Source organism: Urocitellus parryii, chromosome 4 (genome assembly GCF_045843805.1).
Source record: "Urocitellus parryii isolate mUroPar1 chromosome 4, mUroPar1.hap1, whole genome shotgun sequence".
Classification (NCBI taxonomy): Eukaryota; Metazoa; Chordata; class Mammalia; order Rodentia; family Sciuridae; genus Urocitellus; species Urocitellus parryii.
In genome coordinates this window covers 97741689-98030046 of record NC_135534.1, presented here as the reverse complement: position 1 = coordinate 98030046, position 288358 = coordinate 97741689, and the positions used below count along the sequence as shown (strand labels likewise).

At 36.1% G+C, this 288358-nt stretch overlaps 2 protein-coding genes across 4 annotated transcripts; one reads left to right on the top strand and one right to left on the bottom strand.

Annotated features, from left to right (window-relative positions):
* Nucleotides 1-155948: 155948 nt before the first annotated feature.
* LOC144254145 (uncharacterized) lies at nt 155949-159231 on the bottom strand. The gene is made up of 2 exons (XM_077796901.1): nt 158165-159231; nt 155949-156191 (listed from the first exon to the last, which is right to left on the bottom strand). The coding sequence occupies exon 1, from the start codon at nt 159229-159231 to the stop codon at nt 158866-158868; it is 366 nt and encodes a 121-aa protein (XP_077653027.1). The 3' UTR covers nt 155949-156191; nt 158165-158865.
* Arhgap20 (Rho GTPase activating protein 20) lies at nt 159066-282048 on the top strand. Of its 3 annotated transcripts, none has more exons than XM_026392507.2 (15): nt 159066-159313; nt 180566-180648; nt 231802-231966; nt 237376-237525; nt 243897-243938; nt 244816-244900; nt 248029-248106; nt 251183-251249; nt 253564-253752; nt 268387-268565; nt 269714-269875; nt 273334-273443; nt 275083-275272; nt 276400-276514; nt 277618-282048. In XM_026392507.2, the coding sequence occupies exons 2-15, from the start codon at nt 180569-180571 to the stop codon at nt 279456-279458; spliced, it is 3453 nt and encodes a 1150-aa protein (XP_026248292.1). In that variant the 5' UTR covers nt 159066-159313; nt 180566-180568; the 3' UTR covers nt 279459-282048. The 3 variants fall into 3 exon arrangements, with proteins under 3 accessions (XP_026248292.1, XP_026248290.1, XP_026248291.1); XM_026392505.2 differs by having other exon boundaries at nt 159066-159384; XM_026392506.2 differs by having other exon boundaries at nt 159295-159860.
* The last annotated feature ends 6310 nt before the right edge of the window (nt 282049-288358 follow it).

Sequence of the window (288358 nt, the reverse complement as noted above, 5' to 3'; positions counted from 1 at the left end):
AATGCAAGAGAGCATGTGGGGGAAAAGGAATACGTTTACACTGTTGGTTGGATTATAAATTAGAACAACCACTCTGAAAAAAATATGGAGGTTCCTCAAAAGAATAAAAATGGAACTGCTCTCAATGATGTAGCTATGCCACTCCTCGGTATATATCCAAAAGAATTAAAGTCAGCAAACTGTAGAAATAGATGCATGCCCATGTTTATACCAGCACAATTACAATAACAAAACTATGAAACCAGCCTAGGTGTTCATGGGCAGATGAACTGATAAAGAAAAAAAAAATATGTATATGTATACATACACACACACACACACACAAAAAAAAAAAATAGATTGGGAAGGGGAAGGTGGTGCACACCTGTAATCCCAGTGGCTCTGGAGGCTGAGGCAGGAGGAAAGTGAGTTCAACGCCAGCCTCAGCAAAAGCGAGGCACTAAGCAACTCAGTGAGACCCTGTCTCTAAATAAAATACAAAAAAATAGGGCTGGGAATGTGGCTCAATGGTTGAGTGTCCCTGAGTTCAATCCCCTGTACACCGCCCCCCCCACACACACACACACAAAAATTAGATTTGGAAAGGAGGAGGAAGTAGTTTGTGACTAAGCGAGAGAGGGAATCTTTTCAAAGAGATTATGGCCCGATTTAATACCAGATTTCACTATTGGTACATTTTGTTTGAATATTTGTTTAATTTACATTCAAGTTACCACTGTTTATGATATATCTACTAAGCATGTGGCATTATTAATCCCATAGGGGTAGAATGATAAATGTTTTCAGTCAATAGAGGAGTTGCAATTGAGTTGGGTAGAAGTAATTAGAGAACAATGTTTGACAATAAATAGAACCAAAGTGGAGTGAGTGAGTTCCACATAAATTAATAACAAAGACATAGTAAGTGGGAATATGATTGTGCTCAGGAAGACTTCACAAAAGACATGCATTAAATTAGGAAATGTCTGATTTGGGCTGGTAGAAAATTTGAGGAAGTTATTTTAGGCAGTTGCAAGACTATGAACAAAGATATGGGAAATTATTCATTTGATCATTTTCACATAGTGTATGCTAAGCATCATAACTAGTTCTAGGGATATAATGATGAATAAGGCACTCGTGGAGCTGGTAGGCAATTGGGGGGAATTTATGAATGAGCTTGGTCTGTATTAAGCAAACCTCCATGGATCAAGTTCTCTTCTGAGAAGGCCCTTGAAAGATGGAAGTAATACTGATAATTTTATTAGAGAATTTTGTTTTATAGATCTTTATCTCATTTGAAAATATAAGTCAACTTTTATCATCTTATATTTCACCAGTGTAATACATATTTTTCTGAGAAACTGAGAGATGTAATTAGCAGACAGCTGTCTCTTTGATCCATAAGTTATTATATATATTGGTTTTGCTTTCAGAAAAATAAATGAAGACAACATTATATATTGATATTCAGGTCTTTTCACTTATTGCTTTTCTGATCAGAGCTATGACAGGTATGTATTTCTAGCTACTAAAAAATGGACTTTTTCTACAAAATTCTGGCTTGAGGGTTTAGATAAAAGCAGTTCAGGAGAGTCTTAAAGAAGTTTATGCTGAAATTCTCTCTAATTACTATAATTTTTAACCTGTCCTTTTAAATTTGAGATAAAAGGAAACAATAAAATTTAAAAAGTCAAAGTCTAAACAATGTCATAGGGCCTAAATCTATTTCTTATCATATATAGAACAAGACTTTGGACAAATACCTGGGACAAGATGTTATTGGCAATAGCATCCAAATGATCCTTCTTCTCAGCTGAGAATTTAGTGGGAAATCCCTCCTTGCTTTCTAAATTTCCTGCATTGTTGTTCTATTCTGCTTATTTCAAAGATCAGAAAGAAATAAAACTGACCTGGTAGTTTATTGTGATGACTATTGCTTCTTTCTAAAGAGCACAGAGAAGTCATTTCTGTAGATTGTGACTTCCCTCCTCCTGATTGCATCATGTAAGAAGCTACCTGTGTGGAAAAGGAAATCAATTTGAAAGCAGTTGGTGGCCGTGTCTAACACAAATTTTATGAATAACATGAAAAGAGGCACTGGCGATGTTGAAGGAGATTTTAAAATATTGACAACAGGAAGGACTTGGAGACATGTCATTTTGATCTGCTCAGTAAGGTGACCCGCCCCGAAGCTGTTGCCCCGTCATTAATTATCATCATCCTCTGGTTCAAAGCCTGGAGATGGGCTCCAGGTTCAGTTTGACCTTTCCCAAGAATATGCACGTGATTAGGCAATGTGCTATAACAGAAAACATGAATTTATTCATTTAAAAATATCTATTGTAGGGGCTGGGGCCGTGGCTCAGTGGTAGTGCACTCACCTAGCACATGTGAGGCCCTGGCTTCGATCCTCAGCGCCACATAAAAATAAATAAATAAAGTAAAGGTATTGTGTCCAACTACAACTAAAAAAGAGAGAGAAATAGATATTTTAAAAATGTATATCTGTTGTAGCTGTGTGCCTGGCCAGGGGATGCAGTCATGAACATTTGTTCCTGTTGAAGCTGAGAATTTGGTAAGAGATCCTGACTACAATAAAGGTGTCAGAAACATATATGATACAATTTCAGGCACTTTTCTCACCCTTGAGAATATGATAGTCTAAAGGGAGAAGTCAGTACTTATGGGATGGGGGGGAGCCTACTAAAGTACAGGGAGCCAGAAGGCCAGGAACTTGTGATTAGGTGCTATTTCAAATTCACACTGACCCACCATTTTCTTCCTTTGATTTTTGGACTGTCTACTTGCTGTCCAGTGATATCCTACATATACTTTTACTATAGAGGTTTTCATAATCTCCTTTTGTGACTTGAGAATAGTTTTATCGTCCAACCTAGGATTCTTATGCTTTCTGTACTTTTTATGAAGTACTGAGTAGAAATATATGAAACCAAGCAAAGTCCTAGTATAGAGATGTCAAGATGTCAAGCCACATTCTCTCTAAGCACTTTTCTAGGGTTTATTCCAAGGTTCTAGAAACCAGCAAAAGCAAAGACAAGACCACCTGATAAAACCTCTGAGTCCAAGCATCTCCAAATCAAAAGTGAAGACAATAGTTACAGAGTTGCTTCTTTCTACTCTCCAAATTAAGCTACCTTTTCCTCTATCCATCCAGCCCTCCCTATATCACCTCCCTTGGTTTCTGAGAGGGAATGGCAAGACATGTGTTGTGAAACAGGCAAAATAATTCACTTTCTTAAGCCTTTGTTGAAACTGACCCCTGTGAGCAGAGCCAGTGACTTGGTTGCCCTTCCCACAAGTCCACGTGCATCCTGAGGCTTCCTGGTAATCTGCAGGTCAGCCTCATCTCCATCTTTTCTGATGTACCCTCTGAAAGGCCAGTGAAGCAGTAGATCTAACATACCAATTTCCAACTTCATCCCTTACTTTACTTAAAAAAAAAAGTTTGAGGAAGAGAAGAAGCTAAGTCTAAACAGACATCATCTGCAATCAATCTATTCACACAATCCTCAAAGCATGTTTTGTCTAACTAATAAGACAGTAATTTAAAAAAACTGGTTTTGTTTCTCTGTCTCTCATTTCTTTCTCTTATATTCTTTCCATGTGATTTTGTGAATAATTGCTTAGTCAATTTATTAATTGTGGCACCAGCTGCATTTTTATGAGTTTGGGGCCATATTACTTGAGAGAACTCTTTCTTCACTACTGCCACCTAATAAAGGGAGGACCTCTAAGACACTAATGTGCTTAAACACAGGAGCAGGAGGTAGTCTAGGCTGTTAATCCAGCATTAACACACTCCCAGTCTCTCTCCACCAGTTAGGGTGTCCAGGTGGGATGCTATGCTATAGACATTGAGATAAGATTTGAATTCTTTTTTGTTATTGTGAAAAATTATACCTTACAAGAAAAATAGTATAATATCTTGCTGTTCTGAAAATAAAAAGCAAATGTTCTTAAGTGAGTAATGATAGACTGGTAACAAAATTAAATATAGTATTTTAATGTAGATTACAAAGTGCTGTGACAGATGTACCAGGGACAGATCTTGCCTAGAGGTTGGTAGACAAAGTCAAGATGTTTGCATTTGGGATACTGTGGATGAAATGTACAATAAGAGAGAAGTAGCCCATTTGAGGAAGAAAATGGAAAGCATGAAAATGTAGTGTTGAATAACCTGTAAATTTATTCATTCATTTGGCATGTATTTTTGACACCTATTTTGTGCTGATTATCATGCTGACAAATAGAGTAATGGACAAACATGCTCTGTTGTAGCCACATTAACTAGCAAGGTACTAACTAGGTATACTGAAGACATCTTCAGCTAGGTAAAACATGACTCCAGGGCATATGTAAAGAGTGGTGCTGAGCCAGTGCAATAGCACAGGCCTGTAATCCCAGTGGCTGGGAAGCCTGAGGCAGGAGTATTACAAGTTCAAAACCAGTCTCAGCAACTTAGTGAGGCCTTATGCAATTCAGCAATAACCTATCTCAACATAAAATATAAAAAGGGCTGGTGATGTGGCTCAGTGGTTAAGTGCCCCTGAGTTCAATTCCCAGGACAGAAAAAAAAAAAAGAGTGTCTAAGGAGGGCAGGCAGTATTATTCAGCCCTGTCTCCCTTCAAAGCTGTAACTTCCCCTCTACTTTGCAAACCATTTTCATTCTGAGTCCCTTATTGCCCAGAAATTAATTATAGATATTAAATAGCAATGGTGTTTAGAAATCATGCACTGTCAATGACTATCTCTGTGGCCCGTGCAATAACAAGCAACAGAGGTTTACAAATTATACCTTCCTTTCTTGAATGCAATGCTCGTAACTAAAAACTCACAAATTCCTGGGAAGTTGATATTATAATCCATTCTATAAATAAGAATGATGGAGTTTGTTCCAACTGAGCTACTTGGTGAGAGAACCAGCTAAAACATTCATTATACTCCAAGGTTCTGTCCACCCTAGTCCCTTGAGTATTAGTAAATTACTTTAAAATACAACTGAATTACCTTACCTGGGTATCTCCATAGTGCCTGAGCAGTGAGAGTTTTGTATTAGTTGCCTGGTTATCTCTTGAGAGAGTTTGTGAATGGTGTAAGAATAATTCCACCAAGGTGGAAATTAGATTTCAGTGGTGGTGTTCAACATAATCATTTCATTCACACTGCAAAGTGTTAGAGCATGAAATGAAGTGACAGAGAAATTATTTTCAAACCTGGACATTTGCTTGGACACAGGAATGTTTACCCATTGTAAATTTAACATAGTAGGATTCATTTTTTTTAAATGAAAACTTCTCTTTGAGGACAAAATGCTGAGATTCTTGAGAGAGCGGATTGATTTCCCCATAGTTCTAGCTATTTGGTTACATCGGTTAGGAGCTAGTCGGGTCCCCAGGGGGGGTGAAATGTAATTTGCAGAAGCACCAACCATGACGCTTTTCATAATTCCCAATCTGATGCTGTCATCCCACTTCATTTGTAGATCACCCCTGTGTGCACAGTCCTCTGTTTGTGCTTTACATATATTCATTTTCCCATGTAAGCCTCACAATAATCTTGCTAGAGATGTTGAGTGACATGCCTGTGACTACACAGCTAGTAAATAAAGGAGACAAGATTGACACCTGCCAAAGGCATGTAGCTTGAAACCAGTGTTTTTAAATTTTATACTTCAGAAGGGCATTGGGACACTGAAGGGGCTAGGAGGGGTAGGTCAAGTCTATTTTCTTCTGTTTTGTAGAGCATCCCCTTCTTCCCTCCAGACTTATCTACCTTATCTCTCTGTGGTGGGAGTTCTTAATTTTAATGCTCACAAAAATAACAGCATAACTCATATAAACAAGAGGAAAACAGTTTATTTATTTGGTCAACAGATGTTGGAATCCCCACTAAGAGCTGTCATCTGATGACAAACTGGGAAGAAAAAGCTAAGTAGATATCTTGAGAGGTCTAAGCTTATTTCAAACTAAACAGTTAAGAGTCCTTTTTTAAAAGATACAGTTTTTCAGAGAGCCACATTGGCTGCCTGGGTATGGGGCACTCAGATGTTCTATAATGCTGAGGTGACTTGGGGCCTATTCTTTTGGCTCTTGCATGGTCCTGGCCAGGCTCCCAGGCTGGAATAGCCTCCTGCTCAAGTTACAGCTCTTCTACTTCTGGCTGTGACTCTCATTTGTCACTAGTCCAAGCAGCCAGCTCTGCAATCTTTAAGAGACACCTCATCCCTATGAAGAGGACCCCCTCTGGCTAAATTGGCTCCTTCTACCAAGTTAGACAATAAGAATTTCCCTGCTGGTCTTAACAAATCTATTCTCAGCAAAGTTATAAACAGATCTAGTTACACACAAAATAGAATTGATTGCCTTTCCTCACTTAATAGACCAGTCATTTGACTGCATTTGTAATGGATAAGAATAATAAATTGCAAAATATTAGTACTTGACTAAAAAGACATCCACATCCTTTCTCCCCACCTTCTATGTTGAGAAAGCTGAAGTCCAGAGGTCCAGTGTTTAAGTCCCCCACACCACACTGCTCATGTATCATGAACCTCTATCAGTAAGAATGGATAAAGGTTGACCCAGTGCCAGGGCACTAAAGTCACATGCACGTCATACTTTTATAAAATTAACCTGTCAAGGAGAATTTGTGCATTTGCTTTGGCATACATCAGTTTTCTATGAAATCTTTTGAGCCCAAAGAGATCAAGTACGTTTTTAAAAGCCATTTGTCCATAAGTCTCTTATATATTTGGAGGGCATATGAGATACCAAGGTTGGGAAGAAAATGAAGGTGCATAAGCTAGCTCAGAAAGATTTTTTTCTTTTTTAGTTCTTTATCCCTTATTGCCCAGAAATTAATTATATCCCTAACCTTGGTAACTTCAAAATAATGCCGCCTTTAGGGAGCATGATAAGAGATTTTCAGCAGAAAATATATTCAGCATGGAAAAAAAATTCTCTTCCATGAATACTGATATGTTGCCTAAGTATTTTATCTTCAATTTTCCAATCAGTTAATTATCCAAATAAAATGTAAAAGAAATTATTTTGGGGATGAGGTACCATCCATAACATGTAAGGACTTTATAAAAGAAACAAAATGCCCTTTTAAAATGGCAGAAAATGTTCTAGACTAGAAATGTCTTTTTTCTTTTCATTGCAGACTACTGGTCTTGGATTCTGGTAGAAAGCAGTGCATGAGGCAAGCATTTATGAGCTGTGACTTTCTGACCTAACTCTGGGGAGCAAAGGGAAGGTGGGGAGAAAGGGGGTACAGAGTCCCAAGGGGAAGGATGGAGGGATTTGAAGAAGCTCCCACTTGTCTAGCTTTCAGGACCACATACTTCTTCAACGACTTGTATTGCTTCAAGATCTTCAAGGTCTGAACCTGCCCCCATCCCCAGGATATCAGAAGCCCCTTATTTCTAACAGGCTGGGACACTACCTCTTCAGGCAGCCTCTGGGGAAGCTATAGCAGCATCCTAGTCCAATGTTGGAGAGATGTGAGAACTCCTCTCTGGAGACTATTATGGGCTAAATTATGTACCTCTACATTTCAGATGTTTAAGTATGAACCCCAAGTACCTCAGAATGTGATTTTATTTGGAAGTAAAGGTGTATTTAGATGTGATTATAGATGTGATTAGATGAGGTCATACTGTCCCAGAGTTGAGTCCCTAATCAATTACCATTACTGTCCTTATAAAAAGGGGAAAGTTGGACACAGACATGCATAGAGGGAAGACAATGAGAATATCGTCTATGTGCCCTGGAATACCCGAGGCCACCAGAAGCTGGGGGAGGCATAGAACACAGCCCTTAGATGTAACCAACTCTGCTGACACTTTGTCCTTGGACTTGGAGCCTTCAGTGCTGAGAGTGAGATAATAAATGGTGTGTAAGCACCCAATTTGAAGTGCTTTGTTACTTTGTTAAGAAAATAACACAAGGAACTTGCCTCTTCCTACTCCCATCCCATAGATGGCATCCCTCGTCTTGTTCTTCTCTAATTGTACCTAAATCTTCCCCTTTTATGACTGGACTGTCCTTGAAGGCCTTTATTTGTACTTGGCCAAGGCCTTGTCCCTCTCCCAGGAGTCTCTGCATGGAAGTCTTATATGTGATTATGGAATGTAGAGTCTTTCCTGTCCCTGTTTGGGGAAGCGATAAAGCATGGAGTCAAAAGCACAGGTGTGGAGGTCAGAAGGGACAGGGCTTAATCTCTTATTGACTGCTTCACTTTGGAAAGTTAATCAAGCTCATCCATTAAATGAGGCACTAATGCTCCTCACTTTGTAGGATTAAGTGAGATGGTAAAAGTAAAACATTTAGTACAATTTCTGACACAAAGCAACTCAATTAATGAAAGTTATTAAAAATAGTAGCTATTAGGGGAGCTTCAGGCATGGAGGAGCAGGAGTGGAGGTGTTCTCATGGAGTCTTTTCAGCTCTCTGAAATTAGACGAGACAGCTGCCTACTCTGTTATGTAACTCCAGAGGCACATTTATAGTCATCATTAAGCCCAATAACCATATGACCCCTCTGTGCCTTGCAGGATCTAAGAAGCTATAAGATTTTAACATTAGAATAAAAGGATTTGATAAGACACAAGATAGGAATAACACTCAAGAACCAGATGATGTTGTCCCCTGCATCACCCAGAAGGGAGGGAGTAGTCAGGAGGCACACAGGGTCAGTAATATCTAACACTGATATAAGAAAACAAAGCTCCCCTCTACTTACCCATGTAAGCTGATTAGTGTCTCTGAGCTTCAGTTCCTTACCTATAAGTTGTCCTTATATAATCATTATATAATCATTGATCAGAAATATTTCCTGCCTTCTGTGGGGGATGTTTGCAAATTCCCACCAATAACATCAAACTTGTCCTTGTGAGTTGCTTTGACCAGTGGAAAGGGAGGGACATTATGGTTATGCTTTCAGTCCTCTGAGTACATGTCACCATGAAAGCAAATGTCAAGATGGTGCCTCTGTCAGCCTGGCTCTGAGGATCTGTGATGAGCAGATTGCTTTTGTGACCCACAATGGGTATCAACTGTGAACAATAAAATAACTGCTGCTTTAATAAAATAACTATCATATATTGGGGCTGTTTGTTTTCACAGCACAACCTTGCCCAGTGGTAACTGACGTAGGTAGAAAGTCAGTCCCACCAAATCAGTCTCTTCTTCACAGGACTTTGGTGAAAAGTTTTGCAAATGCAAAGTGTCTTGTAATTATAGGTCAATACTTGAAGGGAAAAAACCCTGCAATTCCCATGAATTATCCTCTACTCCCACCCCAAATAAAACAAGTATGATTAATACTTATTAGTTGAGGGGAAAACAAATAAACTAAAAACCCTACTGATCAAGAGCCAAATTTCTTTTTCTCAAAATAGCAGAAAGAATAAAAATGAAGTAGAATTATTCACAAATGACTTAAAAAGAAGCACCTTGGGAGCTTGCTTAAATCAGGCTGTCCTCCCACTGGCTGTCTCAAATCTCTACCTTTTGATTTTTTGCCTTTTTTTTTTTTTGCATGTTTCAAATGTCTAGCAGGTCTACTTGAAAGTTGTACTTTTCTTTATATTTGAGAGCAAACTCATTAAACATGTATATGAAGCCACAATGTTGTAGGCAAAAAGAAAAAGATGGACAGAAGGAGGGACAGAAATAAGTTATTTAGAAGACATTTATTTTCTGCAGAACTTGTAATATGTATTTTTTACTGCATAAAGAGAGTAACGTGGGCTTGTTTATTCTCATGTCAAATTCACCAATAATCCCAGAGAAACTTCCATTTTGTTCTCAATGCAGAAAGTCAGCATGGGCCACTAAAGAGGGAGGAAAAAAGCTAAAACCCAAAACACAGTTGACCTATTTTACTTTCATTTTAATATTTGAAAAAGTAAATGCCAAAATTTCTAGTAATTTGCTTCAATCAGACTAATTAAATCACACAAAAAAACTTTATCCACAAGTACTTAAATCCCCCACACCTGCTTAGTTCTTGTGCTCCACACTGGAAGAACAATATTAACACAAATTTCTTATTTCTGGAAGTTCCTAAGAGGACAGACTTGCCTTTTCTCTTTTGAAAATGCCTTCTGTAGGGGTTTCAGCTTTTGGGGAACAAGATATTACTTGTTTTAAAATAGAAATAACCTCAAGCCTAATTTTCTTCCATTTCTTGCTGAGCTATGTGGGTTGAAATTAAAAGGAGACAAATGGTAATCATTGTAATGGTGAGAGTCTGCCATTATAGGCAAACTGGAGAAGATGCCTGGGGTAAGAATGCTGAGGAAGTTCTAACTCTGGTGGGTCTATCTCAAGCCATCCATCAGGTCTGTCAAGAGCACATGGAAACATGCTGGAGTGATAAGCCAGGGCCTACACAGAGGTGTGAGACTTCATTGATTTGAGTTCCTGGGCTTGGGACGTTTGTCTTAAACTACTTCCTTTGAGGTGTTGCCCTTCTTGACACAGAAATGAAAAATGTCTCCTCTAATTTAAATCTGATGAAAAATTGAGAGTCACTCTCACTTATTGCAAGAAAGAAAAGAGCACTTAGACACAGGTAAACAGCTGATAGAAGCTCCTTCTCTAAGAGATCCTGTGTAAGAGGTGAGGAGAAGGTGCCTTTCAACCAGCCTCCAGAAAGTACACCCAAAGGAAGCTTCAAAATTCACCATCTCAGGGCTGGGGATGTAGCTCAATCGGTAATGCGCTCTTCTGGCATGTGCGGGGCTCTGGGTTCGATCCTCAGCACCACATAAAAATAAAATAAAGATGTTGTGTCTGCCAAAAACTGAAAAATAAATATAAAAAAATTCACCATCTCAAGGGAATGAAAAGACATGCCACAGGCTAGGAGAAAACATTTGCAAAAGACATATCCAATAAAAGACTGTTCTCCAAAATTAATAATCTAATTTAAAATATGCAAAATATCTGAACAGAAATTCCACCAAAGACAAAATATATAGGTAGTAAATCTGAAAAGATGTTCAGCATCATAAATCCTTAGGGAATTGCAAATCAAAACAAGGAGATACCACTACACACCTGTTAGAATAGCCAAAATCCAAAACACTGACAACACTAAATGCTGGCAAAGATGTAGGGGGATAAAAATTGCTAATGGGAATGCAAAATGCTACAGCCATTTTAGAAAACAATCATTTAAAAAAAAACTATGTTTAACTACTCTTATCACTCAATCCAGCAGCAAGCTTATATGCATGCAAAAACATGTACATAGATGTTAATAGCTATATTCACAATTACCAAAATTTGGAAGCAACCAAAATGTTCTTCAGTGGGTGAATGGATAAACTATGGTACATCCAAAAATGGACCACTTATTCAGCACTAAAAAGAACTGAGCTATCAAGATTTGAAAAGACATTAATGAAACTTAAGTGTCGATTACTATGTGAAAGAAGCCAACCTGAAATGGCTACATATTATATGATTCCCACTATATGACATTCCAACATGTTACATTCTGGAAAAGCCAAAACTATGGAGACAATAGATTAAGCAGTGGTTTTTGGGGATGGGAGTAACTGAGTAGGAGGAACACAGTGAATTTTTAGAGCAATGAAATTACTCAGTGGGATACATGTCTATATATAGACATGTATACATGTGTATATATTTGTCAAAAAACAGAATAAACAATGCCAACAATCTCTAATATAAACCATAAACTTTGGGTGATAAAGATGTGTCAATATGTATCAGTGTAGTTTCAATCATTGTGACAAAAGTTCTATCTATCTATCTTTCTATCTATGTATGAACTCTGTAGTTTCTGTTCAGTTTTGCTTTGAGTCTAAAACTGTTCTAAGAAGTAAAGTCTATTTTTTAATTTTTGATTATGAGGTAGCTTTAAGTATCTTTGATTATGAGGTAGCTTTAAGTAATCCATGAATCCAAAGTCTAGGTTCTCCAACTTTTAAATATTCTTTTCCATTGTTCCTATAATCCTTGAACCATAACAGAAACTCCATCTCCAAGGATTCTTTCCATTTTTTTTTCAGTGCCAGAGATTGAATCCATGGCCTCACACATGCTGGGTAAGTGTTCTACCACTGAGCTATACCCCAGCCCATCTTCTTTTTCTTTGTAAGGGAATATTGACATGTCTGTTATGGACTAGGCATTCTGTGAAGACCCAGTACTCCTGTGTCTCTTTGACACACAATCTCATTTCATTGGCACACACTTTTTTTGTTTTGTTTTACATTTTAAGATCTAAAGTACGTATTTCTTTAAAAATAGATAGTCACTTTATAATTGTTGGTGCTATTTTTTGCTTAGTAATAATATACAGGAAAAAAATAGGTCTTTCTTATACTCAGAATCTTAGACTTCACAAAATATGGGTGATAAACAAAAGAAAATATGGGGCTTTATCTCAGTTGGGAAGACAACATTAAATGACTAGTCATGTAAAAATGTTAAAATTATAATTGTGATTAGTGCTTTGAAAGAATGGTACATACTTCTAGGGACCCAGGAAGGCTTCCTGGAAGAAGTGGAAATAGCCTGAGAAATAAGAATTGCAAGAAATAAGACGGTTCCAAAAAGCCAAAGGTTGAATGTTTTCTCTGATAGGTGGAGGCTAACCCACAATAAGTGGGGAGAGGGGAAGAATAAAAATTCAATGGATTAGACAAATGGGGAATGAAAGAGGGGAGGGGATCGAAAAAGGAAAGACAATGGAATGAATCTGAGATAATTTTCCTATGTACGTATATAAATATACCATAGCAAATCCCATCATCATATAAATCCACAAGAATGGAGTTCTAATTAGAATAGATATCCATGCTTGTATAATTATCTCAAAATGAATTCTACTGTCATGTATAACTAAAAAGAACTAATAATAAATAAATAAATAAATAAATAAATAAATAAATAAATAAATAAATAAAAGACCCAGGAACTCCAAAAATGCATTCCTCACTCCCAAGGTGGCTCCCATTCTCCCTTGAATATATATTCCTTGCTCTCTTCAATAAATCTTGGCAGTGCCTCTAAAAAAAGAGAGGAGGGATAAGTATGAACAGTCCCAGTGGTGAGAACTACAGATACAGAGGTTCTGAAGTGGAAGGGAATTAGAAGTTGGGAAGATGATGTGAAGGAGGCCAGGAGCAAGGGAGAGTGTGAAGTGATGGGAGAGAATCCTGGGGAGGTGGGAAGCCTCCTGCGAGGCACCCAAGTGGGAATGCCAAACAAACAGCGGGTTGTCTGGGTTGGGAACTCCAAAGGAGCTTCTGGAGTGAAGATGAAAAATGTTGAGTCATCTGAATCAGGACAGTAATGGAAAAGCCCTGGGGGGATGCCGTCACCCAGGCTGTGGTCCACAACTTTGGCTGCATTTTGAAATCTTCTGGGCGGCCTTTAAAAATCTCAATGCTGAGGTCGCCCACAAAAACAATTAAGTAAAGAACCTAAGGGAATGGGGATCAATATGTTTAAGGCTCCCACATGAGTGCCCAGGTACAAGTCCTAGAGAAAATACAGAAGGGAAAACAAGGAGGTGCTGGAATGAAGAGTGGCGAACTCTGCTCCCTGATGGCCGAGGAGACGAAGAAGAAATGACCATGGATCTATGGAAAAATCAGGAGAAGGTAGGGTCATAGAAGTCAAGAGGAAAAGGTAGGGCTTGTCTGCAGTGTTGAGTGATGCAAGAGTTAAAGGAAGGAAGGACTGAAGATCATAATTGGGCCAATCACAGAGGGGTCAATGGTGACTTCATGGGATCTGTTTATGGGTAGAATGGAGACATGTACAGGCAGAAATATTTAAATAATACAAAAGAAGCAGCCAGATCACTCCATACTGAGGACTAAAGTTACAAGAGGGAACACCAAGAATTGAGAACTCTTTAGAAATCTGGCTGTAAGAGGATGCAAGTTGATGAGATTGTGGGGTAATGTTTTGTTTTTGTCGATGAGAATTATCTAAGCATGTTTGAGGGTGAAATGAAACAACAGTTTTAATATACAAGTGATGACAGCATACATTTCCTGGAAAGCTAAGAAAAAAATGAAACCCAAGCAGGTGGATGGACTAGGCCTAGAGGCCGTGTTAATGAAGGTGGAATAGGCAGAAGTTCAGGTTGGTGTTCATGTGCAGCAGCAGGAAGAGAAGGGGGCTTTGAAGCAGGTTTCATCTAATGTATGGAAGTAGATCAGAAATCTGGTATCAGCCCATGTCCCTAGTTTAGCTTCAGAAGTTATGGTTCTCCTGAGGACAGCCTTATCCACGGGCTGCTGTCCATGTGTGTTGATTATCTTGTTGGGCAGAATATCCCTTCAAAGTCCCTGTTCATAGACACACCACTAATATGTTAATTCTTCTATGCAAGAGTTTTTCCTTTGTTGACTAATGAGGAACTGTGTCCCTGATTTTAGAACATGTACACTAGTCTGACAAAGGTTTACCTAGTATTCACTCTGTGCCAAGTGCACCAGTGATAAAGAACAGAAAATTGGAAAGCGAAAAAGAGGGAGAATTTTTAACTTCCTGCTTATCCTGCCCTTGACCCTAGAGACTAACCCTCCACATAGGAGACTAATGACTAATAAGTAACTTCTGATACTTAAAGTATCCAATCACTCCACGGACTCTGGGAACACTTCCTCTTTCTGATTGTTGTTTTTAAGGCACTATTGCAAGTACACACTTGGCTTTGTAAGTGATAGCTTTTAAGACACAGCAGTTTTTAAGCATAAGATACTTCCAAGGGAAGTGCCCTTCATGTATCAAAAGCATTTAGTATCAATGCCTATGGGAAAGGAGGACAGTAGTTTTGTTGTCATCTAAAAAATTTGGTGTAAATTTACTTATTCATGGAATTAGAAAATCTCCTAATTGGGAGGATCCTTGAAGATGATCTTTGTCAGTCTCTCATCTAAAGTAGAGGATTCCTCTGGCTGCAAGAGAAGCTGGTTGGGGTTGATGTGTGGGGCTGGGGTAGGGGTAGGAGGACTTCAAGGAGCAAGTGTAGACAAGGAAGGAGATTGTGCTATTAGTACACAGACCTCCCCATACACACACCCACACAAGGCTCTCTTACTTTCTTTATTCTTCTTTGGTCCAGTTGGTACTAGAGTCAACAGAAAATGAGTGAAAGACACTCACAAAAATGCATTTTTCTATATTGTACTTACAGTACTTTATATAATTACATTTCATTTTATCCTCATTAGATTTTAAGAAGTGATTGCTATTTTTTCCAATTTCAGATGAGAAAACACAAACTTAGAAGTAATATTATAATAAGATAATTATTATAATATAAATGTATGAAATAATAGCAGGATTTGAATCCAGATGTGTCTCTTAGAAAGTCAATTCATGCAGGTGACAAGCATTAGGATAATCCCGGAGCCAAGGAAGACCAAAAGTCTTAGATCAACAATATTCCCAAGGCTCCCCAGAGCACGTTCAGAGGCTCTGTGTCAGCCAGAGTCCTGATTTGACTTGTCCTGTGTACAGGGAGGAGAATACTAAAACTGGAGAAAGCAATTTAGAACTTTCTCCTATGAATAATGATTTCTATATGACTGTAGATGTCTTCAAACGACCTGGCTTACAGGTTGTTGGTGGTTTTGTAGGATTTCTACAAGGATCTACTTCAAGAAAGGCAACTATTTTAGGCTGAGCCTTACAAGGAACCCGGATAAACTGAAGCCCACAGGGACGGAAAAGGAAAGAGTAGTGAACTGAGGCAGTGCTTCTCAAGCTCTGTATATATCAGAATCACCTGGGAACATGATAGGGAAAAAAAAAAGAATTTAATAAGTGAATGAAATGACAATCTGGATGACCTTCTCTGCCAACTGATAGATTGTAAATATAAATTTCTTTATATCATTCTGCTAACAAAATGAGTTTGATACTCTGTGCCATGGATTGTGCTGGAAAATACAAAGATCAATATGATAATGCAGCCCTTAGAAAGGTCACTGTCTATGCAAGCTATGATGACTGAAGATCCGCAGCACAGCAACTAAAATCACTATAGATATATAGATGTTACTATATTTACCTGGCGGGGAGGGTGGGGGTGAACTGGCTGGTGTAGGGAGCCACAGGGCCTGTGTGTCTGACCTCAGGAGCATAGATGAAGTGTTAAAACCAGGAGGAAGTCAAAGACTAGCTGAGGGAGAGGCCTCAGGTTGAAAGCCAGAGAAGGGAGTCTATGCCAGCAATGACCAGAAAGAGGGCTGGAGGCAGAAGCTAGAAACTAGAGTATCCACTAAAAAGGCACATGTACAAGGAAGTGAGACCTGGGAACTACGGTGGAATCAGGAAACAGAAAAATTGTCTGGGTGAGTACTGTAAACCGGAGGGCTTTTCCCTAATCGTGGCTTCTCAACTCTTCCTGGAGTTTGTCAAACACAGAATTAGCTCCAAATAAAATGATGGAATCCACGGATGAGAAACTGTTTAGAAGTAGACACAACTCAGGGATTCAGAGAAATCCTCCCAGTCAACTTAGATAGGACAGACACTGTGAGATTATGGAAGGATTGGGGCTGTGCTCTTGGGGGAGGTGACTTTATGCATGGCTGCAAAACCCCCTTAGACTGCATAATGCCTGTTGTGTGGACGCATGCTTGAAGGGTTTTTAATTCTGTAACAAAGACTCAGTTATGGACTATACTGCATGTATTCATTACACACTATTTGCCATTAGATAGTCTGTTTATGGATATGCATAATAAAGTTACACCAGTCTACATTCTTGTTTTATGGTACCAGGGATTGAACTCAGGAGCACTCAACCATTGAGCCACATTCCCAGCTCTATTCTGTATTTTATTTAGAGACAAGGTCTCACTGAGTTGCTTAGGGCCTTGCCATTGCTGATGCTGGGTTTGAACTTGCAATACTGCTGTCTCAGCCCCCAAAGCTGCACCGGTCTACATTCTTGATACTGATGGCAAGAAAATTCATTTGGCAGATCAGATAACAATTTCTGGTGGCATGAATCTGATCTGTCTCTCCACGCCTTTTCTTTTCTTGGTACTAGGGATTGAACCCAGGGCCCCATACTAGGCAAGCATTCTGTCACTGAGCTCCATTCCTAGCCCTTAGCCTTCTTTTCAATGTATCTGTTAATAACTTGATATTCTTTTGAGGAGCTGGATGCACAAATACCAGCAACAAGAAGCACAAAGTTAAAGATTTTCTTAGATGAAGGTGACATGACTTATCATCTTGTTTTTTTTTTTTAAATTTTTTTTAAGAGAGAGTGAGAGAGGAGAGAGAGAGAGAGAGAGAGAGAGAGAGAGAGAGAGAGAGAATTTTTAATATTTATTTTTTAGTTCTCGGCGGACACAACATCTTTGTTGGTATGTGGTGCTGAGGATCGAACCCAGGCCGCACGCATGCCAGGCGAGCGCGCTACCGCTTGAGCCACATCCCCAGCCCCAACTTATCATCTTGGCTACCAGTGGTTTCAGTGGACCACTGACTCTAAAGTTTAATGATCACCCTTTAGAGAGACTATGGAACAACTATGCTAAAACCAAAGGCACCATTTTAAGAAGATGCCTTACAGAGCTTATAACCACAGAGTTGTTACTGCATTGCTGCTAGGAGCCACAGCAAAAGTATTATGATACATGGTACCTTTGGTTTAGGTGACTGCCAGCTAGCCATTGAGATGATATGATTATGTTAAGCTTTACATTCATATGGAAAGTGGACTCCTGCTGTTCACCTCGGCCTGTTAAGGGACTCACATTACAGGACTCCCGGAGAGTTCCCATTGGTTGGGGAAGGGTAGTAGGAGGGAATTTGGGGGGGGGGGGAGGGAGGTCCGGGCGCCCGGTTCCGGTGGGGACACACGTGTGTCGACCAGCTTGTTAGCAGGGCGCACACGGGACGAGGGGGCTTTTTTAAATAAAGCTTTGTTTCCTGCTTGAGCGGCTTGTGTTTCTGTGCCCAGCCGGGTTGTGGCAATCGGGTTGTGGCACATTGATATATTTAAATGAACATTTGACAACTATTTTGTCTTGAAGAATATCCCAGGAAGCTGCATTTCTCAAGTATAGACATCCTGTAAGTGATTTGTCTGTGGTCAAGAACTGTAGAGTCTCAACTTTTCATTTTTCTATGAACTAGAGCAGACTCAATTAGCTTCTGAGTAAAATCTTGGCTCTGGTTGCAGATACTTTCTTAGACCTCTTCAATCAAAACTAGAAGCTTTACAGGCCCATGTTCTTTTTTATCCTTCAATTTTCAGAGGAAGAGGTCCATCCTCTCTCATGACTAGTAACAGAAGGCAGACTAACCCTAAGAACATGTTGGGAGACCTGATCTTGAATTCACATCAGGACACCTTTCAAAGCTCAGGTATGTGAGAATTCCTATAGGAAGTTAACCCAGCAACCCCCTTTCTCTAGATTCTGTGAAATCTAATCTCAACCTAAACAAAACTAGCTACAAGAGTGTACTTTGGTGTTGTGCTGTCAGGTTCATTGAAAGAAATAGCTCTGAGAAAAGAAAATGCTCCTTAATATAAAGTCAATACTGATGAATATTTGATATTCATCATAATACCCCTAATATCTGTAGGGAAATCCACCAAAGACTTCTCTCATTGGTAATAGTTTTGTGCATGTGTGATTCACTCACAATTTTTTAATTGGGAAGTAAAATTTACTGAAAATATATATAAAATAGTAGAGTTTGACAAATGAGCAGCCTTGTGAAGCCTCACCCCACTTTCTCCTTCATTTTTAGACCTCTCCTGACCCTTGAAGTTAACTATTACCTTAATTCTTATAATAACTATTTTCTTGCTTCCCTTCATACTTTTAAACCTAGCATATGTTCTTAAGCAATGTAATTTTAAATTCTCTATATGCATACATATTGTCCCATCCCAGTATATATTCTTTCATGTCTTTTCATTATGGTCAATTTATGTAAGATTCATTCAATGTTCCTAAATGCAGCTGTAGTTTGTTTTCATTGTTGCATATTATATCATTCAATTTATCAGTGTGCCTTAATTTATTTATACATTGGTAGATATTTGAGAAAATCCTTTTAAGAGTTGTTGAGAACAATGATTGTTTTTATAATGCATACAAAATAGTTTCCATGGAATATACATTATAGAATATAATTTCTGAGAAATAAATATTTATATGTATATAAATTATATATGCATTTAAATAACTTTTTCCAAAAATATTTATAAAGAACTGGAATTCAGAATATTCAGAGTAACCTTCCATTGTACTTCTCTTGATTAGTTGATTGCTTTTATCTTATTGGTGCTGTTATTCTTGTAATTAATCATGTTTCCCTCTTGAACTGGTTGCTAGAAAACAAAAAGCCACCCTTGTTGCCAAACTGTACTTTGCAGAATGCTGAGAGGCTAGGTGGAGTCAGCCTATCTTTGGGAATGCAGAAGGCCACTCTCAGAAGGTAGAAGTTGAGGTGCATGCTTACTTATCATGAAATACTATGTGCATATAGATGAACTTATACATAGTATGTATTGGTTTTATTAGTACGGTTTTATTTTAAGAAAAGCTTCCACAGCTTTAAAAAAAATAGTGTAAATTTCTGACCTAACTTCCATAGACAGAAAATAGAGGAGTAGTATCAGTTAGACCTGACTATAATGCACTGAACTTGATGTGAGTCACTTCATCTCTGTGACCCTGCTTTCTTCTCCATGTTGAGGACTAGATGATGTGGTTATTCAAAGAAATTCAGAATCAACTATCAGACTCCTGTGGCTTTGACTCTGGGTTGCACACCAAATATAGTTACCATGTGGACAAATTTAATCCATGCACACTGCTTAGGGTTCTTGACATTATTTGAATAGAGGTTTTTGCTCTTTGGGGACATTTGGACTATGACATAAATCCATTTTTTTCTGCTTAAATCCATGTTATTAAGGTAAACTTTTATATAATATATATCCTGCCACCAAGGTGGGTGCCCGTGATTAGTGGGCCACTCCTAGAAAGTAGTATTTCAGGCACACAGGTTCCCTTTATCTTCTGACTTCCTTTATCTTCTTGCCTTCAATATGTGACTTCCAAGGTATCCAAAGAAGGTAAGGGTCACATGTGGAGCAATTTATTGGTCACACTTAGAGCTGGCACACAACCCTTCCATTCATGGGGCACTGGCCACAAATCAGATATGTGCCCACCAAAAAGACAGTTAACCTGTATGGTCTAGAAGGAGTAATAAAGAGGTCTAGTGGATGATGAAGTGTTCCCCTGGGCACAATGGTTTGGTGAAGGTGTATCTTCTGGATTCTCTCAGGAGGACATAGTTAGAGTATGGGGATTTTTTTGTTTGTTTGTGTTTTTGAGCCTAATGGTAATAAATTGCAACATTGCTATCTCCCTAAAATCTTTACTTCTTTACTATTATAACAAAGAATTTCTGAACTTATTTTCATTTAGCTTGGTGCACCATTGGTAGAAATGGTAGAATTGGTTGACAAAAATTAAATGGCCATGGGTTTATGGTTTGTTTCTGGGTTCTCTGTCCTATTCCTTTAGTGGATGTGTCTATTGTTATGCAAGTACCATGCTATTTTCATTGTTATGGTTTTGTAATGTATTTTGAAATCTGACAGTGTGATACCTCCAGTTTTGTTCTTTTTTGGTCAAGTTTGCTTTGGCTGTTCAGGATTTTTGTGGTTTCATATGAATTTTAGGATTGTTTTTTCCCATTTCTGTGAAGACTGACATTGGAAATTTGATGGAGATTTCATTGGATCTGTAGATTGCTTTGGATGCTATGGACATTTTAACAATATGAATGTTGTGGAAACTACTTTGGATCTTCTGTGTGAGTTTCAGGGTGGCAAGGACAGTCTTCCCTGATGCACTTTCACTGTATACAACAAATTGGGGCAGAGTCTGCTCTGCTTTGGGTCCTACCCAGTTGTCCACACTGGATGATGCTGGCAATAATAGGTTAGTCCTACGGAGGCCTCAGTTGCTTCACTGTGCCTTTGCAGCCTACAGCAGAGAGAACAACTTTTGACATTTTGCCTCATATCCTTGGAAACCTATCAACCACCTTCACCACCTCCATTCAAGCCCTATCCCATACCCCTAAGCAGAGAGTCACATCATGCCAACTTCTTTAGAGGGCTCCTTGGCTTAGCTATTTTATATATATATTACCTTATTTTGATTTCAAATACTCACAACAGTTCTGAGAGGCAACTGGGGGAGGATGCAATTATTCTCATTGCAAAGGTAAAGAAATCAAAGCCCAGAGAGGCTAACCCTGCTTCCCATGCTCCTGGCCAATATGTTGTAAATGCACCAGATTAGCTGCTTGTTCTAGCACTCCAGACTGCTGAAAGATTTATGGTGTTAGGTGAGAGCAACAATTTCTCAATCTTGTTGCCACAGTTGTATAACATAACCTCTTAGCAGAGGAAAAGGTTTTAGAGATTATATGTCCTATTTTTAATAACGAAGAGACCAAGGCATTGAGGAAGAGCTTAGCAGAACATAGTTAGTGGGCTAGGCCTGGAACTCAGGGCTCCTGACACTCAATCCTGTGCCTTCCTCTCTTTCTCCTCACATTGCTTCCACTTTGGAGCCTTTTGTTTGTGAGTTCATTTTCTTTTAACAGGAGAAAGTAATTAAGTTTATGAGAAGCAACTTCTGATTTTGAAGCCCTTCAATTTAAAGCCATGGGGAGGAAATAATTAAATTGAATCAAAGTCACAGCATTTAAAATGCCAATATACAACAGGGCTCCCCTCCTCTTTTTTTCTAGTGTGTTTATGAACAGAATTAATCATGAGCACTTTCACTGTAGCAACCCACTGAGCTGGAGATGGAATGAAACATTTTGTGCAGTGAGAATCCACTCAAATATTCAAACAGGGGCTAACAAACTAAAAATATTCTATTGAAATGCATAAAATATTTGCTTTATGGAGATTTGATCATTCTGTACATCTATGGGGGCACTCAGCCTGGCTATTCAGAGAGGACAAACTGCATCTGAAGTAGAGGTTTGCAGCAATGAAACAATTCTACACTTAGGGATTTAAAAATATTTGTGAGAGGTCAGTATTCACTGGCCAAAGTGAACTTTTTGACCTCGTTTTCTATTTTAAACTATTTGGTCCTCTCCCTTCTGTTGAATTAAGCATCTGCTGTTGCCTTGGAGAATAAGCATGTTGCTTTTGGATGTCTGACCTCACAGAGAGGATATCAGACTGAGGAGCTTATTTGGCTGCTAGGATTAATCCAGAGGAAACCCACTTGGATGCTGCGATGCTTGGCCTTCTCTGGCCTTGCTGCTCTGACTGACAATCATGGGATATCTGAAACTTCAAAATCTTCTTACAGACTGTAAATGGCTGTAGAAGGCTGTAAAAGTACAAGAAAGGAAATACAACTCTGTACACATTATGTCATTGAGCTTTCCCAGTGGTTGTAGGGAGTGGTAATTTTGTCTCCATTTTACAAATGAGAAAAATGTGCTTTAGAGAAAGTTAATTGGTTTGCAAAAGGTCAAAAATGTTAAATAAAAGACAGAACCAGGTTTAAATGCTAAGTACTGTTCCACCATTCACCACAAGCTGATATCCTCATTGTGGGAAATGTGATGATTCATTCTTTTCTGAATGATGGCTGGTCATTCTGGGGATCAACTGAGGGTGCAGGAGAGGTCAAGAGACCCAGTGGACATATAGCTGGACTGTGTCCCAGAGCCTAAGATCTTAATGCTTAACCAGGTGACTATTGTATCGATGGCATGAACAAAATAATACGGTGTCAGGGATTGGCTGTAAGATGCAGACATGCAAATCTATTCCCTGGATTTGAGAGTCAACTCTAAGCACGTGTCCTTGATATTGGTGCCCTGATTATTGCTCTCTGTTCTGCAAATCTTTCTACACATTCATATGTGTCCAAATGCTCCTCACCTCCTGCTCATGATGTCCCTCTTCCAACTCTCTGCTTGTGTCATCTCCCTCTTTTTTAAGGCCCAGCTCCAGAGCTCCCTTCTTGGGAACCATTTTTCCTCTTGTCTCGTCCCTCAGTGATGACTCTTTCCTCAGAACACCTAGAGCAGTTCTAGTGCAAGATGCTTTCCCTGTACCATATCAGTCTTCACCCCCACCTTGACAGCATCTACGTAAGTTTAAGAAACAAATTCAGACCATGACACACCTTTACATACCACCTTACAGTAGCACCACCTGCCCGCCCCTCCAGCCTCAGCCACTACCAGGCTCCAAACATGGTCTTCTCCCTATTCTTTGAGTACACCATGGCTTGCTCCTTTGTTAGATTTTGTGCTTCTATTTTCTTGCCCTAGATCTTTCCATCAGTATCACCACTGCCACGGTAGAACTTTCTGTGCCAGAATTTTTTTTTTTTGTCATTCACATCTCAGGTCAAATGTCTCCTACTTGCAGAACTGTCTTTCCTATACCCAAATGCCCACTATTGCTCTCTTACCAGGCCCCCTGCTCTATTTTCTTCTTGTCACCTTTTCACCTTCATTGATTTGGTTGTTTACTCATTATCCACCTGTTCCCATTGGATGTGTGTTCCAGGAGCACAAGGACCTTATATACTTTCCTCCATGGCTCCTCACTGCTCAGAACAGTGCCTGGCTCAAGAATGATTTGCTCAATGGATGAAAGAGAGAAGGAGAGGCAAGAGAAAGTAGAAGCCTATGATGTTGATGTCCTTATAATGTGATCTACAATATGACACCTTTTCCAGTTTTATCTTATTGAATTATCACAAAGCTAAGAAATAGGTACCAAAAAAATTGTTTACAAAATTGTTAAAATTCATTGTGTACTCTTGAAGCACCTTGTTTTTATTTGGAAATAAATGTTTAAAAATAATAAACAAAATCACATAGTATGTGGCAGAGTCAAGATCTGAATTCTAGTAGTCTGGATCCAGACTCCATACACACTACTATAAACAAAGGCCACAGATTCAGAGAAGTTAAGCCCTTTTATCATTAAGGTCTCAGAGATCTGAACTTTTGAGTATTGGATTCCAGATCTTTGTAGTCTTTCCTGTTTCTTCTGCACCACTAAGTGCTGGTCCAGGGAGTTAGAAGAGTGTGTGAACAAGGCAGGATCCAGGATGAAACTTGCTCCACCTCCTTCATGCACTGTCTTCCCTCTGACCATCTATGTCCACTCTCCACCCTTCATTCTGCTCTGTTCCTTTTAAGAATTACACCAAGAAGCAAAACCTTGTTGACTGACAGGGATGTAAAGGAAAGTACCCAACTCCCTCCCACACCCACCCAGGGAAGGCAAAAGTCACATCTCTAAAGGGTAATCATCTCCTCAGGGGCTCCTGGCCCTCTATTCTGGGGGTGATAAGAGCACCCCTTTCTGACTAGCCCCATGCTACTGCAATAGCCATTCACTCCTGTGATTCTCTAAACTCTGTCCCACCTTTGAAAGTTATCCCTGTTTTCAAATCTCCTCAAATTACCCAATGGGTGTGCCATCTATTTGTGTCCTTTCAGAATGCCAACTTATGATTTGCACTCGAAGTTTTGCCAGTGAGGCCAGCTGAGAGATTTTAGATGGGAAGTCTTTTGTTCCATGGACCCAGAATGATTGAATAGCCTCTAGCGTTCCTTAAGAGATGGGCATATCCCATCCACAGACAGGCCTTCCCATTCATATACCTTTGTCTGCAAGAAGGAAGATAACCCTGAGTGTTTTTTTCTGACCTAGGTGATTTCTCTATTATGAGGCTGGCCTTTCATAAGCTCCCATTTTTTGAGGATCAAGTAATTGCCCTCTGCCTTCTATAAACTGCATGTTCAATTTAAGTTTTTGTTACTTCTGCAACTGCTATGGTGACTGTGTGTGTGTGCCTGTGTTCATGTGTGTGTGTGTCTTAAGAGAAATTGCAGATTACTAGTATATCGTATATATGTCAAATTGTCAAGTAATTTTCATCCAGTGTCTTTATTTTAGGTACAAACTATTATTTTTGTTTTAATATTTATTTTTTAGCTTTAAGTGGACAAAATATCTTTATTTTATTTTTATGTGGTGCTGAGGATCGAACCCAGTGCCTCACGCATGCCAGGCGAGCGCACTTCTACTTGAGCCATATCCCAAGCCCCCAACCATTATTTTAATTAAAATTTAGGAAACCAGAAAAAAACAACACCCTTAACACAAATATTCTTTTCATTTCTGTGTGTCACTTTCCAGTCCTCATCCACACACGGGCATTGTCATTTTTACATGGCATATATGTAATTTTGTATTTACTCCTAATGTTATACCACAAGCATCAGTCTCTGTAATTATTGTTTGTAACAACAGCATGATATTCCATAAGATAGACATACCATAATTTGCACAACAATTTCTGTTTCCTGAAAACATGGTTGAATATGCCCTGACTTGGATTCAAATAAGAAGAACTAAATCCTAGCTCTCTCCTTCAATAGCTTTCTTCCAGTCATTCAACCTCTCAGTACCTCAGTTTCTAAATGGGACTTAAAATAACATTTGCCTTTTTCATGTCACAGACAGGTGGAAAACTCTGACTGAAATAACAGACAGGAACATGTTTCTAATTCTGTAATCATATACTACTTGGGTAGTATACCACCCTTTTAATTTTTCTTTACAGTGTTTATCTCTATCTTAAATTGTACTGTTTTAATCATTATTTCCTGATTATTGCCTCAAATAAATTGTACATGCCATAACATGCTGAACTTTGCCCATCTTATTTACCCCTGAAACTTCAGAGCCTGATACATAGTAAGTTAAGAAATACTTGTTCACAAATTGAGAGACCTGTGTTTTGATTAAAGAACGAGGGAAAGTAGTTTGTTACCAAGATTCTATTTATTTAGACTACTTCAAATGCCATACAATATCTATAAACCTGGGAAAACATATTAAATAAGTATTTAGGAACCCATGCAAAGATCTGTAGGCATTTAGAAAAAGCTTTCATTCATATTAAGCAATCTAGTGCTATTCTAAGTGCCAGGTGTACTTCTGAATGAGGTAACACAACCAAGGAATAAGAAACAACACAAAGAAAATTTTGCACCTAGAATCTTTATCTGTCATGCCAGCACATACAGACCCCTGGGTGAGCCATGTTCAAATCTGTTAGGAACAATGGTTGAAAATGTTCTAAACTTAGATTGCGGTTATTTTGTTGTACAACCCTGTGCCTAAGGCAGAAATCACTAATTGGCATATTTTACATGGGTGAATTTTATGGTATGCAAATTATAAACCAATAAAGATTTTTTTTGAAAAAAAAAAAAAAGAACAGAAGGAACCTAATCAACCTGGATATTGAACTGCTTTCAGGGTAGTTCATTTCGTTGTTGTTGTTGTTCAAGCTTTGGGAATTAAGCCCAGGGGGGACTCTACCTCGAAGCTACATCCCCAGTCCTTTTTGTTTTTTATTATGAGACAGGGTCTTGCTGAGGCTGACATTGAACTTGAAATCCTCCTGCCTCAGCCTCTGGAGTTTTGGGGATTATAGGTTTGTGTCACTGCACCTAGCAGGCACATTTATTATTAATATGAGGAAGCAATTCTCTTTTTTTAATCTTAATTTTTTAGTTGTAGTTGGATACAATACCTTTATTTTATTTATTTATTTTTATGTGGTGCTGAGGATCGAACCCAGGGCTGTGCACGAGCTAGGTGAGCATTCCACCGCTGAGCCAGAACCCTAGCCCCTAAGGGCCAGCTTCTTGTAAAGACAATCTACTTGTCAGTGCCTTAAATCCACAGATGTCTGACAGCAGAGAATAAAGCAATCTTATTGCTATTAATGTAACACAAGTTTACATTAATGTTTCAATTAATATCACAGATTATTTTCACATGGACACCTATCACATCTGTTTTCTGGCATCCTATTAATCCAGAAGAGGTTAAACCAAGGACAGAACCTTTTTACTTGCTACTAGAAATTGTGTGGTGGGGCTAAAGGAGGCTGTGAAAACTATGTCATGATTCCTAGGAAGAACAGTTAAAAGATCTAGGAGCACTTTCACAGGAGAAGACAACTGGGGGAATCATGGTAACTACCTTTGAATACTTTTAAAGGCTGCTGTATGAAGACAGCTTGTACTTAAACAACAGAGCAACAGAGAAACCTCTAGGTAGGGAGTAGAATGATGGAGACAGGAGGAAGTCAAAGCAACATTAATTGACAAAAGTGAAATCATCCATACATCCTTGTGTACTCGAATTTATCTGTACACCAAGAGAGGTGGCCTAAAGGCTAATTACATGGATAGTGTAGTTTTTAGCCCTTGCAGAAATACATTAACAAATATTCATTTTTCTATTATATTCTCAGCATACAAAAAAGATAATCTAATTTTTAAAATCTTGTTTTAAAAAAATATGATTAAAGACAAGCCCCACACTGATAAGTCATTCTTCCCTCCATGAAGAATACCTAAGGCATTTCTTTTTGGCCTACATTATGGAATAAACTTTGCTCCCTCTGAATAACAGAGTAATTAATTATCTTTCACTTAGAATTTTATCATCTTCATCTTCTTTCTTACTGAATGAAATCAATGTCAATTGTAGGAGGTGAATAATTGATGTTGAATCCATTAATGATACCTGGCCCAAAGTATATATGCAAAAAAATATAGAGTGGATGAATGAATAATCCTAATAGCACATTAGAAAATGAATAACATTACCTGTTTGAAGATGTGGAATATGGTAAAAAGAAGTTACATGAGAGAGCCCTCCTCCAACTGAGAAAGAAAGAAAGATTAAGCAAATATACGAAATCCAGGGTAAACAAAAACCTTCATGAAAATAGCCATGCTTTATTTCATATGCCTGAAATAAAGGAGTTTAGATCTAGAGAATTCATAGGCTCCAATATCACTATAGCTCTTGGGTTATCACACAAGTATTATTGGCCCTAAAGCCAGAGGTCTAGGGCTTTAATGCTTATAAAGTAACAAGGAACATGGTCTTATGTCAGTCAAAAAAAAAAAAAAAAGGGGGTATTTTGAACAGAAATCCCTCCTTAAAACCGAATCTTCAAAACACTTCTCTGACCATAAAAGTGGAACTAATAAAATTCTACCTGCAAGCTGAGGGGTGAAAAAAGAAAACTTTCTATGTACAAAGACAGTGCTTAGGTGGAAAACAGTCATCTCCAAAAAGAACTCTATGCTTCATAAATAGGTGCAGTCAAAACCAACAATCATCCCATTGTGAAGAACACTGAGCAAATAAATGAAAATAAAAGAAAGTCCTAGACTGATGAATCCTCCCGAACACTGGCAGAACCTAACAAAACAACCTGGCTTATATATGGCTCCCACAGGGGAAAATACCCCTATTAAAGATGACCTCAAAATACAAAATTACAAACTGAAGGTTAAAACAGACTACTAGGATGAAAAACTAAAATAGCATGGTTTGGGGGGCAAAAAAAAAATGTTTCAAAATGAGAATATCTTTTTAAACTAAAATTATGAGAGATGGAAGAAAGTGATAAGAGAAGACCAGTTTGACATCAGGTAATAACTAATTTTATATAATATCAAAAAAGGCTAAACTTAATCCAATAACTACTAAGCAGCCTGGAGAGGTGTTTAAGTATGGCAGTGATATTTTTACATTTATTGATCAGAAAGACATATTTAGCAATCTTATAATAGAAAATGGGCTAGAACATTAGAATCAGAAAGACCAAGTTAAAAAGCCATGCTATTAGGTTCCATTCAGTTACAAATTATAGGAATGACAATTAAAACCAACCTGAGAAAAAAAATTTAATGACTCATTTAATTGAAAAAATCTGGCTATTTTGCATTTCTTAAAATGACATGTAGATTGACATGTTCAAATAATGTGATCAGAAAGATGTTTCTCTCAGATCTGCTTTCCCATGCTGATTCCTCCAGGTGGTGATCCACAAAGCTCTAAGTCCAGCAGAAAATGTGCCCTTCTTATAGATCATCCCAACAAACATCTCCCAATCAGCTCTAACTGGCCCAGCCAACACCCAGGAGGAGAGGCTTAAACTGCCTGGGCTGAGATGGGAAGAGGGGTGATTGCAAAAGGGAGGTTGCCCATCCAGTTAGTGCTTTGTTGGTAGGAATTAAACTCAAATTAATAATAACTCCATCCTATTGTCTATCTTTAAGAGGTGAAATTTCCAGGTCTTAATTGTCAGTAAACTGAAAGCAAGAATAGAAGTCCACAGGATTGAAATGCTCCTGCCTACTCCTCATACTATCTTCTTGTGTGCCAGATCTGTGGTCTCCTTCATTATCTCTGTATTCCTTCCAACCAATCCTTCTATAAAACTTCCACAGCAGTCATTCTACAGTGTCACAAGATGTTTTTTTCTTCTCTAAATGCAATATGAAACTCCCACGTTGGGATCTGCAGATCCATCAGGGTGAATTCTGTCCATGATCCGTGGTTCTTCGAAACTGGGCTTCCTTCTTGTCTGTATCCTAGGCATGTGGACCATCACATCAAGCCTTGTTGACAGTTCTGTGGGCTTGTGTCACTATTTGTTCCCTTTGTGTGGTTACCTTGCAGGTTCATCACTTTGTTTGCAATCTGTAGTGGGTACACACAGAAACATCTAATGTCACCATGTTGTTCCAGACCCTCTCTCCTATTCTTCTATGTAGATGTTGTACCACCTTCTTTATTTTTCTTCTTAACTCACAGGACAATGTTCACTTTTACTATTGGTCTAACATTCTAAAATTCTCCTTTCCCCTGTCTTCAGTGGCCTGGGACAGCCACTTCAGTCCTCTTCAGTCCTTTCTTTACTCCCAGCCTTAGCTTGATTTTCTCTTCTTCTCTCAGCAATTTCCTCTCAAAAAAACATCCAACTCCACTTGCACCCCCCCATCCCTTCTAGGCAAATCTGTATTCCTAACTTTTTCCTGAACCTCAGACTTGCTGTTATACTAAAATGTCTGTCCCTACTTCAGACTCACCATGTCCTGAACTAAATGCAGTGTATGTTTCCATTTTAAGTTCTTCTTCCTCTTCTGTGTGTTTCATATTTGCCTTTTGTGTTTATTATTGGGAAAATTATTTAAGGCACATTGATTCAAGTCTAAGTTCCAGATCTCACTGCTCCCTCCTCCCATAGGTTCCACATTCAGTCACTGAGTCCTGATCAGCACTAAGATGTGACTTGCCTTTACTCTTCACTGTAGCTGTAGATTGGCTTTTGGACAGTGGAATGGGGTGAGGGAAGGAAAGCTCAGAAAGTGAGAGCTTTGACTTGAACAGTGACTGGGAAAGACGAAATGGTCTTTAGGAACTCAAACAGTGACAGGTGTAATGCTAGCCTAATTAGACTTGATAAATGTACTCAACTGGATTGAAGATACACAAATAAATTCTTTGCTCTAGGCAGACCTAAGGGCTCAGAGCCAAGGAAATTACTTGTTATAAAATGAAATTCCATTTTTGCATACTCTGGATGTGTGGCTGGCTTGTATTCTGTGCTAATCTGTAGAGTTTGCAAGAAGATGACATGACTTGTAACAAGTAATTACGACACACAGTCACTCTGAGTGGCAATGAGTTTCCAGAGAGAGAGGTAAATCATGGTAAGCTGGAGAGCAGAAGACATCATCATATCTGTAATCATCCTGAGCAAGGCAATAAATCCTCACAGGGCCAGGAAGTCACATGTAACTGCTATTGGACTGTCATTACTTAATGTTTATTAAACTTGTCAAGGCAAGTCTATTCTCTAAGGCAAGTCTATTCCTATGTTCTTCCAGATATTCCCAGAAGTGTTAGAAGAGCAAATGGAGGGCATACTAACCAAGTCCCCCTGGTGTTCTTGAAGGTCATTATATGTTCATGGCTTGCTCCTCCAGGAGTGTCCTTGTCCAGGAGTGGGGGTCTCACAGTGCCTTGCACTCAGCTCTCAATAACTACAGTTCATAGCGTAGGTGTATCCTCATTCTTCACAAGTCCTTTCTTTCCAGTTCACCCACCCTTCTGGTTGAAAGACTATTGATTAGTCCACTTGGGCATGGAAAATAAGAGCTAAAACACAGTGGATGCTTGATTTGGGCTGGGGACTCCAGTGCTCCATGCTTATTGATAACAGGACCAGCTGAAGAAGCACTAACTCAGAAATCCCAACCCCAGGTTGCAAGGGCCTGAAGGCCCTGCCCTTTTAGGATAAAACGTCTTTGAGAATAAAAGGGAAAGACACCTCAGTTTTTGCTGACTTCTGTACATTCTAAAACATCCAAGAGATACTGCAAAAGAAAGGGAGAGGTCTTCCTGGCCAATGTAAAAATAACTGCTCTTGGTGGAAACAATAATCTTTTCTGAATGTCCTAGAAAATATTACAAACAATACATATTGACCAAATCATGGAATAGTATAAAATAGTTTATCTTCTGCTTGCCCAACCCTTGATAACCCCAAACTAAGTATCTAAAGAAACTTTTAATCTGCATTCTGGCTGTAACACCCAGCACCATCTGTGATAGTTGAAAGACATTTCATATTTGTAGGAAGGAAGGAGGAACGGAAGGAGGGAAGGGAGGAAGGGGAGAAGGAGAAAGGGAAAAGACACATTTTGATAAGCAGTTTCAAAACCGTTCACTATAGAACAGGTCTTCCTTAAATTTTTTTCTTCTCAGAAGAGCTCTACTCATCTAGGTAGGAACTAATTGCTACTCCCTCTGATCTGGCCCCAGTGATTCAGTATTTCTACCACTGTCAGTAGCCTGATAAGAGAGCATGGGCTTTGAGGTCAGACAGACCTGGGCTCAAGTCCCACGTTGGCCAGTCACTGATCACATGAGCTCTGTCTTCTTCACCCAGATCATATTCCAGATTATCTAAACAGAGACATGATGGACAGAGAATAGTCACTCAGTAGATACCAATTATATTCTCTTTTCCCTACTCTCTTCCACAGAACAACCCACATGCCTCTTACTTCCCAAATATTCTTTATCCTTTTGGAAAATATACCATTTTATCCTTGAGATAATCCAACATACTGGTACATAACCAAGTGACATTCTTGATGTTATACACTGGTCCAGGTTCTCTCTAGACTGGGGGAAACTGGTTCTTTGGTTTTCATGGTCTGGAAGGATTATCTTTTCCAGTGCCATGAATGCACCAGTTCTCTGCTGCATTTCCCACCAGTGCTGCCCTGGGAGCAGAGCTGCCCATGTGGGGCTCCGGACAGCACAGAAAAGAGAAGAGGCCTGGTAGTCATCGTGTTACCTTGCCAGTAGTCACACATAAATATCAGACAGGCTTTCAAGTTGCTTCCTCATCAGAAATCCAAATCTTAAGTCTCCTTGGCTTTGTGGAGATCACAGGCATTACATTCTTCTCTGTGCAGGACAATAAAGAAAACAAAACAAAACAAAATCTAATCTTCCTCTCATTCAATAATTCCACAAAGACAAACACAGTAATCAAAACAAAATAAATAAGCTTTTCTTTCTCTTTCCCTTTCTGAATTCTTAGCAAAAAAAAAAATCATCTTATACTAAAAGAGTATTAGAATAGAAAATTCTTAAAATTGGAAGGAAATTTATTATCATGGTATGCCGGGTTTGAAGAAAAAGTCAAGATGGCTTTGAACTAGGGACTCAGAGAGTCCAAGTCCTTGATATTGACTGGCCAACTTCCAGTGAAATCCCAGAAGGACTAGACTCAGCCTTGGCACCAGTGCAAGTCAACCTGGGGATCTGTCTTACACAAGCAAGAATTAGACATCACTTGACGAAGCCAAGGAGATAAAGGAATGAATGGAGTTTCTCTCAGGAGGAACCACCCCAGTAATCTCCATTCAGCATTCGAGGGAGAAGAAGCAGAGAGAGTCTTTCCTTTCCATCCAGCTTTTAATCCCCAGAAATGCTGGCCAGGAAATTTCCTTGCCTTGGAGCACCACTCTTCTTCCTTGGTGATGGAGTGGCATGAAATGCTATGACTGGGCCTTTAGGGAGGCTCGGGGAAGAGGGCATGGTTCAGGAGTTTCCTGGGCCTGCCAGAGTCCACAAAGGTTTTGGAACAAGTAAATGAAATAATGCATAGAAATCACATAATATAGAAACTGTAGCACAGTCATTCAATAGACATCAGCATTATTGTTAAATCCTCAAGAAGGTAAGCTTTTATAGAGTAGGGACTGTGGTTCACAATGGTGCCCTCCGTGTAAGCTGAGTAACCATTTGATGCTTAGTAACCATTTGAGGAGTGGAAGAATAATACATCCCCCAGAGGGCTGTATTAGAAGATTTAGAGTCAGTGAGACCTGGGCCCACTCAGGATCCTCCACTTACTAATTATATGACCTTGTAAAAAAATCACTTCACTTTACCAAGCCTGAAATTTTTAATCTAAAAAATAGATTATTTCTTCTACATAGAGTTGTTACCAAAATTAAAAGAGATAATATTGGTAAAGCTCTTAGCATAACGTCTGGTGCAGGCTAAGTGTTAAATCAATGGTAGCTATGGTTATCATTACATAAAATCCAGGCATCAGTTCTGCAGCATCCCTGACAAATTATTATCTAATTTCTGTTTGAGTATCTCTGGGGACAAAGTGCTCGTTATCTCACAGGGGAACCTATTCTATAACTGGATAGCTGTAGAAAATTATTTTTCTTTACTTGATATGGACACTTCTTGCTCCTGACTCTTCCCTTGAGCAAGATAAAATAATTATGTTCTCTCTTCTATGTGATGGTGCCTTATGTATTTGAATCAGCAGGCTTGTTCCCTGAAGTCTTATCTTTGTGAGCATCAATGTCACTAGAGTTCTTAGCTCTTATATAAGCATTAGTTTCTGGGCCCTTCACCACCCAGATTGCTGCCCATCATTCCAAAGAGATAATGCAAAAACCTCTGAATACAAAGTTATCCCTCTGAGACACCACACACTGGATATTTCATCACTTGACACTGACTAATCAGGGAGAGAAAGTCATGCTCTTCAGGGCAAGATGACCTATTAATAAAGGTATCTAACCTTGCCAAATCATCTCTCCCACAAATGTTTATTGGGCATCTTTATAGCATTAGAAATCTTGTTAGGTGTTTCAGATGCAGAGAAACAAGACAGATGCTCATTTGGACTCTAGGGATGTCCCTTTTCAGATGACAGTAGAAGGCAACTAGACTGGCACCAAGAATGAATGTGCTGAGAAGGAGAAAGAGGATGCTGAGCTCCTTGAGGACCAGGCTCTACTTTATTCATTCTCCATGTTCCACATTCCACATAACATACTATGCGTTTCTTTTTGCAGCTGGAGTCAATTTTTTTTTTTTTTTTGGTACCAGAGATTGAACTCAGGAGCATTCAACCACTGACCCATATCCCCAGAACCTATTTTATATTTTATTTAGAGACAGGGTCTCAACTGAATTGCTTAGTGCCTCACTTTTGCTGAGGCTGGCTTTGAACTCGAGATCCTCCTGCCTCAGCCTCCCTAGCCACTGGGATTACAGGTGTGCGCCACCGTGCTCAGCCAGAGTAAAATTTTTTAAAAGTGTTACTCAGATCATGTCATTTCCCTAGTTAAAAAAAATCCCCAGTGGCTTAGATTTCTAAGCATATTGTTATGTGAAAACAGAAAGGTGAAGAATGTCCTCTACAATAACATATCATCTCTGTGATAGCAAACAAATAATATATTTTAATTTATTATATGACAGATAGATGAGAGAGAGAGAGAGAGAGAGAGAGAGAGAGAGAGAGAGAGAGGGAGGAAGGAAGGAAACATAGTTAAAAAAAAAATCCCCAGTGGCTCTTCCATGTACTCTGAATAAAGCCAAGCATCTTCTTTCTTTCCTACAAGGCCCCAAGTGTTCCTCTTTACCTCTCTAAGTTTGTATTCAGCTATCACTGTGCTCCAGCCACAATTTTTAAACATGACAAAATCTTTCCTGAGGGTCTTTAGCTCTTCCTCATTAGGAAATCTTCCTTTCCCCGATCTTCATGGGGCTTGCTTATTTTGCCACTCAGTTCTCAACACATGGGTCACCTCCTCTAGCAAGCCCTCTCTACCTGCCTGAGGTAACACCATGTAACTATTAAGTCATCTGATTTAAATTCTTTGCTTAGCACTTTTCTACACTACTCCGAAGTATCCATTGTGTTTATTTTTTTTCTCCTTCATCAGAATGTAGGGCAGATGTAAAGACAGCTTCTGTCTTTAATTTACCAGTGAAAAGACCATTGACTGACACATATAGATATCTAATAAGTCATTGTTAAACGATTTAATGAATCATTGATGACCCACTACCTACATGGCACCAGGCATCACAATTAGTGAAGGAATGAATAAACTGAGAGGAGAGAACAGCAAGCCTCCATTGAGTCTATGGCAGAAAGGGTCAGCAAGACCAAACTTTTCATCAGTGTGGTTTTGTTGTATGTCAGCCCTGCCTGCCACTCAGCTGTCATTCATTCATTTCTTATACATGTGGAAGTAAGTTTATCATCAACCTTAAAGTTGCCTAAGCTCATCTGGTATCATCTCCACACTGTTGGTAGATAGACAATCAAAGAAGAACTTTCAGTTTTCAACAGTTCTGTGTCTGGGCTCCACCTATGGCTCAGAGTCACCGCAGGTTGGGTGTGCTGATAGCTGCCTAGCTACCATCTATATGAGCCTCCCTACACTCTCCAAATACCTAAGGTCCCTAACTTATGATGGCTTGACTTCAGTGTGATGCAAAAGCTATATGCTTTCAGTAGAACCCATACTTCAAATTTTAGATTTTGATCTTTTCCTAGCAATATGTGACATCTCAGGGTGCTGAGTAGGGGGCAACAGGCTACAGCTCCCAATCAGCCCTGTAATAATGAGGGTAAAAAATTAACACTTTATGTGTCCTGCATCACTAAGCTTTGAGGTGCTATAGGTCAGGAGTATTAAATGCAGTTTCAAAGTAGTATATTTTCAATCCCATTCTAAGCTGAAGATCATCTGTATCTCATGGCAGCTGCCCACATAATTTCCCTCCATTTTTCTGTGTGCTTACAACTGGGACCTCCTCCACTGCATCCCCAATCATCAACACCTTCTCCTAATGTAAACCTCAAAAATTTGGAGAAAGAGTAACACAATTTTTCCCCCTTACTCTCTCTGAAAGTAATAGATTAATATTATCATTAAAATATTCATCTTTGGATAGTAACTTTTGAAATAATTCACATTTCTTGAATAACATAGGGAATCTTTGAATAAATATAAAAGACAAAAATTTAATTACTTTAAAATAATTGAACTATTGAACAATGAAAGCCTGTTTTTCAGAGTACTGAAAAATATAAGCTCATGTTAAGAGATAATTTTCTGTTATTGCTCCAAATATTCATTAGATATTACAAGTAAGCTTGTACAAATGGTATATCTTTATAATTGCTTACTTCTATATTACAGAGGTACAGCAATCAGACAAAAGGAAAAGATCTTTAAATTACATCTGTATTTTAGTAGCATCTACTTTTCCTTATTAATATAAACCTGATAACCTGTTAACCATTGTTGACTACTTCAACATTTGTTCTATCCAGCTTAGTCCACAGCAACATCAAATGAGATATTAAATGGGATGGAGAGTTTTCATTCTGTTCAGTCAACCTACAGGTCCACACATGACCTCCCCCATGCCCATCCTGAAGACTCATGAGGGTCCTCGCTCCTCCCTGCCTGCCCCCAAACTCCAACCACACAGCTCCTTCAACGACCCAAATGCACTCTTCTCTCTCTTCTTCCCAGGACTCTGGCATTGCAGCCCCCTTCTTACTAAACAGTGGTCTCTTCTGTCTTTGCCTTGCTAACCTTTACTCATTCTCCAGATATCAGCCTAGATGAAGCTTCTTCAGGGAAGAAAGTGCTCACCCTTTTGCTGCTGCTCTTGTTCTTCTCCTGTCTTAATCCTCTTCATATAATGTCTTAGTGTTGGTCTTTACCTCTAGACTGTGAACACCACGAGGGCAGGGATAGTGTATGTTTCTGTACCACTGTTTTCCTGGCACACAGTTGATACTCAATAAATATTCGCTGACTGCATAAACAAGTGAAGAAGTGAATCAATTAATATACTGCAGCCATTTTATATTAATTAAATTTATCCAAAGCCCATTTATAGAAAGAATCAGTACTTCCATTTCATTCCCGGCCTTAAGTCAAACTTAATTTTTTACTAATGGAAGGAATTACTGTCTCATGAAAATTGTAGCAATATAATTTACCATCTATATGATTCTGTCAAAGCATAAATCTCTTCACATGCCATAGACTGACTGACAGCTGGGGCAGTAGTTTTCATAAATTAATGAGGTCCTAGAAGATTCCCCCTCCCTTAGAGAAGTTCGGTGAGACAGAAAGAATTGGGGTAGAACCAATACTCGAGCAGGTGACACAGACAGGAATGACGTTTGTAGGTGCTGAAGTTCTTGACCCTGCTTGTAAACTAGCTTGTCTCACACCTGTTTACTGACAGATCACTTTCGCAGGGAGGTGACTGAGAACATGAGCTTAGATCTGGGTTAAATCTTGGCTATTCCAGTTCTAGTCATGTGAAGATTATTACTCAACTCCATTTCCCTTTAAGTGACTATAACCTTACTAGTGTGTCTATCTAGTCTTATGGAGGGTAGAAAGCTCAAAGCTATGTCTCTAAGGCTCCCTTTTAGCAAGGGTTTCTGATGTAATTTAGGCTCTGCAAATCAGATACTCTGGTGAAATTTGAATTTGGAGTTGAGTTTAGTGAGGAGAGTAAGGCAATACCTAAGACATCCATTTTGGCAATGTGCTTCTGGCACCTGGCCCTGGTTTCTGGGGCACAATTGATATAGGGTCCCTGGGGCAAACAGTATTAGGGGTAGCTTCTTTATCCCTAGATGACAGCTAAGAGGATCTTGAAGCCCACAGTCTCAGAGCAGTGGGTATCTATATGTCTATATGTATTACGTAGGTATGCATTCAGTTAGCTCACTAGCCAGGGATATTGAGATTGAAACCAGAGTACTTTACCACTGAGCTACATTCCCATCCTTTTTTATTTTTTTTTTATTTTGAGATGGTGTTTCACTGAGTTTCCAAGGCTGGCCTCAAACTTCTGATCCTCTTGTCTTAGCCTCCTGAATAGCTGGGATTGCAGGCATGTGCCACCACAGCCAGCTTCAGAACAGCTTCTTCTTCTTTTTGTTTAAGAAAACAAAATTATTGAAAAACAAGGATTGTGCAGTTCTTTGGTTTTTTTTTTGATATTAGATTCCTTTTGTTCGCCATCTTTTACAAGCAAGCTTATATAATGATATTAAATTAATAAAGTGCAAATAAATATAATCAACATTAAGTACAGAGACATCATTGAGAATTAAGACTCCTATTAGGCAATTATCTGCATTTATAGGTCCATCAGTGTACTCATGTTCTAAGAGGGCATGGGGTGCCCTTCTAGCTTCCCATCTGTGTTTTTTGCTAGGACCTCTTTTTATTTAAATACGCATATTTTTAAATTTTTTGGTTCTTTCTAGTTATATGTGACAGCAGAATACATACTGATATAATTATACAAGCATGGAATATATCTTTTTCTAGTTAGAGTCTCATTCTTATGGACGTAGATGATGGTGGGATTCACTGTGTGGTTTTCATATATGTATGTGGGAAAATTATGTCAGATTTATTCCACTGTCTTTCCTTTGCCTATCCTACCTTCCTTCCTTCCATTCCCCATTGTGTAATCTACTGAACTTCTCTTCGTCCCCTCCTAACCCCCCTTTATTGTGAGTTAGCTTCCATATTATCTGAGAAAACATTCGACCTTTGGGTTTGGGGGACTGGCTTATTTCATTAGCATTATTGTCTCCATATCCATCCATGTGCTGTCAATGTCATAAAGTCATTCTTCTTTATGACTGAGTAATACTCCATTGAGTATATATACCACATTTTCGTTATCCATTCATTTGTTAAAAGGCACCCAGTTTGATTCAATGATTACACAACCAGTGTGATTCTGCAAAACAGCTTCTTGATTGTGGCAGAATCAATAGCTCCTGGTCAGATGATCAGTTCTATGGTATTTTTCTGCCTGCTTCTCTAACATTCCCCATGACTTTATAAGCACTTCATTCCTTGCATTAAATCTCTTCTTATTTAAATTGAGCAGTTTTTGTTACCTACAACTAAACTTAACTGATATATCCACCACACAATTTGCTATGAAAATGAAATAGATAACACCGTAAGTGAAGCTCTTGTTACGAGGCCTTACTAAATGGTGGAAATGTTTGTGTGTTTGTTTTTCCACTGGGCATCGTCTGACTATATTTTCTATACACCACTTGATGTTATAACCTTGATGAAAAGACTTGTCTTTTTCTCCAACCTATCAAGAATGAAAAGGATTATACAGAGATTGAGCCCTTTGAGGAAAGGAGAAGGTGGTTAAGGGCACTTGTTTTAAATGCTTTTGATCTGACCTTCAGATAGGCTTTTAAGATCTGGCCAGCTTTTAAGACTTCAGGTAGAGAAGGTGCTCCATTATGTTTCTCAGTGTAGACCAAGAATAAAGCCCTGCAGAGCAACAAACATTAAGAAGCTATTTTAGGTACAACAGATCTGGGCAGCTAGGGCAGAAGCAAATGAGAGCCTGAGTGGCCTCAGCCTGGACAGCTGCCTGCCTTGCTCTGACTCTGGGTGATTGACCTTCAAAAGCAATTGCTGGCTTTGCCAATGGACTCCTAGTATGAAGGCTATGAAATTTTAGCATAATTTAGAAGTAGAAAATCTCAGAAATGACATGATTGAAAATCAGCAGGATATAAAAACATCTATCAGAGTCCATAAAAAAATTAGAAAACACTGCAGAATAAAAACAAAATGAAAATAAACTTGAGAGATGAGAACAAAGTGAACAATAGGAAAAACAAAAGACAGAAGGCAGACAAATGAAAAACTTAAACAAAAAATTAAGAATGTATAAAAATCAATAGATATAGAATATGGACAAGAAATATTAACATATGTATCAATAGAATATACAAAAAATGCCCAAAGAAATGGTTAGAGCATTTTCTATAAACTAAAAAATAAGATAGCTTTCCTTCAATGAAATATGACTTGGGCCTACATATTCAAAGAGTACACTATATTTTTGGGGAAAATTGGCCTAGCTAGTTGACACTAAGATATATGCTATTAAAAGTATAGAATGGCTTATTTATTTATTTATTTGATTATTATGTGATACTGAGGATTTAACCCAGGTTCGTGAGCATGCTAGGAAAGTACCTTGAGCTACATCCCCAGTTCATAATTTTATTCCTTTGCAGTCTTGGTATTAAACCCAAGGCCTCATCCATGCTAGACAAGCACTCCACTTCTGACCTACATCTCTAGCCCTTATAAGACTTTCAACATAAAGAAGACATCTTTTTGGTAACCAATAAAAACAGACCAAGTCACTTATAAATAGGATGATTAAATTAAATCATCCTATATAATTTATCATCCAAACTGGTTTCCGTTAAGGGGTCCCATTTATAACTATGCTAGGTGAACAGACATAAATCCTGGCTGTCTTGGACCAACTAAGATGTAATAACACCCAATTATAAGGAAAATAAATAACAGACAACTTGCTAAAGCCTAGAAAATAATGACAATCCATTAGAGTAAGCATATTTAGCACTTACATTGTGGTCTCTAAATATCATCTCCTACTAAAAGAAAATTTGCTGGAAGAAATAGATGATTTCAGATGTAGGGCAGGGAAGACCCAAAATGAACCTAAGTAATGTTGCTCTACCAGGAAGAAAGAAATCTATCAGAAGGACACAGAAGTCCAAAATTGTAGTCACTATAATGAAAGATGAAATGCAGTTTTTTACAATATACAGTCTGCAGTCTGAATGCCTGAAATGGATTCGAGAGTTTTGTCTCACAAAAATGGTGATTCTTTGAAACTGAGTCATAAGGATTTTAAACAAAAAAGTAACATTTCCTCCACTTTTCTTGTTACAAAAAAAAAAAACTGCAGAGAAAATGTGTCTGGTGCTTCTGTAGCTTCCAACTCTTTTATGCTATAATAGAATGGATAAGTCAGTCTACTATTATATAAAAGAGTTGGAATGTCATTAGGTTAGGAAAATTTACAACAGAGTAAAAGTGAATCCTTGAAGTTGTGACAAGTCTATTCAAGTTTTTGTTACCAAACAGGAGTAAAGCTCTTCAATGCATTCTTTTATATTTTAAACCTCTGACCCTACCTCCTTCCTCCATCTTTTCACAAAAACACATAGAAACAAAGAGTGGTAGGAAAACCAAATAATTTTGCTAGCAAAGATAATGTATTTTTCTTAGGTTATGCCTATTTTATTGTCACCTATTTGATAATTTTTTCTTTCTTAGGTAATCAGTAAATTTTTACTAAGTATATGTTGATAAAATAAAAATACTAATCACTGTTTCAATATTTGCAGTATTATAGTTTGTAATCCATTAATGGTCCTCAAAACCACCTTTTTCTGTTAATAGATTAATCATTACACAATAAACCACAAAAGGACATTTGTAGTGGGTTGAGTGGCAGCCTCCCAAAACACAAATCCACATCCTAATCCCCAAAAACCTATGAATGTGATATTATTTGAAAACAAGGTCTTCAAGATGTAATTAAACTAGAGATGCCATAGAGATAATCTTAGGGTCCAGTATCTAGTGGACCCTAAATCCAATGGCAAGTGTACATATAACAAGAGATACTCAGAGAAGAGACACAGAGAAACAGAGAGGCCATGTAAAGACAGAGAGAGAGATTGTAGCGATGCATCCACCAGCCCAGGAATACTGCCAGCCACTAGAAACTAGAAGAAGCAAGGAAAGGAATCTCACCTAGAGCCTCCAGAGGTAGTACAGCAGGACTGATGTGTTGACTTAGCAACTATGAGGGAATAAATTTCTATTGTTTTAAGGCACACACAAAAAATTATTTTAAAAATAGGAGCTAACATGAAAAAATTCCCTTTGTCTAAGATTGAAGGAACATAAAGAATGATATGTGCAATGGATTTATAAATTCTGTGTGTGCATGCTTTTAAAATTTTTATGAATTTATGTATACATCAACATATAATGCAAATTACCTATGTACATATATATGCATAAATTTATAAACACAAAATAATGCATTTTCAGAAAGTCAGTGACTATTATTGGAGGCTACATGAACATTGTAAAACTATAAAATACTAATAAAAACATTTCAAAATTGGTAAAGGGAAAGAATCAAGCATTTATCCTACAGAACCTGTAATTCATGGTAACCAAATAGCTAAAGAAAAAAAGTCTTCACAGAACAATTCTACCTAATAAATGCAGAAGCAATGTGGAATTAAAATATCACTCCTAAAAACCTCATGAAATATTTATATATGACAGCAGAATGCTTTAAAATTCTTATTACACATATAGAGCACAATTTTTCATATCTCTGGTTGTATGCAAAGTATATTCACACCAATTCGTGTCTTCACCTGTGTACTTTGGATAATGGTGTCCATCACATTCCACCATCATTTATGCCCCCTCCTTTCCCCTCCAACCCCTCTGCCCTATCTAGAGTTCATTTATTCCTCCCATGCTCCCTCTCCCTATCTCGCTATGAATCAGCCTCCTTATATCAGAGAAAACATTCGGCATTTTTTTGTGGAGGGATTGGCTAACTTCACTTAGCATTATCTTCTTTAACTCCATCCATTTATCTGAATATGCCATGATTTTATTCTCTTTTATTGCTGAATAATATTCCATTGTGTATATATGCCACATTTTTTTATCCATTCATCTATTGAAGGGCATCTAGGTTGTTTCCAAGGTTTGGCTATTGTGAATTGTGCTGCTATAAACATTGATGTGGCTGTGTCCCCGTAGTATGCTGTTTTTAAGTTCTTTGGGTGTAGACCAAGGAGAGGAATAGCTGGGTCAAATGGTGGTTCCTTTCCCAATTTTCCAAGAAATCTCCATACTGCTTTCCATATTGACTGCACCAATTTGCAGTCCCACCAGCAGTGTATGAGTGTACCTTTTCCCCACATCCTTGCCATCATTTATTGTTGTTTTTTTTTAATACACGACAGCAGAATGTATTACAATTCTTATTACACATATAGAGCACAATTTTCATATCTTTGTATAAAGTATTTTCACACCAACTCATATCTTTATACATGTACTTGTTTTTGTTTGTTTTGCATTACAATTCTTATTACACATATATATACCACAATTTTTTGTCTCTGTTTGTATATAAAGTGGGTTGACACCCAATTCGTATCTTCGTACATATACTTTGGATAATGATGTCCATCACATTCCACCATCCTTGCTAATCCCCTGCCTCCTCCCTTTCCCTCCCTCCCCTCTTCCTTATCTATAATTCATCTATTCGTCTTATTGTTGTTTGTATTCATAATAGTTGCCATTCTGAATGGAGAGAGATGAAAAAAGAAACAACATACATTCAGGACAAACTATACTTCAAATTTGAATTTGGATCTTTTAGCAGGCTAGCAATGTGCAGTACAATCCTTGTGATGCATTTTCAATTTCTGATAATTCAATGTATCATGAGTTTATTGGGATGCAACTCCTTGTAATTTGAGGATCATCTGTATTTAGAGCCCCTCCTATTTCTTTCTAAGTGGAAATCTCTATAATGATATAAACAATAGAACTTTTTAAAAAATCTCATGAAATAATGGATATAGAAATTAACTGTTAATAGATGCTGTAAATCAGTAGATATAAAGTTAATGGCAAATTTAATAATGGAGACATATGGCTGAGGGTACCTAATCCTATTAGTCATTCTTAGCATCACCAAAAGTGAGAACGTGGCAGTGTGATGTTCTATGTGATGTGATGTTATTGCAAGTACAGAGTACCAACTTTGAATTATTGTTTCCTAATAGTTTGAATCTGAACTCAATCAAGACTTCAAATCTATCAGTTTACAGAAAATATACAGAAACATTTTGAAGGTTACCACAAGGAAGCAATTAGCCAAATCTTCTGTGTACAGGACAAAAGACCTTGTTTTTCCAACAAATCAAATCAAAAATGAAGGGGAGAAATTTTTAGAATAAAGAGACACAGCTACTAAATGTGAAGTGTAGACTTTGTTAGGATCCTCATTTGCACAAGCTGTCTTTGTTTTTTCCATTTGCTCTTCCAGAACCACTCTAAACCCTACTGTACTCTGTGCTCCATGAAGCTCATCTTTATAAATTAAAAAGAGTTGGTGAACTATAGACTATGGGTCAGATCCATCCAGGGAATAGTTAATGTACTGCCTTCAAGCTAAAAATGATTATTTTAAAGGGCTTTGCCAACAAAAGAAAAAGAGGAAGAATATGAAATAAAGATTATATGTGGCCCATAAAGCCAAAATATTAATAGTTTGACCCTTTATAAATATTAACAGTTTGCCAACCCTGCCCTGAGATTACCTGGAATCTCATCCTTTGCATTCAGATGGGGTTTGCCAATGGGAGACACTGAGAGGAGCTCTGTGAGTGAAAGGAGAGTGACTGAGGTATTTATTCACCCTTTTGCTCCCTCTTATCAGGCTATCCCCCTCCTCTCCTTGCTCCTTCGTTATCCAAAGCCTTTGCACTATCCTATGGTGATTTCATTTAACATTGGCCACACCTCTGTAAATAATCCCTTTATTAAAATCTCTTCATTTACTTATTTTGCATATGATAACTATTTCCTACCCTGACTAATACAGACTATGTTAGAAGATAACTTGACTGGATATAATAATGACATGGTGGATATGACAAAAAATATATCCAGATAGGGACACACACTGAAATATTTATGGATCACATGACACGATCATGGAAATTAGCCTTAAAGTCTCCAGAAAAAGATATGGACAGATAAATGAAATAAGGGATTGTATATTAGATCATGTATATGTATGAATTTGTCACACTATTCTCTCCAGTTTTGTGTTTTAAAAAAACATAATACAAAGAAAGAACAATCATACTTTAAGCCTCTATTAGCTGTTTAACTAAAGGAAAGGACAATTATATTGAAAGAATTTTATTTGAAGGGCCAACAAAGATTAGGACAAGTCCTGTGATTGAAAGCAGAAATGTTGGTGATAAAAGACCTGGGTGTAAATCTTACTTTGGATATTCAGCAAATGGAAAAGCCTTCTAATTACTTCTCAGTCTCATTTTCCAATATGTAAAATGTGGATACTATCCATATTAGACTGTTATTAAACTAATGAAATAAAATAATGCATATAATAATGTAATAATGTGTATAAAATAATGTACCTAGTAGATGCTTAATAAGGCATAGGTGACACTACTTTCAGTATTAATTTTATAAAATTTCATCATCAGAGAGTAGAATGGAATTGAGTTTGGGGTGATAAAGAGGAAAAGAGGAGAGATAATAGCTACTGAGAATATTTTAATAAATATCTGTGTCCTCTTATATAGATTGGATTTGTTGTGAGATTTCTTTGTCACTAGAGACCTACAATTTTTTACAGGCTAATTGAACTATATCATTTGCGATAAAACGCTCAGTCAAAGCTATTTAAATAGCATGTAGTAATTAGGAAACTAGTTTAATGGAGGAAATCTCAAAGGGAACCGATTTTTTTTTATCTCTATTTGACAGAACGAATGTTTTAACACCTTAATAGGAGAACCACACTGGTTCAAGCCTTTTCATCAGAATGATTTTCATTCTAATTGCATAGAAAGTTAAAATCACACTATAATAAGACCATGAAGAAGCACAGATGTTTTGCAATTTGACTTTCTGCCTGTCCCTCTGAATGATTCAACAAAAAGATATAGTGATGTGTTATGGTGCACATTTGTTTTAATATTTGGCTGGAGGTTCTTGATAAATTATTAACCAATCAACATGATGTGGTGTAAAAGGGCTATAAAACAAAATGATGTCCCCACTGAGATAAGTGAGTAGCAAAGATGTGCTCATTAACAGCATCTATACATGAACAAAGAATGACAAATTGAAACAATTCTGCTAGTAACCTCAAGTCCAAATATCTCGCTAACCTGATATATTCCCTCGATTCAGGAAGAGTTGCTTGAGGCTTTAAAATTTCTAAGTAATTGCTCCTATTTTCTGTCTCACATTAGTTTAGCTGTGTCTGCAAGCACAGATGTTCCACCCTTTGTTTCGCCTCAACTGGTTTGGCTTTTTAAGCTTGCCACTTAATGGGAAAAACAAGCTCTCTCAGGGGTCCCTTGAGTCTATCAAGAGGAGCCTTCTGAGGTGGCTCAGGTGGGCCAGTCCACAGTCCCCAAATGCTCTTTGCCTTTCTACACACTCCTCTAATGTCTTGTTTTGGTGTGATGCTACGGTTGTTAAAGACCAATAAATTTACATTTTATTTGCTCCAGGGAGGTCAGAATTTCAACAGGAATCCAAATTGCAAGTAAAAGAGATAAATGTGAAGCTTTACTGGGTAAAACTTGGGACTCAGCATGTCTAGGGAGAGAGAATGTAGATAAACCTGGGGCGTTCAGGTTTGGGCATACTCGGTGAAGTCATTAGAAAGCCATCTCCAGCCAGCCTGCATCTGCCACGACACACTTGCTAAACTGGAGCAAGAGCTATCAAAGGCCCTGCTGTGCTGTCATTGAAGTGTACCTTAAGTGTGGTACAAAACAGACAAACTAAACCTGTATCCAGCCTGGTGATGGACATGCTACATACATTCTTTTTACATAACATCTGGGAAACATTTGTCTTAGTGGTAGCAAAGTCCATCCATTCAGTGTGCTGCCCAATTTTCTGACTGACTGTAAGCTATTTATTTATTCTCTCCGCCTCTGAATTTTTAATGAAGAGGGAATTTTTAATGAAACCATTATAGCCATAAATATCACTTGAAACAAGAAGCTATCCTATTCATATATTTCTGGCTCTGTAGAGAAGGGATGTCCATGAAGCTATCCCTTGAAGATCTTCCAATTGGCAATTTAACAACCTCTCTTACTGGAGGTAAAGGCTTATTCATTTCCTTCTCCCAGGTTATATGTTAATATTCAACATAGATCTTCTGGAGATAATATTTTAACCAAATATTTTCCAAAGTGGTGTTCTTCAGAACCCTGTTCCCAGATATGATCAGAAGCATGCCTAGGAAAAACCTCCATGGCTCAAGAGATTTAGCAGATGCTGAAATTCATACCCCCATCTCTCATGGCAATAATGGGAGGCTCTGAGAAGTCCTGCAGTCAATGAAACTATTTGACTTTGTATAACCAAACTTTCAATTTTTTTTTTTTTTTTGTATTTGGGCACATTTAATTTTCACCCTAGGAAACAGCGGTCCTGGGAATATGAGCTTATGAAATGCTGGTAAATGTAGACCCCAAGCAATGGATCAGAAATCTTGGTGATAAAGCATTAAGTGTATGGGATAGGGGAGTAGGGAGTAAGAATGTAGAAATAGGGGTCCATGAACCCATATGTTTATCTCTAGACTTAGTAAATAATATATCTCATAAATATATGGGTGACTTTTTCAAACATATGACTGTATTATAATTTATTAGATATGAATCCATGCAAAAGCACCACTGGGACTTTAAGCAGATTTGTTTTGTGTCCTTTTTTAGTCATCGGAAACTAAAAATATAACTATTATGTGGGAGATCTGTAAAATGTTTTGATTCTTTGTGCAGAAGGAAAAAAAATGGTAGAGAAACTACTCTCTTAACCAAAAGGAGGGACTCTCAGAGTTGTAAATTCAGGCATGGTGCCAGCAGATGGGGAGATTTTTGAGGGCACAGCAAGTTCTGTTCCTCCCCAAATCATAACACACAGAGTCACCTGGTCACCCATGAGCAACCTGGGTGTATAGGACTCAGTGCTGTGGATGGAGGTCTTCACATCTTCTTGAGGCCAGAGCTCTGTGGGGTGCTTTACACAGCATGCACAGTGAAACGTGTTTCTGGATCACAGCTGTATAAATGAGCTACAATGGCCAGATGTGACCATCCTGACCCTGTTTGTGTGCAGCATGGACATGCAGCTCTCCTGACCCTCAGGAACCTTGCTTGCTCTGGGATGCTGCAACAGCAGACTTCTACAATTTGTGCATCAAAAAGCCAGCCAAACACCCATGAAAAAGAAAAATTGTTTGCCCAGATGCTGCTCTCACCAAAAAGAAAGCAAATGCAGGCCTGACCAATGGAAACAAATTCTACAATGCCTTTAATCACAAGGATGATCACCCTGGTCAGCTGAAAGAACACAGCTAGCATGGTTCAACCTCATCATTACTTCAGAATCATTACAACCATGATGGGGAGATGATCATGGTGATTATCGTGGCATGTAGTTATGTTACTAGAACATTGTGTGGCTTAGGTCATTTTTTTTCAAGTCCAGCTGATACACACATTTAATTTTGCTCTTGATTTAAGGAAGTCATAATTGCTGTACAGCTTCAGTCTTTTACAAACACTCTGGATAAACTGAACTTTAAGAAATGTTCACATTTCAATCAGATTCCTTTACTCTGAGGGTTAAAAAGGCAAAATGACCAGAAACACACCCAGATGAAGCTTGATTCTCCTTCTGCTCTTCAGACTAGTGACCACACCCTGCAGAGGGGACTGAGCTAGTGCTATTGGCAAGAGCAGTGCACAGGGAATCAGGAATTTTTGGACTCTAATTTTTCTTAATGACTCAGTGGTCATTGACCTGGAGGAAATCCAAACCCAAAGGGCAGCATTGTATTTAATTCTTTTCTTTTTATCCTTAGCTGCAAGTTTTTAACATTTTCACCTGGGACTCTGGATTCAAACTCTTGATATCTTACTTTGCCAAGTCATTTATCCTCTTCATGTTTTTAAATTGCTTGTTTCAACATAAGGTTTACAGTATCAGTTAAATTTTAAAAGCTGCATACTTCAAACTATGGTTCCACAGTTTTTAGTTTTGAATCTCATTTCAGGATCCCTTGAAAAAGAAATACTATAAATTTAGATAGCTAAGAAAAAGACCAGAGACTAAAACAGAAATTTGCATCCATTAGTGCTTTTTAAACCAAGTTATTCTGGGATAAACATGGCCATTCTATCTTGGTTTTGTCTAGTTTCCATTATTATCATTTGCCAATAAAAATATAATTAATATTTATAGTTAAAGATCTCCAGCATGGAGCTAACTAATAATAAGATTGTCTACATAATAGATTGATACAACATGAACTAAAGGATTTGAAAAACTGAAAGAAATTAGTCAATGATTGAAGGTTGTTGGCTGTTTCTACAAAATGTTAGGCATTTGGGGAAAAAATGAATATTCCAGTTAGAATTTTCAAATATTTAGATTAATTGTAAGCAAGATTTTTTTTAATGATCTTCAGTGAATAATAGTCTTTCATAAAAGTATTTTTATTCACAACCTTAGGAATTACTAACATTTTATTCATTGGGTATTTCATCCACGAGTGACATTGTTTTAGATGTAGACTATGTATGTGTACATAATAGCAAATACTTTCTGAAGAATGAGCCCAATTAATTTGGTTTTGTCACTGTGTGGGGTCTCATGAAAATGCTTCCTCAAGCAGAGAGTTCTACTGGATCCAGTAGAGGTTTTTGGATATAAATATAATGTTTGTCTCTCTGTGAATCTGAATAAACTGGTTGAGCTTTGATTAATCCATGCCTTATTTTGTTATTTGTTTCAAAATATGCAGAAGGGAGGAGGAATATTCCATTTTAAGAAGTCATATTAAAGCATTACTGGAGTGAATGAACTAAGAGTGGCTGAGGAGAGGCAGAGTGACTCTTTATGTCCTCTTTACAAGGCATTTAGAAACTAACTGAAGAAGAGAGGTTAGCAGGTCCTAGGGCAGCCAGTACTACTGAGGAAGAAGCAAACTGGTGAAGCACGGTGTCTCCCACATTTATGATCTATATACTGTACTCCTCTGGGTGTTAGTGGATGTGTTAAGGGAAAAGTGCACTATGCTCGGGTAAATTTGGGAACTTCTGGGTTGCAGTGAATTAAGCAGTCTTCTTTATTGCAGAACTTCTCAGAGAGGTTACTGATATAAATTGAAACTATCAAAGAGAATAATATTGTATCAAGTTTCCAAAAGTAACTTAACCATAGAACAGTCTTTTATAGACACACTTATTAATATCTGTTCATGTGATTTTCCAAGAAAACCATTTTAGAAAATGATGGTGTAGTCAAAAAAGCCCTGGCTTTAGAAGCAAACACATCAAGTATAAATCCCAGTTCTATCATTCATTAGCTGTGTGATCTCAGGTGGTTTGCTTCCTAGTGCAACTTGCTTTTATCAGTAGCATAATGTAGATTTTGATCTGTGCAGTACAGGATTCTCATGAGAATTAAGTGACATGGTAATATATATAAACTAAAATTAAAATCAATGAAATACCAAATTATTCTTGTTCATTTTTTAATTCAGATATAAATTATAAATATAGTCTTCTTTATATTAAGAACAAGTTTTCTGTTTGGTAGGTTTAGTTCTTGATTAAAGGGCATTGCCAATAAGGCTGATTTTTAACTGAAAAGATGCACTCGTAGTTGGCCACAATCTTTTGATAACCCCCAAATAGTTAGCAAAGTAGCCCCAAAGGAGTACCCCACTCTTTATTAAAAAATAGTTGGGAAAAATATGCCTGATTCTACCCACAAAAATGTTGCAGCCAACTCCCTGAGTATTTGGAAGGGACACAGCTAGTTTAGGATTTATGTCTGGTCTTTAAACTCTGAAATAAGCTGAATTGTGTAAACATTTTGGCACAGTATGCAGGGAGTTAAATGCATTACTCTTGGCATTATTAACAGGTGGTGTGGGAATAAGTGGCTATGGAAAGTTCATGTTGCAGTGTCAGCAGAAGAAAATGTATTTTATAGGCTTTACAGGGATAAAGGGAGGGGGCAGCAAGGTTCCATAGGTCTGATGCATGAAGATGGCTGAAAAATACTTTGCAGCTGTCACAACTGCACATGGGGTGGGATGATTTCTTGCAGTGTTATGAATGTAAACATTATTCAATTAACTGTTTCGAAAGCAGGAGGATTGTTTCTAAAAGAGAGCAATTTTTAGGCACCTGAAATGCCTAAAACCGCTATAATTTACCATGTTGCTCAGTCTCTGGAGAGAGATCACCTCCCTTCCAACCAAGCTCTACTGCTCTGAGGATATAAAAATAGACATACAAGGAGTACATTCTCTCTAACAAGCAGAGCAGCTGTCAACTTCTAAAAAGCTGAGCTTGAGTCAGGATGCAGTCTATCCACACAGCACCTCCAACTCCTCCAGCCGCCCCTTTCTCCCAAGGAGCCAGTTTCCAATACAATGCAAGCAGAACAAGAGGGAAAGAGCTTAAATCCCAGGAGGACAAATTTATGCTGGAATCTAGGAACAGCAAATGTTGACCACAGTTCAGGAAATCAAAGAAAATGATAGAATCTCCTTTTCTGAAAAATAGAAGGTGGGAAGGGTAGGAGGGATGGGAGGGGTAGGAGGGGGCTTGGGGTTAGAAATGATGGTGGAATGTAATGGACATTATTATCCAAAGTACATGTATAAAGACATGAATTGGTGTGAATATACTTTGTATACAACCAGGGATATGAAAAATTGTGCTTTATATGTGTAATAAGAATTGTAATGCATTCTGCTGTCATATATAAATAAAATTTAAAAATAAATTTAAATGTGCAATCAAATCTCAAAAACAATGCAAAATATATAAAATAGGTTATATATAAAACATATTATATAACCAAATGTTGGAAGGATATTTTGGATATGTTGTCTCATGAAATATTAAAAATGATTTCACTCTCCCCCAAAAAATAGAAGGTTAAAGGACCTAATCCAAGAGAATTAAGGAGTTTGTTTGATCATTACTTGTGTTTTTGAGATGGAGCAAAGGAAACTATGAGTTTTCAGAAAAGGAAGATCAAATGCTTCACCTCACAGTCTAGGTAGGAATAGAATCCAGCACTGTGCCTGACAAGAAAAAGCAGATGTGGAGAAGGCAAATTTGATGGGCCCTGAGCAGCTCTACAGAGAGCCCCCAAGCACTGGATCCTGGTTCCAGATGGTAGCATCCTGAGTCTCCTCCAACTCCAAACCATCTAAGGTTTCTTCTGGTAATTCTGAAGGATTTTGCCAAGCAGGTAATGAGTGTTCATAGCTCGAATTATTTCATTATCCCTGTGTGGAAGACAAAAGGCAATCTTTTTATTAAGTTGACCCTGAGACTACAGCTTGCTCAGTCTGCAAGCCACAAGAGACAGTTCCAAAGATCTGTCTCCCAGCACTGAGATATATTCAGAGGCCCTGGAGTTATTTGTCATTCTCAGTTTTACAACACGCCTCACGCACTGGGCTGTAAATTCAGGGCGATTCAATCTAGGGTTAAGAATGCTGAGTTTGGGATCTAAGAAACCTGAGTTCAGGTTCAAGTCTCAGGTCTGCCAATTAACTAACCACATGGTGTTGGAAAAGTCCTGACCTGTCCTCCTCCCCTTTAATCTTCATCTATAATGGGGTGACATCCACAGTCCTCTCCTCATGGGGTTTTGTTATTGTTGTTGTTCCAGGATGAAATGAGATAGTTCATGTAAAGCACAATGACTGTCACTTAACACGTAATAAATGGTGCCTGTATTTCTTATATTGTTTTTGGTGTCTGGAGAGAAAGGATTTCTTTAGATGCTTGCCATGGTTTTGTGTACACTCAGGCCCTATTCTATGGGGAACCAAGTTACCTCTGCTCTAATTATTCAGAAATTAGATGGAGAGGGAATGGGAGGAAGCAGCAGCACTGCCCCAATTGCCCCAGTCTTTATCCCTAGAGCTAGAGCTCTCACCTAAATCTAAGAAATTGGAGGCAAGGCCTGGACCAAGCACTCTGGTTTTGTTAGTTTTTACAATAGCTGAACTGGGTAAGACCTCATACTTTCCTCAATTTAAATTACTATGTTTGAGTTTCTACCAGTATGTTTGGGGATAGCACAGGATCTGCCAACATACATCTGTTTTTCAAATGAGAATTATTCAATTGGCAGAAAAACACCCAAGCCCTTGTAACCAGGAAATATGATTACAGCATTTAAAATTGCCATTTAATATGTTTTACTATTCGGCCTGTTCTTTTACACCCAGAAATTCCACACCAAAGCAATGAGCAAATGAGGTCAATTTATATTTATTGCAGTTGTATAATGTATCTACTGTGGCTACTCTACACATTGAGATGGCCAGTGAAGGTTTTGACATGAGAGCTTTACCAACAAACAGGAATTGGAGACCTCCCTCAGATCCCTACTTATTGCCTCTTTTTTTGGTGCCCAGATCTCTGCCTGCCACATGTTTACAAACATTGGCAGCTGAGCACCCTCAATAACAAGGATTTCTAAAGTTGGTTCTATGCAATATCAAAGCTTCTGTCTAATTGAACAAGGATAGCAAGTTGTTCTTCTTACAAGATGTTAAGTAGTTGCATGATTTTGCTCCTCATTTAGTTAACAGATTTAGAAGTTATTAGAACTCAAATCTCAAGTTCCTTAACTCCTTAGAATAGCAACTGTACACTGTGAGGTTCCGTTAGGGAAGATGGGACTATTGAGCCTCCTTCCATATGTGACCTTTGCTACAAATGAGAAGAGTCTTTTCAGGGGCAGGAGGAAAGGTTGTCTTCAGAGTCTTCTTTTGAGGGCAGAGCTAATAAATCATCCCCTGTGAAGGTTAAGGCCCTCCAACTTCTTGGAAGGATAAGATGACATTTAGGATCATTAGTTCTCTCCCTGCTATTGAGAAGCGGTGGATAAAGCCTATGTAGCAAACAAGGGCTTTTAGATTGCTAGTCCAGCTACTTGCTTCTTCTTAAAATTATTCCTCATATCCATGCAAAATTGTCAGTTAATAATCAAATTGGGTTTTGAACTGGTTGGAATCTGAGGCATCAAGATAAATCATCTCTTGCAGTCTCTTTCTACCCACACCCCCCCTCACATTGGGTGAAGAAGGAAAAAAGCTCCTGCTTAGTAATGGATTTATTTTTTAACACAAATTTAAAAGGCAGGAAGTTGTCATTCCAGATGTCAAGAGGTATTATAAAGCTGAAGTAATTAAGACAGTATTGAATTGATGCCAGAATAGATGATGATTAATGGAACACAATTGAAAGTGTAAGAGTCCACACCTTAATGTACTACAGAGGTCAAAGAAATGAGGACAAGAGGTACCTTTTAACTTTTCAAAGAAAGGTGTTGGGACATTGATTACCCACGGGGGGGAAAATGAAATTAGACTATTTCCTCAAAACATCAAATAAAATCAGTTCTGAGGGGATTAAAGATATATCCATGAAAAATAAAGGTACATGGTTATCAGGAGATCATATAGGCAAATATTTTATGACCTCTGATTGAAAAAAGTTTTAATTATAAAAGGACAAACAGGATATGATTAGTAAATTAACATCATTAAAATTGAGACTATCTATTCTTGAAAAGCTACCATGAAGGGAGTGAAAAGTAAGCCGCAAACTGAGAGAATATACACTGCAACACATACAACCATGCAACACAAGGTTAAGAGGGCATGATATCCATAAATATAAAAAGAAACACTTCAAAAGACACATCAAAGAACGAAAACTTCAGACGAACATCTCTAATGAATATAGAGGCAAAAATTCTCTATAAAATTATGGCAAATCGAATACAAAATCATATCCAAAAGGTGGTGCACCAAGATCAAGAAGGAATGCAAGGTTGGTTCCACACACAGAAATCAGTGAATGTAATTGATCACATTGATAGACTCAAAGATAAAAATCATTTGATCATCCCAATAGATTTAGAGAAAGCATTGGACAAAATATAGCACCCCTTCATATTCAAAACACTAGAAAGACTAGGGATATCAGGAACATATCTCAGATTTTAAAAATTAAAGGGATACAGATAGGAAAAGAAGAACTCAAATTATCACTATTTGCCAAGGATAAGATTCTATACCTAGAAGACTAAAAAAATTCCACCAGAAATCTTCTATAACTAATAAATGAATTCAGCAAAGTAGCAGGATATAAAATCAACATCCATAAATCAAAGGCATCTCTGTACATCAGTGACAGATCCTCAGAAGGAGAAACTAGAAAAATCACCCCATTTACAATATCCTCAAAAAAAATAAATAAACTACTTGGGAATCCCATTTACAATTATCTCAAAAAAAAAGAAAAAAAAATACTTGGGAATCAACTTAATGAAAGAGGTAAAAGACCTTTATGATGAAACTACAGAACACTAAAGAAAGAAATTAAATAAGACGTTAGAACATGGAAAGATCTCCCCTGTTCTTGGATAGGCAGGATTAATATTGTCAAAATGACCATACTACCAAAAGCACTATACAGATTCAATACAATCCTAATCAAAATCCCAATGATATTCCTCATAGAAATAGAAAAAGCAATCTAGACAAATAAGAGACCCAGAATAGCCAAAGTAATCCTTAGCAAGAAGAATGAAGCTGGTGGCATTACTATTCCAGACCTTAACCTATACTATAGAGCAATAGTAACAAAAGCAGCATGGTGTTGGCACCAAAATAGACCTGTAGACCAATGGTACAGAATAGAGGACACAGAGACAAACCCACATAAATATAGTTATCTCATATTAGACAAAGACACAAAAAACATATATTGGAGAAAAGATAGCCCCTTCAACAAATGCCACTTGGAAAACTGGAAATCCATATGTAACAAAATGAAGTTAATCCTCTATCTCTTAACATGCACAAAACTCAACTCAAAGTAGATCAAGGACCTAGGAATTAAACCAGAGACCTTGCACCTAATGGAAGAAAAAGAAGGCCCAAATCCCCATCATGTCAGAATAGGCCCCAACTTCCTTAATAAGACTCCTATAGCACAAGAATTAACACCAAGAATCAATAAATGGGATGGACTCAAACTAAAAAGCTTCTTCTCAGCAAAAGAAACAATCAGTGAGGTAAAGAGAGAGCCTACAGAATGGTAGCAAATCTTTACCACAAGCACATCAGATAGAGCACTAATCTCTAGGATATATAAAGCACTCAAAAACCTTAACACCAAAAAAAAAAAAAGCAATCAATAAATCGGCCAAAGAATTGAACAAACACTTCTCAGAAGAAGATATACAATCAATCAACAAATATATGAAAAAAATGTTCAACATCTCTAGCAATTAGAGAAATGCAAATCAAAAATGTCTCTAAGATTTCATATCACTCCAGTCAGAATGGCAGCTATCAAGAATACAAACAACAATAAGTGTTGGTGAGGATGTGGGGAAAAGGGCACACTCACATATTGCTGGTGGGACTGCAAATTGGTGCAGCCAATCTGGAAAGCAGTATGAAGATTTCTTGGAAAATTTGGAATGGAACCATCATTTGTCCCAGCTATCCCACTCCTCGGTTTATACCCAAAGGACTTAAAAACAGCATACTACAGGGACACAGCCACATCAATGTTTATAGCAACACAATTCACAATAGCTAAATTGTGGAACCAACCCAGATGCCCTTCAGTAGATGAATTGATAGGGAAACTTTTGAATATATACACAATGGAATATTACTTAGCATTAAAAGGGAATAAAACCATGGCATTTGTGGGTAAATGGATGGAGTTGGAGAATATAATGCTAAGTAAAGCAAGCCAATCCCAAAAAACCAAAGGTCACATGTTTTCTTTAATACGAGGATGCTGATTCATAATGGAGATGAGGGGGCATGGGAGAATGGAGGAACTTTAGATAAGGCAAAGGGGAAGGAGGGGACATTGGGGTAAGAAAGACAGTGGAATGAGTTAGACATCATTACCCTAAGTACATGTACGAAGACACAAATGGTGTGAAAATACTTTGTGTACAAACAGTGTCTTGACAAATTGTGCTCTATATATGTAGTATGAAATGAATTGCATTCTACCATCATATATAACAAATTATATAATAAATAATTTAATAAAAAATTAAAACTGCAGTAAAACTGTTCTTTTTCTATCAACTGTTGCACATTTTGTAATTGACACCAAACTCTTTGTGTTTCTCCTTAACTGAAAAATAAGAAAGCTGAAAAAAAAAAGTAGCTCATACTTTAATTCACTTATTTAACATATTTATTCAGTATGCATGTATCAGACATGATATGATTTGTTTCCAATAATTAAGTTTTCAACTTGTATGGTTTGGGTTAGTGTTAGTGTTAGGGTTAGGTTAGGGTTGTATATGTTAAAAGCACAGCAGGGCTGGGGTTGTAGCTCAGTGGCAGAGCACTTGCCTCGCATGTGTGAGGCATGGCTTTGATCCTCAGAACCACATAAAAATAAATAAAATAAAGATATTGTGTCCATCTATAACTAAAAAAAACTTTTTAAAGCATAGCCAGAATGAGTACTATTTAAAATAAGTATAAAATGTAACAAGTAATAAAACAAAACAATAACTTGAAAAAAAGTGAAACACTTCAATTAGGAAGGGGGAAGTGCAATACAAAAATGGGCAAAAGATTTGAATGGTGCTTCAATGGAGGAGAAATTCAAATATCCAATGAATTACTGAAAAGATGCTCAATTGTCAGGTGCTGTGGCACAGGCCTGTAATCCCAGCAGCTCATTAGGCTGAGGCAGGAGGATCAAGAGTTCATAGTCAGCCTCAGTAATAATGAGGCACTAAGTAACTCAGTGAGACCCTATCTCTAAGTAAAATACAAAAATAGGGCTGGAGATTTGGCTCAGTGGTTGAGTGCAAAAAACAAAATTAAAGGAAAGTTGCTCAATTATACTAGTAATAAAATGAATGAATATACATCAGGAGAAAGCAAAACACTTTAATATGCATGTATCAGATAGGCAAAAAAATAAGTTTGATAATATCAAGTTTGGGGAAAATATAAAACAATAGGGACTCTCACATACTAATGGTGGGAGAATAAATTGGTAAAATCTCTTTAAATATCTATTTGATATCACCTGGCAAAGTTGAAATTGTGCTTACATTATAATTCACTAAATCTACTCTTAGTTATATGAACTATAGAAACTCTTGCATTCAGAAACATGTATAAGAATATTTAAAGTACCATTGTTCACAGAACTGGGAACAGCCCAAATGTCAATCATGATTAGATTGCACAGATAATCCATGATACAATCACTCACTGTAATATCATTCACTAAAAATAAATTGCATCAATAAGAAGAATGAAGTAGGAAATGTGTAATAATTCCATTGACCTAAATCTAAAAACATGCAAAAAATGTTTAGTGACACAAATATTCATGTTAGGTCTCTAATGAAAAAGAAAAATATGGTAGACATAAAAGTCACGAGGATAGGGCAATAGGACTGGAAAGGGGCACATGGCACAGTGTAGAATGGGTTTCTAATGGAGTGGGGATCATGTATATTTTGTAAACTCTACTGTGCTATGGAACTCTGAAGTTTATTCCTCTGATGAAACTATATTTTGGTACTGATTATCTGACTACTTTCTCCATTTCCTACTTACTACCCTTCCTATCCTTTCATGATCACTGTTGCACTGTCAACTTTTATGAAATCAACTGTATTAGCTTCCACATATGAATGAGAAAATATTTCTTTTTATGTGCCTGGTTTATTTCACTAAACATGATCTCCTCCCAATTTAATCCATGTTTCCACAAATGACAGGATTTCATTATTTTTACGGCTAAATAGTATTTCATTGTGTATGTTTACCACATTTTCCCTATCCATTCATTTGACAATGGGCACCTAGGTTTATTCTGTGATTTGGTTATTGTGAATAGTGTGGCAACCTGGGTGTATTTCACAATTTTCTAAAAAAAAATTGAAATGATTCAATTAGTATAAAGTTGTAAAAATAATATAGAGATGTCCCCTATTTTTCATGTTTTTTAAAAGTGACTCTCCCCTCCTCCAAGAAACAGAACAACATGGGGAAAAAACTAGTGAGGAAATGAGATTTGTAGAATGTGAATTTTGCTGAGCAATAGCTTGGAGAAAATGAAAACTAATAAATTATGGAGTGATTTTTACTTGTCTTACTTTTTATCTTGGAGATGTAAATATCAAAGAACTATGGCCAATGCTATCCAAGTAAAAGAAGTGAAACCATATTGTAGAGATTGTACTAGAGTGTCAAGTTTAAGTAGTTGAAAAATGACATAAGATCGATTTAAGTGTTCTTACTAGAAAGGCAATAGAACTCTCATTTCTAGCCTGTTCAGAAATAATTTCTTCTGAAATTAGAAGATGACATTAAGTTAGATGGAAATACTCAGTATATCCAAGATATCCTTATACGGTTTTAAATCCTCAAGGCTGTTTGGGTTTTATAAGATGTGGAAAATTGGATTGCCCTTGAGATGAAGCCCCCAACTCCACTTCTGTCAGTTCACAGAAATTGAGGATGTTACTAAAATTAGCTTTGCTGTTAACCAGAAACTTTTACTTAAATTGAAAGCAACAAGCACTTATGGTTCAGCCTGGAAGGAAGTGTGGCCCATGTCTTCTACAGGAGTCAGCCATAATCCAGAACCAAGCAGTCTTGGGCAGGAGGACCAGCTCAGCCCTGCAGTATCTGTGAGTTAGCTTCTCTAAGTCTCTGTTTTTTCATAGATAAAATACGAATCAGAAGACCAACCCCCAAAACATCATAAACTTTAGAGTGCATAGTACTTAGTGTTTGTTATACATACTTAGCAGTCATTATATCTCTAACTGAGCACTTGCTACTTACACCAAAAATAAGCCTGCCTGCTAGGAAATATCCTCCTGTTAGCATGACATGATCAGCAGAATTCCTGTCCTTAATGTCTCACCTTTGAACTTTCCAAAGGCTTGAGAGTTCCTTGGGGGATAGGGAATTAACAGTCTGAATTATTTTATATTTGCTAGATAGTTTGATAGTCTATATGTCTGTTTTGCCTTTTGGCAACAACTGAGGCTCTGAGGGACTGAGGATCAAGGCAGTTCCATTTCAATGGGAGAAGAGAAAATTGAGAACAATTCTGAGCTTGAGATGTCATAATGAGAAGCCTCTGCTGGGTATTCACAAACATACACACGGTGACCAAGACAAAAAGTGAGAGCCAGAATTCCAGCAGAAGTCACTTGTCTGAAGGAGCCTCCCCTCTTTCCACCAGGCTGACATGCCTCTACACACTTGGGTCCCTCCATGTGCCTCTGTCCTCACCCCCACCTGGCCTGATCTCCCCTGCCTTCCACGGACATGAAGACTATTGGCTATGCCCTCCAGGAGGGTATAGTCCAGATGAGGAAAGAGATGGAATTTAATACTTTAAATTAGTAGGCACTCTGTATACACAGCATATTTTAAATTACCCAGTAAGAAGAAGTATTATGAAGAAAAAGAGTGATTTTAATGTAAAAGACTTTAGAACTGGTAGTAAATGAAAACATTTTTGTGAAGAGATAGCTTTTGATTAACCTCTTGTGGGTTGAGAAAATAACATATCCTCGGATATTTGAGGTATTAAAATTCCATACTAATATGTGAGGAGTAAAGCAGAATTAGTAAGGGCTAGATTATAATAATTTTAGCTTTGTTCTGTGTGATTTTATTCCAAATGAGATCACTTTCTGGCATAGGAAGAATTGAAGCAGGAACTGTTCTCACCACCTGGGATTTTACACACCTGTAATCCCAGTGACTCAGGAGGCTGAGGCAGGAGGATTGCAAATTTAAGGCCAGCTTCAGCAACTTAGTGAGGCCCTAAGAAACTTAGTGAGACCCTGTCTCAAAATAAAAAATTGAAAAATGGCTGGGATATGGTTCAGTGGTTAAATGCTTGCCCCTTGGTTCAAACCCTAGTTCCAAAACAAACAAACAAACAAACAAAAAAAAACTACAAAATGAACAAAAACCACTGAGATTTTCACAAGAAGTCAATTAAAAGCTCAAAACAAGCTCAAAAGCATGGACCTGTCAATTGTTTGCAATAGATTTTGGAAAGGAAGATCAAAAGACATTAAGGGGCCCCTGGAAACAGGACCTAGTATAAGGAGAATGATCTCTTGAGTAATGGTGATGGAGATGCTCTGCCAAACCTGCAGTATTCAGAGAAGGCTTTGATATTGCTTTCTGCATCTCATTGGAGAAGTATCAGTCTTGCTATGGGAAGTCTTTGTTTCTAAAAAAAAATAGAGAGAAGGAAGTAGAGTGCCAGACCAAGAAATTCAAAGAAGCACTTTTACCTTTATATCACTAAAGCTTGACCTAGTCTGTCTACCTCCATGTTCCTCCTCAACCTCCACCCTGGTCCTGAAAGTCTCAAATCCACATGCTCTGCTCACTCATGATACCAATGGATGCTGGAAGCTCTAAGCCCAGGTTATCTATAGACAGTGCCCTTAAAGGATGCTCCTTTGTAATACCGACTTTATCTGTGATTGAGAGTAGAATATGTAACCCATGCTGTGCAACCAGATGTCCCTTTTCTCCCTCTCTGCACAAATGTTCCTAGTTGAATAATTTGGGGAACATTAGAACAAAGTCAGGTGGGTTTGCAGCTCATCCTTCCAAGCTTCTCATCATAAATAATCAATATAGGACCCAGAGTATACTCTCAGGCTAAGCGCACAACCTCTTTGCTGACAGTAATTAGAAGTAATTAGAACTAAAGTTTTGGAGACTAGTGAGATGAATTTGAGGTGCAGAATGCAAAAGCCACTCATAATACAAGTGGATACAGAGAAGGGAGCCAGGGAAATCCCCTTCAAAGGATAAGTGGGGAAGAGAAAAGGTGGGCATTTGCCTATAAATTTTAATATGGTGTTTACATGAGCACAGTTTGGCTGGGGAGGTGCAAGCTGGAGGGTTCTATCCCTAATACATCACAAATAAAAAAAGAAAGCAAATTTACCTTCTCCTTACTCCCAGCTCATACAAATTATTGACCACCATTCCACCCTGGAGCCCAGACTAAGAACTCCTGACCTTCTTAGTCATAGGAAAAGGAGGATTTGATAATCAAGCCTAGCCTAAGTTTCCCAGGTTTTTAGCAGATGTAATTAGTAAATTCCTTCTTTTTCTGCTGAAATTTTACTTGAAATAATAAACATAAATATTAAATCCCAGGTCTGGTAAAGCATGGCAGCGTGACTAGGAGGGATTACTTTGTCCCCTGTCCCTTCCATCTATGATTCTGGTAGATACAACTTTTCTAAGACTTCAAAAAAGCCCCCAGCTGGAGCCACATAACCAAGTTTCCCACCATGGAGGGCCATGTAAAATCTAATGATATATAGCATCAGTTGCCCTCTTGCTGAGAGGGCAACTTGCTGTCACTTCCCTAGTGACCCTGGAATTGCCAGCTCTTTGTGTTAGAGTCTGTAAGCAAGTCAAAATAACACCTGGTATTTTGCCAGGGGAATGTTAGAGTTCGTAAACAAGTCTGGATGGTGCCTAACAAAATGCCAGAGGGAGTGGTTTGAAAAGTAACAAAAGCGAGCCATTAAGTTTGGAGATTCTTATTGGTTGACTGATGTATCTAATTTATGCTAATTAAGATAAGCTGTGCAAAATGTATAAATACCTCTGTTGTCCTACAATAAACGGCTCCCTCTCCGGCTGTATGGAAGTACACAAGTTATTCGTCACACACCTCCCCCCCCCCGGGTTATTTTGCTGCAGCCAGACTGCAGCACTTTGTCCTCGACCTACCTTCTCATATCACCTCCATTGTGGAAAAGTTCAGGCTTGGACAAGGACTTGCCATTGGATTACCAAAACTGAAGTCTAAAGTGTCTACTAACTGAGATAATACAAAGCAGTGCTTGTCCTAGCTCCCAGGGGCATAGTCATGGTGGTAGGGATTGGAGACGAAGACAGAGCCTCCAGGCCCTGGCTGTGCTCACCATTACTGACATTGACTCCTCAGCCCTAACTGTGTCCACCAGACTTCTTCTAACCCATTTCTTCATTCTGCTTATACCAATCTAGCACTTTCCCCTCCCTGGCTTGCCTAGTCCTGAAAGAGAAAAACCTAAAAGTGGACTCTGCTAGTCCAAAGGAAGTCCCTTGGGACCAATAGCTGATTTCTGTGATTTCACACCAAATGATAAAGTGTTTATTATTGTTACTAAATAAAAACATCTATCAGTTGAGAAGTATTTTCTGTGTATCAGATCTTATTCTGGTTACAAAGAAAAATGCTCCTCTGCACAGGAATCTTATATTGTAGGAAGAGACATAGATAATTAAGGCAAAACATGGTTTCTTTATTTAAATAAAAGAATAATTATAACTGATGATAGATGCTGTGAAAGACACATACAGATTTATGTGATACATAAAGGTTAATAGAAGGGCTTTGCAGACAGAATGGTCAGAGTAGGCAGGGGTGGGGTTATTGAGACCTGAAAAAACAGAGGAAAAATGGAAGAACTAGGCAGAGAGAAACCCCAACACTAGATAGCTAATGCAGAGGCCTTAGCCAAGCTTTGCATGTTCCAGGAAGGGAGGGAAGTCTGTAAGGCTGGAAGGAAGCCAAAAAGAGAAGTGAGACCAGGAAGGACAGGGGTCAGCTCATGCAAGGCTTTGCAGGGTTTTATTCTAAAGCCAATGAAAAGTCTGTGAAGAACTTTTAAGTGTGACATGATTTGATTTATTTTTTTAAGGTCCACTTTGGCTACTGAGAACAGATCTTAAAGAGTAAACAACAGAAGCCTATTCCAAAGCCACTCAAGGGATATAGTGACTTCCATCAGAAAGTGTAACAGCAGTTGGCAGTGGAATCAAGTGTGCTAATCCTCACAGTTTTGTAGAAGAGGAAACTGAGGTTCAGAGAGGTTAGGGAAATTGATGAGATTATACAGACAGCTAATTACTGAGCCAGAATTCAAACCTGTATCTATCTATATGATGTCAAAACAGGTTTTCTTTCCTTCACATTTCTTTGGTTCTCTGTTTTCTCATGTATAAAATAATTATTTGAATTAAATTATGTGTCAGATGACTTTCAGATCTAAAATATTAAAACCTTACACCTAAGTCGCCAAAACTTGAGGAAATGCCCTCTGTTTAGACATGTGTTGATGCTCCTTAAATGCAGTCTCATCACATGTGCCACTCAATTGCTTTCTGTCTTTATGGCAAAGAAGCATCCAGTGTACCAAATGCTTTGTGGTTTTTAGTTTTCAGGGATCTTCAAGACAAAGGTGAGAAAGGGAGCATATCTAGCCATTGCACAGCAGGGAAGGAGTCAGACCTCTGCAGAAAGCAGTCCAGCCGGTAGGAAACAGTGGTGAAGGCAGGCAGGTGGGAAGGAACAGCTGAAGGGCAGCAGGTTATTAATAATCACTGGGAACAAGTAACAAGACACAGACTATTTTAAAACTTCAATTCATCATCTGTAAAATGAGTTCTTTAAAAATCAGGCTATGGCTTGTTAATTTACACACCTTCATTATTTGAATTTTTATATATATATATATATATATATATATATATATATATATATATATGATTTTGTATTTGATTTGTTGTTGTTTTATCATGGAGTATTTCTGTTGTTTGTTCTGTAGTTCTGGGGGGAAAACCCAAGGTCTCTCACATGATAGGCAAGTGTTCTACCATGAGATATATTGCCAGCCCTATAGTGTTTTTAAACAAAAGAAAGAACAGATCATTTATAATGACAGATATCTGAAAGTGAGTATTTGGGTAGCATGACAGTACCCCCTGGATATTTGGGGGAAGCATGGTTTCACACATTTTTTGATGGAGAAGAGAAAGGGACATTGAAAAATCACTTAGATAGTGGTGCCAAATCCAAGACTCTGAATCCAGACAACGTCCCTCCTAATACTGACTCTGCTGCTCACCAGCTGCAAGACCTTGAGCAAGTCATTTAATCTCCCTCAGTCTCTGAGTCCTCATCTGAAAAACGGAGTTAATGTCATTAATAACCAGCCCATGCCATACAGGAACTGTGAGAACTAAATGAGCTAATTTATCTGAATATAAATGTAACCTGACTTCAAGTCACATGTTCAGTCATGCAGTTTTCAAAAGTGTGTCAATCCATCCAGCACTGGGACTTACTTTTAGTTTTCTTTTCTTTTAAGCAATTTCATTTACACATGAGGTATTCTGGGGAATGTGGGCAAAATATGCCATGTAAGTAGGAAAAATATTATGTCAAATCCACCAGTGTTTAAAGACAGAATGCATTTCATACATAAATTTATTAATTAGGAAGCAATAGTGATCTTGAATTAAAATAAATATTATAGAATTAGACAATTGTTAAATTAAATCATGTATGTAACTTTCAACCGAGTTTAGTTACATTTTCACATTTTTTTTTTTTTTTTGCGGGGTGGGGGTGGGTACCAGGGATTTAACTCAGAGGCATTCAACCATTGAACCACATCCCCAGCCCTATTTTGTATTTTAGTTAGAGACAGGGTCTCTGAGTTGCTTAGTGCCTCACCATTACTGAGGCTGGCTTTGAACTCTCAGTCCTCCTGCCTCAGCCTACCAGAGCTGCTGGGATTACAGGTGTGCGCCACTGCACCTGGCTATATTTTCATTTTTGGATATTAGCAGCCTGCAGCTTGGACAAATTTATACAACCAAGGCTCCTAAATAAAATATGAATAATTGGTGATTATAAATGTAGAAAGACTCTAAAATCATAAGGTTGCCCTGAGTTGATTTGTCTGATCTGACAGACATCCTTTTGAGGAAGTAAACCCCAGACCCTACAGTATATATAGGCAGGTAAAATTATTAAAATTTACTTGCTTAGCCTTACCTGGTAACTATACTTCTGCCTCCAGCCCTTACCTTTTAAATCTTCTAATAAAGTTTATATCTTTCAGATTACAACAATACGATGTTAAGAGGATGGTAAGACAAGCATTTCAACCCATCCCCACACCTAAGACCAGCAGCTATCTCCTTCAGATGTCAGGATGAGACTTTTGATACCTGACTAGGCAGGGTCATCACCCCTTGCCGGAAGCAGTCACAGAAGGCACATCTTCACCCTCAGTAATCCTTAAGATTAAGGGATCAAAATATTTGTGGGGGCGGTGAGATAAGAATTTATGATATAGAGAGGGATACTGAATTTTAAAGGAACTCCCAAAAGCCATTGAGATGCAGAAAGAACAGTTGTAACTCTTAACTTGAGTGACATGCCTTTGGCCCTTGCCCTTGTAAAATAAGGAAAATAAGCAAACAAAGGGAAAACTGGCATGAAATTATATAGCTCCACCCTTCCTCCACCTCTAGTCCAACTCCTAGCATGAGCCCTCTGTAAATATTAACACCCCACTCCAACAGGGGGGCTGTCTCTCTCCCGCTGGAGATCACCCCCATTCTCCCTTGAATATGTATCTATTTTCTAAATAAACCTCTGTCTATGCCTTTGGAAAAAAAATAACAATAAATGTCGGAAGAGAAGAAGCACATCCTATGACGTTTGCTCCTGACAAAGTTCTTGCCTGTGGCCCAAGTTCTTTGAAGTTCATTTCCACTTTCTTATGGGAAAGAGCACTTTGGGAAAGAAGGTCATGGCAAAATGCCTTTACTTTCCTTGGCAAGTCAGAGTGTGTCTTTGAGTACCCTAAAACGCTTTTCCTTCAATCAGAGGTTTAATATGGGTGAGTGATTATTGGGCTTTCTCTACGCAGTTTTACTTGGAGCTGTTTTACTCCAAGATATTAATCCAGGACCATCCAGAGCCTTCTGGATTTTTCTGCTATGAGGTTAGGCGTTGGTATGTAGTCCATATAACCTGCAGAGACTGCCTTTTCTTCCAAAGTTCTCTGTAAGTAAAAAGAAAGCATGGGGGTTAAGGAGAACCATGGCTATAGAGAAAAGGTACTACATGGTTGTTAATAAAGAATGACTAGCCAGGCGTTGTGGGGCATGCCTGTAATCACAGCAGCTTGGTAGGCTGAGGCAGTAAAACTGCAAGTTCAAAGCCAGCCTCAGCAATTTAGAAAGTCCCTAAACAACTCAGTGGGACCCTGTCTCTAAATAAAATATTTTAAAAAGGGCTGGGGTTGTGGTTCAGAGTTTAAGTGCCCCTGAGTTCAATCCCTACTACAAAAAAAAAAAAATTACTAAAGAAGATAGATAATAATCAGTTAATCCCATCAGGGTTCATTCCAATCAGCCTATGGATTTTACTTCTGTGATGTCCCATGGATTCCACTATGTAGGATTTTATGTGTATATATATATATATATATGTATCTACCTAAAGAAGTTCCTTTCTATCTAAGTTTAGTTTGTGTGTGATGTGTTTTTAGTGGATGTCAGTGTCACCACATCTAACAGAGTTCAAAGATGGTAAAAATGCTTTTTGTGATGCTGCCAGGGCTCTTGAGTCAAATGCCAGGAAGCATCATCCACCCTGACTCACTCTGATGCAGCAGGGCCAATGTGAGCAGCTTCAGGGAAAGTCCTTCCAAGAGAAGAAATGAACTTCCAGAAACTCAGGATGAAAAGGGCGAGCTGGACCCTCACTGCCTGTTTCCACAACTCTTCTATAATTTATTGTGGCCTTATCATTTTTGTTTTCTAAATTCCAGTTCTTATCTTGTCTAAAGTTTGGTTCCTCATCCATAAGAGGAAGACATAACAGTACCCATCTTAAAGGGTTTTTGTAACAAATAAGATAACGTGTTTGAAGGAATCTTGAACTTGAGTGACATGGAGTAACCTAGCTGTTTGTATTACTATGCTGTTAGGTTCAAACAACAGCAATCAGTCCAAACCACTCTACTGGTATTCCTTCTTCTCCAGCCACAACAGCCTTCTGTTCTACTCTCTCCCCAAAAGGCAGCCATTCCTGTCTTTAACTCCAATTTACCCAGTGAAAGGAGAAAACAGCATCAGAATATAATGTGCATGAAGCCTCTGGAGTTGTGTCACCCAACTAGATAATTTGATAATGGTCAACATGAGATTTTTCTGGTGTGATTGTAGGTCAATCAGACATATTGGAACTACAGAGCTAGTTCCTGTTCAGTCAACATCTTCTGCCTGGAATGTTCTCCTCCCCACAGATCTTCATATGGCTGGATCCTTCTCAACATTCCATCTGAGTTGAATGTCACCTCCACAGAGACACTTTTCCTGACTGCCCCAGTTTAAGAGCCTCCCTGGTTTAACCATTCAAAGCTATTTCCCTGAATTACATGCTTCAGAGCAGTTGTCACTTTCTGGAATTGTTCTGTTTATCTCCATCTGTGTTTATCATCTGTCTTTCTCAATGATACTGTAACCCTTATGAGTACAGTGTCCTTGTCTCTCTCGCTTGTGCTATATCCTCAGCATCTGGGACAGATGGGCACTCAATATATCTTTTGTAAATAAATGAGTTAGTCATTCCTGTATCTTCCACTTGGGCCATAGTCCTGGCAAGCCTGAAGCATCCTCCCTGTGGCAATGACAGCCAGACTTTCCTGACTCCAACACCCCACACAAAGGATTTGGAAGACAGTCCCCTCTGTGTTGGAGTGTCACCCCCATTTCACAGGATCTAATATTTATGATGTGAAAGTGGACCTTGTAGTTATGCATAGAAATGTCCCTGGGCTCTGAATGGTCTCTCAGGGAACTGTGTAAAGGTTCTAAGTGATCCAAGTGAGGAGACAAACATCCCTTGACTAGCAGCACTATGCAGGTTTGAACTCCCAACCTTTAGTCTCAAGAAGAGAGGAAAGAGTAAGACCAAGAACAATGTCCATGAGTGAATCTTCCATGGGCTTCTGGCACAGGCCCTTAGAAAACAAATGACTAGAAAATCAGCTGACACAACCTAAAGAATGCTAAGGGAAGGCTCCCAAATTGTAGATCAGAGTTAGCAAGGGAATTCAATGTGAGGTTTACTTCTGCATTACTGCTGTATAGTGAGCAAGAGATTCCTCATGAATGCCATGCTTCCCAGCAATTTGAGACTCTCTGAAATTAAATATATTTCCTTAATTGTTTTGCTTTCATTATGCTTCCTTCATTGCCGCAACTACTAGCTGTTTAGTTAGTAGGGAGAAATCATGCCCTTTGTACCTGGAAGAAAGCAGAGATTAAATGTTCTATTTGAAAAGGATAGAGCTTCTAGAAATGGGTAAATTGTATGATAATGGATTCTGGTGAAGGACCACAGGATTAGAAGTACAACCTTAGGTGAGTCTCTGTTCTGTCACAAAGGGGCTGTGTTGTTTGTTCAGTACATTTTTCTTGAGCACCTATTATAAACCAGATAGTGTCTCAGAGGATGAGAACACCAGGATATATGTAAAAGAAACAGCTTCAGCTGGGGGCAGTAGTGCACACCTGTAACCTCAGCTACTCTGGAGGCTAAGGCAGGAGGATTACAAGTCCTAGGCCAGCTTCAGCAAGTTAGTGAAGCCCTAAGCAACTTAGTGAGACCATGGCTTAAAATAAAAAGTAAAAAGGGATGGGGATAGAGCTCAGTGGTAAAGTGCCCCTGGGTTTAATCTCCAGCACCAAAAAAGAAGGAAGAAGAGGAAGAGGAAGGGAAAAGAAGTGGGAAAAGAGTCCCAGCCATCCTAGAGCTGACAGAGTGGTTGGGGAGACAGACAAGTAAACAATCAGTATCATATGATAAGTGTCTTTACTGGGTATGGAAATACAGCAAGGAGAACAGCAAACCAAAGCTATCAGGGACGATTGCACAGAAGAGGTGTTGGAGAAACGGTCATCTGTCATCTGGTGAAGGCAGCAAACTTGTGAACCTATTTTTCTTGCCAAGTGAATCAGGCAACATGAGAGCATTAAATTATTTGAGGGAATGTTAGCCAACATTATTCCTGCCTCGGGGTTTTACACATACCAGCTCCCCCTTTCCTCAGCTCCAACACCCCACCCACCTACTCACCCCTGTTCACCCTTCACTCTTGATTAAGATGTCATTTTCTGGGAGGAAATCCTCTCTCACTCCCACATGACAAAGGGCTCTGCTTATCCTGCATATTTCCAGAGCACCTATTGTCTCTGCATCATAGAGATACCTACATGCTAAGAACCCAGCTAGGATCTGCCTGATAGATGTAATATTAACTCTTTTATCCTCTCCACTAGTTTATACACTATTCTTATCATCCCCAGTTCACAGATGAGTAAAAAAAGCTCCAAACAGAGGTTAATTCACCCTGGGAAGTGACAGAGCCAGAATGCAAACCCAGGAATGTGGCTCCAAGTCTGCTTTCTTCTTATCCACACTACCTCTCAAAATAGGCAAAACTATCTCCAATGTCCTGTTTTGTCTCCTGCTCCAACTGCAAGCTCCTCCAAGATGAAAACTATCTGGGGTGCTCACAGTTACACCCCAGATGCATAGCCTAGGACCAGATGCCTGGAAGGAATTTGATGGTGCTTATTGGATATTTGTTTTAGAGAATGTTGGAAACACTATGTGGTTTACTGTAAGCATCAACTAGAACCACTGTCTCTGCCAGTGTCTTCATGGATGCCCCCCATCTTCTCCCAAGTAGTGGATCTGCAATAAAACATGACATTTCCTGAGACTCAGGACCTAATTCAAATGAATGGCATTGAGATCCCTGAGACATAAAACCCTTAGAAATATCTGGGGGCATTTTACTGTAGGTGGCTCTTTATGAAATCCTCTGAAGTATAAATGACCTCCAAAATGCTTCTTTTTATTAAATTTCTTTTCCTACGGTAATTTTGTAACTCAAGGGGCTGCCGCCACAACTTGGCAGTGAGTTTTGTTTTTGTCTCTAGTTTGGCCTTGTATACAATTTAGTATATAGAAACAAGTGCTGTTCAGCACCGTCTGCCCAACGGCTTCGACAGCCAACAGTTCAGTGCTCCATTGCACCCAGCTGTGGCCTCCTCTCTACTGCATGCCATGCATCATTTTGCTTCTCTGCCTTCTTTTTCCTGCTTGATCTATTAATTCTTGGCCTCATCAGCAGTTTAGATTATACCTCCCCATCTGGGTCTAGACATTCTCAGTGTCTCCAAAGGGAGCTTATGGCAATTAGATTGGCTTATGGCAACTAGATGAGATGTCTCTTGATTTTTATTTTATTGATATGTCAGAGGTGATCTCATTTCAAAGGCACTCAGAAAATCATGCTGAGAACATGTGGCAAAGGTAACAATAGCAATAGGAAAGGAACCCCTTAGAGTTATGCAAAGCACTTTTTGTATGGAGGTTTGAGAGAGATTTTGCACTTTTTAAAAAAAATCAGCTAAGATTTGTTGACTATTACTTACACATGTAAGAATTCAAAATTGATCAGTGTAAAAAATGAGAACAAGGGGCTGGGGTTGTGGCTTAGTGGTAGAGCACTCACCTGGCATATGTGAGGCACTGGGTTTGATCCTCAGCACCACATAAAATAAATACATAAATAAATAAAGTATTGAATCTATCTACAACTAAATTTTTTAAAATGAGAACAAATTAAAAGGTATTATTGTAATATTAATAGTAACTTTTGTTGAGCTAGCATGGAGAGTAAATGGTGTGGCTTAGTAGCTCTGATTAATCATATGCCATTAACTGAATGACCTCATAAAAATTGTTAATTCTCAAAGAATGTAAATAAATTCAGTTATGTTAGTCTCTGAATCAAACATCATTTGTTATTTCATGTTTGAAAGCCAATTAATTAATGTTATTTCACCAGCCTTTGATATAGTAGATGCTTTAGTAAGTTCAACCAAGGAGCACCGTTTCTCACTGGGTGCGACACAGGATAGAACGTTGCGCTGTTCTTGTCTGTCCCACCCACTATTGCTCCTTTAAGTCAAGCTGCTCTACCCAAATGGCTAGCACCTCGCCCCCTAAAAAAATAAAAATAAAAAATGGAATGCTCCGTTCCTAACTTGCTACCAGCTCCCATCTATTAGAGGCCCCAACTGAAGCTCTTACCCCCTCCCATTCTCAGCTTTCAAATTTGATGCCTGAAAAGGTTTTCCTGTTGTCAATGTTTCATTCTTCTCTTAGGCCAAGTTTCACATTAGCCTTGCATTCGCTTCTAGGTGATCATCCCACTCTAAAACCAGCGTTGGCCTCTGGGACTCGAGCTGGTTCAGCCTTCAACCCCATTATAAATAAACTTATTTATATGACCCCAATAAACTTCAGAAGCTGTCCCTTTTTCCCGTATGGTTAACAAATAGTAAGAACACAATAAATATGACGCTATAATTGTGAATTTTGAAAACCAAGAAAAGGCAAGGAAAAAGGAGGATGAAGTCTTCTGTTTATGTATTGTTCGATGCTGAAAAGTTTTAATGGTTTAGGACTGATTCAGAAAATGGTGAAGCATTCCTCTTCAATCAAAGAAAAATTTGAGATTCTCTAATGATAAATTATTGTAGGGGGAGATGGCACAAATTCCCTTAGATATTATCTTTGGCTTAGAAGAGGGAAAATGAGGAGGTAGAAATGATGGACAGCTTCCTAGCTTTGCAATGAAAGTAAGAAATAGTGTAGAAACTAGTGATTCTAGATTACAAAACACCTTCATGAAGACGTTCACATGGAATGTGGTAACTTTCTTCCCCACACAAATGATAAATCACCAAGTCTGCTAGCTCTATCTATCCCTTATACTAAGCACTGTTTTAGCACTTCCTATCCTTAAACAGAGCTTCCCTGAATTTTCTGTAGCATTTTTCTATGTCTTAGAGGTGCTTCATTCTGACCTCATCTCAAGCATTTCTCAATAGTTTCAGCTTTCTTTATTAGGGCAATTTAGCTCCTAAAACTATTTGTTTTATACCTAAACATGTACTTATATGTGGCTCATAAAGATGCTCTAACCAAATGACAGTATTGTCATTTCTCCAAACACTGCTGGCAGTGGGTTGGACAGAGTTTCCAAATCCCATGTTCTTTACATGACTTGCTTATCTGCTCTGAGAATTGCATTGTTTCTTTTTCCTATTTGCCCAAGAGATTGAGGGGGCCTTTTGGGGAAATTACATTGTCATTTTTAGTGGTTTAAATTTTTCTAGTACATCTAGCCTTACTGATGACAAAGGCCTACAGTGAATTTTCCTCTGGAATTTATACAAACATTACTCATCCTGTGTATGAATTTCCCAGGACTGCAAGAAAACTTGGTGGCTCAAAATATCAATTTATTACCTCATAATTCTAGAAGCCAGGAGTATAAAATCAAGGTGTGGGCAGGACCACATGCTCCATGAAGGCTGTGGGGAGGATCCTTCCTCACCTCTTTAGGCTTCTGGTGGCTGGTAGCATTGTTTAGTTGCCAATCTTTGCCTAGGTGGTCATTTCAACAATCTTTTTCATTTGTTTGTCTTCTATTCTGTCTCTTATAAGAACATTTGTAATTGGATTTAGGGCCCACTCAGGTAATCCTGGATGATCTCATCTCAAAGTCCTTAATGTAATTACCAAATACAGAAACATTCACAGTGTCTGGGTATTAGGACAAGGACCTATTCCTTAGGGGGGTCACTATTCAACCTGTAGTCTGATAAAAAGTCTTTACAAACAACTGACACTCACTCTCACACACTCACAGTGGTCCTCAAACACCCAAATGGGACTCTGATACCAGTTTTTCACAGTTCATCTCTTCAGATAAAAGCAGTTAGAAATGCTAGTAGCTGCGGAACTGGGACAGGGTTGCTTAGAGGTATTAGTAGGAAGCCAATTTTCCCTCACAAACTCTTCCCTTTTTAAGGTTTGGGTAAAGCCCAGGTCTTCTCTACAGACATGTTAGTTCCCTCCTGTGTCCCAAGCCAATATTCAGAAGCCTCTTATTTTCTTCCATTTCACCCACAATTTAAGTTCGAAATGAGTTTCCATACTACTTCAGTCTTGACAATCATTATAATAAATAAGGAAAAAAATTAGTGTGGTCATAGATTATTTGAATAAAATATATTTTGGCAAGTCCTGTTAGGCTGTGTATGAATACATGATGGTCTTCTCTTCCTAAGCAGGTCCTCTGCTTCCTGTGCTTCTGGGTAGCTGACTCTGTGAAACATATGGAAAATTATCTATTCCATCCATTCATCTAACAAATCTATAATAAATAACTCATTGTGTGGGCTGGGGATGTGGCTCAAGCGGTAGCACGCTCGCCTGGCATGCGTGCGGCCCGGGTTCGATCCCCAGCACCACATACCAACAAAGATGTTGTGTCCGCCGAGAACTAAAAAATAAATATTAAAAATTCTCTCTCTCTCTCTCTCTCTCTCTCTCTCTCTCTCTCTCTCTCTCTCTCTCCCCTCTCTCACTCTCTCTTTAAAAAAAAATAACTCATTGTGGAGGAGTCTGATGAATCACAACAACACTGAATCTTGCACAAAGACATGCAAAATGCTTCCCCACATTCAATTTCATTTAATCTTCAGAACAAACTGGCAAGATTACATGTACAGTTTCATTTCATAAATGATGCAACCGAAGCAAAGGAAAGGAAGGGGATGCCCAATATTCCTTGGATAGTGAGAGGTATAGCTGGACCCCTCAAAAAACACCCCCTTCCCTAGCCATACCTGTGGCGTGCAAAGAATACTTTCAAAATAGGAATTTATCAGTTTGATCCCAGTAGGAAGCACAATTCATTCTGATGGTGTATATGAACAGATTTTCATGAAGGGGCTGCCTCTAGAGGTGTGTGTTCCAGGAATAAACAGGCTGTGGAGGCAGCCAGACATGAGCAATGGTGGTGAACTGTTACTGTTTCTATGTTCAAAGGAGAAAGGAGTGGGGAAAAGTGTAATTGGAGCTTGATGGGAGCCAAAAAATAGAATAAAGGCTGCTTTTCGGAGTCTGTCATCTTGGAGGGAGGCAGATAATGCAATGCTAAAACAGGGAGGAAAAAGGAAAATCTTCTTCCCCAACCTCTGGTTTTCTTGCTGGTATCTCCCATTGGCTGAACCCAAATGGAAGCTGGCAAAACCAAAATTGGTTTAAAGATCAGCATCTCAGGGAGCGGAACAAGGTAGAAGAAGGCAAAGGATGTATCTGAGTAGAGGAAGGGACGATGCAAACCAGCAGAGCAAGATAAAACACATACATAAACAACAGATTCCTGATGAGGCTGAGAACTTCCAGTTTACAGGTATATTGTGGACTAAAGTGAATCTGGGAATCAGGGAGACCTTCACTGAGAAAGAGGAGACAGGATCTACAGATCCAAGATGAAGGTATTTTCAGAAAAAAATAACCAATATTGCAAAAACACAAAAGTCTATTGGGGCAAGGGAGGGTGCATATATGAGGAATAACTAATGACTCTGCTTGAAATATTAACATAGGAAGGGGGAAATAATGCTACAGGGTGAGTTGGACTCTGAAGAAGCAGCCTGAAATGCTCTGTGGAGGAGTTTTGTTAAGGGGACACTGGAGCACAAGCATTGTTCATTCTCAGAGAGGGCACTTCTCTAGACAGAGGGTGGAGAGTGCAGACCCCATGGGAAGAGGGGAATGAGAGTGTCATTGTATGGAAAGAGTGGCTGCTGAAAAGTTTTCCCCTCTGTTTAAACCTAAATAAGCCAGGTCATTCAAGAAGTTTTTTCCAGACCTACCCTCATGTTGCCTTCTTTCCCTAGGCTTTAAAAACCCAGTGAAGGCTGAGTTAAAAATTCAGTCCACCAACTTATTAGTTTAGCAACTGATGCCAAAAAATTAAGGCACATTGTTGAAAAAGCGAAACCTGCCAGGTAATATATGTCACAGCCCAAACTCCTGAGGGCTGGTTGGTTCTACAACTTTGGGTTGTCTTCTCTTTTCTTGGAGTGAGATTTTCTATTTAATTGTCTCTTGTCTATTTTCTATTTATTTGTCTATTAGCTCTAACTTTTTTGGTAGCACTTATCTTTATGAGGCCACAGTGAACCAAGCCTCTTATCAGAGATTTATGTGTTTGTTTTGTCCTTATGGAAGTTTAGAATGTGCAGCTTCTACAGTCTAGACTCTAGTACACAAGACTCATCAGATGATTCCAGTAAATTCACATTAAAACCTTTCAGTCAGGTTCTAACTGCTGAAAGCCTTTGTAGAATGTCCAAAGGAGAGGAAAAGGTTTAAGGGTATTGTGGCTGCAACAAGCCAAGTGCTAAAATGTCATCAAAGGAATATTCCTGAGTGAAGAGTTACTGTAAAGTCACAGTGCCACACAATGTCCGTGTTCACAGTACGGTTTTTGGCTTTAGATGAGCTGTTAGGGTTTGAACCATATAATCACTTAACATTGTATGCTTTGGGAAGATATAACCATCCAGGAACTCCTTGTTATGTTCATTACTGTAGTAAGTGGGAAACACAAATGGCTTAGAACCCATTTTTGTTTCAGTTATCTACATTTTAAATAACCATGGTTTGGTAGAGAGTATCCAGATATTAATGGGTTTTGCCTCACTTGGACAGTAACTCATAATGCCCAGGATTTTAGAAAGAAACATTATGTAGATAAAACATTTATTTAAAGCTAATGTATACTTGAGTTCACACAGAAAACCTATGTTTTCCCCTGATCTTACTTAGGGCATCATGTAGAGAATAGTGTTTAGTCTGCAGATGATTCTAAAGAACACTTGCTAGCTGTGTCTTTGAAGAAGGGCTATCTATTGTCTCTTAGTCTTAGATTTCTAATCTGTAAATTGAGAAGGATAGTGCTTATACCACATTAAGAAGATCAAATTATAAAATGATAATGCATGATGACATTTTTATTGTAGCACTTTTTATAAGCAATAGCTTATTTTAATGCTATGATTTCTTGAGGCTATATCTATCTTAATTTATCTGATCCAAAATGGTATCAATGGGATTAAGAAGTCTACTTGGCTATCTCTCCGTATCTTGGACTTTGTTTTTAAGACATGTGGAAAATGACAGTATGTAATTGAATTGTTTTGTTGTTGTTAAGTTCTATAGAAATGCATAAATAACGCCTCTGTACTCCTGAGATTTACAGCAGAGTGAGGAGATAAGTACAGAGATACACAGATGTTTGGATGGATGGATAGATAGACAGATGTAGACGGATAAAGTGAGTATGGATATAATTATAGATGCCTTCCCTCAGATTGATTTTTATTCCTGAGTGGTCTTACAAGAAGGACTTTGCTCCCTACTGCATCTAATGACTCCAGTTGTGGCTGTGAGATTGGAAAGAAAAGAGTTGCATGAAAAAGAATAGGTTATCAGCAGCCAGGCCTGCCCAGGAGCTAAAGTCAAATAGAACGTGGTTCTCAGAAATGAATGAATGGATCTTTCCCACATTTTGTCCTGGTCAATGAGGGCAATATTACAGAACCTTAGAAGAAAAAAATAAAATTATCTAAAAGCCAGAGGACAGAGTTTACTTTTTTTTTTTACCTTATGACATTTTTAAAGGACATTTAAACAACAACAACAACAACAAAAAGATTCACTCTATTTTTTAAGCAACAATGGCATTTGGAGACATATACCTGAAGGTATTCTTTAAAACATAGACTTGGCTCGTTTCTTTAATAGACTGTATATTAAAAGAACAAACTTTAAGCCCACCTGGATAAAAGAAGGCATATCATATGAGATTGCTGAGTTGTCCCGAGTGAGACATTGTGTATGAAATGTAATTTTAGCTTCTATAGCTGAAGTGTCAGGGAATTATCTCCCATTTGTACTAATAAGTATGCCAAATGGTTAAAAGAATTATCTTCAACTTTGGGGATCTTTGAGATGTAATACCTAATCTGGAAATATAAAATACTCCAAAATAAAATTGAACTTTTAAAAGAAAGTAGAGTCAGTGTCATGCATTCATCTGCAAATAGGGTTCCGGGACATGGAAAGGGATCAAAGGCTGGTTTTTCTTCAGAAAAAGTTGATTATTCTATATTTAAAATTGAGCTTCTAACCATTTTTCAGAAGAATCTGCTTCAGAATTTAAAAGCCTACAGGATTTGAGACCCTTGCAATATTGCTGTGCAATTGTAAGGCAGGAGAACTTTAATGATCAATTTTAAAAGGATTTTCAATGTCCTGGTTTGTCTAGTTTGGCCTCTTGGGCACATGATTTGGCAAAGGCCCATAATTCACTCATTTTTTCTCACTTGCTTCAAGCAATCATAATTTTCCATTGACCTAGAATTTCTCCAGTCCAGAATAGACCTCAGCCCAACCAAGAATCAGTGAGGCTTGAATGGCAGGTAATTAAAATGCTGAAGCCTTTTAATACTATATTACAATGTATACTCAGACAAGGATTCTCCTTGCTTAATAAATATTGGTTTTCCAGCATAAGTCACCCCTAAGTCAACTTGTGAAAAATCAGTAGCAGGCAAATGTACCTCAATATCAGCTTAAATTGAAAATATAAAATAGAAGCTGTAAGGTCAATAAAAGACTTTCTTTTATGGAAAAACAGCCAAGTACTTGGTTCTACACCTGACCATAAGGTAAAATCAGAATATGAAGTTATCTGAAAGGATTATTCTGCATCTCTTCTCCCTTCTCTTACCCCACCTCCACCTTCCACCCCATCTAGTACTATGGACAAAGGAGTTGGCATGTTTGTGCTGTGCTGGATTAAGTGATTTGGGGAACAAATCTAAATTATGAAGTGTTATGAGCTTTTGGAAGAAGGAAAGTACTGCCAGAATAAAAGTTGTTGTTCTTAACTTCATCTTCAGCACTTGTATAGAGTCCATAGTTTGTGATTCTCTTTTATAGTTCGCTGACTGCTTACTCCTCCCCCAATCCCTGTCTCTTTATTAAACAAAACCTTGAAAATTCTGGGAAATGTTAATAACTCACCCATATCACAGTCCTCCAGGCAGTGCTGTGATGTGAGGAAAAGAGCCCCAAGTTGGAACTTAGAGCAACTCTGACCACCAAGGGAAATGCACAGCATGCTCAGTTCAAGTGCCAATGTGAGAGAGGGCAGCAAGAACAGATGCTGCTGGAGATGCTTGCAGCTCCCAACACAATGCTAAAATCTCTGCTCGCCTCCTTCCCCCAACACCAAAACTCCCTAGATTTTCACTTTCCTTCAGCTATTCCTCCTTCTACCTACAACCAACTTGTCACTATTTCATCATCTCAGAAGCATTCATTCAACACATATACGTTGAACACCTACTGCACCACACCTCATTCTGAACCCTATATCCTCACTTTTCTCTGAAACTGCTTGAAACAGGTCACCTGTTTATTAAGCCATATTTCTAGTGCTTTCTCTACAGCATCTGTTGACGTTTTTGCATTTCATAAAACATTCTCCTTAATTTCCCCCTTTCCAGGATTGCTCCTTCCTTTGATATTTCCTTCTTTTTTTCTTTCTTTCTTTTCTTTTCTTCCTTCCTTCCTTCCTTCCTTCCTTCCTTCCTTCCTTTCTTTTCTTTCTTTCTTTCTTTCTTTCTTTCTTTCTTTCTTTCTTTCTTTCTTTCTTTCTTTTGTGTGTGTGTGGTGCTAGGGATCGAACCCAGGGCCTTGTGCATGCAAGGCAAGCATTCTACCAACTGAGGTATATCCCTTTTATATATAAAAGATAAAGATAGATAGATAGATAGGTAGATAGATATATAGATCTTTTTTTTTTGGTTCCTTTTGTTACTTGTCCTTTTTCTGCTCTTCAATATTGGCATTTTCCAGAGTTGTATTCTTTTATCACTTTCTTTTTAAATTCTACATAGTTCCCTGGATTACTTCTTCTCTTCTTAAGCCCTCAACAATAATTTATAATACAGAAAAATCCAAGGATAAATTTCTAGTCTGTCTCTCTTTTGAACTCCAGACATGATTGATCAACTTTTTACAAAATACATGTTTCAGTTACTATAGCTGCATAACAATCATCTCCAAACTCAGAGACATAAACAACCACTCAGGAACTCAGCAAATATACAGCAAGGGCAGTTGTTTCTAACATATGATGTCTGGGGTCTCAGCTGGGAAGACTTTAAGCAGTTGGAGATTGGGCTCTAAAAATGTCTCCATGTGCATGTCTACTGGTTGATGCTGTCTCTTAGGTAGGACCTCCTTTGGGATTGTCAGTCAAAATCTACTAATGGCTATTCTATGAGGCTCAAAATTCCTTCTAGCATGACAGCCTCAAGACCATAGAACTTCTTTTCTGGAAGTTCAGGACCCCAAAGATGAGTGTCCCAGCTAATAATGGAGAAATTGTAGCACATTTTATGATCTAACCTTAGAAATCATTCAGTGTCACATATTGTATATTAGTTCCAAATGAGTCACATACTCGTATAAAAGGAAGAGAAATTAGACTTCTTTGTAATGGGGGAAGTGGCAAAGCTATAGGGAACATGTTGAACAGAAGATAAGAATGCAGTGATATTTGGAAAGTGAAATCTGTCATATCCCTTCAATACCCATTCTCACCCATTCTCACATACTGTCCCATGTATATGGATGTATTCCTAGTGCCACATATACTCTTTTTCCTTCATGCTATTGCACATATGTGGGTGCTTTTTTCTGCTTTGTAGCTTACCACCACTATCTGATTTTTAACTCTAACTTCTCTTTAGCCTTCAAGTCTCATCTCTGATACCTTTAATTCATAAGGAGAAACACAGGTGTCTACCCACTCATCCTGTTTTTCTCCCCTTTAGTCCCTTTGCTTACCAATAGCTGGATGGTGGTGGGTGGACATCCAAGCAAAAACTCAGCATTCCTGAGTTCAAAGACTGGATCCATTGATTATTTATTGTTTGAACTCAAATAATGTTTTTATTTTCATAAAGCTTGGTTTCATTCTATAAAATAAAAAAATTACACTCACTTTTACACTGAGGCTTATGTGGGATGATGTAAAGATATTGATTCATAGATTCTATAAGCTATAAGAATGATCCTGAGAAAAACTGAATAGGTCAAAGATTCATTTTAAGAATTAGTGTTAAAATGCAAAATTTTCACTTTAGTTCTAAGAAGCTACATTGCTAAAAAATGGAATTAAAATAACTTTCTTGAACTAAGTTTAAAATTTATTACCTAAATTTCTATGGTTTTTTTTTGTTTAATGATTATAATGAATGTATATTTGGTATTTAGATAGCCATTCTTAAATACAAGCATTTGTGTAGGATGTTCTATGTTTGGCATAGCTAAATTATTTCTCACCAAATGTATGCTTTTAGTCCTACTAATGTGAGAAAGAATCTTCTGCTTTTAGAAGGACACTTGCCCTGGTTGTCTCTCCTCTGAAATGTACCTTTCTTTCTGCTTGTAACATTGATCTAATAAAGAACTTAATTCAACATAATCTATTACTCTAATATAACTTTTCTTTCTATATCTAGTTCTATTAAGCTCTGTGCTTCACCTTGCCATGGCTTTGGTCAGCTAGGTCTCCCATACAGTTCTTCAGTATGAAATGGGCCCTGATAAAGTACTTGCAGTGGAAGATATACATTCTTAGGGTGATTTAATAGTGCTGTGGAGTTTTGTGGTGGTGGTGGTGGTATTGTTTTGCTTCTTGTCTTTGAATATTTTTTAACTTTCTAGGCAGATAATGTTTGTAACATTTGTATGAAAGTGTTGTTTTATGAATTGTTATGCCAGGGAAGAGAACAAGCTGTCAGTGTTGTTTAAATACCGCACGTAAAATTGGCCAGAATTCCAGTTTTGTACCTATTGGAACAGAGAACAGAAAAGAAGTAGGGACAATTGGGCAGATATTATTGGGAGATAGCTATTTACTTGATGCAGAGAAATTCTGTCCAACACAGAGTCATTTGAAGATTGAAGTGAATCACCTATCTTAGGAAGCAGTGAAATCTCCTCATGGGCTTACTCAATCACTGAATGACCAGCAAATTGTAAGGAAGATTCAAAAATCACTGAAGAGTTGGATTAAGATAACATTATTTTAAAATTTCATAATAAGATGCCATGGCTCAAGAGCTCAGGAAGTTGTGTGCCACCACAAATGCTGGACATTACCTCCAAGCTGAGAGAGGTAGACCCAGGAAAGCCATCTCTGTGGATGAAAACTTTAGTGTCCTACATTTAGTGTGAACATGAATAGTGTAAATGTGACTGGGCCACAAAGAGAAAAGAGAACATTGAAGAAATGGCATGTAGTCTTTAGCTTCTTGAATCTTCACCAATGTGTAGGAAGAGCCTATACTAGAATTATCTAGTCTTTAAGTTTAAAACCAGGCTCATCTCCATTACCAACAGTGTGTGCTGGTCCTCTGTAGCATCTTTTCTGTTTTCAGACTGGAGATGTTCTATTTACGGGCTAACAGAGGAGGCAAAGCCAGACACCAACAGTGTAGTTAGAAAAATCAGTGAAGCAGGTACAGAGACATCATGACCTAGTGTCTTTAAGACCCTCAGAAACTCTTGCATGGAACAGTGTTGTGTGACCTGGGATGGAACTTCACGAGCTTCCTATTGCAGAGTCATCTGTGATAGAAGAAGCCATCTTTGTGCTTTAAAGCCACAACTACAAAAGATTTGCTACAAGTAAACTTCTGCATACAAAGTTATCTGAAGAAAGGAGAATACACATAGACTTACAAGACAGACTCTACGTACTTTTCAACTGAATTTAGTGTTAAACTGAGGATCAGCATGTGATCCTCTTATCACCTGTGTGATTGGCACATGAGAAAAATATGGGAACAGTGCAAATGTTGGAAAAAAATAATTTAAAATGTGACTCTTTTCCAACATATATGTAGTCAAAAATATGGTGTGGCCAGAGCACTGCTCTGAAAGTCAGAGGATTTGAGTTTCAATTCCTATTATGATGGCAAAAGAGCTGTCCAAGCTTGAACAATCTCCTCAGTTTCTCCTTTGTAAAGTGAGATAAATGGGCCAAATTGCTAAGCACTTATTCAACACACAGGAGAATATTTTAAACATCTGTCTAAAGGAGAAATTAATAATCTTACTTGTGTATTAATGAACTTGGAGTAGCAAAGGCAATTCAGTATACTGAATTCTTTTAAAATATCTAACAAAAATCCATCTATCCTTGAACACTATTAGTGCAATTTCAGATTCATCTTAAGCTGTATGATTGTAAACCAGATCCTGTTGTCACAAACCCAATTATCTACACATCCTATTACATATTCCTTTTGAAGAGAATTATTCCCGTACTTTGAGATATGTGGACTTCTATGCAGTACAGAGTGAATCATAAGTAGTAGCTAGTTCTTAGAGAGATTAATTTTTCACTTGGGTAATCAGCTTGGGCTGCTGATACAAAATACCACAGCCTGGGTAGGTGGGTTAAATAACAAATATTTACTTTCTCACAGTTCTAGACACTGGAAATCCAAGCTCAACGTATTGATAGGTTTAGTTTCTCCAGAGGCCTCTCTGCTTGGCTTGCTGAAGGCTAGCTACCTTCTTAGTGTGTTTTCACCTGGTTTTTCCTGTGTGTGTGAGCATCTCTGGTGTCTCTCTTTATGCCAATTTCCTTTTAAAGAACACCATTCATGTGGAATTAGTAGCCATCTGAATGGTCTTATTTTACTTTGATCACGCCTTTAAAGACCCTATCTCCAAATATAGTCACATTCTGAAATACTGGGCATTAGTGCTTCAATATATGAATTTCTGCAGGCTGGCAGAAGGTTGAGGGGTGGTTCCACAATTCAGTTCATAGCAGGAAGGTTTATCTCCAAAATCCAGAGGAGAAAATCAGATTTAAACATGTGTAGGATATTCTGCTCTCTGCTAAAGTAAACACAGTGACAAACAGTATTTGAGCCCCATCCTCAGCATAAAGGCTTGTGGTACTATCATCTAAGACAGTCCATGCAGACCTCAGCATCTCCCTCTCAGCCTGGTCCTCCTCTCCTCACTGCCACATCCTCCTATAGATATCCAGATCATCGGAGGGACAGAGGGGGGGAAATGAATATTTTTCTTTTTGATTAAAAACTCATCTTTAAATTAAGTGTTATAAACCTCAATGCAGTTTTCACAGTTTAGCTTGTTTAATTCTCACAAAGCTATGTGAGATACATGATATTTTCATCCCTTTTAATAGAGAAAGAAACTCAGACTTGGAGGATTACATAGCTTCCTGCAAATGACCACTGGAGAATGGAGCATCCTGACCGGAGGTCACTCAAGGGAGTAAAGAATGCTCAAGTCCTTGTCTTTAGTCTCTGAGCATGTTATTTGCTGGATTCAACCACTATTTACTGGATACCTGTTAGACTTTATAACAAATGTTACAAGCTTGTTTCGATATCAGAAAGACATTATTTTGGATACCAGCTCTGCCACTTGCTTGTCTTGTTCCTTGGATAACATTACTCTATTATCCTTTCCTTTAGAAATATTTACAAAGTGCCAGGTATCCTAGGGTCTGGGAACACAGCAGTGAACAAAGCGGATGTGGACATCACTCACTCGGAATTTGCAACCTATCAGGGAAGATGGAAGTAAGATACATTACCAAAAATAATCCCAGAGAGTCACAGCTGCTATGAAGAAATGATGTAGGGAAGTGATAGAGAACAATTCTGGGAGAAGGAGAAAATGAATTTGAATTGGACAGTCAGGAAATGCTCTCCTAAGAGGTAGTTTGTCCTGCAACCTGATTGACAGCATCTGGACATTCAAAGACATGGGGTTAAAGCAACGGAAAAACCAGAGGCTCTAAACCAAGATTAATTTGAGGTTTGAAACAGAAAGAAAGACCCTAAAACAGTGAAAGAGGGTAGATTGGTAGGTGATAAATAATTTAGATTGAGTAAATATGGCCTATAGGCCAAGATAAGGAGATTAAATTTTATTCTAATTGAAACCAGAAACCATTACATTTTTTTAAGCAGGAGATTAACTTTTCTGAGTTATATTAATGGCTCATAATTCAACCTCTCTAAGCTGTAGTTTCCTCATTTGCAAAATTATTGCAGTAATAGTACCTGCTCAATAGTTTTGTAGAGAAGATCAAATATGCTTAACAACAACTCAGCATGTATTGGCTATTATTATTATGATTAATTATTATTAAACAATGGGTATAGTGGAAGAATTTTAAAAATGAAAGACATGTCTATGTGCCTGACAATTTTACTAGTTCACAGAATTAATTTAAATCTTCCTGCACTTTTGCTTCTTTTAAAAATACAACATAAATATATCATGTAGAAAAATTTCAAATAATGTACACAGATAAACTGTGCTCCAGGAAGTAAGCATAATTTTCCATTTCTTAGGTGTGGGCTGTGCATAGGGACTTTCTTCTGTATTGGTACAGAAAGGCAAAAAAAAAAGAGTAAATTTACAGTGGAGAAACCTGATAGACACTACCTGAACCAGATAACCAAGATTAACATTGATAGTAATAAATCACGTCAATAGTATAAACCTGGGATCTGATGCACTTTACATATGTGGTGTGTCTCCCTAAAACAATACCAGTCTAATCATGAGAGAAATAAAAGACATATACCAGGCGAGGGGCATGCTACAAAATATATGATGAACACTCATCAAAATTGTCAAGGTCATGGAAAACAGAGAAAGTCTTAAGAAACTGTTATAGACCAGAGAAGCCTAAGAAGACATGCTGACTACATACAGTATTATATACCAGATGGGATCCTGAAACAGAAAAGGACATTAGGTGAGTGTAAGGAAATCTACATGAAGTCGGGGCTTTCATTAATGATAACATGTCAGCATTCATTCATTAATGGTTACAAGTATGCCAAACTAATATGAAATTTGAAAAGTAGGGATAACTGGATGTGGATATATGGGAACTTTCTGAACTTTTTTCACAATTTTTCTGTAAATCTAAAAGTGTTTTAAAATAAAGTTTATTTTTAAAAAGCAATGTATCATCTTCATCAATACAAACTTTTGTGAATCATCTCAGATGCTGGACACACTTAGAAATATGTAAAATTATGACATTTGGAAATGCTGTTATAATAAATATAATTATTATAATATACTATATAATATTCATAGCTTACATTAAAGATCTAAATTTCATAAAGATACACAGATTTTCTGCAGAATTCAATCTGCAAGATGTACTTGCAAAATCTGGAGGTTTATGCTATTTTGTCACTTGGCCTTATTCCATGTGAGAAGTAGAAAACTGAAATAGTGTTTCAATAGTGGTTGTCATTTCTTTTTATTCTCTTCATTTTTTCCTTCTCTCCCATTGGGTCTCCAAAAGGACTGTCTAGTTTAGTGCTATAATCACCATCAATGGTTGCAACAGAAACTGCTAGCTGTTTACCAAATTAATACTCTTCCTCCGAGGCTGACAGTTGGATTTCTCTTCCCAACCACCCTAGGCCACTTAGCAGTGGTCCAAAGACTGGGTATAAGCAGTTCCATTCCTAGCCAGCCTATTTCATAAAATACACTGATATCAGGTCTTTCATATTCTTTTCCCCTACACTAGCCACATATCCATGCCCAGAACAATCTTGGAAGCCATTTGTTGACCACCATTAACCTGGGTCTCTAAATGATGGGACTTCCATTGATCTGGATCCTAATTGATTTGCAGAGTCCTTTGGGCCTATCTGGAACTATTTTGGCCTTGAAACTCTACCTGCTACAACAGTTAGCCTTTCCTAACATAATGGTGCATGATATTATTAAATTAAAATCAAGATTTTGGGAAAATACATAATCCTTCATAGAAAAACTATAATAAATACTCATAAGACCCTAAGGGACCCTCTGGTTTGATCGCAGGTTTTTCAGTTTCTAGCTGCCTCTGCCTTCAAGCCAATTTTTTTAGACAGCAGCATAAAGATCAATATGCTGAATTACAGTCTAGTTCAGTGATGAGTACCTGGGAGGTAAACATAGGGCTTCTATTTAGAGAACTTCATCCACAAACTTAACTCCTCCTTGAAATCATTTTTAGATTCAACTTATTCTGTGCTCTCATTGCAGTGAGTGTCCCTGGGCAGAATACATATCTCACTGTATCTCTGATATGTGTCTTTCTCTTCCCTATAGGCTCCTGAAGGTTCCCTTGATGTCTCATCCAGTATTGTGTCCTGTTATGGTTTAGATATGTGGTGTCCCCCAAAAGCCCATGTGTGAGACAATGTAAGAAGGTGTAGAGGTGAGGTGAAACTGAGTGCTAACTGAAGGCAGATAGAGTGTGGCTGGAGGAGATGGGTCCCTGGTTCCTTTCTGGGATATATTTTGTCCTGGTAGAGTGAAGCACTCTTCTATTTGTCTATCTGTCTCTCAGCATCCCTTCTCCTCCTTCCTGGTACCATGTTCCCAGCTGTTTTCCTCAACCACACTCTCCTGCCATGACGTTCTGCCTCAACTCCAGACTCAAGGAATGGAGTTGGCCATCTATGAATGGAGGGAAACCTCTGAAAACGCAAGCCTCCAAATAAACTTTTCCTCCTCTAAAATTGTTCTTGCCAGGTCTTTTGGTCATAGCAGTGAAAAATCTCACTAAAACATGCCCCAACACCTAGCATTGTGACTGACCCCCTAGAAGGTACACAGGGACTCTAATTAATTTTTCTTTGGAAGAAGTTTCAGATTTCTAAACTTACTATTTTAACACAGAGATTAGACTCTTGTGTAGTTGTTGTGCCCATTAAACAATATCCCAAAACTACAAGTAGTAGCTTAAACTCACTTTAAGAACATTTCCTGGGCAACAGTTCTCAGTCACCAGTGTAGCCACCTAAGCCTTGGAATAGTGTTGTGGTGTCCACTAGATATACACAGTGCTTTCTTCAGTATTAACCACAGCTCTAGCTGGATGCAGAGACAGTGGTGGCGTACCACCTCATGGAGCCTGATGGACACACTTGCACAGCCTGGTCTCTTCTCAGTGCCAACAGGAGTGAAGGCAGTGCCCACCTTTCCAAGGCACAGGAATAGGCTTCCAGACTACTGGAGGATCAACTAAAATCAAGTATTGGCCATGTTAAAATTTTTAAGAAACTATTTTGGCTCTCCACCACTGTCATTTAAATTGGGCCAGGGAGGCGGGGATATTACCATGATTCTCTTTGCTACATTTTTTTTGCTTGTGGTGCCTCAAACATGTGAATTTCAAAAAGAAGTATTTAAAAAGAAGAACCTTGAGAAGAAGTGGTTCAGTTGATAAGGGAAAATACTTGGGGTTTGATAGACATAGATTTGAATTCAGATTCATCACTTACTACCCTGATGAACTTTGGCTCATGTCTTACAAACTCTCTGAGCCTCAGTTTTCTCATATGTCAAGGGGCAGTAGAAGTAGTCTGCTTGTGAAAAAAAAAAAAACATGATGATGTATGTGCTCATCACTGTGCCTGTTATATAGCAAAAAAACCAACACATGTTATCTATGATGACTATTAATAGTATCATATTGCTTGTTATATGATCTTTTCCCAAATGAACTGACCTGGTGAGAAAGAGAGCAATTGGAACAAATTAGATTATTCTGAGTCTCTGGGGCTCTGCTCACCACAATATACAGTTGATTTTCATGCTTCAGGTTTTGGAAATCAGAAACTGATTTGGAATACAGAGTTATTTGCTTTTAAGACTTCCACACAGATTATAAGAGAGACACTAGCATTGTATTCAAGACTTTTATAACTTAAGCACTACCTAAGACCTTTCAATACAGAAATAAGTGGAAACACAGATCATATACAGAAGTAGACAGATGTTTGATATGATATCCAAGCAAATGTCCATACAGAGAAGCTAGAGGTAAACTGACACCTTTAGAATAGGTCTTGGAAGATGGAAAAGGTAGACTTTCAAGATGTGTGTAAATAAATGTAAATAAAATCAAGGGAAGCCAGGTGTGGTGGTGCACTTCTGTAATCCCAGCAGCTTGGGAGGCTGAGACAGGAGGATTGCAAGTTCAAAGCCAGCTTCAGCCAAAGCAAGGTGCTAAGCAAATCAGTGAGACCCTGTCTCTAAATAAAATACAAAATAGGGCTGGGGATGTGGCTCAGTGGTCGAGTGCCCCTGAGTTCAATCCGCAGTACACCCCCCCAAAAAAATCAAGGGAAGATAGGACAAGAAATGTCTTCTACTCTTAGGAAGTATTATGGAGAAAAGTCTGCAGGAGGACAATAACCATTAAAGTAGAGAAAATTCTGAGAGTTTAGGTACTCACATCACACACAAGTCCCCAACCCAGTTCATGCTCCATGTTCCTTATCTGAATCCCTGGCATCCACTTCTTCACCAAGCCCCATTAACCTGTTGATGGCTTGTTCTGTCTCTCATTATCCAAGTTAGAAACCTTGGCCTCTCCTTCAGCTCTCCTTTTCCCTCACATCCAGTCATCGCCAAATTCTGATGCTCCAACCTGAAAATTGAATCCAGATTTGGAAACTAGCTCTGCTTGCCATCCCCAATGCCGCGGCCCCATCAAGCATGGGTCTCCTCTCTTGGGCAAACCCCTTCAGCAGTCTCCTATTGGGTTAGCTTTCCTTTGAACTTGAACCTTCCAGCAGGTTTCTGCCTTACACCCTTCTATTTCTGAAGCCATCAGAGCATGAGAGCAGATATGAAAGACTGACCATTCTTCCGGATAGGCTGAGTTTGCTCTGCCATTCACGTTAGTACTATTTCAAACGAAAAACAGACATAAAGAAGGCAAATAGCACCACAGAATATGAAAGCTGTCAGCTACTGAATCAGTGAGAAGGCTGTGTTCATTTTATTTTGCTTTTAAGTATTAACATCTATATTTTATCATAGAAGAGGATTTTATTTTATTTTTTAAATGCAGGAATAATTACTTTGTTATTAAGAATTCTCCAGCTCCTTCTAGACTTCTCTCCCGGTATAATAATAAAGGCATTTAATGGCTTTTTGTGCAATGAGAACCAGTTAATGGAATAATGCTTCGGCAAGAAAGTGAAACATTTAAATATTTTATCAATGTTCACTCAGTACTTGAATGAACATACTGAACTCTCTACCAGGTACTATAATTGTGGCAAAAGAATTTTAAGATTTGGCTTCTGCACTGGAGGAGTATATAATCTTGTTCTGCTGATAAAACAAACACATAATATTGCTGGAGAATAATAAAGGTTCCATTTTATAGTATCAAAGGCAAGAAAAATAAATAAATCACCAAAGCAGGACATGAGACTAAACAATGAACAACTTGTTTTAACCTCACAATGTGATATCTTTCCAGAGTATAAAAATTTGGTTCAGTTCATTTTAAAACACCTTGGCATATTTCAAGGTTTTCCCAGTGAACATTTTATTTTCATTATTTTAAAATGTTGCAAATCTATTATCCTAAAACTATGTAGCAGATTCTGACTAGAATTTAGAATGTACTGTTTTCAAACAATTTGTTTTATTAGGGCTAGATATGGGAAGAAATACACATCTTTAGTCATGAGTTATAGCAAACTGTGGATACTTCTGAATTTTTTTCAGAAACAAGTTTTATTTATTTCCCCCTTGTTATTAAAGTAATCTGAATAATGGGAAAAGATAGAAAAATTAGACAAACAAGAAAAGCATAAAACAATTAGAATCATCTTGTAAGTTATATTCTCATATACTGTTAAGCATAGGATAAAAATCACATACCATTAGTAACCTAATGTTATTACTTAATATGAGATAAATATTTTTTCCATATTTACAAATATATTTCTGTGACATTTTTAAATATTTTTTAACATTTATTTTTTAGATATAGGTGGACACAAATATTTTATTTTTATGTGGTGCTGAGGATCGAACCCAATGCCCCATGCATGCTAGGCAAACACTCTACCTCTGAGCCACAACCCCAGCCCTCTGTGACATTTTTAATGATGGCAAAATATTTCATAGTATATGGACTACACTGTATCAAATCCGGTAGTCTCAGGACTCTTTTACAGTTGATAATTATTGAGAACTCAAAAGCACTTTTATTATGTAATAATATTTACCATATTAGAAATTAAAACAGAAAATTTTAAATATGCTAGTTAGTTATTCATGCAAAAATAACAATAATAAATCAATTACATGTTAACATAAATAATATTTTCTGAAAGACAACTATATTTTCCAAAATTAAATTTGGTGAGATGAGTAGCAGTTTTACTTTTTTCAAATTGTCTCTAAAGTTTGGCTTAAAACAAGACAGCTGAGGGCTGGGGATGTGGCTCAAGCGGTAGCTCGCTCGCCTGGCATGCGTGCGGCCCGGGTTCGATCCTCAGCACCACATACAAAGAAAGATGTTGTGTCGGCCGAAAAAACTAAAAAATAAATATTAAAATTCTCTCTCTCTCTCTCTCTTTAAAAAAATAAATTCTCTCTCTCTTTTTTAAAAAAAAGAAGACAGCTGAATTTTCATATCTGCTTCTAAATTTGATCTGTTGTGATATCACATGTCATGTAGCCTCTTAAAAATTCCATTAAGTACTCATGAAAAAATGAGAATAAAAAGGAAAATGATGTCATAGTATTATTAAAAATTTGATGTTCCAGATACCCTGAAAGTAACTTAGGGTCCCCCTAAATGGGTTTCCAGGACCCTCATGAATCCCTGTACCACATATTGAGAAATGCTGATCTAGCCAATGCTCAATTTGTGAACATCTGTGTTTTATATAAACTGCATCTTGACAATATCAATACTTTCAAGATGTTTGAGTACATTTTTAATAAGCTAACTGAAAGGCTAGAATGTTGTCATTCATTAGCATGCAGCATAAATTTTCAGTGGTAAAAATAATAGCAACCACTTACTAAATGCTTTATACATGGTGGGCTCTTTGTGAAAGACTTAAGAGGCATTTTTATAATATATTTTTACAACAATACTGGAGGTGAAGTGTCCTCAGTTTTCAACAAGAGAAAAGACCCAGAAAATATGTGCAATTGTGTACATTTCAACTTAGGTCTCCTTTGAGACAGGATGGAAATGGGGGCAAAGTGGAGGTGAGAAGTGGAGCAGGGTGGTATGTAAAATCATGATTTCTTATTATAACAACATGATGATGATTTTTTAAGCTTAACTAAGTAATTGTGAGAACTTCATCTTTTAAACAATTTTCATTTCATCTACTAGATACTTGGGTCACTTTAGATGTAGCAATGAGATAAAAATCAAAACATTTATATGAGTCATCTATATGGTGCATGTTATTTTTATGTAAATGATTTTGCTACATTTTGCTCACATTATTTCTGCACAAGTGCTTCTTATACCAATGAATAAGTTCACTGATGTATTGGTGGTAATAGTAATAAGATACAATAATTTTTCTTGTTGAGAATTTCCTAAGTAACGACACCATATTCATCATCTCTACTTAATTTTTACACCAATTTCATGGGACAGTTGTAAATCCCCACCAATTTACAGACGAAGAAACTGTGACTTGAAGGGTAAAGTCAAACAGGAAAGGGTTTTAAAGTAGAAGAAACTAGGACTGAATAAAAGTCCATGTCATTAATTACTCTCTACCATATCCATGAATCATTAATATCACATTTTTTCTGTCTTTTTATACTCTGTAGCACAAAGGACTGTGCCAAAGGGCTAAATAATAAGGATGAAATTGGCACAACCAGCATCCCCAAATGCTGTTATCTTCCAGCCCCAGATCTGTGAGCCACTCCACACAGAGAATAGCATCTTGTGCTCAGGTCTGATTTCGTTGGGATGTATTTCTAGGATCTGGCCAGTGTCTCTCAACTGATTCCTGATGATGATAAGCCATGGAACACAGCATATACTGTGATTACTTATCTCTTTTAAAACAGCATCAGTCATTTCAGAAAGTTAGATTATACAATATGTTGGAAATTCATAACATTTATTTCCAGAGTTGATGTTGACCATTGGCTTGGCTATCTATATCAGGTTTTGGCATTAGGCCATGTTTGTAGAAGGAAAACAATTTCCTGTGAAAGCATTCAAGGGGATGTGATCATAACAACACCATGACAATTACAGAACATAAGGATGGTGCTTCTAAAATAGGTCAGAGTTTATAAAATACACTGAATCTTCCAAAACAGTCTGAAAAACTATGTAGGGAAGGAAAGTTCTATGTAAAATTAAAAAAAAATTATACATTAAAAGCAGAATAATAGAATATGTATCCATATCCGTGGATATTTATTCACTTAACACATGAATGAAATGTGGTGAACTGAGACTCTAATTATTTTAATACAAGAAAGTACACACATGTAGACCAGATATGTTGGGGCCTTGCCCCTGAGAGATGTGGACCAGCATGACTTGAACCCCAAATTTAGAGCCTGGGGAGTGTCCAGTACATCTCACATTTTCTGTGACTTCTAGAATATTGTTCATCAGGCCTTCCTCTGCCTCTCCATCTGCACTGCCCAAATTCCACATTATGTCAGTCCATACACTATGCCCAGTCCCTGTACCAGGTTCCCTTGACTCTTCCACCCCAACCCTCAAATCCAACTGCACCCAAGCAGGCTTTGATTCAATCCTAGTTTCATGTGAAGAACAGTTACACATTTATACCTCAGCTCTCTCTATTCTGTCCCTCTCAGATAAATGATAAATGTTGTCTCCTTTCTAAGAGGGACTGGAAAATAAAATTTCTCCCTGTCTTCTTTCATATATGCATGTAATCCATTGACAACGCAGGAAAAGTCTATGGCTCTTTGCAACTCTGCTACATGTTTATGAAATTAAAGTCTTAGGTTTCCCAAGGTTTAAGCCCCAAACAGCACCCACTGATTTGTGAGATTAAAAAATCTAAGAGTATGCTAACCTCAGGGGAAGCTTGATACAGAAATGCAAATGAGTGCAGTGGACAGCACCTCAGTAATCACATCAAGCTGTCCTGTCTTTCTCCAAGGCAGGTCCTCACTATATGGTGGCCCTTAAGACAGTCAGTCCTGGAAAGGTAGGAAGTTGTTTACATAAAGCTCATATATTCTTTTATAGTCTAGAATGTTGCTTGAAATATAATGAAGACCCAATATGTACTTGCCAAATTCATTTGTGTTTAACTGATATCCTTTACATACATAGTATGTCAGCCTTTTAGTACTTGAGAATGCATTTGTAAAACAGACATGTTTCTGGATTCATCTGGCTTATACTTTGCAAAAGGAAATAATAAACAAGTTAGACAACTTCACATAGTGAAAAGGCTATGAATAATTTAAATAAGACAATGTGGCAGAGACTGAGGTGTGGTAGAGGGCAACTTTAGGCTATGGGAAGGATCTGTTTGAAGAAATATTTGAGTTTAGACCTGAATGATAAGAAGTTCTCAATTTGAAGATTCAGAAGAATGTTCCAAGTATAGGCAAATAAGTACAAATGCCCTGTGGCAGGGGTGAGTTTATCAGAGTGAATGCAGAAGAGAATGTTGGGGACATTGGAACACAATGAACAGAGAGAATGCTACCACTTAAGGTCAGGAAGGTTGGCAGCAGCCAAATCATTGGGACTATAGGTTGAAAGAATCATTTTAATTTTATTTTAATGCAGTGAGAAACTACCAGAAGATTCTGCATGACAATGATGTGATTTGACTTACTTTTGTTTAATTATGCATAATATAAAATTAACCTTTTTAGTCAATTTTAAATGTATTGTTCAATACTGTAAAGTATATTCATCTTGCTCTACAATCAAACTCCAGGAAATTTTCATCTAGAAAAACTAAAACTCTATATCCATTAAACACTTTCCCCTCACCCTTTTCCCCTTGCCCCTGGCAACCACCATTCTACTTCCTCTCTATGAATTCAGTTACTCTAGGTATCTCATATAAGTGGAATCATACAGTGTTTATCCTCTTATGACTCATTTATTTCACTTAGCATAAGGTTCATTCATGTTGCGGCATGTGTCAAAATTGCCTTGCTTTTCATTGTATAGATGAGCCACATTTTGTTTATTCATCTGTTGACAGATATTTGGGTTATCAGGATTCTGGGCTCTGGTAAATAATGCCTCTATGAACATAAGTAGACAAATTTCTCCTTGAGACTCTGCTTTCTTTTGAATAAATAATCTGAAGTGAAATTGCTATATCAAAATGGTAATTCTATTTTTAAATTTTTAAGGAATCCCTATGCTATTTTACATAGTAGCTACACCATTTTATGTTCCCCCCAATGGTGTTTAAGGGTTGTAATTTTCCTACATCCTTACCCACACTTGTTATTTATTGTTTAGTAGCCATTCTAATGCATGTGAGGTGGTATCTCAATCCTCTAATGACTAGTGATGTTGAATATCTTTTCATGTCCTCATTGTCCATTTGTATATATCCCTTTGTGGGTAAAGCCCATTCAAATCATTTTCCCATTTTAAATAGAGTTATTTTTGGTTTTGTTGTTGTTATCAAATTGTAGTTCTTTATACATTTTGGGTATTAACTTTTTATCAGATACATGATTTACAAATATTTCCTTCCCGAATGTAGGCTGACTTTTCACTCTGTTGATTTTGTCCTTTGGTACACAGAGGTTTTTCATTTTGATGTACTTTATTTGTTCTTTTGTTGCCTGAATTCTGGTATCATATCCAAGAAATCACTGCCAAATCCAGTGTAATAAAGCTTTTCTCCTGTATTTTCCTCCAGGAGTTGACTAGTGTTAGCTCTCCATTTAGTCAATTTACATTTTTAAAAGATCACTTTGACTTCTGGTAGGACAAAAAAATGAGTAAGGAGGCTCTTTCTGTAGAAATAAATAGGGAGTGGCAGCATAGATGTGGTGCAGTTGGACTGAACAAACATTTCCTGAGTGTCTTCTTCTTCATTAGTAAGTGCTAATTTTGTGCCAGACTGTAGCATAGGCCCCTGATCACCTACATGACACACATCTTCCTTTTCTTTAGTGTTAGAATCCCAGTTTTGTGGGAATACACTGTTACAATATTTGCCCTCTCAGATTCCCTTAAATTCAGGAGAGGCTATGTTAAAAATTCTGGCTTATGGACACATAAAGCAGAAATTTGATGGAGATTTCTAAGTAAATTTTTTCTTTCTTAATAAATAGAGTACCCTTTCTTTTTTCCTTCCCTCTTTCTTCTTCCTGAACTGGACATGAGGCTGGAGATAGAATGGCCATTTTTAAATTATAATTTACCAAGAGAACTATATGCTCAAAAAGGCAGAGCAGAAAGTGAGCCGGAGCCTGGATACCAGCCCTTTCATTGTGTCACTGCACCAGTCCTGAGCTGCTTTGTCAGGCCTTCCAAATGACTCAGGAAAATACACCCAGCTTGATTAAGCCTTGAGAGCTGGAGTTCTGAGATACAAGGCCAAATGATTCTGTATCATAAGCAGGCATGTCTAAACACTTATGCATATAATCAATAGCTTTAGTTCCCAATTTATAGACTAGAACACTGAGACTAATATTCTGACAAGCATGAGGCACTGGGGTAAAAATGAGTAAAACAGAAAATCTAGTTATTATGAGCAGTAGTATATAAAGTCCAGACATCTTGTGAACTTAAATAGCAAAGACAAATTAATCAAAATGAAAATAAATAATAATGATCTTCTTACTTGTCCAGTATACTCCTACTCATTATTAAGCCCCTGCTGAAATGTCAACTCCTGGGTAAAACAGTCTCAGACTCCCCTAGGTATTGACTCCTCAGTCTTCAGTTCCCACTTATACCCAATACTAGTATATATTGTGTTTCATTGCAATTGATCTGCTTATGTATCTTCTCAATTACCAGACTGTGAACAACCTGACAATAGTAACTGGGTTTAAATTCTTTTAGATCTTTCTAGGAGCAAACATAATACCTGACACTACAGGTGTGGAACATGGTTTTGAACTGACAAAGCCCTCATTAGTAATATTTAAACATACACACACACACACACACACACACACACACACACACACACACACAAAGTTTGTAGTTTGTGTCTACTCAAAGCCCATGTCTCCACATCTAGACCATGACTCAGGTCCTTGGAATTCTGACGTTCCTATATAAATGGCCTTAATCCTACTTCTAGGGCTAATTGTAGCTTCTTTCTTAAAGGGTCAATCCTCTCCATCACAATTTGAGATAGGCCCAAAGGATGGTCAATAAGGGGCTTTTAGTGGCATTTGAGGTTAACAAAGTTTAAATATGTGGGTGGAAATGTGCCCCTACAAGTTCTCATGGTCCTTTATTGGGAACACATGGCACAGAGGAAGATGAGCCACAGGCTGCTGCTCTCTCTCCACACTGTTTTTACTTCAAGGAAGTTCCCCAAGCTGACTAACAAGTATAAACTCAAACCTGGCGTTTCAAGTAATTATATGGTATTTTTGTCAAAGCAGGGAGACAGAACATTTTTTACTTAGTAGCTGGTTATCCTGATTAATAAATTAAAAATTAAGGCAGACATAGAATCTAGACTTCCATTTATATTCTTACACCAAGCTTCAGTCGGTAATGACTAATAGTAATGACAATAGTCTGTAAGTAAAATTGAGAAAGAAGAATCTAAAACCATATAAGAAGGTAAGCAGATTAAAAGCCCTTTCCCTCTAAATTCACAGTAAATGTACAATCGGAGATGAGAAGGACTCAAGAGCTTGTCCAAGAACACATGACACAAAATAAGTGTTTATTAAGCACTTGTGGAATCAATGAATGGGAACAAACATGCTCATTTCCTATTCCATAAATAGCACTGTGTGCATGATGTAATTTGTGATATACAGGGAAGCTCAGCATGATAGCACCACTTCCCAGCCCAGGCAGATAGGTTCTACATGCAGCTGAATCTTCTCCCCTGTCACTTCAGCGCTCTCCATCCCTCCATGCTGTGAATAGGATAACCATTCTGAGCTCCCAAGCTTGTCACCTCAGGAGTATCTTTGCCCTCTCCACTTGCTCCACCCCACCCTCAGTCAATAGCAGGCAGCACCAGGAGCAACTAGTCTCTGCTCACCTACTCCTAAATTCCTGAAATAATCACTACCCTCTTTATAAGGATTTTTCTTCCCTATTGAATGTGACAACAGTCTCTTATCTCTGCTCTCCCATGGCACCTAGCACAGGGCTTTGCACCAAGTTGGCATGGAAGAAATTGTTGAGTATTCATTGAATGGGTTTGAATGCTGCTGAACAATTTTTAACAGTTTTATATCCTAAATTCCTACATGAATGCTCCTCATTAAGAGGATAGGTTCTGACATTAGGCTTCCTGAATTCTAATCCCTGCTCTGTGATTATATGCAAATCAGTCTCAGTTTCCTCCTTTGTAAGATGGAGATGATGATAATGTCTGCCTCCTAGATCCATTGGGAATATTTCATAGAGTTAATATATAAAGAAGTGCTCAGAACAATGCCTGGTACATAATAAGCATTTGATACATGTTCTTATTTTTATTTAGTTTTTTCAACAATTTTACTTGAGGTACAGTCATTCTTCAGAATTGATGGATGTTTGGTTTCAGGACTCCAGCAGATATCCAAATCCAAGGATGCTCAAGTCCCTTATATAAAATAGCACAGTATTTGCATATAACTTATGCATATCTTCATGTACACTTCAAATCTAGGGGAACTCTAGATTACTTGTAATATCTAGTACAATGTAAATAATTGAATTGTTTAAGGAATAATGACAATAGACATAAAGGGCTGACTGTAATATTGTCTACTCTATGCATAAGGAAACCAGTGCTTGGAAAATTCAAGTAACATACCTGGCTTCCCAGAGCTGGCACAGCACGAGTGATATGCAAACTAGAATCAACCCCTCCAAGCCTAGTGCTGCTGACTCCACACTACATTGTTGTACCCTACATGGAAGTCACTAATGCCCTGTGACTCTGTGTGACGGTAATGGGAGCAGATACCAGAGAGATATTGTGAACCCATCAAGAAATTCAATTCTATTTTTCTGAAATTAAAAAAAATATATACAAAAATATTTTCCCCCAAGTTCATTTAGGTGAATTATGCCAGATAATAACAAAACATGCTGATATAAGAAATTTGTTCCCAACAGCATATCTTGTAGAAATAGATAAAAGAATCATGAAATTCATATGGAATAATAAAAGACCCAGAATAGCAAAAACAATACTAAGCAGGAAGTGTGAATCAGGCGGTATAGCGATACCAGACTTCAAGCTATACTACAGAGCAATAGTAACAAAAACAGCATGGTACTGGTACCAAAACAGGCGGGTGGACCAATGGTACAGAATAGAGGACACAGTAACTAATCCACAAAACTACAACTATCTTATTTTTGATAAAGGGGCTAAAAGCATGCAATGGAGGAAGGATAGCATCTTCAACAAATGGTGCTGGGAAAACTGGAAATCCATTTGCACCAAAATGAATCTGAATCCCTATCTCTCGCCGTGCACAAAAGTTAACTCAAAATGGATCAAGGAGCTTGATATTAAATCAGAGACACGGCATCTGATAGAAGAAAAAGTTGGTTATGATCTACACGCTGTGGGATCGGGCTCCAAATTCCTCAATAGGACACCCATAGCGCTAGAGTTAACAAATAGAATCAACAAATGGGACTTACTCAAACTAAAAAGTTTTTTCTCAGCAAAAGAAACAATAAGAGAGATAAATAGGGAGCCTACATCCTGGGAACAAATCTTTACTCCACACACTTCAGATAGAGCCCTAATAACCAGAATATACAAAGAACTCAAAAAATTAGACAATAAGATAACAAATAACCCAATCAATAAATGGGCCAAGGACCTGAACAGACACTTCTCAGAGGAGGACATACAATCAATCAACAAGTACATGAAAAAATGCTCACCATCGCTAGCAGTCAGAGAAATGCAAATCAAAACTACCCTAAGATACCATCTCACTCCAGTAAGACTGGCAGCCATTAGGAAGTCAAACAACAATAAGTGCTGGAGAGGATGCGGGGAAAAGGGCACTCTTGTTCATTGCTGGTGGGACTGCAAATTGGTGCAGCCAATTTGGAAAGCAGTATGGAGATTTCTCGGAAAGCTGGGAATGGAACCACCATTTGACCCAGCTATTCCCCTTCTCGGTCTATTCCCTAAAGCCCTAACAAGAGCATGCTACAGGGACACTGCTACATCGATGTTCATAGCAGCTCAATTCACGATAGCAAGACTGTGGAACCAGCCTAGATGCCCTTCAATAGATGAATGGATAAAAAAAATGTGGCATTTATACACTATGGAGTATTACTCTGCATTAAAAAATGACAAAATTATAGAATTTGGAGGGAAATGGATGGCATTAGAGCAGATTATGCTAAGTGAAGCTAGTCAATCTTTAAAAAACAAATACCAAATGACTCCTTTGATATAAGGGGTGTAAACAAGGACAGGGTAGGGACGAAGAGCTTGAGAAGAATATTTACAGTAAACAGGGATGAGAGGTGGGAGGGAAAGGGAGTGAGAAGGGAAATTGCATGGAAATGGAAGGCGATCCTCAGGGTTATACAAAATGTCATATAAGAGGTAAGGAGGGGTAAGTCAAGAGAATACAAATGGAAGACATGATTTACAGTAGAAGGGGTAGAGAGAGAAAAGGGGAGGGGAGGGAAGGGGAGGGGAGGGGGGATAGTAGACAATAGGACAGACAGCAGAATACATCAGACACTAGAAAGGCAATATGTCAATCAATGGAAGGGTAACTGATGTGATACAGCAATTTGTATACGGGGTAAAAGCGGGAGTTCATAATCCACTTGAATCAAACCGTGTAATATGATGTATTAAGAACTATGTAATGTTATGAACGACCAATAAAAAAAAAAAAAAAAAAAGAAATTTGTTTTGCTGAGCACCACAGTACATCTATAATCTCAGAAACTCCGGAGGCAGAGGCAAAAGGATCAAAGTTTAAGATCAGTCTCAGTGATTTAGAAAGGCCCTAAGCAATTCATGAGGCTCTGTTGCAAAATCAAAAGGACTGGGAATGTAGCTCAGTGGTAAAGTACCCCTGGGCTCAATCCCCATTCATTGCTACTGATAAATATACATTTGCAAAGTTTTTTTCAACCATTTATATGAGTACATATACACATTTATTGGCAATGAGTTGTGATATAAAATGTATTTTTTACTGTGAGTTGCTTTATAAAAAGTTTGTTACTATATATTCAGTATAGTCAATAAATGCTTCTTGAATGTCTAAATAAGAATTAACATTCTTGCTTATGATTGAGCACCCTGAACTATCTAAAACTATCTAAAATTCACTTATGCTCACCATCATAAATTACAACATGGGTCAAAATGAAAAGGGTATTTGTGTTAATTCAAAGGTGAGCAAAAAATAAATTAACTAGAAAACCCCATTGTTCAAACACACCAGTTTATTTATAATAACCTTTTGGAAACTTGAAACTGAAAACTACTTCCTAACCTATTTTTCCTCCATCCTGTACACACACTGATAAGTTATTGCAGGGCAAAGAGTGTTTGGGAAGGATATGAGTTAGCACAGAATTTTCATTCAAGGGGAAAAAAATTGTTATATTTGTTTTGAGAAGAAATGTCACATAGAAATTACATAAATTTGTAACCTTGAAGCAGTGTATGCTTTCTAAAGCGTGCTGATATCTCTTTGGCACAAATTCTCATTCTATTTCAATGCTATAAATCTTTAACATTGTTCAGAAATTTATTTTTAAGTAGAACTCCATCTTAATTACTTAGATTCATTATCATCAAACCTCTGCCCCTCTACTGGGGACTGAACCCAGGACCTCATGTATGCTAGGTAAGCTCTCTACCGCTGAGCTATACTTTTAGCCCTTTTATTTTTATTTTGAGGCCAGGTCTTACTAAGTTGTGCAGGCCAGGCTTGAACTTGCTATCTTCCTTCTTCAGTCTCCTCAGTACCTGGGCTTATAGTTATGCATGGTTTATCATGAACTTTTGAAAATTTTTCCTTTAGTCTATAGCTTAGAGCACTACCAAAACTCACTTTTAAGATACTTCCTCTGTAGTGAAAGACTTGTTAAAAAATAAAAGTTAGAAATTGTAAATTAGGTGGTGGTTAAATATTATAAATTTTGGAAATTTTAAGTCATTTTGGAGATGACTTATGTGGCTTTAGTAAAAGACCTCACACAAAGTAAGCCTTCAATATATGTTAATTAATTAATATGTTTGAAGAGTTCATAAATGAAATAATCAAAAAAAGTTATAAAAATAGTTAAAATTAATGAGTACCTGTTATGTGCTTAGAGTAGAGCTTAGCACTCCATGTGCATGTTCTCATTTAATTCTCAAAGAGTGTAGAGGTACATACTAGCATTATACTCACTACACAAATGAAAATGCTGAGATGTAACTTTTCCCAGGTCTCACAGATAGGCAGTGAAAGAACATCATATTAAAGTTGAGATGGGAAATAAAAGTCAACACTGGTGTAAATTCTAACAATCTTAAGGGAAATCCTTTGTGCTACTTTGTTTTTATTAAAGAAACTTCTCTCCCCACCCCCAAAACAAAAATTATTTGCCTATGTTTTTTTTGGAGTATTGAGAAATTTAGTATGTATTTGAGAGAGAGATTTGTGCCTCATCTACTTCAGCAGTCTTCTTCAAGGTAGAGGTGGGAGGAGGAGGGTGGTATGCAATTGTGAGTCTGCAGAAGCCACTCAAGCTAAGATGTTCATCTGTTCAAAGCAATTTTTCTCCCTAGTATTCAATGGGCCCTGACATTTCACTGTCCTGGATCTGTCAGTTATGTTTCTCTTCTGTTGAAAATCTGCAGACCCTCGGGTGCCCAGGGAGAATATTCTCCATGGAGACCTGGCTGCTAGCTAAATCCAAAGTAGGTGGACTGGAAATCTACTGGGTGGCTTTATTCGAAGTGTCTTTCTCAACAAGGGTAGTAATGGTGAGCTAAGCCAGCCAAGATCAGTTCCTCCAGGATTTGGCTTCAAAAATATAAAGAAGATAATGAAGAAGAATGTAGAAAAGTTGAGACGTTAAGAGAGAAACTATATAGGACAACAAGAGAGAAACAAGGTAGGTCCAAAGCCTCCTAGAAGTAGTTTTCTGTTCCAGTTCCAATCCATGCATGCTTATCTATATTTAACTAAAAATATTAAACACTAGCTTTTTTCCTTAAGGATTTCATTGTTTCTTCTCCTAAGTTGCCTATTTAAATTCTCACTATAGACATGAAACACTGAGTTAAAACCATAGATACTACTCCATGAGCATGTATTAACAATGATCTCATAATAACTGTGTCACTCAGACCTGGTCAAAGGGTGAAAGAGACCTGTGCTTTTTCCAGAGGATTCCTAGTATATGTGAAAATAACATAAAACCTTTACCCAATTTGTAGAAAAATTAAAGCTCCTGGTGGACCTTTTATTCCTCAGTCTTATCAGTGGATCTCTGTGGTCATGTAAATTTTGTCCAGAATTTATCTTGAAACTCAGTGCTTTAGGCTCTGAGAGAATATGAATTTAAATAATCTTTTGGCTTCCACTCTGCCAAGCTCTGATATTGTTTTAGGAATGAGAAGGCAGAGCCACACCAAGTGGAAAGAGACACAGAATGATTATGTAAGGCAGAGGGATGTGAGGTTCCAGGGAAAAAAAGCACCAAGTCTGGAGTGTGGGAGAATTTTAGCATATGGCTGAACAGGTGTACTGGTGATGCATAAAAATACAGGGCTAGGAAGGAAGAGGGAATACAGATTAAAAGTCAGAGCATAGTCAGGCATGGCACATGACTATAATCCCAACAACTATGGAGGCTGAGGCAGGAGAATCACAAGCTCAAGGCCAGCCTCAGCAACTCAGCAAGACCCTATCTCAAAGTAAAACATAGGAAGGACTAGGGATGTAGCTCAGTGATAAAATGTTCAATCCACAGTACCCCCCCCCCCAAAAAAAAGTGACAGTGAAAGAAGACAACATACTCACTTTATGTTTTTGCAAGAGGGTTGGTTTCTCATCATTGTTTTATGATGATTAACTCCATAACTCAAACTTTATAACATCAACATTTACATCAGATTTTAAAGTTAACATGAGGCTTTCTCTCACATAAGCATACTTACCTTTTACAACACAAGAGTGGGATAATATTATTAATTCATTTTATCAATGACAAAATAGAGACCCAGGTTATTAATTTTGGGCAACATGGGGAAAAACCAATTCCAAATCCAAGGGTCAGTTCCATTTTACCATTTGGAAACAGGCAGATAAAAGTCTTCCCCCAGAAAGCAACACCTCTGCCTATGCCCAGACATGAGACTCTGAGACAGAAGAAGAAAAGAAAACATCACTCCTTAATGCAATATAAATGGATATTTCTACTACAGTTATTTTATACCCAAGACTTTTGAAGGATTCACTTGCACAGAAGACTTTATCTCTTCTTAGTGTCCAATGATATACATCATTCTTATTTTGACACAAAAGATGAATATTTAATTTAGGCAGGCTCACTGGAAAGGGTAACACACTCTCTTGGTTGCCCTACTTAAAAATAGATTCTTTATGCTTACTCAAAGCTAAAAATAGCTCAATTTTGCAGCAAATGCCCAATACTGCATATCCAATGCATATAGTATACCAGATTACCCCCTAGAACTGCACTCTCTCCTGACTCTTGTTATCTTTAAGGCCCTGTCTCAGAAATTCCTGATACAAAACAAATCATTGTATTTTAGGTTCATCTTTTGTTTGTTTGTTTTTTAATTTTTATTTGTTCTTTTTAATTATACATGACACTGGAATGTATTTTGACATATCATATATACATGAAGTATAACCTCCCATATTTGTGGTTGTACATGATGTGGAGTTACTCTGGTCATGCATTCATATATGAATATAGGAAAGTTATGTCCAGTTCACTCTACTGTCTTTCCCATTCCCATTCCTGCTCCCATTCCCCCACTCTGCCCTGTCCAATCCAGTAAACCTCCTCCTGCCCCCACCTATTTGATAGGCTCATTTTTTTTATTGGTTGTTCAAAACATTACAAAGCTCTAAATATCAGTAAATGTATGAGATTTTTACCATAGGAATAATGACAGTTAACATATATGTATCAATTCATTATTTATAAAATATTTATATAAATATTAAATACTAATCCTCAGAAATATTGCTATTTCTTTTGCATAAATGTTGCTACTCAGAATTAGAAGGATTGAGTAACTTGCACAGAGTTTCACAGCTAGTTAGTGACAAATCTGGCACCAGAACCCAGTTCCCTGAATAGCTAGCTGGTTCAGTGTCTTCAACATTCCATTATGATTTCTGTATCAATAGGAAATTCTAACAATATAATTTACTTAACAACAAAACTCTATTCATTTGTCCATTCATTCTTTGAACAAATATTTTTGAGCCCTTAATATATGCTCTTCTAGATAGTAATGATAAAGCAGAGAAAAAATGGACAAAAAATCTTATATTCCAGTTATGGATCCAGTATAACTAACTGGGCCCATAACTAGAATATAATTTATGTGTGGGTGCATACATCTCTACAAGCTAAAAGGGAGTCATGATAAAAATAAAAATAAATAAAAATAATAACATGAAGTACAGAAGAGCAGAGAGTTCTGGAAAGATACATGTAAAAGTATGATGTAATTCTTAAAAAACCTAAAAAATAATTCAAACTAAACACCACACTGTTCAGGGATACATACATATGTGGCAAAGTTATTTTTAAAAGTTAAAACACAACTGTGAAAGCAGAGGGTTAGATCAGAGAAAATTACATACGGCTGTTTTAATCATGTTGAGAATGTTCTAATGCTTAAGATAGGTGATGGGTTCATGGATATTCATTTTATCATTAGGCTTCAAAACTTTACAAATAAATATACATATCAAATATTATATAATAATAAAACATGAAAAACTGGAACAGCAAGAATAAGAAATGTGTCATTTATATTGTTTATATTACAAAGTAGCATTTTATGTTTGAGCAGCAGAAGTCCAAGGATATTTGAAAAGTACACTGAGTTTACAAAGGAAATACACCTAAAATAAGATAAAGAATGACCAAATAACTGCTTTCTGGAGAGAAATAAAGGATCTTATCATCTGAAGAGGCCCACAAGCTGAGGTATTCAACATCTGATGAAACAATAGTGTAACTGGCTGTTTAATAAGAACAAGTTTAAGTAAAACATAAAAGTAAAGTGTTACAATACTCCTTTAAGAGTGCTAAGAAACTCTTTCCTCAAATTACTTGCAATCTACAAAGTTCTAAAGATTTTAAGTGCATTTAAATAAACCTGATGGTATATAGAGAATGATTAGGAAATAGAAAGAGTACTAGACTTGGAGTCAAAAGATCTGGGTTTGAATGCCACCTCTGTCATTTACTTACTCTGAGATTTAAAAGTTACTTTACCTCTTTCATCTTTGGTTTACTAATATGTAAGGTAGTAAAGATAACCACACAATTGTCCATTCAATAAACATATATTGAGCACCATTTAATGAATGAATGAATGGCACTGCTATTGATGTTATGAAGCATGCCAGGATACCAAAGGTCAGGTTTTGGCCTTTTAGGAACGGAAGGGATTTCCACCCCCCTTTTTGCTAATGTACATAACTGCAATTGAACCTGTACATGATACTTCCCATAGGATTAGTACAGAAAAAAGAAAAGTACAGGGCTCAGAGAGACTAGTTCTAACCAGACTGATAAGGGGTTTCCTAAACAAAGTAAAATCAGACTCATTTTCAAGTATGGGTAGGATTTCCAGAGGAGGACGATGGAATTGCAAGAGGAGGAAAAACCATAAAACAGGGTTTAGAAACAAAAGCACACTCTCCATGATCACTAGGCCATCAGTGTTTGCCTCTTACGTAGGCACCTGGTTTTGCACAAAGTTGCATCATTTACCAGTGTTCTCCCTTGCACACCTACAAAACCCCATACAATGAGATTGTTTAGGACCTGGATCATGGCTTGCAGAGCCTAAGGCTGTTCTGAGCCCATAGTGAAGGTTGAAGACATGAGTTGCTGATGTATTTTAAGAGAAGCTTTGTGTATGTTACCCATAAAATAGAGCAGGGAATAAAAAAAATCTGAAAGAAAAATGCTTTAAAATTAATGAAGCTGTTGCAATGTAGAAACCACTGAGTTTTTCAATAAACTACCATTTTTCTCATAAGGCCTGTGCTTCGTATTTTTCAAAGCAAAATGAATTATTAATTTCATTCGGAAAGAACACAAACTTCACACATTCACACATACACACTCACACACACACACACAACACACACAGAAAAGGAAAGCAAGACTTGCTCTTGAAAGCTGGAATGTGATTTATGTTCTGGTTGTTAATAATGACAAAACAACAAAAACAAAAATTGGAAATAAAACTGCTTGAATTTTTAAAAATATTTTATGAGTATATCATAAATATACGTAGTAATTAGGTTCATTCTGACAAAATCATACATGCAAGGATTTCTTTACTTGAATTTTTAAAAATTTTTTTCATATGAAAAGCTTTAACGTGAATGCATGGATACTCAAAGCAACAAGCTCAGTGCCAAATTTAAATAAATTTTCCATATATTTACTATTATATATATAATATGTTATATATTATGTATAAAATATATAAAATTTACTATTATATATTTTATGTGTATAAAATATATAATAGTAAAGTCTATAATATATATTAAAGTGTATATATATATATATATATATATATATATATATATTAATGTCTATAAGTCTATGGTAAAATCTTTCTTTTGTTTTTGAGTTCTTGTCACTATATTTCATTATTATCAGAGAGATTTTTGATTTATTCCCTCACCTTTATGCAAGATAATTAAAAAGAGGGAATCCTACTATTAAATCCAGAATCTATGGCTTGAATTAGAAGGTAAAGGAAGAATTACCCCCAATATGATGACATTTGTAGAAAAAATTATTCCAAGATATTCTATGTGAAAATTATTATCAAATTAATTCCCAGTGAATTTTATTTCTACTCTTTGGTACTATGAAACAGCAGGAAAAATATATTGGGAATAGAAATATTTTATAATTTTGTTTTTATTCCCTTTGAGATAAATCTTCTTCAACTTTTTAAGAACTCCAGTAATTAAGAGCTATTTATATTATGTAAACAATTATTTTATGATATAACTTTGTACAAAAGAAGATAAAACCCATATCTTAGAGAGTGAATATTGATAACTCCATGAAGGAAGAAATGCCAAGCAATCAAAAGGAAAAAAATCTCATTATATTTACATCACATCTTGTATTCTAAAAAAGAATATTCTGAAAAGTGCTCTAAATTGATTTTTTGACTTTTTGAAAGCAGTCTTCAGTGCCCAGACAGAGTGGACAACTGGGAAATTACCCAGTAATTTGAATTCTAAAGAGTTAACTTGGAAAATTCAAGGAGAAAATACTTCATTTACTCACTTCTTCATCCATTCATTCAACAAACACTTCCTGAGGCTACCTTGTGCCAGGCATCTATTCAGCCCAGTGGTGAACTAGATAAGCACAACCCTTCCCACTGGATGTTAAATGATCCCCTTAGCACTCCCACTCTTCCCAAGCATAAAAAAATCATATTCTGTGCACAGATGCAGCCAAGAAATCCAGCCAAAAGTAATGATAATAATAATAACTGTGCTCTACGAAGCACTTGTGTTTTGTGTTACAAAATCACTTCTGTCATGACATTAGCCAAAAGAACATTTGCCTGAAAGCTTATTGCTTTAAAATCAGAGGCTTAAAAGGACAATTAAAGCTGATTATTAAAAGATTGTACTTTGTACATTTGCCATTAGTATAGGTTTAAGTTTTCAAGGATAACCTTATAAAATATTTCTTCAAATACAGAATTATTTCCATTTGAGCAGCAGCCTGTTGGCCAAGGCATGGGAAGTTAAATAGAACTTCTATCCTGCTTTTCCTTTGTTGGAAATATACTCATACTTCAGTATCTGTCCTCAAGGGGTTGGTTCCAAGATCTCTGGCAATTCCAAAATCCTCTGATAAAATACAGTAAAATCGCTCATATAAAATATCATAGTATTTGCATATAACCTATGTACATCATCCAGTGTACTTTAAATCATCTCCTTATTATTTACTTAATGCAATGTAAATGCTATGCTAATAGCTGTGTAATTGCTACACTGTATTGTTTAGTGAACAATGATAGGAAAATGTCTACACATGTTCAGGACAGATGTAAAAACTTTCTAAAATACTTTCAATCTGTGGTTGTTTTAATTCATAGATGCAGAACCCACAAATATGAATGGTGACTGTAGAGACATAATTCAAAGACCACCACCATATAGAGCAGGATTTAGGGAATCTATGTAAAGTGTTTCTTCTATCACTAAACTTTGATTAATGATAAAGTTTCACTTATCCTTTTTCAGTTAAACCCTTATCTTTCCTACTTCACTTCAAAGAGAAAATGGTGGTCTTAATTTTCTAATATGAAGTCAAAAAATCCCACTCTGAACACATTTTTTAGTGACTGGGATTTAAAGAGGTGCTGCTCTCGTTTTTTAAAGCTAGTTCTGACTGCCCATACAAAAGGGTCTTGATAGTGCCTGCTAATCCTGGGAAGGTCCTCCTCATGTTTTCTTCCACCCTGATAGCTGTCCACTTCCACCACCATAAATATAAAAATAAAATTTCCATGTGCCTTGAAGACTTCATTTAGGAAATGGGGTTAATGGTGATTCCTGCTCTAACACTTATAGCTCTCCTGATCATGAGAACGGATGAACCAGAAAATGCTAAGTGCTTAGAATAAACAATTGGGTAATACTTGGCTTACACCTCTCCAATAACTCTTATTTGATGTGTTATGGCTGGAATATTCTAAACACAAATGACTTTTCTCTCTCTCTCTTTTGGGCGGGGTCGGGGGCGGTATTAGGGCTTGAAACAGGAGCTTGCATGTGTATGGTAGGCAAGTGTTTTACTACTAAATTTAAAGTAGCAGTTCTTAAATAATATTTTATTGAACACTGCTTCTTCAGAGGAAGGCTCAAAACAAGAGTCCATTATTAAACAGGTTTATGAAACTAGATTAAGCCAGTAAGAACATTCCACGCTAGAGTCTGTGACAGGTACTGATAAATGCTGATATATACTATGAGTCCCTTCAATGAAACAGGAAAAAAAAGTGATTTAACCAAGTGCAGTTTTCTTTTTATGGTGCATGCCTTAAGAAGTGAGTTATCCAACACAACTTTAAGAAAAACTAATCTAATGGACAACCAAGGGAAATAGAAGCTAAGTATGGGGAGGGGTGGCAGAAACCAAGTATACAGTTTATCTGAAGGTCAGTGAGGAAGCTCACTCACAGTCACTGGGACAGGTGGATTTCCCCTTTATAGTAGGTGTCATTTAAATACCACAGAAAGTTCTGTGTGTGTGTGTGTGTGTGTGTGTGTGTGTGTGTGTGTGGACTTTGGGCAAGGGAGGTCAAGGAATGATTCTTCTTACAGTTTATTATCCAAGAGGGTAGTAGTGATGTTGCTTATCCCAGTTAAGGATGATGATGGCTAAAGTCCTCCAACTTGTAGCTTGGAAGGCAACAGCCTGGCACATCTTATATTAGAGGCGACAAAGCTGCTACAGCAGAGGATTGCAAAGTCCTAGGCTACTGTAATGCTAATATGGCTTGTCATTCTGAAGAATCCATGGAACCACCATCAAAAAAGAAGAGGAAACTATGGAGGGTGGCAAATGGCAGCTTTGTGGGTCAGTTCTGGTGAATCTTAAACTGGAATTACAAAGGTCCCTAATATGAGTACATACATGATTCCCTGAAGAACTCCCTGAACTAGTTGAGAAGAATTTGAATGAAGCTGGAGTCTCCTTAATTCCTCAGGTAGAAACTGAGCCATAAAACTAGCAGCAAATGCAGTTATGATTTATTGAGCAATTAAGCAGGTGCTATGCACTATGTAATGATTTTATATCTTTTACTCTTCAATCCTATGATGTAGACAGTATTATTATTTTCAGTTTTTATACTTTTCAGTTAAAGAAATGAAGACACAGAGAGTTCAATTTTCTTGTATAAGATCAAGAACCAGGAAGTCAAGAATGAATACCTGTAACTAAGTTTTCAAACATAATGTAGCTCCTATACCTCCTTCCTAAGCCCTCTTGTGGTTTTTGATCCATCTCAAGCCAAACTCTGTATCCTGGCTCAAGATTAAAGTACTCTGTCTCCAGCCTCTCTCTCTTTTCTGGATATCTCTTGCTGAGAAAGAAACTATACCCAAATTAGTGACTTAAAGCAATCATCACTGAATTCTATTCATTATTTTGTGTGTGGAGGACTTTGGGTAAGGCTTAGCTAGATGGTTCTGTTTCAAGAGGCATATACTCGAGTAACTTGGTGTTCATCTGGCAGCTAAGCTGGCCCAGTGTGGCTCTCCTCATTTGTCTGACACCTTGTCAGGGACAGCTAGAAGATTAGACTCGGTTAAACCCCTCTTTTTTTGTGTGTATTCCCCCTCCATATGGCCTCTCCAGTGGGTGGTCAGCCTTTTTACATGTCAGTTTAGGGGTACAGAGGACCAAGACAGAAGCTGCCAGTCATCTTAAAGGCTAGGCTTAGGACTGCTATGCCATTCTCTCATGTTCACAACAGTCAGAAGTCATCCTAGATATAAGGGATGAGGAAACACACCCACCTCTGTCTGTGAGGCATCTCAAGGAATGGCTGGCCATCTTTGATCACTATACCCTCCATCTTTCTCTCTTACTATTCTCCCCTTACTCACCATATGGATTTTCTTTTTGTTCCTCAAACAAGCCAGACTATTCTTTCAAGACTTTGTGTGTGTCTATGTCAGATGTGCTGTTATCCTGGCTGGCGTTTTTCTGTCATTAAGATCTCAGCTTAAATGCCACTTTTTCACAGAAGTCACTGCCTTACCATTTTGTGAAGGCCTTTTCTGTCATACAACCTAGCTCTCTAATTTATTTCCACAACATTATTGCCATTACTATCAGATAATCTCTGCTTTTGGGGGTTTGGGGGGGCATTTTTCTTGCAATTAAAATGTAAGAACAAAACAGGGACCTTTTCTATCCAGTTTACTCCCTCATTTGAAACGCTTAGAACCATCCCTGGCACAAAATTAGTCCTTCATAAATATTTGTCAAGAGAAAATATGAAGTGAAAAATTGGAACTCAAAATTAAATCTCACTGACTCCAGAACCAAAATCGAACTATCCCTGTAACTCTATGTATTCAGGGCAGGTATGGTCAATGTAGGCCTTAAGGCAAAAGATATCATATAAAGAAGACAGCTCCTGGGCACCATTAAGAATGGATTAACCACTAAGGAAATTCCAACCTGGCCAAACTACATTGAAAATTCAAAGAGAATATTCCATTCCAGTAAAGTCCAACATTTCTTTGTGTGCTTTCATTTCAGCCATTATTGTTTTGACTCTTGGAGATGAAAGATCACCAAGGAGTGGTATTGCCTCAAGGCCATTTGCAGCCCAGGTCTTGTTTCTGGCTAGGCCCCTCCAAGACTCAGTATTGCCAGGGGCCACACCAGTGAATGTTGTCCTGTCCAAGCGGGAATTGGTCCATAGCCATGTTTGTACTTAGGCTTTAGGGAAACATGGTTTATAAATGCTTGTTTCCTCTGAGTCACTGCACAGACTTGTCCCTTCAGTACAAACATTCCATTTGGTTTTATAACTGGGGAAAGAGGGGGTGGAAGCCAAGGCTAACTGGATCGGGTTTGAAAGGAAAGGGGAAGTGAGAAAATTTAAATAGACTTTTCTATATTAGTGAGAATCACAAAGGAACCCTTATCTGGATTTTAGATGCATACACAAAGTTTCATCTTTATTTATTTACTTGCCTTAATAAGAAAAGAAAAAGTTCACAGGGTAATTTTTCCCCTTAAGTTTCCATAAAAATGCTGGAAATGTGGCAACAGTTTTATAAAAACAGTTTAAGAACAATTAAAGCACATATAACATTTTTTAAAATATCCTTTATAAAGGTCCTTTACTAAATAAAAAGGAATTTGCTTCTAATTTCCAGGCATTGTTGACTATATGATCTTTTAAATAGCTACCTGTTAGCTTTTATCATTACTATAGGTTTTCTATAAATCATGCATTCCAAATAAAAAGAATTAACTCTTCATTTTCTGCCTTTTTATTCTACTTCATGACTTCTTTTATCATCTGAAGAATTTGGCTTCTAATAATTATACTTGCTGATAAGTGACTTATACATTTGTTACAAAACCGTGATATAATTGAATCATAGATATAAAATACACTTTTAACCCATTCATTAACCAATTGCCTTGTATAAATTATCATCATCATGATCCTCAAGATCAAACTTTTTTGGATTGAACCGAAGGATGCTTAACCCTGAACACGTCTCCAACCACTTTTATTGTTTATTTCTAGAACTTGCTAAGTTGACTATTGTCTTGCTAAATTTTTCAGGCTGCCCTCAAACTTGTGACCCTCCTCCTCAATCTTCCCAGCTGCTGGGACTACAGGTGTGCACCACCAAGCCCGCTTCAAGCTCAGATTTTAAAAAGCATCAGTTAAGTGCATCATTGGGACTATAAAATAGTAGAGAATCCCTATCTCAAGGGGATTACAACTCAGTACAGAAACCAGATAGGTGTCCTCGTGGAGTCATGGATTATTCATCACTAATTGGCAGAAAAAACTTAATTCTCTGCCTGGCATGGAGTCCCAGTTCTATGCCTAAGAGTTTTTCTAGAAGGCTCCACAATACCTCCCAACCCTCCACACACATAGCCTCCACTGCTCCCCTACACACAATAAGGGCAAGTTGGGAGTACTAAGAATTAACATCCCACCTCCAACAGTCGTCAAGCTGAGGGAGTGAGCACACAAGTACTCCTCGGCTCACTCAACCCTTGACTATAAAATAGCCTGTATTTTATATTGTTTCTAGAGTTTTCCCATTGGTATATGCTTCAGTTACCCACTTTGGCAGCTGGCTTCCTAACATAGTCCTTTTCTCTGCTTTACCTTTCCTGCATTCTCTCCCTTTTCCCTGTTAGTGTTTAATGGAATCACCTTCTAGATAAAGTACTTGCACTTCAGTTCTTGTCACAGAGACTACTTCCAGGCAAAAACTCATTCTGAGATAATTTTCTTCCTTAAAAAATTATGGTTTTTAATTCTCAGACAAGCCAGCCAGCTTTGCACAAAATGAAAACTCCATTTCATTGGCACAACTGCCTCATAGATATTGACAATTATTATTATCTTATAAATATCTAAAAACATAGTAAACAAATTTGTATTTTTTAAAATTCTTTAATATATCCTACAATGTTTAATCTTCATACGACTAAGACATTTAGAAAATTGAGACCAGAGGTAGTTAAATGTCTTGCCAAAAGCTAAAGCATCAGTAAATAAAAACACTCAATCTCAAACTGGTTTGGGGTCATAATTCTGAAAGACACAATCCTGAATGCCATAGTACTGAAAGGTGAAATCCCAAAAGATGATAGTTACAAAAATAAAATTATGGAAAAAATAATAAAATATTTAAAGACACATATTTACATTTTTAAAAAGAGATTTATTTGAGAAACATAAAAACATGACAGAAGCTTTCATAGGCCACTTTATGCAATAAGCATGCAAAATAGCATACATTTTTTGCAAATATAGCTAGGCATACTAATGATGCTTACATGGATATAACAGTTATGAGCAGACTAACTGTATTCAAAAGAAATAGGTCAAAAAGCAAAATACATAAGTGTATGTCATTATGGTTGATAATTGTATACATGTGGCTTTAAAACTATAATCATATGAAATACTATGATTGAAACCTGAATATTTTCATGACATAGATCAAAACTCACAATAGATCACCACTGCATATGCAATTACACAAAAAGCCAATATCTGGAGAAATTTTATTTTTCACAAATGCATATGGACAAATTTCCTTATTTATTCAAAGAGTTTCAAAATTTTTAGAATATGAACAATGCTTACACAAAGTCAATTACACAATGTGATAATGTACTTTCACAGAAATATGCATTAAATGAATTAGAATTCTTCACAAGTTTGTATATATTATAAACCTCTAGTACTGGAGATGATGTGAAGATAAAATACATGGCATAGAAAACTACATAAAAAATAATGCTTGCAATTTAAAATAGAAAAAAAAACTAGAAAGAAAATTTAGCATATGAAAATCTGTCACAGGGACAGATTATGGGCAAATAAACAAAGGTAGTTCTGAAGAGCTAGCTGACTTTCACAATCATTAACTATATTTTTAGGTCTTGAGTTACAGGGAATGGCTGGTGGTTTTTTTGTTTGTTTGTTTCCTCTTAGGGCGTGGCTCTCATTGAAGAATATGTTCACATTCATTTTCTTATTTTTATTCTTTTAATTACATAAAATATCAGGATACAGCCTGACATAATCACAAAAGCATGGAACACAACCCACTCCAATTCAGCCTATACACTGGATGCCAGGCACATTCTTTTTCTATATGGCACTGCTCTTTTGGAAATTCTTTTATGATTCAACATACACCAACATTAGCATTCTCTATTTAATGGTCCCATCTTCTGTGCCATGCTTCTGTGTTGTTTTGGGCATGTGGAAATCTATTCCACATGTGCTCATATGCAGACAACAAATTTAGGGAAAACCATAGTAGTGGTCACTACCATTGAATGTCTTCTTATCCTACTGTGCACATAATTATTTTGGAACTAGTCAGTAAGTTCACTGGCTTCTTCAGGCAAATGCTTTAATTCATTAAGAGCTCCTGGAATTTCATCAGCATAGAACAGAGATGAAAAAGGAAAACTGAAAGGAAAGCCACTACAGACAAATGATCAAATGATGCATTTTTAAACTGAAGTGTTCATCATTTCCATATCTTGTGGCCAATTTCTTCCCTAGAATTTGGCTTTCTACCTGTTTCAAATAGTTGTTGTTGTTGGTGGTGGTGGTGGTTGTGTTTTTGTTTTTGTCCCCGTGGAAATTGGAGTTAGGGGTTATGGCTTTCAGGTCTCAACATTTGGGATCTTACCCTTTTGGGATTGTGATTTTGAGGATCTAAGACTTAGGATTTTAGATATTTAGGGTTTTGATCTTTTGGGATTAGAACATTTAGGATTATGGTATTCAGGACTGTGTCTTTTAGGACTATAATCTCAAAACCAAACAGATCATATGCTTGCCCTAGTACCTCCAGACAGCCAGATAAGGCATTGCCTATAGCATCTCCCCAATTTTGAAAAAGTGACTCTAAGTAAAAGTTGTCCTGTTGCTGTCTCCTGTTACCATCTCTGTCTACAAAAGTGAATTTTTCAAGATGCCTTTTTAAACTGAGACAATGGTTGTTGATTAACTCCTCTGGAAAGAACTTAAATGGTAGTATGCTGAGGAAAGAGGCTAAGAGAACACTCAGTATCATCTCAGTTTTATTGTTCCACATCACCCTAGAATGCCATGGAGATCTAAAGTATATTGATAGACCAACTTTAAGGGCATTAAGTCAGAGGCATTAAAAAATTCAGAAATGTGAACAAATATTGCAGCCGTAGGATATCAGGAACAGCCCAACTCCTGACTCCTCCAGCATCCTCTTTTCTCTTTGAAGGGAAGCTTTAGTTTCTCCTCCACAAAGTGAACTTGTAATATCAACCCCTATTGCCAATGTTTCTTAATATGTGAAAATACTTATTCTTTATTTTGGATAGCACTGCTGAGTACCTGCTCTACTGCTGTTATAACTGTGGTGAGCTCAGCTATTGGCATGAAAAGAACTCAACTGCATAGAACAGAGATGAAAAGAGGAAACTGATATCAGGTCTGAGGCAACAGGTTCCTGAGACTAAGAGTTGGCTGTCTAAACACCAGTGTCCAAAACTATGGGATGCTTTAGAATCAAACCACGAGGCAGACCCAGCAACCACAGAGCCCAGATAAAGTTAAGAGTATATTCAAGTGGGTATGGGCCAACAATTCTAGTCACTACAAAATTCCATTCAGAACTGTGTGAGAGGGCTTTAGTCCCAGCAGGGAAGTGGACAGTTGGGCAGGAAACCCAAACAGCATAGACATAATTTTTCTAACGTTACCTGCGTAGGAGATCGTCGGGAAAGCTGTGGCTAGGTGGGCAAATGTTCAGAGCTCCTTCCATTTAATCATTTAACAGTTATCATTTAATATTTACCCTCTTTCTCCACCTCCCCTCTCCTGAGATCAGAAGAGAACTGGGTGAATGCAGTCCAATTAATCCTAGTCTATAAAACCTTGTTGAGATGGGATACAGGAGAGTAGATTAGGAAGCTTGCTAATACTCATTTCTGCATTATTTTCCTTAATATTTTTATATATAAAAAATGTTTATTTACAAGTATTAATTGCACATATTAATGAGGTTCAGAGTAATATTTCAATACATTGCAAACAGTATGCATTGATCAAATCCAACCTCCCTTTATCCACCCTACTCCCCAACCCCTGAAATCTCAGTAATCAGCATTTTACTTTGAGGTTGACCCTTTTTTAACTTCTACACATGAGAGAGAACACATGATACTTATCTTTCAGAGTCTGACTTATTTTGCTTAATGTAGTGTCCTCCAGAGCCATTCATGTTATTACAAATGTATGGCTGAAAAATAGTACATTGTGTGTATGTGTGCGCGCATGCACACACACACACACACACACACACACACATCAATCACATTTTCCTTATCCATCCATCTGTTGATGGGCACGTGGGCTGACTCCATATCTTAGCTATTGTGAACAGGTGTGCAGATCTTTGGTATGCTGTTATATCATTTCCTTTGTCTATATATACAGAAGTAAGATAGCCAGATTATATTTAGTTTATGAGGAACCTCCATACTCTTCTCCATAATGGCTGTACTAATTTACACCAACAGTATATAAAAGTTCCTTTTTCTTCACATCCATGACAGCATTTGTTTTTTTTGTTACTTGTTTGTTTGTTTTCCTATTTGCCATTCTAACTGGGATGAGATGGTATCTCACTGTAGTTAATTTGCATTTATTTGTTGGATATTTGTATTTTTTAATATTTTTTTATTTTTAGGTGGACACAATATCTTTATTTTATTTTTATGTGGTGCTGAGGATCAAACTCAGTGTCTCACGTGTGCTAGGTTAGCACTCTACCACTTGAGCCACTACCCCAGCCCTGGTTATCTATATTCTTGAGAAGTGTCTATTCAGATCATTTGTTTATTTTTATTTGATTCCCTAGTTGTTTTTTTTTGTTGTAGTTTTTTGAGTTCCTTATATAATTATACATATTAATCTTTTATCATATGAATAGTTGGCAAATATTTTCTCCCTTCTTTATGTTGTCACTTCACTCTGTTGATTGCTTCCTTTGCTATTCAGAAGATTTTTAGTTTGATATAATCCCATGTCTATTTTTGCTTTTGCTTCCTATTTTGGGGGTCACATCCAGAAAATCATTCCTCACACCAGTGTCCTGAAGTATTTCCCCTATGCTTTCTTATCATATGTTCATAGTTTTAGATGTTACATTGAAGTTTTTGATACATTTTGAGTTGATTTTCCTAAAGAGTGAGAGAAAGGGGTCAAGTTTCAGTTTTCTGCATGTGGATATTCAATTTTTCCAGCACCATTTATTGAAAAGGCTGTCCATTCTCCAGGATCTTTTTGATGCTTTTTCCTTTGTTGAGAATAAGTTGGCTGTAGATGTGTGAATTTATTTCTGGGACCTCTACTCTGTTCCATTGGTCTATGTTTCTGTTTTTATGCCTATAATAGACAGTTTGGGTTACTAGAGCTCTATATTATATCTTAAATCAGGTATTGTGATGCCTCCATCTTTGTTCTTTTTGTTCAAGATTCCTTTGACTATTCAGGTCTTGTGTGCTTTCTATATGAATTCTATTCTGTGAAAAATGTCATTGGTATTTTGGTAGAGACTGCATTATGTCTGTAAATTGTTTGGGGCAATATGGACATTTTAACAATATTAATTCTTCCAATCCATGAACATGAGAGATCTTTTCATTAGCATGTGTGTGTGTCTTCTTCAATTTCTTTCATCATTTTTTGGTAATTTTTATTGTAGATGTTTTTTACATCTTTGGTTAAATTTATCCCTACATATTTTTGTAGCTATTGTGAATGGTTTCATTTTTCAGAAGTCTCATTATTGGTGTAGAAACATGCTACTGATTTTTGTGTGTTGATTTTGCATCCTTCAACTTTGCTAAATTTATTTACATTTTCTAATAGCCTTTTGTTGGAGTCTTTAAGTTTTTCTATATATACTATCATATTATCTGTGTTACAGTTTGGATCCAAGAATATCCCCCTCAGAGATCATGTGTTAGTCAATGCAGCAATGTTCAGAGTTGAAAAGACTGAATTATGAGAGCTATAATCTTATCAATAGGTTAATCTATTTGATGGATTAATAATTTGAATCAACTACTGGGTAGTAACTGAAGGCAGGTAGGGTGTGGCTGCCCTTCCCTACTTCCTGGATGCCATGAGCTCAACAGCTTTCATTTGCTATTGCCTTCCATCATGATGCTCAGCCTCACCTTGGGTCCAGAGTAATGGAGTTCACTGTCCATGGACTGAGATTTCTCAAACTATGAAACAAAAGAAATGTTACCCTCTCTAAGTTGTCTTGTTAGGTATTTTGGTTACAGTGATGAAATGCTGATTAACACCATCTGCCAGCAGGCGTAATTTTATTATTTCCCTTTCTATTTATCTGACTTTTATTTTATTCTCTCTTCTCATTACTCTAGCTAGACTTTCAATACTATATTGACTAAGAACAATGAGAGTTGACATCCTTATTTTGTTCCACATCTTAGAGGAAACATTTTCAACTCTTCCTCATTCCTCCTAATATATTCTTTACCTGGGCCTGGGTTATTTTAGGAACTATCACATAGATGATCTTATATGAGAGGAAGAAAGAGATAAAGGAAGGAGCTTTGTAAAGACAACAGAGGAATGTATGCTGTGGTCCCTCCATTCGAGGAGCTGGCATTCCAATAAGGAAGGCATACTGTGCATACACTAAAGAGTCAAAAACAATATCAAAGAACTTTAAAACTGAAGGCCAAACTATAAAGCTCAATAACAGGTGATAGAGGGCTGAGTTGGGGTAGAGTAACTGAGAATGACTTTCCAGCCCTTTAATATATTGGACAGCCTTGGAAGTAGTAGTTACAAAGCACATAATAACTGTAGTATATCTTATTTGAAAGATTTATTGACATGAAGACCTTTGGAAGAGTAACTAATTTGGTTCACTTATGTTTCCTATAACTGTGAAGAACCTCAATGTCCCTAACTATGGCTTTCTAAGGATACTGAAACGGGCAAGGTGGCATATAGTTATCATTTAATATTTACCCTCTTTCTCCACCTCCCCTCTCCTGAGATCAGAAGAGAACTGCAATAGGATGTGGGCTCTGAAAATTCCTGCCTTGGGTCACATTCTGGGGTGTTTTGTAGATTGCCTGGGAAACACTCCTAGTATGCATTCTGAAACAGCTCTTTGAGGTAGAAAGTGGTAGAAATTCTATCACCTTCACCTGTGGTACTTGGTACTTGGAATTTGTCAAATTTGTTTCTTTGTGTCTCTGGAAACCCAGACACAAATCCCATCTACCTGAGTTCTTCTTGGCCTTCTCAAGTGAAAAAAATGTGGAGGAGACTTTTTGTTGTCATTTGAGCCATTCCAAGACTTCAGACACAGCACAGGAAAGTGGATATTCTAGGGGGAAGTGGAAATGACTGAGGCTCTGATGTTGCAGAGATCCGGAATTAAGTTTGTGCTCAGTTGAATGCCCTTAAGAAAATTATATAGTCTGTGAAATAAGGAGGACATTTACATCTCAAATTTGGATACTTAATTGGGATAATTCAATAAATCATTATTGAGCAGTCCCTATGTTTCAGACTTGGAATGTGGTACTAGTATAAGAGGTACAAAGGTTAATTTATTCATTCATTCAGAAAATGTTTACTAAGTACCTACTATTTGCCTAATGAATAAAATAAAGCTCTTGCTTATGTTCTATTGAAGGAAATATTTAAAAAACATACCTAACCCAGTAAATATGTATAATTCCAGGCATAAATAAGTGCTATAAAGAAAAACAGAGTGGGGTAAGAGTAGAGAGAATTATAGGGAAAAAAGCAGGCCCACTCTGAGAAGGTGATATGTGGCAGAGGGGACAGAAGTTATGAAGTATTGTAGCAGGAATACACTTGGCATGTTCAAGAACAGCTAGGTTGTCCTGAGGTTGAAGCATAGTAAATAAGGGTGACTGTGATAGGAAATAAGGTCAGATAGGTAGGTAAGGACCAAATTAGAGGAGCCTTATAGGCATTGGAAAAAGGCTAGGTCTTCTTCTCACATTGTAGGAAGTCACTAGAAGATTTTGTCCACAGAATGACAAAAATATTATTTCTGTTTTTAAAAGATCACTCTGTTTCATGGCGGAACAAACTGGAGATAGCAAGAGGCAGAAGAGAATGGAAGGAGGAGGAATTAGAACAGGTTTGAAGGAGAATGATGACTAGGACTGGGAGCTAGTGACCGAGATGCCTAGAAGTGGTTGGGTTGAGGGCATATTTTGAAGAGAAAATTAATAGAATTTTCTGATGAAGTTAAGTATGAGACAAAGAAGTCAGAAAGGACCCCAAGCTTTTTGGTCTAAACAAGTGGATGAACATTGATTTTATTTACAATTATTCGAAGACAGAGGTTTATGGGGAAAGGAAGTCAAAAGTTAAGTTTGTATAGGCTGGTTTTTGTTTGTTTTTTTTCATACCAAGGATTGAACCCAGCTGTGCATAACCACTGAGCCACATCTTCAGCCCTTTTTATTTTTTATATTTTGAGACAGGGTCTTGTTAGATTGCTTAGGGTTTCACTAATTTGCTGAGGCAAGCTTTGAACTTACAATCCTTCTGCCTTAGCCTCCTAAGCCACTGGGATTATAGGAGTGAGCCAACATGTCCAGCTATATAGGCTGGGTTTAAGAGGCTAAGGAAGGATGACTAGTAGGCACCTGGATCTGTGAGTGTAGTATTCTAGAGAAAGGTTAGGGTTGATGATATAAGTTTGAGAGCCATCAGAATATGGATTGCACTTGGAGTTATAGCTGGATGAGATAAATCCAAAAGTTAGTACAGCTGGAAAAGAGAGAAAGTGCAAGAATAAAGCTCTCTGGAATTCCACTTGTTAGCATTTGGAAAAAAAAAATAAAATTACAAAGCTGACTGAGCATCAATGTCAAAGAATTGACCAGTATGTAATTAGCACTCTATATGGGACATATCATATGATTAATAAATACTACTTCTCCTTGCTATACACTTGGAAGAATCTCTGAAACCTAATATGGCACCTGAGGTTAAGAAGAATTGTTTCTTTACTAGAAGATCATGTTACCAATTGAACACTTTCTGCTTTTGAGGCCCTTACATTACTACTTCATTGCCAATGGGCCACCCAGTTTTATAAACTCTCTATGTATCAGTGTTATGTTTTAGATATGAGGTGTCTCCCAAAACTCAATGTAAAACAAGGCAAGAATTTTTCAGAGGTAAAGTGATTAGATTATGAGAGTTGTAAACCAAATCAGTGGATTGATCCACTGATACAGATTAATTGTAGGCAGGTAGGGTGTGGCTGAAGGAGATAAGTCACTAGGGGCATGTATTTGGGGTTTTTATTTTGCCCCTGGTGAGCAGAGCTCTCTCACTGCTTCCTGTTGCCATGTTCTGTACTGCTTTCCTCTGCCACACCCTCTGCTACGATGTCTCCCTTGACTCAGGCCCAGAGCTATGGAGTTGGACATTTATGGCGTGAGGTCTCTGAAACTATGAGCCCCAGATAAACTTTTACTACTCTAATTTCCCTTGTCAGATGATTTGGTCAATCACCTGACAATAAAAAAGCTGACTAAAATAAGCAGTCAATATCTACCTGCCCACCCTTAAGATCTGATTCTTCTGATATTTCATAATATAAAAATAAATATTACAGAAAGTTCCCTTGTATTAGTTATCTGTAGCTACTATAACATATTATCATACTTAGACACCAAAAACTGTAATTCCATTTTTTAATTTTGTATTTAATGTCTTTATTAGTGCACTATAGTTGTATGTAACAGTGAGATTCACTGTGACATATTAATATATACACATAACATAATTTGCTCCAATTCACTCCTGAGTACTTCCCTTTCCCCTCCCTTCCTTTCCTCTCTCCCCCTATTCTCTTCCTCTCCTTTTCTGGTCTTCTATTTATTTACATATAATTTTTAAACTAGTGCATTATAATTATACATAGAAGTGGGATTCATTGTGGTATATTCATACATGCACATAGCATAATTTGGACAATTTTCCCCCAGCTCTTTCCTCTTTCCCTCCATTCTTCCTTCTTCCTTCTTCCTTCTGCCTTGATCCCCTACCTCTCCTCTACTGATCTACCTTCTATTTTGATATACCATTTTTATAAAATTCCTTTTTTCTCTCTAGCTCTCACATTTGAGGGAAAATATTTAAACTTTTACTTTCTGAGTCTGGCTTAGTTAGCATAATGTTCTCCAGTTCCATCTATTTATCCATAAGTGATATAATTTTTCATTCTTCTTTATAATGAGTAGAACTTCATTATGTATATACACCATATTTTCTTTATCCATTCATCTACAATACAACTTTATTATCTCCATTATCTTACAGGTCAAGAGGCCAGATTTTCACAATCAGTCTCAATGTGCTAAAATCATGATGACAGAAGAGCTGCATTCTTTCTGCAATCTCTAGGAAAGGATCCATTTCCTTGATATTTCCAGCTTCCAGAAGCCACTTGCATTCTTGGCTTATGGCCCCACAGTAGTGTTGGAGTTCTGCTTCTGTTGTCATATCTGCTTTTCTGACTCTGTCTCCCTCTTACCACGACCCTGTGATGACACTGGGTTCACTCTAACTCAGGAGAGCTCCCCCTCTCAGGATCCTTAACTGAATGTGAAAAGTCCCTTTCACCATGTAAGACAGCATATTCTAAAAATTGATTGCTGTCTTTTAGCCTTTTAAAAGACTTATTATGAAAAAAGTATAAGACAAGTGTCATAAATAACTGCAAAACAAGGCAAAAGATGGTCAATCTATCTCAATTTGACAATATTTGGTAGGAAGGAAAACAAGGAAGGCAAGTATCATGTGGAGTTTTTAAAAAGAAAATATCAAGGAAAAATGAGAAGGAAATAAAAATGACATTAAGAACTCAAATCCAGGTAACTAAGTAAAATCAAGTTGTATAATCATGGAAATCAGAATGTCAGCAAGGGATGGGAGCTGGTCTGAGTTATATAAAGGGTTAAGTTTAAGACATATTCTAAAATATCTACCTTAGGACACCCAACAATTAGAAATGAGATATGCTTGTGGAGCCAAAAAAAGATACCAGAACTGGAGATATAAATATGAAAGGAATTTTTACAGCAATAGAAGTTGACACCTTGGAAGTAGGTGAAATCACCAAATGTAAAAATATTTGAGAGGACTAAAGAAAGACATCTAAAAGACAAGTGTGTTATGGTTTGGATCCGGAATGTTCCCCAAAGTCTCATGTATTGAAGTCTTGGTTCCCAATACAGCAATAGAGCCCTTGGGAAGTGATTGATCGTGAGTGCTCTGACCTCATCAATAGATTAATGTATTCATGGTTTCATAGCTGAATGGATTAATTGGGAGGTGGTGGGAATTCTTGGTAATATAATGAGATCTATTTCCATTATTAGGGAAAATACCATTTCAAAATTTATCTTTTGAATTTTCTATAAATAATGTATTGGTTTTGCAAAGTTTTAAAATTATAATGTACTACTTAGCATAGTTTCCTAAATTTCCCTAGGAGTTTTCAGCAGCCTAGATACAGGATCAGAGAAAACTTAGAGTTGAATTTTCTCAGAAGTGAAGAGATTCGAGGATTCTAATTACAGCATTGTGGGTGTGGCGCTGACAATGGGTTAAGAGGTATACACAAGCCAGCATAAGGTCACGATCTGAGAAATTGTAGACAGAGAATTTTAAGGCTTTATGTCTTAGAAGTGAAGTCATTCTAACAGTCAAGTTGAAATTAATGGATACTTTGTTTGGCCTTATTATAAGACATTATTCTAAGAAGCTAATTCACCTGATTTCCCAACCTACAGGAGGTTAGGAGCAGTTAACTGAAGAAAATATATACAATAAACATGTTTAGATGGCCCAAGTTGCTAGATACATTTTCTCCACCAATGAAAAATAGAAACTGATTTAACAAAGGCAATAAGCACAGACCACAGAAAAAGCACAGCAAACAATGGGGAGCCTTAGGAAATATTGCATGCCTCTTAACAGATAGGTAAGATATCACACATAATGCTGTGGTGTGAATTATTGTATGGCAATTCATAATTGAAACAATGACTCCTATACCACAAACAGGAACCAAATATCTTCCTTTAAAATTGTGAAAATCAATGAGAAAATGCATAAGAAAGCAATTGTAATGTGTAAAATGCTACACAATTGGTTAATTAATATTTTGATATCCTCTATGTATAAAGGCAGTGATACATATAATGCATTTTTTAAATGCTTCTATCCAACTCAATTAACTTTTTAATTGGTACTTCAAATAATAATTTTCATTTATCTGGAAATTTAATTTATGGAAGATGCTACATTTTCTAATACTGCTGAATAAAAAAGACATTTTTGTTCTACTGGGATAATGTCTCATAACTTAGAACAAATGACTTATTCAGATTTTTTTGCCTGAGAAAATTTAAAGAGAGAAAGAATGAGCTCAGGGTATGTGGGGGAGGGGATGCCACATATGTGGAAAGAAGGAGCAAAAAGAAGCAATGAGGTTGTCTAAAATAAGCATTAATTACTCCTCACTTTTACTAAGTGTTGGCCAGTGACTGACTATCAGGCTGCCAGCCAAATTCCAAAAGGACAAGTAAATAAACAGTTAATGCATGTTATTTTGAAAATTTGCACATGGCCACCCACACAAGCACTAAATTAAACTTTTCCCAAGTGAAATCAGGATGCAGACAAATAAGAAGTGTTACCTATTCTTTCCTCACTAAGTATCTTTACTGTGACTTTGGCTCTGGGAAATATTTTTATTTTCAAGAAAGGAAATAATTAATGAAAGCCTTTTCTTAAGTCAGATCCATCCCTGCATATGACAACTTTACTTTTAAGTCCTCAGGTTTATGCTTGCAGGAAAAAAACAAGCCACATTGCCTTAAATGTCTTAACTAACTAGTTCAAACTGGATCTTACTGCTGTTTGATTTCCAAAGGACCCTGTGCTCACTGCCCAGGGTAATAGACAGTGTTCAGAATGAGTCATTATTTGCTCTGGGGACTATCAGAACTGCCTGCTCCCTGCGTTTTATGGGTGTAGAATAAGGACTCAGAGTAAAATAATTCTCTGTGATTCTTTTCAGAAAGAGCAAAATGTAGCCACTGAAACAACAGAGATGAATCAAAATAAAATGTATATAATGAGAAAGAACATTTTTTATTATGATCAAGGAATAGGTAGATCACAGGGCCAATTATTCTGAGTAGATTCCTCACCTTCCCTGCCCAACATCTGTATGCAGATGAAATGGGTTAAAAAAATGAATATCAAAGAAAAGTTTGAGAATGGGAGGTACACTAGAGACCCTGCTAAAAACCTCCATGAATAGCATGTACAGAATTAGAGAAGCAGTAGCCCAAGAAAGCCTTGAAGAGCTGATTTTAGGTCCTTGAAGCACAAGCCTGTTTGGAAGCCCACAACATTAGCTGATGTCCTCTGTGAATTTGTAATTTGTGAGAGGCAGTGGCAGATAAGTAACTGATCAAGAGATTGGGCTAAGGATTCCCTAGATACTGGCAATTCTAAAGATCATCCTACTAATATGGAAAGTAATTTCATGGGTTGGTGGTGATTCTGCCTTGGGTAATGATAGACAAAGTTGAGAACAATCACAATATTTAGAATCTCCTACTTTGTAGTGATGAATAAAAGCAATTCTGATAAATTCTAGTCACACTGAATAAAAAATAGAAAACAAATTTTTCCCTTGTGAGTAATATACTCACCATTGGAGGAAAAAGGCCCCTCCTGAAGCAAGTCCCAGGTTCCCATTTAGAAGCAAATATCCTCTTAATTTCAAGGAGTAACATTTCACTTAATTATAGAAGTGTATAATTGTTTCAAAAATGGGTGTCTCTTACCCAGCCTACTGCACTACAAGGCAATAAGGATGTGGGGCCTTGCTTACACAGGACTTGATTGGAATGCTGGCTCAGAGTTCAGCATTCCCCATGGATAAAAGACTGGACCTCTGATTTGAGTGAAAGCCAGTTCTGGAGTTTCCTGTAACCATGGTAACCAAATCAGAAGCACACATTAATGGCAGGCAAAAACAATTGGCAGTTTGCCTAGGCATCACTTAGAAGCATTAGCTTCCTAAGGTGAGTGCTAAACACAAGAGCTTGCAGAACAACTATTCCAGAGCAGACTCAGGGTTCAGAAGCATTCATTTGTTCTACTTGAGAAAAAAGTGGCAGTGCTGGCTGTGGTATAGATGTGCACTGGGGATTGCAGATACAGAAGCTTATGTGAGATCAGGGACCAAAGCCCAGATCTGGGACTGATTTCTGGGATTTTATACCTCTTTCTTATTAAGTATACTCCAAGTATAGATGCATATTTCCCTAGTTGAACTTTACTGTAATCCAGCTGCATGAGGTCACTAATATGTTATACTTCTTGCCTTAAGGCCCTTCTAAACACAGACATTTGCCTTTCCATGGAATGTATAAGCTTTTAAAAACCTTAAGTGGAAATTTATAGATCTGCCATCAAGAATTGGGATTGTCAGTGAGCTGTGGTGGACAGACCCCAGCTTGGACTTTGAAAGGCCTGAGCAACATGTCTCAGGCTCAGTAAACCCATTTCTCAAGCCAGGGTGGTCAATTTCTACCTTGATGACTTTGCAGGATTAAATGAAACATTTATTGTATGTCAAAGCAGTTGGCTTTCCCCATCAGAAATAATTGCTCTTTCTTCTGTGCTCTCATTGACCATTTTATTTATATTTATATGCTCTTATAGGACACCCTACACCCTATTAATGTTATATAAATCTATCTCATTAAATTGTTAGTTTTTTGAAAGCAGGAATATTACCTTATATTGTTTGTAAATCCAGTCCTTTATATATAAATAAATTATATATGATTTATATAATGTATGTTCAACTGAACTTAGTTCAATTAAATTGATTTGAATATAATTGAATTTGCTGTCCTACTTTCCCCTTAACTACCACTTTCTGCTTAGAGTATCTGAATTGGGCAGTAGACAGGGTTGGGTAGCACAAATATGAGGGATCTAGTGGATTCCAGATTTGGGCTGGGGTGGAAGCAGCAAACTATAGGGTTGGAGGAGTACATCTACCATGACTTACTACATAGGTTGAAGCTGTGTACTCAAATCCAATATTTAAGCCATATTCTGGGTGCTACTACTATTTTACTTAACTAAAATGAGCTTTCAATAATTCTGTCTTTCCTGACCTATTTCTCTACTTTTGGACCCCCCCCATCCCCTGCAATCATATTTCCTTATCTCTAAGAAAATCTGTACCCCTCGGGTAAGAAAGACTAGAAATGACTTTTGAGGGTATTATGTGAATTGGTTCTTTCCCTTTGATACCTGTGTTTAGATCTTGGATATTTAATAAAGATATTTGCCCTTTCTCTTGTATAGGCAAATCAATGAGATAACATAAAGAGTTTTTGAAAACTTTGAAAGACTTCCCAAGTTATGTTGCTATAAAAATGTAGTGTGGCTTCATCTGCTTCCTTAACTTTTTTTTTTTTGGTGGGTGTATTTTATTTATTTATTTTTTACATACATGACAATAATGGAATGCATTACGCTCATTATTACCCATTTACAGCACAAGTTTTCATAACTCTGTATATAAAGTATGTAAACTTGAATTTGGGTCCTGGAGCCAGCTCCCCTATCTAGCTGTCAAGAATATTGCAGCTGAGTCAGGGTTTTCTGTAAGGCCATCCTCCCATCCCAGGGTCTTCTCTCCATAGCCTGAATCACTCATTAGTTGAATATTTGCCTGCCACATACCAATTATGTTCCCAAACATAGGGAAAATCTAAACCCAGTTCCATTGGGTGTTTCTTGGAGTTAGACATTCTTTATTTTGCAATCATGTGGTATTTCATTATCTTCTATGAGCATTGGTTTGTGGCAAGCATCACTCCAGGAAATGCAGAGTGCCCTGGCTAAAAGTAAGTCTTGAAGTATTGGCTATTCTTACATCTGGCTGAACCAGGATGCTTTTTTCAATATCTATTTTATTATTGCCCTTTGCCATATCATGAAGTTCTATTTTGTTTTTTGAGCTCATACAGACCTAGGTTAATGTTTTGCTGATCAGTTCTATTTTTTTGACTATAGAGTTTTTAAACATTGCAATGGAGATTTTACCTGTAAAAAGTTATAAGGCCTTTACTATTATGTTATGTGTTGTATGTATTATGTTATGTGTGCACACTTGTGTTTTGTGTTATATGTTTGAATGTACATATGTCCATATATCATATATGATGAGCGCTCATGAAAAAAATGGATCCAAATATTTTTTTATTCACGTGATTTAAACGGTTTAATTTAAATTGGGTAAACAACTGTTGAGGATTGTTTTAATATGTGAACAAAAAGGAGGTTAACAGATCTGTTTGTTTACTTTCACCTTTCCTTTTCATTATATTTAATAATTCTCTTCAAGATAATGTAAATTGTTAAGAAAATTGTTTTCTTTTAGTGCCTTCTGGAATGTTACATAATTTTTTCTTTAGCCATTATTGCCAGAATTCCTATCTTTATACCAGTGCCAGTGAAGACAACGATGAATACAATCTACAGCTTCTGCAATAGCTATCACTGAACTGCTTGCAGAACTTGCCTGGACTATGTATCACTTGTATGCATTGTGAACTCACTTGTATGCCTTGTGAACTATCTGTTGGTGCAGCGACTTGTGGTAGTGTTGGGATATTTTTGCTGATGGTATCATCGGTGGTACAATTTATCCAAAAGGAGCTGTCAATTGGCTTGGTGTATCCTCCTCCCTTCTGCTTGTGGTGGTCATTCTGCTAAAATTTGGGGGCCAACAGAGGTGAGGCAAAGAACATCACCCCCCCGCTGGTATGAAGGTCTATCCACACGTGTGGCTGTATGCTGGACCAGTAGTCAATGATGGGTAAGATCCAGTTGCAATGGTACCAACCTAAGACAGGAGGCTGACACATTGAGGTCAGCTAATCCCACGATGGGTAAAAACCATATGTAGTATTGGACAACCTAAGGCAGGCATGGTCCCTAAGCCACATGCTTGTTGTTTAAACAGAGAGGGGGAGATGTTGAGAGCCACAGCCAAAGGGGCCCCAGCAAACTTTCAGACTGCCAGCTGATGATTGGCTCACAGCAGCCCCAGCAACTTCTAGCTCATTGGCTCCTCTGTGGTGATGCTCATTGGGCTGTTGCCCTGCCCTTTCAGACTGCTCATTGAGGGACTTCTTTTGGCTCTGCCCACGCGACCCAGCCAATCGGCCTCAAGAGCAGGAGGATTGTGGGAGGTGGAGAGGCTTGTGGTTTTGGGAGAGGCTTATGGGAAGCCAGTGGTGGCAGTTGGGCTCTGAAGGTTTTCCTGAGGAGCTGTTTTGTTTGGCGTGTGTGGTTCTAAAAATACAGTTTGTTTCTTTTGACAAGTGGCTCCTGAATTGTGCCCAGCCAGACTGCGGCACAAAGGGAACTTCTAGTTCCAAAGGGAAGTTAACACTTTAATAGTAGCTGGTATTACAGACCATGTAGTACAAGAGGAGAAATTCAATTTTTCATAAACATGGTTTATAATAATATAAAATACTTCTATAATACTTTCTATATACTAGGCACCATTTTCAACTCTTTCTTAGTCATGTGTCTTTAGTTAATTCACTTACAGCCCTCTTAGATATGTGCCTTTATTTCCCCATTTTATGGATAATGAGGCTGAGGCACAGAGAAATAAATGTCTTATCCAAAATTATATAGCTATGAATTATTACTGCAAGCATCTGAACCCAGGGGCCCAAGGCATATTTTTATGTAAATACTGCAGCAAAGCAAAGTGGATAAGAACGTAAACTTAAATACTAGACTTCAAAGATTGAATTAAATCTGAAACTATTTTCTATGTAAAGATTTTGGAAGCTTTTGTGTATTTTGCCTTTCTATGTCCCCTTCAAGGGCCACATTGTGAGGCCTCAGTTGTCTCATCTATCAAATGGAAATAATAATAATTCTTTCCTCATTATGTATATTGAGAGGATTAAATGAGCTAATTATATTAAAGTGCTTAAAGTAGCCTCTACACATAATTGTTAAGACATTCAACAGTTATTTCTTGAACATTAAATATAATCTAAGAATTGAACTAAATTCTGGGAATATATAAATAAACAAGTTGAGTTTCCACACTGAAGAATTTATAGTCTAGTGGAAGATAAGCTAAACAAATTATTTTATTATAGTTTTGGTATTTGCTAAGTAAGCATGCAAAGCACAATTTTATGCATATTGCACTTTATTAGTGCAGCATAACAATAGATTAACTTTTTTACCAGTTACATTGGGTGTTTCTTGGGGTTAGACATTCTTTATTTTGCAATCATGTGGTACTTCATTATCTTCTATGAGCATGGTTTGTGGCAAGCATCACTTCAGGAAGTGCAGAGTGCCCTGGTTAAAAGTAAGTCTTGGAGTATCAATGAAAAACATTGACAAGTCATATCAATCTTTGTCTAAAATTGAACTCGTGGTCAACTAAAGCGTCTGGATTTTGTTATATAAACCATTGGTTATTCAAATCTTCTCCATCTCATATTATACAATCCATTTTTTAAAAATGTTTTCTTGATTAAGCATCCCTAACTTTTTGAGTACCAATACCATGACACATAGAGAAAATTCTACACTTGGTCTCATGTGACAAGTTGCAATCAGAACATGAGCATATTAAAAATATTATATAAAATTACCTTTGGGTTAGTTGTAAAATATATGTAGAAAACATAAATGAATTTTGTATTTAGACTTGAGTCACATATCTAAGATTATTTATATGTAAATATTCCATAATATGAAAAACACCTAAAATCTGAAACACTTCTGGTCTCAAGCATTTCAGATAAGGGATACTCTAAGCCTAGGGTTCCAACTTGTTAGCATTGCTTTTTATCTTGAGTATTGTCCCTGACCCTCTCTCACCCTCTCAGGTTTGTATTATCTATATATTTGATGAGCGTGTCTTCCACATCTTTACCAAGCTTAATGAAAAGGACAGTGTCAAGGACAAAGCCCCATGGCATCATGAAACACATGTCTTCTACTAAGTACTTAGTAATTAATCACACTTTTGTTATCCAACCAACTATAAATTTTACCTCACCGTATTCATTCTGTTTTGGTCAGTTGTGCTGACCTGAATATTTTACTGAGGTGTCTGTCACATTAGGTAATGAGATTATAGTATTTTGCTAAAATAAAAATATATCCCTGTATAGTATTCCTTGATTTACTAAGCCAATAACTCTACCAAAGAATGAAAATAAATCATGTTTAAATTTTGACTCCAAACAATCTTCTTTTGACCATATTCTTTCTAGTGCTAAACTGACTGAAGATTATTCCACCTCTCCAACTCAAAATTCCACTCCCTCCCCACCACCTAAATGTGTGAGTGCCTTCAAATCCAGAAATATATAGATTTCTTTGTCTATGGAACCTAGCATACTTCCTGACATATAACAGATGATCAATAAGTAGTTGTTGAATAAATGAATGGAACCATCTGGCCTATTTGGTTTAGGTTCAAGTTTTATCCAAGTTATTCCTTTGCTAAATTGCAATAATAATTCCAAGCCAAGTACGTAATCATTCTTTGGAATTTATTAAATAATGAGTTATTAATACTAATGACCTTAGGCATTAACTTAGGAATGATGGCGTAATACTAATGGATAACAAAGAGAAAACAGGGCTCAAATTATGTTTTATTTCTATCTTTTCAAGGAAAAAAATATCTCCATGTTGAAAAGAATAGAATAAAATTGGTGAGCTAGATACAGAGAATGTAAAAATTAATCTGTTTGCTCCTAATGACTTCAAGTTCCTCCGTAGATTCAAAACAGGAAACTTATAAATATGGCAAACAGAATCACAGTATACATACCAGTAATTTCTAGAGATGTTGACAAGAGGTTTTAGAAGACTAGAATAGTTCATTGATCTAAGGAGAGTAAAAGCAGTGAGATAATAAAAGAAAGCATGCTTAATCATCGTTTTCAGATATCATATTTGTGAATTTACCAACTTATAGAAATAACTTTGTGGCCCTGTAAATCAGTACTGGGCATTCAGGCATTTGAATGTAAGTCTAAATAGAGTGGTGAAAAATTTGGGTAACACAATGCACATGTTCCCAGCTGAGATAAGAAATGGGAACACACTGTTTTCTTGTTTCATCTCTTATACTCTAAAAAAATGTCCTTTCACAATCAATTCAGTGCCATTTTTCTTTATTTTTTCTTTTGCATTTTGTTGAGGATTCTGCTATCTAAAATTCTGAAACTGACCCAAAGTGTAGCACTGACTAACATCCTAAATGCAAGTAGTCTGTGATGTGCCTTATGGAGAAAATGTGTGTATTGAATAAACTTCCTCCAGGTGTGCTATAGTGCTATTTGCCATGAGCTCAATTTTAATGTATTAATAATATGTCAAATAAGGTGTCTTTAAACAGAAATACACATAAAACAAAGTTATGTATTGATTAGTCAATGAAAATATTGTGATTAGAGGTTTGCAAGAACTTGTGTTTCCTCTAGGACCTAGTGATTCAGAATTAAGTAATTCATTTTTCATAGGGACATTATAGAATATTACCAGGAATAATAAGAATTAATTGCATATGCTCTTGAATTGTTGGGATACTATAAAAATTTTTAAAGAAATAAAGTATAAAAACCACCCTAAGATACCATCTCACTCCAGTAAGATTGGCAGCCATTATGAAGTCAAACAACAACAAGTGCTGGCGAGGATGTGGGGAAAAGGGTACACTTGTACACTGCTGGTGGAATTGCAAATTGGTGAGGCCAATTTGGAAAGCAGTATGGAGATTCCTGGGAAAGCTGGGAATGGATCTGCCATTTGACCCAGCTATTGCCCTTCTCGGACTATTCCCTGAGGATCTTAAAAGAGCGTACTATAGGGATACAGCCACATCAATGATCATAGCGGCACAATTCACAATAGCTAGACTGTGGAACCAACCTAGATGCCCTTCAATAGATGAATGGATAAAAAAAATGTGGCATCTATACACAATGGAGTACTATGCAGCAATAAAAAATGACAAAATCATAGAATTTGCAGGGAAATGGATGGCATTAGAGCAGATTATGCTAAGCAAAGCTAGCCAATCCTTAAAAAACAAATGCTAAATGTCTTCTTTGATATAAAGAGAGCAACTAAGAACAGAACAGGGAGGAAGAGCATGAGGAAAAGATTAACATTAAACAAAGACGAGTGGTGGGAGGGAAAGGGAGAGAGAAGGGAAAGCATATGGAAATGGTAGGAGACCCTCAATGTTACACAAAATTACATATAAGAGGTTGTGAGGGGAAAGGGGGGGAAAACAAGGGAGAGAATTGAACAACAGCAGAGGAGGTAGAGAGGGAAGATGGGAGGGGAGGGGAGGGGGGATAGTAGGGGATAGGAAAGGTAGCAGAATACAACAGTCACTAATATGCCATCATGTAAAAATGTAAGTGTGTAACCGATGTGATTCTGCAATTTGTATTTGGGGTAAAAGTGGGAGTTCATAACCCAATTGAGTCAAATGTATGAAAATTGCTATACCATGAGCTTTGTAATGTTTCGAACAACCAATAAAAAAAGAAATAAAATATAGATGAATGGATTTAAAATGTGGCATATATAAACAATGGAATATTACTCCGCAATAAAAGAGAATAAAATCATGGCATTTGCAGGTAAATGGATGGAGTTAGAGAAGATAATGCTAATGGAATGTTACTCAGCAATAAAAGAGAATAAAACCATGGTATTTGCAGGTAAATGGTGGAGTTATAGAGAAGATAATGCTAAGGGAAGTTAGCCAATCCCAAAATACCAAATGCCAAATGTTTTCTCTGATATAAGGAGGCTGATTCATAGTGGGGTTAGGAGGGAGAGCATGTGAAGATTAGAAGAACTCTAGATAGGACAGAGGGGTTGGAGGGGAAGGGAGGGGGCGTGGGGTTATAAATGATGGTGGAATGTGATGGACATTATTATCCAAAGTACATGTATGAAGACACAAATTGGTGTGAATATAGTTTGTATAAAACCGGAGATATATGAAAAATTGTGCTCTATAAGTATAAGAATTATTATGCATTCTGCTTCATATATATATTTATAAAACATATATAAATACAAAACAAAAAACAAATCACTTATGGAATAGTCTATAATAGGAATTGTATTTCATCATAATAAACTATAAACCTACAACATTTTAAAAAGATATAACTAGTTAAATAATCATATAGACTAGTTAAATAATCATTTTTTAATTTCTTACATACATGACAATAGTGGAATGCATTATAATCATAATTATCCACTCACAACACCATTTTTCATAACTCTGTATACAAAGTGTGTTCATGCTAAATTATGCCATTATACATGAGCTCTCTTATTATTATTATTTTTTGCATTACAATTCTTAATACACCTTTATACCACAATTTATCATATCTCTGATTGTATATAAGGTATGTTGACACCAAATTCACATCTTCATATGTGTATTTTGTATAATGATGAGGGTCTCCTTCCATTATCCATGCTAATTCCCTTCTTCCTCCCTTTTCCTCCCACCCCTATTCCCTATCTAGATGTAATCTTCCTCCCTTGCTCTCCCTCCCAACCCCATTTTGAGTCACCCCCCTTATATCAGAGAAGACATTCAGCATTTGTTTTTTGAGGATTGGCTAACTTCACTTAGCATAATCTTCTCTAATGCTATCCATTTCCCTGCAAATGCCAAGATCTTATTCTTTTTTATTGCTGGGTAATATTTCATTGTGTATAAATGCCACATTTTTTTATCCATTCATCCACTGAATGACATCTAGGTTGGCTCCACAGTTTAGCTATTGTGAATTGTGCTGCTATAAACATTGATGTGGCTGTGGCATTCCTCATAGAAATAAAAAAAGTAATCATGAAATTCATCTGGAAAAATAACAGACCCAGAATAGCTAAAGCAATTCTAAGCAGGAGGAGTGAAACAGGTGGTATTGCTATACCAGACCCTAAACTATTCTACAGAGCAATAGTAACAAAAACAACATGGTACTGGCACCAAAATGGGCTGGTAGAACAATGGTACAGAATAGAGGACACAGAGACTAACCCACAAAATTACAACTACCTTATATTAGACAAAGGTGCCAAAAGCATGCACTAGGGAAATGATAGCATCTTCAACAAATGGTTCTGGGAAAACTGGAAATCCATATGCAACAAAATGAAACTGAATCCCTATCTCTCACCATGCACAAAAGTTAACTCAAAATGGATCAAGGATCTAGGGATTAAACCAGAGACTCCGTGTCTAATAGAAGAAAAAGTAGGCTATAATCTCCATCACATGGGTCTAGGCCCCAACTTCCTTAATAAGACACATATAGCACAAGAATTAAAACCAAGAATCAACAAATGGGATGGATTCAAACTAAAAAGTTTTTTCTCAGAAAAAGAAATAATATGTGAGGTGAATAGGGAGCCTACATCCTGGGAACAAATTTTTACCCCTCACACATCAAATAGAGCTCTAATCTCTAGGGTATATAAAGAGCTCAACAAGATAAGCACCCAAAAAACAAATAATCCAATCAATAAATGGGCCAAGGACCTGAACAGACACTTCTCAGAAGAGAATGTACAATCAATCAACAAATATATGAAAAATTCTCATCTTGAGATAGTTTTCAAAAATCTCACTGGTCTTAAATCTAGGATTAACTTTTCTAACACTTGGTGGTATTAGTTGTGAGACTTTCCTGTTTTCTAAACTTGAAAATATGCCTTTAAGTATGACTAAATGCAATTTCTAAAGGACACAGCTTCTGTATCACACTCAAAAGCCCCTCAACACTAAGAGATTGTGATTTAGGAGGATTTACTGGGAATGGAAGCATATGGGGTCCTGATACAACAGGACCACTGATAAAATGGATGCCCCAGCTGACCAGTAGGCCACAGCTGTTAGGTTAATTTTATTTTCTAAAAATAAAATCTAGATAGTATTGACCAAAGCCAAATGAGCCATTTTTTGGAAGAATTGCTGCTGCAAACAGACTGACTTCTTTGTCTAAAACTTCATTAAGCCATCATATGCTTTTCTAGTGTTTCCTTTCCCATCACTCCTAACCAGCAGGATGCATTATTTAAAAAAAAATGCTCAGTAATCATCCTCTTATTAACTTAAAGATGTCAAAAGTAAGTGTTTATGACACTCCAGTGATGGTCCATACCTCGAAACTAGCTAATCATAAACAACCAGTTATGAATGGAAACTGCTGTTATAACATAATCAATATTTGGGAAGGTGGTGAAAGTAGAGTGTGGCTTAGAGAAAACCTGAGAAAATTGATTATTGTTAAGCACTTAAACACTTCTAGGATTCCTAAATAATCTGTATGACAAAACTCTTGCCCACAGAATCTAGTTTTGTAGGCTTAGAAGAATGCTTTTTATTATCAGTTATTGTGCAGTCTTGCCCTCTGTGCTTTTCCTGAAACATGGCCCGTAACATGGGGAAGAACAGAAAGGATTCTAGGTGTTACCCAAAACCTAGAATATGAACCACATATTGCCTCCAGTATTAATTCATAACATTTATCTGGACACCTCAAATATCTTTACTCCTCCTTTTCCTCCCTACAGATACAGACATTGCTTCATACTTTCTAAGAAAACATAAATACAATAAAAAAGAAACACCTTAGTGCTTAATAATCCCTCTACCAACCTCCTTGCATTTGTACTTTTTTCTTTCCTACACAGATTTCTTCCTTTATAAATGAATAATTCTCAGGTATACAAATGTACCTTTATTAATGTCTCCCATCTTAATAAGGAAACTTAACTTCCTTGATTCCACATCTCTCTAGCAACCCCTCCACTTCTTGGGTTCACTTCTTAAGAAAACTCCTCAAAAGAGTTGTCTATACTCCTGTCCCTACCTACCTCTCATCCACTTCTCTGCCTACCCTCCACCTACTCTAATTAGTTCACTATTCTTCAGTGACCTAACTTTCATCATCCTCTATCAGATCCACGAAGTCATAAAATTAGGTTCTCCCAGCATCAACCCATTTTAAGAGGGAAGTAGTACATTTTTAATTGAGCACAAGCAAGGCCAGAAAACATAAACTGGTGAGGAATAATCTTTGGGTAACACCTTGGCCATCTAATTTGTATGGAAAGAGAAGTAAAACTAGGTGAGAACATAAATTGGTAGGTAGTGATGATTGAACTAACTGGTTGATCAGGTGCCCATGGAAGATAGATTAGACTATTAATCACAATTCTGGAAAATAAGCATATGGGTAGGTATATGGGAGAGAGCATAAAATGGGAAGATCTTTGTATTATACATTAATGGCCACCAGAGAGTACCATCCACAGAAGAGGCATTTAATAACCAAGTAGACAGATTTCTCCCCTTTAATGTCAACAAACCTCTGCCACCAGATAAACAAATGCCAGCACAATTGTTCTATAATGAATAGAGGCCAAAGAGGCTACTAATGGGTCCAGTTGCTGCTCAGTACAGCTGTAGATGAGAGTCCCACCTGCCAGCAATAGACACCAATGCCGAGTCCCTGATGTATCACTGTTTCTTAGATTTCAACCAGATACTTAGCGAGTTTATTACAAAAGGAGTCTCTTGACACTGGAAAGGGCAAAAATTCATCTTGAGAAGAATTGCCACATATTCCAGATAGGGTTTATCCTTTCCTGCCACAAAGTCTCAGCCAGTACCACCATATGTGAGTTTACAGAGGCAATACCCTACAAACATGAAATGCCATTTTCTAGGCCAATAGAAACTCTTATAAGGATCTTTGGTGATCATCTGGGATATCCCCTGGTACTCCTCCACCCCATTTTTATTGTAAATGTACAAGTACTGCAGGTGTAATATGAGAAGAGCATGGTGACCAAGACATAGACCTCTTAGATATGAGGGACTTTCAGCCTACCAGTTGGGCCATTTAGACATGCAGTAGGGCTAGAATGAGGGTCAGGGAATCTCGAATTGGTAGTAGAGGGATATGAGGTGTGAACTTCACACCAGCCGTAGAGACAAGGACTGTATTGCATCCTACTATCTTTCAGAAAAAGAGACAAACTAGAATCCTGGAGAGTCTCCCAGGTGGTGTGAACATCCTGTATGAAGCAAGAGACCTGAGCATTCTGAAAAGTGGATTCTAGAAGATTCTCTGATATACCATCCAGAATCTTCTTCATAATTAAGACATGAATGCTTCCAATAGCCAGGAGTACTTGCTACTAATGATTCACATCTAGTTATCTCCAGACCTTACCCTCAGAAGAAGAAAGCTGCCTCACCCAGGGCAGCTCACATTTAACATCTACTCCAAACAGGGTTACAAGAGCTCAGCTCTCTTGTCTTAACTGTGGGTCAGCCTTTTGGAGTTCCCCAAGAGACTGAGGCCTCTGTTGAAACTGCACCTCAATTCTACATTTCTACCTTCCCAATCCTACATTTCTACCTTCCAAATCCTATTTCCTCAGATTTTGTTCTGTGAGCTCTTCTCCATCAATCTCCTGCATAAAAATCTCAGCATCTTATAGTGCATTCCTAAAGAGCAGATACTACTGTAAGTAGGTTATAGGATGGTTGGAACACAGAAAGGGGATATGAAAATCAACTAGAAATTTTAAGAAGCCAAACAATAGAGGCTCAAGGTCTGAATTAGTAAAGTATGTTTGCGTGGGGGTGGGGGGGGAGAGGACAGGGAAGTAATGGGGGAGGGGGAGGGAGAAGCTATATATATATATATATATATATATATATATATATATATATGTAATATATATATATATGATATATATAGATACAGATATAGATGGTATTTCAAAAGTAAAAGAAGTATTCCATACTGATTCAACTTGGAGATTGAGAGAGATGGGAGTGACACAAGTTTAGACCTTTGCATGATTGACAGAAAAACAGTATAATTGAGAAAGAGAAGGACAACCAGATAATGGAGAAGAGGAAGAGCTCCACTTAGACCTTTGCATTTGAGGAGATATAATTTCTTTAATATATGTTAAGGACGACATCTGAATGGAGTGAGTTCCAGTTCCTCAGCTATCCTTGTGAGCAGATTTTCCTACACCAGTCCTATAGGTAACCAAGGGAGCTTCACTAGATCACAATTGAAAGGAAAATATAACACTAAGCTCTCTTCTCTTCGTTGTTCTCATTTCCAGATTTGGGGTGTGATAGCCAGAATGCTTTGAGAGATTATCAGTCTTTATTTTTTCAAGAAATAAAATGGGCCATAATATGATGGCACAATATACTAGATAGACTTGTAAAAAGAAAAATATTTAACAATTCAGACCTTAGTTTCAATGGAAAGATACATAAAGATATTCCTCTGAAGTCTAAGTAGAATATCTTTGTTTTGAAAAGAATAGACTTTTCAGTAGCAGAGAACTATGAGAGGCATTCACACTGACATCAGTCTACTCAAAAATATTCTATAAGACAATCTGATCAAGACAGTCTATCCTGTTACATATTATTTTCCTCAACCCATCTGAAGTTTTGGAAAACTCTATTTTTGGAATTTAATTATGCTGGATCTTTCTCTCAAATGCTCTTTTGGCTGTTAAGCTATTCATCTGCAATAGATTTTCTTCCTTAGAGAAAGGCAACCACAGTAGTCACAAAGAGTATTGCAATCAGTTTGCACAGTGTACTGCATAAGAGGGCTTAAAGTGTTTGGGTATGTTACTCTTCTACTAAGGGTGATTTCTAGCTAATGTGATTAAAGGCCTAACTTTATTCAACCACCTAATCTCAGTCCTTCACATGCTACTTAAAGGTTTAGAAAACCAATTCTTACTTGTAAATCTCTTTTCTTCTCTGTTCCCCTCTCCCTTTCTGTCTCCTTTTCCCTTTTTCTCTCCTGTCTCCTTCTCCTTCCTAAACATATATCCTAAACATATATCTAGAGGCCTAAAGGACAGCAAGTTGACTTTGATAGTTTGTAAAATGTGATCATGTGAGGGAATAATGCTGTATCCATATCTATGTTCTAGCATAGATAGCATCAGCCAATGAAATACTGAAATTCAGAATTCCTCAATTTCTCTACTTTTATTTGATTAGGATTTAGGGAGAATATTAATATTTATTTTATTTAAGATAAGTACTGCTCATGCTTTGTCAAAATAACAAAAAATGCAGTATCAGCTATAATTTTTTCTTTGTCTCTTCTTAATATCATCCTATGAAGCAATAGTGTGTTTATAGCAATAGTCTGTGAAACACTGGATGTATATCTTCACTGGATGTTCTCTTTCTACAAAGCATTATTTTCTCACCTTGCCCAACTGAAAGATTTAAAAGAAAGTATATTATGCTTTGATGAAGCCATCCAATGTTCCACTGAAAATGACTGTGTATTTCTCTCCCTTCCCTGCCACAGTAGACAAAACAAGGGCTCTTTCTGATCACCTGACTTGATGAATCTAGACCTTAAGCAATGCTACATGCTTAAGCACATTTCTGTGAAATTTAACTTGCTAAAAACCCCATTAAATGTTCACATATACTTTATTTCCTTTCATTCTTTGATGATTACTAAGCATTTTTGTGTGTCAACATAAGCATTTTCTTTTCTCATCAGTTTCTTCTTCCTGCTCTGTTCTGAGTTAAGGTATCATTCAGTAACTTAACATTGCAGTATTTTATCACAGGAATTATGGAGATACCCTTCAGTGACTTAATGATCAATTCATAATGAAACCAAAGTCTTCCAAATCTAATTTACATAGGAGTTAATTCCTATTGTTTCACTTTTATTTGTATACTCTGGTTTGTAAGGCCCTTTTGCAGTTTGGGAAAGATGAATGGAAGGATCTTTTCTTCCCTCTTTCCTCCTTCTTCCACTCTTCCCCTCATCCATATCCCATTCCACTTTCAGGAACATAGCAGATAACTGTTACAAGACTTGGAGTCCAGGAACTCTAAAATTAACTTGAGCCTTCCAACCTATGGTAAGGTTCAAGAATGCCAATGTTTTTATTAAATCTCAGATAATAAGAGTCACTTGTATAGTGCTTTACATCATATAAAATGTATTTACCTATATTTACCTCATATATACCAGGCTAACAAACACTTGAAGTAAGCACTAAATACATTTGAATGAAAGCTCAGAGCGGTTAAGTAACTTGCCAATGTTTACACAGTTGAGAAACAAAACCAGCAAGCAAGCTTAGATCTCTGACCCCAAATGGAGTTTCTCTGCTTTGTGCTAATGGTTCTTAAAAGAAAGAACCAGTACCTAATTCACAAATTTAGGTTTTGTTTGGTTTTGTTTTAGTTTCTGTTGTTAAATATTAATAATTTCTAGTTTAAATAAAATGCTAGGTAGTAAAGTGTTCTTTATTGTACATGAAAATGCCAGGAACATACAGTGACTGCCAAAACATGTAAATATGCTTGTAGAGTTTAAAAAATATTTTTTGGACTAGATACTTGTTCTCTTCAGCATAAACACTTCCAGTATTTCTGTTGAGTGTTTTAGGGAAAAAAACACAGAATTTAGTAATCACACTTTAAATCAACTATAAAATGTTCCCAAATGGCTACTTCATGCAATATTTCTGTTAGCCAAACTTACTTCTAGGTAGAAAAGTAACGAAGCGTACAAGTAAAAAGATTAATTGCTACTCATCAAAGGACATATTTACAAAGCCATAAGCCCATGCCATTTGCCTCCTTGAATCAGTTAGTCAACATTCATTATTCTAGGAAATCAATTTTTGCATTAATCTAAATATGATATTATTAGCAAAGAAACTCTGCTTGTATTATCACACAAAATTAGCACATCCCTAAACCCAATGTAAATTGATTTTTGGCTCATCTACAGTTTGGGATTACTTATATGCTGGATCCATTACTGGATAATCTAAATTTTATTATTTTTCTAATAAAATTTAAACAAAAAACAAATATTATACATCTCTGATGTTATTTTTTAATCTATGATTTTATTATTCTAAGATTCTATGAGTCCCTCCAAGAAATTGAAGACCAAATTCAAACCATGGTGGGAGTTTCTTTCCACAGTTCATAACATAGTAGGATACAATCAGAGCACCAATTATTAACTGATACATTGGTCTCTTCCACAACAATAAAACCTATATTCATTTATTTGCTCATCCCTGAAGCAACTTGATTATGTGTAGTATAAAATTCTGTAGATCTATCAAACACTTATTTCTATAGAACCCAATCCAAAGCAATTGCCTCATCAAGTTACTCTCTATTTTCTAGTTCACAAGCACTAGCACTTCACTATTGCTTCATAGAATTTTACTGTAAAACATCTCCAGATCTATTCATTTTATAATAATTTGAAGCCTTTCATTGTAAAGCTTAAAAGTGCGTGTGTGTGTGCGCTCGTGCACAATTGTGCACATGCATACTGAAGGAAGGAAGGAAGATAAGCAAGCAAAAGAAGAAAAAAATAGTTTCTGAAAAGACAGAAAAACTGGAATTAGATTCATTTTGTTTTGTTTTCCACAGGAAAAATCTTCTCTAGGCTGAAGGATTAAGGAGTAAACTAGTGTTTAGTTGTATTTTGAGAACCTCATTCTCTCTGTCCCTCTCCAATTGCTTGTGCTTCTGGAACACATCTAGCTCTGTAGCCACAGAGTTCAGTTCTGATCTTGAGTGAAAATCACCTCAGGCATGTTTACTAGATTTTAACATTGGGTTGGTAAGGTCTTAGGAATCAAGACATTTTCTATATAGTATATTTTCCAAGAAAAGGTAAATTAGGAAAGAGAGTAGACAAAAATAAAATCAAATTAATTAGTAAAAATTAAAAAATTTATGTGATATCATATGTGATTGTACACACATATACACAAAGAGTGTCACACAGGAAAGCCCTGAGTAGTAGAATCATGTAGGCCTGGGCTGAATCCCAGCCCTATTATGTGATTGTGGAAATTTATTTCACATTTATTTTTTAATCATGTTTTTATTAGTGCATTATAGTTATATCTAATAGTATGGTTCACTTAGACATAATCATACACACATGGAATATAATTTATTGCATTTCAGTCTCCAGTGTTTCCTCTTTCCCTCCCCACTCACCCATTCCCCTTAGTCTCCTCTACTGGTCTTCCTTCTATTTATTTATTTATTTTTAAAATTGGTGCTTTATAGATATACATAAAGGTGAAATTCACGGTACTGTATTCATATATATCCATAACATAACTTAGTCAATTTCATTTTGCAGTTACTCCCTTTTCCTGTCCCTTTTCCTCCCTGTTTCAACTTTTAAAACTTCAGTTTTTTTTTTTTTATCTGTGGGGGGAAACACTCAGTACAGAATTATTACGAGGATAAATGAGAGAATGAATTTAAGGAGCTCTAAAGTCATATAACGTCAGAACCCTAGCTCACAGGAACCTGGCAAGTGATTTAACATCACAGAATTTCATCATCCTTATTTTTAAAAGCAGAAATAATACTACTGCCCATTTCATAGGTTTATTATGAAGACTAAATGAGAAAATGAATAAAGTACTTAGTCCAGTGCCAAGCACATGGAAGGATTTATGAAATGGTCATTGTCCTTCCCATTTCAGTACCCAATGCATCTTTCTACCTTGTAATTATTCTTATTAAATATTCTATGAATTTTTTATCAAATATTCTATTATTAGAATTTAGAAACTTAGGACAAAAATTCATTTGAAACTTCATTCTGAAGAAAAGAGTAGAACTAATATGCTTATTTGTAAACATTTTTAAATTAAATGAACTTCTAAAGATGTTTTCTTTTTAAAAAAATCTTTTGGTAACATTTTTTAGAAATAGAAATGAAATCATAAGTAAAATGAGAAATGAAAATAAAAGATTTCCAAACCCAGAATTCATTACTGTTAACATTTTTTCAGACACACTTCTATTTTTATTTCTTTATTTTAAAGAAAAATTACTCTATTTTTTGTAATTACTCTATTTTTTCTAATTATAAGAGATAAAGCAATGCAGAAAACAAAAAGTTTTAAAATCACTTTAAACCTCATTACCTAGAAATCACTATTATTATTATTAGAAGCAGATAACTTTGGATATTTTCTATAGAACTACAGATGGGTGGGTGAATGTATACATGTTTTTATAGATGGATAGAGAAATGGTTTTAATTTAGTTTAACTTTCCGTGAATTGTATAAGTAAATTAGAGGAATTGCCATATTCAAATAAAATATTTACTCACATGAGACATTATATGCTTAAAGAATTCTCTCTCTGTAGGGATTGAGGAAGACAGATACTCATAAAACTATGATATTTTAAATCCCCACAATTATCTATTTTAGTCACTGTCCACGGATGATGTGCTTTAAAGAAGACTTTTAATGGTCGTTATTTTCTCTCTACTCCTTGGATCTCTCAAAAAAAACTTAATCCTTTTTATCTATATATTGTTAATATTTAACCACATTTACACAAATTGAAAAAATGCCTTAATTGTTTCATATTGGTTTTAAACTTAAAATTGGTTCAGTGTTCACCCACCAGTATTTTTGCCATGGTTTCTATATTCCTAAATCTTTTTATTTTGATTTGTTTCTTAACTGACTAGATTTATTTGTCCAGATATTCTTTAAATAATTTTGTTGCCCATATCATATTGTTTGAGAATGTGCCTTTGCTGCCTTGACTTCAGAATGCCATTTTGGTTTAATTCTGGAGTTATTTTTACCTTCAAAATTTTGTTGAAATTTGTTGGCTTTCTTCTGACTGTGCAGAAGTCTGAAGTCAGACTCAACACTTCCCGCCTTGTAGATAAATTGTTTTTTACTCATAAATCAGTGAAGATATCTTTCTTCATCCTTTCGTTCATGCAATAAACATCTACTGGGCACCTACAACTTCCCAGACAGGGCATAGGCACTGAAATTATAGCAGTGAAAATCAAAACCCCTGCCTTCATAGAACGTGCATTGTAGTGAAAAATTGAAGTATAATAGTTTAATAACATTTTCATATGTATGATATAGCCCTCTAAAACTCAATTCTGCCCTTACTTTATTCAACATTTATTTATTTGTCTCAGAGAAACAAAACCAAACCTCTGTATTTAATTTATGGATTACAGAACTATTAATTTATGGATTACAGAACTATTATTATTATTATTTGTAGTTGTAGATGGACAGCACACCTTTATTTTATTTGTTTATTTTTATGTGATGCTGAGGATCAAACCCAGTGCCCCACATGTGAAGGCAAGCACTCTGCCACTGAGCTACAGCCCCAGCCCTACAATTATTATTTTTAACAAAAATAAGTGTAACCCAAGTGCTATAGTTATACCTGCTATTAGGAAAGTAATAAATTCAGTTATTCAACAAATGTGTGTGATCTAATATCATGATTCTTCTCCTGAACACCTTAAATATATGTGCATGTGTGTGTACATATGTGTATGTTGGAAAATAGAAATGAAAAAACTTTTGATGTTTACATTAAACGTGAGTAGAAAAAGAGGATCCAGTGAAGTTGTATTAGAGAAGTTAAGAGATATATGAAAGAACAATTGTAATGCAAAGTTTAGGAGAGTAAAATACATGTCTCAGTTGTTCATTCTGTACTGCTAATGCCCAAGATTATGAGTGGCACACATGTGTGTATATGTGTGCATGTGTATTTTTTTTATGTGAATGAATGGATGGGTAAAAGAGTGGTATTATATCTGTCAAGAGAAGTGGCAGGTCATATACTACAAAGAGTCATCCTTGAATACAGAAACTTTGCATTTGATCATTTGGGAATCGTGGAAGAGAACTCGTGTTAGCAGGAAAGATGGCAGTGAGAAAGTGAAGGCAATAAATATGTATTTTCTCCAAAAGTTGGTAAACTAGAAAAAGAAAGTATTTTGGGGTGGTGATAAGTGAAAACTTAAGAGGAAAACAGAAGGGAAGAAATTTTTATTTTAAAATTGTAAAGACTTGGATTTCTGGTTTCTGGTTCTGCATGTAAGGATCTAGGACATCACTTCATCTTAACAATAAATAAAGCCAGGCAAGTGGTGCATGCCTGTAATCCCAAGGGCTTGGGAGGCTGAGACAAGAGGATCGCAAGTTCAAAGCCAGCCTCAGCAAAAGCAAGGCACTAAGATCCTCAGAACCAAAACTAAATAAAGAAGCTATAGAACTAAAAATTACAATTAATAATTTAGACTTAACAGACATATATAGAATGTTTCATCCATCAATGACTGAATACGCTTTCTTTTCATCCGCACAAGAGACCTTCTCTAAAATAGACCATATCAAAGCAACTCTTAGCAAATATAAAAAAGAAGTGGAGATAATACCTTGCATTCTATCAGATTATAATGGAATGAAATTAGAAATCAATTATAAAATAAAAAATAGATGCTACTCTAACACCTGGAGACTAAATAATATGCTATTGATTGATCAATGGATAGTACAAGAAATCAAGGATGAAATGTAAAAAAATACCTAGAGGTAAATGAGAATAGCAACCCAACTTACCAAAATCTCTTAGACACTATGAAGGCAGTTCTAAGAGGAAAGTTCATTGCATTGAGCACATTCTTTAAAAGAATAGAAAGACACAAAATAAATAACCTAACATTATATCTCAAAGCTCTAGAGAAAGAAGAACAAATCAACATCAAGATAAGTAGAAAACAGGAACTAATTAAAATCAGAGCAAAATCAATGAAATTGAAATAATCAACAAAAAATTCAGAAAATCAAAGAAACAAAAAGTTGGTTCTTTGAAAAGATATATAAAATTGATGAACTCTTAACCAAGCTAACAAAGAAAAAGAGAGAAAAAATTCAAATCATTAAAATTCATAATTAAAAGGAAATATCATGACAGACACTACTGAAATACAGATGACAATCAGAAACTACTTTGAAAATCTATACGCCAATAAAATAGAAAATCATATAGACATCAAAAAATTTTTATACATATGACCTACCCAGATTGAATCAGGATGACATAGACAATTTAAACAGATCAATTTCAAACAATGAAATTGAAGACACCATCAAAAGCCTACCAAAAAAGAAAAGGCCAGAATCAGATGGAATATCAGCAAAGTTCTACCAGACCTTCAAAGGAGGAACCCTTCCAAATTCATTCTATGAAGTTAGTATCACACTGACACCAAAACCAGACAAAGACACATTGAGGAATGAAAACTTCAGACTAATATACCTAATGAACATAGATGCAAAATTCATATATCAAAACATATTAAAAAGGTAGTGCACCACGATCAAGTGGGGTTCATACAAGGGATGCAAGGTAGGTTCCACATATAGAAATAAATAAATGTAATTCATCACATCAATAGACCTAAAGACAAGAACCACGTGATTATCTCAATAGAGTAAAAAAAAAAAAAAATTGACAAAATTCAGCATCCATTCAGGCTCAAAATATTAGAAAAACCAGGGATAGTAGGAACATACCTCAACATTGTAAAAGCTATATATGCTAAACCCATGGCCAACATCATTCTAAGGAGAAAAACTGAAAGCATTTCCTCTAAAAACAGGAACAAGACAGGGATATCCTCTTTCACCACTTCTATTCAGCATAGTCCCTGAAACCCTAGCCAGAGCAATTAGACAAAAGAAAGAAATTAAAAAGATATAAATAGGAAAAGAAGAACTCAAACTATCCCTATTTGCCTACTACATGATTCTATATTTAGAAGTCCCAAAAAACTCCACCAGAAAGCTTCTAGAACTCATAAATGAATTCAACAAATTAGCAGGATACAAAATCATTACCCACAAATCAACTGCATTCCTATACACCAATGACAAATTAGCTGAAAGAGAAATAAGGAAAATTGTCCCATTCACAATAGCCTCAAAGAAAATAAAATACTTGGGAATCAGTATTTAAACATAATAATGTCCATAGCTAGTCCATAGTTAGTTCTCTAATTACCTTATCAGCTGAGACAATAACAACTTTGCAGCAGATAGAAAGCATTAAATTAGGAATACTTAAATGGGCTTATTTTCACATTATCTCTCAAGAGGACTATAACATAAATATGTTAACAAACAAACATGTAGTAAATTGAAATATCCAGGAAAAAAACAAAGGAGAATGAAAAGAAACATACAGTGAATTGCAAGAAGGAGGAGTGTCACAGACTGTGCTTTCCCTTGAAGAACAGACAAGAGAATGAACCATAGAATAAACAGTGATTGATGATTAGTTCATTAATTTGGTCTGGATCACAGATCAACCTAAACTTTGATGGAAAAAAAAAATCCATCCCCTCTCCCCTCCCTCCCTCCCTTCCCCCCCTGCGCCCCCCCCCCCCGCTTTTAACTGGTTTTTGTATATCAAGTTGCCTTGTAAAATACATTTTTAAAATGATTAAGCTAAACTTCTGACCAGAAAGCTGAGCATTGTCTAAGTAGAAGGTCTAGGGTCATATCTATTTTTATCTCACATCATGAAGATGGATCCAACACATCTAAGTTATAAACAACAAAAAAGAAGATAGTACCATTAAGTTTAGTGGTTAAGAACATGGGCTTTGTGTCCTGGTTTGATGCTGGCTCCTGTACTCCATAATCTTTTAAAAGTACCTTAATATTTTTAAGTAATATGCTCTTCATCTTTATTATATAAGAATTGGGATTATTGTGAAGATTATGATAGTATGTGACAGTGCCTCCCAAATCTTTATCTCCCTACCCTTCAAAGTTAATTTCCAATAAGTAATCGCTATAATTAATACTATAATACTATTAACATTGTAAATATGATCTGATTGGGTTTGGGACCCAGTCATATCTGGGTTCAAATCCTAGATCTTCTGCTTTTTGCTTGTGAAATCTCAGAAAGTAACTAAACTTTTTTGAGACTTGTTTTTATATTTAAAATGAGTATAATAATACCTACTTCTTTGGTAACACTGAAGGATAAATGAAGTATATTAGGTGTACCTAACATAAACAGGCACTCAATAGGTATCAGTTCCCTTTCTCCCACCTTTCCTAGAGAATAATGTCCAATTTTTGACCATGGAATCCAAGATCCTTCACAACCATACACCAAACTCTTTTTTCCAGCCTTCCCTATTATTCTTTCTTCTTATCTTCCTCCTCTCCTTTCCCTACCTCTTTCTACAATACTGTATAATCTTCCACTCTTAGAACTGGGATTACATTCTTTATATATTATGCCCCTTTTTTACATTCTAACTGAAGGAAGAGAAATAAAACCTCACATCTGGTCTTGATAATTTCAAAAGCTTCTTATATTAAGGCTTAAGTCAGCTCAAATGAGAAAAAAAATCACAAAACTTTCTGTGAATCACCTAGATTGCTTAGAGCAGCTTCTGTACCACAGTTGAGAGTAGGTCAGAGAGAAGCAAGAATTCATGCTTGAGATGAAGGCAGGAAGATCTAGGACCTTCTTGAGTTTGTATTTAGTGCTGAGAGTAAGGAAGTGCCACTGAAGTTTTCAGGGAACAGAGAAACATGATAAGATTGGTGTTTGAAAAAGATAGAATATGTGTTATTGCTGATAGTACGGTGAGATTAGAGGCAAGAAGATTCTTATTACAATTTTACCCATCTTAAGTGAACTATTTATTATCATTAATTATATTCACATTAATATGTAGCCATCAATACCTCCACTTCCAAAAAACCCCTCCATCACCTCAAACAGAATCTCTGAAACCATTAACCTTAAACTATTCCTTCTTCCCTCAATTCCTAGTAACCTCTAATGTACTTTGTGTCTATATGAAATTGCCTATTCTAGATATTTCATATAAGTGGAATACTTCAATAATTGTCCTTTTAAATCTGGCTTATTTCACTTAGCATAATGTTTTCAAGGGTAATAATGTTGTAGCATATATCAACGCTTCATTCTTTTTACTACTGTACTGGTAATTTTAATTGTTAACTTGATTAGATTAAGAGATGATGAGGATTAAGAGATTTCTAGGTGTGCCCATGAGGGTGTGTCTAGGAATGGATGGTATGTGGGATAGTGAACTGAAGGGGAGACCCTCCCTAAACCTGGGCAGCACCTGCAGTAGGATGGTGGCTTGGATGCAATAAAAGTTGGAAGAACAAAGAAGTATCAGCAGATGCAAGCTCTATTTTTCTTGAACAGGTTCTTGATTGCTGCTTCAATCACAATATCCTCTTGTTTCTTTACTCCTCCAAAGAGGATTCTGCCAGTGATTCTCCAGGGAGTTTCCAAAAGTCTTCTGTCTCAGACTAGAAGACAGTCTGAGAACATTGATCCCTCTTGTTCTGAGGCTTCAGCTTCTGGACTGTGCAGTTATGGGTTCCTCCAGCTCTCTAGCCTGCAAACGACCATTGTGGAATATCCAGCTTCTGGTTCATGTAAGCCATCTATTAAATCCCCTTTTTATAATCATACTTCTGTTGGTTCTGTTCCTCCAGAGAACCCTAATACAATGATCAAATATTATATTGTATGGATATATCACATTCATTCATATGTTTAGATATCTGGGATGTTTGCCCTTTGGGCTATTGTGAATAATGCTGCTATTAACATTGGCATATAAATATTTGAGTCCCTGTTTTCAATTCCTTGGGTGCAGACAGAGTGGTTCTCCAGGATCATGTAGTGATTCTATGTTTAACTTTTTGAGGAACCACTAACTGCACCATTTTCCATGCCTACCAGTCATGTATAAGGGAGAAAGAAAACTCTTCAGTCAAGTGTAGTCAGAAAATTTCTGGTGGGCATGGCTGAGAAAGAAGACAAAGGAAAATATCTCAAGTGTGCAGGATAAGAGTGAAGAAGATTTGGTGGTCAACCACGTGCCTCTGTATGTGAGTGACTGTGCTGGGTGGGGTGGGAGGCTGTGGACTGGGTTTGAAAAGTGGGAGAAATCTAGGATTTTGAATTTGAACTACATAGGTAGACAACAGCAGAAGTTACAGAGAACTGGTAGGGGTGGGTGAAGATGACAGGAATTAATGAATTCAGTCTGAGACCTATTGAGTTTGAGGTGTTTATGAGGCTTATAAGTGAGTCCATGTGGGTGTTCATTAGATTAATTTGGGATACAGACAGGGAACTAATTAATCAGGACCTAATTAGTATCACATGCAAGGAATATGGACAAGATCACAGAAAGTACAAGCACAACATGATGACAGGGCAAATCTCTTAAGTGTTTCAGGGATGGGGAAAAAAAGAAATATGACAATAAAGATCCTTGAGGAGGAAAGCAGGAAAAACATGAGTCAGTGATTTTCTAGGAATGAAAGAGGAAGGACCCATTGTGGTCTACCATATTGACTACTTTTTAAAAAAAATTCTAATTTGTTATACATGACAGCAGAATGCATTACAATTCATATTACACATATAAAACACAATTTTTCATATCTCTGGTTATATACAAAGTATATTCACACCATTCATGTCTTCATACATGTTCTCAGGATAATGATGTTCATCTCATTCCACCCTCATTTTTACCCCTATGCCCCCTCCCTTCCCATCCCACCTCTTTGCCCTATCTAGAATTCGTCTAATCTTCCCATGCTCTCCCTCCCAACTCCACTATGAATCAGCCTCCTTATATCAGAGAAAACATTCGGCATTTGTTTTTTTTGGGATTGGCTAACTTCACTTAGCATTATCTTCTCTATAACTCCACCATTTACCTGCAAATACCATGATTTTATTCTCTTTTAATGCTGAGTAATATTCTATTGTGTATATATATTTTATTTAGCCATTCATCTACTAAGGGGCATCTAGGTTGGTTCCACAGTGTAGCTATTATGAATTGTGCTGCTACAAACATTGATGTGGCTATGTCCCTGTAATTTCAGATTTTAAGTCCTTTGTGTATAAACCAAGGAATGGGATAGGTGGGTCAAATAGTGATTCCATTCCCAATTTTCCAAGAAACCTCCATACTGCTTTCCATATTGGCAGCACCATTTTGCAGTCCCACTAGCAATGTATGAGTGTGCCTTTTCCCCCCACCCTCACCAACACTTATTGTTGTTTGTATTCTTAATAGCTGCCATTCTGACTGGAGTGAGATAGTATCTTAGGGTAGTTTTGGTTTTCATTTCTCTATTGCTAGAGATGTTGAACATTTTTTCATATATTTGTTGATTGATTGTATATCATCTTCTGAGAAGTGTCTGTTCAGTTCCTTGGCCCATTTATTGATTGGGTTATTTGTTTTTTGGTGTTTAGCTTTTTGAGTTCTTTATATATACTAGAGATTAGTGCTCTGATGTGCAAGTGTAAAAATCTGCTCCCAAGGTTACTGCAGTAGTCTCTACCCTCTTGACCTATTGAACTTCATCACTCTTAGCTAGCAAACCCTCTTCCAGAATGAATCCAGCCTGTTTTCTGGAATCCTTAAAGAGAAGTCATATGCTGTGCAGGCAGCCATTATAAATTCATGGTTGTATGCCCTGGCTGCAGGGTGCACACACTTGTCCTTGTTTATTCTCATTCTTCAGTGTCTATTTAGAACATTCAGCTCCCCTTCAATCTCAGTCCTTAGATTCCTCCCCTAATTCTCTGCAGAATTTTGCTCTAGAGATCCCATTACTACCCAGTGTCCCAGTATCTTCTATTTCTCTGTCACCCTAATGCCTTCCCTTCAGTATTTAAACATAATTGTATCCATAGTTAGACCCATGTGGGTTCCCTTCAAATCCTTCTCATTCCCCACCTGCAATTGCTATCTTCTCTGCTTCCTGTCATATTTCCCAAGGGAGTTGTATCCATTCATTCTAACCTCTTACCCCTGTCCTCAATCCCTAGCCCACTCATTTCACTCATGCTATTCTAGATAAGGTCACCAATGACTTCCTAATAGATGTTTTTTCAGTCTTCTGTTTCTTGGCATTATGGATAACTTCCCCTGGCCTTGTTCTATAAGTGAAGATTAGCATCTCTCACCTACCTCAACCTTAACAGATCTACCTCCTACTTTAGTAATAAAGTAGATCCTGCCTTCTCATGGGGACTGCCCTTTCTTATCCCTATTGTCAGCTAAATTTCTTCAAAGAGCAATCTTAACCTTTCCTATTCAAATTACACCTTAGTCTTCACCAGCTTCATCTCTTGCGACATGAGACACTATCAACTATTTCTCTTCTTGAAACATACCATTATGTCGGCTTTTTTTTTTTTAATGTACTTACATGATGTTGCTCATTCTTCTCTGTTCTCTTTCTAGTTTTTCACTTTCCATGACCTTACCTGTTAGTAGTTCCTCAGCACCAGAGGCAGTAGTAACTCTGACTGTAAATCTCCCATAGGATTGTTGTGAGCATTAAATGAAGTAACATAGCTATGACTCAGTTTTAGTCTATTGGTTTTTTCAGAGAAGTTGAGCCAGGTTTTACCAATTCTTGACTCCCCCCCACAAGAAAACCAAGAATTAGATGTGAAATATTCTGACTTTTAAGGGAGTTAGGGTGCAAATATTAAAAACATACCTGAATTACCCTCTAGGGCATCTGTTGGGTATTGCATTTGCAGTCTGTTTTAGGGAATTTGGATAGCACTGAAGATGGTTCCTGTGTGCATTTTGGGGTTTACAAGGACTATTTCTGTATACCCATAATGCCCTGACTTATATTGCCTGGCACTGTGTCCTACACATAAATATTGATTCAATGAATTGGTTGCATGAACATTTCCTTTTATAGTTAAACATCTTGTCATTTAAAAGCCAATAGTTAGTCAAATATTGGTTTCATTATTAGACTGGTTTATCCTAAGGTCTGCTGGTGTTGTTTCCCAACTTTTAACTGTTGCTGTTCTTAGTACTTTGCTTTAAGGTTTGTTTCAAAATAGTCTAGATGTGTCCTGCTTGTATTGGACATCACACTTCTTTGGTTGTTTTATCATGACTTCTGTTTTCTGGCATCACTCTTTTATACAACATAGCATTTCCAGTGCACAGTAGTTTCATTGTCTAAAGAATTAATGTACTAGTCCAAAATTGTTTCTTCACCCATCATAATATCGTCCTTAAAACTATGCAGCCTAATAATGGAAGTGAAGATGGTGGTTTCTAATATTATATTCATTCACTCAAATGTAAGAGGTTAAGAAAAAAGTCATTGAGAGCACACTTGTGTTCCTGGTATAAAGAAGAAGAGACAAATAAAATACAATTCTTTATTTTAAGGCAAATAATGCAGAAAATAATATAGTTATAAGAAGTTACAGTAGAGTTATAAGAAGAAGGGAACATACACTTTATAGGAGGCCGTTTCCCAAATGATTAAGAATACAGTTTCTGGGCTGGGGATGTGGTTCAAGCGGTAGCGCGCTCGCCTGGCATGCGTGGGACCCGGGTTCGATCCTCAGCACCACATACAAACAAAGATGTTGTGTCCGCCGAGAACTAAAAAAAATAAATAAATAAAAAAACAAAGAGGGAAGACATTTAAAAAAAAAAAAAAGAATACAGTTTCTGAAGCAGACTTCTCAGGTTCAAGTTTGGCTTGATTAATTACCAGCTGTTGGTTTTTCCATCTGTAAATAGGGGTGTTAGAGAATCTATCCCATCGGTTTATTATAAAGACAAAAGTGAATTCAGCCTGGCTTAATGCTGCACACCTGAAATCCCAGAGGCTGAGTATTTTGAGTTCAAAGCCAGTCTCAGCAACTGTGAGGTGCTAAGCAACTCAGTGAAATCTTAAACAACTCAATGAGACCCTGTCTCTAAGTAAAATACAAAATGACTCAGTGGTTGGTGCCCCTGAATTCAATCATCTCTGGTATTAAAAAAAAAAGTGAATTCATACTGCTTAGGACAGTATCTGGTATAAAGTAAGCACCCCCAAAATGTTATGTTACAATTAAAGAGATGCACTTAACCTTGAAATAAAGAAAAAAAACTTTCTCTGAGGTAATTTCTAATTGAAGTCCTGAAGATTTCCTCAACAAATATTTATTGGGTATTTTCTAAGCACTATGTACTAGTGTAATGGGGATGAAAATATAAGAGACAATGAGAATAGCAGGTTCAAAGTCATGAAGATGTGAAAAGTCAGGGTGAGCTCTTAAAAGGAGAAAAAGTTGAGAGGGACAGTGAGAAAGAACTGGGGGGATGAGATTATTGAGCAGCCTTTTACATCATACTATGGCATTTGAAATTTATCCTATAAACATAGGAAGCCAAAGGGAGTGATGTGATTGAATTTGTGCTTAAACATTACTCTGGTGATAATTTGAAGTAGCCCAAATTTCTTTAGGAAGTGAGACTTGCCTCAAAACTCATCATGGGGGAGGGGTGAGATGGTTTTCTCTGCAAACCCAAACTAACCGATTTCAGAATAAAAGCACTTCCAAATTAAGAAGTGAAAGTGAGTTTTCCACTTGTGTAGTAAAAATAATACTTTGAAGGAGCACAAGGCATTTGTCACACACACAAAAATATTCTATGATTCACGGAGCTTTCTGAGTGAAACAACCAACTCTAGACCGGCCCTTCCAGATCTCTCATATTCTTTGTGTGTTTCATTGATTGATTTAACAACAAACAATGATTTTGCCTGATACTGCTTTAGGGCTGAGATTCAAGAATGAACAAAAAAGGACAAAAGATTCCTGTTCTCTGGAAGCTTACATTCCTCTGAGGTATAGGGAATATACATTAAATATAATGTTACCTTAGATATTGAGATAAGTGTTACTGAAATTAAAAAATGAAACATAGTTGGAAAAATTGGGAATGTCCATTCATTATAGGAACTAAACAAGGCAAACAAGTCATGAAAGGATGATTTAAACATGAAATAGAGGAAATGCAAGGCTCTCTGCAGTGCAAAATTCATGATAAAACTCTACGGTGGACACAAAGTCCAGTAGCTACACACTGGTTTCAGCTGCAAAGAGTCCCCCTTAAAAACTGAGTGTTTCCAGTTATATATGCATTATAAATCCCATATATGTGTGTGCATATACATATGATTCATAAAGGCCTATATAAGCCTACTTTAAACAATGTGATATGGACAAGGCTTAAAATGAACTGAAACACTGTATCTCCATTATTTTCACAATAAGAAACCTGAGGGTTGGTGGTGTTGCTGGGTGTGTGTGTGTGTGTGTGTGTGTGTGTGTGTGTATGTGTGTGTTTTGGACAGAATCCCTTGCTTGGAACAGAGCCCGCCAGAGTTCAATTCTTCTACAACCTGTTCTAATAACAGCCCAACCCGGCAGGAACCTTGCTTTTTTCCCTTCTTATCATAAAAACAAACCAATCCCGCAACCACGTAGTATCATAGAGTGGTATCGTTGCCCTCATTAATCTGCTGCCGGAATTTTTTTTTTTTTTCCTAGTCCTGACTCCAAGGGAAGAATGCCACCTACCGAATCCTCCGCACCAGTCAGCCAGTCCTGCGAAGCGCAGCAATACTAACTCAACCCAGGTCGGCTCCAAATCCCCTCCTCTGATTACTCTTCAGGCAGGAAGGGGGTGAAAAAGCCAGTATTTGGGCTAACAGGAAACTATGCTCTCAGCGCAGATATCTGATAAACACTTCCACATATTGTAGCCTTCTCAATAGCTAAGCCAGATTTCAACGTCCTCTCTGCCTGCATTTTCCTTAATTGCGCTTTCACATTCGGAAAGCCCGCATCTCTGCACCCACAGACAGCGGAAACCGCGGCTGTAAACGTGCAAGGGCTGCTGCCCAGCGGCTGCCTAAGCCAGCCGTGTGACCAGTCTAGCCTTAGCGATTGCGAACTTCACAAGAGGTCAAGCGATGACATGGGGCTTCCAAATTTAAACAGCCGCCGCACTCTGAGCCATGCAACCCCATCCCGCGCCCTGGGCCGTAGGGTGGGGGTGGGGGTTCTCCGCAGTCCGCTGAAAGCGGGCGGGGAATCACTGCAACTCCTCGGTTTCAGGCTGAGGTCGCCACCGCTCCACAGATGCAAGCGCTGAAGGGGCGCCTTTCCCCCCGGACGCCGCGGGAAAGGAAGGGGTCGGGTGGGAGTGGGCAGGGCTGCGTGAGAGCCGACTGTTATGCACTTCAGGCCCTCGTGCATGACCTGAGTGGGTGAGCTTCTTAGGGCAGGGCACACTGGGAGCATAGGTCCAATACTGTCAGTCGCCTGGTCCCTAATATTATATGCACTCGGGCACCCGCGCTGCCGGCCCTCAGGGGAGGGCGGAAGCCTGAAGAGGGAGGCGGGGGGCGGTCCCGGCTCCCGTGCCCGGAGCGGAGGGGGCGGGCCCGAGGCGGGGCGGGCCGTGGTTCTGACTGGCGGTCGCGGCTGTAATCGCCTGCAGCCCGCGGCGCCGCGCGCAGGCTGCGGTACATGGCCCCGACGGGAGGCGAGCAGCCCTCACCGGAGCTCGGCTCCCTACCTGAGCACGACGGTGGCGCCTCGGCACGCGCGTCGTCGCCCCTCCAGCTGCTGGCCACGGACATGACCAATTAGCCTCTTCCTAGGCTGGGATTTGCTTGCAGATTTTCTTCATGGAAGCGATGTCCCCCCAGCAGGAGACTCTAGGTGGGCAGACTGGGCGCTCTTCTTCCCTGACAGGAGTGTCACGAATCGCGGGAGGCCCCGGCACCAAGAAGGTGAGGAGGCTAAGCTGGGGGCCTCGCGCCTGCCGCCGCCGCAGCCCCCACGCCGGCGTGCGCCCTCCGCGTGGGTCGCCGCTCTGCTCGAGCCGGACGCCGCGAGGATTTAACGTTTAACGTTCAAGGCTCCCAGCGGCGGCGCTCTCGCAGACATTCCCGCCTTCGCTAGCCCCTCACGCGGCGCCGCGCTGCGCTCCGCCCCCCCCCCCCAGTTATCCGCGAAGCCCCCAGTTCGCCGTATCTAGAGTCTTGATTCCCTTCGCAGCGGACCGCAGCCCCCCTCCCCGTCTTCATCCGCCGCCGGAACCGCAGCCCAGCATCTCCCTCGGTTCCCGAGCGCCGACTCGGATTGGGGGTCGCCTTTCCCTCCGGGGGCTGGGCACCGGATCACCGAGGTGGCCTTGGCGGGGTCAGCTCTGATGTCATCAGGGCCGGTGGCGCCTGCCCGGGCGCCACAACCGGCGATTAGGAAGGTAGGCGGTTGCGGGGCTGCGAGGCTGCGGGCTCGGCCCCTCACCTGGCGCTGCGGAGCGGGGAAGGGTGTGCTCCCACGCCGGGCGCCAAGGTCTTGGCGATACCCGGCTCCAGGGTGGTGGTCAGAGTTGGAGGTGCAGATGTAACAGGATGCTAACAGTCCAAGCTACGGGCGAGGAAATTTGGCCCGGCCTAGAGCCGGGCTGGGTTCGAGCCCTGTGGGCTGTGGTGGAAGGCGGAGGCGCGGGCCTGTGACCTGAGCTCCCAGCGCGCGGTTGGGGCCGGCCAGGCAGGAGAGGGACAGGGTGTCGTATGAATGTGGGATCAGCGCGCATTTCTTTCAAAGGTGGGAGAAGGGTTGCGGGTAACAACTTGTAGCGTTGCCTTGTCATAAAGGCGGCGCGCAGAGGTGGGAGGATTCCGACCCGGGTCAGGTTTCTTTGGAACAGTTAGCTGAGCAAGTGCACGTGGGCAATGAGCCGCCGGCTGCGGCTTAGTCTTTCTCAGGAGTTGTTTTGGGTGTTTTTAGTGATATCTGCTTCCCCCTTCTGCAGCCCAAGACCTTCAGATATTTGGCCATTTTCGTTCCTTGTCATGGTGGTGCCTTTGCAGCGTTTCTGGAAACAAGTTGCGATTAGAGGGATCATCTAGCTCTTAAGAAAAATGTTAAGGCATTGCGTTGCTATAACTAGAGACTCAGGAAGGGGTTACGTGTTACATAGGCTCCCTGCTTGTCCAGATTTTATGGCCTTTCATAAATCTTCCCATCGGGATGGTGGGTTGGCCAGAGGTCAGTTGAAGAGAAGGGAGATGGGTATATCAGGTATAGACGTGTATGTGAGCTCCCAAGGACCTTGACCATGTTGCAGAGCCATCTAGGGGTGTCTGTGAACTTGATGTATGGGCTTTAGTGCCGGCTCAGCCTTTGATGTATTGAGACTGCCGTTTGTCCTTGTCGTTTTTTCCTCTTTAGAAATGGAGGGAGGATGTGTGTAATCAACTCTATCTAAATAAACACGTGTGAATTGTACCAAGTTAGCAGCACATTTAGGAAGGTAAATGAACGTTCAGTAATTGATATAGATTTTAAAGCATTGTTTATTTTTGTAAACTTAAGGAATTGGAAAAAATCTGATTTATATTCCTGAACAATTTCCTTTCTTTTTCTTTTTTTTTTGCTTTTTATCAAGGTTAACTAATCATGCTGGTAAAGGGAGCAAGCATTAAAAGTAGCTTCATCATTTGTGAAGTAGTACTTGTCCGGTAAATGAAGGGTTCCTTTTTTCCCATGTTCCTTTTACTCAGAATAGTCTCCTGTCTCCAAGATGGTGTCCTTCATTATAAAACATAATGGGTTGATATATTACCAAGCCAGTGCCTACTTCTCCAAGTTTGCTGGAAAAAATAAATATGAAATTGAGTAAATGATGACATATAAGTGTCTACTTAAGGGTCTATTTAAATGCTAGCACTTATTGTTTGTAATTTTTTCCCGTATCTGTAATTCAAAGCATTGTGTCCCAGTTGTTCAGGCCAAAACTCTAGGATTCATTTTCAACTCATTTCCTTACTCTGCAACAACCTCCATCAGAAAAGCTACTGTCACTGGAAATGTATCTTGAATTTCTGCTTCATCTCTCACTTGTACCTTTGCAGAAACTCATTGTCTTAACACCTTTCTTGTCCTTCCATAATCCAGTCTTTATTTAGCAGTACCAAATGATATTTTTTAAATGTGAATTTATCATGTTGCTCACCTGCTTAAAATCCTGAAGTGGTTTTCCACCACTTTTATAATAAAAATCTTTTCTTGGCTGCATCTGCTTCTCCCACTTACCTACCTTCCCCCTTTCCCTTATTTGTGTATTCTTCCACCAAGTGGGTCTTCTTTTTCAAAGGTAAAGCTATCACATTCATGCCTATTTTTAAGGCCTTGCTATTTCTTCTGTACCTGCCTCAGGTCTTTATGTCCTTTACTCTTAATGTTTAGATCTTAGGTTTTCCAGAGGCCTGTTCTGTTTATCTAAAAGAAAGTTGCCTTTGGTCATACCCTGTACCTTCAGCTTTATCTTCATTAGCATTACACTTTGCCTGGTATTTTCTTATCTGCTTTCTCATCTGTTACCTGCACCCCTCACCAGATTTTGAAAACCTTTAGGATGGGGACATTATCTATATTGTTTTAGGCTCTCTTCTCAGTGCCTAGAATGCATAATGAGATATCTCAGAGAAGGCACTCAAATCTCAACATGAAATTCATTTATGTTTTGTGTAGTTTATATGCATAGCTCGCAGTTAATTTTGTACAGTAATTTTAGTGCACCTGTGGTTTGATTGCAGTCTGTTACATGAGGGTTAGCCTGGAACTTTGCACTTGTAGCTTAATATCAGTGCTCAAAAATTTTCCGATTTAGAGCATTTTGGATTTCAGATTTTTAAAATAGAGATATTCAACCTGTAGACCAAAGTGTGTTTAGTTATTTATCATTTATCATTTGCATTATTTCCAGTTTTTGACTGTTACAATGTGAATGTTCATGTATAAATCTACATGGAACTTTGATTTTGTTTGAGGTAAACACTTAGTATAAAATTACTGGGTCATTTTTTAGGTATACACTTAACTTCTAAGACAGTGTTAAGGTTTTGTTTGTTTGTTTGTTTGTTTTTCCCCAAAGTGATTTCATAGTCTCATGAGTAGTGTTTTGGAGTTCAATTTTTCCACATTTTCCCCACACTTGTTATCATCTATGTTTTTATTTATAGTTGTACTAGTGGGGTGTAAATTAGTGTTCAGTGGTTTTGATTTGTGTTTCCTTAATAACTATGATTTTGAGCATCTATCATGTGTTTATCTTTAGCTATATGTTATCTTTGGTTAAGTGTTTATTTTAATATTTTGCCCAGTTTTAACTGCTGTTAGCTTTATTATTGAGTTTTGAGAGTAATTGATATATTCTGGTTCCAAATCCTTTGTCATATATGAGATTTGTAAAATGTTTTCTCTGTCTGTGACTTGTCTTTCAGTCTCCAAATAGCATCTTCCAAAGAAAAGAATTTCTTTCATTTTAGTGGTACCTAATTTGTTAATTTTTTTCCTTTAATTTTATATAATTGTAATTAATTTAAATTTAAATAACCATTTTTTAATGGTTGCTATATTGGACAGCACAGATCCAGAAGGAGAGATAAACAGTAACAAAAATTACTGGCTGTGGTGGCATACACCTATATTCCTAGCAACTTGGGAGGCTGAGGCAGGAGGATCTCGAGTTCAAAGCCAGTCTTAGTAACTTAGCAAGGCCTTTGGCAAATCAGCAAGACCTGTCTCTAAATAAAATTTAAAAAAGTACTGGGAATATGGCCTAGTGGTTAAGTGTCCCTGAGTTCAATATCTGGTACAAAAAAAAAATAATAAATGATAATAACTTATTAAAGAAATAGACAAAACCCTTATGTGGACAAATATGGGTGTTGAGTCAGATCAGTCTGCATTAGGGTATTCAAGAGAAGACCTTTTTGAAATTACCGTTAATTCTTTTATGAGTGGAAAAAATAGTATGCTATAAAAAGATTTCAGGAAATTCAAAGGTCTTAAGACAGGTATGTTTGAGGTACTAATGTGTAGATGCTATATAAGACGTTACTATCTTTATTTAATAATCACATTTATTTTAACCTTAAGTAGAGTTAACTGGCTGGATCACTTACCATATTTATCAAAGGATTTGACCATTTCTAAAAATCAAATCCACCCTCAAAGGACAAAGATTTTCCATTGAAAATTTGAGGCTCTTCAAAAGAATATACAATAAATTCACATAATAATTAGAAAAAAAGCAGTGTTCTAAATAAAATGGCATCATACAGATAATTCTGATAACCACATTTGTGCAGAACAGTTTTAATGTCTGGAAGCACATATTTGAATCATGGGACGATATGTGTCAGGATGTTATGATTTGGATGTGAGTTATCCTCCCAGAAGCTCCTGTTAATGCAGGAATATTTAGAGGTAAAATTCGGATTATGAGAGATGTAACTAATCAATCCATCCTAGTTTGAATGGACAGACTTGAGAGTAATTGTAGACTGGTGAGGCATGGCTGAAGGAGGTGAGTCACTGGGGGAATGCACCAGAAATGTGCATCTTCCTTGTGGCCCCTTCCCCTCTTCTCTGCTTCCTGGCCACCATGATTTGAGCATCCTTCTTCTTTGGGCCCTTTCTTGGGTACTGCCTTTCCTTGGACCCAGAGCAATGGAGTCAGCCACGTATGAACTGAGACCTCAGAAACCATGAGCTCCAAATAAACTTTTCCTCCTCTAAGTTGTTCTTGTCAGGTATTTTGGTCTTAGAGACAAAAAACTGCTGACTAAAGCAGACTCAAACACATTGACTCTTATTAATTGAAAACTGTTAAAATAGGTGAGTTTGGGAATAGGGAAGAGACAGAAAACCAGTTAGTTCTAACATCTTAAAATGCAGCTGCTGTTATAAACTCCATTCTTTTCTGTCTGCATTCTCTGGGTCGATATCGTTTATAGTGCTTCATGATAGAACACCCCCAAGAACTGACTTGGGCCACGTGTGTGTCTGATACTGGGGCTTGAGTGAAACCTCCTAGTGAATAAGCTTTAGTTTTACTTTTCTGTATTGAGAAAAACACTATGCCTGAACTTCAGCCAGTATCCTGCTAAGCCCATCTCTGGTGTTATTCACAAAATAAGTTGCATTAAATCAGGTGCATACGATGTTTTGTTAACATTCGCCTTAGCCACTAGGTAAATGTTTAGTAAACATTGACTAATAGTGACAATCAGTGATACAATCCCTGATATAATTACTTCGGTACCTTTGTGAGGTTTACACCTTGGTATCTGTTACTTTTCAATTTTTTGTATGAGGCAGTTGTATTTTAAGAGCTTTTTGGCCAGACCTGATTTCCATGCTGATACCTCAACCTTGCTTTCTATTGGAAAGCTTGACTTATTTCCCAGATAGATACATAGGACTATATTTCAAATTTATGTGTGGGTGCTCTGAATCCTGTACCTCAGATAATTCTGCTGTGGAAAATTCTGTGTATGGGAAACCCAGCTAAAACTTTCAATTCAATAGGCATTTTTATTATAAATCTTGAGTCTAAGAAACACTCTTATATCCAATTTTTCTTACTTAAAATATGAGCACAATAATTTATTTTAACATGGAAGAAAAAATTTAACTTTTTGTAACTCTAAAATTCATATATTAGAATAGAATAAATCGTAGTTTTTATAAAATCAAAGGTAATCTTTATTTTATGTATTTGTCTAAAATTCCCTGTGACTTCAGAATTCTCCCAGGTTATGATTTGGTGAAAATTCTGCAAGACAAATGGCATATGTTCAATGGACTGAAAAGTGACAAAACTGATGGTACCTACAGAAAATGAAATAGACTTCAATCAATGACTTAGATGTCTGAATTCTTTCACAGTTCTTATCCTTCTGTTCTGGATGTGGTGTATGTTCTTTTCAATATAGAGGCATCTTGTGCCTTATAGGACCACATACAAAATTAACCCAAACATGTAATTATATAATTTGCCTGCTTGTTAATTTAATTTGCTGCTAAAACATGTTATAAACTATAAAGTGTCACAAAGTACCTATATAATGTTAAGTTTACATATGTGTATATATATATATATATATATATATGGGGCTTGCAAGCAACACAACCCAGTTTATTTTATAATTTTTAATCTTATTTATCTAGGAAAAGTTTAGATTAGAAACTTTCAACTGACAGGAGGAGCAGCCCTATCAGCACTGTATGTCAGTGGTGTGCTGAGTAGTCTTGACCTAATTTTGATAGACACCTGTCAAGTGGCATAACTGAAATGTAAAACCTGTTTTGGGATGTCTGGTCACTTGTTTGTGGCATCTGAAAATGGAATTTATGTGTGACCACATCAGCTCACGTATCAAAGATCTGGAACACCCAGCTGTTCTGTGGCCTTTTGCTTTCCTTATTTACCTGGGACCTAATTTACACCTAGGAGTGTCTGCATTCCTTCTTCTATCCCTGTATGGACCCACTTGAACCTCAACTTTGAAAATAGTTGTTACTAGGTGACACTATGTGTGAATCTATATAGACTTGGATCTGTTTTTTATTCTTATTTGATATACTGTTTTTTACCATTAAGTCTTTTGGATATTATCACAGTACTTTTCCCCTCTGCATGATGAAAATGAGAGGCTACCTATATAAAGCAGATCTTCCCAACCATTGCAGATGTGTCTGGTACATTCAACCCCTTGGCCCTCAGGCAAATGAATGGGTACTGGGGTAGCCAGAATGCCTGTTTATCTTAGTGTGCCATGGTTGTACAAATAATATCGTTTTGTGTGGGCCATAATGTGAAAAAATGTAGAACTCTGCCCTGTATAGGATTATTATGTAGAGAGCATTGATGATCCACCCTATATACTCAAATACTGCTAAAAGGGAATCATGAGCAAAATTTGAAACTGTTAGCTTTGCTCAGGAAGAAAATCCAGCCAACTTGAAGGCCCAGATTCCCTCATGGGCAGGAGTGGAAGCAGGGGAATAAAAAATAATGTATAAGAGAAATTCTGATATTCTCATATTTACTTAGGCATACATTTAAACATTTCAAAGCTTACTATGTATGTTACATTTTCACAGAACTTTTTATTTCAAAGGACTTCCATAATACCTTTTGATTCTTTGTGGTAAATAAGACAGATATTTATTTTAAAGAGAATCTGAGAAATTATATGATAGAACTAGGGCCTAGAATTAAAGCCCAGTGTCTGTCTTCTAGTCCAGTGCCCATTCTACATTACATAGATTTTCATGTTTATTGTAAATCAAAGTGGTAAATCTCTTGTGGAAAGAGGGAAGAGCCAAAATAAAAGCACTTTTTCTTAAACTCATAAAGGAGTTTATATCCCGCCACAGTAGTCTGTACTGTGGTATTTATTTTAGTTAAATGTTCAGACTGATTCTGGATGGGATGGTTTCTGAATGAAAAAAGATTATACTTATCACAGTGCAGACTGACACTGGGCAGAATGCTTTAGCTTACCCTGTGGTCAAAATATCACAGGGGCCAGAAGCAAGGTGCAAGGTTAAAAATAAGCCTCTTTTTTGCTTGTAGAGCCAGTGTCTTTGAACTATAATTGTTCAGTGACTTGGCTATGTCTTCAAAAATAAATGTTGCAGGCATGCAGGGGAGGCAAAAAAGAAAGTTTATTGCTCACTAAATTGCACAGACTAGTCAGAAAAGGACTGATTTAATTAAATAAGGTCAAATTTAAATAAGCTAATTTATAAATTTTATTAAACATTTTTTTCTAGCCTTGAAAATCTGGAGTTCTTTAAACACTTTCTGCAAAGTCCTTATTTTAATACTATTCTTATTTATTTTACATGCCTGAAAGTGACTTGTCCACCATTTCATTTGACTTTGCTTGAAATGCTTGGATTGTGTTTCTAAGCAAAATATGAAAAATTGCAGTTCACCTCTGACTTAAATCTTTCATCCTGTTCCTTTTTTTTGATGCTTTATTTTCATATAATTACTTTAAGAGCTAAGAAATGTCTAGAGTCAGAATAATTTAGACATTGCAAAAATAGTGTTGTGTATCTTGTGTAACCAGAACTTAAAATTCCAATGAGAGTTTACAGGCAGGTTTTTATGAAACAAGTATTTTCTGAGTTAAGAATAAAAATATGAAACTCTTTTTTCTTCATTTACGTGTGTATAACTTCATTTTCCTACATCAACACACTTGGGCTAGCATCTTAAAAATCTTATGTAGAGGATGTTAATTCATTCACATAACACACAACTCTTGAATTTACTGTGTGAAAACCCTAAATAGGGAATGGGAAGAATGGTGGCAAGCCACAATAAGCAGGTGGGCACACTCCACATCTCTGAGAAATTCAGATGGAGAGTCACTGAAACATTTTGCATAAAAATATACTGGACAAAAAAGACAAGTAATTTTTCATTTTCATTTATTATACTTCAGATAATTGCTACAAGGAGGAAGAAAATTACAGATTCTGGCTATGAACCAGTGTGCCCAAAAGGTTTAGTAGTTAGGTAGTTAAGTTTGTTTTTTTTAACAAACTTAATTAATATGCTGTACAGTTTACCCACTTAAAGTATCCAATTCAGTAACTTTTAGAATATTTGTAGAATTGTGCATCCATCACCATATTTCTTAGTATGATCTCCTAATCCCATCTCCCCAAACCTTAGATAAACATTAATTTATGCTGTCTCTTATGGTAGAATGAGTCGGACGTGACCTTCTTATGTTCGTATATGAATACACGACACGACCAGTGTAATTCCCCATTATGTGCAACCCACGAAAATGGGAAGTTATACTTCATGTATAGATCAAAATATATTCTACTGTTATGTATAACTAAAAAGAACAAATAAATTTTTAATTCTAAAAAATCAATTCAATATACATAAATTGAAATAATATTCAATGATTGGATTATAACATTCAATAAAATTTATGCTGTCTCATTTGCTTATTCTGTAGCATTTATATTAATGGAATCATATATGGTCTTTTGTGACTTTTCTCTAAATTAGGATGTTTTCAGGTTCATTCATGTTATGACATGTATCAGTATTTCATTTCTTTTGTTGCCAAATTATACTTTATTGTATAAATATATACCATATTTTGTTTATATGTTCATAAGTTGATTGATGTTGAGGCTGTTTTTACTTTTGACTATATGAATAGTGCTGCAGTAAACACTTTTGTGCAAGTCTTTGTTGAACATATGTTCAAAAAAATGAGAAATGTTCTCATTTCTCATGAATATGCACCTAGGACTGGAATTGCAGGATCACATAACCATTTGTGGAACTGTCGAGTTATTTTCCAAAGTGACTGCATTGTTTTACATGCCCACCAGTAGTGTATGAGTCCAACTTTTCTAAGCCCTCACCAATAAATTATGTATCACTTTTTATTTTAGTCATCCTAATTTGCATGGAGTGACTTCTCGTTGTGATATTTATTTCAAATCTTGGAATTGTCTAGTTTGTCTGGGCTTTTATTTCATATGTGTTGGGTGACATGTCTAGAAAATCATTGATTGCCTCATTCCCAGGTAGCCAATATTTATGGTCATGGGTTTTTTTTCCTAAGATTTTTATAATTTTAGCTCTTTCCTTTTAGATCTTTAAATTGATTTTTAGTTATTTTTTGTGTTTGGTGTGAGTTGGAAGTCCAAGTTTATTCTTTTATTTTTTATTGTTCTAATCAGTTGTACACGATGGCAGAATGTTCTTCAATTCATTGTACACAAATAGAGCACAATTTTTTACTAATCTGGTTGTACATGAAGTAAAGTCATACCATTCATGTAATCATACATGTACCTAGAGTAATGATGTTCCTCTCATTCCCCCATCTTTCCTATCCCTTCCCCTCCCTCCCTTTTGTCCAATACAAAGTTCCTCCACTCATCTCATGACCCCTCATTATGGATTGACATCCACTTATCAGAGAAAACATTTGTCCTTTGGTTTTTTTGTGATTGGCTTACTTCACTTAGCATGATTCTCTCCAACTCCATCCATTTACCTGAAAGTGCAATAACATTATTCTCTTTTATTGCTAAGTAATCTTGCATTGTGTATATATATCACAGTTTCTTTATTCATTCATCTATTGAAGGGCATCTACGTTGGTTCCACAGTTTGGCTATTGTGAATTGTGCTGCTATAAACACTGATGTAGCTGAGTCACTGTAGTATGCTGTTTTAAGTCCTTTGGGTATAGACCAGGGAGTGGGATAGCTGGCTCAAGTTTTTTAAGGAATGTCCATACTACTTTCCAGATTGGCTGCACCAATTTTCATTCCCACCAACAATGTATGAGTGTGCCTTTCCCCCACATCGTTGCCAACACTTATTGTTGTTTGTTTTCTTGATAACTGCCATTCTGACAGGAGTGAGATGAAATCTTAGTTTTCATTTACATTTTTCTAATTGCTAGAGACATTGAATATTTTTTCATATATTTGTTGATTATCTTCTGAGAAGTGTCTGTTCAGTTCCTTAGCCCATTTATTGATTGGGTTGTTTGTTTGTTTGTTTGTTTTGGTGTTAAGTTTTTTGAGTTCTTTATATCTTGGAGATTAGTGCTCTATCTGATATACATGTGGTAAAAATTTGCTCCCATTCTGTAGGCTCCCTCTTCACTTCACTGATTTTTTTTTTTCTCAGAAGAAGTTTTTTTTTTTTAGTTTGAATCCATCCCATTTATTGACTCTTGATTTTATTTCTTGCACTTTAGGAGTCTTGTTAAGGAAGTCAGGGCCTAATCCGACATGATGAAGATTTGGGTCTACTTTTTCTTCTATTAGGCATAGTATCTCTAGTCTAATTCCTAGGTCCTTGATCCACTCTGAGTTGAGTTTTGTGCATGGCGAGAGATAGGCGTTTAGTTTCATTTTGCTGCATATAAATTTCCAGTTTTTTCAGCACCATTTGTTGAAGAAGCTATCTTTTCTCCAATGTATGTTTTTGGCACCTTTGTCTAATATAAGATAATTGTAATTTTGTGGGTTAGTCTCTGTGTCCTCTATTCTGTACCATTCATCTACATGTCTGTTTTGGTGCCAGTGTTATGCTGTTTTGTTATTATGGCTCTATAGTATAAGTTAAGGTCTGGTATTACTATGCTTCCTGCTTCATTCTTTTAGCTAAGAATTGCTTTGGCTATTCTGGGTCTCTTATTTTTCCAAATGAATTTCATGATTGCTTTTCTATTTCTATAATGTATGACGTTGGGATTTTAATTGGAATTGCATTAAATCTGTGTAGTGCTTTTGGTAGTATGAACATTTTGGCAACATTAATTTTTGCCTATCCAATAACATGGGATATCTTTCCATCTCCTAAGGTCTTCTTCAATGTCTTTCTTTTTAGTGTTCTGTAGTTTTCCTTGTAGAGGTCTTTCACCTCTTTTGTTAAATTGATTCCCAGGTTGTTGGGTTTTTTAATTTCCTTTCTTTCTTCCTTCCTTCCTTCTTTCTATTGTGAATGGGTTGGTTTTCTTAATTTCTCTTTTAAAGGATTCATCAGTGATGTATAGAAATGCATTTGATTTATGGGTAATGATTTTATATGCTGCTACTTTGCTGAATTCATTCATTAATTCTAGAAGTTTTCTGGTGGAATCTTTTGGATCCTCTAAGTATAGAATCGTGTGGTGGCAAATAGTGATAGTTCCAGTTCTTCTTTTCCTATTTTTATCTCTTTAATTTCGTTTGTCTGTCTTAATTGCTCTGGCTGGAATTTCAAGGACTGAGTTAAATATAAGCAGTGAAAAAGGTTATCCCTTTCTTGTTCCAATATTTAGAGGGAATGCTTCCAATTTTTCTCCTTTTAGAATGATATTGGCCTTGGGCTGCGCATAGATAGCTTTTACAGTGTTGAGGTATATTCCTACTATCCCTAGTTTTTTTTTTTTTTAGTGTTTTGAACATGAAAGGATGCTATATTCTGTTAAATGCTCTCTCTGCATCTATTGATATAATCATATGATTCTTATCTTTGAGTCTGTTGATGTGGTGAATTATATTCATTGATTTCCATTATGTTGAACCAACCTTGTATCCCTGGGATGAATCCTACTTGATCATGCTATTTTTGTATGCGATTTGTCAGAATTTTACTGAGAATTTTTCCATCTATGTTAATCAAGGATATTGGTATGATGTTTACTTTCCTTCATGAGAATTGTCTAGCTTTGGTAGTAGGGTGATATTAGTTTCATTAGAATGAGTTTGAAAGGGTTTCCTCCTTTTCTATTTCATGGAATAATTTGAGAAGTATTGGTATTAATTCTTCTCTGAAGGTCTTGTAGAATTTGGCTGAGAATTCTTGTGGTCCCAGGCTTTTCTTGGTTGGTAGGCTTTTGATGGCATCTATTATTTCCTTGCTTGAAATTGGTTTGTTTAAAGTATTGTGTATGTCCTTCTGATTCAGTTTGGGCAGATCATATGCCTCTAGAAATTTGCTGATGCCTTCAAAATTTTCTATTTTACTAGAGTATATACTTTTAAAATAGTTTCTAATTTTCTTCTGTATTTCATTAGTGTCTGTTGTAATGTTTCCTTTTTCATCCAAAATTTTTGTAATTTGTGTTTTCTTTCTCCTTTTTGCTAGGGGAGTGAGGGTTTATCAATTTTATTTATTTTTTCAAAGAACCAGCTTTTTGTGTATTGTCAATTATATCAATTGTTTTTTTCTTGTTGTTGTTGTTTCAATTTCATTAATTTCAACCCTGATTTTAATTATTTCCTCTCTTCTATTACTTTTGGTGATGGTGTGTTCTTCTTTTTCTAGGGCCTTAAGATGTAATGTCAGGTGATATATTTGTTGATTTTTTTCTTCTTTTAATGAATGAGCCAATGCAATGAACTTTCCTTTTAGCACTGTCTTCATAGTGGCACAGAGATTTTGATATGTTGTATCGGAGTCCTCATTTACCTCTAAGAATTTTTTTATCTCCCTGCTAATGTCTTCTGTTATCCATGCATCATTCAGTAGCACGTTATTTAGTCTCCAGGTGTTCGAGTAACTTCTATTTTTTATTTTATCATAGATTTCTAATTTCATTCCATTATGGTCAGATAAAATGCAAGGCAGTAGCTCTCTAATTTTTTGTATTTGATAAGACTTGCTTTGTGGCATAACATATGGTCTATTTTAGAGAAGTATCCATGGGCTGCCGAGAAAAAGTTTATTTGTTCGTTGATGGATGGAATATTATATATATATATATATTATATATATATATATATAATATATATTATATATTATATATTATATATATATATACCTGTATGTCTAAATTATTGATTGTATTATTGAGATCTGTGGTTTTTTTGTTTAGTTGTTGTTTGGAGCATCTGGGTGATTAAAATCACCCAGTATTATTGTGTTGTGGTCTATCTGATTCTTAAGTTGAGAAGGGTTTGTTTGATATACGTCAATGCACCATTGGTTGGGGAATAGATATTTATGATTGTTATGTCTTGTTGAGGTATGATTTCCTTAAGCAGTATGAAATGTTCTTCTTTATCTCTCTTCACTAACTTTGGTTAGAATTCTACTTTATCTGATAAGAGGATGGAAACCCTCACCTGTTTATACAGTCCATGTGAATGGTATATTTTTCCCCATCCTTTCACCTTCAGTCTGTGATTGTCTTTTCCTGTGAGATGAGTCTCTTGAAGACAGCATATTGTTGGATCTTTTTTTTTTTTTTTTAATCCAGTCTGCTGGTCTGTGTCTTTTTATTGATGAGTTTAGGCCATTAACATTCAGGGGTATTATTGAGATATGGTTTGTATTCCGGGTCATTTTGGTTTGTTTTTGGTTTTTAACTTGACTTGGTTTCTCCTTAGCTTGGCTTTTCTTTTAGTATAGTTCCTCCTTTTGCTGATTTTCATTCTTGTTTTTCATTTCCTCCTCATGGAATATTTTTGCCAAGAATGTTCTCTAGTGCAGGCTTTCTCACTGTAAATTCTTTTAACTTTTGTTTATCATGGAAAGTTTTTATTTTATTATCAAATCTGAAGCTTAATTTTGCTGGATATAAGATTATTGATTGGCATCCATTTTCTTTCAGAGCTTGGTATATTTTGTTCCAGGCTTTTCTTTCTTTTCTTTTCTTTTTTTTTTTTTTTAAGAGAGAGAGAGAGGAGACAGAGAGAAATTTTTTTTTTAATATTTTTTAGTTCTCGGCGGACACAACATTTTTGTTTGTATGTGGTGCTGAGGATCGGACCCGGGCCACACGCATGCCAGGCGAGTGAGCTACCGCTTGAGCCACATCCCCAGCCCCAGGCTTTTCTTGTTTAAGAGTCTGAGTTGAAAAATCTGCTGAGATCCAAATTGGTCTCCCCATATATGTAATTTGATTTCTTTCTCTTGTGACCTTTAAAATTTTATCCTTATTCTGTATGTTAGGCATTTTCATTATAATGTGTCTTGATGTAGATCTTTTGTAATTTTGTACATTTGGTGTCCTGTAAGCCTCTTGTATGTGATTTTCCAATTCGTTCTTTAATTTTGGGAAATTTTCTGATATTATTTCATTGAAGAGATTGTGCATTTACTTTGGTTTGAATCTCTGTGTCTTTCTCTATCCTTCTAAATCTTAGATTTGGTCTTTTGACATTATCCCATAATTCTTGGATGTTCTGTTCATTGTTTCTTACCATCTTCACTGTATAGTAAATTTTATTTTCAAGATTATATAAAAAATTTTATCTTCATTGTTTGAGGTTCTGTCTTCCAAATGATCTAGTCTGTTAGTGATGCTTTCTTTTTTTGTTGTTTTTTTATCTGTTTTGTTTTTTCCTTCATTTCAAGGATTTCTGTTTGTTTTTCAGAATCTCTCTTTCTTGAAGTAATATTTTGCTCTTTGTATTTGCTCTCTTATCTCTTTGTTGGAGTGATCAATTGTTGCCTGTATTTGCTCTCTTATGTAATTTTTTGATTCACAGGTCATTTTAATTATGTACATTCTGAGCTCCTTCTCTAACATTTCATCTACTGTGCTGTCAGTGGGTTCTATTGTAGCATCTTATTATTTTCTCATGATGTCCATGTGTCTTCATCTCTTACAATGCAGTTCTGAGATATTACAGTTTCTACCTTATAATCTTGTAGAATCCCTGTAGGTTACCAATACCTCACCTTTAAGGGAGAGATCACTGTTTACAATACCCAGTGCAAACAATATGCAGCCATAAATCCAATAGATCCTATTTAGACAATTACAGTTTTGTTGCTGAAAACAGTAGTGATGTGTTCGATTATCATTAACCATATAGTCAGTGGGTTTGCAGAGGGGTTTATAGTTTCTAATGGTGGACCGAGAAAGAAATGGGTAGGTGGGTGGGTAGAATTAGATGTTTGTGAGGTAGGATGTGAGATTATAGAGGTATTAGATTATAGGAAGAGTGAAAGGGGAATCAAAATAAGTCGGCTGTTATCAGGAGAATAAAGAGAAAAGGGTGCCCCCATGCAGGGCTCTTTTGCCTCTGCAACAAGATGGTAATCTATTAGCACATCTGGTAGGGATACCTCTGGTGTAACCAGGCCTACAGGACCTTGGTGAGGTTCTTTCAGTTCCTGTCATTTGTCCCTAGATGAAAGTGGTCATGATCCTAGTTGATGGCAGCATTAGCATCAAACATGTAGGTACTTTGCTCTTGGGCTTCCAGTCTCCAGTCGGTGTCCAAAGATAGATGCTGCCTCAACTAAAGATGGTGGAGGTGGCCACGGAGGTAACCCAAGATGGGAGCAGTGATGTCTGAAGATGGAGGTGACCACTTTCAGAAATGGAGATAGAAGAACAGGCCCTGTGATGGCATTTGGCAGCCTGTGTGGCGATGCAGTGCCCCGTCCATTGTCCCACTGTGGATTCTACCATGTGGAAAGGACTATGGCAGTTGCTGTAGTGTCCCAAGATGGAAGCAGTCTGGGGGGAGCCATATGTTAATAGATTAGAATCTGCAGCACAGTCAGGTCCTCTCTCCCAACTTTATTCTTTTGCACTTAGTTATCTGGTACTTTGTGGTTGTTTTTTTAGTGTACATAAAATTTATTTTGGGGGCTGCTTAACACTTGGTAAATAGTTTAATATCAAGAAAATCATTTCCAAAAGATAAATGAAATAGTATAGTTCTTTTATTTTATTTATTTATTTTTATTTGTTTTACTTAGTTACACATGACAGTACAGTGATCTTGACATATCATACATTTGAATCAGATGGGATATAATTTCTCATTTTTCTGAGTATATAGGTTGCAGAATCACATTGGTCATGCAGTCACATATATACACACAGTAATAATAATGTCTGTTTCATTCTACTATCCTTCCTATCTCCCCAACCCCATCCCTCCCCTCCCTCCATTTCTCTTAACTTAATCTAGGGTAATGCTATTCTTTTTTTTTTTTTTGCCTCACATCTTCATACATGTATTTTGTATAACAATGAGGGTCTCCTTCCACCATCCATGCAATTCCATTTCTCCCTCCCTTTCTCTCCCACTCCTCTTCCCTATGTAGAGGACTTCCAAATTCATTCTATGAGGCCAATATCACCCTGATTCCAAAACCAAACAAAGACAACTCAAAGAAAGAAAACTTCAGACCAATATCTCTAATGAATATAGATGTAAAAATCCTCAATAAAATTCTGGAAAATCGGATACAAAAACATATCAAAAAGATTGTGCACCATGATCAAGTGGGATTCATCCCCGGGATGCAAGGTTGGTTCAACATAAGGAAATCAATAAATGTAATTCATCACATCAATAGTCTTAAAGATAAGAACCACATGATCATCTCAATAGACGCAGAAAAAGCATTTGACAAAATACAGCATCCCTTTATGTTCAAAACACTAGAAAAACTAGGGATAATAGGAACTTACCTCAACATTGTAAAAGCTTTCTATGCTAAGCCTCATGCCAGCATCATTCAAAACGGAGAAAAACTGAAGGCATTCCCTCTAAAATCTGGAACAAGACAGGGATGTCCTCTCTCACCACTTCTATTCAACATAGTTCTGGAAACACTGGCCAGAGCAATTATAAGAAAGAAATTAAAGGAATAACTATAGGAAAAGAAGAACTTAAACTAGCACTTTTTTTCTGACTATATGATTCTATACCTTGAAGACCTAAAAACCTTTATATATTTTTTTAGAGAATTTTTTTTTTTTTTTTTTAGAAATTTTAATATTTATTTTTTAGTTCTCGGCGGACACAACATCTTTGTTGGTATGTGGTGCTGAGGATCGAACCCGGGCCGCACGCATGCCAGGCGAGCGAGCTACCGCTGAGCCACATCTCCAGCCCGAGAATTTTTTTAATATTTATTTTTTAGTTTTCGGTAGACACAACATCTTTATTTTATTTTATTTTTTATGTGGTGCTGAGGATGGAACCCAGCGCCCGGCAATGCCAGGCGAGTGCACTACTGCTTAAGCCACATCCCCAGCCCCATTTATCTATTTTTGAGATTGCAAAAATAGTGTTTCCTCTCTTGTAAAAAAAATTGGAGTAGCTTACCAATTTTTTTTAAAAAGATTACCTTTACAAATATTTCCTTCCACAACAGTATCTACTATTTATTGATTTTATCTAGATAAAAATATCAAGCACTTAGGAATTCTGAAGAATAAAGTCACACAGTAGATAATGTTTTTTTTCTAATATTCTTAGTTGTAGGTAGACACAGTACCTTTATTTGTTTGTTTGTTTATGCAGTGCTGAGAATCAAACCCAGTGCCTCACACCTACTAGGCAAGTGCTCTACCACTGATAACCCCAGCCCCTGGATAATGATTTTTTAAGGTAACACTGCTTAAAGTTTACCTTCTGTTTCTTGTGAGGCAATAAATCATAATTAATCATGTCACAGAATAACTGAAATTTGTTGGTGCTAGTATAAGCATAACCTCAGCCTATCCTGATAAGTTTGTTCTACTATACATTTGTAAAGGAATCAATAGTCTCAGTGTGTCTTGATGTATTTTATTTTATGTAGTTGTTATAAACAAGAAGAAAATCCAAGTTTTTTTCTGAGTAAAGATCAGTGAATTTGTTTCAAAGTTCCCATATCCCTTTGTTTTACTGTTCAAGCAAATGAGATTTATATATTTTGAAAGAATTAATACGTAAATCTAATTAAATTTCATTCTATTTGGTGCTCTTTTATTGCTTATAAGCAAAATGAAGGCCGCAAATCCTAAATGCCTAGTGCACATACTATTTGTTTTCTTGCATATACAGGGTAATATCACAAATAGAATTTGTAGATCAAATTTTCTTGGCAAGGAAATAGAGGCTTGGAGAAATGGCTGAATCATCTTAGGTTTCATATTTCATTAGTGGTAGGGTAAGTCTGAGTACACATAGTAGGACCTCAAATAAAAACACTATTTTGCCTATATTTTGATTGCTTTCTCTTCAATATGAATCCGGTTTAAATGAGTGGACATGCTTAGTATTTGACCTTATTTATGTATCTGACAGTTTTATTACTCAGAAAACACTGCCTAATCACTGTGTACACAATTGATCATTAGCTTATGTTGAAAAATTCCTATTTTAATAGTATCTTTACAGAGAAATATTTGTCACCTTTCTTTGATTATCTCTTCTATGTTTAATTGCTATCACTCCATGAAATATATCCTTAAATCAGAAGGTTGCTTAATTTGGAGTCCATAGGGTCCTTACAAATCCATTTTATAGGCATTTCTGAACCCACTAAAATTGTGTGTAAAACTTAGTTCACATATTCTCAAAGATCCAGTCTTCAAGGTCAACCTGTATTCTCATTCTATAATTTTGCTTCATTTCTTTTTGTCTCACATTGGAAAATACTTACTTTCCTCCACAGATAGGGCTACATTAATTTTAGAAATTATTACTGTTCCCAAATTTAAAATGTCAGATCATTTTAATTTTTTTATAGGCTCTTTTGAACCCTTTCCAAATTCTTTATAAACCTGAATGCTAAGAACCTCAGAATTAGAAATCGTGTACTAATGAACATCTAGTTTAGGATCTTGGATCTAGTGACAGTAATGTCAGAGGGTTAGGGGAAGCAGACATAAAGTTGTAAAGATAGATCCTGGAACAGCCCCACAAGATAGTTTAGACCCTTTAGGTCAAAGCAGATAGGGCCAGGGGTTCAGGTAAAATTAACAGGATTGGGCACATTTCAGTTTTTGAAGTAAGAAAAATACAGGTCCTGAATAAAAGGAACCATGATAGGGAGTAGGAATCAAGCTCAAGCCCAAGATAAGCCAAAAACAAATGAGTCAAAACCATAGAATGAGAATCCATGTTGACCTTGAGGACTGGATCTTTGAGAATTTGTGAATTAAGTTATACACACAACTTCAGAGAGTTCAGAAACACCCATAAAATGGATTTGTTAGGGCTCTTTGGACCCCAAATTAAGCAATAGAATCCTGCAAAAGATCTAAAACATAACTTGATGCATATGAACAAACTGCCCCCATTATTATGTCACTTCATTTCCAATATCAAGACTCTTTGGGGAGATGGCTGCTATAGTTTGCAATACAAATACTTGTCTCTAAAGGTTTCCTTTCTCCTTGCAACTTCTGAACTCACAGCAGCCTCAAGGCTTTAGATTCCTGAGGGTTGTTTCTAAGGGGTATGACTAATGGAAACAGTGAGGTGGAGCTTGCAAGATAAAATATATAAACTAAGTTATTAAAATCACTAAAGTTGGGAAGATTTAGACTCTTCTGTGACTCTGATGACAATGTGGGCTGTTTCTCTCTAAGGCAGGCCAAATATAAATCATGCATAACACTTTTATACAAGTAATCTGTTGGTCTAAAACTGATTCATGGTTAAAAACACCTGATGGAGGTGTTTAATATTCTGTATTTCTTAACTCATTTGTTTCCTGTCTTTTATTAATGTTTTATAGAATTACTTTAACTGATATCTCATCTGCTAAGGAGATTTGAGAATATAGTTTCCACATGTCAGCGAAAAGATTAATGAGGGAAACACTGCTAATAAGGCCAGAGTAGTGGCAGCAATAATTTGGGACAGATCCCTGGGAGCCTAGTCAATTTGTGGGATGAGAATTGTGTCAGAGAAATTCAGCATCTCTATCTGGATGATTTTTCCTCAATTCCTGCATTCAGATCTAGGTCCTATTGTTTACTTTTTAAGAAATGATTCCTCTATGAATTGTGTAATAGGATGCAATGCAATCAGTTTTAAATGGTTCCTGTTAGAGCACCATCCACTTCTCAAGCATGGCTGGCCTGGGCCCTTGGGCAGTGGGTAAAACCTCTGAGTCTTAATAGGATAGTACAAGAGGGTATAACTAGAAGAATTATTGTTATCTGTTACTATATTGTTAATCTTACTTATCAATCTCTAGAACCAGATCCTTCTGGCTATATGTAAAGCTGTAAGATTAAAGTAATTAATCCAGAAAATTTAATTTGAATAACACCTCATTTACCACAAATTTTAGATCTCTGGAAACAGCATCCAGAATATCTTACATTTCACCAAAAAAAAGAAGAATTTTTTTTCCTTTTTCCTTTTGTAAGTTGTAGCAAAATAATGTTTAGAAGAAGAGATTCCCAAATATGGACATATTTACATTTTTAAAAAATGAAAGGTTTATTATATATTTGAGAATATTGGTTGCTATGTTTTTGTTTTAACTGGTTTTTCTTCCCTTTAATTGACTTCTCCAAGTCCTTTCTTTCTATGAAACCTAATTAGGGACCTATGAATTAGAGTTAGTAGAGGCTAAACTAATGATATTTTGTGATATGAATGAGATAATCTATGCCCAGTCTCTAGTTATAGTACTAGACATACAATACTAATGGTTATAATGGTGCTTTTCCAAGATAGTCTAGTCAACCTTTAACCTCTTTATTCTCTGATCACAAAAACCACTTACTGCTTACACTACTTTTTGACACTTAACTCTCCTATTTTAGATGTTACAGTTTCAATAATCAATGAAATCATATACTTCCCTTACAAGCCATATGGCCTTCATTTTGATTTTTTGGTTTTTTCCCTCACCAGAAAATGAAAACACTAGCAGAAAGGAGAAGGAGTGCTCCATCTCTTATCTTGGATAAAGCTCTGCAAAAACGGCCTAGTACCAGGTAGGTACAAAATTTTATATATACATTTGGTTTGTGCTTAGAAATTTATATGTTAGATGTGTTTTGGGATCATGTGCTATTTTGTAAAGGAGGGGATTATTTGTTTATCAGCATTAGAATTCTATGTTTAATAATAGAAAACAGGATTTCTGTTCTGAAATTATTTGATAAGACATATTCTTTTATTTTTGGTACTAGAGATTGAAACCAGGGGTGCTTAACCACTGAGCCACACATCCCCAGCCCTTTTAAAAATATTATAATTAGAGTCGGGATATTGCTAAGTCGCTTAGGGCCTCACTAAGTTCCTAAGGCTGGCTTTGAACTCAAGAATCTCCTGCCTCAGCCTCCTGAACAGCTGGGATTTCAGGCATGGGTCTCCATACCTGGTGATAAGACTATTCTTTATGATAATCAGAGCCCTTTAGAGTGATTATATGTGTTTGGTTGCTTTAAAACTGATTCAGAAATGAATCTTACATCGTAGAGATATGAAGATTTCATGTTTGTCAAACTTTATTTGTAGAACAATTAGAAAGCACAAGACTCAAAAATGGATTTCAGTTATGTATAAAAATATACTTATTTTTGTCACAAGGTGATGCCTGTACATGAATATTTAACCAATTTTAGATATGAAGAGAGATATGAAGTAAGATTTTTTTAAAATGAATATTGATTTCTTTTAAGTAGTATTGGTTAATTAGTGAAGTTTGAAATGGAAAAAAAGGCTAAATAGTGACTAATGGTCACTTCACCTATTAAGACTAATTATTATTTTGATTAAAATTTTCAGAAAGTCTTTTGTAGTATATAGAAATTGAATGGATATTCAGTCATTCATTTATTTATTAAATGGCATTTTAACTCATGAGTTTTTATGTTCAAGTCCTGTGATGACATTCCTCTAAGCAATGAATCCTTTTATATAAAGTAAAGCCATTATCATCTTTATTTAAAGTGAGGGTACACCAGTAATTATTAGTCCTATGAATTATCTGCTACTTTAACAAAATATATGTGGACACATGGAAGTTTTTCAGTGCCAAAATAAATTATATTTCCCAATCTCAATTAGTGAAATTTATCAAAATACATATCAGAAGCATATGTAAATGACTTTGGATTATTTGCTTCAGCATTGTATTTGCATTAGTATAGATGAAAGAATTGTTATGTCTTCACAATTTGAGCTTGATTGCCTAAAATGTAGTAGAAAGCATTTTAAAAGGAGGTGGATACACAAAGGAGGCAAAATTATCAGTATATCTGTCTTTAATTCTCTTTTGTGTATGAAAAGATTTGTTGTCTTTTTTTTTAAAGCAGGTACAGTTTTAGGTGAAATTTATTAGAGGCTTCTAGGTTGGAAATGCACTAGGCTTTTTAGTTAAAAGTAGTCCTAATATCATATATGAAGTATCTTCAACCTGATCTCAGGGATCATTAGTCACTTTCTCCTCAGCCCAAGGCTAGAATACATATTAGTATACATATAGGTACTGAAACTTACTAAAATACTAAATTCACTTATAAACCAATGGCTCTGAAATAAATGGCACTAACCTCTAGGAGGCACTTTGGAATTGTGTGGAGCATTGAGTTTTTCACAGGGAATTGTTGGGCAGCAGCCAAAAATGTAAAGCACAGAACATCCTATGTAGCAAAGAGCTGTGCAATTCCTTCATAGCTTTTGAATATTCTATGTATGGAATATTTGTGAAGGGGGAAAACCTTTATGTAGTTTTCTATGACTAAGCTTGTTTTATTTATGAACACAAAAGTATTTCATACATTTTAATAAATACTAAATTTCCTAGAAATGCACCTTCATACATCAAGAGATAATGTACTTCATATGATTTGGAACCTTTTCCAGAAATCACTTGCTATACTTCATTTTTGTTTACTTGTTGCGTAAGATAGGTTTTTATCCTACCTCTCTTACATTTGAATGTATCACTTATAAGTAGATATGAGCATCTATTTCATCATCTTTTGATAGTCATGCTTAAATATATACATATTGAGAAATACAAATTATTTTCATTTTATTTTTCCTTTATATTGCTGTTAGAATATTTTATTAGTATGTTTGAAATCATTTTAAATACCCACGAATTTCATTTTAGGATATAAAAGGATAAATTAAAATTATTGTGTATATATAGACTTTTTTATATAACAAAAGGGCATTGGATTTAGTAGGACCAAGAACCACCAGTATAGATGAGGTGCCAGGTTAGGAAAAGTGCTAACACTTATCTGACTTACTAGGAAAGTTCATTTATTATTGTTTTGGGTTAGAGAATTAGTCCAATAATATACAGCCATGTCCCTCCCCGCTTTCCTTTTACCTCTGCAATAATTGGTGTTTATCTTAGAGCCAGTTCCCAAATTCCTGTCTCAGTAGTCACAAAAAACAATGGGTTTTGTGTCAAAATAGCCCTAAGGAAAAATGTTTTCAGTTAAAGGTTGTATGTGTTTTAAATCAGCTTATTTCCTACTAGTTTCTATAGGTCAATAATGAGTGTAGCGCTGGGGAATAGGAAATTCTTAGAGAAGTGATGTTTTTAAACTCTGTGTATGTAGCTGTTGGTGGTTAGACTCTGAACCTGTACAGAATATTTGTACGTATCATTTTAGTTTTGGAAAGAGCTTTAAAGGTGACCTAGATTGATAATTCCCAAACCTTTCTAACTTGGTATTCTGCAGTAGGACTCAAGCATCTGCATATTTTCTTTCAAAAACACTCTTTAGTTGACTCTGTTGCACTCCTTTTTAAAAAAACAAAAATTATTTTGGCAGGAACACTAAGTATGAGTTCTACCACTTTACAGATTTTTAAGTATACAGTGTATTACTGATATCTATAGGATTCTGATGTAGTCTTGGTGGAGAACCACTGTCCTTTTGTACTTATTTGCTTACAAAAAATACTAAAACAGTTTTAAGAAAGTATTTTAAAACAATAAAATTAGTACATATTTCTTATAAAGCAAACAATAGGGATATGTATAAAACAAAAAGAAAGTCCCCACTTCATACCAAGGTGTAGCCACTATTAATAATTTGTATATTCTATTTTTGGCGTGTGGGAAGGTGCCAGAGATTAAACTTAGGGGCACTTAACCACTAAGCCACATCCCCAGCCCTATTTTGTATTTTAGAGACAAGGTCTCACTGAGTTGCTTAGCACCTTGATTTTGCTGAGGCTGGCTTTGAACTCACGATCTTCCTGCCTCAGCCTCCTGAGCTACTGGGATTACAGGCTTGCACCACTGTGCCCAGCAGTTCTTTTCAGTTTTTATATATGCACCAGTCATTGGAATTTTGATTTGCTTTCCCTTGTGTTTAAATTCTCATTTTAGCATACATATGTTAGTCATTTTCATTTTCAAGTCTCTTGCACTATTTTGTAATTGGAGTTCAAATCTTATTACAACAGACATTCAAAAAATATGAATTTTGTCTATATAATACATGTTCCTGAAAAACTCACATTAATCAGATTTTCATAAAGTATTGTTTGCTATTTTAAAGAAATATGTAGTAAATTGTTTTAATTAAGTAATGGACTTTTATTTTTTTCAAAGTTGTCAAAGATTTTTATAATTAGACTTTTGCTTTTATATATGTTACATGCCAGAAATGTGAAGTTTCTAAAGTCTAAGATGGTAGTACCCCTATTTCGTGTAGAATATTACAGAGAAAAATCATAGTACCTCCCCAGAAGTCATTGTCTCTTGAAATGCAAAATGGGAACTAGCTTGCAAAAGATTTGTATGCAACATGGGGGCAGACATCAAAGAAACAGTATTTTATATATTGGCATTTCATTTTTCTTGGTTTTTGGTAGACCTATTTCTACTATTGTCCCATGGTTAATTTGCTACTTAATAATAAGATAATAAAGCTTTTCCCAAAGTTTAACAAAATATCTGCAGAGGATTTAAAAGAATACTTTCATTTAACAGCTGTTACGTTTCGATTTTTTTTAATTTAATGAACAAGCTAAATTGAAAGAAGAGGAAAGAATTGGGTGAATTGATGAGTTGACTGTGTTTATGCATACCTTAAACAGTTTTATCACCAGTGTTCTTTGATGAACCTATAGAGTATGCAGAGGCACTTTACAGATTTTTAACATTTTTTTTGTCTATGGACACCATTCAGATTATCTGAAGGTGGTTTCTCTAAGTTATATATTTGGGATAGCAGATTATAGACATTTTCATACTAAGAAGGTTGGAGGTTTTCTAAGGTGAGTGGTTATAATATGGCTACATTCAGCTTCTTTTTCTTCTTCAACACAGTGGTGTTCAGTTCTTTAAGAATGACCTCACCTTGTATCATAGTCATTCTCCTGTGAAAATGCTGGGCACATATATTAAAGGGTTCAGTTTTCTTGAAAGTAAAATGAGATGTTGAACTATATTATTTGTTAAAAACCCTTATAATCCTATAGTTATATATTATGATTTGTTAAAATCCAGTAAATCAAGACTTCATTACCTATACCCTGAATTCTAAACACACCACACTTTCTAGTCTTGGTTCAAATTTCAGTTCCTTCAGGAACCAACCTTTATAAATAACATTTATCTTCTTATAGCACCTTGTATATCTTTTAATCATGGCACTTATATGTCACTCTCTTTAGTGTCTTAGCATGCATTTAGTAATAAGATAAAATATTAATTTTAACAAAATAAAAAGGATTAGCAAGGATGGTGGAATGTGATGGACATCATTATCCAAAGCACATGTATGAAGACTCGAATTGGGTGTCAACATACTTTATATACAAACAGAGATATGAAAAATTGTGCTCTATATGTGTAAGAAGATTTGTAATGCATTCTGCTGTCATGTATTAAAAAATAAAATCAATAAAAAACAAAGAATAATGAAGTAATAACAAACAATAATAGTAACAAAATAATAAAGCTCAATTTTTTCCTCTTCTTTAAGTCTAGCTTATTCATTAAATTTAAAAAACTGACATGTAGGAGCTGTTAAATGAAAGAACTCTTTTAAATCCCCTGCAGATGTTTTGTTAAACTTTGAGTAAAAAATTTATCATCTTATTATTAAGTAGCAAGTTAACCATGTTAAACTGGTGCTCAATTGTTACTTGTCTGATGATTTAGTGAATGAATGAATGACTCCATTTCTAAACCAAAAGAGGAATTTAATAAGTTAGCACAGTACAATTTCTAACTCTTCTGCCTTCCTTTAAGTGACAATACATAAGAGACTCCCCCTGCTCATTGGTATTATCTATGAAATTCTCTCTAGGTAAAAATGGTGATTCCTTTTAATAAAGTGATTCTGCATTATTGTTAGGAAGTAACTGCATGCAGCAAAATACCATAAAAACTCATATATGTAGTCTGGAAATGCCACATATATTGCCATTCTTATAGTGTTTTCTGTATTTAAGAATGAATTGAGGTCACTGAGATTTTCCCTCCAAAAATTTTTAGTTTTGATATGGTACTCCACCCACCTTGTAGAACTTGTACGAAAGCATATTTGTTTTTGTTTTAGATAATAATCTATTGCCATTAAATTGGTATTACCTATCTCTTATTTTTACCTCCAAACTAGTTTGTTGTATTTGTTCTTTTAGCAAGACTTTTTGTGCTATGTACTTTACATATATCATCTTTAAATCTCTGCTTACAGCTGCTGAGGAGAGCATGAATAGTGAAACCAGGAAAGCACTGTGGTATAGCAGAAAGTGCTTGGGCTTTAGTTGCTATTCAAATACTGACTCTTCATCCTGATTGTCTCTATGATCTTGGGATTTGTTATCTGATCTCTGACTCTCAAGACGGATCATAATGCTCATATCACAGAATATAAAATGACAAAATGTTTAGAAGATTAACTTGATAATTGCCAGTTGCTATCCTCCCTTCCCTTAGATATATTTCATTTTCAAGCCTTAAAGCTCCCAGATCGAGATCCAACATGGCGGCGGGCGCGGAGAGATCAAGTCTCTGACCTCTTCAGCTGCGCGAGCGTAGGGAGTCGTAAACCGTCTAAATGCTGTTTGCTCAGGATCACTAGGCAATGCTGAGCTGATGTGGATCTGGGGTGAACAGTCTGGGCCTCTCAGAACACACACCGAACCCAGATCGGCTGAATTCAAGCTTTAGTTCTCCTGCGTCTCCCAGACAACCTGCTATGACTCAGCACTAAACGATCCCACTGAAACAACTGGTCGGCCCTTCTGAACCTGCAGAGGTTAATACCAACTGAGCCTTCATAGGCAGTGGCCACAGGATTGAGACGGGGCTTGGGAGAGCCAGTCAGGACCCACCCATTGCATTGGTCACCCGGCAAAGGGAACGAACTGTCGCTATTTGCATGGGATACCACCATGGCAGAGAACTGACGTCACCAGAATGCGGCAGAGGAGATAACTTCATTGAAACCGGCGGCGACAGGTGTGTAACCCCTTAGCCCTTCCTCTCCACACAGCAGGGAAACCTCAAAGGCCCCTCTAAGCTCTCCCGTGAGCGCGATAGTCAGACCGAGGGAATCAGGAGTGGCGCGGAACCCCTGGCTACCACTCCCACCAGTGCTGACAACTGAGGTCTCTTGCACCAGCTACCAGGGGTGTGGCTACCAGAGGGCAAGCAAAATTCACTGTGGGTACTCAGACCCAAGCTCCACAAACTTAGGGTCTGAGGGAATGTCAAATGGGGAGAGTGTGCCCAGTCCTTCAAGAAAATAGGGCTCCTGGGAGCGGCAGACCTGGCGTGTAGCCAGTATTGTGGTGAGCGTCACCGGTGAGCGGGGCCTGGCTTGAGGAAAAGTGGAGAAGTGACTAGACATAAGAGAAGGCCCTAGGCACTAAGGATTGGAGACCTGCCCAGTCTGGGAGGAGGAGCTGCTGTACAGTGATTGGTTCCCGCGAATTGAGAGGAGAAGCTTGGCCCGATGGGCACAGCTCCACCTACTGGAAGAGAAGTTAATCGAACTCTAAGACTGCATTTATTAAATTTTTTTTATTTGGGGTTTTTTTTTTCATTTTCATTTTTTAATTTTTTTAAATATTTTTTTAATTTTTTTATTTTAATTTTAATTTTTTTATTATTTTTTAAAAATTTTTTTCTTTTCTATTTTTTTCTTTTGTCTTTTCATTTCTTTTCAATTTCCTTATTACCCCTTCCTTGAATTCTGCCTGCTTACTCTCATTCTCTTTAGTGACTTCTTCCCTTCCCTTCTAATACCTTTCCTCCCAACCATCAAATAAATTTATAGGAGTAAACAGTAACTCAGCAGTCAAACAGAACAAGAAGTAACATGAGCAGCATGAAAAAGCAAGGAAGAAAAGGAGTACAAACAATGCAGCACAGCCTAAATATTCAGGAGGACCTAGAGGCATCAGAAAAATGGCCAAATAAAGAACTCAAGGAATACCTTAGACAGATGGAATGGAATCTTAAAGAGGATATGAGACAGCAAATTCAAACAGTGAAAGAACACACTGAAAATGAATTACATAAACAGATAAAAGAAGCAAATAAGCATCTTTATCAGGAGATAGAGATTATAAAAAAAATCAAAAAATTATTCTAGAAATGAAGGAAACTATAAACCAAATTAAAAATTCAAATGAGAGTATCACTAACAGAGTGGAGCAAGTAGAAGCCAGAACGTCAGATAATGAAGACAAAATATATCATCTTGAAAAGAGTCGAGCCAACTCAGAAAGGCTGGTAAAAAATCACAAGAAAAACATCCAAAAGATATGGGATAACATAAAAAAACAAAACTTAAGAGTCATAGGGATAGAGGAAGGTATAGAGGTTCAAACCAAGGGAATGAGCAACCTGGTGAATGAAATAATTAGAGAAAACTTTCCAGAAATAAGAAAGGAAACGGATATACAAATTGTCCATGCACACAGGACGCCGAGCATACAAAATCACAGTAGACCAATGCCAAGACACATTGTTATGAAGATATCCAATATACAGAACAAAGAGAAAATATTAAAAACTACAAGAGAAAGGTGGCAGACTACATTCAGGGGTAAACCAATAAGGTTAACAACGGATTTTTCATCTCAGACCCTGAAAGCGAGAAGATTCTGGAACAAAGTATTTCAAACACTGAAAGACAATGGATGCTAACCAAGAACTTTGTATCCAGCAAAATTAAGCTTCAGGTATGACAACGAAATAAAAATCTTTCATGATAAACAAAACTTAAAAGAATTTGCAGCCAGAAAACAAGCACTGCAAAGCATCTTGAGCAAAACACTACACGAGTGGGAAGTATCTCAGTAAAGACAGAGGGCGGGGGGAAAGCTAATCATGGAGAAACAAACTAAATTAAAAAAAACCTAATCAAACATGGCTGGAAGTACAAATCATATGTAAATAGTAACTCTAAACTTTAATGGCTTAAACTCTCCATTAAAGCGACATAGGCTGGTAACATGGATTAAAAAAACAAATCCAACAATATGCTGCCTCCAGGAGACACATCTGATTGGAAAAGACATACACAGGCTGAAGGTAAAAGGTTGGGAAAAAATATGCCACGCACACGGTCCTCGTAAGCAAGCAGGGGTGGCCATCCTCATATCGAATAAAATCGACTTCAAGACTAAGTTAACCAGAAGGGATAAGGAAGGACATTATATACTGTTAAAAGGAACCATTTACCAAGAAGACATAACAATTATCAATATTTATGCACCAAATAATGGTGTGGCGACGTTCATAAAACAAACTCTCCTCAAGTTCAAGAATAAAATAGACCACAACACAATAATTATGGGTGACTTCAACACACCTCTCTCACCATTGGACAGATCCTCCAAACAAAAGTTGAATAAAGAAACTATAGAACTCAATATCACAATCAATAACCTAGACTTAACTGACATATATAGAATATATCAACCATCATCAAGTGGATATATTTTTCTCTCAGTAGCACATGGATCCTTCTCAAAAATAGACCATATATTATGCCATAGGGCAACCGTCAGTATATATAAAGGGGTGGAGATAATACCATGCATTTTATCTGATCATAATGGAATGAAACTGGAAATCAATGATAAAAGAAGGAAGGAAAAATTCTATATCACATGGAAAATGAACAATATGTTACTGAATGATCAATGGGTTACAGAAGACATAAAGGAGGAAATCAAAAAATTCTTCGAGATAAATGAAAATACAGACACAACATATCGGAATCTATGGGACACAGTGAAAGCAGTTTTAAGAGGGAAATTCATCGCCTGGAGTTCATTCCTCAAAAAAAGAAAAAACCAACAAATAAATGAGCTCACACTTCATCTCAAAGCCCTAGAAAAGGAAGAACAAAACAACAGCAAATGTAGCAGAAGGCAAGAAATAATTAAAATCAGAGCGGAAATCAATGAAATTTAAACAAAAGAAACTATTGAAAAAATTGACAAAACTAAAAGTTGGTTCTTCGAAAAAATAAATGAGATCGACAGACCCTTAGCCATGCTAATGAAGAGGAGAGAGAACTCAAATTACTAACATACGGGATGAAAAAGGCAATATCACAACAGATGCTACAGAAATACAGAAGACAATTAGAAATTATTTTGAAAACCTATATTCCAATAAAGTAGAAGATAGTGAAGACATCAATGAATTTCTTAAATCATATAATTTGCCCAGACTGGGTCAGGAGGATACACACAATTTGAACAGACCAATATCAAGTGAGGAAATAGAAGAAGCCATCAAAAGACTACCAACCAAGAAAAGCCCAGGACCGGATGGGTATACAGCAGAGTTTTACAAAACCTTTAAAAAAGAATTAATTCCAATACTTTTCAAGTTATTTCAGGAAATAGAAAAAGATGGAGCTCTTCCAAATTCATTCTATGAGGCCAACATCACCCTGATTCCGAAACCAGACAAGACACCTCAAAGAAAGAAAACTACAGACCAATATCTCTAATGAACCTAGATGCAAAAATCCTCAATAAAATTCTGGTGAATCGGATACAAAAACACATCAAAAAAATTGTGCACCATGATCAAGTAGGATTCATCCCTGGGATGCAAGGCTGGTTCAATATATGGAAATCAATAAATGTTATTCACCACATCAATAGACTCAAAGATAAGAACCATATGATCATCTCCATAGACTCAGAAAATCATTCAACAAACTACAGCATCCCTTTATGTTCAAAACATTAGAAAAATTAGGGATAACAGGAACTTACCTCAACATTGTAAAAGCTATCTATGCTAAGCCTCAGGCTAGCATCATTCTGAATGGAGAAAAATTGAAGGCATTCCCTCTAAAATCTGGAACAAGACAGGGATTCCCTCTATCACCACTTCTATTCAATATAGTTCTCGAAACTCTGGCCAGAGCAATTAGACAGACGGAAAGAAATTAAAGGCATAAAAATAGGAAAAGAAGAACTTAAACTATCACTATTTGTGGAAGACATGTTTCTATACCTAGAAGACCCAAAAGGGTCTACAAAGAAACTATTAGAACTAATAAATGAATTCAGCAAAGTGGCATGATATAAAATCAACACGCATAAATCAAAGGCATTTCTGTATATCAGCGACAAAACTTCTGAAACAGAAATGAGGAAAAATACCCCATTCACAGTATCCTCAAAAAAAATAAAATACTTGGGAATCAACCTAACAAAAGAGGTGAAAGATTTATACAATGAAAACTACAGAACCCTAAAGAGAGAAATAGAAGAAGATCTTAGAGGATGGAAAAATATACCCTGTTCATGGATAGGCAAAACTAACATCATCAAAATGGCGATATTACCAAAAGTTCTCTATAGTTTTAATGCAATGCCAATCAAAATCCCAATGGCATTTCTTGTAGAAATAGATAAAGCAATCATGGAATTCATATGAAAAAATAAAAGACTCAGAATAGCAAAAGCAACTCTAAGCAGGAAGTGTGAATCAGGCAGCATAGCGATTCCAGATTTCAAACTATACTACAGAGCTTGATATCAAATCAGAGACTCTGCATCTGATAGAAGAAACAGTTGGCTACGATCTACATATTGTGGGGTCGGGCTCCAAATTCCTTAATAGGACACCCATAGCACAAGAGTTAATAACAAGAATCAGCAAATGGGACTTAAACTAAAAAGTTTTTTTCTCAGCAAGAGAAACAATAAGAGAGGTAAATAGGGAGCCTACATCCTGGAAACAAATTTTTACTCCTCACACTTCAGATAGAGCCCTAATATCCAGAGTATACAAAGAACTCAAAAAATTAAACAATAAGATAACAACCCAATCAACAAATGGGCCAAGGACCTGAACAGACACTTCTCAGACGAGGACATACAATCAATCAACAAGTACATGAAAAAGTGCTCACCATCTCCAGCAGTCAGAGAAATGCAAATCAAAACCACCCTAAGATACCATGTCACTCCAGAAAGATTGGCAGCCATTATGAAGTCAAACAACAAGTGCTGGCGAGGATGTGGGGAAAAGGGTACTCTTGTACATTGCTGGTGGGACTGCAAATTGGTGAGGCCAATTTGGAAAGCAGTATGGAGATTCCTGGGAAAGCTGGGAATGGAACCACTATTTGACCCAGCTATTGCCCTTCTCAGACTATTCCCTGAAGACCTTAAAAGAGTGTACTACAGGGATACTGCCACATCGATGTTCATAGCAGCACAATTCACAATAGCTAGACTGTGGAACCAACCCAGATGCCCTTCAATAGATGAATGGATAAAAAAAAATGTGGCATTTATACACAATGGGGTATTACTCTGTACTAAAAAAAGGACTAAATCATGGAATTTGCAGGGAAATGGATAGCATTAGAGCAGATTATGCTAAGTAAAGCTAGCCAATCCCTAATAAACAAATGCCAAATGTCTTCTTTGATATAATGAGAGCAACTAAGAACAGAGCAGGGAGGAAGAGCAGGAGGAAAAGATTAACATTAAACAGAGACATGTGGTAGGAGGGAAAGGGAGAGAAAAGGGAAATTGCATGGAAATGGAAGGAGATCCTCATTGTTATACAAAATTACCTATAAGAGGTTTGAGGGGAATGGGAAAAAAACAAGGAGAGAAATGATTTACAGTAGATGGGGTAGAGAGAGAAGATGGGAGGGGAGGGGAGGGGGGATAGTAGAGGATAGGAAAGGTAGCAGAATACAACAGTTACTAATATTGCATTATGTAAAAATGTGGATGTGTAACCGATGTGATTCTGCAATCTGTATTTGGGGTAAAAATGGTTGATCATAACCCACTTGAATCTAATGTATGAAATATGATATGTCGAGAGCTTTGTATTGTTTTGAACAACCAATAAAAAAGCTCACAGATCATCTAATAATGTCATTTTTTATAAAATAAAAGCACCTACTTTATCATCACACAGTAGTACTTCTAGAAGCTGATTGTTGAACCAAGCTCAATGTATAGTGAAAATGGCTTTCTCTAGATCTCACAGTTGATTAATTGTCAGAGAAGGACTAGAACCCAGGTTCTAATACAAGAATATTCTTTGTATTATATAAGCAAAAGGAGTATGCTCCAGTATTGTAAGCATATGGACTCGGGAACCAGTTTCCAGACCTGAATCCCATGCTTTTCTTACTAGCTGTGTGATCTTCAGTACATCTTAAACCAGGGATAATAACAGTATCAGCTCATGGAGTTTAATGAGGACTAAAGAGATCTTATATATGAAAAGTTCACAAATTTGTCTGATACATGATCAGATTTTTTTATCTTTTGTGTGTGTGTGTGTAGAGAGAGAAAGATATATAGACATAGAAACATTGGTATTATTACTAGTGGTAGTAGCAATATTTAATAGCAATAGTAAAAAGATTAACTAGAAATACACATTATCCTTGTGGAGAGACTTTTTGAAGATGAAAGCAGATGAGAAATTTTAAAAGATGTAAGATGTAAAATCCAGAAACTTAGCTAGAGTCTAGTATTGATTTATTTTTGGTGGATAATTTATTTTTAGCCTGAAGCTCTGAACAGTTTGAGCTTTTTCTTAATAGACCCTGACAACTCTTGAGGGTTGTATACCTAGAACCTCTGGAAAATGAGGGCTTGAGCCATGGAGTATTGATCTATTTGCACAGCTACTTAAGTTGAAGAAGCTCTAAGTAATTCTTATATGCCAGAGCTATGAATTAGATAGATAGATAATTGGATAATTTGGAGTGAAGATGGTAGGTTGACAGAGCCCAATCAGAAGACATTGGATAACTAGGAAAGCGTCCATTTGCTAACTGGCTTCTGGCTTCTGTTTCCTTTTAGTCAGTTTATTCCAGTTGTACATGACCACACACACATATGTAGATGCTCACATTGCCCTGTTGTTGTTATTATTATTATTATCTCCATTGTGTTTTATGAATACCTTATTATTTCATTTCCTTTTTACTGTCATGTTTAGCATCGTGATTTTAATAGTAGCCTCAAATGAATAACATCAGACATTCAAATGAAGGGAGTGCATTCATACTATAGAGTAGTTTATTGAGGACTATGGTAAAATTTGTTCTCATAACAAAATGAAGAACTGCCTCTATCTTTGACAGAGTGAAACTTCCAAATATAGTAATGGTAATGAAGTGAGTGGCATGAGTAAAAGCCTCTCTTAAGCTAATCCTCTAAATTAATAGCAGTAATAGTGGGATATAACTTAAAGAAAAAGTTAATTTAAGAGAAATTTCTAGATTTTGTTTTGAAATTTTACATTTTCTTGGTATAAGACTTTTTGTTAAATATTTACTTTTTAGCTATAGGTGAACACAATATCATTATTTTATTTTTATGTGGTGCTGAGGATTGAACCAATGCCTCACATACACTAAGCAAGCTCTCTACCTCTGAGCTACAACCCAGTCCCTGGTATAAGACTTTTAAGTAAAGTTTTGAATTTTAGAGGAATTTTTAATATTTTTTTTTCAGAATTACAATAAACTATACTAACATGTTATCTCAGGACAAGGGGGAACCTGTGCTAAACACTATTTCTTTTACTATCTTACATTACATATCAGTTAGCTCTAGAAAATATTTATTCCTAAAGTTTTTGAGTAAGTGTTCTGAGGGTTTTAATTCATGATCCATGGATGATCCAAGATATGTAATGAAAAGAATACCAAAGCAGAAATTTAATACATGAGGATCAGAGTTCTACAAGATCCTTTTATTTCCTTGCAAGGAAAAAAATTCAAAGTGTAAAGTTCAAATATAAAGGAAAGTAGCTGTTTTATAAGGTGGCAAAATTTTACCAAATAAAATTCCTTGCTTTATTAGGCAAAATACTTTCCAGGCCCATGTATTGCTTTATTCTTAATGCAAACTACTTTTCATATTTGGTGGGGATAGTTACTAGGAATTAAATCCAGGGGCACTTTACCATTCAGCTGTATCTCTATTCCTTTTTTATGTTTTATTTTGAGACAGGGTCTCCTAAGTTGCTGAGGCTAACCTCAAACTTGCAATCCTCTTGCCTCAATCCTCTGGAGTTGCGGTGATTACAGGTGTGTACCACTGCACCCAGCACTCATTAAAGGAAAAAAATCAGATCTATCTGTTCCTGGTGCAGTATGCTATTTCATAGTACTGGGAGGAGATCTTTAGGAGATTATATTAAGTCCCTGTATGTTCTAGTGGGCTTTGACAGTAAAATTACTGTTGTTCTTGCAGAAAAGCATATCGTTTAGTTTCTTCATTCCAACTTTAGTTTAATTTGCTAATTGCATTTATAATTCAATTTTGTCTTTCATTTTGGCACCAGGAAAGCATTACCTCATTAGTGCATGTTTATTTGCTCATCCTAGTCCTTGTGAACAGGGATAGCAGACTGTCCTAAGACCTGGTAGATATTCCTTTCTTCTGTACAACTTGAAAGCTAAAATTTCCCAGAGTAGTTTTGTTATTCCCTTATTGACTTTTCTTCAGAACCTTTAAAAAATGACATGAAGGAAACAGAATAATAGTTATTACTACTATTGAGAAGCTTCAGATTATTGTGCTGAAGTGAGTGTGGACTCTGGAACTATCCTTTCCTGTGTTTGAGCCCTGTTCCTTCTTAATATCTTTAAGAACTTTTGCAAGTTACATAACTTCTTCATTGTCTCACCTTCCTTATCTGTAAACTGGGGATGGTCTATAAAAGAATCAATGTCATAATGTGTTTTAAATATTGTGTTATATAAATTGTGGTTAAATACAATTATTAAAATATATAAATCTGTGTTGTCACCTGTCATATAATGTCTAACTTTCTGAATGTTCCAGACTTTAGTCTTCTCTTGCCAACTTAACCATCTGCTTTTTGAGTTTAAGGGCCATAATTTCTACTTTTCAAAATCTATATGCTCAGTGCTTAAATACTAGCTGAGCCAAATGGATGATTCCATTCTACTCCTGACTAAGTAGGTCAGCTCTTAGTTGGAGTGGAAAGAGGAACAGAAGCCCACTACTGCCGGAGAAAGTGTAACAGTCAGTGTTAAAAAACTACCCTAACAGATATCAATTCTGGAGTGACTAGCTGTTTAATGTATGTTGATTCAATCCTCACATATTTACTATGTCTTCTCTATTATGAGTTATTGCCATTGGTTCTTCTGTCCATAACTAGTAGTGTAATGAGAAGACAGGAAGGATTCTAGTTTCCTGCTGTAGCACTATGTGATCCCGGTAAAGTTATCTATTCTTTCCATAACCAGGACCTTTTTCTCATCTGTCAATGATGTGGCAGGGTTGAAGGGAGACAGGAGGAAGTGAAGTTAACTAAATGCTTTATGTTCTTTCTCTGTCAGCTCCCAGTTCTATAATTGTTTTAATTATTATGGAAATAGTCACAAAGAGTTGGAAATAGTATAGATGGTCCTTGCAACCCTATCATTTTTGTTTATAAAGATTTTATTTTTGTGCTTAGTGTTAAATAGTATGACAGAAATTTTTCATATATGTACTAAAATTAATTATTTGCCCCACCTCTTTTAACATAAGTGCAACTCTTAAAACATCTTATGGAATGTGCCATAAAGAAAAATGAAATTAGGGCATTGGCCAGTAAATGGATGAAATTAGAGGCTCTCATGCTAAATGAAATAAGCCAGTCCCCCAAAACCAAAGGCCAAATGTTCTCTCTGATATGCAAATGTTAATATCCAATAAGGGGTCAGGGAGTGATCAGAAGTTCATTGAATTAGACAAAGGGAAATGAAGGGAAGGGAGGGAAATGGGAATAGGAAAGACAGTAAATGAAGTGTTATGTTCTTTCAGTGCAGAGTCAAACATTTGCTTATAACAGTGCAGAGTCAAACATTTGCTTATGTGCAATCTTTGGTTCATCAAAATAATTTCATTTTGGTAGCCAGCTTCTACAGTGGCCCTTAGTGATTCCTACACCTAGTTTTCACAACCTTATCAAATCTCCTCTTACATTGTATCATTGATTTGTGTAACCAATAGGATTTAGCAAATATGTGTTGCTTCTGAGATTAGGTTATAAAAGATTGATCTTCTGTCTTGATTGCTCACATACTCTATCTAATCACTCTGGAGGAGCCATGTTATAATCAGCCTTATGGCAGACACATAGGGGAAAGAACTTGGGTAGTGTTACCTCTTCCTTCTGAGAGAGTAGTGGGTCAGGTGAGGCCGGAGAAGTCACTATTTCTTCCTAAAATGTTGAGTAGAATTTATCAGTAAAGTTATCTAGGATTTGACTTTTCTTTCTGAGAAGGTTTTAAGTTATGATATTAATTTCTTCAATAGATAGTATGTAGAATTATTTGGGCATTCAATTCATTCTTGAGTTGGTTTTGGTAAGTGTGTCTTTTTGAGCACTTGTGTCCATTTCATTGATGTTAATTTAATTAGCACAAAGTTATGTGTAGTATTCTTTTATATTTTCAAAGTACACAAAAATCATAATATTCCTTCTTCCATTTTTGATATTGGTAATCTTCAAGCTCTCTTTTTTCCTATATCATGTTAGCTAGAGACATCAATTTTCTTTTCAAAGAACCTGCTTTTAGTTTTTTTGTTTGTTTATTTTCATTTTGTTTCATTAGCTTATTTTTATAGATTTATTTAAGTATAATTATGTACAATGAAGTACACATGTAAGATTTGTAATTCAATGAATTTTGATATATACTCATGAAATCAAAACTACAATATACATGTAAACATTTCCGTTTCTTTCAAAAGTTTCCTTTATGTGCCTTTGTAATCCATTCTTACTTGATGTAGACAGACAGTTATCTGCTTGATGTTACTACAGGTTGGTTTTTATTTTGGAGAATTTTACATAAATACCATTTATTTTCTCCTGAGTAGTACTGTTCTCTGTTATACCACAATTTGGGATCCCTCTTTTCTGCTAGTAGACAGTATTTTTCTTCCAATTTTGTCTTTAAAATAACATTGCTTTGTATTTGTGTGTAGTTGTATTTCATATGTTTTCATTTTTCCAATAAGTGCAGTGGCTAGTTTGCATGTTAGGTGTATTATTAAGAAACTACCAAATTGTTTCAAAATTGGTTGTACCATTTTATATTCTTGCTAGCAATGTATGAAGATTATAGTTGCTCCACATCCTTACCAACACTTGATATATTTATCCTTTTAAACATTCTTGTGTATGTGTTATTTTTCTTTAATTTCAATTTTAGTTTTTATTTCTCTAATGATTAATGATTTTGAGCATATTTTAATGGACTTATTTGGCATCTGTATATCATCTCTGGTAAAGAGTCAGTTCAAATCTTTTCATTTTTCTGTTGAGTTGTTTTATTGAGTTTAAAGTGTTCATTATCTATTCCAAATCTATGACATTTAATGTGGTAGGCCCTATATTGGCAACTTAAATATAATTAACTAAAATTGAATACTATACATTCAGTTCCCCACATTTCAAGCTAGCCACATTTCAAGAGCTCATTTAGCCAGGTATGTGTAGTGATTACTTATTAGCACAGATATAAAATATTTCTATCACCTTGGAAAATTACAGTAGTAATGCAGTTCTATAGGTGTTAAGTCCCTTGAAGGGCATATTTTTTGTTGTTGTTGTTGTTTTGTTTTGTTTTAATTAGTTACACATGACAGTATAATGACCTTGACATATCATACATTTGAATCAGATGGGATATAATATCTCATTTTTCTGAGTATACAGGTTGCAGAATCACATTGGTCATGCAGTCACATATATACACACAGTAATAATAATGTCTGTTTCATTCTACTATCCTTCCTATCTCCCCAACCCTTCCCCTCCCCTCCTATCACTTCTCTCTACCTAATCTAGGGTAACACTCTTCCTTTTTTTTTCTCACATCTTCATACATGTATTTTGTATAACAATGAGGGTCTTCTTCCACCATCCATGCAATTCCCTTTCTCCTTCCCTTTCCTTCCCACCCCTCTTCCCTATGTAGAGGTAATCTTATTACCATGCTCTTCCTCTCTTCCTCATTTTGAATCGCCCCCTTATATCAGAGAAGACATTTGGCATTTGTTTTTTTGGGATTGGCTAACTTCACTTAGCATAATATGCTCTAATGCCATCCATTTCCCTGTAAATACCATGGTCTTATTATTTTTTAGTGCTGAGTAATATTACATTGTATATATATGCCTCATTTTTTATCTGTTCATTCATTGAAGGGCATCTAGGTTGGCTCCACAGTCTAGCTATTGTGAATTGTGCTGCTATAAACATTGATGTGGCTGTGTCCTTGTAGTATGCTGTTTTTAGGTCCTTTGGGTATAGTCCGAGAAGAGGAATAGGTGGGTCAAATGATGGTTCCATTTCCAGCTTTCCAAGGAATCTCCATACTGCTTTCCAAATTGGCTGCACCAATTTTCAGTCCCACGAGCAGTGTATGAGTGTACCATTTTCCCGCATCCTCACCAGCACTTCTTGTTGTTTGTCTTCATCATGGGTGCCACTCTTACTAGAGTGAGATGGTATTTTAAGTAGTTTTAATTTGCATTTTTCTGATTGCTAGAGATGATGAGCATTTCCTAAGAACTCAAAAAGATAAACACCAAAAAAACAAATAACCCAATCAACAAATGGGCCAAGGACCTGAACAGACACATCTCAGAAGAGGATATACAGTTAATCAACAAATATACGAAAAAATGCTCATAATCTCTAGGGCATATGTTTTGTGAATACTTTGTTTGTAACATGCCTTTATTATTCTCATAAAATGTCTTTAATAAGACTAAAGTTTAATAGAGTCTAGTTTATCACTTTTTCTTTTTATGCTTTTGGACTATGTTCTGTTTTAAAAATGTTTTGCTAGACCCAAGGTCAAGATTTCCTCTTGTGTATGCTTTTAGAAATTTTATAATTTCAGAATTTAATCATTTATATTGCATGCAACTATCTACTGTTCTGGCATTGTTTTTGAAAAGATTATCCTTTCCCCAATTAATTGCCTTTTCACGTGGTCATATAATCAATTTGCTATGTAAATATGGATCTCCTACTAGACTCATTCCAATATGACACTGTCTTGATTACAGTAACTTTAAAAGGTATTTAAAATAGGGTTGTACAGGTATTTCATTGTTGTTAAAATTTGTGAATCTGCTTGACAATTTCTACAGTAAGAACATTACTGAGGTTTTAACAGTGATTGCATTTTATTGATCACTGTGGGTAAAATCAGAATTTTAACAATATTGAGTTTTCCCATCCATGAACACAGTATCTCTTCATTTGTTTCAGTGTGTTTTTGTTTCTCTCTAACAATGTTTAATAAGTGTCTGGCACATATTTTGTCAAATTTATCCTTAGGTATTTTATATGTTTTGATGGGGTTATTAAGTAGTACTGTTTTTACATTTCTAATTCCAATTGTTCATTTGATAGTATATAGGAAAAAATTGGGAGTAGAAGAGAGATCTTGTATTTGGTGACCTTATTAAACTCACTTATTCCAGTAGAATTTTCTTTTTAGATTCATTAGTATGTTCCACATGAATAATCATATCTTTCACCCAGTGTTGCTTATATTCATGAGATTTCTCCATTTTGGCTATTGTGACTGAACTATTTCTGGCCCTATGAATTCAGGGAACTGTTCTACCTGCTTTCTCCTTGTGGTTATTTTCCACACCTCAGGTAATTTTCTCACACACATTGATTAATTCTTAGATGAAAACTTGTATGGAACCCTTTGTGGATCTCTGAGATCTGCAGCTCTGTTTTTGGACCTTTCTTTCCTCATTGGCACTCTGCTTCATGAAATGGTACCTATGTTTTCTGAATGGGCAATTCAGTCTCCCTGTGACTGGGCTCCATTTGGCTTCCTCCTTGCATTATAGAGTGGAATCTCTCTGTAGGCAGTATTAGACCTCACCTCCTTCATTTCCTTTCTCTTGGAGGTCATTATTCTCTGATTCTGTTTGAAAATGATTTTTTCTATATCCTCTCCTATTTTATGTATTATTTTTATAGCTTAAATTATTCTAGCACTGGGGCTGGGGCTGGGATTCAGTGATAGAACACTTGCCTAGCATGTGTGAGGCACTGGGTTCGATTCCCAGCACCACATATAAGTAATAAATAAAGGTCAATCAACAACTAAAAAAAATTTTAAAAAAATTATTCTAGCATAGTTTTGGGAATTTAAATTGCTATGTTAATGACTTTTACTCTATTTCCTTTCTTCTATTTAATTTGAACTTTATTTCTTCTTTTCCTAGCTTCTTAAAATGGAAATTAAATCAACAATCTTTTTTAACATGAATTTTTTGTAGCACTACTTTAGTTGCATTAAACACTTTTAAGTATGTTGGGTTTTCATTTTCATTCAATTCAAAATTATTGTTTTGTGTATTGCATTGCCAAATATTTGGTCACTTTCCCTATGTGGATTTTTTTTTGGGGGGGGGGGTTGCTACTTGATTAAATTTTATTGTAATTAGAAAGCATATTCTTATATGATTTCTTTAAATAACCAAAATTTTGATATTGAAATGAACCTATATGAATATCAGTATAGTAGAATTGATATCATATGATATGGAACATCCAACACATGGAAAAATGTATTTCTGCATTAGTTTGTTCATCTTCAATATCTTTCAGCAAGGTTATATGGTTTGCAGTGTACTGATATTTTATATCTTCTGTCATATCTACCCTTAAGTAAAATATGAAAATATTTTAATGCTATTGTAAATAGTCTTCTTAGTTTCATTTTTCAAATATTTGTTCACTGTATATACAAATACAATTGGTTTTTCTATATTGATCTTATCTTTCAGCCTTGATAAATTCACTTAGTAGTTTTAGTAGATTTTTATTTAGATTCTGTTGAACTCTTTACTAGATTAACCATGTCCTGTGAACAAGAACAATTTTACTTCTTCTAAACTAGATGCATTTTATTTTCCTTTCTTTCCTGATTTCTCTGACCAAAATCTTCAGGTAGAATATTGAAGAGAATTGGAGTTAGTGGACATCTTTTATTCCTGACATTAGGAATGCCTAGAATGCTGTCTCTTTATCCTAAGGGAATATTGAATTCTGTCGAATGCATTTTCAACATCACTGTCCATTGAGATTATAATAGTATTTTTCTTTTTAAAATTTATACTATGGCTCTTCCAGGAACATTATCTAGAGGCACTTAGAATGGTCTGGTGTTTGACCTGCTGTCATAGGTTTTTTATAACACAGCCTCTAGCAAAACTTTATTCAAACAAGGTTGGGAAAGTACTAGAATCTGCATGTAGTTTGTGCCCAGGCATATTTCGAGGGGTTTATGATGTGAGACCTTATGAAATTGTCTAAAATGAAGACTTACAGTAGGAACTATGGTGTTTACATGGGTGCTAAATGTGTCCATGAGAGGATCAAGTGTGCTTTTGCTTATTGAGAAATAGAAGATCATTGTGAAAATGTTGACGGCACAAGCATAATCAGAAAGCTTAATTTTAAAAAACACGAATCTTCTTTGAGTAACAAAAATTCAAAAGGTGTCCTTGGGATGAACCATACTTGATCATGATGTTTTGTATGCAATTTGCTAGTATTTTATTAAGAATTTTTGTGTCTTTGTTCATCAGGGATATTGGTCTAAAGTTTTCTTTCCTTGATACGTCTTTGTATGGTTTGGTATGAGGATGATACTAGCATTGTAAAATGAGTTTGGAAGAGTTCTATACATCGGTGATGAATCAACTGAAAGAGAATTAGGAAAACTATCCCATTCACAATAGCCTCAAAAAAAATAGGAATCAATTTAACAAAAGAGGTGAAATACCTCTACAATGAAAACTATGGAACACTAAAGAAAGAAATTGAAGAGGATCTTAGAAAATGGAAAGCTCTCCCATGTTTTTGTTAGGCAGAATTATAATAGTCCAAAAGGCCATACTACCAAAAGTACTATACAGATCTAATGCATATTCTATTAAAATTGCAATGACATTCTTCATAGACATGGAAAAAGCAGTCATGAAATACAGTTATAAAAATAAGAGACCCAGAATAGCCAAAGAAATCCTTAGTGAGAAAAGTAAATCTTGAGGCATCACAATACTGGACCTTAAATTATAGTACAGTGCTACCATAACAAAAACAGGATGGTATTAGCACCAAAACAGATGTGAAGATCAGAGGTAGAGAACAGAAGACAAACCGACATAAATAGTTATCCCATACTAGACAAAGGTACTGTAAATATACATTGGAGAAAAGGTAACTTCTTCAACAAATGGTGCTGGGAAAATTGGAAATTCACATGTAGCAAAATGAAATTAAATTCCTCTCTATCATTCTGCAAAAAACTCAACTCAAAGTGGATTAAGGACCTAGGCATTAGATAAAGAGATCCTGTGTCTACTAAAACGAAAAGGAGGCCCAACTCCCCATTATGTCAGCTTACAAACTGAATTAGTTAACAAGACTCATAAAGTGCAAAAAGTAAAATCAGGAATCATTAAATGGGATGGTATCACACTAAAAAGCTTCTTCACAGCCAAGGAAACAATCAAGAACATGAAGAGAGCCTATGGAATGGGAGGAAATCTTTGCCACCGCACCTCAGATAGGGCATTGACATGCAGAATATATAAAGAACCCAAAAAACTTAACACCCCCCCCAAAAAATAACCCAATCAATAAATGGGCAAAAGAACTGAACAGGCACTTCACAGGAGAAATATGATTAGTCAAAAATATATTTTAAAAATGCTCAGCATCTCTAGCAATTACAGAAATGTGAATTAAAACTACACAGATTTATCTCACTCCAGTCAGAATGGCAATCATTAAAAATACAAGTACAATAAATGTGAGGATGTGGGGGAAAAGGCACACTCATAAATTGCTGGAGGGACTGCAAATTAGTGCAGCCACTGTGGAAAGCAGTATGGAGATATCTCAGAAAACTTGGACTGGAACCACCATCTGACCCAGTTATCCCACTCCTCAGTTTATACCCAAAGGAATTAAAATCAGCATACTGTAATTACACAGCCACATCAGTGTTTATAGCAGCACAATTCACAATTGCTAAGCTATAGCACCAAACTAGGTGCCCTTCAACATATGAATGGGTAAAGAAAATGTGGTACATGTACACAATGGGATATAATTCCGCCATAAAGAAGAATGAAATTATGGCATTTGCTGGTAAATGGTTGGAACTGGAGACTATCATGCTAAGTGAAATAAGCCAATCCACAGAAAAACAAATGCTGAGTGTTCTCTCTGACGTGTGGATGCTAACATACATGGTGGCGGTGGGGTGGGGGCCAAGTTCACTGGATTAGACAAATGAAGGGAAGGGAGGAGAATAGGAATAGGAAAGACAGTAGAAAGAATTGGACATAACTTTCTTGTGTTCATGTATGAATATATGACCAATGTAACACCACATCATGTACAACCACAGAATGGGAAGCTATACTCCATCTATGTATAACGTGTTCTTTTTCTTTTTTTAGGGGTGGGGGGGGTTCCAGGAGTTGAACTCAGAGGCACTAAACCACTGAGCCACATTCCCAGCCCTATTTTGTATTTTATTTAGTGACAGGGTATCACTGAGTTGCTTAGTGCCTCACCATTGCTGAAGCTGGCTTTGAACTCACAATCCTCCTGTCCGCTGGGATTACAGGTGTGCGCCATTGCGCCCGGCCTATAATATGTTAAAATACACTTACGGTCATGTGTATCTAAAAACAAATGAGAATTAAAAAAAAAAAAAAACCTTAAATAATTATACTATAGAGACCACACACACCAACTTGTGTGGAACCCAAGCTCACAGTAGGCCCTAGTCCGCTACTTCACCTGCGGGGCAGACACCCACCAGAGCCTAGCCTCTGGTGCAGGACCACCCATTCTGACCAGCAGACTGCCCCAGGAGTCAGGCCCACCTTACATCTGTCCATGCTGACTTGCCCAGAACCCAAGTCCAGGATAGGTCCAAGCTCGCTTCCCACCCCCCATCTGGGAGCCTAAGCCTAACCCACTTCCATCTGCGACACTGCAGAAATTGCCGTAGCCTTCCCCACACAGTAGCTACTAATGTTTTGATGACAGAGCCTACAAGCAGCTGCATCTTAGAGGAGGCATCCCAAAGGGAGTATGAGGCCCACTTTTGCAGTACCTTCTCTGTAAGACATTGCTTCCATCTTGGGACATCTTAATTATTATATTGAGTTATGTCTGTTATTGCCATCACCAACCTTAGATGCAGTAGCATATATTGAGTGACACTGACAGGGTCTGGAAGCCCAACATCAAGGTGAGGTACAAACGTATCTGCACGGGTACTACAGGAATAAAGGGAAGAAACTGTAATATCTCAGATCCACACTGCAAGAAAGGGAGACGCATGGACAACATGAAAAACCAAGGGAGAAAAATGCCCCAAACAAACCAGGATACTATAATAACAGAGCCCATGGAGAGCGAAGTTGATGAAATGTCAAGAGAAGTAGTTCAGAAGGTTCATAATTAAAATGATCTGTGAATTAAAGAATGACCTAAATGAGCAAATATGGGCAGAAATTGATCATTCCAACAAAGAGATAAGAGACAGTTACCAAAAGATTACTAAGAGAGAGAGAGAGAGAGAGAGTCTCTGAAAAAAATCCAGTCAGAAATCCTTGAAGTGAAGGATACAATAAATTAAATTTAAAAACTCAATAGAAAGCAAAACCAACATAGATTACTTAGAAGAAAGAAATGTCAGATAATGAAAACAAAGTATACAATCTGGAAAATAAAGTTGATCACACAGTGAAGATAGCAAGAAACCATGAACAGAAACTAAAAGAATTATGGGGAAAAACAAAACAACAACAACAAAAAAAAGAATTATGAGACAGCATCAAAAGACCAAATCTAAGAGTTATTGGGATAGAGGAAGGCAGAGAGTTTCAGACTGTAGTAATGCACAATCTCTTCAATGAGATAATATAGAAAATTTCCCAAGCATGAAGAACAAATTGGAAAACCAAATACAAGAGGCTTACAGGATACCACATGTACAAAATTACAACAGATCTATACCAATTCACATTATAATGAAAATGCTTAGCATCAGAATAAGGATAGAATCCTAAAAGCTGCAAGAGAGAGGAACCAGGTCACATAGAGGGGGAGACCAATTTGTATCTCAGCAGATTTTTCAGCCTAAAACCCTCAAAGCCAGGAGATCATGGAACAACATATACCAAACTCTGAAAGAAAATGGATGCCAACCAAGAATCTAATATCCAGAAAGCTAAGCTTTAAATTTGATGATGAAATAAAAACCTTCCACGATAAACAAAAATTAGAAGAATTTGCAGTTAGAAAGCCTGCCCTAGAGAACATCCTCAGCAAAATTTTTCAAGAAGAGGAAATGAAATACAATGATGAAAATCAGCAGAGAGAGGTATTACACTAAAGTAAAATCTAATCAGAGGAGAAACTAAGTCATGTTAAATACCAAAAACAAACAAAAGTAGCTGGGAATACAAATCATGTCTCTGAATGTTAGTGGCCTAAACTCACCAATCAAAAGACATAGACTAGCAGATTGGATTTTTAAAAAGGCCCAACAATATGCTGCCTCCAATAGACTCATCTCATAGAAAAAGACATCCACAGACTGAAGATGAAGGGTTGGGAAAAATCATACTACTCACTAGTAGGAGTTTCCATTATCATATCAAATAAAGTAGACTTCAAACTAAAGTCAATCAAAAAGGATAAATAAGTACACTACATACTGCTCAAGGGAACCATACACCAACAAGACTTAACAATAAATATATATGCCCCAAACAATGGAGCATCTATGTTCATCAAACTCTTCTCAAGTTCAAGAGTCAAATAGACCACAGTGCAATAATTTTGTGTGACTTTAACACACCTCTTTCATCACTAGATAGATCTAAACTAAAGCTGAACAAAGAAACTATAGAACACAATAATACAATTCAATAACTTAGATTTAACTGACATATATAAAATATTTCACCCTTCAATGAGAGAATACACTTCTCAGCAGCACATGGATCCTTCTCTAAAATAGACCATATACTATACCACAAAGCTACTCTTAGCAAATATAAAAAAGTAGAGACACTATACTGTATTCTATCAGATCATAATGGAATGAAATTAGAAATCAATGATAAAATAAGAAATAAAATTCACTCCAACACCTGGAGACTAAATAATATGTTACTGAAGGAACAATGGGTTGCAGAAGATATCAAGGAAGAGATTAAAAAGTTTTTAGAAGTGAATGAGAACACAGATACAACATATCATATCGAAATCTCTGGGACACTATGAAAGCAGTTCTAAGAGGAAAGTTCATTGCATGGAGTTCATTCCTTAAAAGAAGAAAAAGTCAACAAATAAATGACTTAACATTACATCTCAAAGCCCTTGAAAAAGAAGAATAAGTCAATACCAATAGCAGTAGAAGACAGGAAATAATTAGACCTGAAATCAATGAAATTAAAACAAAAGAAACAATTGAAAAAATTGACAAAAGAAAAGCCTGTTTCTTTGAAGAAATAAATAAAATTGATCTTTAGCCATGCTAACGAAGGGAAGGAGAGAGAAAACTCAGATTACTAACATACTTGATGAAAAAGGTAATATCATGAGAGACACTATAGATATAGATAAGATAATTAAAGTATTTTGAAAACTTGTACTACAATAAAATAGAAAATACTGAAAGCATGGACAAATTTTTAGAGTCTCATAATTTGCCCAAATTGAATCAAGATGATATACACAATTTAAACATATTAATTACAAGCCATGAAATAGAAGACACCATCAGAAGCCTACCAACCAAGAAAAAGCCCAAAACCCAATGGATACACAGCCAAGTTCTACAAGATCTTTAAAGAAGAACTGTACCAATACTCCTCAAATTATTTCATGAAATAGAAAAAGAGGCAGCACTTCCAAACTCATTCTATGAGGCCAATAGCATCCTAATTCCAAAACCAGGCAAAGACACAACAAAAAAAAAAGAAAGAAAGAAAACTTCAGACCAATATCTCTAATGAACATAGATGTAAAAATTCTCAATAAAATTCTAGCAAATCAAATAAATAAAACATCAAAAAGATCATGCACCACGATCAAGTGGGATTTATCCTAGGGATGCAAGGTTGGTTCAGCATACAGAAATCAATAAGTGTAACTCATCACATTAGTAGACTTAAAGATAAGAATCAAACGATCATCTCAATAGAAGCAGAAAAGGCATTTGACAAAATACAGCACCCCTTCATGGTCAAAACAGTAGAAAAAATAAGAATAACAGGAACATATCTCAACATCATAAAAGACTATCTATGATAAGCCCCAGCCCAACATCATTCTAAATGGAGAAAAATTGAAGACATTCCCTCTAAAAACTGGAACAAGACAGGGATGCTCTCTTTCACCACATCTATTTAACATAGTTTTTGAAACACTGGCCAGAGCAATTAGACAAAAGAAATTAAAGGGATACTGATAGGAAAATAAGAACTCAAATTAGCCCTATTTGATGATAATATGATTCTATACCTAGAAGACCCAAAAAGTTCCACCAGAAAACTTCTAGAACTAGTAAATGAATTCAGCAAAGTAGCAGGATATAAAATCAACACCCATAAATCAAAGGCATTTCTGTATATCAGTGACAAATCATCAGAAAGGGAAACAAGGAGAACTACCCCATTTACAATAGCCTCAAAAAAAAAATACTTGGGAATCAACTTAATGAAAGAGGTTGAAGACCTCTACAGTAAAAACTACAGAACATTAAAGAAATTAAAGAAGATCTTAGAAGATGGAAAGATCTACCTTGCTCTTGGATAGGCAGAATTACTATTATCAAAATGACCATACTTCCAAAGCACTCTACAGATTTATTGAAATTCTTATCAAAATCACAATGGCATTCCTCATAGAAATAGAAAAACAGTCATGAAATTCATCTGGAAAAATAAGAGACCCAGAATAGCTAAAGCAATCCTTAGCTGGAAGAGTGAAGCAGGTGGCATCACTATACGAGACCTTAAACTATGCTACAGAGCAATAGTAACAAAAAAGATTATGGTATTAGCACTAAAATAGATTGGGAGACTAAAGGTACAGAATAGAGGACAGAGACAAACCCTCAAAAATACAACTATCTTATATTAGACAAAGGTGCCAAAAACATACCTTGGAGAAAAAAAAAATAGCCTCTTCAACAAATGGAAAACTGGAAATCCACATGCAACAATGAAATTAAACCCCTGTCTCTTACTATGCACAAAACTTAAAAGTGGATCAGGACCTAGGAATTAAACTGCAAACCCTGTGACTAATAGAAGAAAAAGTAGACCCTAATCTCTATCATGTTGGATTAAGCCCCAACTTCCTTAATATTGACTCCTATAGCACAAGAATTAAAATCAAGAATCAAAAATGAGATGGATTCAAATTAAAAAGTTTATTCTCAGCAGAGAAAGATGAGGTGAACAGAGAGCCTAAGTCTTAGGAGCAAATTTTTACCCCTCACACATCAGATAGAGCACTAATCTCTAGGGTATATAAAGAACTCAAAATCTAGACACACACAAACAAATAACCCAACCAATAAATGGACCAAAGAACTGAATAGACACTTCTCAGAAGAGGATATGTAATATATGAAAAAATGTCCAACATCTCTAGCAATTAGAGAAATGCAAATCAAAACTGCTCTAAGATTTCATTCATCTATAGTGAGAATGGCAGGTGTTAAGAATATAAACAACAATAAGTGTTGGTGAGGATGTGGGGAAATGGCACACTCATATGTTGCTGGTGGGACTACAAAATGGTGCAACTATTGTGGAAAGCAATATGGAGATTTCTTGGAAAACTGTGAATGGAACCACCGTTTGACCCAGCTATCCCACTCCTCCATTTATACCCAAAGGTCTTAAAAGCAGCATACTACAGGGACACAGCCACATCAATGTTTATAGCAGCACAATTCACAATAGCTAAATTGTGGAAACAACCTAGATGCCCTTGTGGTATATAAACACAATGGAGTATTACTCAGCATTAAAAGAATAAAATCATGGCATTTGCAGGTAAATGGATGGAGTTGGAGAATATAATGCTAAGTGAAGGTAGCCAATCCCAAAAATCCAAATGCTGAATGTTTTCTCTGATATAAGGAGGCTGATTCATAGTAGGGTTGAGAGGGGAAGCATGGGAAGATTAGACGAACTCTCTAGATAGGGCAAAGAGGTGGGATGGGAAGGGAAGGGGGGCACAGGTGTAGAAATTAGGGTGGAATGAGATGAACATGTATGAAGACATGAATGGTGTGAATGTACTTTGTATATAACCAGAAATATGAAAAGTTGTGCTTTATATGTGTAATATGAATTGTAATGCATCCTGCTGTCATATATAACAAATTAGAATAAAAAAATTTTAAAAAGCAAAATTGAAAGATGTATCTTCACATGGGAACTTGAGAACAGTAAAGCCAAGTAGGGCCTCTTAGCACATGGTTTTGTATATGTGTGCACAGCCCAAGTCCCAGAGGTAAGTCTTAGAGTCTATCAGCCTGATCAAGAGAGACAGTTGGCTTAGTTTATTAATGATAGCTTTTAGGTTTTTCTCAATTTTTGGAATGTTTTAATCTTTTGAAAAAAGCCCTGCTACTATGAACTAAATTCTGTCTAGAATTCCCCTCCCCTGCTCTTTTATTATTAATTAGAAGCTCTAAAGGAAAAGAATCCCAGAAATAGAGTGGCATGTGTATAAAGGTATAAGTATAATAAAAGTAGATAATAGGAACAGATAATCAGATAGTTCTGTCTCCACCAAGAGAGTTAGTAACTTTCTTTACTTATATGCTCAGCTGGGTTACTGAAACTGGTAGTTATCATCCAAAAGAAAATAAAATCTTTCCTTCCTCATCCACCCCAACTCTAGCTAAAAAGTATTAGGACTGCCACAGATTCATAGCAAAATGGGTTTCTGAATGAGCCAAATAAATTGGCTTCTCCACTTTTTATAGTTAGGAAAGAAAATAAGGAATTGTTTGTTTGCCACAGTCTGGCTGGGCACAAATCACGAGCAACTGAAGCAGGAACAAACTTTATTTTTGAACTCCACCAAAACACTACACACACGCTCCCAGGGAATTCTCCCGAATGCCATGCGGCTCGTCCAGGAACCAGCCACCGGAAATATCTCCTCCGGAAATCCTTCCTCCTGCACTTCCCCAACCAATGGGAACTCTCCGGGAATCCCCAGGAATCCCCATGAGAACTCCAAAGTAGCATGAGAACTCCAAAGTATCGGCCGAGTCGGATAGTAATGTCTCGCCTGTCAACCAATACTATTGGCAAAATGCCAGGGGCCATTCCGACTCGGCTGTGGCTCTTAGCATCTCCCCCTTTCTGTTTAATTAAACAACAAGCAATGTGGCTTAGGGACCGTGCCTGTTAGGTTGTCCAATACAACATATGGTCCTTACCCGTCATCGGATGAGCTGACCTCTAGGCGTCAGCCTCCTGTCTTAGGTTGGTACCATTGCAATTGGATCATACTCATCACTGACTACTGGTCCAGCATACAGCCATACTTGTGGATAGGCCTTTGCACCAGTGGGGGGGTGAGGTTCTTTGTCTCACCTCTGTTGGTCCCCAAATTTGGCCTTGGTGCCAATGGGGGGGTGAGGTTCTTTGCCTCACCTCTGTTGGCCCCCAAATTTTAGACCATCACTAGCAGAAGGGACGAGGATACAGAAATGCCACAACTCAATTGATGGCTCCTTTGAAAAATTGTACCACCAGTGATACCATCAGCAAAGATACTCTAGCATTACCACAAATTGCTGCACCAACAGATAGTTCACAATATATACAAGTGATACATAGTCCAGGCAAGTTCTGCAAGCAGTTCCAAGCGGAGGAATCTATCAATATGTTCATTTCCTCCCAAAGTAATTCAACTTCTTGATTGAACTTCACTTGTTTAGTTATTATTCATTGATGCGTCAGTTTATACAGTTTGTTGTGATAACTATCGAAGAAGCTGTGGTTTGGTTTTATCTTTGTCTTCACCGGCACTGGGATGAAAATAGGAATTCTGGCAATGGTGCTTAAAAAAAATTTATGTAACATTCTAACAGGCTCTAAGAAAACAGTTTTCTGAAAAATTTACATTATCCTGAACAGAATTATCAAAAATAATGAAAAGGAAAGGTGAAAGTAAACAAACAGATCTGTAAACCTCCTTATTTGTTCACATATTAAAACAATCCTCAACAGCTGTTTACCCAATTTAAATTAAACCATTTAAATCGCGTAAATAAAAAAAATTCAGATCCATTTTTTCATGAGCACTCCTCATAATATGAATATATGAACATACGCACATACAGACATACAACACAAAACAGAAGTGTGCACACATAATATATACAACACATAACATAATAGTAAAGGCCTTGTAGTTTTTCACAGGTGAAATCTCCATTGCAATGTTTAAAAACTCCACAGTCAAAAAATAAAACTGATCAGAAAAACATTAATCTAGGTCTGTATGAGCTCAAAAAATAAAATAGAACTTTATGATGTGGGAAAAGGCAATAATAAAATAGATAATGATGAAAGCATCCTGGTTAATCACTGCCGCAGATGTAAGAATAGCCAAGCTGGAGTTCTGGATATCAGCTGTTATGGATTTGAGTCAAATCATCTTCTTTTTGGTCTTAGAAATCGCTTTGGTTAGTCTCTCTGGAATCCAAATCGGCTGTTGTTCTCCCTGTGGAAACACACAAACAGAACCCTGACTCCAGACAATCGCTGGGTCAGGATCTTAGTTAATCTCTCTGGAATCCAAATGGGCTGCTGTTCTTCCTGTGGAAACACACAAACAGAACCCTGACTCCAGACAATCACTGGGTCAGGACCTTTTCATTGTCCTGTTAGAATATCCTTCCAAAGTACTTTAGGTTTATGTACATTTTTTGGACACATATGCCTTTCTGCAACACTAAGCCCTGATGAATCCAAATTTTAAAAGTTTAGAGTAAAAAGGGTTATTTTAAGTTTATCTTTGGGGGATATATACCCCTTTCCAATTCCTTCTTTTTGCTTTAATAAGTACATTTTAATAGTTTGATGAGCTCTTTCAACTATTTCTTGTCCCTGTGGATTATATGGGATACCAGTTATATGAGGAATGCCAAATGATGAGCAAAATTGTTTAAAAGAGGTAGAGGTATAGCCAAGACCATTATCTATTTTTAACTATTTAAGAATGCCCACAGTGGCAAAATTTTGTAAGCAATGAGCTATAATATCTTTAGTTTTTTCTCTGGCATGAAGGGAGCCCATCAAAATTCCAGAAGAAGTATCAACTGTAACATGCAAATATTTTAACTTTCCAAATTCTGGCAAGTGTGTGGCGTCCATCTGCCAAATATGGTTAGGTATCAGTCCTCTAGGATTGACTCCAAGATTAACTTGTGGTAAAAAGGTCACGTAATTTTGACATTGTTTTATTATTTGTATATCTTGTTCCTTAGTTATTTTAAAATGCTTTTGTAAAGTATTAGCATTGACATGGAACCTTTTATGAAAATTTATAGCTTCTTCTAGTGTAGAGAAAATATGTATGTCATGTGTAGTTTTATCTGCTAAATCGTTGCCCAAACTAAGGGCTCCAGGCAATCCTGTATGTGCTCTGATATGTCCTATAAAGAATGGATCTTTTCTGTCCCAGATTAAACTTTGTATAGTGGAAAACAAAGAGAAAACAGTAGAGGAAGGGGAAATCCTACCAGCATCTTCAAGGGATACTATAGCATTAAATATATACTGACTATCAGAAAATAAATTAAATACAGAATCTTTAAACATCACAAAAGCTTGTAAAACTGCATTAAGCTCTACCTTTTGAGCTGATTGTTTGGGTACTAAAAATGTAAAAGTTTGATCAGGGGTAACTATTGCTGCTGTACCATTATTTGACCCATCAGTGAATACATTTGGAACATTCATGATAGAGGTTTTTCTTGTCATTTTTGGAAAAATTACAGTATGCAAAGACCAAAAAGACAACAAAGGATTAGATGGTAAGTGATTATCAAATGCAACATTAGATTTACACATGATTATTGCCCAAGTATTTAACTCATTAGCTAACTCATCAATTTGATCCATAGTATATGGAGTAATAATTTTATTTGGAGAAATTCCAAACACTCCCTTTGCTGCTTGTATTCCTTTGAGTATTAATTGTCATACAGCCTCAGGATACCTAGTAAGAATAGTGTTAGGAGAATAAGAAAAATGTATCCACAATAATGGACCTTCTTGCCAAAATACTCCTGTAGGAATATTTTTTGTTGATATTACAATAAATAATAAAGGCAAACTTATCAATTCTATCCAAATGCATATTTTCCATATATGTTTCAATAATTTTTAATGCCTTTCTTGCTTCAGGCGTTAACATGCGGGGTGAATTAGGATCTGATGGACCTTTTAGGATATCAAATAAAGGTCCCAACTCTCCTGTTGGTATGCCTAGATAAGGCCTTATCCGATTTATGTCTCCTGATAACTTTTGAAAGTCGTTAAATGATTTGAGTTGATCTACTCGTATTTGAATTTTTGGTGGACGGACCATGGTTGAGGATAATAGAACTCCTAAATAATTAATTGGAAAATGTAATTGTACTGTATCTATTGCTATCTCTAGATTATAATTTTTTAATAAATTTGTAAGTGTGGCATAACATTCTAGCAATGTGTTTTTATCTTTGTGTGCTAACAATACATCATCCATATAGTGAAATATTTGTAGTTCAGGATTTTGATTTCTAAGTGGCTGGATTGCTTTGTTAACATAAATTTGACACATAGTTGGGCTGTTAGCCATCCCTTGAGGGAGTACTTTCCATTCATATCTCTGATCAGGACCTTCATGATTCAGTCCAGGGATAGTAAATGCAAAACGTGGACTATCCTCAGGATGAATTGGAAATGAAAAAACAATCTTTAATATCTATAGCTAAAACGTACCAGGTTTTTGGCAAAGCAGACAATTGAGGAATCCCTGATTGAGCAGGTCCCATAATAACCGTCTCATTATTAATGGCTCTTAAATCTTTCAATAATCTCCATTTATCAGATTTCTTTTTAATGACAAAAATGGGAGCATTATAGGGAGATACAGAAGGTTGTATATGTCCCTCCGCTAATTGTTGTTTGACCAGGTCATGGGCTGCTTGTATCTTTTCTTTAGTCAGGGGCCACTGAGGAACCCACACTGGTCTTTCTGATTTCCAAGTAATTTTAATTGCCTCAGTGACCCCTTCTGAAAACCCAATCCATGTCTATTTATTCCTTGGTCTATTTGAATTGGTGCTGCTATACCTTGTTCTTGTTCTCCTAATCTTTTTTTTCTTTCCTGAAACCTTGTCTAGCCCTAATAGTGGGCGCATTTGGATTGATGTTATTTGTTAATGTCAAACCTAATTGATCTAGGACATCTCGTCCCCATAAATTTATAGGAAGATGATCCAATACATATGGCTGTATAGTTCCTTCACGTCCTTCAGGATCCTTCCAATCTAATATCATTGCACTTCTATGGGGATTAGTTGCCACTCCTAGGCCTCGAAGCGTTTGAGTGGCTTATTGTAACGTCCAATGTTTCGGCCATTCTCGACGAAATATGATGCTAAGGTCTGCACCTGTATCCAGTAGCCCATTAAATTCATGTCCTTGAATATTTAGTTTTAGCATTGGGCGAGAATCTAAATTTAAAGACAGCATAGCCCAATCTACACCTATGGAGCCTAATCCCCTGGAACCTCTTTCTATACTACTACTGGAAAATTTATCATGTAGTCTGGGTATTATTAATAACTATGCTATTCTATCTCCTGGTGAAATTACTGATATACCCTTTGGAGAACTAGCTATAATTTTTATTTCACCTTCATAATCAGGATCAATTACCCCAGGACTTATCATAAGTCCTTTTAGAGTAGAAGAACTGCGTCCTAACAATAAGCCTACTGTTCCTTGGGGAAGAGGTCCTTTTACTCCTGTGGGAATGATTTTAACTCCCATCTCTGGAGTTAGTACTGCTCTGGCGGAGGCGCAGATGTCCAACCCTGCACTCCCTCTGGTTCGTCTGATGAGAGATCTGATGGATAATGTGTCCTGGGCACTACCCTGATGGTGTTGCTGGGTTCCTCCAGTGCCCCATATATTTGTGGTTGTGGGCCCCGGAGCATTGGGCCCCCCTGTCTGTTTTTTTGCAATGGAGCCCGATGCTTTTTTCCAAGATATTGTGGGTAAACACCTGGTCCTTGTCCGTTTTTTGATAACGGAGTACCCTCTATGGTGGTTTGAGAACGACATTCATTAGCCCCATGTCTCCCTCTATGGCATCGTGGGCAAATACCCCGTATTCTACTCCTTTGATACCTAGCTTTGTTAAACCCTCCTCCTATGGGGCAATTCCTTTTTAAATATCCTGTTTGTTCACAATTGTAGCATGTTTTTGGCCTATCTAAAGCCTGTTGTACTGCAGCTGACAAGACTTGCCCTTGTTCATTAATGTCTCTACATAATTTAATATATGTGTTTAAATTTCCATGTTTCCATGGTCTAATGACCTCTCTGCACCAACTATTTGCTTGGTCATAAGCCAGTTGTTTAATTAACGGAATTGCTTTTTCTGTATCCCCCAAAACTCTGGTAGCTGTTTGAATAAGCCTATCTACAAATTCAGCATAAGGTTCATTAGCTCATACCTTAGATAATTGACCTTGTAAATCTCCATGTCCTTGTAAAGTCGTCCATGCCCTAACTGCATCTGCAGCAATTTGAGCATATATAGCAGGATCATATTCAGTTTGTTGCCGTTGACCCTCATAAGGTCCTTTTCCTAACAACATATCTAGATTTCTTTGAGGGTAACTGGCTATTGCATTTCGCCTAGCCGTCTCCATGCAAAATTCCTCATTGGCAGCCTTCCATAACAAATATTGTCCTCAATTTAGCACAGATTTACACATGCTAGCCCAATCTGCTGGCGTCATGTCCAAGTTGGTAATGGATTCGACCATGCTTACAGTGAAGGGTGCTTGAGGACCATAGGTTGTTACTGCCTCCTTTAACTGCTTCACTGTTTTGAAATCTAAAGCACAGTGAATTCGTTGCCCTCCTGCCTGCTCAAGTACAGGGCATGCTAATCTTTGAGGTCCTGTCTCAGAATCCCATCTATCAACTATGGGGGTTGAGGGCCACTCAGCTGTCTCCATAGGTGGAGCTGTTGGTTGAATTACGCCCTCTGGTGATAGAACGGTGTTAGTAGCAGCATCCTGTTGTAGCTTTTTCCCTAATAACTGTTTCTCCTCTAAGCTTTCTTCCTTTAAATTTTCTTCCTCTATCTGACTAGCTTGAGAGACCTTCTCTTTTACTTGATCTAAAATGTCTTTCTCCATGGTCTGAACTCTAACAATTTACTTAACACTCTTTTGGTTTGTTTTTCCCTAATTTCTAATCTACTATAAAGATAACGCAACCCAATAAGATAACACAAAATAAAACCGAAACAGAATGAAACAAAAACAGAAAAATCATTCTATCAATTTTCCTATTTTCTTGATGTGCATTTGTGGTTTATTTCTATCTCTTCCTCAGGGGCGAACAACTTCAAACCTTGAACCAACCATTTTTCCCAGTTTGCCTGAGAAAGTTCTAGGGATAGGCAGCTTGAAACAAAAACAAAACAAATCAAAACAAGAACACATTGTTTGAAATGGTCACCCATTCTCTCGCCTTCCCTTAGGGGTGAGCAATTTCACTTACCTCCGAGCTTCAGGCGTTTCCCGCACAGGCTGCCAAATGCCGCAGTCTGGCTGGGCACAAATCATGAGCCACTGAAGCAGGAACAAACTTTATTTTTGAACTCCACCAAAACACTTCACACACGCTCCCTGGGAATTCTCCAGATTGCCACGTGGCTCGTCCAGGAACAAGCCACCGGAAATATCTCCTCTGGAAATCCCTCCTCCTGCACTTCCCCAACCAATGGGAACTCTCTGGGAATCCCTGGGAATCCCCACGAGAACTCCAAAGTCGCATGAGAACTCCAAAGTTTGGCCGAATCGGATAGTAATGCCTCACCTGTCAACCAATACTATTGGCAAAATGCCAGGGGCCATTCCGACTTGGCTGTGGCTCTCAGCATTTGTTTAGGTCTTCATTCTACAAACATTCAAGTTCTCTCCCTACTAAGCACAATTTTGGAACAGAGGATAATAAATAAGATATAGATTATGCCTTGCTACATAGTATTATTTAAGCACCTACTGTGAGCCTGCTATGAAACATAGCATACAGACACAAAATAAGTAGAGAACATAAGAGAAAATATATAAATGCTAAGTAGCACATTTGTAGGATATAAGTATGTGAAGTCAGCAAGTAACTCTAACACCTCTTATACATGAGATATTGCTAATATACCAGTGATGGAGAATTTTTTGAAAAGGTCTCATATAGGTTTCTGTGTTTAGAGAGGAGAAATCAAAGATCAAGTAATACAGATAATTTAAACATAAACCATGGAATTTTTTCTGTCTTTAATGTCCCTTTAGAAAATATTTTGTAATTGTGATCTGTTCCAACCAGAAAAATGGAAAAAATAAGCAAAATCGCTTACAGTGAGTAAAACTAGATGAAAATACTTCCAAACTGCTCTTTCTGTACAAATATTTATGTCTGATTCAAGGCCTACTTGCTTTAGACATCAGGAAACCATTGTTCCAGGTCTGACTTTGCAATAAGTAGCTTTGTGACCTTTAGCAAGTCACCTAATCTTTTTATGCTACAGCTTTTCTCTTTAATCCAAAACATAACTTTTAGACTCAGATCTTTGCTACTTCTTTGTGAAACTTTTTCTGATTTCTTCTTCCCTGCCCACCCCTTATCTTCCCATTTTACTATATAGTTGTTTGAAAGGACAATTTTTTCCTAAATTCACTTAATACTTGACTTATGTGTCTTTTCACTTTTAACCTTCTGTCATTTTTATATCTAGTTACAGTATTTTCAGTAAATATTGCTAACACATGCCTGGTAATTTAGAGGATTTTTGTTTTATTTGTTGTTTCATTACAGTGAAATGACTTTTTTTGTCTTTCAAATATACTGTTATATGTCATTTAGATATTTGCACCTGGTGATAGCACCAGATGAAAGGATTAATAATTGGAAAATAATTTCTATACAACATTACACATAAACACTCTTACTATTTACTATTTATAAATCTTTTAGCACAACAAGTATTGAGAGTATACACTTTATATGTTCTATCTAAAACTCTTCTATTTATTTTTATTCTTTTTAGTTATACATAATATTAGGATTCATTTTAACATAATTATAAAAACATGGAATATAATTTAGTCTAATTCAGTCCCCAGTACTTCCTCTTTTCCTCCCCTTCTGCCTCCCCCTGTTCTCTCCTGTCTACTCATCTTTATGCTATTAGAGGGTTTTTTTTAATTATTGCCTTGTGTATAGACATTGCATTGAGATTTTCTGTGGCATATTTATATATGTTCATAGGAAAGTTAGGTCAGATTCATTGTACCATTCTTCTCTTATCCAATCCTATCCTGTCCCTCCCCCTACTCTTCTCTACTGATCTTTCTTCTTTTTGGATGGAATCCCTCCCCCCCACCATGCATACTTCTTTTATTTTCTCTCTTTTGTTTCCCTGATTTGGGACTAGGTTCCACATACCAGAGAAAACATTTGACCTGGGACTTTGTGGATCTGGCTTTTTTCACTTAGCATGATGGTTTTCATTTCTGCCCATTTTACTGGCAAATGCCAAAATTCTATTTTTTTCTTCATAACTGAGTAACACTACATTGTGTGCATATGCCACATTTTTTTGATTCTTTCATATGTTGGCTCCATACCTTGGCTATTGTGAATTATGCTGCTATAAACATTGATGTGGCAGCATTCCTATAGTATGCTGAGTTTAGATCTTTTGGATGTGTACCAAGGAGTGGGGATAGCTAGGTCATATGGCGGTTCTGTTCCTAGTTTTTTAGGAGTCTCCTTACTGCTTTTCAGAGTAGTTGCACTAATTTGCAATCCCACCAAAAATGTATGAGTGTACTTTTTTTCCCCTGTGCCAAACATGTTGAAGTGTTGGGCATACATTTTATTCTAGCAGCTGCAGGTTATCTGGTCTATTCCCTATATATCTTTGATCTATTTTGAGTTGACTTTGTGCAGGGAGAGTGATAGAGATCAGGTTTAATTCTTCTCCATGTGGATATCCAATTTTCCTAGTACTATTTGTTAAAAAGACTGTCTCTTCTCCTACATATATATATATTTGGCATCTTTGTCAAATATCAGATGACTGTGAGAACATGATTTTGCCTCTGTGTCTTCTACTCCATTGGTCTCCATGTCTGTTTGGGTGTCAATACCATACTTTTTTTTTTTTTTTTTACTATAGGTCTGTTGTATAATTTGAGGTCTGATATTGTGATCATGCCTCCATCATTGCTCTTTTTGCTCAGGATTGCTTTGGCTGTTCTGGATGTCTTGTTTTTCAAAATGAATTTTTGGACTGTTTTTTCTAGTTCTGTGAAGAATGCCATTGGTAGTTTGTTGGGAATTGCATTGATAATTCTTTTGGTTGTGTGGTCATTTTGACAGTATTACTTCTGCCTATCCAAGAGCATAGGAGGTCTTTTCATCTTCTAAAGTCTTCTTCAATCTTTTTCTTCATGGTTCTGTGATTTTAATTGTAGAGGTCCTTCCCTACTTTTTATATTAATTCCCAAGTATTTTTTGAGGTTATTGTTAATGGGATGGTTTTACTAATTTATTTTTAAGCAGATTGATAACAAATTTATCACTGGCATATATGATAGCAATTGATTATATATTTTGATCTTGTATCCTGCTACTTTATTAAATTTTGTTTATCAACTCTAGAAAATTTCTAGTGAAGTTTTTTGGTCTTCTAAATATATGGTATGCTTTTATTTTAAGATTTGGGTTGACTTTCCTTTGAAAATATATTTTAAATTTGAATACTTCAAAGGGTGAATGTCAAGATTAGATTTCCCAGCAGAGGATTGTGTGAAACACTTCAGGCAGCCCTATTTAAAACTACAACTTCTATTTAATATGTTATTGCTTTTAATCTATCTGGAACAAGTGATATTTAGTATAGTTTTAGTGTAATTATCAAGAAACCTCAGTTAACAATTGAATTTTGTGGTACTTCTATCAAAAATGTTTGGTTGGGCTAACATAAGAAATGTACTGATTTAAAAAGCCTTTCATGTTCTGATGTGGAGTGAGTCCATTCCTTTATCTAGATTATAATTGCTGGTATTTCTGATAACTTCTTAATCTTCATTTATCCAGGATTTAGTTATGCACATGCACTCGTGCTCACACACACACACAATTGAGTTTGGATTTGGTAGACAGAAAAGTTGCACAGTCCCAGAAGTTGAAAAACAACCCAGATTTTTTTGGTAATTATTCAAGTCTTTAATGTATAAGATAGTTTTAAAATATACTTTTGTAAAACTGAAATAGACAGCTGTCATCATTATCTTATCTTGTTATCAACTGATTCTTAACAATGGTTTATAATAAGCTGCTATTGTTTCATAAATTATTGCTTTATAGTCAAAAGAAAAATCATGTGTTGCACTCTCAGAGGGGTGAGAACTTTCTGGGATACATGAAAATTCCTCCTCTAATCATGAAATTCACACATGTGGATTTTATCCAATACAGTGAAAATACTGTAAATAGTACTTACTACCTATACAAAATACCATAATAGTTCTACTAAACAATGGACAAGACCATTTATTAAGCATTTATTTGGATATTTTATTTTTTCTTTTCAGTTATACATGAGAGCAGAGTGTATTTTGACATATTAATACAAACATGGAGTACATCTTATTCTAAATTAGGATCCTACTCTTGTGGTTGTACACTATGTGGACCTTCCCTGTGGTGTATTCATAATATAGACATAGGAAAGTTATGTCAGAATCATTCTGCTCTTTTTCATCTTTCTGTCTCCTATCCCCTCCTTTCATTCTTTGTCTAATCCAATGAACTTCTGTGGTCTTCCCATGCCACCCTCACTGCCCCCGCTTTTGTTGTATGTTAGCATCCACATATCAGAGAACATTTGACCTTTAGTTTTAGAAGATTGGCTTATTTTCCTTAGCATATCTTTCCATTTACTGGCAAAAAGTTGTGAAGTAATTCTCTTCATGGCTGAGTAATATATTCCATTATGGTTATATACCACATTTTCTTTATTCATTCATCCATCGAAGGGCACCTAGTTTGGTTTCATAGATTAGCTATTGTAAATTAAGCTGCTATAAACACTGATGTGGCTTTGTCATGGTGGCATATGCTGATTTTAATTCCTTTGGGTATAAATTGAGGAGTGTGATAACTGGGTCAGATGGTGGTTCCATCCATTTCTCACTGTGAATTGTTTTAGCTATTCTAGGCATCTTCTTTTTCCAAGTTTTCTGAGGAATCTCCATACTGTTTTCCTAAGGGGTTACACCAATTTGTAGTCCCACCAGCAATGTATGAGTGTGCCTTTTCCCTCACATCCTCACCAACATTTGTTGTTACTTGTATTCTTGATGATTGTCATTCTGACTGGAGTGAGATGAAATCTATGTAGTTTAATTTGCATTTCTGCAATTGCTAGAGTTGTTGAACATTTTTTCATATATTTTGACTGTATTTCTCTTTCTGTGAAGTGCCTGTTCAGTTCCTTTGCCCATTTATTGGTTGGTCTATTTGTTTTGGTGTTAAGCTTTTTGGATTCTTTATATATCCTGGATATTAATGCCCTATCAGAGGGGTGGAGGCAAAGATTTTCTCCCATTCTGTAGGTTCTCTCTTCACGTTCTTGATTGTTTTCTTTGCTGTGAAGAAGCTTTTTAGTTTGATACCATCCCATTTATTGATTCCTGATTTTTACTTCTTGTGGTTTAGGAATCTTATTGAGGTATTCAGTTTCTATGCCGACATAATGGAGTGTTGGGGCTGCATTTTTTTCCTAGTAGGTGTAGGGTTTCTGATCTGATGCCTAGGTCTTTGATCCACTTTGAGGTGGATTTTGTACAGTGTGATAGATAGGATTGAATTTAATTCTGTTAAATATGGATTTCCAGTTTTTCCAGCACCATTTGTTAAAGAGTCTATATCTTTTCTCCAGTGTGTGTTTATGGTGCCTTGTCTAGTATGAAATAACTGTATTTATGTGGGTTTGTCTCTGTGTCTTCTATTCTGTACCATTGGTCAACATATCTGTTTTGGTACCAATGCTGAGCTGTTTTTATTATTGTATCTATAGTATAATTTTAAGGTCTGGTATTGTGATGCCTCCTGCACCACTTTTCTCACTGTGGATTGTTTTAGCTATTCTAGGCATCTTCTTTTTCCAAATGTGTTTTATGATTGCCTTTTCTGTTTCTATGAAGAACATTATTGAAATTTTAATAGGAATTGCACCAAATCTATATACCATTTTTGGAATTGCACTAAATATATATAGCATTATGGCCATTTTGACAATATTAATTTGCCCACCCTAGAACATTTGAGATCCTTTCATCTTCTAAGGTCTTCTTCAGTTTCTTTCTTTAGTAGTGTTCTATAGTTTTCTCTGTGGGGGAACTTCACCTCTTTTGGTACATTGATTGTTAGTTTTGTTTTGCTTTTTGTTTGTTTATTTGTTTGAGGCCATTGTGAATGGACAGTTTTTCTAATTTCTCTTTTTTATTTTGATGGTTACATAATTTTTTTAATTTTTAAAATTTGTTTTAATTATTCTTTTTTTTACATCTGGTGTACTTTTTATTAATGGAATAATATGTTTTTTCTGTTAATCTTTTTTTAATTTGTTTTAATTAGTTACACATATAATACATTGACATATCATACATTTGAATCAAATGGGGTATAATTACTACTTTTTCTGAGTGTATAGATTGCTGAATCACATTGGTTGTACAGTCACATATATACATACAGCAATAGTAGCGTCTGTTGTATTCTGCTGTCCTTCCTATCCCTGCTTCCCCTCCCCTCACTTCTCTCTACCCAATCTAATGTGACACACTTCTTATTTTTTCCCTCACATCGTCATAGATGTAATCTGTATAACGATGAGGGTCTCCTTCCATCTTTCGTGCAATTCCCCTTCTCCCTTGCTTTCCCTCCCACCTCTCTTCCCTATCTAGAGGTAATTTTCTTCTCATGCTCTTCCTCCCTACCCCATTTCGAATCACCTTCCTTATATCAGAGAAGATAGCCCTCTCTCACCACTTCTATTCAACATAGTTCTGGAAGCACTAGCCAGAGCAATTAGACAGATGAAAGAAATTAAAGGTATAACTATAAGAAAAGAAGAATTTAAATTAGCACTATTTGCTGATGACATGATCCTATACCTAGCAAACCCAAAAGGTTCTACCAAGAAACTTCTAGAACTAGTAAATGAATTCAGCAAAGTAGCAGGATATAAAATCAACACCCATAAATCAAAGGCATTCCTATATATCAGTGACAAATCCTCTGAAATGGAAATGAAGAAAACTACCCCATTCACAATATCCTCAAAAAAAATACTTGGGAATCAACTTAACAAAAAAGGTGAAAGATCGGTACAATGAAAACTACAGAACCCTAAAGAGAGAAATAGAAGAAGACCTTAGAAAATGGAAAGATATACCTTGCTCATGGATAGGCATGAAAATGGCCATATTACCAAAAGCACTTTACAGATTCAATGAGATTCCAATCAAAATCCCAGTGGCATTCCTTGCAGAAATAGAAAAAGCAATCATGAAATTCATCTGGAAAAAATAAGAGACCCAGAATAGCTAAAGCAATTCTAAGCAGGAAGAGTGAAACAGGTGGTATCACTATACCAGATCTTAAACTATACTACAGAGCAATTGTAACAAAAATAGCATGGTACTAGCACCAAAACAGGCTGGTAGACCAATGGTATAGAATAGAGGACACAGAGACCAACCCACAAAATTACAACTACCTTATATTAGACAAAGGTGCAAAAAGCATGCAATGGAGAAAGGATAGCATCTTCAACAAATGGTGCTGGGAGAACTGGAAATCCATAAGCAACAAAATTAAATTGAATCCCTATCTCTCACCATGCACCAAAGTTAACTCAAAATGGATCAAGGATTTAGGAATCTAATTTCTCTTTCATCATTGCTGTACAGGAACTCCATTGATTTATGGGTGTTGATTTTATATCCTGGTACTTTGCTGAATTTGTTTGAGTTCTAGAAGCCTTCTAAGGGAGTTTTTTAGGGGTCTTAAAAATAAGATCATACCATTGACACATAGGGATAATTTGAGCTCTTCTTTTCCTATTCATATCCCTCTAATTTCTTTCTTTTGCCCAATTGCTCTGTTTTAAGGACTATGTTGATGACTAGGAGTGAAAGTGGGAATCCCTGTCTTGTTCCAGTTTTTAGAGAGAATGCTTTCAGTTTTTTTGTCTTTATGATGTTGGCCTTGGCTTTAACATGTGTAGCTTTTACATTGTCAAGGTATGTTCCTACTATTCTTAGTTTTTCTAGTGTTTTAAAGATAGATGGATGCTGTATTTTGTCAAATGCTTTTTCTTTGTATGCATTGAGATACTAATGTGATTTTTGTCTATAAGTCAAGAATTTATTTGGATTTATAAACTTGATATATTTCCAGTTTTATTTAATATCTTATAAGCAAATTTTCCTAAAAATTGAATAGAGTTTTGAGCAAGTTAGCTGGTAACCTTGCAGAATCATCACTTACTTAATATTTGATACCATCATAAACTCAAAATGAAATAATTTCTTAATAAATACCCATAAAAATTATTCTTGTTAAAATTACTGGATAGTTTTGTAATGCTTGTTCCAGTGGTCAGATCATCTTCCCTGGCCTTACTTCAGCATTAGACACCCTTGTCTCCTCCTCCTCTTGGCTCCTTCATTCTGTTCACTGGGCTGGGGGCGAGGATTCATTCTAAATTTATTAGTTTCTCCCTTTTCTGAATTCTAAAAGTTTAGAATGCTTCAGGGTTCAGCACTGAACCCATTCTCTGTCTATAATCAGCTTCCTACGTGAACTGGTCTCTTTCCATAGTTTTAAAGTCTCCATCTTGATATCTAATAGGTGTTTCAAAGTTAACATGTCAGAAGACAAATTTCTTATCTCTATCCTACTTGCTAATATCAAGAATTAATCTAGCATCAAATCCTATTAAGCTCTAACTTTGAAATATATCCAGAATAGAACAATTTGCCACCTTCACAACTATTATCCTTTTCTAATCACTAGTCTCACTACTAAGTTACAGTGTTGCAAAAAACCTGAAATAAGTTTTCATTTAAAGAATTTTAACCAACTCATCACTATGATTTTCTTTGAAACATTTATTACATGCTTATACTCTTGTCTCTCCTCAGTAACTTCACCATATAGATTCTGTCACTTCTCCATTTGAGTCGTCCCCTTGTCCTGTCTTACTCAGAACAAAAGGTGAAATTCTTTGCATGGACCTTGGCTACTTCATTTGCTATTCTGACCCAACACTGTGAATAGCACTTTAAAGCTCTATAGACAATCATTAATACATAACAAATTAAATGAATTATTTACAGATATAGAATGATTGATTTTAAACTTCCTTTGAATAGTTTAGCTATCTCAACATACTGAATTAATATTTTTTTATATTCAACATTTATCACCCACTAAAAGTTATTTTTATTTCTTAAATATTCAGTTTGAAGTACAACTATCAAAATAAGGGTATGCTCAAAAATGTATTTCCATCCTCTAATGAGTCAGTTTCAGTCAATTCATTTATATGATTTTCTTTTCCTAAAAACGTCTTAAAAGTACAATAGTTCCTCCCTTATCATGAGAGAACTACATGCAAGACCCCCAGGGGATACTTGAAAAAATGGATAGTATGGAACCCTATATATACTAGGTTTTTTTTCCTATAAACACATAACTATAATATTTATAAATTAGGCAGTAAGAGGTCAACAATAACATAATTAAATATAATAATTATATTGTAATAGTTGTATGAAAGTGATCCCTTAAAATATATTATTGTACTGTACTTAATACTGCTTATAATGATGTGAGATGATACAGTGTGATAAGGTGAAGTGAGATGAGTAATGTAGGCATTGTAATGTAGCATTAGGCTATTACACAGTGGTTACTTGAGCAAAATCACTGTAATACAACAGTAATCAATCTGATAATGAAGACTAAATTGCTAAAGATGGGTAGTACATACAGCACAGATATGCTACACAAAGGCATGAGTCATGTCCCAGGAAGGGCAGGGTGATAAGACAGAGCACACAACTCAGAATGACATGTAATTGAAAACTTAGGAGCTGTTTGTTCTGGAATTTTCCATTTAATATTTTGGACCAGTTAACTAAAACTGTGGGTAATAGGGGACTTCTATTTTTATTATGTGATTTTTCCTCATCCTGAAATGTACTCTTAAGTATTTTGGCAGAATAGCAGTTAGTTATCTGTCACAGTTAACTCTTGTCTATTAGCTATGAATCATCTAATTGAATCAAACTCATTTTATATTAACCTGAATTTTAATGTTTTGCCATAAATGAGCTAGAAGTAGTAGATAGCTTAAGTCACTGCTGGGAGTATACCTCCTTGATGATTTTTCAATTTGTGGGTATATTTCTTAATTTTCTATTTAGAATTTAGACATTCTCAGTGTCACATACCTGTTGTAGGTACTCAGGAGGCTGAAGCCCAAGGATCATTAGGTCACATGAATTAAGAGATCAACATGGGCAACATAGCAAGACCTTGACTCAAAAAGAAAACAGTTATTAGATGGTATTTTTTTTAACGTTTGCAAACCCATAAGTTATCAAACTACTTCTAATCAGGAAAAAGTGTTTTGTTCTTCTCAGTATGCCATTATATAATTATTACCTAAACCAGACTACTTGTTTTAGTAAGCTTTTTCACCACTGTGACTAAAAAGATCTGAAGTGCAGCATTTTTGGCTACTCTTAATACTTCGCATGTGTAAAATGAGGTATAATAAAACCTACCTTCAAGGCTGATTGTTTCTTTCTTTCTACCTTTTCTTCTTCACCTTTTCTTTCTTCTACACTATTTCTTCTCAGACCCCAGGCCATTTGAGTTCTGCCTTTACCTCTCTCCTGGAAATTTTTTTTAAAGACCTAAATGACCAGCTGATGACTTTCTCCTAGACATCTTCTCACACCTCAACTTTATCTTCTCAGACCTCAACTTTTTATTCCCCCTCTGCCAATGTCAGTACTCCAGACCACCACAGCAGGCTGTTTCTGCTAAGTTATTCACCAGTCCTCACCTTGTTCACAAGTTCTCTTTCCTTCATTTCTTCTACTTACATGTTTTCCCAGGGATGTGTCTCTGCTTTTTTATTTATTCTGTGTTTATTTCCTGGGGAATTCTAGTCATTCACATGGTTTTATTTACAAATCTGTGTATGATCACCAAATCCGTATCTCTACTTCTAGAATCTCTTCTGAATGCTAGGTGCTTGCCTGATTCCTCACTATCTACCCTACTGATAACTTCAGGGTCAGTATATTAGAAACTGAGTTCATCTCTCCTTCTCCGAACATTATAGGCTTTTTTTTCTTTGTTCTTCATTTTTGTTCATCTGTACAGTGTATATAAAAGTGCAAAGAACCTAAATTACCTAAAGCAGTATTAAAAAATAAAAAGATGGTAGTCTTACACTACCTAATTTCATGATCTACAGCAGAAAAACAATAAAACAGTGTGATTGATTCTAACGTAAGAATTTACAAGTAGATCAGTGCAGCAGAATAAAGAGACTAGAAGATTAAAGTTAAATGATATATGTGCTTTATATAATTTAATTTTCAATAAATATGCTAAAGCAACTGCATCTCTACTTCTGAAATTTCTTTCAAGTACTAGGTGTTTGCCTAAGATGGAGAAAGGGAAAGTCTTGTGCAAATGATACTAAAAATGAGGAATTGTCATATAGAAAAACAAAACTAACTTGAGCCCCTACTTTATACCATGATCAAAATTAATTTGAGACAGATCATACATTTAAGAACTAAATATAATAAATATGTTGATATAATATTATATTCTTGGGTAAGTGGAGATTTCGTAGAAAACTTATAGAAAGTAAACACCATATGCAAAAATAGATAAAACTTCATCAAAATTATAAACTTTTTGTCAGAAACATAGTTAAGACAATTTATAGGCAAAGAACAGACTAGGAGAAAATATATTCTTTTTTTAAAGAGAGAGAAAGAGAGAGAGACAGAGAATTTTAATATTTATTTTTTAGTTATCGGCAGACACAACATCTTTGTTTATATGTGGTGCTGAGGATCAAACCCGCGCCTCACGCATGCCAGGCAAGCACGCTACCGCTTGAGCCACATCCCCAGCCCGAGAAAAAATATATTCTAAAATAAATATCTGAGAAAGGACTGATATTTAGGATACACAAAAAAATTCCTACATTTCAAGAATAAAAAGATGCAAACCCCATTTTTTAATGGGTAAAACATCTGATAACAGTTTACTGGGAAGATACACAAATGGCCAGTAAGAACATGAAAGAAACTCAACATCACAGAAATGCAAATTAAAATCTTAGTGATATGTTACTATATATTCACTAGACTAACTAAAATTCAAAACACTGACAACACAGCATGTAGTGTGGAGCAACTGGAATTCTCCTGTAGTATTTCTAAGAATACAAAATGGTTTACACTTTGGGAAACAAACTGACATTTTTTCTGATTAAAAATAGACATCTATTCTATGACCCAGTAATTCTACTCTGAGGTATTTACCCAGGAGAAATGAAAACATACATCACAAAAAAGACCAGTGTAACATTTAGTAGCAATTTTATTCATAATGGTTAAAAACTGGAAACAGCTAGGTGTTAATTAATAGGAGAATAGATAAAATCTGGTATAGTTATACATTGAATAGGATTAAATAAAATCATTTAGTGGATTATTGATAAATGTAACATGAATAAATCCCCAAAACACAATTACAAGATATCTTACACAAAAGAAGATAGACTGTGCTGTCATTTTATAAAATTTGAGAACAGTTACAACTAATCTTCAGTTGCGGGGAAGAATCAGAAGAGTGGTTGTGTCTGGAGTGATGGAGTCGGGATTGACTGGTTTGTAAGGAGTTTGAAGGATTGGGTGCTAGTCAGCAAAAAAGATATGTCCATGGGCCAGTCACAGTGACACATGCCTATAATTACAGCAACTCAGGAAGCTGAAATAGGAGGATTTCAAGTTCAAGGCCATCCTCAGAAACTTAGTGCAACTTGTTTCGAAATAAAAAGGATTGAGGATGTAGCTCAGTGGCAGAGTACCAGTAGGTTCATTTCCCAGTACCAAAGGATGATCAGGGAACATGGGACAGGCTTGCATAAGAAAGGAAGTTCCTCACAGAATGAGACTGTCTAGAGACTTATGGCAAGAAATCATTATCCAGAAAGAAAGGAGGACAAGGGAATTCATGGGGAAGAGGAGGATTAGAGAGGTTGTCTCTGGAGATTAGTTATTCAGGTGATGTTAATAGCTTGGAAGGGATCAGAGAGCTCAAGAGTAGTAGCAACTTAGGGTCTTATAACCACAGACTCTGTTACATTGTCCAGCAAAGACTGGCTATACAGAGCAGGCAGGCTAGTAGTGGCTAAAAATCTGCTCATTTTAAACTGTTTTTGAAATAATCAAGTACGTAGAAATTTGGATTTGGCATTAATGAGCATTTGAGCAAGCTGGCCTCAACCTGCAGTAAAGAAATAAATAACCCAAGGGTCAATACATGGAGGCCATCCTGGGCTAATTTATATAATAACTGACAAAGAACTAAAGGGAAATTTTTGGAGTGATAGTTTCATTTACCATGATAGGAATTTAGGTTACACAAGTGAATTCATTTGTCAGAATATATACTTGGTTTATACATTTGTGCATTTCATTGGATAAGTTTTATAGCAAGAGAAAAATTCTAAATAAATATTGAGCCTCTAATTAGTGATATGCATGCTGAAGTATGTAGGGGGATATGAACTGCTTTATGCAGTTAACACTGACATGCCAAAATAAAATGATTAAATGAATAAATAGTTGGATTACGTGTATAATGATAAAATCAAGGTTGAGGTTTACTTGTGTTTATTGTAAAACTATTTCAACTTTTCTTTATGTTTCAAAATGTTTTGATGAAGTATTAAAGTTTGCTGTGTGGAGAATAGGCTGGGGGACCATTGAGAACACTATGCCATTGCATGAAAAAATATTTCACTGTTTTATATTTCTTGACTAACTATAAATTTTATTTTCATAAAACTTAGTCCTGTAGTTGATCATTTGACTAACTTATCTGTGTCATGTAATCTGTTGCAGGGAAAGTCCTTCTGCTAGTGTTGACACATGTGCATTTCTGTCATCATTTATGTGCTCCAGTAGGACTCTGCTAATTGATGGTCGGGCAGAACTCAAAAGAGGCCTGCAGAGGCAGGAGAGGCATCTTTTTCTTTTCAATGATCTGTTTGTTGTGGCCAAAATCAAGTAAGTATATTGCATACTCTGTCCCACATATCATTATACAACTTCATTTCCACTAACATACCCTTTCTATTCAGTGCTTACAGTAAGAATATCTGGTCTCTATTACCATAGCTAATATCTGAAGTGAGTTTTATGTTTGTTTTGTTTCTGAAAAAAAAGTTTCCATTGCTTCTTCATTAAAAATATGTTCATTTAGATCCTCTTTGTGCCACACCCTGAATAAATATAGAAGACACAGTGAAGAATGTGGTGGGTATTGTCCCTTTTGAAGCTTACATTCTAATGTGAGAGCTTATATTTTTATATGTATGGGGGAACTACAAATTATGATTAGTACTGTGAAGAAAATAGGATAGGTTTGGATTCCTTTCCACATGAGCCTTTCCCCAGTGCTACTCATAATATGGTCAGTTGCCTACTTTAGGGTGAAAGATCTTTTGGAAGTTATGTACCATCATTTATAATGTATGCTACTAGCAACAGAGACCAACCTTAGTGTAGTAGATATGGCAACTATATGAGGGTGTATCAAGAAGCAGGGAGGTTTGGAACCATGAAGGATATAAGGAGTTTGATTTTCTTCTGCAGTCATAATGTGATATTTTTTTATATACTTGCTCATGTTAGGTTGGAAGACAGGCAAGAGTGGAAGCAAATAGACTAGACAGAGGTTATTGTAGTCCCAATGAGAGATAATGAGGACATTATCTCTGGAGATGACAATTAAGGATACAACATTTCAAGTATGCCTTAGAGGTACCCAAGAGAACTCATCTATTGCTCAATGCTACATGCCAGTGCAATTAACACCTAGCCTAAAAAGTGGTAGCTGCTAATTCCTCCATCCCTCATTCTTATGAGTTGTGAAACATCATGAAAAACAAATGGCATTTTAATAAATCAATTCTCAACAGAGATTTTTAGTCACTAGAAAATAGTAAACACTTTATTTTTACTACCAATACTCTAACACCTAAGTTATGCTGTGTCATAATTAAGGCATGGTAGAGAAGTATTTAATTTGGCAAAACATTATATTTAATTGGAGTGGTATTAACAATGAAAAATAGCATGGATCTTATTGTATGTTGGATATTATTACAAATACTTTAATCTTTATAACTACCCTGAGATATTACTTTCCTCTTTTTACAAAGCAATTGATATAGTCAGAGAAGCTAAGTGACTTTCCTAGTATTAAAAATTTAGTAATTAGTTGAGACCACATTTGAACATAGATCTTTATTTCAAAGTCCATCTTTGAACCAGTGTATTTTTCTGAATTTGCTAGAAGATTTTACAACTGTATCGTTGTTTCATAATTAGTCTTTCCTTTGTGATGAGTTAAATGCTCCAGCTAAACACCTATCTAATAAAAAAAAAATGGTATATAAAAACTCAAAGCAAAAATAAAGATAAGACTTTCAGAATGTTTTAAATAGAAGTAATGCCTATAGCTTTGGAAATGAATATGATGTTATGAGTAATATAGAGAAAGAAAAGTCTCCTTATCCAACCTTTGCACTAGGTACACTTGATTCTATTAAAAGAAAAACAAATCATTTTTTAAATGTAGATTATCTATCATGCCTTTATTTAAATTTAATTAGATGATTCTATACGCTAGGTATTACAATAGGAGAATCACAGAGGTATAATTTAATTTTCCTAATAATTCCCCAACCTAAGAGTTGTTTTAGATATCAAACACTGAAGCTCAGGAAGGTTTGTCACATACCAGGAGTTCTCACAGATGGGATTTGAATATAGGCCTTAATTCTAGCAGCTAGTTCCTTCTACTTGACCACGTTGTACTTATTAGGTGCCCGACCTGTGCTTAACCTGTAAGCAGATATCAAAAACCTAAAATAACCAAATTTTTTAAGTCTGGGGTCCCAGAGTTATTTATTTGTAACATACACTTGGTTGTTAGGAAGGAATGCATTTTCCTGTGCCTTTCTTGGATTATTATTCTCTTAGAAATTATGATAATGTTCAGAGAAGGGGACCTTTGTTTTCTTACCTGAAGTTATCTATTGTTGTATTGCAAACATTTAAATGGTTTTATGTATCTTATGTTTTGCTAAAAGCCTGTTAGTTTCTTTTCTATTAGAAAATCACTATTCTTAGATACATTGGCAACATCTATGTCCATAATCTACTTCTATAGCTGAGTTTTTATTTTTTTTAATATTTTTAATTGTAGATGAACACAATACCTTTATTTATTTATGTTTATGTGGTGCTGAGGATTGAACCTAGTGCCTCACAGATGCCAGACAAGTGTGCTACCACTGAGCTACAATCAAAAAAAAAAAAAAACTGGGCTGGGGTTGTTACTCAGTTGGTAGAGTGCTTGCCTATGTGTGAGGGTTTGATTCTCAGCACTGCATATAAATAATAAAAATATTAAGTCCACTGACAACTAAAAAAATTTAAAAAAAAAACCTTTCTCATGTAAGGTTTATACCATGTTTTATCTACATACTGCTTTCAAGATGACTCTGTGGGTTCACTTAAATGTTTTTATGAAGTAACAAACTATCAGTTAATTTAAATGCTATTATTTAAGAGATTTGGATCATAAAAAATTATTGTAAGTATTTTACATATCCATTAAAGTTTTTAAAAGCATGAGTTATCTTAAGTTATTTCATTTTTTAGCAGAACCCAATACCCTTGAAACACAGCATAGATATTTGAGGAAATAATTATTATTATGGAATCCTGCCACCTTGAAAATATTTTATCTACAATTTTTCAGGAAATTACTTATATGATTATTTCCCATAGCAAACATGTAGATGTATTCACAGATCCATTTTAATATGAATTTAATTTTTTTCTAAAATAATCAGCACCAGGAAGAAATATCCCCCTGTAATGCCAAACATATGTCTGTCCTATCACCTTTCATTCTTGGATGAAGGATTAGGTGGTACCCTGGATCATTTAATTTGTTGCAATAATCTAAGACTAGAACTTAGTATTTGATGCTTTGTACTTTTGTTTAAAGGGAGACCTTGGGTTCCATATTAGTTCATCTTTAGTCGTTAGGTTGAGCTTATAGAAATAAATGCAAGTGGGATAAATTATTGCTCAGCTGCCACTTACTTATTTAATCACACTAGGTGAATTGGAGAGTTTAAGTGCTTTCTTTTATTTGCTGAAGTATTATATGTGTTCCATTTTGTGCTGGATGTTGTGATAATATTAGCAGAGAATTATTTTGAGGTTATTGTCATTTTTTTTTACAAAATTAGAACAAGTATTAAAGCCAAATGGACCCTAAAATCCATTTTTTAAAATTCACTAGAAAGATAAATAAGTTATTTTTCTAATAAAATTGTAGCTTTTCATTTTTAAAAACAGGATGTGTTTACAAACATGAAAATATTTACAAGGAGGAGGATGTTATGTTAATAGCTAAAAACAACCATGAGTAATTTTTAGAAAAGAAATGACCTCACACACACTTAAGCTATCTCTAGTCCTTTCATTTCCTAATCAAATGATAAGCCATGAGTTCTGTTTAGATAAAAGTATATTTAACAAAAGTCTTGATTATTGATTCATTATCACTAAAATTACCATTAGATAGTTATAGACTATATCATGATTTTATCCCAAAATATGACTATAACGCATCTATATTTTATAATGAGGAGAGAATCTTCATAGAAACCTGTGTATTCCAGTATAAAAGTCAGAGGGTAGGAAAACAAGGTATGCTTGCCATCTTAATTTTATAGTAATATAGAAATAAGGAATTGATTTGAGAGGGTTGTTTTGTGTTTTCAGCCAGTTACTATTAGATTTATACTTTTATCAAAATGGTACTAAGGGAGATAATAAATAATAATTTAGGAGCCAGTTCAAGTTGGATTCAGATTAATTTTTGTAGTCTAATACTGTTAGAGATTGAGAATGAAAAATTGGAAGAACACTATGATGCCAGTACCAACCATTTCAATATAAAGCTTTATTGGAAGACTTGTTTTAAATACTTACAAGCTAATCCCTTCAGCTTTATATCCATAAATGTTTGTGAGATTTGTCTCCTATCACTATAATAAGCACACACAGTCTCATCAGAAAGCCTTGTATCTTTGGAAAGACCAAAAAAAAAAAAGTAGGCCAAAGAGAGAAAAGCTATAGGAAATTTAATGGAAAGATTCTCACATCCATGTTCAGTTTTAAGGCTTTTCATAGATACATTATGTTTAACAGCATAAATATGAATATGCTTGGGAATGATTAAATGCCATTAAAATAAGCTTTTGTCTGTAATCAGATCTGTTTTATAAAAATTAAAGATTCATAGCAGTGGGTTGAAAATATTTAAAGAAGCCATTTATCTCAAATCACAAAGGTATTGTACCCAAAGGGAAGCATAAATGAGACTTAGAATTTAGGTTAGTCTTTATGTATAGTTCCTGAAAATCCATTTTCATTGTATAAATCCCACCAAATAGTTATAGCTTTAAATATTCCATATATTAGAGCAGTTTAGGAACCATTCCATATAAAGTATTTTTATTTCTTTTTAACTTTTAGTATTTACACAAATGGTTCTGGATGCTAGAAAGTTCTAAGTTTCCTGGGGCTTTCTTTATCCTTCTCAGTGCTTTCCAACTACTTAAGTCTCAGATCTATTATGAGTATTAAATCTATCAATTAAGTCAAAAGATATGGTGGTATCAGAGGTCTAAGGGAGATAAAATTGAAATTATCTAAAAGCAGTTTTACTGGTGACTTAAAACAGGTCATCTTCTAGGTTCCCGGAGATGAGTGTTAACTGTGTCAACTTCATTCTTTTTTCTTTTCTAGTGTAGGTTCTGATTTTAGCCTATATTTATTCAGTTTTGCCAGATTATAAAGAAAAATGGTTAAGCAGAATCATAAGTGAGGAAATTTAAAACAACTTACACTTTTAAAGACTAGAAAGTCTTGCAGCCATTTAGTTAAAAATTACTCTAATTCCAGGTTCTTATGTGCCATAATTGTATAAACATTTTTATAAATCACGAGCCACTCAAATATTTTTTTAAAGTAAGCAAGATACAAATAATAAATGAACTAATTTTGGTAATAGCAATACATTTAAATTAGGGTTTTGATCCAAATACAACACTTAACATATAGAAAAATGAAGTAGCTAGTTTAAAAAGAAAAAAAATATATTAAAAATACACCTACTAAATGTATCACCAAATATTTCAAAGCCTGTTTCATGGGCCTAGGTAGCTAAGCATGTCACAGTTCACTGTGCTAAGTGCTAAAGATAAAAACAATAAGACGTTCTTTGCCTGTGATAAGTAGAAATGTCCTCTTATAACAAGTACAGAAGCTCCTGTGAAATTTGAAGAAAATAATGAGAAGTCCTGTTTTATTTTTTTCTCTCTCTAGATATAATAATAACTTTAAGATAAAAAATAAAATTAAATTAACTGATATGTGGACAGCAAGCTGTGTGGATGAAGTGGGAGAAGGTAACACCAATGCCATGAAATCCTTTGTCCTGGGCTGGCCCACAGTGAACTTTGTGGCCACTTTCAGGTAAGAACCATCTCACTGTCCTATTTTTGCCTGGCTTAGCTACTGTAATGATGTTTAGGATGACAGAAACAATTTAATCATTTTGTTGCCTGGATTTTTAAAGGAAAATATTTTATTCTGATTGTTTAGTCAATGTCTTTTCTGACACAAACATCCAACAAAAATACTTCTTCTGTGTCTTGTGTTTTACCTAACAACCTTTTGATTACAACATATGAAAATTATAAATACCAGAAACTGTTAGAGTCATTTACCTTGATTTCACCAGTGATTTTTAAAGGGGTTTTACTGAAACAAATGGAAAGAAAGGAACTTCCAGGAATGGGAAGTGGAATAAGAGAGTCAGATTTTTAGGAAGCTCCTAAGTCCAATATCTCTTTTCCCTAGGGTCTAGTTGTTTGATGCGTTTCAAAAGCTCAATATGTAAAAACAATCTTTCAAACCACTGAAACAGATCTTCACAGAACAGAATCAAGTTTTATAAAATAGTACAATTAAGTTTGAATATGGATTTGTACTCCCAGATTTTGTAAGGGAATAGTATGTTTATTATACAAATAAAAATGATATAATGAAATACTGAGTTTCTTGAATCGTGTGTCTGGTTTTGATTTGTTATCTGTAAAGATGTGACAAATTAGTTTCCCAAGACTCATTCCTAGGTAGGGATGGGGTGGTTGGAGAATATATAGCATACAGAATATTTGTCCTCCTATCCTGAACATGCTTAGAGGGTACTTTTTAGTTCAAGGTGAATATACCAAAACTCTCACACCCATGATATTCAGTGGTTGCACCTCAACTCCAATGTTTATTTTACACTTAGAGATATTGTTCATCAAATGTATATGAGGATTTTCATTCTTTTTATCTTCCCACTACTAGCAAACTACTTGGGTATCATCCTGAATCCAGATTGCTAAAAATTTCCAAGCTGTTGTTCTTCTAATAAGGGCTAGGCATGCCATTAAATTCTGTTATGCACTATTGGCCTACCACAGATTTTAAGAACTTATTTGGAAGAAGCATGTGTTTGTATCATTCTCTGCATATCTTCTTTCCCATGACAGATTTCTGTAGATACTATCATTTTCGATTGTTTAATCTCTTTGAAGTTAAAAGTTAAAAAGAGAAATTTCAAGCAAGGAGTATCTACATGATGTTTTTAATCAAATAATTTTCATTAAACTTCATTTTAAGAAGGGAGAATGTGAAAACATGTTTTATATGTACTGTGTTGCTCAAAATATGGTTCTTTTACCAAGTGACAAAGATTAGCATCACCAGTGGTATTATGTGGATGTCATGTACCCCTTAATATAATAATGTAAAAGAAGAATAATTTACCTCTGTGGTATTCTCCCCTCCCACCCAAAACCCATAACCCTAATCTTATGAGGAAACCTCCAACAACCACAAATTGAGGAAGGTTTTAATAGTATACCTGACCAGTTCTTCTCAAAATAGTCAAGATCAGAAACAGGAAAGATAGAGAAGTTTGCCTAGACCATTCACTAACAAGACATAAGAACTAAATGTAATAAATTGGCTCCAGAACAGAAAAAGGTCCCTAATTAAAAGAAAAAAAAAACTGGTAACAGCTGAATAAAGTCAAAGTCAAGAGTTTAGCTTATATAGTAGGTACCAATATTTCTTAGCTTTGACAAATGGGCCATGATAATGTAAGAAGATAACATTCCAGGAAACTGAATTTGGGTGAGAAGTATACAAGTACTCTTATATATATGTAACTTTTCTGTATATCTAAAATTATTTCAAAATTAAGTTTATTTAAAAAGAAGTGTTGAGGAGTTCTACCTCCAGTATGGCAGAGTGAGATCTTAACAGACTGACCACCCTACAGATAACTGTAAAATCTGAACAAAGTACAAACAACAACAACTACCTAAGGGTTCTGGAGAGTGGACAAAACTTGGGAGATTTTGGAGAGGAATTGAAACTTCAAAGAAGCCACCAACACTCGGTGAGTTTCCCACTTTTAAGGCTTTAGTCTAGGGCATGCTGCACTCACACTGTGATGCAGGGTAGCTAAAACTTACAAAACCCCACAATCTTATTTGCCTGAAGAAGCAGACAGAGTACAGAGTCTAAGTCAGTACAACTAATGAAAAGTGAGTGAAAAGTGGGGTGTGAGGGGACTCAAAAAGAAGCATGTCAGAAAAAGAAAGCTCCACATTCTGTGTACAGATGCCCTCCAAACATCTAGCTAATTGCTGGACCCTATATGCATGGGATACATAGAGAGCAGCTTGAAACTAAAAGAATTGAACTGAGCTGCTGACCATCACAGGTGGGATAGAGCTTGTAACTTAACCTGATCAAATTAATTATCTGCTAAAACAGAAATATCAACACTGTTTTGAAAATATAATAGAATGCAATCTCTGAAACAAAGCATTCATAATGTCCAGAATCCAATCCAATCTAAAATTCCTTGACATATAAATAACAAGGAATGAGAAAAAATAATCAAGAAGCCAACTTTTAGATGGACCCATATATTAAATTACCAGAAAAGAATTTAGCACCTTAGCATGGTAGGTAAATAGAGAATCCAGTTGACAGTAATGAAAAGATAAGAAATCTTGGCAGAGAGATAGGAAATATTTTTAAAGGGTCAAATGAAAAAATCTGAAATTAAAAACTAACATCTTGGGGTTGTGGCTCAGTGATAGAGCACTTGCCTTGCACATGTGAGGGCCTAGGTTCAATTCTCAGCACCACATATAAATAAATAAAATGTTGAAAACTAAAAAAATGTTAAAAGAAAACAAATTTTAAAACTATAAAATCTTAAATAAAAATCTTCTGTATGGCCTTACTTAAGAATGGAAATGACAGTCAGTGAATTTGAAGATGCATCAATTCAAATTGTACAATATGAAGATCAGAGAAACCAAAACTTTTTTTAAAAAATGGAAAATGTATCAGGGACTTGTGGGATGGCATAAAATGGTATAATATACAAGTAATTGGAATTCCAGAAAGAGGAAAGAGAAGGAATGGAGAAGAAATACTTGAAGAAATAATGGTTAAAAACCTCCCAAATTTGGTAAAAGACTAAATGTACAGATTTCTTAAGTTCAGTGAACTCCAGAGTACATAAGTACAGAGCACAGAAGAAAACTACATCTTGTCGTCATTATAGACAAACGACTATAAATCAAATATCTGAGAAAGTACTCAGAAAATCTTGAAAGTAGTCAGAGAAAAACAATATATTACATATGGAGAATAACAATTTGAATTATTGTAGACTTTTCATTAGAAACTAAGGAGGTCAGAGGATAGTTAAAAAACAACTTCAAGTGTTGAATTTTTCAGTCTTTCAAGTATTGGGAGAGAAAATTTTAACCTAGTATATAATATCCAGCAAAAATATTCCTCAAAAGTGATAGTAAAATAAAGATATTCTTTAACCGTAAAAATTTATTGCCAGCAGACCTTCTCTACCAAAAAAAAAACGAAGTTTTTCAGGCTGAAGTGATATTATATCAGAGGGAAGCTTGGATCTTTAAATATATACCATATATTTACATATTTCTACATGCACACATACTTACTAAATATTAAGGAGACTCTAGGCTATGATCAGTTTTAAATACCATTAGACTAGTAGCTCAAGAAGCAATCACTTGGGCTCAGTTACTACACTATCTGTAAAGAAACAAAAAATAAAAACTTACAGCTTTGAAATTTAATACTTGACAACTGCCTAAATCTATGAGAATTTCTTAGTTAGGTCAAACTGGGAGAAACAATGTGAACTTCCCATACTTTGGGGAACACGATAAACAACTCTCAAGAAGGACTAAAAGGAATTTCAAATTTCTATCAGCATACATATTCTATTAACAAACCTAGTACCTAAGCCAGGCTCAGTAGAGCACTCCTGTAATCCCAGGACTTGGGAGACTGAGACAGGATGATTGCAAGTTTGAGGCAGCCTCATAAATTTAGTGAGGACCTGAAGAATTTATTAAGACCCTGTCTCAAAGTTGAAAAAATAAAAAGAACATAGGATGTAGCTCAGTGGTAAAGTGCCCCTGGGTTCAACCCCCATTACAAAACAAACAAACAGAAAAACACCCTAGGATCTATGCCTACCAGAAAAAAATGATGCTTATTTTAAAGGAAATACTTAAATCTGACAATGATCTATCTATAATAGGAATCAGAATAATATTTTAACTGAAGTAATGAGTCTTAGACTATAATGTAGTCATAGACTACAAACTCATGTGCGGGTTTATTTATAGATCAAATTAAAACTCACTTTAAGTTCACATGTTGACATGCTGGTAGAAAACAAAACTTTTTTCTTAAGGTGAAACCAGAATACAGGAGATTTTTGAGATGCCTCCAAAACAGTTGAAAGCCGCCTCTAACTTTCAATTTATTGTAATCACTGCTAACATCATCTTTTTGCTATGCCCATAGTTGTTGCTTTACATCCAGAGATGTTCCAGCAAGTACAGTAAGGTATCTTTGCTGATGCAAATTCCTTCGTGTGTAGGACTCAGCCTCCCTAGTTGTTCCTTAAAACAATTTCTTCCGAGTTCTTTCTGTTTTCTTAGGGCATCTGAACTGACATCTGGTTCCCACCGCACACTGAGGGATGATAGATCTCCATCCCCTCCATAATTTGAGAGAATCTTGCAATCTGTCTGGACCTTTTTCTTACCTCCACCACTATATTCTTCTCCTTTGGATCTTATTGTCTTTTTTAATGTTCTTAGGTGTTTATGAAACTCTGAGATAACCATTGATTTTAGAGTACTGTGGACTTGTGTCCTGTAGAAATGACTAGGATAAAGAATTCCAGAAGAAAGGGGAGTTGTGGATTCTTGTATAGAGCAAGGGGGAAAGGCAAAACAACACAAAATTATACAAATCAATCTCCATAAATTAACCTGACACATTCATAATTAGTTTTTTTTGCTAACTATTCAAACAGTGAACACTATATTGCAATAATAATGATGGTTCTAAAACTACATGCAGTTAATAAGTTTACTTTTTTTATTGGTATGGTTAACTCTTCTATGCAATTGGAAAGTAAGATAGTGGAGGTTAGTGCCTAAAAAGGAGCAGAGGATTTTCCAAGGTTATTTTCTGTTTTATAATCTGAGTGCTGGTTACATGGATGTATTCAATTCATAAAATTTCTCAAGCTGTACACTTAAAAGCTATGCTGTTTTCTCTATATATTTGTCAGTTAAAAGTTTTTTTAAAAAAAGTATCTTAAATGTGCTGTTTTCTTTCACTGCTTTGAAAAAGTTAATGAGTCCAAAGAAAACATCTAGTCTATTTTTCAACACAGATTTTTCATAGATAAATAAATAAATATTTGACATAAATGAAACCAGAAAATCTGTTTTAGAAAAGAGAATATACCAGGAAGTAATAAGAAATTATTAAAGATAGAAATTGTGTGGCTGGTGGTAAAAAAAAAAAAAAAAAAAACTCGACCAATTCTGAAAGATCATTTATGAAGAAAAATATTAAGCAACAAAGTTTGAAATAAATTACAAATATTTATGAAGTACATTTTCCCGAAATAAGAAAATTTTTCCAATTTCTCTGAAAATTAGAAATATGATTTTTAAGGCTGTGAGAGATAACACTTTGGAAAAATAAACTTGAAATTATTTTTAACTTTATGAATTAAATGCAACATTCGCATCAAAAATTATTAATAGTAATTTAGTTGTGAATAAATTCACATTAATCAAAAGGTTATAGTAAGTAGTAAGTTTTCTATAAACTAATTTCTTAAATTACAGTTTTTCTCTATTTATATAAAAGAAAACAATGCTTCTTTTCCTGATAAAGAACTGGTTTCTGGGCCAAGACATTTTTATCCATATGCCAAATTTCTCTTTCATCTCAATATTTAGCATACTTTCTATCTATTATGACACTTATAACTGATTAAACACTGAGTGAGAATGATTAATCCAGTTTTATATGTGTAGGAACTGAGGATTAGGATAAGTACCTTGCCCATGATTATCATCTAGATTGCATATAATTTGGAAACCAGTTGTTTGGATTACAAATCAAGTATTCTTTTCACTACAAGACCTATTTCATGGGTATAATAGCTCTTGTAAAAGACCAGTAAAGTATAAAAAGGGGTCTATCTTAGACCCATCCAAAAGAATTTAACAAACCTACAAGGGCATTTCAAGGTCTTCCAGGACAAAATTATGCTGGTTTGCAGCTTACATGTATAACTTCTTCAGTAACAACAGGCTTGTTGATATTTTCATCTGGATTGGCAGCCTCAAAAATGTTAGCATAATTATTTTATGTGGTTTAATTTTTCTCTTCCATTTTCTTTGCAGTTCTCCAGAACAGAAGGACAAATGGCTCTCACTTCTTCAGAGGTATTTTTTAAGTATACTTATTTTTAATCTTTAGCCTGTAGAAATTGAATTAAAACATATTCTTCAGAAATGTGCCCCAAACTCTTCCCCTTAGTATAAATTGTTCATTTGCCCTCAAAATAAATTCTCATTTAGACTGCCCACTACTCCTTGCTAAAAATAATTCCTTCTTATTACAGTGTTTCGTCTTTCTCGGAAGGAGAACATTGAAGTCCAAATAGATCATTTTAGACAAAAATTAGTAATCTATTCCATCTCTTGCTGTTGTCTCCAAGCAGCTACCAATTGGAGATAATTTTCTCCAAAATATGTATTGTTTCCAAAAATGCAAGGATTTCTGTGGAGCTCCACAAAAATCAGTTCTGTTGAGCATACAGACTAAGATGGTCAACTTAAGCTCATTGGTTAGAACCCATAGTCCTTTCCTTCTTACTTCTTTTTTCCCTCTCCCTAAGCAGTGAGATAACCAAGATTTATACTCCACTGGAGAATGAAATGAGAAGTAAAAAACCATTTGCTTTGGTTTGACTTAGTAAAATGTTATGTATATTCTTGTACTTATCAAGGTACCAGACCTTTTCAGAGAAGACAAGGAGGCTTTAAAGATAAAAATGTCATCCAGAGGTGCCTGAACTTGATTATACTTCTCAATCCTCACTTGACATGGATTTTTTTCCATGCCCATGCCTAATGTCTTGCAATCTTTTGTATTTATCTTTCAACCCATAACGTAATCTGACTTTGCTGAGTCTTTCACGCGTCTTTTTAAGAGTAGCATGTAAATAAATTGAAAATATTAGTAAAATAAATTAAAAAACAAGCCATTAGTGAATACCATCTGACTCTGTCATTTTGGATTGTCATTGCATTTGATTAGATACATCAATCTAGAGAAAGAAAAGGACTATCCGAAGAGTATTCCCCTCAAAATCTTCGCCAAAGACATTGGGAACTGTGCTTATGTAAGTGTTCTAAGTGAGAAAATTAAATTCCAAGTCTCTGTATAAGGCAGAAAACTCCATGGTTAAAAAGAGACAGGCAGGCAGGTAATGTACATACTATAGAAGGTAGGTGTCTGGAAATAGCATATAAGGGAAGATGCTTTCTCCTGGGTTTGTGTCTTTGTATGTATGAAAAGTAAAGACTCAAGAAAAGGAAACAAGGAATTTGTATTAACTACAGTACTTAACATTTAAGCTTGTAAAGAATACTGTTTGTCAGATGTCTCTTCTTCTTCTGTCATATTTCTCTGAGATCTTTTCAATAGCAGTTGCAGAGATTTGTAGTAAAATTATTTCCGTAAGGAGGTATTTCCTATTAGTATTAAGCAGGTTTTCTTTAAACTTGTCACTTCTTCAACTTAAAATAATTTTTAAAGCTTATTATTTGAGTTTCTAGAGATTGAATCCCTCAAGTTAAAAAGTGGATGGTGTGGGAGAAATTAGATTTTTAAGGAATTGGCATGCTTCTACCTCATAATGTTTATCATATTGTTAAATGTTTAGTTTTTAACCCATGTTCCTATGTGTAATTTGTTGACTGAAATTGTAGTACAAGAGCCAAGATGTTATCAATGATAAACAAGATAAAAACATATATTTTTATGATACTATGGATTGTCATATTTCACACTTCTCACCAAAAGCAAAAGTTATGCCAGCTGGGCCCAGTGGCACATGCCTGTAATCCCAGTGGCTTAGGAGGCTGAGGCAGGAGGATTCTGAGTTCAAAACCAGCCTATTTTGTATTTTATTCAAAATAAATAAGATCCTGTCATTGAATAAAATACAAAATAGGGCTGGGGATGTGGCTCAGTGGTTGAATGCCCTGAATTCAATCCCCAGTATCCCCACCACCCCACAAAAAAAAAAAATGCAAACATTCTGACCAATTCCTGAGGTGTAGATATCATGGGATTTTTTTTTTTAACATTTTATGTATGGAAGGTATATGCTTGAGAAAGAACCAATTTCCCACTCATTTTGACAAAAGATGTGACCAAGGTGGGGTGCTCTGCTTCTATCACTAGGACCATGGATAAATCAAGAATGAAGTGAGGACAACTCTTTGGTTCTCTGAAGTAGATTTTATGGCAAGAGTTTCTTTGAGAGAGCCCTACTTCAGGGAAGAATGATTCCCCCAACAAAGGCTTTGTTTTTTAATCCATCCTTTAGTGATACACAACCTGTCAGCTAATATGGAATGGAATACCCATATTTTCAGTTTTTTTTCTCTTTTGTTATTTGTTTATACCCAATGAGCTCTTTCTACTGAAACTAATTTGTTTTCTTTCCCATAAAGGTATGTAGACAAAAATATATTTCCTGTAATTACTGTTTTGAAAATATATGCCTAATGTTAAGAAAAATTATCTTAGAAACAGGATAGATTCTTCACTATACAAAAGACAACATGAGTTTCTTTAAACTGAAGGGGAGCTCTTTCAGATGTTTAAAAAAAAAAAAAAAAGCCAGATGCCCTTTCTGAAATTGTACTTCAAGTTTAAGCCTGGCATGTAACATTCCTATGCTCTTCTGGTGGAAGACAGATTCTGGATTGGGTACTTCAGGACCTCCCTGTTGGACTGTGAGACACTGTAGACATTTTTGCGTAATCCTTGGAGCTACTAGGAGTTTTTGTTTGGTTAATTTTTTGTTTGTTTCAGGAATTGAACCCAAGAGCACTTAACCTCTGAGCCACATCCTAGTATTTTATTTTGAAACAGGATCTCACTAAATTGCTTAGGGCCTCACTGAGTTGCTGAGGCTAACCTTGAACTTAGAGCTGCTGGGTTTAGCAAGGAACACTTTTTTAAAATCAATGCATTTAAAATGCTTTTATTAAAAAACTGAAATTTAATAACAACTTTTAGAAGAAGTTGTCCTGTCAACTAATTGGCTCAGAGGGAAGAAACAGTATAACAGAAGAACATGTGACAAATTATTAGTGGATTTTGCTTAGCTTATTTATAATATATCCTTTTGTGTTTTATATCATTTTGTTTCCATCTATGCTTCTCATTTGTGTTCTATCAGAGACACAGTCTTAATTGCCAGTTTATCTGATAATTATGTAAAATTTAAATGCATAGCAAACTTATTTGTGATAGGATAGTATTGTATATAATCTCTTTTGAGAATTTATTGAACTCTATATGTAAATAAATCCTTTTATTTGTTGTAATTATTTGGGGAGGTGGGTTTGTTTGTTTGTTTGTTTGTTTGTTTGTTTCTGATACTTGAATTTGAACTCAGGGGTAATCCCCATCCCTATTTTGTATTTTATTTAGTGTCAGGGTCTTACTGAGTTACTTAGTGCCTTGCTTTTGCTGAAGCTAGGTTTGAACTCACTTTCCTCCTGCCTCAGCCTCCCAGCTGCTGGGATTACAGGGTGTGCCACCATACCCAGCTGTTGTGATTATTTTTAATTAGCAGTTCTCAATGAAGTTGAGCACAGAACTATTATAGTTACTCAAAGACAGAGTAGATAAAAGAATTGAGCTTTCTAAAATTTTAATTTTTAGACTCAATTTTAAGTACTCTAAATATTTTCAACATTGAAAATCTTAGTAGCCACAATGCCAGACATAGAAAGTACTCAATAAGTTTTAAATGTGGTTTGTAACCAGTTCTTATTCCAATTTTACACCATGAAAAGAAATAAAATATAGTGAAAACAGTATTTAGGAAGAAATAGAAATACATGGCTTTTCATTTTTTTATTCCCTTTGCATTATGGAAATACAGTTATGGCAGTGAAATAGAAGAATAGCTGATTTTTGTGGGTATGTGATTGGGAGATAGGGGTTCATGTACTCTCTCTGAAACAGTATTTTTTTACTTACTTAAGTTCTTATATTTTGTGAGGCCACATATCCTTTAAGAAAAATAAATGTTTTATCAGAAGGCATAATATATCAAGGAGTGAAAGTAAATTACAGTCAAATGTTTATGTTCTGTTTAAATCTTGTGCTTTACTATGGCCACACTTGAAATCAGGATTTGCCTTTTGATAGTCATTTGACAATTATTTGTTCATCTATCTTAATTTCCTTTATTTATAGCTGTATTTCTTCTTTTTTTTCCCACAGTCTAAAACTATAACAGTAATGAATTCAGATACAGCGAGTGAAGTTATCAACATGTCATTATCAATGCTAGGGATAACTGTAAGTTACTATGATAGATATTCTTAATTATAAATAAACTTTGATACTGTAAATTCAAAGTAATATTTAGTAATTTAGATGTAAATTATCCCTTCTATCATAAGATGGCTCATTATTAGCGTACTGATGATGATGATAAATTCTGAAGGATATGCTGTGAGCCATATTGACTGGCTGCAGGTCCTGAGGATAAGATGGCTGATTCTGCTAGTTAATAAAATAATAGCTTTGAATTAGATCATGGGTTTGGAAAGCCTTAGTGTACATATCATAGTCTTCCTTCTTTAACTTCTAGCTTCTGCCCTTTTCTGGGGCAGAAGCAAGTTTTTGAAATTTTATTGTTGGAAAAGATTGGAATATTCAAAGATGAGGTATAGGGGGAAAAGATTAGGAAAGTTTTCCTTATTGCTTTCCTACATGTTACATAAACACCACACAATTAGTAATTTTAGTAAAAAGAGTAATTTTTAGAAGGATGATGTTTTACTCAACTTTTCATTACTGTGACCAAAAGACTGCATGACAACAACATAGAGAAGAAAAAGTTTACTTTGGCTCATGGTATCAGAGGTTCAGTCCATGATTGTCTGACTCCTTATCTCTTGGCTCAAGGTGAGGCAGAATGTCATCGTGGAAGGGAGAGGTGGAGGAAAGCAGCTCAGAACATGACGCCAGAAAGTAGAGTGAGAGCTCCCTTTACCAGGACAAATTATATACTCCAAAGGCTTGCCCCTAGTGACCAAACTTCCACTAACCTCCTCCCATCATCCTACAGTTACCACGCAGTTAATCCATCTCAATGGATTAATCCACTGATTAGGTTACACCTCTCAAAATCTAATCATTTCTTTCTTGCACCATCTCACACATTAGATTTCAGGGGATACTTCATATCTAAACCACAACAGATGAAAACATTAGAACATTTTTAAATTATTAAAACACTCTATTATTATGACATGACACATTTAAGACATTATTGAATTTATATTTTCTCTTACACAGTACTGTACAAAGGCCACTAAGAATTCAGGGCATGCATTCTGCCGTCATGTATAACAAATCAGAATTTTTTTTAAAAAATTACACCGTATTGATACGGACATGAAACAAATTCTCATGATTTAGAAAGGTAATGTAAATTGCTGTTATTTATTAGTGAAAATTGTTTATTTAATATATATGGTACTCCTCAATAAGTAGCATAGACCTTTAGAAACTGCTATACCTTTGAATCATGATAGCATATACTTATATGATAGCATAAGACTACAGCTGTGTTGATCCATACAGTTGAAATCTGGGTGCTAGGAGGAAAGAGGACATACTTTCAAAATGAAATAAATAATAAAGTTTGAGAAAAATCGGTTTCTAGGGACCAAACACAATTTTAATTTTAGTTTCATTACATCCAGTTTAACTAACAGAACAAAATATCACATAAATATTAAATAGAAGTAATATCAGTGTAACACATCACATGTATAAAGACTTATAAGAGAAATATGTAGAACTTATAACAAAATAAAAAATTATGGAGGACATAATGTATTTCATTCTGCACACTATGTGTGTAAATAAAACTCATCATTGCAAAGACAACCATTTTATCTCATTTGATGTATAGTATTTCCCCATAAAAATTTTATCATGTTTTTTTTCAATAAATCAAACCAATGCAATTTTTTTTCTAAAATTTATCTGGGAAGTAAAATATTCCCAAGCTTCTAATTTAGAAGACCAAATAAAGTAGTTATTGTTATGTGACATTAATGTATATTATGAAACCATATTGTAATAATACAAACCAATAAATCATAATGTCAACAAAAAAAAGAATTCAAGGCAATCAAAATTCGAGATAAGAAATATATTTCATGAATAAAATTTAGTAACATTTAAAATGTAATTAAATTTTATTTACACCAGGTAAAGCAGGGACATCGGCATTGATTTCCTACTTAAATGAATAATACATGACTCAATTTCTTTTTTGTATTTTCTTCTAAATAAAGTGATCAGTCTTCTCAAGACCAAAAAAAATTAAAAAAAAGAAGTCACATTAACTTAGGAATTGAGGCTGTTAGTTATAACATATTTTTAAGTGTTTTCAGACTACATAAAAAGAATAGGTTGTTCTTACTCTTTTATTAGGGGATGAGCAGATAGCAGTTTGTATGGTATTCTGTATACCTAGGACCCTTTATTATATTTGCCTTTCAATAGTCATTTGACAATTTTTGTTCACCTATCTTAACATGATTTTTTATTAGAGGTTAAAGACAAGCATTTGAAATATTGATAACAGAGTTGATTATTTTTGTTCCAGCTTCCATTTAAAACATTTTATTTATTCCACAAGACTCAGCAAAGTCTATAAAATTTAGTTTTATTTCTTTGAAGTGGGATTTATAGTCTTGCTGGGTTTAAATTCTCCTAGTGAACAATTTTATTGTTTTCCATGACTGCGCCTAGTCTCTAGGTAGAATTCTTATCCTTTCTGTTCCAGGACTGGACTTGCCCAAACTAAAGCCAATACAACTGCCTATCTCCTCAAAGCCTTTTGGTCATTCTAATAATCACCTCTGATATTTTACTTTTTAATCATAGACACAGAAGTGTTTGTGGCTTGCTGGGTAACAGGTTGACTTTGCAGAAGTATGTTACATTCTTTGAGAAGTTCAGAGATATTACTGAAGTGAGGACTCTCTAAAGAACTAAAGATTAGCTTTGTAGAAAAAGGAAGTTTGTTCTTTGTAAAAGGACCTGGCTTCAGTTTCACCTTCCATGGGCTTACCTTTATAGTGAATGTTCAATTCCATTATGTTTGTGGATCCCTAGACATCAGTGGTGGGGGCAGAATTTCCAAGTCCTTTTGGGGAATGGGAGATGGGTTGTAGGAATCAGCACTTCCATCTTTAAAAAAATAATAATATCCACTGTCCCAGGAACCTGAATAGCATTTATAATTTTTCTAAATCTTCCTCTTTGCAAAGCTTAAAAATGCCAATAATGTGTCTTCATTCAAGTACTCGACAGAAGATTAATTGTGACTTTTAGTTTTTTTATCTCTAAGGGCTCTGAGAGAGATTACCAGTTATGGGTCAATTCTGGAAAAGAAGCAGCACCATATCCACTCATTGGTAAGTTCTGTGAAAATCTAAGACAGTAATATGTTTTAATTATAATATATTTTATTTATAATTCTAAGTGTCTCAGAGATGGTAATATGATCCTAAGCTTAAATACTATTAAATCTCAGGTGTTGTGCGTTCATTAAATGTATATTAAACATTTGCTTTGTGCTTGACAGTAGTATCTTTTTACTCAAGCAACTAATGGTATAGTCAGGAGGACAAATGTAAATTTTCCTCTTTGCTTTTTCACTTTACAATTGAAGCTATCTTGCCAAGCTAATTATTACTATAAGAAAGCAATAAATATTAGTATCCCATATTAATTTCTTGAAGTTCCTATTCCCTTTCTCACATTTTACTACATTGGCTAGGTGGAAGACCATAATGCGATCATGCATCTAATCCAACATTAGATGTATAATACCTGTCTGTGCCGCTTTTTACCTTTCCTAGGTGTGAAAGAAAAATAGATTATATCTTTATGACTACTAAAAGTCTTAACTAATTTGCTAACTACTATTTCACTTACTACTATTACTCTAGCTAAATTTTTCAGCCTTTGTTTCGGGGAATTATTAATAGGTTATACTTCACCTTATTTAACTAATTAGCTAAAAATTTCTTAATAAGTAATTTCATTTACTGCATTAGAAATACAGGTATTAAAGTAAGGGACAGTATCTATGGCAGCTCTTGAGATGATTTGTTCAACATTGTTCAAATCATGTCTTATGTAATCCTTCCATCATCAATGATGATCACTGTTGTATAATTCAGACTGTTTCAAGTAAGCTGAGTCATCTAAAGCCAGACTTTTCTGTGAAATCTTTCTATGTATTCTAATGCTTATTTAGAATATAGAAAGTTGTCATGCATATAACTAAAGACAAAACTGTTTACACTTCAGGGTTTATTTTTTATCTTGTCATTTTTGTAAAAGTGAATGAGCAACAATGAAAGTAGTCATTACAAAATCAAATATATACTTAAATTGTTATTTTAATAAATTCATTAAATCTAGGTGGATGATAGTAACAGTTTCAAATTTTCATTACCAGCTCTTACTGAAAAATCATGGGACATGATTTACATGTGATTTTTTAATTATACATTTTAAATATGACTTGCAAAACAAGTCATATTTGTACATTAGTAGTTGGCTATTTTGATAAATGAATTTTGTATTACTGCTGTAATAGAAGCCATATTTGTCTTAATCCCTGGAAGTTACTGTAATGTGGAAATATTGATAACATTTACATTGTATGCCTATGCCAGTGGAAAGGAAGAGTAAGATTTCATTAAGTTATATTCAGTATTAAAAATAGAACTTACTCTGTGTATTTAAAAAGTCAATAACATGATGTTAACTTGAGGATTACAAGGGGATATTTCCTTAGAGTACTGCAGAGCAAAAATCACATTGCAGTCATATCTCCAAGGTTTAGTTTTTCTAGTTTATAAATTTCTTGTTACACCTGTGTCTGTGTTTCTAATCTGCAGTCTTCTGACTTTAGCCTATGAACACCAAGCTAGTATAGCACTGGAAGGGAAACATAAATAAAACAAATTAGTCCCAAGGCTCTTCAATAACTAGTTTTATAATTATTAAAAATGAATGAAATGTCTTTGGTGAACATGCTAGATAATAGTAGTAGTGATACTTGACATATGTAGTTTTTTGTCCCTATTTAACTATTAGCCACTAATGTTTACTTATTTGATCCTCGTAATACTTGTGATAGTTATGTAAACATTTTAAATCATGAATTTGAGGCTGAAGAGTGACAATAGATTTCTGAAGATTGACAGATCTAGTTAGTATCAAATGAGAAACTCAAATGCCTCTAAATGTTAGATACAAACAGAAAGAGGGTTGGGGTTGTGGCTCAGTAGTAGAGCACTTGCCTAGCATGTGTGAGGCACTGGGTTCAATTCTTAGCACCACATAGAAAGAAATAAATAAATATAGGCATTGTGTTCATGTACAACTAAAAAATAAACATTGAAAGACAGACTGATCATTGCAGTCATTTTCTGCACTGAATTTTGATCTAAAATTTTTATTATATGAGATTCACTTTCCATGTAATCATTTGAAATAAGATATTCATTAAAGTTTTTTCCCTTTTTTCCCTTCTCACCATAAAAGTATTTTGGTAGGTCCACATGTGTGTGGTGGTCATTCAGTCAACAAAAGGATTCTTTATACTACAAGTCCCAGGACTATAAATTACAATACATATAAGTTTGTAACAAACATGTCCACAGTATTGTATTAGTCAACCTGAAGAATACATTTAGATTTTTCTCTTTGTAGGGCATGAATATCCCTATGGAATTAAAATGAGCCATCTTCGAGACACTATTCTTCTGGCACAGGGATCAAAGGACTCTGCCTCCCCTTCCAACCTGCAAGAGCCCTTCCTTATGGAACAACTGCCCCGAGAGATGCAGTGTCAGTTCATCCTGAAGCCCAGCCGCCTGGCTGTGGCCCATCAACTGAGTGGTGAGTTGTTTCTCCTCCTTCATAGAGTCTTCTCTCAGCAAAAGTTTTCATTCTTTTTTTATTCGTTCTAATTAGTTGTACATGACAGCAGAATGCATTTCAGTTCGTTGTACACAAATGAAGCACAGCTTTTTAGTTCTCTGGTAGTAGAGTTGCACCATATGTGCAGTAATACATGTACCTAGCATAATGATGTTCATCTCATTCTACCATCTTCCTGCCCCCATGTCCCCTCCCTTCCACTCCCTCCCCATTATGGATCAGAATCCACTTATCAGGGAGAACATTCAGCCTTTGATTTTTGAGGATTAAAAAGTTTTCGCTCTTGAACATGAATTTAATACAAAGACCCAAACCAAATTTCCACCCAGGTGAAATACTTTCTTTTGATTTTGCTAATAAGTGTTTTAAAAAGAAAAGGTGGCATTTTAGGGGGGTGGGGAGTTAGTTTTATAAATCACCAATAGGCATCATTTACTTATATTCAGCAGCAAGTAATAATACAGTCAGTCCCTTCTTTTTTCTTTCCCCCTGTAACCTTAGGCTCAGTGCAGAGTCAAAGGCATAGGCAATGCTACAGGTGTTTCAATGCTTTCTTTGTATTCTAACACACTCCACTGTGTGTTCCCCCTAAATGGTCACATCATAAAAAGGAGGTTGTCAGTGATGTGTGTCAGAAGACTGTGATGCCTTACCTGGATCTTGGTACTGATAAGTATGAGAATACTAACGTGAATTTCTACAGAAGTCTCTCATTGGCCTACTCATTCTGATATGTGTTTCCTTTCTCTTAACTACTTCATAAAAAGGTCCTAGCATGGTAACAGCGATGTTCAATGTAAAAGCAACATAATTTGTCTTCATCCAAGCTTGAGCTGTAAGCTTATTCTGAAAGTAAGCTGTATAAGAAACAAAAAAATGGATAACAAAAAATGTGTGATAGAAAATTGATACTGCCTTTGTCAATTTAAACCTTCTGAGAAATCCAGTGAACAGTGCCATTGGTTTTTACAGATAAGTGATAAGTCTAAGAGAAAGCATGGACCTTGGGAGATCACTTTCTACCCTCCCTGCCACATGTCAGATTATTAGCATCATCTGAATGCCAGATGAAATTCTGAAACTCTTATCTGTGTGTGATCCAATTAGTGTAGCATTAATGAGAAAGTAGCTGATACTGTTTTTAATCTCATTGCATAATGAGCTTACTTTAAGAAAAATTTGTAACGATCCAAACTTAAAGACCCAACAAATTAAATCTTTACTCATTATAAAGGTTTTTCTTGCTTTAAGTATTAATAACATCATCTTCCTCTGATGCATTTTAAATTTAATTTATATTTTTATTTTCATACTAAAATAACTAGTTTTTTAAATAATTGCAGCATAAGTGTGAAACTTATTTTAACTGTTCATCTCTTTGATTTTTATTGGGCAAGTTGTAACAACCTTTTCTCCTTTTTATTCAGCCTCTGTTCTTTATTCTTCCTTTATAGAAGCTCATATTACTTCTTTTTCTAATCCATTGAGCTCTACCACTTTCTCCATCTATTATATTAGTTCCCTCCTATTTTTACTCTTCCCTCCATATCCAACTTAAATTCTATGGTGATCATGATAATCTTTCTTGCACACAACCTCATCTTTCTTCATCCTTCTTCCTGCTTTCCTGTGCACCTAATAATATTCCATCTCTCAATGAACTCTGAGTACTGCTAGATAAAACCATATAGCAGAAGGGTAGTTTGGTACCACTATTGACCAACCTCATATGCCCACTCCATATTAGCTGGGCAATCTTAACTTTGCTTTCCTAAAATATTTTCCAGTTCAGATCTTTGACCTGTTTTATACAGACACACACACACACACACACCCTTACACACACACCCTTACACACACCCCCTTCCACACACACAGTCAACCTTGCCATTTTCTGAGGATGACCTTAGCTCAAACTTTATACTTTACTGAAGTTGTCAATAGGTCAGTTGTCTTGCATTAGTTATCATTTTCTCTCCAATAACGGTAAATTGAATTTTGGATTCACATTCATGGGCCATTTTGAGGATGCTACAGTGATATGGTGTTCCTTTCATTAAAATGAGAAGGCAGATATTCTGGTCCATTTTTCCCAGCCTGGATTAGCAATTGGTACATACAAACCAGTATTCAATAAATAGTTGTTAAACAAATTAATAGATCTGTTAGCTGAAGAGAATAATATCTGACTATTCTACTTTTACACCCATGTTTTATTAAAATTATTTCTCATGTCAATTTAGTTTAATTAATAATCACAAGTCAGAAATCCTAAGAGTTTTGCCCAATTTTGCCATTGACTTGTTCAGTTTAATTTCAGGCATCCTCTGCTTAGTTCCTGTCTGTTCTGCCTAGTACTTGTCTATTAGAAGTTAGGATAGTAGTAGTTCCCACTTTAGAGGATTTGTAGCAAATGGGTAAAGGAATGAATACATGCCACTGATGCCAAAGCTAACCATCCAAATCACCTGTGTAATTAAAAATTATAGATGAACCACTTTTTTTTTCAATACAGAAGATTTTGATTCGGGGGAAAAATGAGAGTTCATAACCCACTTGAATCAAATGTGTGAAATATGATATGTCAAGAGCTATGTAATGTTTTGAACAACTAATAAAAAAAAGAAAAAAAAATATTTTGATTAAAAACAGCTTTTGAAATCACTAGTTCAATCAGATCTTAATCAGCAGAATTTCTGTATGGGGTAAAATTTGGGAGAGACAAGTGGGTTCAAATTAGTTATACATGGCAGTAGAATGTATTTTGGCACATCATAAATGGAGTATCATTCTTCTGGTTGTACATGATGTAGAATTACACCAGTCATGTAATCATATTTGCACATAGGGTAACTATGTCCAATTGATTATATTATCCTTCCTACCTTTATACCCTCTTCACTGCCCTCTGTGCAATACAGAATACCTCTAATCTTCCCCGGCTCTCCACATTGTGAATTAGCATCTGTATATCAAAGATAATATTTGGCCTTTGGTTCTTTTTTTTTAAAATAGAATTTTTTAATATTTATTTTTTAGTTATTGGTGGACACAACATCTTTGTATGTGGTGCTGAGGATCAAACCCGGGCCACATGCATGCCAGGCGAGTGCGCTACTGCTTAAGCCACATCCCCAGCCCAAGGCCTTTGGTTCTTTATGATTGGCTTATTTCACTTAGCGCGTGATATTTTCCAGCTCCATCCATTTACAGGAAAATACCATCATTTAATTATTCTTTAAGGCTGAGTAATATTCCATTGTCTTTATACGCCACATTTTCTTTATTCATTTATCCATTGAAGGGTACCTAGTTTGGTTCCATAGCTTAGCTATTGTGATTTGTGCTATAAACACTGATGTGGTTGTGTCATTATAGTATGCTGATTTTAATTCCTTTGGGTATAAACCAAATGGTGATTCCATTTCAGGTTTTATAAGGAATCTCCATACTGTTTTGCAGAGTGGTTGCACCAATTTGCAGTCCCACCAGCTTTTTCCCCATAGACTCACCAAGTTTTATTGTTGCTTGTATCTTAATAATTGCCATTCTAACTTTAGTGAGATGAAATCTCATGTAGTTCTGATTTGCATTTCTCTGATTTCTAGAGATGTTGAACATTTTTTCAGATATTTGTTATCAGTTGTATTTCTTCATCTGTGAAGTATCTGTTCTTTTCCTTAGCCAATTTATTAAATGGGTTTTGTGTGTGTGTGTGTGTTAAGTTTTTTGAGTCTCCAGGTGTTAGAGCTTCTATTTTTTTTTGTTTTATTATTGATTTCTAATTTCATTCCATTATAATGTGATAGAATACAGGGTATTATCTCTATTTTTTTGTATTTACTAAGAGTTGCTTTGTGGCTTAAGATGTGGTCTGTTTTAGAGAAGGATCCATGAGCTGCTGAGAAGAAAGTGTATTCCATCATTGATGGATGAAATATTCTATATATGTCTGTTAAGTCTAAATTATTGATTGTATTATTTAGTTCTGTAGTTTCTTTGATAAGTTTTTGTTTGGAGGATCTATCCAGTGATAAGAAAGGCATGTTAAAGTCACCAAGTATTATTGTGTTGTGGTGTATTTGATTATTGAAATTGAGAAGGGTTTGTTTGATAAACGTAGATGCTCCATTGTTGGGGCATAAATATTTACAATTGTTTGTTACATCTTATTGATGTATCATTCCTTTAAGCAGTGTGAAATGTCCTTCTTTGGCATGAAGTCCACTTTATCAGAAAAGTTAATCTGACATGAGATAGAAACCCCTCTTGTTTATGCTATCCATGGAGTGATATGTTTTTTCCCATCCTTTCACCTTTAGTCTATGGATATCTTTAACAATGAGGTGAGTCTCTGGAGACAGTATATTGTTGGGTCTTGTTTTTTATTCCAATCTGCCAGTCTATGTCTTTTAATTGATGAATATAGGCCATTAATGTTCAATGTTATTATTGAGAAATGACTTGTATTCCCATTCATTTTTGTTTGTTTCTGGTTATTAATTTGAATTTCTCTTTTGGTTGACTATTCCTATAGTGTAGTTCCTTTCTTTGCTGGTTTTCACTTTTTTTGTTTTCATTTCATCTTCATGGAATATTTTGTTGAGAATGTACTATAGCTCAGACTTTCTAGTCAGGCTTTCTTTTAACTTTTATTTATCAGTGAAGGTTTTTATTTCATCTTCAAAACTGGAGTTAATTTTGTTGGTTGTAGAATTTTTGGTTGGCATTCGTTTTCTTTCAGAGTTTGGTGTATATTATGCTAGGACCATCTAGCTTTGAGGGTCTGGGTTGAGAAATCAGCTCAGATCTGAATTGGTTTTCCCTGTGTACAATCTGATATTTTTCTCCCATCACCTTTAAAATTCTGTCCTTATTCTGTATGTTGGGCATTTTCTTTATAATGTACCTTGGTGTGGGCCTGTTGTAATTTTGTACATTTATGGTTCTGTAAACATCTTGTACTTAATTTTTCATTTCATTCTTTAGATTGGGGAAATTTTCTGATATTATTTTATTTTGAAGATCATGCATTCCTTTGGTTTGTATCTCTGCACCTTCATCTATCTCCATAAACCTTAAATTTGATCTTTTCATGTTATCCCATAATTCTTGGAAGTTCTGTTCATGGTTTCTTAACATCTTCTCTCTGTGATCTTCATTGCCTGAGGTTCTGTCTTCCAAGTGTTCTTGTCTATTGGTGATGCTTTCCATTGAATTTTTAATTTTTTATTGATTCCTTCATTTCTAGGATTTCTGCTTAATTTCTTTTCAGAATCTTTATCTCTTTAATTCATCTCCTGAATTTTATCTCTGATTTCACTCCTTACATCATCCTTTTTGTCTCAGATCAACTTAACTATGTATATTCTAAATTCCTTCTCTTGCATTTCTTCTACTGTGGTATCAGTGGATTCTATTATTGGACCATCTTGTTTGTTCGGAATTATTTTTTTCCTTGGTTTTTCATGTTGTTTGTGTGTCTTCCCATCTAACAGTGTGGATCTGAGAAAGTACGGTTTCTGCCCTATAAACTTATTGTGTCCCTGAAGGTTTCCAGTACCTTTCCTTTAAGGGGGAGACAAATAATAACAGCACTGAATGCAAACAATATGCAGACTTAAACCAGATAGCTCCTATTAAGATGTGTACAGTTTTGTGACAATCAACAGAAATTATATATTATTATATATAATAATATATAATTTCTGTTGTAAATATATTATTGTCTACAATATAAATAGTAAATTTACAAAAAGGATTTACAATTTCAAATGGTGGACAAAGAGAGAACAGAAGTGTTGTAGGATATAATGTTTGTGAGGAAAGAGGAGAGAAGTTAGAAGTAAAAAATTATAGGAGGAGTGAAAGAGGAATTAATAGAGATTAACTGTTAGCAAGAAAAAAGAGAGAAAGAATTTAGGGAAATAGATAAGTGAGAGGAAAACATATATGTACAATAAAAATTTTAAAGAGGAGGAGGAAAAAAGCAAAAAAGAAGGAATGCACAATAAAACTATAATATGCTATTCAGAGATCCCAGCCCTCTAACTGATGCATGAAAAGTACTTGGTTTCAAAAGTGGTAGAAATGTGAGAGAAAAGAAATAAAGTATCTCAATGAAAAAATGAACAATTGTTTCCATTGGAGTTAAAGAGTTGCTCAGCTTTCCTTCTCAGCAGTTAGGTGGAGTTGTTTGGAGTTTGATGCTAGCTCCATGCTCAGAATGATTGGGGTTATTAGGGTAAGAGGGTTAGTCCTGGACGTGGTGCTCCCGGAGGCGGGGTATAGGTATGCTCTGGTCTCCTCTCTTCGCTGGTTGCCAGTTGGTCTGGAGATTTTAAGGCAACACATCTCCAAGGCCTAGCATTGGAAGAGTGCACCCCAGGAATCTCCTTTGGGTTTCACTCATGGGGTATAGGAGCCCATTCTTTGCCCATTACCCTACCTGTGGACCCACCCCTTAATTCTTTGTCTCTTATTTAGTCTCTGAGCTCCATGTCTCCTGCCCACTACATTTTCGAATTCCCAGTCAGGCACTTCTTGTCAAGCCAATCCTGCAAGCAGCTGGATTGAAGGGGGAAGGGGGAGCCCAGGTGGGTTTTCAAGACCAGTATTCCCCTTTGTAAAACCTCTCTTCACCTTGATTTTCTCCTGGTCACTCTTTCACACAGTGTGGGTTTGCCGGCCAGACTTGGGTCTGCCAGTAATTGGCTCCCCCAGCTGCTGGTCCACAGCTGTAAAATGGTCCTTTCTACAGTCCTCCAAGAAAGATGGTGGCTTCCCTTTCTTACATGGATACTATACAGCACACTCATTTTTTCAAGCAGTGTCTCTGATCTCTAAGCTCCCTGACACACCTCAGACTTCCCGAGAATGGGAGTTCCTTTAATTCCTTTATTGCTTTACTGTGTTAATGTTAACGTAGGGACTGTTCTAGTTTATGCCTCCAGTCACTGTTGCAGCTGTGGGGCTGAGGATCTTTCTCCCTTATTTTATTATACAATTTCTTCTGAGTCCCATCTGTTTCAAGTGTCCAGTACTAAATTATAGTAAAGTCTCCCCTAATTCTTGATCATTCACCCACCTTGTTGAAAAGCTGCCTACTTTTCTTGGTTCACTCCACAGAGTCACTAGGGAAGTGACACCTCTATTCCACTATCTTGTACCCTCCCCACTGACAGTAAAATTTGAACTTCAGTATAAAGGATACTGATGAAATTCTAAAACTCTTATCTGTGAGATTTAATTGATATAGCATGATGATATTATATAGATGCTAATGTAACAAATCAGAAAACCAAATTCCACAACATTTTTATTGATGAAATTTAAAATATAATTCAGTAAAATATAATACAGGCCTACTAATGAGAAGAATTGGGGGGTGATAATAAAACTGATGGTAAATCTGTAATGAACTTTTTATATTTCATCTTTAAAAACTCCTTTTTACATAGTAAATACTGCCAAGTACTGATATCATTCTATACACATAATTTTAATCGTGTATATTTCTCTTGAATGACATTTGTAGAATTTGTTAGATTCTCTTATTAATTTGCCTTTTAGTATATCATTTCATTGCAGATTAATTGCTCCCAACTGAAGATTAGGTGGAAATTTCTCAATTGAATGGCTAAATGGATTTTGAGATATTGAAATTTCCTTTGCTCTTGCATCAAGATTAGTAAAACACTACTAAAATTAGTTTAAGCTCAGAAAATTTATCTGCTGGAAATCGAGAGCTTGCTTCATGTTTTAACTTTTGTATATGGAGAAACTTTATATTATTTGTGTTTTTAAAGTGACCTTATGCAGTAAAAGTTTTTATGTGTAAGCACAGATTTGCCTTTATAATTTTAAGTTAGGTTCATTAAAAAATATTCACAGAGCTATTCAGTGTTTAATACTAGTTGAGGGTAGTTTTCTCATTCATAAAAAGTTCATTCATAGCCGAGTTAAGAATATCACCATAAAACTACCACTGTTGAGCTATTCAGTGGTTGTGTGATAAGCTAACAATTAGCTTGATTTGTGTTTTCATAAAAATTCATGGAACAATGATTAAGTCCATAAGAGTAAGTGAAGTTCACTATTGACACTACTGATGCAGTAATACATGATAGTTTCAGATATTTTCCATGCAGTTCCATTAATCAGTACAACGCAGAATAACCATGGGTATTATTTCTTTAAATTTTCACAAACTTATGTAATGTTCAAATTACACCTTTTTTCACATTTTCACCACCCTCTGATATATCTTAGATTCTACTTCAAGTGGTACTGAATTATTGTCTTCTCAATTTCTTTGAAAAAATTTTCTCCTATAGTTATCCTGTGTAGACTTGTCTATGACTAATTCTTTAGTTACTTCAAACTTAGCATTTACTTTCTGAATAAAATTATGATTGTCAGCTTATCAAGAGCTAAGGAAAGTCACTGGCCTGTTATTTATTTTATTGTTGATATTAATCACATGTCTTCAGTGGTTTAATCAATTCTGATCAAAACACTACTAATCTTAAATTTAGTTTCTCTGGATACATTTCATCATCTACTACAAGCATGCTATAAAATCAGCTCACTATTGGTAAATGATTTTCCTTGAATTGGGTAGCAAATGAGCCACTTTGAAACTTCTTTTGTTGTAGTCTCATTTTCATTTTTTATTTTTGTGAAGAAATTCTGCAATTATGAGATTTCCATATTAAATATTCTAATTCTTCTGATCATTTGCTTTCTTATGAGTTAGAAATACTATGACTAGTTCTTAGTCTGATAACATTAGGATATATTGATGTGAGTTTAATCTGGTAAAGTTGATATAATATATTATTTTACTATATGTATTATACCATTACATAGTAAGCTCAATGCTTTGCCATTCAACTCAATTACAAAGTCATCCACACTTCACTCTACATAAGAAGTACACTTTTCTCCTGTTTCAATGTGATAATTAGTGAAAAATACAATATATTATTGTATTATGGTTCATTTGTCTCTTGAAACAATATTGAGATAAAATGGACTCATTGCAATTTGTAGTGCCATAAGGAAGCAGGGCAAAGCAATGAAAACACCACATATCATCCCTTGTCTCAGTTACTCAACTCTACCTAGTATGTGAAGTAAGAGCAGCCATAGACAGTACATGAATAATTGAGTGGGGTGTAGTATTCCAGTAAAACTGTTGGGGACAATTTTTTATATAAGACTAGTTTTACCCCTTTTGAATTGTTTTAACTTTTTGAAAAAGCAAAACCATACTTGAATCACAGGCTACACAAAAAAGATAAAAGGCCAGATTTGCCCAGGGAACATTGTTTGCTTCCTTGTGATTTAGAGGATTAAAATGAACATTTAGTCAAAAACATTCCAGCTGAAATATTCTACCAGACTTTGTAACAGAAACAAGAGCTTCCCATAATATAATCATCTCTTTTAATTTGTCTTCATTCCTGTTTGTCTTTGGGAATATTTTAATTAGAAGTAGAAAAGCTATGAGGTATCTAGAAAGACTAAAGAATCAAGAAATTCTACAAATGAAATTGGCCCCTGGATGATGATACTCTTCATAATGTTATCAAGTTATTTCTACACAGAACTGAACAGTTTTTAGAATATTTTTTGTGCTTCAAAACAACCATTTAAGGTAACCTTATTACTCATTTACTCTGATCAGACAGACTGTGCCCAGCATTATAAAGCTGAAACCTCACATAGGTCTAGTCACAAGAGCAGAGATTCAAGGACAGGAAACCTAATGACTCCATTATGAGAGTCTGTTAACACTAACTCACTTCATAAAACAGGCTACTTTATTTACATAGTTATTGTTTATCTTGCTGTCAGCATTCCCACTGCTACTATTACTGCTCTTGATATTTGTTTTTATTTAAAGCCAACATGCTACTGTAGAAATTGAGATTATTTGTAGTACTCCCACAGCTTCATTGTGATATAGAAAATATGACTATATGATTATCAAAATTTAATGTATTTTAAATTCCCTTCTCTGTTACTACCTTCCCCATCCTCTGTGACCCACTCATCATCCCTAACATAAAACAAAATGAAAAACGAAACCTCTTAGGAGGAAATGAGTTTAACAACAATAAATTCTTCATTTCCTCTCCCTTCCCTTTTCACATATATAGCAGCCTAGTGATCTGACTTCTACTAGGGAAAATGAACTGATACTTCTTTTTTAGCACATACTATAGAATTTGGCCTTATTTACCAAGTGTAGCTTTGTTATATTCCCTGTCCATCACACTCTGCCTGTGGCCTATATATTTGAAATCCATACAACTCAAATTCTTAAGTTGCTTAGTCCAAGGAATTGGATAGTTTTCATGGTCTCCAATGTGGAAAATTGTATCTTGTTTTTATGGCTAGTAAAGGCATAAAAAAGATAATTTCTGTTAGTGTTAGCTGAGAACAATAATTATACTTTTACATTTCCTGAATAAAATAAGCCCCAGTTAGACAGATAAAGCTCCATATATTCATTCTGAGAGATGCCTTCTATAATTAGCTTAAGAAAAATTTCCCTGTTAAATGAACATAGAAATTTGAAAAAAAAGGTTGGTAATGACTACTTCGTATGGAGAAGATCTCCTACTACTAGATAGTCTTACACTGAAAACTGAATAGCAGTTGGTCTCTCAGAAGGCTACCCTTGAGACTTAGATTAGTGTCACTCATCTTTGGGGTGGTTGATCCTCAGTGAGACAGCTCTAGAGTAAATGGGGATGTAAACATTCAAATATTTGCTCTCAAAACCCAACTCAGACATCATTTCTAGGGTATCTTTGTTTCTTCAGACATGTAGCTGCCCCTTCTGTATGTCTACAGAGCACTTCATATTGTAACATAAAAAATTTACATTATGGGTTGGGGATATAGCTCAGTTGGTAGAGTGTTTGCTTCGCATGCACAAGACCCTTGGTTTTAATCCCCAGCACCACACAAAAAAATTACATTATGATTGTTTATGTGTCTACATGTATCTTTAAGACTGTTAGCCTCTTAGGCATGGGAACTTATCTCAGGGCTTAGTCTAGTGTATAGGACTGAGCAAAAGTCAAAGATTGAATGGCATAGGTACATCTAGTATGGAAAAACTGTAGGGGAGTGAAATAGTTCCAGAGGTTAAGTAGGATCTGAGTAGGGTCTGAAGTAGCTCTTGAGGTTCCATCCTGAACTGATTCCCAGTTTCAATCCTCACCCCACCCCCCCCCCAGGCTGACTTTCCACATCTGCTTGAGACTCAGGACTAAACTGGAATTGAAATGGACTTTTATGGTAGACAGTAAAATATAGAACACATATTTTTCTTCTACCTTTTTGATCCATTATTTCGGTTTGTTCTCCCATGTGAATTTCCTACTCTGGGCAGCATGGGGGTGGGGGGTGATATTCTTAATTTAGAGAGTCATATGGCCAGACTAGAATTCTAATTAAAACCTTTTGGTGTTGTGACCTATAAGGTTTTATGAATTGTAATACAAATATTCAGTTTTCTAATTTAAGCATGAAAAAACACTAAGCCAAATCTTGCCAGAGTTATTTAGGAAAGTCATATTTATATGAATTTAGCTTGCTTTACATTTATATCACCCTTTTTATGGCAATAGCATGTTTTTTCATCAGCCTTCAACATTTAAAAGGTAAGCACTATGCTCTGTAAGCTCTGCAAGAAAGTAAACTTTAATGAAATTTTCTTCTCATTACCAGGGGGAACCTGAACTTTCATATTGAATGTTGTACACAACATAACAAAAGGCAAGGCTGCAGCTGAAAGTCTTTAGAATAAAATAAAGGACTCAATTTCTACTTTATCCTCTGTCTACATTCATGAGATATCTGAGTATGTAACTTATTGATAGAGCATTCTTTAAAAGTACATTAGGGACTAGAGTTGTGGCTCAGTGGTACAGCACTTGCCTGGCATGTGTGAGACCCTGGATTTGATCCCCAGCACTGCATATAAATAAATAAATAAATAAAATAAAAGATCCATTTACAACTAAATTTTTTTTAAAGTGCATGAAAGCTAAAAGCCTAATATGATAGTTTTAGAAATAGTAAAACCAGGTTAAATATGCACATACCAGACTTGAGTACAGGTATTAAATGTATATATAACATATATATTAAACAAACATTTGCACAGATTGTTAGTCATACAGAAACTCCCTGACCTTAGAAAGGTTTTCGTGTGTGTGTGTGTGTTTATGTGGATATTGGGAATGTCAGAATAGGAATAAAATGCTTTAGTTGAGGAGAAGAATGATATTGTTTCATGTCTGCATACCTCTTAAAGGCTTCTAAATCAATGGAGAGTGAGTGCTGAGAGGAGATTGGTATTATGACAGCTTTACTCAAGATCACTTTGGCCCATGCCCTATGCAAAATAGTGTTTTTTACACATTATCTTACATAACCCTCTGAATAAGACTTTTGAGAGATAAGTCAGACAGATCCTTTTCCTTTTAAAGTTGAAGAAAGAGGTTAAATGACTTGCCCAAATGAGTGACTGAACCAGGAGTCAGACCAGGCTACTGACTTTCGAACTTTTGCACACATGAGTGTACAGAGATGACATAATTACTGTGATCTAAATAAGGGTAAGGTGAATCATGGTCATCATAAGGCCATTTGATAAGGTGTTGCTTGTTAGCTTATCCTCACAAAACTTGGCCTTTTTCATATTTGGCTATTTTGAAACAAATGAAGTACTGCATCACTTTATACCAAATAGTATAAAAGACTTATTGAAATTAGTATTTGACACTGCTGACTCTGTTCTTGGATCATCTTCTTCAGTTGCATTATCAGGGAATTTTGGAGAGTTAAGCATCAGTGCTAGGTATGTCTGTCACATAAACAATGCCACACAGCCAAAGTTTGATGACCAGTTCCATTCAGTCTCACTTGCATCATACCTTGAGTGGCATTGTGGCTATTAACCTTAATTGCAAGCTGTTTAGAATCTGCCCCACAAATGCCTACTTCAGGTAGCAGCCAGAATGTGGACAGAATTTATTCACAGTACTTGGGCTCCCACTATCAGGTTTTCTTCTTTCTGGCACTCTCTCTTACCGCCTATCCTCATGCTAAAAGCCATAAGAAGAAACTCAGTGCTGTATGTACTTTTAGAAAGGAACTTTAAAGGTCTCTTTTTATTTTCATATTATATGAAAACTCATTAGCTTTCATATTAAGTTAAACACAAATGACACCAAAAATGTTTTGGCACTATGGTGTCATGAAGTCATAATTCACTGTCCATCTTTCTTTCTTCTGCTTATTTTGCTAATGATATCTTTTTCCACATAAAGTTCTTCTCAATTTTAATGTAGAGCATGGTGCCAGATGTTCCATCTGTTGAAATCTTGATCTTTCAAAATCCAAATGGAATGCAAATGCCTCCAGAATTACTCCTCTCCCTCCTACTGGGTAGATGTGATTTGCTTTCATCTGAATGTCTTTGATATTTTGTTTCCCCCTTTTAACATTTTATTTATTAATATACTGTTTTTCTCCTCACCACCACCAGCCTTGTTTCTTATTAGCTTATAAATTCACTGCGGCCAGGACAAGATTCACTCATGTTTGTACCTGTGCATAAAGTTAGGAACTGAAAAAATAGGTGAGAGTTTTTACATTTGCAAAGAAAGGAAAAATTTTAGGACATCAGCTTTCTATCTCTGTTTTCAGATGTAGAGTGGTGAGACATCCATGATAAAGCTTTGTTTTTTTCTGGAAAACAACTTAATAGAAATAATTCCTTCTCCCAGCTCCTTTCCCCCTTTTCCTTCGCTCTTCCTCCTTACTTTTTCTCACTATTTAATTCTAATGCAATCCTCAGCTTTTTTTGTATGACTACTCATTTTTTTAAATATTTATTTTTTTAGTTGTAGTTGGACACAGTGCCTTTATTTTGTTTATTTTAATGTGGTGCTGAGGATCGAACTCAGGGCCTCGCACGTGCTACTTGAGCGCCCTACTGTTGAGCCAGCCCCTACTCATTGTTTTTAATATTTTTTATTAATTGTTGATGGATATTTATTTATTTATATGCAGTTCTGAGAATTGAACCCAGTGCACCTCACAAATGTGCTCTACCACTGAGCCACAATCCCAGCCCTTAATCTTTAAACTGGAAAAAATGTGAGCTGGGGTATAGCATAGTAATACTGCACTTGCCTACCATGTGTGAGGTCCTTAATTCAATTCCTAGTACCACAAAAATAAATAAAATGGGAAAATGTATTGGTATGAATTACTTTTTGCTTTAAGTTTTACAGTTGAAATTTTCACCTTTGAAAATTTAGTGCCAAAACTCAAGCCAACAGTCTGGTAACATCCCAAAAGCAGGTAGAAAAAGAACCCAAACACTTAATTCTTCCTTAATTGGTAAAATACTATAGTGAAATTTTATAGACTGTATTGTCAGTAATAAAGAACAGCTATAAGCATTTTCTCTCTTTGAGCCATTGTAACAGTATAAAATAGAAATTCTAGAAATAAGGTTAAGTGAATTAAACAAGTTTTCTTAATAATTTCACTTCTTAGATTCTGGTCAGAAGACATTTAAAAGGAGAAGATCTATCATACACTGGGCCTTTTGGCGGGGTTCTAGCACTCATCTGGACAACTTGCCCACATCACCAACATCTCCTATGTCGGGACAGCTCTTTGGAGTGTCTCTCCCAGATGTTTGTGAGAATGACAACCTGCCAAAACCTGTCTTGGTGAGTGTTGTTTGGGCAGGTAAGCTAATGGGAAAGTTTGGGAAGGGAGAACCTTAGGAGGTAAATCTCTCCTCAAATTGGAAAATTATAGATAACCCTCCCTTTTGCTAAGAATCTTCATTTTTACTGAAAAAATTTAAAATATGATTGAGCAATTGAAGAATCATAAGGAAGAGATGATCTAGTTGACTGGCCCAAGAAATAGCAATATTAAACCTGTTCAGATAAATTAGAATTTGCTCTGTAGACAAAGAATCTACATTATCCCCACAAATCCTTTCTTGAACTCCAGAGTATTCTGAAAAGCCTTATTTTTAACATTTTAATAAAAGAAACTTCACAATCTTTCCTTTGTTGAAGTTTTAAAAACTGGTTTACTTATATTTCAAGTGTTTGGACATCAAGATGTATCCCCTGGCATTTAGTTATCTTTTCTATATAGAAAGATTCTAACGAAAAGCACTAAGTTTGCATCTTCTCCAGTTGGTGTATTAAGTAATCACTGATAAATAACATTTATTGAATATCCAGTGTTCTCCTAACATTGTAGTAAATGTGTGGCATTTTATGCTATATTGTGCACTCTAAGTACCAGACACTAGGACAAGTCACTTTATTGTTTATCCTTCACAACAAATTAAGGGAGGAATAATTATTATCATCATCATTCTTACTTTACAAATTAAAAAGGAAAGAAACTTTAGAATCTTACCCAAGATTACACAGTAAATCAGTGGCGTAGCTTTCAAATCTCATAGATTGCTTGTGTCCAAAACTCCCTTTACTTCCTACACTAAAAGTACAGGGTACAGAGATAGAAGCAAAATTAGAGAACACTAAAAACTACTCAGCAATTTTTCAAGAATACATCGTTATTAACTGTAGTTGCCATGTTATACAATAAATCAATTGAACTCATTCTTCCTGTCTAACTAAAATTTTGTGTGCTTGGGGGTCAGTATCTCCCCAACCATGTTCCCAGCCCCACCATGTTCCCAGCCCCTAGTAATCACTGCTTTATGCTCTAAGAAGTTGGTGATTCTGGATCCTTCTAGCTATCCATCTGTCTCTAATCCTTCAGGGCTTTCAAACTGACCTCTGTATGTATGAAGTGCCATTTAGGGTTTTTTCCCTTTGTTTTCCCATAGGACATGCTTTTCTTTCTTAATCAAAAAGGCCCCCTCACAAAAGGCATCTTCAGACAGTCAGCCAATATGAAGTCCTGCAGAGAGCTAAAAGAGAAACTGAATTCTGGAATTGAAGTGCACCTAGACTGTGAATCTATTTTTGTGATAGCGTCTGTCTTAAAGGTAAGAAAAGTTCACCCTTTATGCACCCCATCACATAGGCACAAGACACATGGTTTGTTTCATTATGAACATTATTCCTGTTTGCAAAGAGATATAATAGGTGTGGGATGTAAGTGTTAAAAAAAAATTACAACATTTAAAGCTACCACCAATATGATATATCAGATATGCTTTAATTATTTCCCTCCTGCAATAATCTCATCTTCACTTCTGCCACAAAATGAAAATTTAATTAAAATTTAAAATAGTCAAAATATACACAGTATGTTTACCATGTTTTCTTATCTCACTGCTTTCCTAATGAAGACAATATTTTAAAAAGTAAACTTTAATTAAGCTGTTGAAGATAATTACGGAAGTTTACCATAATAAACAAATATTTGCCTTACAACTAAAACAAAGTTAGAAGGCCACTGAAAATTCTATTTCCATAATCATGTCCACAAATATTCCTTCCCTTCATTCCCTAATTATTTCTACTTTATAAGTGGAGTAGGAATGACTGCAACATCTGGACCTTCTTTTCTCTTTACCACATTGATTCTTACTCTTCACCCATGTTTACTTAAGTCACACCTATAGAGAGTTCTAATATTTTCTTCCCTACACTCCTGGAAATGCCCTATATTTTGGGGAAACCTCAGGTCAAAAAATCAACTTTAAGCAGAGCTTTTGACCCAGCAATGGTTGCCAAACACATGTCTCAGACTCCCATCTCTCAAGGGGTTGGGATATATTTAGGCCAGGGGTAGTAATGGTCCCACCTTGCAAGCCCAGGACCTACAAAATAAAAAAAAAGGAAAACTCATATACTCCAGCTGAGTGGCCAGCTGCTTATATAACCAACTTCATATTAAAAATCAGGCATTTCTTGATAAATGGGCCAAGTCTACCCTTAAACAAACCCTGCTGTCAATTTATGCAATGAAATATCATTTGAGAGGTATTTGAACTAGAGTAATCTAATCTGTTTTGCACAGAGTTTTAATTACTGTCCAAACCTGGAATACAATAAAGATATGCATGGCATGCTGTGTGTGTGTGTGTGTATCATGAATTTTTTTCATTTAATTGGATTTTCACCCATCTCTTAATTTAGAAAGGTAAAGCCTAAGTTAGAAAATTTTTCTTGCCATGTTCTTTGCATCACCACAATTCTTAAAAGTTCCTTGCTGAATTATTAAGTCTATTGCAAAGCATGTTCTAGAAGAGCTAAGTTGTGTTTCAAATTACAGGAATATTAACTGTCCAAAAACATGCAAAACACAAAAACAGTGACACTAATGGTTAAAGAGTCACGTTAAATGGGTTCTGAGTAACTCGTTTTGTTATGTAATTGTTTTACTCCCATCTAATTCAAAATAGTTTCTAGGAAAGAAGATAACTATCAATTTAAAATTTGTTTTGCAAAAGTTTTCTTGTTTTTAAGACTATTTTGAAGTGGTACTTAGGTTTTCCTTTAATTTTTTCAATTCAATTGGTTTTGTTCAAATATAAGCTTAACTCTTCAAACTAAAATTGGACAAAAATTTTTTGAGGCACTATAACTTTGATCTCTCAGATGAAAAGTTCATATTTAATCTATAGAATCTCAGATGAATTAGAAAGTTTTCATTACCTAGGTCCTGGTTTTGAAAGGGAGAATTTCAGTTCAGTGCTTTAAGTTACTAGTTGTAATTCAGAACCAGCTCTCACATTCCTGTCAGCTGTAATGGTGGTTTTATTTCGTAACTTGTTATTCCAGCTGTGGGAGAGTTCATTGAGATGTTACGAGTTATTATCTTTCAAGTGTAGGTTTAAGATTTAATGATGTTTTTCTTCAAGACAGATCATAAGAGTGTTTTCCACTGAGATTTAAAAAGAGCTATTGTCACTACCCCATTTTTAAGAAACAGATTTTTCCTCTCCCAATCTGAATTTTAAAATGGGTACAGCAACTAAAATTAGTTTGGAATTATGAAAACTCAGTAGATTTACCCAAAAAGAGGTAACTTTTGTGATGACATAGCTGAATCACATTTTTACTGGAAGATATAATAAAACAGCTTGACAGAGGAAGACTTTGAATTACTCCTTTTTCTTATTAGCCACTCTATTTTTAAAAATTATGGTAGTAGAGTAACATGACCACAAAGAAGTTCTTAAAGTTATCTGAGCATCTCAATTATAGTTGATTGACTTCCTTGTCCCTCATTAATATTTAACCATGTGACACAGTAAAGAGTTCACTAATGGTCTCTTCTCTGGCTGGGACCGAACTTGATGATGATGTGCACAAAGTAGGTTGAGGATCTGTCCCAGTCCTGGAAGAGCTTCTAGCAAAGGAGGAGATGCCCACATAATTAGCTGACTGTAGAAATAAGCTGCCACAATTCCTGTATTAGTAATAATATTTGAGCTGTAAGTAACAGGTTGTACATTGCTGCCTTCTGTAAGGCACATGGTTAAAATTATTGATTTATTTTCCTAGCAAGTTAAAATTGCCCAATTTCAGGTTTTCATATGTCTCAATATTGAAAACAGGAATTTTCAAGAGGATCATCAACCATGGGTATAGTACTCAGATACTAAATGGAGTTCTCTCTGCCTACAGTTTACCAAGGTGGAGATCAGACTGAAACCTTGGTCTTATTAATGCCATTCCAAAAATCAACACAGAATTAGCCACAACCAACTCTTTAGGTCCAGGACCACATTTAGTTTTCTTTAAACTTTTTGTAAATAAAGGTCAAACAGCAATGCCCATGGTTATATCCTACTTGTGTCATAGTCTGTCTTACTACACCTAGCCCTGCCAAGATGACAGCAGAATAGTTTCCAGGAAAATAATATACTAGGAGTACTGTTCCCAAACATCACCCAGACATCACCTAGAATTCTGTCTCACCTGAAATACGTGAGATACCTTCTGTGAGGTAATACAGGAAGAAAAGTTGTAGAACATTATTACCACCACTGGTATTGTTTTAAGATAACAGACTTTTATTTATTTCTCTTTCCCAAGCACATCAAACATTGTCTCATATATATAAATAATTACATATAGAGTGACTGAATGTTACCAACTTATGAACCTCACAGATATCTTGGTGCCTTTCTTTCCTTGAACTAGCTATTTTAAAAAAGGAAAAATAGAAAAAAGGATTTAGGATAATTTACTGCCAGATCCTGTCACATTGTACTAATTTGCTAAAATGTATACAAAATAGGAGGTTTCAGCACAAATAGATTGTCTTTTATTTTTCCTACCATAATCCCATCTTTAATTATCCCAGTGATTTCTTGTTAGGAAAAAAAAAAAATCAAAGCACGTGATCTGTGAGTACAAGTTAGTAGAGAGTTGGCACAGAGTTCTGTGTACTTAAAAGAATAAGAAGACTTAACTTTTCTAATTTATCCAACACATATTTTCAATGAGAATGATTTAAAATATTTGGTTTTTTGTTTGTTTGTTTAAGGATTTTCTACGAAATATTCCAGGAAGTATTTTTTCATCAGATCTCTATGATCACTGGGTCTGTGTAATGGATCAAGGAAACGATGAAGAGAAAATAAATACAATTCAAAGGTAGTTTTTATAATTTGGTCATTCTCAAAAATAGAAATACTTATTTTTAAGCTTGTTTATTAAAATGACAATTTTTAAAGTCTTATCCATGGGGACCAGTTTTAAAATAGGTTTCCAGTAGAATTCTCTACTGCATTTCTACCCACATGTCCTACATTATATGAAAACAGGAAAGAAGTGTCCACTAACAAAAGCAATATGCCAGTACTGTGAAAATTCTTGAATCCTAATCATTTATTTGTATATTTAGTTTTATCTAGAACAACTTTCAATTACACACTGCTATTGATTAAGATCTTTTAACAGTATAATGTTGTATAGTTATTGAAGACACCAGAAACGAAAGCCATAACAAAATGCTGCATCCATTCTCATTATAGTTTGGTGTGAACCAATAATATATAGTAAGCTTCAAATTTTATACTTTGTCCAAAACATTATGTTCTACAAATTGAAAAATGATGTTTATTTTTTAAAAAAGACAAAATCATAACACTAATGCAAATATAAAATAAACCTATGAAAGATTTTATTTAAATTATTAATGAAGAAATCAGTAAGATGTTACAGCCAGTTCAAAGGAGATTTCAAAGTACCAAAACTTAAAAACAGTTGGATCAGAAATACTGAAATGAATTTACAGAGACATACAAATCTGGCTTTTTCTACCAGGGCAGTGATGAAGATAAGTCAATCTTTTTCTCCACCAGACAGGATTTTATTCTATAAACAAGTACTAGGTAACTGTTGTCAGTTATCTTCAAGTTAAAGAGTTGTAAAATAGCTCAAAGGCCCTTATAAAATCAGGTAACCCAAAATCATATGCTAGATGTTTGATTTACACCCTATCTTCTGATCTATCTCAGAGTCTTTCATAACATCCCTATCACCTTGCTCTTTGTCAGTCCTCTGTGCTGAAGAAAGGCCTTTGTTATTTGTACAGTAGTAAATAGACTACCTTCTTCAAGTTTTCAGGTTCTTATAGAAAAAAAGAGTCATGAATATCAGCATGTATATCATACAGATGCACACTCACACTGGTAGTAAAAATAATTTTCAGTGAATGATCACTTAAAAGTCCTTAAAATAGGAACAATAGAAAATATACCAATATAAGCTTGGCTTATATGTGAGAGTAATACCAATAACAGATGTAGAAGAAAACTGAGCTTGGAAGCAACTAGAACAGGGCCCGGGCTCTCAGAATAGACCTAGAAGTCCTAATGGATTAATTTGGGGTTCTTACCAACAGAAAGCATTCCTGTGTTGCTACTTGAAAATAATGAAGCACATTATCAAAAAGCTTTTTGTGAGAATATTTTGAAATGTTGCAATATTTACCCAAGTTAAAACACATTGTACTAGTTTCAGAGGAAATATTTCAGGCATCATTTTTCTGAGACATTTTTCTACAGTTTTTTATTAAATTATAAAGATAATATATAAACAAAAAAAAATCCGTTGCTTATTTTCTCCCTTTTTTCTGTACTTTCTTTGCATAGTAACACATGACTAAAACTCTGGAAAACCCCTTTTGATTTTCATGGTTTCCCATAAAAAATGAGGGTTGCCTTGTCTTTATTATAGGATTTTTAATAAAACATCTTGCTTAAAAAGTGTATTTCTTTTCTGTCTTTAGACTACTAGACCAGCTTCCAAGAGCCAATGTTGTTCTCCTAAAGTATCTGTTTGGAGTATTACGTAACATTGAGCAACATTCCTCATCCAATCAGATGACTGCATTTAATTTAGCAGTATGTGTAGCTCCAAGCATTCTTTGGCCTCCTACCTCCTCCAGCGCAGAACTAGAAAGTGAATTTACAAAAAAGGTAATTAAAATTTTCATTTTTATGCCTTAAGGGACTGGGGACTGTGTCCCCATTTTGAAAATGTAATTCATGGTACTCTGAAAGACAATTTTTAAAATAGCTTATGTATATAGTTACACTGAAATTTGAGTTATAAGTTTCAGTTACTGACTATGGAGTGTTCTTTCCTATTCTGATATTCTATAGGAAGATGATGTAAGCAGAAAAGTTATAGCGGTTATTTCTCTTTTCCCTTTAAGGAAGCTAACCAGTAGAACTAACTGAAATCACAGGATGATAAGAAAGCAGTTGTTTAAAAAATAAATAAGGACTTTGGAGTAAGACAAGCCAGAGTTCAATTTTCAGACCCACCTCTTACCAAATATACAACATCCTCATCTAAAATAAGGAGGTGGTGATGACATAATAGTTGCTAGAAATCATACCCCTGTAATGCCTAGTTATTAATAAGGGGTTTGGAAATACCGGTTCCCTTTGCCCCCAACATTTCTCCTGCCCCTTGGCCTTAGCTTGTAGGATAAGGAAATACAGAAAGGTTCTACTACGTCTCAGGGGAGGCACAAAGCTCAGTAGTAACTCTTTCCTCTTCCCCAAAGTGCCTCCAGTTAGGGAGTATAATACAAGACAGTACATGGATATAGACTAGATAGGAAAACCATAAGTTTTCTCTCAAGTTCTCTCCTTCATGAACTCTCCTCCTAAACTTATAACAAAACCTGCTCTTTATACAAGAAATACTTTTATAAATCTTTTGATATTTTATGAAGTTTAATAGCAATATATATTTCTCTACTCCTAAATGCCCTATAGAGAATACTTGAAATTACCCTCATTTTGAAGAAGGAGCTACTGGTATTAAGGGTTATCATTAAACCAAGACCAAAACTAATAATTTTAACTAGTGCACTAAAATTAGTTTCTGTGCCCATACTACTCTTGAAAGTATTATAGATTTTTAGGAGAAACTTTTTAAAATATACAAGTAGTATGCTTTTATATACTTTTAAAAAAGGAATTTCTCAGAATTTTTGCATTTTCTTATTTTAAAAAAATCAGGATTTGTATATGAACATTTATAAACATATGACATGAAAAGTGGCACTTTAATTTTGTCCTTTTTTGTTTAGGTTTCCCTGCTTATACAATTTCTGATTGAAAATTGCTGTAGGATATTTGGAGAAGAAATCACTTCCCTCCTGGGAGAAGTTTCAGTGAGATGTGACACTAGAGAGAATGTCCCAGGTATTGTGAGGAAGTGGATTGGTTTATGTAAGAACTAGACAGATGTCTGTGAAGATGCTAGGACAGTGGTTGTCCTGATGCTCTGAGAATGAAGGGAGCCTCTGACCTAGATCAGTAAGGCCCTGAGCTCTCTTTCCTTCTTTAGAAGGCCTGCTAGAAGGTCAGGGTATGTTAACAGCATGATGGGGTTAAGAAGTTCAGGAAGTGAGTTGCGTGCTGTGCCATGATGGTTGAAGCCTTTATTTTAAATAAAACTTTGAGGAAACCTAACACATTCTTATACATACACATATATCTATGTGTGTGTGTGTGTGTGTGTGTGTACACACACATACAGATTTTATATATGTGTGTGTATAATTTATATGTGTGTGTGTGTGTGTGTATTTTATATATATGTATAAACTTCAGTGATTGAAACTGGAATGGAAGGCCCAGAGCCAGGCCTGAGATTTTTCTTCCTTCTAGTAGACCCTGAGATGCTATTCTTTGTTCTATGAAACTATTTGAAAACAACTAGATCATTGGGGGAATCTTAATTCAAAGGTATATAATCTCTAAAGTATGAATTCTTATATATCTTTGGCCAGTTATTCTGTGCCTCCACACATCTACATTTTATAGATGAAGATACTGATAACAATATCTAAATGTGGATAATAATGTCTGTGGTTGTTGTAAAGATTAAATAAGGTAATGAACTTAACTTTAAGGAACTTTGAAAAAGAGAAATTGGTAGGGTTAATTAATGATGTCCTCAAGACTAGAGTTAATTAGGTATAATCACCAGCAATCTATGTTAGAAGATAGTCTTATTCAAATCTAAGTATACCTGCTATTAATTCCTTCCTATTTTTCAACATTTTTGGTTTTAGTTTGTTGAAATTCCATTTCATTAGTAACAGATAAAAACCTGTTTGGTATAGTAGATTTATTTCTTCTGCACTAGCAGTTAGGAAGACTACAAAACATCCTTTTTCCTTCTTGAGAGTAGGAATTTGAACACTACATGTAAAGAACATTAATCTAAGCATAGTTTGATGGCAGCATGGGCTATATTTTGGTAAGTAAATTTGTTGATTATAGTTTGCTTTTTTTGACAGATATCTCTTGCTTCCAACTGAATGACTCCTCCTATGACAGCTTGGAAAATGAATTAAATGAGGATGTTGATGCTCCATGCAGTGATTTGGTACAGAAACTTGGTCAGGGTAGCAGAAGTATGGATTCTGTCTTAACCCTAAGTGACTATGACTTTGATCAGCCTGAGGTGGAAGGTCTTTTAACCTTGAGTGATTTTGACTTAGACCATTCTAAAGATGAAGACATTCAAATGAAGCAGCCTCTTGAAACAAAGCCGGTGAACATTTCAGGAATGTATAGAAAGGCTGCACTGGGGGAGCATGCCAGGGCCCCATCTGGCACTTGTTTACCCAGTTACCTGTCCACAACTACAACAGATGCTCCAAAAATCCTGCGGCGACACCGGCGCTGTTCAGAACCAAGCATTGACTACCTAGACTCAAAGCTTTCCTATCTCAGGGAGTTTTACCAGAAAAAGCTACGCAAGTCCAGCTGTGATGTAATCCTCTCTCAAAAAGATGAGGACTGTCTGAAGCAGAATCAGTCTCTCCAGGAAGAGAGTAGAACATGTTCAGTAACAGGCACTGATGTCAATGAGAAGAATGCCACAAATCAGAACATTAAGAAGAAAAGCTTCTCTGGTAATGAAGGAAATCATGTGAAACTTTTCACTAAGTCTAAGCCCATGGCCATTTCTGTGGCATCTTATAGTCATATACCCTCCCGGGATCATTCCAGGAACCAAACCTTTGATCCAGATTCATCTAGATACTCCCCACCACACACAGCAGATGCCCTCAAGAGTTCAAGGACACATCGGCGCTGCTCAGAGCCCAACATAGATGACCAGAACTGCAAACTGACCTATCTCCGAGGGATTTATTCAAAGAAACAACATAAAACCAGCTGTGAAGCTGGTCTCTTGCATGGAGAGGAGGATTATCTCAAACGGCATAAGTCTTTGCAAATGGAGGGGCAAAAGCTTATCAATCAGAGTTTAGTCATGGGGATTGAGGTGGGCAAGAGCAGTTCCACAAACCAAAGCACTGAGAAGGTTTTACCCCCTAGACTAAACCTTGGCCCCCGAGCCAGCTATTCCAGCTTATCTTCACCAGGCACTTCCCCATCTGGCTCTTCAGTAAGCTCCCAGGACAGTGCTTTTTCTCAGATTTCTGAACAGTCTGTGTTCACGCCCACTGAAACTTCCTCTCCAATAGATTGCACTTTTCAGGCTCAAAGAAAGCAAGAAGAGCTTTCTTCTGACTTTAGTAGTTCTAGCTTCATTTCTGGAATGCCTGGTCCCTCAACAGGGCAGGCCAGCAATCAACCAGCTTATACAAAAAAGGACAGTACTGTAGAGTGGCATTCACAAATGCATTCTGTAACTCTTCATCCCAGCACATGGTTGAGAAATGGTGTGGCCAGTTTGAAAAACTGGTCTCTCAAAAAGAAAGTAAAGGCAGCCAGACCAGAGGAAAAGAAAATCTGTCCCCTAAAAGTACCCTTGGAGTTACCTCCTCATGCTTCTCATGCCAGCTCACTGCAAGAAAGACAGAAAGACATACCCTTCCAGGTAGCTGAAGGATTTGGAGCTATGCAGACAGCCCAGTGGTATAGTTCTTATCCCTGTCAGGATTCAGAGAAACACTGTGGCTCTCCATTCAGCCTAGTGGAAAGCAAACTCAAGCTTTGTACAAAGTCCCACGAGAGAGGAGAGAGGGGAGGGCACTCTTCTGCTGGTTCCCTGGCTTGGGGAAGGGCCTCAACCAGCTCTGTAACTGTGGAAGATGTGGATAGCCCAGATGCAGGGCCTGTAGTGGTGTGTGATGATGGGGACAGACATTTAACCAAAGACATTTAACCACAGTAAGAGTCTGATGTCTGCAAGAACAGAAACTTAGCTAATAATAACATAAAGACAGTAATTATTATGACCTCTTTTTATAAAATATCTGAGATAGGTAACATAAGGATAATCATTGCTAATACTTAGGACAACAAAACACTTCTTTCTATTGAGACAACTTGTCAAAAACTGTATACTAAAATTTTCAGCATCTAATGTTTTGGAGGTTTTTCCTTTTTAAAACGTGGGATTGATCCTGTTATGAGATTTTAAGAGATGCATGCACAGGGCTAGAGAAAGTGCCCTCTGTAGAAGCCTACCTGTGTCAACAAGTGTGAGATCAGTGTTCTGAGAAGACCAACATATCATAAATTGAAGAATCAGAGACGGAGAGAGAAGGGAATGGTATAAAGAAACCATCCACTTTCTGTGGGATGTTTTTAAATAAGTAGGCAAGAAAAAAGACCACTAATCAAAGCATTAAGAAGAAAAGCATGTATGGTAATGGAGGAAATCATGTAAAACCTTTCCCTAAATCAAAACCTGTTTGTTCTAAGAAACTTCTTATAGGTGAATAGTTAGAATGAAGGAAGATGCACATCTCTTTTTAGTGATATGCCTCCAAATTGGTTGGGGAGGCCTGATAATTTATTTCCAGATGAGGGGATGTAACCGTTATAACCTTTAAAGAAAGATAAGAAAGGTCTATGGATATAATATGAAATAGAGATCTATGTAAACCAGAGTCAAGAGACAAGAACATGGTGGGGGAAAGGGTGTAATTAAAATGATTAGTGCAAACAGGGTCATGTCCCTTAGGGGTAGCACCTGTAGGTCCAAAGAGCTTATGACACTGGCCATCTCAGTCACAGATGTGTGAAGTAGATTTCACCTTATAACCAACCACTCCCATATTAATACTATATGTCCATATGCATCTTTTATTGTATAATTAATATATTAAGTCAGCAGGGACTCCCCTTACCCTTAGGCATACTACTGGCAGAATTGCAAGATGTGAATGAAGCTTTTAGAGTGTCTTTCTGGAATAACTTACTTCTGTACTTACCAAAAATAATAGTTGTAGCCTTTTTTCTTTCATATTGACAAATAGAAAAATTACCCACCTAATTTGAAGCATAGAAGAAAATAGTTGCTAAGGTTCTTTAATGACTATTCCCACTCTGCTCCCTTAGATACTTAATGTGAATAGTCTGTTAATATTGCTGTAAAGTATTATATGATTTGAAGCAGGTTACATGTCATTTTATTATACTTCATCAATCTGTAATATATTAGACTGATGCTTTAAAATGCTTTGAGTTTGTATAATATATCTTGACAAATTTTATTACCACATGTTATGTAATAAATGTGTATTTTTGTACTTGCAGAAACTGCTGCTAACTTTTAAAGTTGTTTGATTTTCAAGGCACTGATAATGGATATGTATGACTTCCATGCTGTCTGTTAAATAAAATGCCATTCTACAGAGTTCACAGTCCCATCAGAGAAATATTGACATTGGGGAGTTGTTTTAGTCTATGAACTTTATCTCTGCCTCACAGCGAAATTTCTTGGGATATAGTTAATGCTGATTTGGATCTTTGAGCGTTTAGAGTAGGGTTTTTTCTCTTTTATATTTTTAAAATCATTTACCAAATGAGTCATGTTTTAGATGCAGAATCTGCATTTTTATCAGGAGTTATTGCACCCCAGGAATGACATATCCTATCAGGTGCTCTAACTTGGTAGTCAGGACTACAATTCCACTTTCAGAAGTGTGAATAGTTATGTTTGGGCAATATGTACATACACTGATACTAATTTATACCTAAATTTTATAGAAATAAGATAATTTTGCCTTTAAAAAGACTCAACTCATAGTTTTCAGTAGTTTTAGAAGTTATCTATCAAAGAATCATCAGTTCAATTTAATTGACTGTGTGAGACCTTCTAATGGTCTAAGAGTGAATCATTTCAACCAGAGTACCCAGTTGACTTTAGACACACCATGACATTAGTGCTCTTCAGGTTAATGTGTTAAATATGACCGGTTTTTCATGAGTGCTATATGTTTTCCTTCTTAAAACTCATTCAAGTCTCATTTGTACAAATTTAATTCATTTAAAGGGGAATCAAAAAAAGTATATTACCTTAGTTCAGAAAATTATGTGCTCTAACTTGGTAGCAAGGACCACAATTCCACTTTGAGAAGTGTAAATATTTATGTTTGGGCAATATGTACATACACTGATACTAATTTATACCTAAATTTTAAAGAAATAAGAATTTTGCCTTTAAAAAGACTTAAACTCATTGTTTTCAGATTTAGAAGTTATCTTTTTTGTGTTTTTATACTTTGTGTGACATAACATTGAATCAAAAGGATGTAATATATCCTTCACCCAATGACTTATTTTTTCTGTCGAAAAACTTTTAAAAACATATCTTCATCAATTCTGCTGGAAGTATTTAACTTCTATTTTCCTACCAGGTTGTATTTTGAAAACGGCCTATTTTAATGCAAAGAAAAATTCATTACCAAGATACTGTTAGTAAACAAGTTCTATTCCCTGAATAATAAAGTTGTGTAAAATGTTCACTTCCTTTAGTATCTATTCTAGTTATGAAGATTTCCTGCTGAAATGAAGAGTGCTCATGAGTTCCATGTTGCCTGCCCTTAGTTAATCCTGTTTGGCTTCTGAGTCACCGTTACACATTGCATTCAGTTGCTTTCTAATTTTTCCTATATATGTTTTTAGTTGTTTTTAAATGTTTTTAGTTTTTTAGATGGACACAATACTTTTATTTTATTTATTTTTATGTGGCACTGAGGATTGAACCCAGTGCCTCACACATGCTAGGCAAGTGCTCTACCACTGAGCCACAACTCCAGCCCAACGTTTTTTAATACAATGAACTCCTTGAGCTTCAGTTTTGCATAATGTCAGAGGTTATGGCAGAATTGGTAGAAGGCTTGGAGGTGTAATTTGGAAAGTTTATCTTTAAAATCCCCGTGTGTGTGTGTGTGTGTGTGTGTGTGTATACACACATACATATATATGTGTTTCAATAGTATTAAATGACTATCCTTTAATTTGTTCTCATTGTACAGCAAAGAAAAAAATATATTTTCACACAGTTCAAAGTGTTTCCTAACATTGTCATCAAGGCAAAGAAAATATATCTTCTGTAGTTTAATCTTACATTTTATAAGATGCAGGTTTATAGACATAAAGAGTCAAATGGTAATTGTTTTCATTTAGGCTTGATTTTAGATTGTAATAACTTGGAATCAAATTTAGAACTTGTGACCTTTTGATAAGAAGTGAATGAACTGGCTGAAAGTATGAAATAACATGAGCAAATAAAATGGATGCTATCAAGAAATACCCCTTTCTCTGCAGCTCACAATAACTACTATTGTTAATGCCTAAAATTTTTAGGAATAAAAATATTTAATACCTTTGCCCAAAAATGGGATGAATGGTTAGCAGAAAGTCATTAAAATGCATGAATACAGAGAAGTTTAATGGTTGGTGGCACAGTAAATGAGTAGAAGTAAAATTTTAGATGAGCTAATACAAACAAGAAACTGAATCACAAGGGGCTCCAAAAAATAATTGAAAGAGAATGGTAAGGGAAAACAAGTGTTAAAATATAAAAATCTATCAGGCAATTAAGTTTTTATTGATACATGCTATTCTAGACTGTCTTGGTCAGCTTTTTCACCACTGTGACAAAAGGATCTGCCCAGAACAACTATAGGGTAGGAAAAGTTTATTTGGGGGCTCACAGTTTCAGAGATCTTAACCACAGCAGAATTCATTCCTCAGGGCTTAAGGTGAGGTGGAACACCATGGTGGAAGAGTTCAGTGGAGGAGAGCAGCTCACATGATGATCAGGAAGCAAAGTGAAAGATCTTTGCTTGCCAAATATGCCCTCACCTCCATCCATACCCCACATGCTTCTTCAGTTACCATTCAATCCCATCAGAAGATTAATTCACTTATTGGGTTAAGACTTCTGTGGCCCAACTATTTCTTCTCTGAAACTTCTTGCATTGTATCACAATACCCTTTGGGGGATACCTCACATCCAAACCATAACATAGACCTTGGTGATAGAAAACATTTCTTTTTTAATCTCTGTCTTTAAACAACTAAGGGGAAAATAAGGCTACATAAAAACAAAAAAAAATGGCACTGTTGCTTGCATGTATTGATAATAAGTATATGTAATATTTTCTTTAATGCTTATATCTCTTGTTTAGTAGACACCTTCAGCTGAAACCCTAATCTGATACCAGGTTGTTTCCCTTCCATTCTACCTTAAAATAGAGATAATACTTTTCCTATAATAATGTATTTTAATCAGCTTTGTCATTGCTATAACCAAAAGACCTGACAAGATTGGATTTAGAACTGAAAGTTTGACACTCAAATTTTCAGAGAAATGGGCAGGGGGGAGACATACAAATAGGAATGGAGGAAGTCAATTTAGCTCTGTTTGCAAATGACAGGATTGTATATTCAGAAAAAAAACAAAGACTATTAGGACTGACAAATTAAGTGAAATAGCTGGGTACAAAAATTTAAAAAATATATAATGAATTATATAATGAATTTCCTGAGAAATTATGACAGCAGTTCTACTTCAAAAAAGCAAACAAAAAAACACACCTAGGAATAAACTTAGCCAAGAAAAAGAAGTACCTCCCATGTTCTTGGATTGGAAAGATTAATGTTAATATGCCTATACTACTCAAAGCAATACCAATACTAGAAGACAACTCTAAATTTATGTGAAAGCACAAAAGACCCTTGAGCAAAAAGGACAACACTGGGTGCATAAAAAAAAAAACTTGATTTCAAAACATACTAAGAGCCATAGTAATCAAAACAGCATGGTATTGGCATAAAAACAGACCAATAAAAAAGGGTGGAGATCCAAAAAATAAACCAAACGTCTACAGCCAACTAGTTCTCTAATAAGTTACCCAAATTATGCACTGGAGGAAGGACAGCCTCTTTAATAAATTGTTTTGGGAAAATTATAAATGTCTACATTTAGACTTAATTAAAACAGACCCCTATCATTCATCTTATACAAAAACCAATTCAAAAATGGTTCAAATACCTAAATGTCAGAACTGAAATTACCAGAAGAACATGTGGGGAAACATTTCAAGACATTGCTAAAGTCAGTGATTTTCTGGACACAACCTCAAATACACAAGAAACAAAAGCAAAAATTGACAGCCTACAAATCTGCACAGCAAAGACAACAAACAACAAATAGACAAGCTACAGAATGGGAGAAAATATTTGCCAACTATACATCTGACAGAGGGCTAATATCCAGTATATATAAGGATGCCAAATTCTTAAAAGAAATCCATAATCCAATTCAAAAGTGTACATATGATCTGAGTAAACACATCTCAAAAAAATAAATATAAATGTTGACAAATACACAAAAGAATGTGTCAATATAATTAGCCATCAGATAAGTACAAATCAAAACTACAATGACATACCCTCTCACTCCAGATGACTAGTATTACAAACAACAATTAAATAACATACTGGGAAAGGTGTGGAGAAAAGGGAACTTTTATATGTTGTTGCTGGTAAATTAGTAAAGCCATCATGGTTCTTAAGTAAAACTGGAGCTATCATATGATCCATATGTCTCATATCTGGGTATATATCCAAAAGAAATGAAAAAGCATACTGTTTTAGTCAGCTCTTTTGCTGCTCTGACTGAAAGAGCCAACCAAAACAACTGTAAAGGAGAAAAGGATTATTTTAGGGCTCACAGTTTAAGAGGTCTCAATCTATAGACAGCAGAATCCATTCTTTTGGGCTTTAGGTGAGACTGAACATTATGGTGGAAGAGTGTTGCAAAGGATAGCAGCTCACATTGTGATCAGAAAGCAGATCTCTCAAGAGATTCCACTTTCCAGATACAAATATATAACCCAAAGCCATGCCCCCAATTTCCACCTCCTCCAGCCATACCCTACTACTTCAGTTATCAATCAGTTAATCCCTATCAGGAGATCATTTCATTGATTGGGTTAAGACTCTCACAACCCAATCATTTCTCCTCTAAACATTCTTGCATTGTCACACATGAGCTTTGGAGGGACACCTCACATTTAAACCATAACACACCAAAGAGATACCTATATGTCCGTATTTGTTGCAGTACTATTCACAATAACCTAGGTGCCCATCAAATAAATGACTAAAAGTATATATATATATATATATATATATATATATATATATATATATATATATATTCGCAATGGAGTATTATTCTGCAATAAAACAGAATGAAACCCTGTCATTTGCAGCAAAATGGATGGAAGTAGAAGACATTATGTTCAGTGAAATAATCCAGGCACAAAAAGACATTCTCTTGTGGAATCAAAAAAAAAAAAAACCATCAAGTAGAATAGCGACTACTAGAAACTAGGAGTTGTGGATTTGATCAATGCATGCTGTATGCATGTTTGGAAATATCACACTGAATTTCATTGATATATAATTAAGTTTCATCAATAGATCATCTAGATTTTCCCCACCAAAAAAAGAAAGAAATCACATAATAAATCAAATGGACTTAGACATTTATAGAACATTTCAGAACCCAACAGCTTATATATGTGTTTCATCATACATGGGATGTTCTCCAGAATAGACCATATATTATTGCATAAAATAAGTTTCAAGAAAAATATTATGCATCATCTCTGACCACAATGGAATAAAACTAGGGAAAAAAAAGAAATTTCAGAAATGGTATAAATCCATGTAGATTTAACATGTTACTAAACAAACAGTGGGTGATTGAAGAAATCAAAAAGGATGTTTTAAAATTTGTTGAAAGAAATGAAAAAAGATACACACCAAAACTTACAAAATGCAACAAAAGCAATACTAAGGAAATTTTATACCAACTAAATATATTAAATTTTTTTCAAACAACCAACCTAATGATAAATCTTAAGGATATATAAAATCAAGAGCAAATCAAATTCAAAATTATAAGAAATGACATCACAGCAGAATTTGATACCAAAATCAAAAATGAAAAATACCAATGAAACAAAGTATTACTTGTTTTAAAAGACAAATAAATCAACAAATCTTTAGGTAGGCTAAGAAAAAAAGACCCAAATAAAATTAGAAATAATAAAGGAGACTTTACAACTAACAAACACAGAAAAATAAAGGATCATTAGAGACTATTAAAAACAAATACATGCCAACAAATTGTAAAACCCAGAAGAAACAGATAAACTTTTGGACATGCGTAATCTACCAAAATCAAATCATGAAAACAGAAAAAACTAAACAGACCGATGACAAATAGTAAGACTGAATCAGTAATAAAAAGACTCCAAACAAAAGTGCAGGACCAGATAGATTCCCAGAATTCCATCAAACTACTAAGGAAAAATTAGTAACCATTCTTCTCAAACTGTTGCAAAAAGTGAAATGGAGGGAATTCTTCCAAACTCCTTTTAGAAGGCAAACATTACCCTGATATCAAAACCAAACAAGGACTCAAAAGAAAACCATAGACTATTTCTCTAATAAATATAGATGCAAAAATTCTCAATAAAATTACTAGCAGATCAAAATAACCAGCATATCAAAAAGATCATTCACTGTGATCAAGTGGGATTTATCCTAGGGATGCAAGGATGGTTCAATATGTTAATCAATAAACACAACGCATCACATCAAGAAAATGAAAAATCACAATTATCTCAATAGGTTCAAAAAGGCATTTGATAAAATTCACAATCCGTTACTCATTTTAGAAACCCTCAGTAATTCAACAGCAAATCCCATCATAATATACAACTATAATGTACCAATAAAAAACTGGAAAGGAAACCAAAAACTAAACAAACACACACACACACAAACAAAAACCTAATTAGAGGAATATGTTTCAATGTGACAAGAGACTATAGATAACAAACCCACAGCCAATATCATGAATGAAAAGAAAAAGCTTTTTTGCAAGATGTGCTCTCTCACAACACTTACTTAAAATAGTTCTGGAAGTCTTCACCAGTGTATGCAGGCAGGATAAAGAAATGAAAGGCACACAAATAGGAAGGGAGGAAGTTAAATCATTCCTGTTTGCAGAGGACATTATTCTATATTTAAAAAAAAGAAAGTCTCCACTAAAAGAAAATTACAATTGATATTTATAAGATACAAAAATTAACATAATAATTTTTATTTTTCACAATGCTACTGATAATGCTGATAATGAGATTGTTGAGGAAGAGATTGTGAAAGGAAGCCTATTCACAATAATTCTTTATTAGTCTATTTTAGTTATACATAATATTAGGGCTCATTTGACATAATTATACAAGCATGGACTATAATTTGTTCTAATTCAGTCCCAAATGCTCTCTGTCTCTGTTTTAGTAAGCTTTTTCACTGCTGTGACCAAAAGAACCCAACCAGAACATATCAGGAAGGAAAAGTTTGAGGGCTCATGGTTTCAGAGGTCTTAGTCCATAGAAGGCCAGCTCCATTCCACAGGGTTTTTTTTTTTTTAAGAGAGTGAGAGAGGAGAGAGAGTGAGAGAGAGAGAATTTTTAGTATTTATTTTTTAGTTCTTGGCGGACACAACATCTTTGTTGGTATGTGGTGCTGAGGATCGAACCCGGGCCGCACTCGTGCCAGGTGAGCGCGCTACCGCTTGAGCCACATCCCCAGCCCTCCACAGGGTTTTTAATGAAGCAGAACATCATGGCAGAAGAGTGTGGCAGAGGGAAGCAACTCACCTGGTGATCAGAATGCAGAGAGAGATCTCCACTTGCCAGACACAAATATATACCCCAAAGTCATGCCCCCAATTCCTACCTTCTC

Excerpts from the sequence above, each read along its gene's own strand:
- LOC144254145 (XM_077796901.1), bottom strand. The coding sequence starts at position 159,231 with ATGTCCGTGGCCAGCAGCTGGAGGGGCGACGACGCGCGTGCCGAGGCG.
- Arhgap20 (XM_026392505.2), top strand. The coding sequence starts at position 159,280 with ATGGAAGCGATGTCCCCCCAGCAGGAGACTCTAGGTGGGCAGACTGGG. Across the intron at positions 244,901-248,028 it reads ACATTGGGAACTGTGCTTAT|TCTAAAACTATAACAGTAAT; the intron begins GTAAGTGTTCTA and ends TTTTTCCCACAG. Across the intron at positions 269,876-273,333 it reads TGATAGCGTCTGTCTTAAAG|GATTTTCTACGAAATATTCC; the intron begins GTAAGAAAAGTT and ends TGTTTGTTTAAG.